Source organism: Callorhinus ursinus, unplaced genomic scaffold (assembly GCF_003265705.2).
Source record: "Callorhinus ursinus isolate GAN/ISIS: 27379988/994484 unplaced genomic scaffold, GSC_fseal_2.0 scaffold18, whole genome shotgun sequence".
NCBI lineage: Eukaryota > Metazoa > Chordata > Mammalia > Carnivora > Otariidae > Callorhinus > Callorhinus ursinus.
This window is the reverse complement of record NW_027397080.1, coordinates 16,597,446-16,810,284: the sequence shown is the minus strand read 5'-3', so window position 1 is coordinate 16,810,284 and position 212,839 is coordinate 16,597,446. Positions and strand designations below refer to the sequence as shown.

At 48.9% G+C, this 212,839-nt stretch overlaps 7 protein-coding genes across 16 annotated transcripts in view; 3 read left to right on the top strand and 4 right to left on the bottom strand.

Annotated features, from left to right (window-relative positions):
- The window catches only part of SLC9A1 (solute carrier family 9 member A1), a 49,282-nt gene extending 16,204 nt beyond the window's left edge, over nt 1-33,078 (bottom strand). The window contains exon 1 of the mRNA XM_025856069.2: nt 31,888-33,078. Coding sequence (XP_025711854.1) covers nt 31,888-32,242 — 355 coding nt within the window. The 5' untranslated portion in view covers nt 32,243-33,078. The remainder of the gene's footprint in view (nt 1-31,887) is intronic.
- A 54,920-nt stretch (nt 33,079-87,998) lies between these two features.
- On the top strand, nt 87,999-152,599 carry WDTC1 (WD and tetratricopeptide repeats 1). Of its 4 annotated transcripts, XM_073903120.1 has the most exons (17): nt 88,000-88,304; nt 99,479-99,661; nt 108,332-108,479; nt 109,973-110,056; nt 131,953-131,999; nt 132,388-132,499; nt 135,400-135,587; nt 138,112-138,294; nt 139,046-139,140; nt 139,557-139,672; nt 141,098-141,173; nt 141,771-141,879; nt 143,007-143,180; nt 146,253-146,488; nt 147,968-148,154; nt 149,091-149,283; nt 150,624-152,599. In XM_073903120.1, exons 3-17 carry the CDS (start codon nt 108,432-108,434, stop codon nt 150,819-150,821), a joined length of 2,046 nt encoding a protein of 681 aa, XP_073759221.1. In that variant the 5' UTR covers nt 88,000-88,304; nt 99,479-99,661; nt 108,332-108,431; the 3' UTR covers nt 150,822-152,599. The 4 variants fall into 4 exon arrangements, with proteins under 4 accessions (XP_025711924.1, XP_025711925.1, XP_073759221.1 ...); XM_025856139.2 differs by lacking the exon at nt 99,479-99,661 and having other exon boundaries at nt 87,999-88,304; nt 141,774-141,879; XM_025856140.2 differs by lacking the exon at nt 99,479-99,661 and having other exon boundaries at nt 87,999-88,304; nt 149,149-149,283.
- A 9,744-nt stretch (nt 152,600-162,343) lies between these two features.
- Nucleotides 162,344-173,909, top strand: TMEM222 (transmembrane protein 222). The gene is made up of 6 exons (XM_025855716.2): nt 162,344-162,564; nt 168,447-168,531; nt 169,765-169,796; nt 171,335-171,431; nt 171,525-171,655; nt 172,794-173,909. Exons 1-6 carry the CDS (start codon nt 162,371-162,373, stop codon nt 172,879-172,881), a joined length of 627 nt encoding a protein of 208 aa, XP_025711501.1. The 5' UTR covers nt 162,344-162,370; the 3' UTR covers nt 172,882-173,909.
- Nucleotides 173,910-174,202: 293 nt separating this feature from the next.
- SYTL1 (synaptotagmin like 1) lies at nt 174,203-184,861 on the top strand. Of its 3 annotated transcripts, XM_025855714.2 has the most exons (16): nt 174,203-175,466; nt 176,540-176,686; nt 178,675-178,903; nt 179,911-180,059; nt 180,266-180,338; nt 180,424-180,469; nt 180,921-180,993; nt 181,303-181,400; nt 181,541-181,654; nt 181,846-182,012; nt 182,257-182,353; nt 182,692-182,850; nt 183,111-183,189; nt 183,298-183,397; nt 184,218-184,423; nt 184,633-184,861. In XM_025855714.2, exons 3-16 carry the CDS (start codon nt 178,713-178,715, stop codon nt 184,770-184,772), a joined length of 1,692 nt encoding a protein of 563 aa, XP_025711499.1. In that variant the 5' UTR covers nt 174,203-175,466; nt 176,540-176,686; nt 178,675-178,712; the 3' UTR covers nt 184,773-184,861. The 3 variants fall into 3 exon arrangements, with proteins under 3 accessions (XP_025711499.1, XP_025711498.1, XP_025711500.1); XM_025855713.2 differs by lacking the exon at nt 174,203-175,466 and having other exon boundaries at nt 176,529-176,686; XM_025855715.2 differs by lacking the exons at nt 174,203-175,466; nt 176,540-176,686 and having other exon boundaries at nt 178,736-178,903; nt 179,934-180,059.
- On the bottom strand, nt 184,324-195,947 carry MAP3K6 (mitogen-activated protein kinase kinase kinase 6). 4 transcript variants are annotated; one of them, XR_012381325.1, is made up of 30 exons: nt 195,816-195,947; nt 194,386-194,525; nt 194,281-194,304; nt 193,844-194,034; nt 193,560-193,728; nt 193,136-193,242; nt 192,545-192,715; nt 192,347-192,459; nt 191,573-191,732; nt 191,186-191,348; nt 190,998-191,105; nt 190,825-190,874; nt 190,639-190,734; nt 190,409-190,496; nt 190,192-190,325; nt 189,819-189,946; nt 189,428-189,564; nt 188,990-189,095; nt 188,346-188,503; nt 188,051-188,243; nt 187,822-187,960; nt 187,364-187,523; nt 187,021-187,197; nt 186,643-186,748; nt 186,235-186,406; nt 186,018-186,130; nt 185,851-185,924; nt 185,482-185,558; nt 185,138-185,333; nt 184,324-184,456 (listed from the first exon to the last, which is right to left on the bottom strand). XR_012381325.1 is itself a non-coding variant. In XM_073903119.1 (29 exons), the coding sequence occupies exons 2-29, from the start codon at nt 194,515-194,517 to the stop codon at nt 184,848-184,850; spliced, it is 3,510 nt and encodes a 1,169-aa protein (XP_073759220.1). In that variant the 5' UTR covers nt 194,518-194,525; nt 195,816-195,947; the 3' UTR covers nt 184,801-184,847. The 4 variants fall into 4 exon arrangements, 2 of the variants coding, with proteins under 2 accessions (XP_073759220.1, XP_025712135.2); XR_012381324.1 differs by lacking the exon at nt 184,324-184,456 and adding an exon at nt 184,786-184,911; XM_073903119.1 differs by lacking the exons at nt 184,324-184,456; nt 185,138-185,333 and adding an exon at nt 184,801-184,911.
- On the bottom strand, nt 195,679-202,567 carry FCN3 (ficolin 3). Its single transcript, XM_025856351.2, is given in 14 exon segments — nt 195,679-196,221; nt 197,529-197,537; nt 197,914-198,059; nt 198,062-198,133; nt 198,957-199,087; nt 199,211-199,268; nt 199,271-199,342; nt 200,223-200,227; nt 200,433-200,478; nt 200,481-200,558; nt 201,028-201,078; nt 201,419-201,507; nt 201,800-201,944; nt 202,537-202,567. Coding segments are annotated over 14 exon segments (1,476 nt in total).
- Nucleotides 202,568-205,552: 2,985 nt separating this feature from the next.
- On the bottom strand, nt 205,553-209,604 carry CD164L2 (CD164 molecule like 2). 2 transcript variants are annotated; one of them, XM_025856982.2, is made up of 6 exons: nt 209,461-209,604; nt 208,820-208,987; nt 208,648-208,719; nt 208,043-208,087; nt 206,382-206,526; nt 205,553-205,809 (listed from the first exon to the last, which is right to left on the bottom strand). In XM_025856982.2, the coding sequence occupies exons 1-6, from the start codon at nt 209,546-209,548 to the stop codon at nt 205,803-205,805; spliced, it is 525 nt and encodes a 174-aa protein (XP_025712767.1). In that variant the 5' UTR covers nt 209,549-209,604; the 3' UTR covers nt 205,553-205,802. The 2 variants fall into 2 exon arrangements, with proteins under 2 accessions (XP_025712767.1, XP_025712768.1); XM_025856983.2 differs by lacking the exon at nt 205,553-205,809 and having other exon boundaries at nt 206,378-206,526.
- Between the last annotated feature and the right edge of the window lie 3,235 nt (nt 209,605-212,839).

Genomic DNA, 212,839 nt, shown 5'->3' with positions numbered 1-212,839 from the left:
AGGGTGCAGCAGTGTAGGCGGGGGGGGGGGGGGCGGCTGCGGGCCTGCGGGCCTGTTCTGGCTTGTCCCCCTTCCAAGGCCCTGACTCCACCAGCTGTTCCCACCCTGCAGCCCTGAAGAGTCTCCTTAAAACGCAGGAAGTTTGCTGACACCAGGTGTGGTGAAAGGGACACGGCTAGGGCCCCCAGTCCCCCGACAAAAGCCCACCATTAAGGTGAGATCCCAAGATGCCAAGAAATAAGGCAAAACTCCCAGGGCCCAAACTTTGTGGCACAATGATGTCATGAGGATGGCATGTGGGGTGGGGCTGAGGCAGTTAGTCAAACCCAGAGCCAGGAGCGCTGGGACAGACTCTGGGGATCATCCAAACCCTCTGCTCCTCGGGCAGGGAAACTGAGACTCACAGACAACCAGTGACCAGCCAGTGTCACATGACCATTCCACCGTGAGAACGCAGGAAGCTCCAGGTGCGGGGAGCTCTCAAACCACATGGCCTCCTGGGGGGCGTCCAGTGCCCCCAGAGCAGGGATGCGAGAAGGTGTGGAGTTCCGCCCACACAGTCCCTGCCACCTGCAGAGGTGGCTCCACCGTGTCCAGTGCTGGCAACTGCAGGGGACAGAGGGACACACACACCCACCCACTCTCTGGCTCTCTTACACGCGCACCAGCTCCCTCTTACACACTCACCCCCACACATTCTCTCTCACATACTCCCCACTCTCACATGTGCTCTCGCACTCTTACGCACTCTTACGCACTCCCTTGGACACATACTCAGCCTCATTCTAGCTCGTATACACACTCCTCACACTCACCTACTCTTAACACACACTCCCTCGCTCTTATACTCACCTACTCTCTTACACGCTCACTCCCTCTTACACTCATCCACACTAGCTCTTATACTTACACTCATTCTCACCCTTTCTCACACATGCTCACACTCTCTCTCTCACACACACACACACACACACACACACGGAGGCACACTGAACAGACACTTGAGCCAACTTCAAATTGGCGAGGGGCTCCCGGCACCTCTGCAGCTTCGCCGCGCTCCACCATGAGAAAGCTTATTTTCACCCCCAGGGACGGTCCCCATCTGCTGAGACTGGGGCAACGGAGCAAGCAAGCGGCAGGCAAAGCTGTTCCACGTCACCCTCGGTTGCCAGGGTGACCGGACACCCCGGATCCCACTTCCTGTGTTTCTCCCCGGGGCAGGGCAGTCAGAGGGGAGTGCCGGGGCAGAGGCCTCCTTGGCGCACCCGTGCTGGTCACCAGAGACCCCGGAGTGTGCAAGGAGGGGCTCTGCCGCCCTAGTTCCAGGCCTGAGGACTGCTCTGGGGCTGCAACTCGGCCAGGTCCCAGGGGATTCCTGGTTGCACACGATTCCATTTCTCTAACTCCCTCTTCAACTGCCCCAGCAACCAGTCTCAACTAATCCTGAAAGGTAATACCTCCCAAGGAAAACCGGGCACTCTACAGTTTACAGCAGGGTGCTCGGATACTTTTTCTCTCATTCGCACCTCACCACAGCTCTGGGGTCACGATGACCATCCCCTCGTTTCATAGATGAGGAAACTGAAGGACAGAAAGGTTAAGCAACTTGCTCAAAGTCAAGTAGCTGATCACTGACTCAAACCCAGGCAGTCTGGCTCCAGAGTTTGTGTTCTTAGCCACTCATCAGTAAAAGCCACTCTGCTTTTATTCTTATTTTGTTTCTAAGGGGAGCGTCAGTGCCCAGGCCCAAAGAGGCTCTGAGAGGGCCAGAGATGGTATTCTTTCCATGAGCTCTCCTCCAGGGAAGTCTCATCACGGCTCCCCTTCCACTCCACTGGCTAGTAAGAACCTTGGGAAATCCTTCCTATCTTTTAGGTCTGCCCCCTCCAGAAAGCCCTCCCAAGTTAACTCAGCCAGAAGTGCTCAGTCTTATTGGCTAAATTTCTGAGGCAGGAGATGGGAATGATCAGACTGCTTAGCCCCTGTCTGCCCGATCTGTATACAGCTCCGGTCTCCGCTGGGGCTGGAGGCTCCTTTGGGGTAGAAGGAGCTCCGATTCTTTCCACCATCAACGTCAGCTATGAGGACCAAGGAAAAAGGACACACTCAGAACACACTCAGCCAGTGTCCCAGCAGGTTGATAAACAGACCAGCAGAGACAAAGACATGTGAGCCAGGCCTCCCCGGGTTCTAATCAGGGTTCCTAGCTGGACAGCCTTGGGCATCTCTGTTTTATCTTCTACTCTCAGTTTCCCCATCTGTGTAAAAGCCTAGACCAGATGGTGTCTGGAGTACAAGAGGAAGTAATCGGGGCAAAGCATGCCAAACATCGCTGGTGCTCAATGTTAGCAAAAAGTGGTGACTGCTATTATTAGTATAATTTTCTTCAAAACCAAAGTATAACATGAATCACTCTACATTACCAACACCCGTTGGTGTAAACTTGTCCGTCACTGGGCGTTAAGCTCCCTACAGGTGGAAATTTTCTAGAGTCATCTGGGTCTCCAGCTTCCAGCATAATAGTAGGCATTAACTATTCGTGAACTGAGATAAAGTTGCCTTTTAGATGTCAAGTGCAGGAACGAGGAAGGAGGTGGGGATGGCCAAATTTCAAGAGTAGGTAATGTTCCCAGGGCAGGGACCATTTAGACTGTGCTTTGAGGGATCAACAGAAGTTTGCCAGAGAACGAGCGAGCGAGCGAGCAAGAGAGAAACAGGAGAGTCATTCTAGGGTCTCTATCCTCTAAACAGCCCAGGACAAGTATCCAGCACATAGCGAATAGATATTAAGGGTAATGAATAAATAAAAACCAAGGGAAAAAAGAAAGAGAAATAAGAAGGCAGGCTGTCTTCACCAAGCCTTTGCCAATATCCAACTATGAGTGCTATCGTGTAGAGCAAGGGAGATGCTGTATGATCCGTGTTGCATGTGTCTTTGAATCTTCGTCCTTACTCTGTAACTGGGAGGATGCCGCCACCCCCAGGGGAGCTGTGTAAGTGTCACGGATGAGCTCCTGGCCTCCGGGAGCCACTCAATGAATGACAATTTTTAAAACATGTAAACTGATAGTGCCCACTCAGTGATATTGTATTTGATCGTGACTCACTTGAAGATACAATCCCCAGCACAGAGAAGAAAAGCACTTACTAGACGCTCCCCAGTGTCTGATACAAGGTCCTGCGCTGGGGGATCTATGGAGCTCCTCTCATTTCCTCTCTTGTACCCAGACCCTCATTTGAGAGATGAAGAGACTGAGGAGCAGAGAGGTGAAGTGACTTGCCCAAGGCTACCTAGCTGGCAAGTGGCAGAGGCAAAATTAGAACCCGGGTCTCCGGATTGCCAGCTTTTTGTGCCATGCTGCGTCGATGGAAACAAAGCCTGTCGGGATCGAGGGGAAGAGCATTCTAGTTTGCAATATGCCTCCGTTGTGGATACAGCCATAAATAAGTCTGTTCCAAGTACCTGGGCAGGACTCGTCCCCCAGGCCGGGGGAGTCGGGCTCTCTGTGCCTCCCCCTCTCGTCTTCCGCATGGCACCTCTATTTCTTGCTTGTTTCACTCCACATCTCAGGGAGACAGGGTTCCACCTCCCCGGAACATCAAGTGTGGGTAGGAAATGAGCTAAAAAAGCTCTCTGAGAACACAAACAGCATGTATTAGCCTGCCTGAGGTGTGGAGAAAAGAAGACTGGACCAGGGGCGCCTGGGTGGCTCAGTCATTAAGCGTCTGCCTTCGGCTCGGGTCATGATCCTGGAGTCCTGGGATCGAGTCCCACATCGGGCTCCCTGCTCAGCAGGAAGCCTGCTTCTCCCTCTCCTACTCCCCCTGCTTGTGTTCCTGCTCTGTCTCTCTCTCTGTCAAATAAATAAATAAAATCTTTAAAAAAAAAAAAAAAGAAGAAGAAGAAGAAGACTGGACCAGGAGGCTGACACCTGGATTCGAGGCCTAGCTCTGTCCTCTAGTAACCATGATGCTCTGGGCAAATCATTGCCCCACAGACCGGCTTCAGTTTCCTCGTGTGTAGACAAGTGAGAATCAAGGGGCTGGACACAGAAGCAACACGTACTTTGTGAAGCAGGAGACTAACATGAGATGATGATGAAGAAGAGGGAAGGACAGAAATGCCACCTAGGCTGGGGGGGACCCGGTGGCCGAGGAGACTTGAAAGCAATAGGCAGAGTGACACAGCTACAGCCGGGCCCTCTCAGAGACCTCGCACGAGAGGTGCTCCAGAGCAGGTGCTATGATCAGGTTTCCAGGGTCAGAAGAGCTGGCCGAGCTCAGGGTTAACCCTCAGCACTTAACCTACCATCCCCAATCCCTGAACTCCACTTGCCAGAAGTCCTCAAACCCCAACCCTAATTCTGTGCACACAGAGGGAAACTATTTTTCACCTTGAACTTCCACCCACCTTTCAAAACCTAATTTCCCTAACGGTGGCGGTGTCACCTCCTCTGAGAAGCCTTTCCCGAACTCCCCAAGCTGAGTCAGGTGCTCCCCATAACCGTGCAGCCAAGAGCTCTGTAGCTAGGTGTTCTAGTCTGCTTGGCATCCCAGCACACGGCCCTGGGGCCCACAGGGTGATGCTCAGGAAAACCAGGTTCAGGAAATGGTGGAAGCTTCCTAAAGGACGTGGGGTTAAAGCTGGGCCTCGTGGGCAGGAGACCAGAGGGGGAAGAGTGTGAACAAATGAGCAGAGAGTTGATCTCAGTAGTCCTCTGAGGACCCTGAAACCTCCAGCCAGTGTGGGAATGAGACTGTACAGGGAGGGAGACACTGGCTCACAGATGGAGCAGGCAGGCCACGCAAGGAACTGAGTCAGGGGCCCCAGCTGGCGCCGCAGGCCTCGGAGGGTCCCCTGACCTTTAGGTCTGGCCCCCAACGCCCTTGACCCGGTCTTGAGCCAGGCTCTACTCCTACCCTGCCTTTCGCTCCCACTGGCCTTTTCCCTGGGTCTCAAGGATGTACTTCAGCAGCCCCGACCCCACTTCACCCCACTGGGGCGGCACTTCTTGGTACCCAGCCCAGCCTCCCAATCACCTAAGCGCCCCACAAACATTTGTTGGATGAACTTCACTCCAGCAGATTCTCCCCACCCCCCACAGGAAAGGCACAGAGAGTCCCTGTGCCTCCAGGTGGAGGATGAGTCACAAGAGAAGGGGGGTGGAGGGACAGGGACCAGGGGCTTGCAGTAAACAGTCCGTGTGTGTTGACAAGATACAGAGCTCCAGGAGGCAACAATAGGGCCTGGCAAGCCAGAGGTTTCCAGGCAGCCAGTAAGGATGGCAGCTCAGGGGGGTGGGGTAGGACCTCAGGCTCCAAAGACTTGTGGCTGGTTTGGGTCCCTGGCAGGGACATGCTATACATACTGGTTTCTGTTGATTTTTTTTTTTTTCCCTCCAAAATGGAAATACATAGAACACATGGTCATTTAAAACTTTTTCCCAGCAGGATCTAAGTACATAAGGAGGAGGAGGATCTCCCAGTGATTCCCCTCCTTTCCCTTTACCTGCTTATACAAGACACCCTCCCACCCTCAAATCCACACCGTGAACAGTTCGGTATACAAAATTCCCAAACACTTTACTGAAGCACCTCATTTAATTTTCTCAACAACCCTCATGCAGGAGGTACTACTGTCCCCCATTTTAAGATAAGTAAAGAGAACATCAGACAGAAGACCGCTTACGGGCCCCAAGGTCCCAGAGCAGTGTTTCAGACCCAAGATTACTTCCTCTCCCACTGCCCCCCCAGCCCCTCTGGAGTGATCTCACCCTACCCACGGCCTTGCCCGTGCCACAGGACACCGAACAGTCCCTCCATGACAGCATTAGGATGAAGGCTGGTTTCTCATACTGAGATCCTCCACAAAGAGCCCCAGGCAGGCCCTGCCCTTGTGGCTGGCAGTGAAACCGAGGGCCTCTGCTTCCACTTCTTCTGTACCTTCACCTGACCCTGTAGGGCCATCGGCATCAGAGAAACCTAAATCACACCCCTTGCAAAGGAGGCCCTCCTTGGCTCCCCGAATTTCAACCATGCAGTGTGGAGAAGTGAAAGCACGGAACACTTGAGCTGGAATGAAACCTGGACTTAAGCCACATCCCCTTCCTCTCCAGGTGCCCAGTGGGTAGCTCCCCAGATGTGAGGCTTCCTCTCCCCCGCCCATCCCCAGTCCCAGCCCTCCTCCTCCCAAGACTGTTCTCAAGACCTGCAGGCCACCGCAGGAGCTCTTAGCACACCTGCCCACAGCAGGGGTAGGGGAAAAAACAAGATGCTCTGTAAGAGAGGTTCCATTTCCAGAAACTTTAGACCTTGGGAAAGCTGGATTTCTCTTTTCTTTTCCTTTAGTGGGGGTGGGGTAGAGTTGGCAAAAATGCAAATTTAGGAGAAAACTGAAATTGAATATACCAAATACCTGTTGTCCTTCGTGTCCCTTCCAGGTGAAAGTCACTCAGCTTAGCAGCTTAACAATGAATTAGATCCATTATATATAACTTGAACTTGCCCACAAAATCATCAAAGCAATGCAAAGAGAAATTCTACCATTTCCAGGACAACAGCCCTGTAGAAAGCGAGGCCCAGCGTCCCGTTTTCAGCTACTCCAAGGGGGGGGGGTGCTCTGAAAGGAGAACAAGACAAGGCTTCAGAGGCGCTGGCTGGGTGGGGCAGAGAGCACAGCACCCAGGGAAGCATGGGGGGGGGGCCTTCCGCCCCTCCCAGCTCAGTCAGTGCTTCCCAGGATCTGGCGGCGGTGATAAAGAAGAGCTGTCTGCTGCCCCGCAACTTGGGCTTTTCGGTGACCTCTCAGAAGGGCCAGAAAGACATTGACGAGAGAACATGACTCTCAGGGGACTGAGCTTGGAGTAGGGCCTGAGAGATGAGGAGGCTGCCTGGAGGGGTGGGCACGGGTGACCCATAGGCTGGTGTGTCTGGGTGCGCATGGGGTGGACTCGTAGTGGCAAGGGCACAGGAGCTGAACTCTCATTTCCCTATCACCAAACACGCTCCTCCTATAGTGGTCCCCGCTGCCCCAGTATCATTCAGTTGCTCACGTCCCAAACCCTGGAATCATCGTGACTCCATTCTCTTATACCCCACCTCCGACCCAGTGGCAAACCCCTCTCTGGCTCTACAGCCTCCTTACTTTTCCTTGAACAGAACAATTCCACCCCAGGGCCTTTGCATTTACTCTTCCTTCTGCCTGAAACACACTGCACCACATAGTTGAACAACAGATTCCCTCTGTCTTTCAGGTCCCTGCTCAAATGCCTCCTCCTCAGGGAGGTCTTCCCCAGGCCCCCTCTAACCACTCACCCTGGTTTATCTTTCTCTGCAGCACTCACCACTACCTGAAGTCTGTGCATGCTGGGTCCCCCGTCCTCCTCCATGAGGGCAGACTGTCACAACTGCTGTTGTACCCCCAGCACCTAGAGTTGTGCCCAACACACCGTAGGCTCACTATCAGAATTTGCTCATCGGATCATCTTCTGCCCTGATGACCTAGCAAGGTTGTTGTGAGGACCATGTGGGACCACAGATAGGAGAGCACTGAGCAAACCAAAGGCTTTGTTTGGTGGGTCACTGGAGAGTGACCACCAACAGGCCACAGTTCCTCCAGCAGCCAACAGGCCACAGTTCCTCCAGCAGCTTTCCCTAAATGGCCCCTGGGGCAGAAACGCATCACACTTGAGTCTGGAATCCTGCAGCCCTCCATTAAGAGTCCGCTCACACTGTGTGGTTGGTGGGTTGTCTCCCCCTCCAGACGGCTCTCAAGGGCAAGGACCCTGTCCTCATCCTCTTTGACGCTCCGGCACTTAGCACAGAGCCTGGCATGTGGCAAAGACCAAGACTTCTTTGTTGAGCCCGCATGACTGTGCAAGGGCAGAATTCCAGTCTGATTTAACCTTGTCTCCAGCGTGTGGCAGTAGGGCTCATGTGCATTCAATGCTAGCTGAGCTGGCCTGAGCCTGAAGGCAGAGCTGGGGTTAGGAGCGCCCTGGGAGGGCCTTCTGGGCAAAGCAGCAGCATGTGGAAAGGCAGGCGGTGTGGGGACTAAGCATGTTGCAGGTAGCGGGTTTCTACTGAGCACAGGTGACAGTGAAGGCTGGAAAGGAAGTGATGACCTAGGTGGGCACAAAGCAGCCATTTCTCTGGGCAGTAGATAACGGATGAAGAGACAGAAGCTCAGAGAGGTCCAGACACTCTCCCAAGATCACACGGGTAGCAGCAGAGCCAGGTCACAAACCTGGGACTGCGGACTCCCAATCCAGTGCTCAGGCAGAGTCACTGAAAGGCTATGCTCTGGGACGATGTGAAAGTCCTGTCCTCAAGCACCTTGGGAAAGAAATAATGAGAGATGGTGCTGGCCACCCCAGCCTAGCACCCTGGAGTGGGGAGAGCGGTCCAGCCGCAGAGTTGTTAAGTCTAGGCTCCGGGGGCAGCTTGCACTGCCTCCTGCAGATTCCGGCAGGATGGGCGAGCCCACCCCCGGTCCACCTCCACATATCTCAGGAGACCAGAAAGCTACATCTGGGGAGAAGAAGAGCCCGAGCCAAGCCCAGGCTGGGGATTCGGAGACCTGGGTTCCAATCTAGACCGTGCCACCAACTTACGAGGTGCTTTGAACGAGCCCATGCCTTTCTCTGGCCTTCCCCATACTCAGAGGCATGTTGAGAGCCTTTCGAGCTCTGACGTCTGACCAATGAGCTCTGCTACTGGACAAAGCACTTCACACCATCTCTGTCCACGCCAACAAGCGCAGTATCTGGGCCCAGGACAGTCTTCAGGAGGAGCAGGACAGCCAGAAGCACGGGCTGGTGTAAAGAGCCCTGGTCTACCAACACAGGAGCTGGCTTCTGTCCCAGCCCTAAACCTGAACTTCTCTGTGATCTCTGGCAAATCACAGTACTGCCCTGAGCCTCTCACTTCCTTCCCCTCCAGCATGGCGGTAAGCAAGGTTCATGGCGCCAGGTGGCCGTGACAAAGAGAAAGACAGGTCTTGGACAGAGGGGTGGGATGCAAGGGGCCTCCCTGTTCCCGGGAAGCAGAGCATGTCTGCTCTCCAGGGCTCGGCCTCCTCCGCGGCCCAGCGTGGCTGCCACCTGGCTTGCATTCTGCAAGAGCACAGTAGGAATATCATGCCACCAGAGGGGCTGGGCCCTCCACTGGAGTCAGGTTCTAGTGAGAGGAGGACCCAGCAGTCAAGTGACAGCTAGAGCTCTGGAGGACTGAGGCAGAGCAACTGGGCCTGGGGAGGCAGTCCCACGTGCAGGCTGGAAGATCCTTAGTGACATAGCTGGGAAACGTGACATCTGGAAAAACAAGCAGAGGTACAGTTGCCTCAGGGATCTGTCCAAGGTTTCAACCCAAATTCAGCCAGCCGGGAGCCCTGTGGTTAAGAGAAAGCATGATCCTGAGAACCAGCGGCCTGGTCTCCTGGCTCTGCCACCTACAAGCCGAGTCTCTCCTTGGCAGGGGCTCTGAGTCTCAGGTGAATCTCAGTTTCTTCATCTGAAAAGCAGGCTCATAATCATTTCTACCACAAGGGCTGTTCTGAGGATCCAATGAGATTATGTATCTGGAGCAAAGAACTGCCAAAGAAAACTCTCAGCAAAGGACAATGGTCTCATCTCTGTACCCCGGGTCCCCAGGCCCACAGAGGGCCTGCTTGCACCAGGGCGCAGGTGTCAGGGAAGCAGCCAGTTGGGAGATGGGGCCACCTTCTGAGGCAGCCCCTCTGAAGCAGGGCTTGCTACCCTGTGCCTGTCATCATTGGTTCCAGGCTGAGCCTGGCTGGCAGAAGCCTACAGAGGTGCTGAAGGAGGCTGAGGGCAAGGGTCGAGGAGGCAGAGGGGAGGCAGGAGGGGAGGCAAAGGGGGAGGTCGGGGTGAGGCTGAGTAGAGGCTGGGGGAGGTTGGGTCGAGGCAGAGGGGAGACAGCGAGGTCGGGGGGAGTGGCAAAGGGAGGCTGAGAGGAGGCAGAAGCCCCCTGGATCCCCACTGAACCTGTTTCTTGTCCCCTTTAAAATCTGTAAAACTGCCTTCTAGGCTACCTGAGTACAGGTCACAGGAGCTGCAGATGTAGCTGGGCCGTGCAGATTCAGGTTCCCCAAAACTTCAGCAGCGGGTCCCAGAGGCAGGCTGGCAGGGTGGGAGGCCAGAGCTTCCCCTAAGCAGGTGCCCAAGGCATCCATCTCCTGGGGGTGCCCTGAAAGGCTCCCACACACTTAGAAAACAGCCCAGCTGGCTGAGCATCAGGAGGAGGGAAACACAAGAGGGCACACTTGGAGGGCCTCTCCCTGTCCTCTCCCTGCCCACCGGGAGACTTTGTCACCTCCGGCCTCTAAGAGCCAGGAGATGTGCTGAGTGGGGAGAGCTGAGCATGCTCAGAGGAGGCTGCCCTTTAGAGGACACTGCAGAGAAAGGTTGAGGACATGGCTGGCTGCAGGCCTCGGTCCTGGTGCCAGGAGGGCCCAGGGTGACAGGAACAGCAAAGGGAGGTCAGGCCTCTCCTGGGGTTCAGTAAGAACCTCAGTAAGAAGCCATAGGAGGTCTGAGGAGACACGGTCTTCCAAGACCATTCCAGCCCAACCCCTCCATTCCACAGATGCAAAGAATAAAGCTCAGAGAGGGCAGGACCTCAGCCAAGGTCACACAGCAAGGTGTTGGCAGAGTCGGGATGCACACCAAGGCCTCATACTCCAAAGCCAGTCCTCACGTACAACACAGTGCACCCCTCATTACTCCCACCTTTTTTTTTTTTTAAGATTTTATTTATTTATTTGAGAGAGAGAATGAGATAGAGAGAGAGCATGAGAGGGGAGAGGGTCAGAGGGAGAAGCAGACTCCCTGCCGAGCAGGGAGCCTGATGCGGGACCCGATCCCGGGACTCCAGGATCATGACCTGAGCCGAAGGCAGTCGCTTAACCAACTGAGCCACCCAGGCGCCCTCCCACCTTTTTTTTTTTTTTTTTTTACAACTACCTTTTACTGAGTACTTCGCTGTGATGTGCTGTACACCTCACTGCATGAGTCCCCTAAAGGTTCTCTGACCTCGGTACAGTTCTGCAGCTGAGGAAACCGAGGCAGGGAGCGGTGAAGAGACTGAACCAAGGCCCTACAGTTGGGGCTTTCTGACTCCAGAGCCACAGCCCAGCATGCTTCCTCCAGCTCCGAGCCCTGGCTCTCTATCCTGCTGGGCTGGGAACAGGAGACCCGGTTCACTTCAGGCTGTCATTTGCTTGCCATGTGACCTTGGGAGTGAGACACCCACCCTCTCTAAACTCCTGGGTCCCTCTGAGATCCCCAGCAGGACCAATATGCCCCGGCTCTGTGTGTGATCTGCCAGGGGAGACCAGGAGCTGGCTGGTACCCCAGGGAAGAGTAACAGAACTCCCCTGGAGGCACCTCCCAGGCCTGGGTGAGGCCCGCGAGGCCCCTGCGTAACACTTGCACACACTGCCGTGGGGGACACAGTGTGGCCACGAGCTGAGTGCCAGCATGAGAAGGGAGAACTGTCACCAAGCCCTGTGTTTACTCATTTGGCCTCAGCAATGCCGTAAGGTAGGCACTATTTCCATTTTCCAAAGGAGAAACTGAAGCTTGGAGTTTAAAGAACTTGCCCCCATGGCACCCAGCCAGGAAGCAACACAGCTGATACTTGATTCCAGGACAGCCTGACCCCAAAGGCTGAGGGCTGCCCTCACACCAGACTGCTCAATAGGAAATGACCTGTCAGACTGCTTCCTGCTGCCGCTCTCATCCGTAGGGCAGAGGTTCTGGAGTCCAGCCCACATGGGGCCATGCAGGGAGGGCCCGGCTGGAGGCCGGGAGCCCATCGGTGACGAGCCGAGCACACAGGGGCAAGGTCCCAGGCAGGTGGAGAGGCTGCTGGCCTGCCTACCTGCCAGCCACCAGTGTGCCCCACAGAAGTCATTGTCCCATGCCCGGGAAGAAGTGAAGCAAGCCTCCCACCTGAGCAGGGCCCACTGTACGACCATGCACACGGCACCTGGGGGTGGGGGATGCCTGTGGCAGCAGGAACCAGGAAGCAGCACTGCAGGGCGGGACAGGAAGGGCCCGGAACTCAGGCTGGAGCCCTGGTTTCTGAGCGGCTCAGTCATGAGATGAGCGCAGCGTCTTCCTGAGATGGGGATGTGGATGATCATGGCACTCACTGAGGGCTCCTTCACCTTCAAACCGTCCGGTGAGGGAGGCGCTATCACACTCCCATCACTGACAAGGAACCTGCAGCTCAGAGGGGCTAGGCCACCTGCCCAAGGCCACCTTGCTGGTAGGGGGCAGGATGAAGAGGGATTCAGGCCCAGGAAGCAGACTCCAGAGCGGCCGGAGGCTTGTCCTTGGGGCATTTCTCAACCACGTTCCTCATCTGAGCCACAGAAAAAATAAGCTGGATGACTATTTTCTCAACTCTCCAAAAGATGGCCCTAACTAGACGGTCTCAGAACATTCAAAGGAGCAGGCTGGGGAACCCACTATGGTACTAACTATGGTTATTATCCACGGAACGGAAAGAGTACTGGCCCTGGGTGCCAATCCCCATGTGCCTGCACTCTGGGCCTGGGTTTGCTCAGCCATGCGGTGACAGGGCCAGATAACCTCACATGGCTCTTTCACTCTGGTTTCTTAGGATTCAAGGTTGCTCGGTTCCAGCACTTTCTTGTAACCCTGGGTAAGTTAGTTAACCTCTCCCAACCTTGGGGTCCTCATTTATAAAATGAGTGGAGGACACCGCCACTCGCCTCACAGGATCAGGTGAGGCCCACCCAAGATGCTGAAGGCAGAGAGCCCAAAACAGGGCCACACAAGGCGAGAGCTCCAGGCGGTGCCTCCTGGTCTTTGCTCGGGACTTCTGTGACATCACCATTCACTGCCACTAGAACATGGGTCACTCCACAGCCTCGCCCTGAAAGGGGATCCGAGGGCTCCCACCCCACCCTGGACCAACAGGGCACTCCCAGCGGCCCTGCCCAGCAACCTGATATCACTGTCACGGTGCTTTTATAATGAGCTGTGGCTCCAAAAGAGGCGGGAGCCAGAGCCCAAGGAGCCACTTCTGCCTCGGTGCGCCTGGTACTGAGCGTGCTGGCCAAATACAGGGGGGAGGGGAGCCCACCTGGGCCGGTTCTGTGCAAATCATATTGTGCCAATTCTTCCTGGGGAGGAGCAGGGTGAATGAGGCACAGACCCCAGCCCAGGCTGGTCAGGGTTTTGCTTCCAGATTCCAGACCTCAGTCTAGGCCATCAGCTCATAGGCCTGGGGAAACCCCCTCTATCCTCTTATAAAAGCTGCGGGGGGGCAGCGGGCACGAAGCCTCCGGAGATCCAAACACCGAGCTAGAAGAAGCCTCAGAGACTACACAACTCCAGGCTATTACCTGCAGGAGGGGGCAGGGAGCAGGGGTGCTGGTTTGGCTCCTTAGGGGGAGGAAGTGAACTCTGTGGGGCCAGGGAATGGACAGAGGTCCGGATTTGGGGGCACAGTTAGGATGGAGAAGGTGCTGTAGCCTAGACTGGGGCAGCATCTCCTTCCCCACCCGAGCGCCCCCGCCTCTGCCCCAACTTCCTGCTTCCCCATCCTCCTGGACCAGAGGATGACGGACACCCCCTCTGCTGGGAAGTGGGGGGGAGTTCAGAAGCTGCGGGGCCGACGTCCCCCTTGGCTTGGTTCTGGCTCCAACACTCGCTGCCTCTGCAGCCTTCCCTGGACCATGGTTTCCTCTCAGGTAAGAGGGCAGGCTGGGCTCACTTCTCAGAGGCCTCTAGCTCTGAAAGCCCGTGATTTTACATACTAAGCAGCACATGTGTCACTTTCCACCTTGTGCTTTCCACTTTGTACTCTGCTATTTGTTATCTCCTGCCCTAATGCTGATCTTTCCCGTACATTATCGCATTTAGGTTTAGACTTCATGGCATCCGTAAGAGGCAGGTGTGGGTTCTCCTGCATTAAAGACAAGAAAACCAAAGCTCAGGGCACAGAAGCCCAAGAACACACCCAAACAGGGCACAGGAGAGCCAGGACTTGCAGCCAGGGTTCCAGAAGCCGAACCCTGGGTTCCACACAGAGGAAAGCCTGAAAGCGGCCCTGCCAGGCCAGAGCGGAGGGCCCCGACCGGCTGGTTCAGGAGCTCGTCCCAGGCCGTCCCTCTTGGAGCTGCTCCTTCAATGCAGCTAAGGGGACTCTTAAAAAGTCAAACTTAATAAAAAAAAAAAAAAAGTTGTAAAAGAATAGGAACAGCACAATTAGTACTATGAAACTATTTTTATTAAAAAGAACTTCAGGGGCACCTGGGTGGTGCAGCTGGTTAAGCGTCTGACTCTTGGTTTCAGCTCAGGTCATGACCTCAGGTGGTGAGCTGGAGCCCCACATCGGGCTTGCACTCAGCATGGAGTCTGCTTAAGCTTCTCTCTCCCTCTGCACCTCGCCCCCTACCATGCACACTCTTTCTCTCCCTCTCTCTCTCTAAAAATAAATGAATAAATTAAAAAAAAAAAGAACTTCACACAACAGCAAAGTCCAGGCAAACACACTGAACTGCGAAGTGATCAGCTCTAAGGAGCAGGTGAGTGAAAGGGAGAGGACTGGCATTTTTTCTTTACACACTTAGGTAGTGTTTGAATTTTTGTTTCCTTTTTATGAACAACAACATCAAAAATCCGGGAGAAAAGTTTTGTGAGCACGTGCTCTAAGTCTAAACTCAGTATTAAACACTTTACCGTAGTAGATTATTTCATTTAATTTTCACAAAACCCTTCGGAATATAAAGAATGTTCAGAGCAGCTTCTTTCATTAACTGTCAAAAATGGGAGCCAACCCGGATGCCCAGGAGCAGGCGAGTGAGCCGCTGTGGCTTCTTCATACCAGGCAGTGCTGCACAGCGACAGAAGGGACAAGCTCTCGTGCATGTGACGACAAAGAGCAACCTCCTGGACAGGCAGAGCGAAAGACGCCAGACCCAAGAGAGTACCTGTTGTCTGACTCCAGTTGTATCAAGGTCAAGAACAGGTAAAACCAACTGATGCCAACAGGGCTCAGAACAGTGGTTACCTCAGAGGAATGTGGGGGTACAGACCGGGAAGGGCGGGGGGGGATTTGGGGGGGGGTGGGTACATAGATATCCTCTATCTTGACTGGCTTGTTAACATGGTCGCAAACATTTGTAAATAGTCACTGAGCCGATCACTTTAAGATGAGTGCACTCTTCTGTATGTATTTATGTACGTTATCCCTCAGTTAAATAGAGGGGGGAAAGATTTAAAAAAACATGCAAGGGAGAGTTATGTACAGACGAATGATGTTCACAGGTCAGGTACTCAGCCTAAGGTCGGTTAGCTGGCAGGTGGTGCAGCTGGGGTTCAAAGCCAGGTCGGCTAGACTCTGACGACCTTAAGCCACCAGGCTCTACTGATCCTGTACTGACTGTACAGAAGGAGGCCTCGACGCTCTCCCCTCCAGGCACTGCACTGGCAGCCCTGCCCCTGCTTGCTCCTCACTGCTAATCACCGTGGCTGTGATTCAGTCACCTGCTCACGTGGACACGAGCCTCGCTCCCTGGAAGCCTCAGCACACCAGCAAGGCCCACGGGGAGCAGAGACCAGGCCCACCACTAAAGCTTCGGGCCTGCTGGGAGCTGGGTCGGGAGGGGTGCTCTGTGCCAGGACAGGGTACCCGGGACACACCCACTTGCCCTCACCGGCCCCGGCCCACAGTGACGGAATTTCAGATGTGGAAGGACAGCTAAGCAGCAGAGCTGGGCCTGGCCTTGGCTCTGACACCTGGCCCGGTGCTGAGGCTGCTGGACTACACAGCCTCACGCTGACTCAGGAAAGCTGACCCTGCCAGTCAATCTCATCCCCTTCCTCACCAGGGGAGCAGAGGAACTTTGAGGAACTTGGCTCCTCTGGAGCCGCCCACTCTGCTCTCAATTCCTAGCCTGCCCAGGCTCCCTCCCTCCTCCTTCCAAGGGAACCACCTCCTGCTGCTAGGCATGATCCCCCCTCCTGCTACATCCTTTTCATTCCCCACCCCCCAACTCCTACACAATCCTTGTCCCAAACCATTTCCTGCAGTTTCCCATCTGATCAGTTTCTTAGGAAGGATAATTATCTATGGAGGGAGGAGGCGGAAAATTCCCAGAGCCAAGAACACTGCAAGAAACTTCTAGTCCTTTCTCCACCTGCTAGGAGAACCTTCATCCTCAACACAGGCCAGCTGTGATCATGCCTCACCACAAAACCTCTCCAGTTCCCGTCACTACAAGAAAGATCTACACTCCCCTACATTGAGTCAGAGGCCTTCCTGATCTTTCCCAACTTAGGTTCAGGCCTTGTCACCACTACATTTTAAGTGGCAGGGCCAGAACCAAGGCCCGTCTGCCACTAGGGCCCACGCCACACTGTGCCGCCTCCCCGTGTCACTTCAGCCTGGACCATGGCTGTTCACACGTCTACCTCCCGCACACACCTGTCAGCACGACTGGCGGCGGGGGGGGGGGGGAGCTCCTGCCTGCAGAGGTGTGCTGACACACAGTAGGTGCTCAGAGGTCAGAGGCCAGCTGAAGAGAAGCTGCGGCGCCCACGGGCAGCCGCCTCACCTGCAGAGGGAACAGGGGGCTGGTCCCGAGGGAATGGTGGGGGAAAGAAGACCCACTGACACCATTACAGAAGGCCTCTGGACTAGGGGCTTGGGAGACCTGAACTAACCCCAGCTCTGTTGCCTCCTGGCCTGTGGGCAAGTCATTTCCTCTCTAGCCTTCTGCTTCCTCCTCTGTGGGATGAGGGGGTTGGGCCAGGCTCTGTCACTGCTCACTGAGCATGCGCCGGCCTTCCTGCCAGGTGCTCTCCACGGCACTGTGGAGGACCCTCCCCAGGGCTGCAAGCCAGGCCCCCCCTGCTGTAAGAGCCCGCAAGTCTATGCCTCTTGATCCCAACCCCCTTATCTTTCTCCATCTTACCACCTGGATCCCTCACTCGGTCCCCAGCACCTTCCTAACAATAAAGTCTGATTCTCTGATTCGAGGCCTGGTCTTTCTGGGCCTGGGGGCCCCCCAGGTCACATGGGACCCTAGGATCCAGCAGGAAACAGGCATGTCGGAGTCCTGGCACTTGGCCGCACCAAGGCGTGCACAGGACAGGTCCGGTTACCGCCTGCCTGCAGGCACTGGGGTGGGGCAGGGGAGGAAGAGGCAGGAGTCCAGCGGAGCCTGGCTCCCGCTCAGCCCCTCCCCTCCTCATATGCCCTCACCCCCTCCTGCTCTGCTCCCGCTCCCTGGTCACCCCTCCCTGGGAACGGCTCTCCCAGGCTGGAGCTTCTGTCCCACTGCTGGCCTGGCCACCGGTGTCTGCTTGGAAGCTTCACACCTGTTGCTCTCACAGACCTGGGCCGAGTGACTGTGGGCCAGGGACCTGCTTTGCTCAGCTCACTGAGGCCAGGGCCAAGCCAGAGCCAACTCTCCATCTCTGGCTCCCAGACTGCACATCCCTCCCCAGGCCAGACCACATCACCCTGATCAAAAGCCTTCGATGGCACCACATAGCATCTAGAATCCAACCCAAAGCCAACCCAACCCAATCTGACCCCTGTCCTCCCTTCCATTCTCACACCACACCTCCTTCCTTCCCCCTCCCTCTCTCTTCCCTCCAGGTTCCTCAAACATGCCCTCCCCAGGGCCCCTGGTCTTTGAAAGGCAAGCTCCTTCTTGTCATTTGCTCAGCTCAAAAGCCACCTCCTTAAAGAGGCCTTCGCTCACCATCCAAAGGAGCACATCTCTCTCCTATTTATTTTCTTCAGGATACTTATCACTGCACGACACTGTTGTGTCCACTGCCCAACACCCCACACTGGCATGCGAGCCCCCTGACTCCAGGAGCCTCCTTGTCTTGCTCCTGCCTGTGTCCTCAGCCCCCAGAACAGTGTCTGATGTGGGAGGAGAGGAGTGCTACACATCAGACTCGGTGGCCAGGGAGGCTTCTCTGAAGAGATGACCTCCGATCCAGGGCCTGGACACGGGGCTGGCCTGCAGCAGTCTTCCAGGCAGGGGAGAGCAAGCACAGGGGCCCTGTGGGGGGATGGGCCTGGCAAGCCACAGGCACCTGAGAAACCCAGGCTGCTGATGTAAGCGAGGTAGGGGAGGGACGGCGGGCAGTGAAGTCGTGAGGTGTAGCCACACCTCTCCTGGATTTTATTTCATGCCAGGTTCGTCAGGAAGCACTTGAAAGGTCTGAGGCAGGGGAATGCTGAGTTCTGGTTTACATTTCTGCACAGTCCCTCTGGCTGCTCCGTGGAGAGCTGATTACAGGCAGAGGGGAGTGCAGCCAGGAGCCCGCTCAGGGGGCCACCGGAGTCACCAGGTTAGAGACCTCGCGGCTTGGACAGGGAGAGCAGAAACGGAACCAGAGTGAAGGGCGAGCCTCGGATCTGTGCGGCCACACTTTCCAGCAGCCTGAAGAGCCCTCTGGCTGGAGTTTCCATGCCTGGGAATCCAGACTAGCCCACCTACCCAATCTTATTTCTCACTGACCCCCAGCTCAGACTCCCCCCCCCCCCCCGCCCCAACCCTGGCTGGCTAGGCCTCCTCTTCTCCCCGACCTCCGGCTGGCGGCCCACTCACATCCGCTGCTCAGAGCCTTGGCTGGTGTGGCGACCCTCGCCTGATCCACAACCCCCACCCCCCGCCCCCGAGGTCTTGCGAAGGCACCTGCCCAAAGGCCTCTGCTCCGTCCTCAGGCCAGCCACATCTCCCCTCTCCCTGAAGTCCTAGGTTTTGAGGTCGTGGCACAGCAATGTTTGGGCACCCTTGCTCCCCGAGGCAGCTGTAAAGCCGGTAAAGGCACACACCAGGCCTCGTACCCTCAGGGCAGCCATGACACTGGGACAACAATGTACCGCGCAGAACCCCCCACACAAGGCCAGGCGCTCGGGAGGTCCCAGACGACAGGAGCTCCCTCCTTGCCGCCACATCCAGCGATGCCCAGCACTGGTGCTCACAGCCCCGCAGGGAGCCTTGGCTTCTCTGCCCAACCAGGCAGGAGGGTGAATGTGTGTGGGGCTGAGGTTAAGGGGGGGGGGGGGAATGCCCCAATGGGTTTCACAAGCAAAGGTCAACAGCTCTGCATTATCTATGGTTCTGCATTATTTCCATCTCTGTGCCTTTCTCCAGCTCCACCCTCCCTGTGAGCAAACTCCTGCTTAACCTTCGCAGCTCAGCTCAAAGCCTGGGGAACCTTCTCTGAACCACCCCCCACCCATCTCCTCCTGTGCACCCACGGCCCTGCGGGGCCCTGAGGTGACATTTCACAGCACAGCTCAAGCGCCTGTGTATGTGTCAGTCCCTCCTGGGAGGCTGGGATTATATTTATTCATCTTTCCATCTCCAGCACAGCATTTATGAGGCACGGATCGGTGTTTGTCGAATGTGTGTCTCCCCGTCTCAGCTGAGACCACACTCAGACACCTCAGCTCACGGCCTCATCTGCCCGCCCACACCAGTTCTGGTGACAGTCACCAATGCCCTCCTCTGGCTCTCATGCCCAAAACCATCTTCCAATCATTCGCATTTCCGCTTCCATTTCTGAGTGCTTATGTTGGGCCTGGAGCTTTACACACGTTCCCTGTTTCACTAGAGAAACTGAGGCTCAGCCACGGTGGTGGCGTTACAAAGCGGCAGAAACTTCTGTCCTTCATACTGGCACAGTTCACCTGGCACCTCATCAGAGCGGGGCCTATTTTAAAAACCATCATCTGTTCTGCAAAATTCAGTGCTTTTATAGCTACACGTCAAGTTGTCATACAAGATCGTGCTTTGCTCATTAAATGTTTCAAGTGATAAGTCTTGCTACTACAGCTAGATTGGGAAATGACTGTCACGTAAGAGAAACAGCACAGGACCTCGAATGAAGGCCACAGTCAGGCTTTCTGCTCCTGGGCAAACCACCTAACCTCCTGGGACCTCGGTCTCCGCACTCGTAAAAAGGAGAACAGCATCTCCCCAGAGGGCTTCCTGATGCATGCTGGAAAGTACTCTAGCCACCTTAGGAGCATACTCATTGAAAGGATAAATACGATTTCTCCGTAGCCACCTCGCCCCTGCGCTTAGCCCAGCACTGGACACACAGCAGGGCGTTAAGTCTTGCTGAGCAATTATTCAGTTAATGGGTGATTCAGGAGTCAGAGAAAACAAGCCAGTATTTCTCTTCCTCCTGATCCCAGAGGGATTCCTGAGTGCCACCATTTATCGTGTGTCTGGAATGTGCCAAACTCTGTGACAACCATCTTACAAGGGTACTCTCCCCAAATCCTTCCAACATTGCTGCCAGGTGTTACACCATGTGATCAAATTGAGACTCCAAGAGGGGAAGGAACTTGCCCAAGTCATGGTGCCACAAAGTGGTAGAGCTGAGATTTGAACCCAAGTCTGTGGCGTGGCAAAGCCCGTGTTCCTAACCACCATGTTTCCAAAGGAAGCTGCTCTGGGACACTCCTCTGTAATTCAAAGGTCCTGCCCCAAGTAGAAGCTTCTGGCTGTGCCCAATGAGACCTGTCTCACTCAAGCATTATCTAAATCCCACTTATTCTTCAAGGGTTAGTTCAACTGTCACTTCCACAAAACCCCCTCCCCCCATCCTCCCAGGTGGTAAGGCCTTTTTTGCCTCTTCTAAGCCCTCATAGAATCCCATCTGCACCTCAAATCACTCCCACTTTCTACTGCCTAACTGTGCTGCATCTATATGGCACTTCTCAGACTGGTCCCTGAGTTCCTCAAAAGAAGTGGTTCTCATGGCATCTTTGCTTGGTCCACCAGCCAGCCTGGCCAGGGGAGGGTGGGGTGGACTGCCTGCTCCCCTCCTCCACTGAGCTGTAACAGGAGTCTTGGGCTGTGCTCAGTGAGGTGAGCTGGCTCCGCCTCAAGCAGGCATCCTGCCTACCCGGTCCAGCATCCAGATTCCTGCCAGCCCTCGCCCAGGACTCAAAAGATAAGATCTCGATGCCTTGCCTGGTTTGATGGCAAAGACGCTAGAAAAAGCACAGCACCCAGGCTCAACACTGGCTTGTGACGGAGTCCAAAGCCTTGCAGTTGGTTCTCCTGCAAGGGGCTATGGGGCCAAGGTCAAATGGCTTCCCTGCCAGGAACAGCTCTCAGATAGATACTCCAGCAGGAAGCTGCCCTTCTTAGGCTGAAAGGGCCCATCAGCATTACCAAGGCTTAGAAACCAACATCCAGGCCAAAGACCACAGCCCCTCCTATTGGCCCAGCTCTTACTGCCCAGAGACCCCTGCGTTATTAGTTAAGAGAGCAGGGAAAGCCCTCCCCCCTCTGCCATTAAACTCCTGTGTGGCTCTGGGTACATCCTCTCTGGGCCTCAAGTGGAAAATAAGAGGATGAGATGAAAACATCTCCATCTCCCCTCTGGGCCCCAGGGCCCCAGGTTACCATAGGTTCTTTCTACCTCTAGTATTCTGCAGGTAGAAAAACAGTCTCTACTTTCACTCCCAGAAACAGGGTGAGAGCGAGAGATAAAGCATCCTCAGTCCAGGAAACAACAGAGGTCAACCAGGGCGGCCCAGCACTGTGCCCTCAAAGCCTGTCCCCTTCAGAGGCAATCCCTTGTTTCTGCTGCCTCAAAGGTAGCTGCTTCCCCTAACAGACTCAGAGGTGTGTTTGGGCCCTAGTCACTTTAGGAAAAAGGGGGAGAGGCGTGAATTACCTTCTGGGGTGTGAACTGAACTCACCACAGAAACCTAGCAGACCCTGGGGGCAAAAGGAGCCCAGCACCTTCCCTGCTTGCACAGGAGGGCAGGGCAGGAGTCTGCTGCATCTGCTTTGATCCCCAATCCAGAAAAGCTTTTCTCTATTTTACAGGGTCAATTTCCTTTTTCTTTTTCCAGGACACAGCTTACTCATCCTGACTGGGTTCATTCCCCTTCCCTAGAATGAGTTCTGCAGTCCCCTCGGCAAATCCCACTCACCCGAGGGTTCAGTATTACACTTTGCCCAACCAAAGTCCTTTACCTTTCTTCAAATTTTCACAGCACAAAATGCCAAAGCTCTTCAACTTTGTGGGGCTACAGATCCCTCGGAAAATCTGTGGCTAGTACTACTCTCTCTGATAAAAATATATACCACGTCTACAGACTATTTTTGGGGGGGGGTCCACAAGTCCCCTGACCTCCATCATGGACTTGAAAGACTCTTAGGGGCACCTAGCTGGCTCAATTGGTGGAGCATGCGTTGCTTATTGTGAGTTAGAGCCCCACATCTGGTGTAGAACTCACTTAAAAATAAATAAATAAATAAAAAATAAAAAAGTATCTTAGAAACCTAGATCCTAGAAGAAAAGCAGGTCATCCAGTCCATTCTCCCACCTAAGCCAGATTCCCTTCCAAAAGCAAGCCTTACTGGGATGCCTGGGTGGCTCAGTCAGTTAAGCATCTGCCTTTTGCTCAGGTCATGATCCCAGGGTCCCACATCAGAATCCTTGCTCAGCAAGGAGCCTGCTTCTCCCTCTGCCTGCCACTCCCTCTCTCTCTTTCTGACAAATAAATAAATAAAATCTTAAAACGAAACAAAAAAAGCAAGCCTTACCGAACGATGTTCCTCTTCTCCACCTGGCCCGCTCCTCAGGACTACTCCTTCAGGAAACCTTCCCTCATCTCTCCTGCTCCAATCCAATGCCCCCATCATCCCAGCCTGAGCCACACACTTTCCTACCTGTGCTTCCTCTCTTGTGTTGTTGTCTTACTTCCCCAGCAACAGAGCTGGCTCTCTGCGAACCCGTTCATTTAATCCCGTAACCCTGAGCTGGAGTGGGAGAGGACCATGATCCAGTACTTGAGAATTCTATACTCTGAAGGCAGGGCTAATGACGGCAGTGGGCCGTCTCCCAAAGGGCCTCAGTCTGCCCTGGGCCTCACCAGAGCAGAGGCTCATCTGGGATGACTGCCTTTCCTGCTGGAAAGTCCCGGAGAGGCCTTTCAACAACTGAAATCGACAGATAGGAAAATTAAGGCCCAGGGAGGCAAAATGACCTACCATAGGTCAATATGCAAGAAAGAGGCAGAGCTAAGACTAGGATCCAGGTCCCAGCCTAGAATTCTTTTCTTTTACACAAATGGTTTTATGAAAACTAAATCTATCCTCATACTCCCACACTCATATATGCATAGAGAATTTATGAAAAGTAGCACAAGAAAGTTAACTCCGGGAAGTATGACAGTTGGGTTATCAGAGAAGTAAGGAGGGAAACTTTTACTTTTTACCTTAATACCCTTCTGTACTGTGAGTTTTATTTCTGTTTGTTTTGTTTTGACCACAAACATGTTTTATTTATTCATATTTTAAAAATAAATCTGCCACAGAAAGGAGATTCTGGCCCCAGCCCACTCCCAACACACATAAAAACAAAGAGAAGCCATAAGTCAACCTGTCTAGGCACAACCATAAATTAGTGAGATTGCCTTTTTGAATGGTTTATGGCCACTGGTCTCATTCATTCACAGTCACGGTGCAGTTGACGGCTTGAAGAATCTTCCCGGGAAAAGTTTAATTCAATTAGGGTCTTGGCAGCTCCCTGAGGAAGCTCCGGTATCTTGCTTTTACTTACAAAAATTGAGGGCAGACCAAAAAGACCCAGACTTTCCCAGGGAGACCCCATGCAGCCCAGAGAGGATGCCCTCAGAGATCATCATTTAGAGCCAAGCCCAGGGAGGTGGCCAGGGAGGGAAGTGGCCTCGGCAGCACCGCTCACACACGGGCTGACGCCTCCAAGCGCTCTAAGTGTGACTTTCGGAGCTCGGTTAAACTCCCAGCCTGGCATTCGGTCTGGGGGACTAGCCTCTCCAACCCTTGCTCTCCTTCCTCTCTGAGCCATCAAACTGGTTTCCTGTCTGCCCCATGCTTCACATGGACCCCATCTCTACATGGAAGTCAGTCCTGCACTCCTTCAATCCCCAGATACACAGGAGCCCTTACTCTGCACCAGGCAGAGAAGAAAGCAAACAAAGGCCCTGTCCTCAAGGGGCTTACATGCTTGTGGGGATTGTGTGCTAAGAATAACTCTCTTGGTCCTGCATGTTAATCTCATCCCTCTCTGTTCTTCAAGACTGGCTCAAGTTCCACTTCCCCTGAGAAGTCTCCCCTTCTCACCCCTGCCCTCGGGAACTGATGTTCCGGGAGTCTGCCCATCCTCTCAACACAAACAGACCATTTTCTCCTAAGCACACTGGAAGCTCCTAAAGAGCAGCGCCCGGGGTTTCACTCTTCTTGGTTCCCTGATGGGCCACAAGCTAAACGCCTGGTGGCTGATTTCGGCTGACCTGCCTCTTGGATCCCAGCTTGAAGAGACAAATTAATTAGCTGCTCTCAGTCCTGGCTGACCAGTACAAAGACATAGCCTTTGTGAGCTTTGCCTGGTATACGGCAAGTGCTATGTTAAGTGTTAGCTATTTATTATTTTGGTGAGCTTGTGGGCTCTGCCTGACCGCACAGCTGTGATGTCACCCCTCCGTCTTCAGTGGCCTGGTCTCCAGCAGGCTGAATACTGTGGAAGGGCCAGACTGGGCTTAGGGGTAAGTGTCCCCCTCCCCCCCCAAGGGACTGGAAAGGGGGCCCGGGGAGGAACAGGACTTCTCGTCCTGAACCTCGCTCCAAGTTGCTTAAGGACATATCGTTCCAGAAAAGAACTTGCTGGGAGTGATTTTGGGAACTCCAAATTCTCAGCAAGTCAGTATTAGAAGTCAGGGGTCAGGTCTGGCCTAACAGACCCCAAAACTGGCCCCGCATGCTAGATGAGCTTTAGGGGGAAGAAAATGAAGTCAGCATGATCCCAAGGAAGGGGGAGAGCCCACTGATCCAGTTTGATCTAACTCAAAACTTAGTTCAGTTAAAATTAGATTAGCCCATAAGAGTAAAAATACCCACATATAATCACGGGCTGCCTAAAAGTAACAGTTGATGTTTATCGGCATCTAAGATGGTTTGGCCCAGGGCGGTGTGTGCAGACAACCTTGGGGAGACATGTCTGACTCAGACGTTTGCAGGGGGTGTGAGTGCTGCAAAATGAGGCCCACACAGGCGATGGATGACTCAGGAATAACCCAGGTCCTGGGTTTGCTGAGTGAGCCTTCTCTCCCCACCGAGGAAAGAAAGGGGGCAGCTGAGGAGAGGACAGGAGGAGGCAGGCCAGCCAGCTCAGTCCAGGCTGGCATTTGCAAAGGGAGCCTGGGGCCCCTCCACTCCAGTTCCCTGCCTCTCCTGTGTTTCTGAATGCCAACACCTCAGAGAAGGGCTATTTAATTCACAGTGGGACTTGGAGTTGGGGGGGCGGGTGTCACAATTTTTTCCCTAAACCCAAGAAATGATCCACAGAGAGCAGTCAAGACTTGAAATACTAAAACCGTAAAACTCTTCCTTGTTCAAAATGATTATGGGAAAAATAAAACTTCTGTACTGAAAGGGAGTTGGGGCATAATGAAGAACATGAGCACTGGGGTCAGAAAGATCTGAGCTTAAACCCCAGTATTTTCTAGCTGTGCAAGTACCTGACATAGCTTCTTTTTTTTTTTTTAAGATTTTATTTATTTATTTGAGAGAGACTGAGAGATAGAGAGCACGAGAGGGAAGAGGGTCAGAGGGAGAAGCAGACTCCCCGCTGAGCAGGGAGCCCGATGTGGGACTCGATCCCGGGACTCCAGGATCATGACCTGAGCCGAAGGCAGTCGCTTAACCAACTGAGCCATCCAGGCGTCCCTGACATAGCTTCTTAAAATAGGAGCTTAATAAGTAGCAGCTAAGGTAATTAACAAATATTTGACAAAACTAGTACAAGTATTTCCTAACAGGAGCTCAGAGAGGTGGTGCCTTGCCTAAGGTCACACAGCTCAACAAAGAACTAAGAAGACCAGATCTAAGGTTTCTTGACTTCCTCATTCCGGCCCAATCAGCATGTTTTTGGTTGTAACTCACTGCTCTGCCTCTCCTTTCTCCTCCGGGAGGGCCTACAACACTTTAAGGAAAAGGAAAAGCCCTCTATTTCAAAGGTTTGCTGTTCCATTGACCAGGGCTCTGAGAATGACAGGCCCCAAGGCTGAGTTCAGCCCTCACGTTCTTTATAAGAACTAGGAGCTGATCTGGCCTGGGCTCCAGACCGCCCCAGACTGCCCTGCTCCTTCAGCTCTCCCCTCCTACTGGGGGAACTGGTGCCCCTTCTGACAACGGCTCGAGTACCAATGTGGATGTGCCTAGTCATTTAGTCTCATCAAAGCCCCTTTGGATCTCTGGGCTCCCTTGATCTTTATAAGGACCCAGTATGTCAGCCAGGCAGGAAAGAGGATGGGGTCTTGGGTTAGAAGTCCACAGATGTGTCCTTTGTCACTTAACTTGCTAAGTGACCTCAGGTTCCTTAGATGTACAATGGGCACATCAATACCACCTGCTAACCCACCCAGACGATCAGAATTAAATACTACATATGCAAATGCTTTGGAAACAAGTTACAGTAGTAATGATAATTACTACCAGATTCTGCCTGCCTTCCAGGGCTAAAGAAATTTATACCACCTGCTCCCAACACAGAGGCTGCCTCTCAGGGGATCCTGCTGGGCCCTGAGGATAACCAAAAGCAGCCCCACACCCTCCCCGCCCAGAGGCAGAAGACCATAATCAAAAGGTTAGCCACCCCCTCCTGGCTAACTCCCCTTTCACTGGCACTCCCCTGCCCAAGCACGGAAGAAGTAACCTCTAGTCAGACCACAGAGAGGGCACCTCCAAAGAGAGGACAGGCAGGGAGGGTCACTACCAGAGGACCAGGGACAGGCCCAGACTCACTGCAGGATTCAGTTCTATCTATGCAACTCACAGGGACAGGGGATAGGCTCAAAGCCAGGCACAGAACCCCAACAGCCTCCTCAGGACAGAGAGAAGGCTCCCACCACTGACATCTGTCCCGTCCCTAGAGGGAGTCCAAGTGCAGCAGGCTGGGCACCGACTCCACGGAAGGCCATGTGTGCATCTGCCCATGGGACTGTGAGGGGCAGGAGAGACAGGTTCACTCCCCTAGGAGGCTATGCCAAGACTCAAACAGAAAAGAGTTCCGTTTGAGAAAAGAGTTCAGAAATTCAACATCACAGAAGATAACCTCTATGAGCTGTTTCCTCATCTGTAAAACAGAGATAGCCTTTCTTTCGTATGATTTTAGAATTAAATGAGATCACTTTTTTTTTTTAAGATTTTATTTATTTATTTGTCAGAGAGAGAAAGAGAACACAAGCAGGGGGAGATGCAGGCTCCCCGCTGAGCAGGGAGCCCGATGCGGGGCTCGATCCCAGGACCCTGGGGTCATGACCTGAGCCGAAGGCAGACGCTTAACCAACTGAGCCACCCAGGTGCCCCTAAATGAGATCACTTTTATAAAGTGCCTGACACTACTCTGTAGATACTCAATAAATGCTAATTCTGATTAAAACACAAACACACCCAACAGAAGGGATGTCACAGGGCAGGCTAGGCCTCGTGCCAAAGTTGTGGATAAACAATAAGGGAAACGGGTTCAGGGGGAGAAGCCAGAGCCACGGCTGTGGGCTGAGTGGGCTGAGAAGCCGCCCAGAGGGGTGGAGTCTGAACAGGCCCTAGAAGCTACCTCTGCAGCCGGCAGGGCATAGTGCTGGGCATTCCCAAGTGTGTCCCCTACACCCATCTGAGAAGGCAGAGACAGCATCATCACCTTACCAATGAGGCAAGTGCGGTCCAGAGAGATGAGGCAGCTGCCATGGTCACTGGTACTGTGGGGCAGGGCCAGGAGCCCAGGCTCTCTGACCATGTCTTTGCTTTCCCAGAGCTGGAGGAGCACGGTGGGAAGGAGAGGACAGGCACGCCTCGTGGGAGCTCAGCTGAATGAAGTCCAGCACCATGACCAATCGGAAGCCCTCCGAGTGCCCTGATGCTTCTGGAGACACGTGTCCTACCTGAAGGCCTCCTCCCAGCCCCCAGCTGACCCTCCCCTCCCACTGTCCTGCAGTCAGTCAGCTATCTTCCCCAAGAGGAAAAGGTCACCCCTTTCTTTTTAGGGAGTGCCGTCTGGGCTTCTTGAGACAATTTCAACATGACCTTTAAAGTTGTTCGTCTCTCCTTCTGAGAAGCGGGAGAGGTGAGTTCTCGTCTTATTTTTACAGGAAACCAGTTGCTGGGGCTGATAGATCCATGCATGTGAAGTGGGCAATAGTGACCCCCACCCTCCCACCTCCCCTACTCACAGACTTATTTAAGGAGGAAATGGCAGGATACGCCTTGCAAAGACCAAAACAAAAACAAAAAAGCTACAAGACGTGAAGAGACAGAGGAAGGCTTTTTTGCCTCTGGTCAGGAGACAAGATGGATACCTGCTTTATGGGCTCTCAGGGCCTCTGCCAGGAGTTCCAGGTCAGGGATATGGGCAAACGGTCGCAGGGGGTGCCAGTGGCGAGCGGGATTACAGTTGGGCTCTCCCTTGGAACAAGCACTAGACTGGGAGTCGGGTGAACTGGGGACAAAGTGGAATTCACACAGGGCCCAGATCACAAGGTGGGGAAGGGGGGAGGGGGGTACGGGGGAAGCAGACCTAACCGAAGGTTTGGGGTCACACTCACAGGTCTCCCAATAGTCTAAACCCCCCTCCCACCACCAGCCCCTCCGCATCAAGGAAAAGGCAAGAATCCCTGACCGTCAGAGAGAACAAAAAGGCGCAGAGAAGGGCCTCCGTTCACCCACGGAGCCAGTCAGAAGAGAACCCAGAAGCATTACTCTAGAACTTCAGCTCTAACCAATCCCACCCTCCCACAACCATCTCCGACAGGTCAACCTGAGCCTCTGCTCACTGACTAGGACAGGAAGGTGAACTGCACACAGCACTTTCTATTCGAAAGGAGGGGTACCTTGCAAGGGAAGCAGCTGACAGACATGACAGAACGAGGGCTCCAACTCGGCTCCTACACACACTGAGGTGCTGAGAGGGTAGGGAAGACCCCGAAATGAACTCCGAGGTTCCTGGGTATCTGAGAGTGCAGAGGGAGCGTGGCCTCAGCCCCCACCCGTCCCCTAAGTCAGCTGGGGCTGTCTCCCCTCCCTGCCCCCACCAGCCCTGGAGGCAACTAAAGTGAAAGGAAGAACAAAATCGGTAGGACACATCCAACACCCCGAAACCTTAAGGAAGGACGCCCTGTGGCAGCCTAGGGTTGAGAGATTTGTAATCTTCCAGCTTCAGAGGAAGACAGGAGGAGGCTGAGGTAGGGATGCATTTGCCTTTGGTGGATCAAATCCCCAAGACGGGCGGACGCCTGGGTGGCTCAGTCGTTAAGCGTCTGCCTTCAGCTCAGGTCATGGTCCCAGGGTCCTGGGATCAAGCCCTGCATCGGGCTCCCTGCTCAGCAGGAAGCCTGCTTCCCCCTCTGCCCCACCCCCACTCATGAACACTCTCTCTTTCTCTAATAAATAAAATAAGTCCCAACAGGGGCAACTGTCACTCACTGAGTGCTTCCTGTAGGTACAAAGGCAGCTTCATATGCATTAACCTGGGTCACTGTCACATCAGCAGCACTCTAGGTTACTATTATTTCCCCCATTTTGTATCTGAGGAAGTGGAGGCTCAGAAAGGCTCAGTGGCAGAGTGGAGGCGCCTTTATCTAACCTCAGTTCTACATACACTGCAAAGAGAAAGGAAAAAAATGGGCGTTCACTTTTGCCACCTAAACAGGGACCCTTGAGATCTTTTGGTCATAATTCTCTTCTCCAGAAGAGCCAGATGCTAGGGCTCCTCTGTTTTCCGAATGCCCTTGCAAGCCAGAGACACAGACTTTTGGAACTGCAAATGTCCTCAGACATCATATCCAGCCTCCTCATTTTACAATGGGAAAACTGAGGCCCGAGGCTGAGTGATTTGCCAGGGTTACCCCAGTCAGTGGAATGGCAGAAATGTCAGACCTGGAAGGGGCCAAAGATCAGCTGACAGGAGGGGAGGCGTGACTGGCCCAAGGTCACAGAGGGAGGTGGGACGAGAAGCCAAGTTTCCTAACTTCTAGACTGACACCCTTGCCATGGCATCATCTCTGTTCTCCAGCTGCTCCGGGTCTGTGGCTCAGGTTCTGGTGGGGACAAAGCAGGCCAAGCCTGACCCCATTAGAAACAGATATCAGGCCTTCAGGGACAAACTCCTTAGTGCCCAGAGTAGGATCTGTGTGGTCATGCTCTCATCCCAATAGAAGGCACTGAGACTTGTAGTGTGTGTACTGGCCTCAGTGCCCTACCATGATGCCAGCTGTCGTTGGAAGGTGAGGGAGTTGCAGAGAGAAGGGCAATTTCGAGACAGTGATTGTGAGGTCTCTTCCTGGTCTCATACAGGCAAATGACACATCACAGTCACTAGATTCTTACAAAAAATCAAGTCACAGTTTTCATGACTCAATTGATATGGTCAAATTTAGAGATTCTTGCCAGTTTCACAGCTGGGCAAGACCTGCAGAAAAAGGCCCCAGCTGGTTCAAGGTCATGTTGTTGTCAGAATCAGTACACATAGCTCCCCTTGCCCAGTCCTTGATTGTTACCAGGAAGCTGGCTGCCATCAGGGTATAGGTACATGGAACTGGTGGCCCAGCTCCATGCACAGGCCCTGCTACTGTCACAGCACCAAAGCTCCACACCAGCAACTGGATCTGTCAAAACAGAGTGTCCTGCTGCAGCACGTCCCAGAGCCTGCCTCACACCAGCCTGGCATCACCACTCAGCTCCTGCATGTCCTTGGAAAAGCTGCAAGGCTTCCTACCAAGAGTCACAAACTCCCCAAACCCAAACCAGCAAAATCCCAGATCCTATGCCTTCCACAGATAGCTGAGGCTAACAAAGCAAAGGCAACAAGCAAAGACTTTCAAAGCCCCCCTGGACACACTTCCAGGGACTTCTGGGCTATGCAGGCTCCAGTGAACTCCATCCAGCAGAACAGAGTGTTCAGACCTAACAGGGAGGGAGACCAGGGAGAGGAGGGAACAACTTTTCTGGTTTCTTCTCCCAAAAAAGAACATTTCCAAGTCTCTTCAGACCAGAATATCCTGAGCCCATCCTCCTGTCCCTCTCCCACTTGGTTGAGCGGCCAGCCAACGTGACTGGCCAGCCCGTGCAGCACCTTGAGACCCAGCCGAGTGCCAACGTGGAGGTGAGTGGGGGGCCAGACAGAGCTTCAACCTTGTCCACTCCCCCTCCACCTCCAAAACAGACTTCAGAAATTTCCAGGGCTCCAGTCCCATAAACTGTATAAAGGATGGCATTCCTGGGCCGGAAACTGACTCAGGGGCTCCCGGCCAGCCTGGGCAGGCAAAGCTGACAGATAACATTCTGGGAATAAAAGAAGGTGATACTATGGGAATCCCTCAGGTTCCAGCACACAGGCCCCCTGCTATACTTAAATTCCTCAGACAGGCCAAGTAGATATACACTCCATTCTGGAACGCCCTCCCATGAAGCATGTAATTGCCCTGCTGTTGACAGAGCCAACTGTGCCACTTGCTGGAAGACACTCTTCTGTCTCGTACACAGCTGGGTGCCTGGCTCCCCTCGGGGTCTGGCCCAGCCAGAGGAGACCTGCAGGCCTGGAACCCTCGCTGAACGTACCTAGTATAAGAAGCATCCCATGCTCTACTCCTGCTTTTTCCCTTTGCATAAAGCTGACGCCAATCTTGGGAGCACTCAGACCACAGAGCCCAACTTTGAGAAAGACCAAGATGGCAGGACGGAGGCTGCCTACTTTACTGGAGTGGGCCGGACCTTTATTCCTGGGCAGTCTCGAGTGGTAAGGATGGGGCAAGAAGCTCGCTAGTCCGGGGAGCAGAAGTGTCGGAGCAAACTGGACTTACCTATCTTCATGAGGCAGGCCAGCAGGATCCACAGCGAGATCTCAAAGGGTGTGCGCACATGTGTGTAATCGATGCCCAGGACTGGAAAGGCCTTTCGAGTCTTCATGCTGTGTTCAGTGACGGAATGGTTAACAGGGCGGCTCTCGGGGGCGAGCTCTGGTGGGGCGGTGGTGACATCCCCGATGGAGCGTTCCCGAGGCGGCTCTGAGCCTCGGATGGTGCTGGCCGTAGGGCTGGGCTGGAGGCCATGGCTCCTGAGAACAGGTAGCAGCCCCACCAAGGCTACCACCACCAGCAAGGAAGGGAAGATTCGCGGGGGAGTGCGGCCACAGATGCCAGACCACAGAAGCATCATGCTGATCCCTTGGTTCAGCAGGCCTTGACCGTTAGCAAAGTGAGAGTAAGACCTGGGACATAGGTAGCAAGGGGTCAGCAGGTGGAAGACAGACTGGGGCAGTTCCTAGGAAAAGTTCATGTTTTAGAGAAGTATTTGTGTGCAAGCAGATCTCTGGGGGTGGAGGGAGGCTGGGTTTGCAATGGAGAACTCCAAACTGGGGAAAGGGAACAAGGACCCGGGAAGGACCACAGGAGACCAAAAGGTCTGGAACTCAGGCCCGGGAAAGGGGGTGGGAGAAGGAGACTGCACCCTAGGGACAGAGGAAGAGACAGGACAGGTTGGACCCCAGGCAAGGAAAAGGAAGAGGAAAGGCTGGGACCCTTGGCTGAGGAAAGTGACTGAGGAGCTGGGACTCAGCTAAGGGAAAGGGCAGGGAGTCTGAGCTAAAGAAAGGGGGACCAAAGGAGGGGTGGGGGGGTGGGAGCCAGTCCAGGAAAAGAAGAGAGGGGGCTGGGAGCCCAGCCTGCGAGGAAGGAGTGAAGCCGGAAAGCGGCCGAGAGCTTCCCCACCCAGAGAAGGGCCGGGGTCCAGGCGCGCCGGGCTGAAATTCCGGGGAAATGGAGCGAGGCGGAAGGCGGAGGCAGGCGGCCTGGCGGGAGGGCGCCTCGGCGCGGGCTGGGGGCGGCTCGCGGTGGGCCGGCAGCAACACACCCCTCCTTGTGGCCCTGGCGCGGCGCTGCGCTCCGCCCTGGCCCAGCTTCAGCTCCGCCGCGTCCAGCTCCAGTGACAGTTCCAGCCCCAGCGACAGCCAGAGCCACGGCCCCAGCCCCGGCGGCGACGGACTGATACCTTACTGAGCCCGGCGCTGTTATTTATAGACACCAGCGAGCAGCCAGCGCAGCGGGCTAGAGGGACCTGTCAGCGCCCGCGCACCGCAGCGACCACTGTCGCCAAGGGAAGGAAGTACGGGTAGGAAAAGGAAGAGTCAGAAATGACCAAAAAAAAAAAAAAAAAAAGGGGGGGGGGGGGAGGCGGGATTGAATCCCCAGAGATTGTAACTAACACGGGGGGAATGCTTTACTAGTTACAAAGCGCTTTCACTAGACACCAGCAGTTCTCAACTGTGGTCTCAGCTGTGAAGGTTATATTTTATCTTATGTATTTAGTTACTATATGACCTTGAGCAAGTTACTTAACTTCTCTGTTCCCTAACTTTCTTATCTGTCAGGGGGTTATATCAGCAGTACCTATTTCGGAGGGATGCTATGATAGCCAGATGAGAGTCTACACAAAGTGTTTAGAATAGAACCTGGCCTATAGAACCATTATTATGGTTCCAGTGTTGCAGATAAGAAAACAGAAGAGAATTCCTTAGCTAGTATATAAATAGTTATATTAGTTTGCTAGAACTGCTGTAACAAAGTACTACAAACTGGGTGGTTTAAAGAACAGACGTTTTGGTCTCATACTCTGGAGGCTAGAGGTCTAAGATCAAGGTGTCAGCTGAGTTGGGTCCTTCTGAGGGCTGTGAGGGAGAATCCATTCCTTGCTTCTCTCCTAGCTTCTGGTGGTTTGCCGACAATCTTTGGTGTTGATTGATTGTGGCAACATGACCAGTCTTCACGTGGTCTCTGGGGTCTCTCTCTCACGATCTCCCTGGGTCTCTGTCTCTGGGTCCAAATTTACCCTTTTTACAAGATCACCAGTCAGATGGATGGGGGCCCACCTTAATGACCTTATCTTAACTTGATCATCTTCAATAACCCTATTTCCAAATAAGGCCACATTCACAGGTCCTGGGAGTTAGGACTTCAACATCTTTTGGGAGGGTACAATTCAACCCACAGCAGTGGTAGAACTGGGATTTGAACGTATCATGTTCGTTGGAATTGGTAAGATTCAAGAGATCATGAGTGGGGCACCTGGGTGGCTCAGTCATTAAGCGTCTGCCTTCGGCTCAGGTCATGATCCCTGGGTCCTGGGATTGAGCCCCGCATCTGGCTCCCTGCTCAGTGGGTAGCCTGCTTCTCCCTCTCCCTCTGCCCCTGTTCGTGTTCCCTCTCTCGCTGTCTCTCTCTCTGTCAAATAAATAAATAAAATCTTAAAAAAAAAAAAAAAGAGAGGTCATGGCTGTATATAGAAATCATTGGAAAGCTTAGAGCAGCACCCAGCAAGCACCACATATATATGTCATTATCTTTATTTACATGTACTGAGGGCCTCAAATGTAGACTTTTAGCGTTAGGACTGCATGAAGTTACACAGTCGCAGGGACACATTGACAGACTAGAAGGAAGGCCCTCACATCTGTGAAATTGGTTCCATCGTGAGACCACACCACCTAGAGTGTGCTATGAATTTAATAATTTCAGATAAACTATATCACTGTGTATTGTTCATGTTAAAAGTATGATCTTATTAAAAGGAATCAGTTAAAATGTACTACAATGTTCGTAAACCTGTTTTAGCAAGTCCTCATTTTTTAACCATTCCAGGCCCATACTTCTTGACTCAGAGAAGCCATGTTTGTGCAGACCCTTCTGCAGATCTAGGGCAGTCTCAGGATGCTTGGATCCTGGGTGGCATCTGCCCCTGCCTAGGCCATGTCTGCTCCCCTGTCCCCTCACTGAATCTTTTCACTAAAAGTAATGGGAATATTTTAAAGATTTTATTTATTTATTTGAGAGAGAGAGAGAGCATGAGAGGGGGGAGGGTCAGAGGGAGAAGCAGACTCCCCGCTGAGCAGGGAGCCCGATGTGGGACTCGATCCCGGGACTCCAGGATCATGACCTGAGCCGAAGGCAGTCGCTTAACCAACTGAGCCACCCAGGCACCCTAAAAGTAATGGGAATTTTATGGAATTGTTGTAGCTATGACATCAATAGATATGTGGCAAATAATGTGTGGTACTAGGAAAGACTATGCTGGGCCACTTACTAGTTGTACATCATGACCAAGTCACAATTTGTTATTGTCACTCAGTTTGTTCGTGAGTTCAAGCCCCACATTGGGTATAGAGCTTACATTAAAAAAACAAAAACAAAAAAAGAGATGGGTAGGGTCATAATCCAAACATACCTCAGAGATATTGTGGGTTCAGTTCCAGACCACTGAAAGAAAGTGAATATTACAATAAAGCAAGTCAGATCAATTTTTTTTATCTCCCAGTGCATATAAAAGTTTTGTTTATACTAGAGTGTAGTCTGTTAAGTGTGCAATAGCATGATGTCTAAAAAAACATTGTTCAAACAAAACAAAACATTGTTCATACCCTTTTTTTTTTTAAGTAAGCTCTATGCCCAATGTGGGGCTTGAACTCACAACCCTGAGATCAAGAGTCTCATGGTCTACTGACTGAGCCATCCAGGCGCCCCTGTGCATACCTTTATTAAAAAATACTTTATGGGGGGTGCCTGGGTGGCTCAGTCATTTAAGCGTCTGACTCTTGATTTCATTCATGTCATGATCTCAGAGTTGTGAGATTGAGCCCCGTGTTGGGCTCCATGCTCAGCAGGGAGTCTGCTTCTCTCCCTTTCCCTTCCCTTCTCCCTCTTCCTCTACCCTTCCCCCTGCTCGTGCACATGCTGTCTCTCTCTCTCTCTCTCAAATAAATAAATCTTAATTAAAAAAATACTTTATGGCTTTTTTTTGGCTTTCAGTTCAGAGGAGCTGAAGGTGCAACTGTCTTTGGTGGTCCCGAATCCAGGTTCATCTGATACCAGCCACCTCCACCATGCCACCTAAGTTCGACCCCAATGAGATCAAAGCTGTATACCTGAGGTACACCGTTGGGGAAATCAATGCCACATCTGCCCTGGCCCCGATCCATCTCCCCCGGGTCTATCTCCAGAAAATGTTGGTGACGACATCCCCAGGGCAACCAGTGATTGGAAGGGTCTGAGGATTACAGGGAAACTGACCATTCAGAACAGACAGGCCCAAATTGAAGAGATACCTTCAGCCTTGGCCCTAATTATCAGAGCCCTCAAGGAACTGTCAAGAGACAGAAAGAAAAACATTAAACACAGCGGAAATATCACTTTTGATGAGATTGTCAACATCGCTCAACAGATGCACCATGGATCTTTAGCCAGAGAGCTCTCTGGAACCATTAAAGAGATCCTGGGACTGTCCAGTCTGTGGGTTGCAATGTTGATGGCCACCACCCTCATGACATCAAAGATGACATCAATAGTGGTACAGTGGAATGTCCAGCTAGTTAAGAGCTACAAAGGATAATTTTTTTTAAGAATCTCTTTATTTATTTGCCAGAGAGAGAGAGAGAGCACAAGCAGGGGGAGCAGCAGGCCAAGGGGCAGGGAGCCCAATGTGGGTCTCGATCCCAGGACCCCGGGATCATGACCTGAGCTGAAGGCAGAGGCTTAACCAACTGAGCCACCCAGGCTTCCCTGTAAAGGAAAATATTTTAATAAAGGATCATTTGGGGTGCCTGGCTGGCTCATTCAGTAGAACATGTGACTCTTGATCTCAGGGTTGTAAGTTTGAGCCCCAAGTTGGGTGTAGAGATTACTTTTAAAAAAAAGTAAGTTAAATAACATTTTTTAAAAGATTTTATTTATTTATTTGACAGAGAGAGAGACAGCAAGAGAGGGAACACAAGCAGGGGCAGTGGGAGAGGGAGAAGCAGGCTCTCCACTGAGCAGGGAGCCCAATGCAGGGCTTGATCCCAGGACCCTGGGATCATGACCTGAGCTGAAGGCAGATGCTTAATGACTGAGCCACCCAGGCACCCCAACATTTTTTTTTAAAAAGGATCATTTGACAACTCTCCCCCCCCCATATAAAAACCTTTATGGCTAAAAAATGCCAACCATCATCTGAGTTTTTCAGCAAGTCATACTTTTTGTTGGTAGAGGGTCTTGCCTCCATGTTAATAGCTGCTGACTGATCAAGGTGGTGGGTGCTGAAGGCTGGGGTGGCTGGGGCAATTTCTTAAAATAAGACAACAATGAAGTTTGCTGCATTGATTGACTCTTCCTTTCATGAACGATTTCTCTGGAACATACAAGGCTGTTTGACTGCATGTTACCCACAGTAGAACTTCTTTCAAAATTGGAGTCCATCTTCTCAAGCTCTGCCGCTGCTTTATCAACTCAGTTTACCTATTATTCTAAATCCTTTGTTGTCGGGCGCCTGGGTGGCTCAGTTGGTTAAGCGACTGCCTTCGGCTCAGGTCATGATCCTGGAGTCTCTGGATCGAGTCCCGCATCGGGCTCCCTGCTGAGCAGGGAGTCTGCTTCTCCCTCTGACCCTCCCCCCATCTCATGTGTTTTCTCTCTCATTCTCTCTGTCTCTCAAATAAATAAATAAAATCTTTAAAAAAAAAATAAATCCTTTGTTGTCATTTCAACGATCTTCACAGCATCTTCACCATGAGTAGATTCCGTATCAAGAAACCACTTTTTTACTCATCTATAAGAAGCAACTCCTCGGGCGCCTGGGTGGCTCAGTTGGTTAAGCGACTGCCTTCAGCTCAGGTCATGATCCTGGAGTCCCGGGATCGAGTCCCACATCGGACTCCCTGCTCAGCAGGGAGTCTGCTTCTCCTGACCCTCTTCCCTCTCGTGCTCTCTATCTCTCATTCTCTCTCTCTCAAATAAATAAATAAAATCTTAAAAAAAAAAAAAGAAGCAACTCCTCATCCATTAAATTTTTATCATGAGATTGCAGCAATTCAGTCCCATCTTTGGGCTCCACTTCTCATTCTAGTTCTCTTGCTATCAACACCACATCTGCAGCTACTTCGAGTCCCACATCGGGCTCCCTGCTCAGCAGGGAGTCTACTTCTCCCTCTGACCCTCTCCCCTCTCATACTCTCTCTCTATCTCATTCTCTCTCTCAAATAAATAAATAAAAATCTTTAAAAAAATAAAATAAAATAAAAAATAAAAATTTATTTATTTATTTGACAGAGACACAGCAAAAGAGGGAACAAAAGCAGGGGGAGTGGGAGAGGGAGAAGCAAGCTTCCCGCTGAGCAGGGAGCCCAATGCGGGGCTCAATTCCAGGACCCTGGGATCATGACCTGAGCCGAAGGCAGATGCTTAACAACTGAGCCACCCAGGCACCCCAATCATGAATGTTCTTAATGGCATTTAGAATGATGAATCCTTTCCAGAAGATTTTCAATTTACTTTGCCTAGTCCAACAGAGGAATTACTATCTAAAGCAGCTATAGCCATATGAGATATAATTTTTAAATGTATTTCTTAAATAATAAGACTTGAAAGTCAAAATGCCTCCCCGATTCATGAGCTGTAGAATGGACATTGTATTAGCAGGCATGAAAACAACATTAATCTTGATGTACATCTCCGTCAGAGCTCATGGATGACCAGGTGCATTGTCAGTGAGCAGTAATGTTTTGAAACACATCTTTTTTCTGAGCAGTAGGTCTCAATAGTGGGCTTAAAATATTCAGTAAACCGGGTTGTAAGCAGATGTGCCGACATCCAGGCTTTGTTGTCCCATTGATAGACCACAGGCAGAGTAGATTAAGTATAATTCTTAAGGACCCTAGGATCTTCAGGATAGGAAATGAGTATTGGCTTCAACCTAAAGTCACCAGCTGCATTAGTCCCTAACAAGAGAGTCAGCCTGTCCTCTGAATCTTTGAAGCTAGGCATTGACTTCTCCTCTCCAGCTATGAAAGTCCTGGATGGCATCTTCTTGCAATCGAAGGCTGCTTCATCTACATTGAAAATCTGTTGCTTAGTGTAGCCACCTTCATCACTGATCTGAGTCAGATCTTCTGGAGAACTTGCTGCAGCTTCTACATCACCATATGCTGCTTCAGCTTCACCTTGCTCTTGTATTTTATGGAGATGGCTTCTTTCCTTAAACCTCATGAACCAACCTCTGCTAGCTTCAGACTTTTCTTCTGCAGCTTCCTCCCCTCTTTCAGACTTCATAGAAATGAAGAGAGTAAGGGCCTTGCTCTGGATTAGGTTTTGGCTTCACCAGGAGTAGATTTACAGCTGATTTGATCTCCTATCCAGACTATTCAAACTTTCTCTCTGTCAGCAATAATGCTGTTTCACTTTCTTATCATTTGTGTGTTCACTGGAATACACTTTTAATTTCCTTCAAGAACTTTCCCTTGGCATTCACAACCTGGCTAACTGGCACAAGAGACCTAGCTCATGGCCTATCTTGGCTTTCGATGTGCCTTCTTCACTAAGCTTAATCATTTCTAGCTTTTTATGTAAAGTGAAAGACGTGTGACTCCCTTTCATTTTAACACTAAGAGGTCATTGTAGAGTTATTAATTGGCCTGATTTCAATATTGTTGTATCTCAGGGACTAGGGGGCCTGAGGAGAGGGAGAGAGATGGTAGAACAACTGGTTGGTGGACCAGTCGGAACACACACATATAAAGTCTGTTGTCCTATATGGGTGCGGTTCATGTCACCCCAAAACAGTTGCACTAGTAACATCAAAGATCACTGATCACAGACCACTGTAACAAATACAATAATAATGAAGAAGTTTGAAATATTGTGAGAATTACCAAAATGTGGCACAGAGGGGTGCTTGTGTGGCTCAGTCTTTTAAGTGTCTGCCTTTGTCTCAGGTTGTGATCCCGGGATCCTGGGGTCCTGGGATCGAGCCCCGCATTAGGCTCCCTGCTCAGCGGGGAGTCTGCTTCTCCCTCTCCCTCTGCCCCTCACCCCCACTCATGCTCTCTCTCTCTCTCTCTCAAATAAATAAATAAAGTCTTTTTAAAAATGTGGCACAGAGACATGAAGTGAGCAAATGCTGTTGGAAAAATGGCGCCAATAAACTTGCTCAGTGCTGAACTGCCACAAACCTTCAATTTGTAAAAAAAAAATTCAGCATCTATAAAGGACAAGAAAATGAGGTCGGCCTGCACCTGCCTGGTAAGGTTATTTGAAGGATTAAATGGCTGGTGTATGTCAATCTAGGTTCCTGGCATATAGTTAATGCTCAGTAACTGTTCATTTCTTTCTTTCCTCTGTTATGTAATATCACTGCCCTGCAAATCCTTTTTTTCCAATCTCCCCTTCACTCGCTCCTTTCCAACCATACTTAGCCTCTTTGCTATTTCTCAGACATATCTGCCTCAGGGCCTTAAGCATTTGCTGCCTCTTCTGCCTGGGACACTCCTCCCCAGATATCCGCTCAGCTCCCTCCCTCACATCCCTCAAGCCTTCCCACAAGTCTCCCTTCTGCACGTGGCCTACTGCCTGATAACCCTATTTAGTAGTGATGTTTCCCCTGTCCGACCACCACCACTACCACCCAGTCCCAGCCTTTTCTCGGCTCCTTTTTTCCCCCCATAGCACTTTTCACCTTCTCACAGAGGGTATAATTTACCTATCTACTATATTTATTGTTTACGGCCATTTCCTGCATAGGATGTAAGTAAGATCCAGGAGGGCAGAAGAACCCTCATGAGTGAATGAATGAATGAATGAATGACAGGATATATTATTCGTGAGAAAATTAAGGCTCCAAGAGGAGAGCTGCTTGCGTCCACCAAACTGGGGAGAAGAGGGGTTAGGTGTGGATCCAAGTCTGTCTGAGTCTGAAGCCCAAACTTTTCCCCATTTCTAGGTTGATAGACAGAATTAAAAAAAAAATTATTTTTTTTTTTTTTGGTTGTTGCCCACACCCTGGGTAACTAGAAGAGAGTTAGGAGGATGGTCAGGAGTTAGAATTTGGGATTCAGCAAGGGGACTTTTAAGCTAAGATCTTAATTCCCTCAATAAACATTAATAGTCCCTAGTATGTGCAAGTCCCTGTGCTTCCTGCAATGGGAGCTCGATGACGAACCTGATAAACACCCATCAGTGAACTTGATACTTACATCCACTCACTGCCTGTACATCCCATGGGCACTTCCATCTCCAGGTACAAAACACAGCCCCCATCTTTCCCCCAAACTTACTGCCACTCCGTATGTTCCACATCCAGATGGTTTGGCCCTGCTGGAGAGGTTAAAATTTAGCAGGCTGGAGGGGAAGGGCTCAGCGTTGGAATTTTTACTAAGTGCCTTTGGGAGGTTTTGAAGCAGATGGTTCTGTTCTCACTTTGGAAAACTCTGGCCTGATCTATTAAAGTAAACTTCGGGGGTGACTGGGTGGCTCAGTCGGTTAGGTGTCTGGCTCTTAATTTTGGCTCAGGTCATGATCTCAGGGGTTGTAAGATTGAGCCCTGAGTAGGACTCTGCCTCTCTCCCTCTCCCTCTGTCCCTCCCCCAACACTTTCTCTCCCTCCCCCACCCCCAAAATGTAAACTTTGTATGGCTCCCACCTCCAGTTGGCTATATTCAAGTGGGACACACACAGCTTTCAGGGAGAACTTTCTGAGCCATGATCATCCTGTTTAGTTTATTTTATTTTTTTTAAGATTTTATTTATTTATTTGACAGAGAGAGACACAGTGAGAGAGGGAACCCAAGCAGGGGGAGTGGGAGAGGGAGAAGCAGGCTTCCTGCCGAGCAGGGAGCCCGATGTGGGGCTCGATCCCAACCTGAGCGGAAGGCAGACGCTTAATGACTGAGCCACCCAGGCGCCCCTCATCCTCTGTTTAGACAGCTGCATACCCTCTTCTCCGCAGAGCACACAAGGTACTTCATACATTCAGGCCCACAACTCCCCCCCCCAATTATTTATAAGACAATTTGAAAGTACAAAGATAACATAACAAACACCAAAGTTTTCCCTTCTGAATTATCAGCTGTTACAGTTTCTTGTATTTGCTTTCAACATATAATTATTTGTTGGTGATAGGTTTTTTTTACAGATATATGTACTGTTTTATCAAATCTTAAAAAGTCTCTTTGGGGGCGCCCGAGTGGCTCAGTCGTTAAGCGTCTGCCTTCGGCTCAGGTCATGATCCCAGGGTCCTGGGATCGAGTCCTGCTTCGGGCTCCCTGCTCGGCAGGAAGCCTGCTTCTCCCTCTCCCACTCCCCCTGCTTGTGTTCCTGCTCTCGCTGTGTCTCTCTCTGTCAAATAAATAAATAAAATCTTTAAAAAAAAAAGTCTCTTTGAACCTGCATTGGCATCAACCTCTATCCTGAATGTAATGTATGTCAATTTCTATCAATGACAGGCAACTTCTATCATAAGCGTAATGTATTATTTTGACACTTTAACAAACATCTCCTCACTGTGCACGCCCTCCAGCTACTGCCAAAACCTGGGAGAACCGTCTGGACTGCCCACACCCCCACCTCTCCTCCCCTTCGCCGAAATCCGGTCCAGTTAGGTTTTCACCCCCATATGCTGTACCTATACCTTCTTGTCAGTGTCACTAATGGCTTCTGTTGGAGAGGAAAATCTCTTCCTCTACCCATGGTAAGGTCCCCAGCTGGGGCCCCATAAAGGAGACTGGCCAAAGACAATGAACGAAGGAAAAGCAAACAGAAGTTCGTGAACATGTGTATCGTGTGCCCACAGACGAGGGACTCAAAGGTTTAGTTAGAACTTGGGTTTATATATCATCTTAGCAAAGGAATGATCCATTTTTAGGGAAGTGACAAGATAAAGGAAAAGAACCTCTCTCCAGGGGCAGCAAACTGTGGGAAGGCAACCCCGCATCAGGCTCGCTGCTCAATGGGGAGCCTGCTTCTCCCTCTCCCTCTGCTCCTGCTCTCTCTCAAATAAATAAATAAAATATTTTAAAAAAAGAAAAGAAAAAAAGAAACTCTGCTTTCTCCCGGTTTTCCCCCTGGTCTTCCTCCACTCGCTGGCTGTTCCTTCTCAGCCTCCTATTGCCGAATCCTCCCCTTCTTGGCTGCCTTCTCCTCAACTTCTTGCACAGTCTCTGCATGTTGAGGACCCGGGGTTTGGTTCTCACCTTGCACCGCTCTGTATCTATACTCATGTCTCTGGTGATCTCACCCTTTCTTGTGTTTCAAATAACATCTATTTGCAGACCATACACAGATTTTTTATCTCCTCTGCTCTGTACTCCAGACTGCTGTGTCCAGATGAACACTGCACACGACTCCCTGCTTGTCCACCAGAAAACTCAAACTTGGGCGCCTGGGTGGCTCAGACGGTTGAGCGTCTGCCTTCGGCTCAGGTCATGATCCCAGGGTCCTGGGATCGAGTCCCGCATCGGGCTCCCTGCTCCTTGGGAGGCTGCTTCTCCCTCTGCTTCTCTCTCTCTCTCTCTCTCCCCTCTCTCTCTCCCTCTGTCTCTCATGAATAAATAAATAAAATCTTTCAAAAAATAAATAAATAAAATTAAAAAAAAAAAAGAAAAAGAAAACTCAGCACGTCCAAACGGGAGCTCCAGGCCTCCCCACCCCCGCCCTGCCCCATCCCCAAACCCGATTTTGCACTGTCTTCCCCATCCAGGAAACAGTCACTCCATCTTCCCACTTACTCAAGCCAAAAACCTGAGTCACCCTAGACTCCTTTCTTTCTTTCATGTCCATCCTCAACAAATACTGCCAACTGGATCTGCAAAATATGTCCAGGACCCAACCACTTCTTCGCACCTCCACCGTGACCACTCTGGTCCAAGCCACCGCCATTTCTTGTCCAGGTTATTACAAAAGCCTCTGAGCAGTCTCATCTCAGCAAAGCAGCCAGAGGGAGCCCTCTAAAGCCTAAGTCAGATGCTGACACCCCCTGCTCAGACCGCTCCAAGGTCCTCCTTGTAACTTCTAAGCCCCCCCCAGTGTAGCCCCCACATCTCTCTGGCCTCATCTCTGACTTTCTCCTTTTCCCTCTGCTTTAGCCACACTGGCTTCCTTGCTATTTATTTTTCAAACACTCCAGGTTTACTGCTTCCTCAGAGCCTTTGACTTTGCTGTTCCCTCTGCCAGGAATGCAGTCATCCCCAGACAGCTGCATGGTTTTCTCCTTCCTTGGGAATTTTTGCTCAGATGTTATCTCTCAGTGAGGCCTTTCCTGAACACTGCATCCTCTCCTTAAAATGTAATACCCCCACCCTCTTCTTCCTCTTTCCTCCTCTTTATTATTTTTCTCCACAGCTCTTTCACTGGCTACACAGTGCGCATACTACACATTTGTATGGCCTGTCTTCCCGTCGCTAGAATGTAAGCTCCATGACAGCACAGATTCAAGGCAGAGAGCGTAAAAGTTAGTAGGACAGACTTGGAGCCAGGCCTCCTGGATTTGAATGCCCTGACTACCATGGTCTAGTCATGTGACCATAGGCAAGTTCACTTCACTGCACTGCACTGTTAAGATGTAATAATAGAACCTATGTCATAAGGTTACTACGAGGATTCAATGAGCTAATACATGTAAAGTACTTAGAATTATACCTGCTATGTAGTAAATGCTACATAAGTGTTTGCTATCATTATTATTATTAATTATTATTATTACAGAGTGCTTGGCTCACAGCAAGTCCTATATAATTGTCAGCTATTATTGTTCACTGCTGTATCCTCAGAACTGAAAATTGCACTTGGCACATAATAAGGCACTCATGAAAGATCTATTAGATGAATGAATTAGGATACATGTAAACATAAACAATATATGGTAGGGTGTCTGGGTGCCTTAGTTGGTTAAAGCCTCTGCCTTTGGCTCGGGTCATGATCCTGGAGTCCCGGGATTGAGCCCCTCCCCACCCCCCACCCCTGGACCCCCTACGCCCACATCAGACTCCCTGCTCAGCGGGGAGTCTGCTCCTCCCTCTGCCCCTCCCCCCGCTCATGGGCTTTCTCTCTCTCTCCCGCACAAATAAATAAATAAAATCTTAAAAATATATATATATGGTATTTTTGTGTGTATTTTAAATTTATATCAATGGTGGGACGCCTGGGTGGCTCAGTCATTAAGCGTCTGCCTTTGGCTCAGATCATGATCCCAGGGTCCTGGGATCGAGCCCCATATCGGGCTCCTTGCTCAGTGAGGAGCCTGCTTCTCCCTCTCCCTCTGCTGCTCCCCCTGCTTGTGCTCTCTCTCTCTCTCTCTCTGACAAATAAGTAAATAAAAATCTTTTAAAAAAGTAAATTTATATCAATGGCATCTTATCATATTTATTCTTCTTCCTCTTTACTTTTTCACTCAATATTATATTTTTAACATCTAGCCATGTTGATATATGTAGATCTTGTTCTTTCCTTCGAACTGCTTTATAGTAAATATTTCATCATATTAATATATCTCAATTTTTAAATAAAGATTTATTTATTTTAGAGAGAGTGAGCATGAGTGGGAGGGGCAGAGGGAGAGGGAGAGAGAATCTCAAGACTCCACGCTGAGCATGTGTGAAGCCCATTGTGGGGCTTGATCTCATGACCCTGAGATCACAACCTGAGCAGAAACCAAGAGTCAGACACTTAACCAACTGCACCACCCAGGCACCCCAACATATCTCAATTTTTTTTTAAGATTTTATTTATTTATTTGACAGAGAGAGACACAGTGAGAGAGAGAACACAAGCAGGGGGAGTGGGAGCGGGAGAAGCAGGCCTCCCGCGGAGCAGGGAGCCCGACGTGGGGCTCGATCCCAGGACGCTGGGATCATGAACTAAGCCAAAGACAGATGCTTAACGACTGAGCCACCCAGGCGCCCTGTCATATCTCAGTTTTTAAATGTGTTTCCCTATTGATGGACATTCAAGTTGCTCTAATTTTGTTATTGTGAACAATGTCATATCAACTGCCCTTACACATATCTCTTGACGTACATGCTTAAGAATTCTTCTCCCTATATACTTGAAAATGATTTCCAGATTGTAAGGTTTGTACATTCTCTGCTTTCCTAGACTAAAGACTTTTTTTTTTTTTAAAATCTCTACACCCTACATGGGGCTCAAACTCAAAATCCCAAGATCAAGAGTCACACGCTCTACTGACTTGAGTCAGCCAGGTGCCCCTCCCAAAGGTATCTGTTGCCCTCCCACCTGCAAGTATGAGAGAGCTACTTTTCCCATATCTTCTCAATAGTTTATAGTTTGAGTCAGACTTTTTATTCTTTGTTAATTTGATGAGTAGAAAATAGTGTCTCAGCATTTTTTAAAAAGATTTATTTCTTTATTTGAGAAAAAGAGAGAGAGAGCACGAGTGGGAGGGGCAGAGGGAGAGGGAGAGAGAATCTCAAGCAGACTGCACTGAATGCAGAGCCCAGCACGGGGCTCCATCTCACAACCCTAAGACCAGGACCTGAGTCAAAACCAAGAGTTGGAGGCCTAACCAACTGCATCACACAGGCACCGCTCAGCATTTTTTAAAATAAACTTTGTATTTGGAGTATTTATTATTGGAGTATCTTTAAATCAACAGAAAATTTGCAAACATAGTCAAGAGAGTTCCCATATACTCCTCACTCAATTTCCCTTAATGTTAACATTTTACATTACCATGACAGATTTGTCAAAACTAAGAAGCCAACATTGGCTTATTACTATTTTTATTTATTTTTTATTTTTTTAAAGCAATCTTTATACCCATTGTGGGGCTCAAACTCACAACCCTGAGATCAAGAGTCGCATGCTCTATCAACTGAGCTAGCCAGGTGCCCCGGTTTATTACTATTAATTAAACTCTAGATTAATTCAGATTTCACTAGTGTCCTTTTTCTGGTCCAAGCTCCCATGTAGGACACTACATTGCATTTAGTCCTCACGTCTCCTTAGTCTCCTCAGGTCTGGGACAGTTTCTCAGTCTTACCTGTCCCTATGACCTGCATAGTCTTCAGGAGCACTGATCTGATCTTTGGCAGAATGTCCTTAATATGGGTTTATCTGATGTTTTCCTCATGACTAGACGGGGTTACGGGTTTACGAGAAGAATAGCACGGAAGTGAAGTGCTCTTCTCTGCACATCCAATCGGGGGCACGTGCTACCCACGTGACTTGTTGCTGGTGACATTATTACCCTTAAGCACCTGAATAATGTAGTGTTTCCAGGTTTCTCCACTGTGAAGTTATTATTTTTCCCCTTGCTACACTCTGTTCTTCGGAAGCGTACCTAATTGTGTGACTCTGCATTTCTCTGCCTTAGGGACTTCCTCTTACAGGATTGCCTGTTCCTGTGTTTTGCTTATGTTTCAACTTCCTTGCTTATCTCTAGTTCTTACTGATTTCTAGGTGTTCTTTATATATGAATTGCAATTATCTTCTTCCAGGGAGCCATTTAGTATTTTAACTCTGTTGACAATGCCTTTGGCCACATATAAGTTCTTTATTTTAACCTAATCATATTTACAAATTATTTCCTTTATTCTTTGTGCTCTTTGAACCACCTTTGGAAACCCAGCTGTGACTCAGCAATCCTCTGATAACTATTGGTTCTCTATTCACGTTGCCCCTTTGCCTTGAATGCCCTTTCTCCCTTTTCCTCTCAGGCAAACTACTTATCTTTGCTGCCATAAAACAAATGAAACCTCCTCTGTGGTTATCCCCAATTCTCCCAAGTAAAATTAGTTGGTTGCTCTCTCCACAGTTCTCCAACGACTTATTGCCCATATCTTTATTAAAGCACATATCACACTCCATTCTGTTGCCCTTTGCTCATTTGTGTATCTTCTGTTCCACTCGATTATTACTCGAGAGGGACCCCATGTAATTCACCTCTGTCGTGGAACCCTAGGCATGATGCAGTCAATGTTTATTGAAGGAATGGATGAGGCTATAGTCTGGATCAGTGATCTTCAGACTTTTCTTTTGTGGCCCCTTAAGAGATTTTTAAAAACTCTGCATCCTGGGGCACCTGGGTGGCTCAGTCGTTAAGCGGCTGCCTTTGGCTCAGGTCATGGTCCCAGGGTCCTGGGATCGAACCCCGCATCGGGCTCCCTGCTCTGCGGGGAAGCCTGCTTCTCCCTCTCCCACTCCCCCTGCTTGTGTTCCCTCTCTCGCTGTCTCTCTCTGTCAAATAAATAAATAAAATCTTTAAAAAAAACAACAACTCTGCATGCCTTCTGTATTTGTGAGGATTCCAACAGGAAACAAGTGGCACTCTCAAATTAAGACAATTCAAGACAGTTATACTATGTACAAAGGGGTAATTTAGAAGGTGTGGTCAAGGTAGAGAAAATCACAAGGGATCATGCAGGAAGCTGAGATGTGCAGCAGTACCACCTGAGACCTAGAGGGGCAATTCCTCTGCTTGAGAGGAGCACTAACTTTCTGTCCAGGGACAGGGTCCGACTGACTAGACCTGCAGAGGTAGGAACCAAGGCAATAGAGACCCTGACCTCACTTTCTTTCTTCCCCCTCTGTCGCCTGCTAAGACTCCCCATTGGCCAAACCCAAGCCAAGGTCAGAAGTCACAGAGCCGGGCAACCCTCTCAGGTCCCCTCCTTCCTTGGGAGCTTTGTACTATCACTTTGCTATCGCTCAATAAACCTTGCTTTGCTGCCCCCCCCCAAAAAAATCACAGAGCTGTTGATGTCCTCCATCCAAGTGTTATAGGATTTCTTCTCCTTTAGTGCCCACGGGTCTTGGTCCCACTGCTTCGAAAATGAAGCGGTAGACGAAAGAGTGCTCTATGGCAAAGTGGGCAGTGGGCAGCAAAGCAAAGTTTATTGAGCGATAAACTTTATTGAATGATAGAGTACACAGCTCCCAAAGAGGGAGGGGATCAGAGAGGGTTGCCACCGGAGTTTCTAAGTCTAGGGGGTTTTATGGGCTTGTTGCCACGCTGTTTTGATCTGATTAACCCTTGCTGCACCTGTCATCCAATCAGGGTTTGTCATCTACCTATCACATGGGAAAGGGTGGAGGGCTCCCTCCAGGGTGGTGTAAAATCCTTTTAAGGGTGGTTTCCGCTTTGGGCGCCTGGGTGGCTCAGTTGGTTGGGCGACTGCCTTCCGCTCAGGTCATGATCCTGGAGTCCCGGGATCGAGTCCCGCGTCGTCGGGTTCCCTGCTCGGCAGGGAGTCTGCTTCTCCCTCTGACCCTCCCCCCTCTCATGTGCTCTCTCTCTCTCTCATTCTTTCTCTCAAATAAATAAATAAATAAATAAATCTTTTTTTAAAAAAAAAGGTGGTTTCCGCTTAGGGCAGGAGGGGTGGGGAGAGGGGACCCTTATCCCTGCCTGCCTTTCTTCCAACTATCCTTTCTCACAAGTGAGCCAACTAGGGGAGAAGAAGAGGAGGAAGGTGAAGAACGGATCTGCAGGTCCACAGGCAGGATATCTGGCATTTTTTTTTTAAAGATTTTATTTATTTATTTGACAGAGAGAGACACAGCGAGAGAGGGAACACAAGCAGGGGGAGTGGGAGCGAGAGAAGCAGGCCTCCCGCTGAGCAGGGGGCCCGATGCGGGGCTTGATCCCAGGACCCTGGGATCATGACCTGAGCTGAAGGCAGATGCTTAACGGCTGAGCCACCCAGGCGCCCCTGGGAGATTTTTTGATTGACAACTAAAATGTTCATCATGAATGTAAATTGTTGCAAAGGATATACTTCCTAGCATATTGTAAATATCAATATTTTAAATAAAACTGTTCCATCATCCACATACTATCATTCATTCCAAGAAAATACTGGAACAATCTCTACTTTAACAGAAATGCTGTAGCATTCTTTTCTTCTTGAATGTATAGTTATTTACATTTTGCTTCCTTTCACACAATGTTATCCTAGGGTGATGTATTTTATGCTTGGAAGTCTGTTATTGATTACCTAATTCATACTTAAACAGAAATTTATACATAAAATTATAATTTAAAAAATTTTTGAAGTTTGGGACACCTGGGTGGATCAGTAGGTTAAATGTCTACCTTTGGCTCAGGTCATGATCTCAGGATCCTGAGATAGAGTCTCACGTCGGGTTCCTTGCTCAGCGGGGAGCCTGCTTCTCCCTCCCCCTCTCCCTCTGTGCTTTCCCTCTGTCTCTCTCTCAAAAAAATTAAAGAAACTTTTTTTAAAGATTTTATTTATTTATTTGAGAGAGAGAGAAAGCACATGAGGGGGGTAGGGTCCGAGGGAGAAGCAGACTCCCCGCTGAGCAGGGAGCTCGATGCGGGACTCGATTCCGGGACTCCAGGATCATGACCTGAACCGAAGGCAGTCGCTTAACCCACTGAGCCACCCAGGCGCTCAAGAAATTTGTTTTTGAAATTTAAATGTCACCAGTATTTTTATATGTATTAGTACACAATTGATCAAAGCAAGATAACATGTTTTTTATAAGATTTTATTTTATTTTTGTAAATATTTTTATTTATTTATTTGAGAGAGAGAGAGAGTGAGAGACAGCACAAGAGGGAAGGAGAGGGAGAAGCAGGCCCCTGAAAGCAGGGAGCCCAACGCCGGTCTTGATCCCAGTGATGAACGGTGATCGGAAGGCAGGCAGGCCGGGGATAAGTACACACACACACACACACACACACACACACACACGCACGCACGCGCGCGCGCGCGCGCACACACACAGACACCCTTAAGAGGAAACCACCCTTAAAAGGATTTTACACCACCCTGGAAGGAGCCCTCCACCCTTTCCCATATGATAGGTAACAAAAATGTGATTGGATGACAGGCACAGGGAGGGTTAATCAGATCAAAACAGCCTGGCAACAAGCCAATAAAAACCCCTAGACGTAGAAACTCCGGTGGCAACCCTCTTGGGTCCCTTCCCTCCTTGGGATCTTTCTACTATCAGTTCGTTATCGCTTAATAAACCTTGCTTTGCTGCCCACCACTCTTCATCTGGTCTACCTCTCCATTCTTCGGAGTGGCATGACCAAGAACCGTGGGCACCGACAGGGAAAAAATCCTGCAATGCCAGGACCCCGGGATCATGACCTGAGCCAAAGGCAGATGCTTAACCGACTGAGCCACCCAGGTGCCCCAAGATTTTGTTTAAGTAATCTCTACACCCAACATGGGGCTTGAACTCATGACCCCAAGATCAAAAGTCGCACACTGGGTCAGTTAAACATCTGCCTTCGGCTCAGGTCATGATCTCAGGGTCCTGGGATCGAGTTTTGGGTCAGGCTCTCTGCTCTGCGGGGAGTCAGCCTCTCCCTCTCCCTGCTCTCGAGTCCCTGCTCTTACGCTCTTGTTTGCGTGCATGCTCTCTCTCCCTCTCAAATGAATAAAATCTTAAAAGAAAAAAGAACAACAACCCAGGTTTTTACCCACAGCATTGGAGGGGTGGGGTGTTGTGCCTTCAGGGCACCAACCAAAGGTGAAAGATTCTAATGACTGAGTAATAAGGCATTTTGCAAATTGGGCAGTTGCTAGTTCCTTGCTTTCAATCCAGTTGAAGGAGGTTCTAATTTTGTTGTCATTAAAAATAACTTTTGATGATAGATCACTGAGATTTTTGGCTTGTAACTCAGAAGGAATTCAAATATTATTAGGTGACATTACTATAACAAAGCTCCTTCCATTCTCATCTGACCTATGGTAACATGGTTTCTCAGTGATTCTATTTATAGACATAAAAAATTGATATAAAATTGTGGTTGAACCCAGCCTTATTCCAACAATAAGTAATATTTACCCAGAAATATGTGAACTCACTGCAAAAAGTTTCTTTTTTTTTAAGATTTTATTTATTTGACAGAGAGAGAGAGAGAGAGAGAGAGAGAGAGAGAGCACAAGCAGGGGGAGTGGCAAGCAGAGGGAGAGACGCAGGCTCCCTGCTCCCACTGAGCAGGGAGCCTGATGCAGGGCGCGATCCCAGGACCTCGAGATCATAACCTTAGCTAAAGGCAGATGCTTAACTGACTGAGCCACCCAAGCACCCAAATGTCTGTTCCAATAAGAGATGCATTTCCAGCATTATTTTCCTCTTGCCTTAATAATTACTTACGTTAAAAACAAAATTCAACTGAGTAATTCAATCATGAATCAGGTAGCATCCCATCTGGCAAGTAGAGAGGTGCTCAGAGGAGTCGTACAAAATGTTAAGGTTTTTATAGGAAGGAGGGTGGGGCAAGAAAGTTATAAACAAAAGAAAAGGCAAGGTTGTCTTCCCTTAGGGGGAAAGGCAAGGGGTCTTAGGCCAACTACCTCAGCTTCCTTTGGGAGACGAGAAGGCCTCTGCATGGATTACCTCATTGGTGCTTATCAGAAAATTCCTGACAGACTGATTAGGATTTACATTTCTCAGGGAGGTTGAAGAGCAATCGGATAACCCTAGTTTGGGGAGTTGGCCTGGCCCAAGTAATGCCATTTGGACGCCTGTGCGGTTTTTTTTTTCAAGATTTTATTTATTTGTCTCAGAGAGAGAGAGAGAGAGAACAAGCAGGGAGAATGGCAGGCAGGGGGAGACGCAGGCTCCCTGATGAGCAAGGAGCTTAACCAACTGAGCCACCCAGGTGCCCCTAAAAACCTGGGTTGAATGGCTTTTGTAAAGCATAAGCGGGGGAGATGGGAAGGAAGATGGCCCTGGACTCCAGCATGTGTTCTCCAGATGGATTTTTGGAAAGAGCACAAGTTTGAGGATCTGGACATGGTTCTTGGGAGTATCTGTTATCCCTGCCCTCAAGGCGCTCCCAATCTAGTATGGGACAGAAGTTAGCAAACTGCCAAAGTACAGAATATATGGAGGGGTTGGTGAGTAGTAGTGCTGGAGGTGTGTTCAGAGTTTATTCTGGCTGTGAGCGGCCCAGGAAAGGCTTCATGGATGAGGGGGCATGTGAGCTGCTTTTCAGTTCAGTAGGGCCCTGACAGAAGAGATAGTAGAGAAGGCATTCTAGATGGAGTGTACTGGATAAACAGAGGCTCAGTAACAAACAACCAAAGGGCATGTTTGGGGAATAAGAACAATGTAGTAGAAGTAGAATGTAGGTAAAGGTAAAGTGTAGGAGAAAGGCTGAAGACGTAGAATCAAACTCTCAAGGATAAAATCTATGTTAAAGATCACATAATCCTGGGGCGTCTCGCTGACTCAGGCAGAAAAGCGTGCAACTCTTGATTTCAGGGTCGTGAGTTTGAGCCCCATGTTGGGTGTGGAGATTACATAAAAATAAATAAGTAAAACTTAAAGAAAAGGATCATGTAATCCTGATAAAATCAATTGAAGATGACATAAACAGATGGAAAGATAATCCATGCTCATGTATTGGAAGAACTAATATTGTTAAAATGTCCATACCGCCCAAAGCAATCTACAGATTTAATGCAATCCTTATTAAAAAATCGACAACATTTTTCACAGAGCTAGAACAAATAATACTAAAAATCTTATGGAACCACCCGAAGACCCCGAATAACCAAAGCAATCTTAGAAGAACAAAGCTGGAGGTATCACAATCCCAACATGCACTACAAAACTGTAGTAATCACAGCCTTATGGTACTCGCACAAAAATAGACACATAGATCGTTAAGAACAGAGTAACGAGACCAGAGATAAACCCACACTTATATGGTCAGTTAATCTATGACAAAGGAGGCAAGACTATACAATGGGGAAAAGAGAGTCTCTTCAACAAATGGTGCTGGGAAAATTGGACAGCTACGTGCACAAGAATGAAATCGGACCGCTTTCCTACACTAATCACAAAAATAAACTTAAAATGGATTAAGTTTAAACCATAAAACTCCTAGAAGAAAACATAGACAGTAATTTCTTTGCCATCAGCCATAGAAACATTTTTCTAGATACGTATGTCTCCTGAGGCAAGGGAAACGAAAGCAAAATTAAACTATTGGGACTACACCAAAATAAAAAGCTTCTGCAGAGTGAAGGAAACCATCAACAAAACAAAACGGCAACCTACTGAATGGGAGAAGAAATTTGCAAATGATATATCTGACAAAGGCTAAAATCCAAAATATAGAAAGAACTTATACAACCCAACACCAAAGAAACAAATAATCTGATTAAAAATGGGTGGAGGACTGAATAGACATTTTTCCAAAGACATACAGATGGCCAACAGACACATGAAAAGATGCTCAACATCACTCATCATCAGCTCAATGTAAATCACAATCACAATGACTTAGCACCTTACACCGGTTGGAATGGCTAAAATTAAAAAGACAAGAAATAACAAGCGGTGACGAGGATGTGGAGTTTTAGGAACTCTTGCGTCCTGTTGGTGAGGATGTCAATGGGTGCAGCCACTGTGGAAAACAGGTTCCTCAAAAAATTGTAAACAGAATCACCATATGAGCCAATAATTCCACTGGTGGGTCTTTACCCAAAGAATACAAGAACATGAATTTGAAAGGAGATATCCATGTCTTTGTTCATTGCAGCAGTATTTGCAATAGCCAAGACATGGGAGCAGCCCAAGTGTCCAACCACAGATGAATGGATAAAGAAAACGTGGTGTATATATGCACATATAAGTGCATACACGTATGCAACAAAATGGATGGGGCTAGAGGATATAATGCTAAGTGAAGTAAATCAGAAAAATACAATACCATATAATTTCATTCATACGTGGAATTTAAGAAACTAAACAAACAAAGAAGAAAAGGGACCAAAAAAAAAAAACAAAACAGACTCTTAGATACAGAGAAACAAACTGATGGTTGCCAGAGAGGAGAAGGGAGAAATAGGTAAAGGGGATCAAGGGCACTGAGTAATTTATAGAATTGTTGAATTATTATATTGTACACCTGAAACTAATAGAACATGATATGTTATTATATTTCAATAAATAAATATCACCTAATCCAATCTCCACTGATACCATCACCACTCCACCAAAATCCAATCAGTGCTCAAATACATCTGGTCACAAGGACATCCCTGTCTGATAGAAATATAATGCAGGCCATGAATATAATTTAAATTTTTCTGTTAAATACCAAAAGAAAGTCAAAAGGAACAGGTGAAATTAAGTTTAATAATGTTTTAGTTAATTCAACACATTCAAAGCATCATCCTTTTAACAAATAATCAATATAAAAACTTGTTAAAGAGATATTTTACATTCTTTTTTGTATTAAATCATCCCAATTCAGACCCAGCCACGGTTCATGTACTCACTGGCCCCATGTGGCTAACGAATGAAGCGCAGATCTAAAGGGAACCCATTATATCTTTAGATGATTTGGTAAGTTAGAAAGTTTTCCCCTGGACGTAGAAATGCTGGCTTGATTTCTTCCTTAAACATCTGCATCTTCCAACTCGTTTACCATGGAAATGCATTAATACAAAACCAGGATAGGAATGAGTGCCAGGTGCTACGAATGCTCATGTGAGGGGCACCCAATCCTGGCCTTGCAGGTCAGGGGAAGGTTTCAGGAGGAAGATACAAAGGAATGAACAGAATTAATGGTAAAAACAGATTTGATTATCTTCAGTTTATAATTATTCTTTAAACTTGCCCTTATCTGCAGGCGCCTGGGTGGCTCAGATGGTTAAGCGTCTGCCTTTGGCTCAGGTCATGATCCCAGGGTCCTGGGATCGAGTCCCGCATTGGGCTCCCTGCTCTTTGGGAGCCTGCTTCTCCCTCTGCCTCTCTCTCTCTGTCTCTCATGAATAAATAAATAAAATCTTAAAAAAATAAACTACTTATCTGCTTAATGTACTCTTCTATGTAGGTATATTTCACAATTTCAAAACACGAGTCTAATACTTTTCATTTAAAGAAAAAAAAAAAAAGGTCTACGCACCAGTAGCAACAAGCAAGGATCCAGCATCCAGATTTTGGGTTTTAAAAAATATTCTCCAATAAAAAAGAACCAGGGATCTTTGGAGAAGCTGATTCTAGACTTTAGGATTTTATCATGTGGCAGTGGGGGGACCATTGAAGGGCTGGGGCAGAGAAAAGGCAAGATGAGGCCAGAGCATCTTATAGTGCCAGAAAGTAAGGAAGTACTCGAAAAACAAAAGGATGGGGGCCATGGCAAAGGGACATAGGAGTCAACCTGAAAGAACAGTTAGTGGCCAAAGCTGGGACAACTGGAGTAACAAAATAAATAACATAGTATTGGATTATAACCCAAAGTATGAAATAAATATATGTGAGTTAAGTCCATATTGATATAATAAATAATTGAATAAATGAATAGGGAAGAAGAGACAGATCTTTAAAGAATTCCAAATAATTTTATGTACTCGTTCCCCCTTCCAGAAAGTAGAGCTTAATCCCACTCTCTACCTCTTGAGTGTGGGCTGGACTTGGTGACTTGCTTAAGAACAGAGTATGGAAATAGCAGAGGGGGGCAGGGAGTAGGGTGTGGAGTGGGTGGAAGTATCTTTACAGGAGAGAAACCTGGCAAATATCACGGAGTGATCCACATTAACGTCACCAGCCATACGTCACCACCACCGTAAGTCACGTGGGTAGCACGTGCCCCCGATTGGATGTGCAGAGAAGGCATTTCACCTCCCTGCTATTCTTCCCGTAAACCTGTAATCCCGTCTAGCCGTGAGGAAAACATCACATAAACCCATATTAAGGACATTCTGCCAAAGATGGGATCAGTGCTCCTGAAGAATATCCGGGTCGAAGGGACAGGGAAGACAGAACCTGTCCCGGACCTGAGGAAACTAAGGAGACATGAGGACTAAGTGCAATGTAGTGTCCTACGTGGGAGCTTGGACTGGAAAAAAGACATTTGTGGGAAAACTAGTGAAATCCGAATACGTCTGGAGTTTAGCTAATGAAATAGATCGATGCTAAGTTCTTAGTTTTGACAAATGCACCTTGGTAGATGTCGGACGTTAATAGTAGGGGAAGCTGGGTGAGGGGCATACGGAAACTCTTGACTATCCCTGTATCTTTTCTTTAAATCTAAACGTATTCTAAAGGAAAATTTTGTTTTTATATATCCTGTATATGATGTGTGTGTGTGTGTGTATATATATGTATATATACACACACACACACATATATATGAAATGGGGGAAAGGCATCAGAAAAAAAAAAGGATGGGGCGCCTGGGTGGCTCAGTTGGTTGGGCAACTGCCTTCGGCTCAGGTCATGATCCTGGAGTCCTGGGATCGAGTCCCGCATCGGGCTCCCTGCTCAGTGAGGAGTCTGCTTCTCCCTCTGCCCCTCCCCCCTCTCGTGCTCTCTCTCTCTCAAATAAATAAATAAATAAAATCTTCAGAAAACAAAAAAAAAAAGAAAAAGAAATAAAAAGGAGGTCATGCTTATTCCAAGCAGAATGTAAGAAGCATGGGAAGGTGTAGGCTGGGTTCTGGTTGAGGCTTTAGGACTTTATCCAGCAGCAGTGGGGAACCACAGAAGGCTATTGAGCAAGGGTGTGGCTGATTACATAATGACTCAGTCAAGTTCACACATTTCAGCTTCCTGAGGCCCCTACAACCCTCCCCTCCTGATGCCCGTTCCTTCCACGTGCTCTTTCTTCTTTGCCTGCAGAGGCCAAGCTCTGACAAGAATCTAAGTTATTATTAAAAAAAAAAAAAGAATCTAAGTTATTAGCACAGAGGTGATTACCTCCATGGCGCACCCTGCCGCCCCCAGCCGCCCCCACTCTGGGCTCGTTCAGTGGTCCTTAGAGGTTTGGCATTTAGAATCTCAACATGCCACACCTGATAAGGGCTGGAGCCTCCCACCTAGCACAGAGACCCCCCGGCAGGGTGGAGCTTTACAGTACAAATCACTGAGCTCTAGGTTGAGTCATTTTTTCCGCCACACCCCTCTGCTCACTCCTTCCTCCCAGAGTGGAATGAAACCAGTCCAGCGGTAGGGACAGGAGACTCAGGGATAGAAGAGGGACCTTAAGACTGAACCTAGGAGATCATGCCATCAGGAGAAGTGTCGTTATCAGTCTCTCTTCGACAAGGCTTGCTTGGAAACACAAATAAGTCCAGGTCAGAAGCTGGGGGAGGAAAAGAGAGGAAAGGAAAATGAGGTCTTGAAGGAATATATATATTGGTGTACACTTTTCCCACCAGCAGTTGTAGCCATGGGAGTTCAATCCTAGAATTTATCAGATTCTCCCCTCACCTCCGTTAAACCAGTTTCCACCATCCCATATCTTTTAGTCCCTCCATGGAAAAAAGAAAACAAAAGGTTAAAGTTATTGAAGAATCTGTGCTGTGCCAGGCACTATGCATAACTTCATTTAGTCCTCTGTATTAGTATACCCATTTTATAGGGTGGGAAAGCTGAGGCTCAGAGAAGGTAAGTGACACGCCCAAGGGCATGTAGCTGGTAATTGGCAGAGCCTGGAGGAAGCAAAACCAGTTTCTGACCTCAATCCCTGCTGGGGCTAGAGTGGCCACAGCCTACAGGGAACCTCTCACCTCTAAGCCTTGCCCTCCTTTGTGCCCAGAAGGGTGTCCCCCTGCTCCCCATATCACTCCCTCTCTTCGTTCATGTCTGCCTAAAAGCCAGAGAAGCCTTTCTTTATCACCCCATCCAAACGGCAGCCTCCATCACCCACATCCCCTTACTCTGTGTCATTCATGGCACCTTAACATATTTATTTCTCTGCTTCTTGTCTGTCTCCACCCACTAGAACATAAACTCCATGAGGACAAGGACCTGGTCAGTTTGGTTCACTGCAGTATTCCTAGTGTCTGACACACAGTAGGTCCCTAATGTATGGAATGAATAAAAAGAGGAAATTCTGCTTCCTTCCACTAAGAGTATTTGACCCCCTATTCCCCATCAGCTGCGAAATCCTCTTGCCCTTCCAAGTCCCTCCCCTCTGGTCTCCCTTCAGGGACCACTTCTCCCTCTTCTTCTCCAGCCCAGGGATAGACACAGCCACCCACGCAGCTGCTCCAAGCCAGAAACCAGAAGTCATCCTCAACTCCCTCTTTCTTTCTGCCTGACTCCCCCCAACACACCCCCAGTTTGCAATCACCAACTCCCGTCCATTCTGCCTCTTAAATTGTCTCCCAAATCTTCCATGTCCCCCAAGCCCTGCAATGCTCCCTCCACCAGGCAGCCCTCCGTTCTTGCCTGGGTGTTGCATCAGCCTCCTCACCGGTCTTTGCCTCCAGTTTGGCCCCTGCTATTCAGTCTCCACATTACAATCGGAATGATTGGTCTAAAGCTCAAATTGCTTGGGTAAACATCCCATTGATTTCTCAGTGGCCTGAAATAAAGTCTAAGATCTTAATGTGACTTACAAGGCCCTGCCCCATCTGGCCACAGCCTCACTTTTAATGCACTCCACTCCCCCTGGTTGAACTACTTCCGGTTCCTAAATGTGCTCATATTTCTTTTGCCTGGGAGCTCTGGCCAACTCTTGCTCATCATACAGGTCTCAGCCTAGATGCTACTTTCTCCAGGAAGCCCTCCCCAACCTCTTCTGCCCCATCAGGCTGGTTTAGGAATCCTTAGTGTATAGAATCAGGGCTTTCTCCCCACCCAGAGGGATCCCAGTGGTCATCTGGTCCAATTCATACCCTCTTCCCTGGCATCCTTAATGGGTGTCCCTGCTTGAAGAACCTCCACTGAGTCTCCAATGCTTCTCACCTTTCAAGACCCATCTCAAGTCCAGACTTATCCAGAAAACCTTCTGGGGAGTGAAAAGAAGGATGTATCTGAGTCAGGATGTCCCTAGCTCAAGTCCCACCTTTGCTACTTCCTAGTGCGACCTTGGGTATGTTACGTTGCCTCCAATGGCCTCAGTTCCCTCTGTAAAAAGGAGATGACAACATTAATTTCCACCTCACAGTTGTTGTAAGTAAAATTATAGATGTTAAAGGACAGTGTGAACACTGAAGTGTTATGTAGACATGAGGATGGTTATTATCTTCCCTGGCTCTGTGTTCCCGCAGCACCTCAGGCCATGACCCACCATTTTGCACTTAATTATACCCTGTCTCCAATGATCTGTTCTTGCTTCTGTGTGGTAGCCTGCTGTTTACCACCACTGTGGCAGCCTGCTGGGATCACATCTTCTACACCCCTTCTGCATCCCCTAGAGTTCAGATATCAGTCCCAAGCAAATAGAAGGTGTATGTTATTACTGTGATTATAACCAACTACCATTTACTGATCACCTATTACGCACTAAGTACTTTATGTATTATTTCTAATGCTCAAAACTACCCAAGAGATAGATTTTTTTATCTCCACTGTACAAACTGAGGCTCAGAAAAATTAAATAACTTGCTCAAGTTCATAGAACTGTTATGATCTTGTGGGTAAGACCCTTAAGAATCTTTTTTTTTTAAGATTTTATTTATTTATTTGACAGAGAGAGACAGTGAGAGCAGGAACACAGCAGGGGGAGTGGGAGAGGGAGAAGCAGGCTTCCTGCTGAGCGGGGAGCCTGATGTGGGACTCGATCCCAGGACCCTGGGATCATGACCTGAGCCGAAGGCAGACGTTTAACGACTGAGCCACCCAGGCGCCCAAGAACCTTGAGAATCTTTCTTGCACTTTCCCCAGCTTAATGTTAAGAGGCTCATGGATCACCTGCTGGCTCTTTGCTTGGTCATCAGTTGAGCTGTGTCTAGAAAAAGAAAAAAAAAATCAAACTGGGGGCTTGGCAGAGGAAGCGGCTGCCCTGCCATGGATCAGACACAGGGACAGACTTTTGACATGTAAGTTAGGTATGGCTCCACCAAGAGCAGAGTCACAAAGCTTGTTCCTGTGGATGGAGGGTGTGGGAGGTGGTCGGGAAAAGCTCTGGGACATCTGGCAGTGTCAGCACTGAACTGCTTGCCCAAGTCTGTGAGAATAGACTGAAGTGGGATCTCATGGCCAAATTAGGCACAGGAAAGGAGTGGTCCACTTACCGGAGTTTCCATCCTCCTTGGCCAAGAGACTGATCCAGGAGGAGGAGATGCAGGGTTCATAGTGAACCACTAGGTGGCACTGTGCAAGGAAGACAAAAATTACCCAATTAGAACCTTTTAAAAAAGATTTTATTTATTTATTTATTTATTTATTTGAGAGAGAGAGCATGAGCGGGGGTGGAGGGGCAGAGGGAGAGAAGGTGACTCCCCGCTGATTATGACCTGTAATCATAAGATTATGACCTGAGCTGGAGTCTGACACTTAACTGACTGAGCCACCAAGACGCCCCTAGAACCTTTCAACATGAATAATTAGAAGGGATTTTAGAGCAAGCAAACACAAAGTAAAAGCCTCCTTTTACAGAAGAGATGTGAGGCCCGGAGAAGTTATCCGAGTTGCCCAGTTTCTTGGGCCTGAAACCACTACTAGAGACCTATGTCTGTCTCTTTCTAAGCTCTGTGCACTTCACCTTCAATGCTCATGAAATCACATCTAGGTGCCCATCTACTTAGGGTGTGGTCTTACTCAAGTCACTGACATTATTTTTTTTTAATTTTATTTATTTATTTATTTGAGAGAGAGAGAGCACATGAGAGGGGGAAGGGTCAGAGGGAGAAGCAGACTCCCTGCTGAGCAGGGAGCCTGATGCGGGACTCGATCCTGAGACTCCAGGATCATGACCTGAGCCGAAAGCAGTCGCTTAACCAACTGAGCCACCCAGGCACCCGAGAGCTCTTATTTTCTACTAGTGAGTAGAAATGAGTAGATTCTAATGAGCAATTTCTCTTAGAGCAATCGACCTAAAGGAAATAATTAGAAGTTGAGACGTATATAGGCACATACAGAAGATGTCCACTACAATGGATTTCTAAAAACTTTTTTAGTTCATTTTTATTTATTTTTTATTTTTTTTAAAGATTTTATTTATTTATTCATGAGAGACGAGAGAGAGAGAGAGAGGCAGAGGGAGAAGCAGCCTCCCAAGGAGCAGGGAGCCCGATGCGGGACTCGATCCCAGGACCCTGGGATCATGACCTAAGCTGAAGGCAGTCGCTTAACCAACTGAGCCACCCAGGCGCCCCACTCAGCCTGAGTTTTTAACCACACACAAGCACTGGGAGATACAGAAGAGAGTAAGATGTGTAAAACTCCAGCCTTTGTGGAGCTGACATTCTAACGCACCTAAGCTACTAAGTCCAAAAACCACAGCTCCTGCAATAAAGGTACACTGTTTTAAACTTGAATGTGTCTAATTTATCTAGTTAAAATACAGTTTCTGGTTCAGTAGGTCTGGGGTAGAGCCTATGAACTTGCATTCCTAACAAGCTCCTCGGTGATGCTCTTGTTCCTGGTCCCAGAGCACATTTTTTAAAAAATATTTTATTTCTTTATTTGACAGAGACACAGCGAGAGAGGGAACACAAGCAGGGGGAGTGGGTGAGGGAGAAGCAGGCTTCCCGCCAAGCAGGGAGCCCAATGTGGGGCTCGATCCCAGGACTCTGGGATCATGACCTGAGCCAAAGGCAGATGCTTAACGACTGAGCCACCCAGGCGCCCCCTCAGAGCACATTATAAGTAGCAAGGATTTGGAGAATTTTGTGGCAAGACAAAATGGGGTTGTGTGATTCAAATAAATTACTGTGTTTATATTGTGGATTTTCCTGGAAAGCCTAGGTTCAAATCTCACTCCGGGGTAGCCTATTCTTCCTGATCCTCAAACTTGGTTAGAAAGGCTCTCCTGGGCCTCGGTCCTTCCTCACACTTCCATAGGATGGCACTGTTCATGATACATTGCCCTTCCTTTAAAACCTTTGTCTCAGGGGCACGTGGGTAGCTCAGTCGTTAAGCATCTGCCTTTGGCTCCGGTCATGATCCCGGAGCCCTGGGATTGAGCCCCGCATCGGGCTCCCTGCTCAGCGGGAAGCTTGCTTCTCCCTCACCCACTCCCCCTGCTTGTGTTCCCTCTCTCACAGTCTCTCTCTGTCAAATAAATAAGTAAAATCTTTAAAAAAACAACAAAAAAAAAATCTTTGTCTCAGCGGCACCTGGTGGCGCACTCAGTTAAGTGTCTGACTCTTGGGGCCCTTGGGGGGCTCATTTGGTTAAGCGACTGCCTTCAGCTCAGGTCATGATCCTGGAGTCCTGGGATCAAGTCCCGCATTGGGCTCCCTGCTCATGCTGAGCGGGGAGTCTGCTTCTCCCTCTGACCCTCCCCCATCTCATGTGCTCTCTCTCCCTCTCATTCTCTCTCTCTCAAATAAATAAAATCTTAAAAAAAAAAAAAGCGTCTGACTCTTGGTTTCAGCTCAGATCATGGTCTCAGGGTCTTGAGATGGAGTCCAACGTCAGGCTCCCTCTCCCTCAGCCCCTCCTGGTCCTGCGCTCGCTCTCTCTCTAAAATAAAGAAATCTAAAAAAATCTTTGTCTCAGCCTCCCTCATGAAGCTGCAACTTGTCATCAGTCTCATTCAGTTCTATATCCATTAATTCCCTAAGTACTGAGAGCATCCTGTGTGCAGGTATCCATCAGGCTAGCTGTTGGAGATCCTGCAGGCAGATGGTCCTGGCCTTCAGAGGGCTCACAGTATAGCAAAAGCTGACAGTGAAAAATTTCGTGGCAGATGGGGTAAGTGTCACAAAAGAGGAAGTAGAAGATGCCATGGGAGATTATGACCGGGGACCCACCCTAGTTTTGCTCAGGGAAGGCCTTCTAGAAGAAGAGGCATTTCATCTGAGAGCTGAAGAAGAAGTAGGAGTTAGCCAGGCAAACAGAGGAGGTATCCTAGTTACTATGAGCACATATCAAATTCCCCCAAACCTTATTGGCATAGAATAACTATGGGACAAAAAAATATCGCTGTGGCCAGTGTTGAAAACACACTCTGCCCCTGTGGGAGGAGTGTAACAGTGTAGAGAAAGAGACTGGTATAAAATGAGACGTGAGAGGTCAAAACCCCCAAATCCTCATCCCTGCCCTTGAGGAGGTTGTCATCTTTTATTTTTTTAAAAGATTTTATTTATTTATTTGACAGAGAGAGACACAGCAAGAGAGGGAACACAAGCAGGGGGAGTGGGAGAGGGAGAGGCAGGCCTCCCATGGAGCAGGGAGCCGATGCGGGGCTCGATCCCAGGACCCTGGGATCATGACCTGAGCCGAAGCAGACGCTTAACGACTAAGCCACCCAGGCGCCCCGAGGAGTTTGTCATCTTAACAGCTGTTGTACCTGCCTCGTGTTTCACAATTTACTATCAACAAAGCAGTGCCTGAGTTATTTCCTCATTTATTTTATTTTTTTTTAAGATTTTATTTATTTCTTTGAGAGAGAGTGAGCAAGAGAGAGCGCGAGCACAAGCAGGCAGAGGGACAGAGGGAGAAGCAGACTCCCCACTAAGCAGGGAGCCCTATACAGGGCTCCTCATTTATTTTAAATAACAACCCTGTATCATGAGCCCTATTTACAGATAAAGACACATGAGTGAAGGAAGTGGGAGGCAGTGCAAGAGGGACGGGGGGACTCAGGGATTTTAGTTGACACATGGATAAATATTTCACATGTTAATAGCTAACGTGTTTTTTCCTAGAAAACATCAAGCTCATGATGTCACTGATACTATAGCCTGGGACAAATCAAAGAAGTGACTTGATTTAAAGTGGACTTAAGGGAAACTATTCAATGAATAATAATATAGAAGGTCTGTGACTAGGGTAATAATGGCAAAGATGTAAGGTAAGCGAAGAGAGGTTGAGAAATATTGGCAAAGGAGTAAGTGTGTGGGATCTGTCTGGACTCAGATCAAATCTTGGCCAGGTTCTAAAGGCAAATATCCCAAGAGAGAGCCAGACATGGTGTTTAGCTATCCTGTGCCTTGGTTTTCTCATTTTTAAAATGAAAATACCTGTATCACCTCCCTTCATAGGGTTGTCATGAAGAGTAAACTAGTTAATATCCATAAAGTGCTTAGAATAGTTCCTGGCACTTAGTGCTATATACGTGCATGTGAAGCAACTAAATTAGATTAACTAACTGACTTAAGGGACGCCTGGGTGGCTCAGTCAGTTAAGCATCTGCCTTTGGCTCAGGTCATGATCCCAGGACCCTGGGATTGAGACCCTCCTTGGGCTCCCTGCTCAGCGGGGCGTCTGCTTCTCCCTCTTCCTCTGCCCCTCCCCCTCCATTCGTGCTGTCTCTCGATTTCTCTCTCTCTCAAATAAATAAATAAAATCTTTTTAAAAAAATTGACTGACGAACAAAAGGGAACGTTTTGGCTCTGGCAACTGAAAAGTTCGTGGGTATCTGTCTGTCTTGCAGGCCGAATCCAGCAGCTCAAAGTTCTCTCGCTCACTTCCTCTTCCTCCCTCTCTCTCCCCAAATCTCCATTCTACTCTGCTCTGTGTTGACTCATCCTTAGGTGGCCAACCTCTCACTCAGTATTGGTCACTGCCGCTCCAGGGTTAGAGGAACACAGTCACCAGTCCAGAAGAAAGAGACACCTCCTTGCCAGTTGTAGGAAAAGCCCCTGAATTCGCTCTGATTGGTCCCACCTGAGTCAAATGACCATCCCTCCACCAACTGCTGCGGCACGTCGGAAGATTGTGCCACTTGGCTGACCTGGTCACACAAGCAACCCTGAATCTAAGAGGTAGAGCCAGTTTACCTGAGCCACATGGACTAAGTGTGTAGATGGGGTGGTTCCCTGAGGAAAATCCAGGTGTTCTTCAAAGAAGAAAAGAGATTAGATACTGGGTAGGCAAAGAAGCAAACAGAAAAAAGTCTTCTAAACTAAGTAACTTGTAAATGATCTAAGTTCTCCAAACCTCATTTTCCATGTATGTAAATGAATACAATCTAAGACAGTTCCTAAGAATAAAGTTATGGCAAGTATTAAAGAAGTTAAACATTTACTAAAGCTTAGCACCATATCAGTTTTACAGTAAGCATTCAATAAATATTAGTTATTATTAGTAGTGATACCCAAGTCACAGAGTTAGTCATGGTACAGCTGAGATTTAACCTAAGTTTTCTTTTCTTTTTTTTTTAAAGATTGTATGGGTTTTATTCAACAATTCATGAGTCAGGCAGCATCCAATCTGGCAGATAGAAAGGAACTCTGAAGAACTGTACAAAGTGAAAGACTTATTATAAGCAGAAGGCAGTAGGAATAAGGAAGTTATACTGGCAAAATGGCAAGGTGGTTATTGCAAGGTTACTTTCCTTTAGGTGAGAAAGGGGAGATTATCTATTTTAACTTACAGCATTTCTTCCACCTAATATTACCCTTCTTTTCTTTTTTCTGCCAATAATATTTCACATTTACTGAGTGCCCACTTATACCAGCAAATGCACAAAAACTTTTGCTGCACACTCTCATTTTTGATCCTCACAATAGCTCTCGAAAATTAGGCCCATAACCTAAGTTTTCTGATTCTAAGGCCAGTAATCTTTATACATTTCCATCAGCTTTTTATAACAGCAAACCCTCCTATTTCTGTAGTATTTTGTAGTATACAAAGAGACTTCGTCTACATTTTTCTTACTTGATCTTCACGATAACCTATTTATTTGCTATATGCAAATGTTGCATAGTTGGAGAACTGGAAATTTGAAGAATAAGACATTTCCTCCATTGATTTCTTCATCGAATATTAAATATACACCATGTTCTACTGAGCATGGCCTCTCCAAATGCTCCAGCTTCCTTCCATATTTCCAATCATCTAGACTCTAGAGCAATGTATTTCAAGTTGCAGGTCATTACCCATTAGTGAGTCATGAAATCAATTTAGTGAGCTGTTATCAGCATTTTAATTTTTAAAATGAGATAGAAAACACCATGTATGGGCACCTGGGTGTCTCAGTTAAGTGTCTGCCTTTGGCTCAGATCATGATCCCAGGGTCCTGGGTTTGAGGCCCATATTGGGCTCCCTGCTCAGCGGGGAGCGGGCTTCTCCCTCTCCCTCTGCCCCTCCCCTCTGCTTGTGCTCTCTCTCACTCTCTTGCTCCCTCTCTAATATATAAATAAAATTTAAAAAAACAACAACAACAACACCATGTACATCTCGAATAGGGAGCCAGAATACTGGTTTGTGAAACTCCTTTGATTATATTTCTGTGTTTATGGGTGGATCCTGGGTCATGATGTAAAATGGGTTCCCTCTGTGAGACCTTGTTAAGAAGTTTGAAAGCCATTGACCAGGGGAGGAGCTCAAACTTTTTGGTTTCAGGACTACTTTACAATATTAAAAATTATTGAGAACCTCAAAAACTTTGTTTTTTGTGGGTTAAATCTATTGACATTTACCATGAGAAATTAAACAGAAAATTTTATTTTTTTCTTATTATTTTCTTAAGATTTTGTTTATTTATTTGACAGAGAGAGACACAGCGACAGAGAGAACACAAGCAGGGGGAGTGGGAGAGGGAGAAGCAGGCTTCCCGCTGAGCAGGGAGCCCAATGTGGGGCTCAAACCCAGGACCCTGGGATCACGACCTGAACCAAAGGCAGACGCTTAACGACTGAGCCACCCAGGCACCACCTAAACAGAAAATTTTAAATCATGGACGTACACAAGCATACATACCATTAGCCATCAGATCAATCTCATTATCACATGTCTCGTAGCCTCTGTACACTATGACAGTAGAGAAAACAAATAACTTTTTAGAAAGATTTTGTTTGTTTATTTATTTGTCAGAGAGAGAGAGAATGAACACAAGCAGGGGGAATGGCAGGCAGAGAGAGAGGGAGAAGCAGACTCCCCGCTGAGCAAGGGGCCTGATGTGGGATTCGATCCCAGGACCCCAGGATCACGACCTGAGCTGAAGGCAGACACTTAACTAACTGAGCCACCCAGGCGCCCCAGCAAATAACTTTTTAGCACTATTACGGATATTGGTTTGAATATGCAGACTCCGGGTACCTGGGTGGCTCAGTTGGTCAAGCGACTGCCTTCAGCTCAGGTCGTGATCCTGGGGTCCTGTGATCGAGTTCCACGTCAGGCTCCCTGCTCAGCGGGGAGTCTGCCTCTCCCCCTGACCCTCCCCTCTCTCGTGCTATCTCTCTTTCATTCTCTCCCTCTCAAATAAATAAATAGGGCGCCTGGGTGGCTCCGATGGTTAAATGTCTGCCTTCGGCTCAGGTCATGATCCCAGGGTCCTGGGATCGAGTCCCGCATGGGCTCCCTGCTCCTTGGGAGCCTGCTTCTCCCTCTGCCTCTCTCTCTCTCTCTCTCTGTCTCTCATGAATAAATAAATAAAAAATAAAAAATAAAACAACAAATAAATAAATAAAATCTTAAAAAAAAAAAAAGAATATGCAGACTCCCTGAAATGGTCTTGGGGATTGGTCTATAGGTTATCTCTGTTTAAATGTTTCTGCCAATTTCAAATTCACCCTTTCCAAAACAAAGCCTTCCTCTTCCTCCCCAAATCAACAGGCCTTCCCAGAGTGCCTGTTTGGGTCATTGGCACTACTCTCCTTCAGTGACCCAGCATTCAAACTAAGGATTCTGTTTGAGATCTGTTTCTTTTATCCATCAGTCAATACCACCAAATCTCCTCTACCTCTCTTCTCTCTTCCAAGCAGACAAGGCTCAGAATTATTATTGGGGGACGGCCCCGTGTAATGATTAGGAGCATATAGGTGGTAACTGTACAGACCTTGCCGTAGAACTTGGGGCAATTTACTAACACATGTGCAAAATTCAAAAGTACTAGAAGATATAGAATAAAAAGTAAACCTCTTTCCCTCCCCTGTCCCAGAGCCACCCTTTCCTCACCTACGGGGTAGCCACTTCTTGAATATGAGCTCTCAGAGTTTCCGATTTCATGTCATCCCTTAACTTTTCTGTCTGTCAAACTCCAGGCTCACCTCGAACCCCTCCCTGGCTCTCCCCAACAAAACAGAATTTGTTGCTCCTTCCTGTTGGCAAACTCTACATAAACTTCTACAAAACTTAGCCAATGTACTGCTTTGAAAATAGATGCATTTATTTTTCCCACTATATATATGTATATATATATTTAAAGGTTTTATTTATTTATTTGAGAGAGAGTGCACGAGCAGCGGGGGGCGGGGTGGGGGGCGGGCAGAGGGAGAGGGAGAAGCAGACTCCCACTGAGCAGGGAGCCTGACGAAGTGCTCAATCCCAGGATCCCGAGATCATGATCTGAGCCAAAGACAGACACTTAACAGACTGAGCCACCCAGGCAGCCCTTTTTCTCACTGTATTATAAGCAAATAGAACAATGTCTTCTGTCTTTATAAGCCTGATGTCTACCTAGTTTGGTGCATAATGCAGTGTGAGTGTTTGGTGAATCTCTGATGACTAGATGTATTTTCCCCTGATCAAGAATTTTCAAAGACTCCCCAGTGCCTATGGGGATATCAGTCTAAACTCCTCAAAGGGGGTCCCAGTCCTCTCCATTAAACCTCAACTTCCGGGCACCTGGGTGGCTCAGTTGGTTAAGCGACTGCCTTCAGCTCAGGTCATGATCCTGGAGTCCTGGGATCGAGTCCCACATCGGGCTCCCTGCTCAGGGGTGGGGGGGAGTCTGCTTCTCCCTCTGACCCTCTCCCCTCTCGTGCTCTCTATCTCATTCTCTCTCTCAAATAAATAAATAAAATCTTTAAAAAATAATAATAATATTTTTAAAATAAATAAATAAATAAACCTCAACTTCCCTAGGGGCACCTGGGTCAGTCAGTTAAGTGTCCAGCTCTTGGTTTCAACTTAGGTCATGATCTCAGGATCCTGGGATTGAGCCCTGAGTTGGGCTCCATGCTCAGTGGGGAATCTGCTTGGGATTCCCTCTCTCCCTCTCCCTCTGCCCCTCCCCACCCCATTCTCTCTCTGTCCCTCTCAAATCTCAAAAACAAAACAAAGCAAAACAAACAAAGCAAACAAAAAGAAAATAAGAACAACAACAAAAACAACAAAAAAACCCACCCTCACCTTCCCTATCCAAACTGGCCCTCTGGGAAATCTAGCTGTGGCCAAGAAAGTCTCCTCGGGACGCCTGGGTGCCTCAGTCGGTTAACTGGCTGCTTTCAGCCTGGGTCATGATCCCAGGGTCCTGGGATCGAGTCCCGCATCGGGCTCCTTGCTCAGCAGGGAGCCTGCTTCTCCCTCTCTCTCCCTCTGCTTGTGCTCTTTCTGTCAAATAAATAAAATCTTAAAAAAAAAAAAAGTCTCCTCATTAGAGCCTGTCTGCCAAATGGTTCTACTGCCGAGCCTTTGCTTGTACTGTTGCCCATCAGCTAAAATTCTGAAATCAAGTATTACATCATGTACATCCCATATTTATTCAATATGTAAATGCTTTATATGTCTCATAAGAAATTTTCTGGTTTGAAAAGTTACATGAAATCAATCCCCTTGCAACATTGTTTAAAATAGCCAAAGATACTGGAAGTAACCTAGTTGTTTATCCATACACGTATGGGTGGTTACACAACATCTTTGCTACATCTTTATGTCATCTTTACTCAGTGGTATGTTATACAGCTTTTATTCATTTATTTATTTTTAAAGATTTTATTTTTATTGGGCACCTGGGTGGCTCAGATGGTTAAGTGTCTGCCTTCGGCTCGGGTCATGGTCCCGGGGTCCTGGGATCGAGTCCCGCATTGGGCTCCCTGCTCCTTGGGAGCCTGCTTCTCCCTCTGCTTCTCTCTCTCTCTCTGTCTCTCATGAATAAATAAATAAAATCTTAAAAAATTTAAAAAAAAAGATTTTATTTTTATTTATTTGACAGAGAGAGAGAGAACGTGAGAGAGCGAACGTAAGCAGGGGGAGTGGGAGAGGGAGAAGCAGGCTTCTCGCTGAGCAGGGAGCCAGATGTGGGGCTCGATCCCAGGACCTTGGGACCATGACCTGAGCCAAAGGCAGACGCTTCACGACTGAGCCACCCAGGCACCCCTGTTATACAGCTTTTAGATGACCTAGATCTAGATACGTCAATCTGACTAAATTTTAAGTGGAATCACACAGCATGCCTAGCTCCTTTCTATGGTGTTATGTTTATGAGAGTCATCTAGGTTGTTGCTTGTGGCCATAGTTTCCCTCTTCTCCTTGCTATATAGTATTCCACTGTATGAATACATCACAATTTATCTACCTGTTTACTCATCTATTTTACTATTGATGACCACTGGGTTGTTTTCAGGTTTTGGTGGTTATGATTTTGCTGGTTGTCAAAAATATTCTTGTGTATATCTTATTATACATATGTACATAACATATGCTCACAATCTAGCTAGAGGTTATGCATGTATGTTCAGATTTACTTGATACTGTCAAATTGATTTCCCAAATGATTGTACCATTTTATATTCCTACCAGTAATAAATAAGAGTTCCAGTTGCTTCATGCCTCCCAAAACTTGGTAATGTCAATCTTTAATTTTAAACATTTTTGTGGGTAAGTATTGAGATCTCATGCGGTTTTATTTATTTATTTATTTATTTGTTTATTTGTTTATTTTAAGATTTTGTTTATTTATTTGACAGAGAGAGACACAGCGAGAGAGGGAACACAAGCAGGGGGAGTGGGAGAGGGAGAAGCAGGCTTCCCGTGGAGCAGGGAGCCCGATGTGGGGCCTGATCCCAGGACCCCGGAACCATGAACTGAGCCAAAGGCAGATGCCCAACGACTGAGCCACCCAGGCGCCACCATAGTTTTATTTTTATTTATTTATTTATTTATTTATTTATTTATTTATTTATTTATTTTTAAAGATTTTATTCATTTGACAGAGAGAGACAGTGAGAGCAGGAACACAAGCAGGGGGAGTGGGAGAGGGAGAAGCAGGCTTCCCGCGGAGCAGGGAGCCCGATGCGGGACTCGATCCCAGGACCCTGGGATCATGACCCCAGCCGAAGGCAGACGCCTAACGACTGAGCCACCCAGCCGCCCTATTTTTATTTTTTTAAGATTTTATTTATCTGAGATAGAGAGAGTGAGAGAGAACACAAGTGGGATGAAGGGCAGAGGGAGAAGCAGACTCCCTGCTGAGCTGGGAGCCTGATACAGGGCTTGATTCCAGGACTCCGGGATAATGACCTGAGCTGAAGGCAGATGCTTAACCGACTGAGCCACCCAGGCGCCCCAAGAGATCTCATGGTGTTTTAATTTGCAACCTCATGACTGAGGTTGAGCAACTTTTCATATGTTTAATGGCCATATGAATTTCCTCTTCCTGTATGTGCTTACTCAAGTACCCTGTCCATTTTTATCTTGCCCTTTATTTTATTAAGTTTATTTATTTATTTTTAAGTAATCTCTACATCCAATGTGGGGCTCGAACTCATGACCCCTAAGATCAAGACTCTCATGCTCTTCCAACTGAACCAGCCAGACACCCCTATCTTGCCCTTTATTTTTAAGGACATCTGTCCTTACTGATTTGTAGTAATTCTTTTCTTGTGTATGACTTTTAGTAATTCTTTATATGTTCTGAATATCAGCTCTTTTCATTTATATATGTTGCAACTATCTTCTCCCCTTTCTCCCTGTTTTATTTTAGCAGTATGCAAGGTTGCCCATTCTTCTCCATCTTTGTCAGCATCAAAATGCAATTAAAAAACAAAGAAGTGTGTCAAAAAGCATCTATCTCTATCTTTTTTGATTAACAGATTGTATTTTTTAGAACAGTTTAAGTTTTATGTAAAACTGAGTAGATAGTACAGAGAGGCCCATATATACCTTTTCTATCCTCCCCAACAGTTTCTCCTATTATTAATATTTTGCATTAATAGAGTACATTTATTACTGTTGAACCAATATCGCTATATTAACAAAGTCCATAGTTTACATTAGGGTTCACTGTTTGGGTTGTGTACAGCAATATTGGTTTTGATAAATACATAATGTAATATCCACCATTACAGAATCGTATAGAATAGTTTCACTGCCCCCAAAATCCTCTTTTCATCCCTCCCTTTCTAATTCCTCCCCAAGCCCCTAGAAAACACTGATCTTTTTATTATCTCTATAATTTTGCCTTTTCCAGAGTATCATATTGTTGGAATCATATAATATGTAGCCTTTTCAGATTGGCTTCTTTCACTACATGATATGCATTTAAGTTTCCACCATGTCTTTTGTGGCTTGATAGCTCATCGCGTTTTGTCTTTTTTTTTTTTTTTAAAGATTTTATTTATTTATTTGACAGAGAGACACAGAGAGAGCACAAGTAGGAAGAGCAGCAGGCAGAGCAGCAGGCAGAGGGAGAGGGAGAGGGAGAAGCAGGCTCCCTGCCGAGCAGGGAGCCCGATGCGGGGCTCGATCCCAGGACCCCGGGATCATGACTTGAGCAGAAGGCAGCCACTTAACCGACTGAGCCACCCAGGCTCCCCAGTCTTTTTTCTTTTTTAAGTCACACATTTTAAATTTTTGTATTTATTTTAAATTCTGGTATAGTGGGTCGCCTGAGTGGCTCAGTTGGTTGGGCGGCTGCCTTCAGCTCAGGTCATGATCCTGGAGTCCCGGGATCGAGCCCCGCATTGGGCTCCATGCTCAGCAGGGAGTCTGCTTCTCCCTCTGACCCTCCCCCCTCTCATGCTCTCTCTAACTCACTCTCTCTCTCAAATAAATAAATAAAATCTTTAAAAATAAATAAATAAATTCTGGTATGGTTAACATACAGTGGTATATTAGTTCCAGGTGTACAATATAGTGATTCAACAAGTCTATACGTTACTCAGTGTTCATCATGATGAGTGTACTCTTAATCCCCTTCACCTATTTCACCCAGCCCCCCCATGCACCCTCCTTCTGGTAACCACCAGTTTGTTCTCCATATTTAAGAGTCTAAAAAAAAAGTTATGCACAAACAATGAATCATGGAACACTACATCAAAAACTAATGATGTAATGTATGGTGATTCATATAAAAATAAAAAAAATTTTTTTTAAAATAAATTAGCAAAAGGAAAAAAATGCTAAAAAAAAAAGAGTCTAAAAAAAGAGTCTTTTTTCGTTGTCTTATTATCATTGATCATTTTTTTCCCTTAAATTCCACATATGAGTGAAATTATATGGTATTTGTCTTTGACTTATTTCACTTAGCATTGTATCCTCTAGATCTGTCTATGTTATTGCAAATGGCAAGATTTCATTCTTTTTTATGACTGAGTAATACTCCATTCTGCATACATGGATATATATGTGTGTGTACACACACACACACACACACACACACCCCACATACATATATATGGATATATACAGATATATGTATCCGTATGTATATGTATATATGTGCATATATGTATATATATATATGGTATGTATGTATATCCATATTTGCACAATGGAATATTAGTCATAAAAAAGAATGAAATCCTGCCAATAAAGTGAGGAGGTGGAAAACCATTTATCATGCTAATGGACATCAAAAGAAAGCTGGGGTGGAAATCCCTATATCTGACAAATTATATTTTAGACCAAAGGCTGTAATAAGAGATGAGGAAGACACTATATAATAATAAAAAGGCCTAACCAACAAGAAGATCTAACAATAGTAAATATTTATGCCCCTAACATGGGAGCAGCCAATTATATAAACCAATTAAAAACAAAATTAAAGAAATGTGTCAATAACAATACAATAATAGTAGGGGACTTTAACACCCCACTCACTGCAATGGACAGATCATCTAAGCAGAAGATAACAAGAAAACAAGAGCTTTGAATGACACACTGGACCAGATGGACTTCACAGATATATTCAGAGCATTCCATCCTAAAGCAACAGAATACACATTCTTCTCAAGTGCACATGGAACATTCTCCAGAATAGATCAAATACTGGTTCACAAATCAGGTCTCAACAGGTACCAAAAGATTGAGATGATTCCCTGCTTATTTTTGGACCACAATGCTTTGAAACTGGAACTCAGTCACAAGAGGAAATTTGGAAAGAAATCAAAGACATGGAGGCTAAAAGAGCATCCTACTAAAGAATGGATGGGCCAATGAGGAAATTAAAGAAGAATATTAAAAATTCATGGAAACAAATGAAAATGAAAACACAACTGCTCAAAACCTTTGGGATGCAGCAAAGGCAGTCCTAAGAGGGAAGTATATAGCAATACAAACCTTTCTCAAGAAACAAGAAAAGTCTCAAATACACAACCTAACCTTACACCTTAAGGAGCTGGAGAAAGAAAAGCAAATAAAGCCTACACCCAGCAGGAGAAGAGAATTAATAAAGATTAGACCAGAAATCAATGAAATACAAACCAAAAGAACAGTAGAACAGATCAACGAAACTAAGAGCTGGTTCTTTGAAAGAATAAGATTGAGGGGCGCCTGGGTGGCTGAGTCGTTAAGCGTCTGCCTTCAGCTCAGGACGTGATCCCAGGATCCTGGGATTGAGCCCCGCATTGGGCTCCCTGCTCCACGGGAAGCCTGCTTCTTCCTCTCCCACTCCCCCTGCTTGTGTTCTCTCTCTCACTGTGTCTCTCTCTGTCAAATAAATTTTAAAAAACTTAAAAAAAAGAATTAATAAGATTGAAAAAACCCTGGTCAGACTTGTCAAAAAGAAAAGAGAAAGGACCCAAATAAATAAAATAATGAATAAAAGAGGAGAGATCACAACCAACACCAAAGAAATACAAACAATTATAAGAACATATGAGATATGCCAAAAAATTAGGCAGTCTGGAAGAAATGGATGCATTCCTAGAGATGTATAAACTACCAAAACTGAAACAGGAAGAAATAGAAAACCTGAACAGACCCATAGCCACAAAGGAAATTGAAGCAGTAATAAAAAATCTCCCAAAAAACAACAGTCCAGGGCCAGGGGAATTCTACCAAACATTTAAAGAAGAATTAATACCTATTCTTCTGAAGCTATTTAAAAAAATAGAAATCAAGCAGTTCACATGAGTTACTTCCTAGTCTTTCCCCCACCGTGAACAGGCATGTTGTATTATATAACATGTCTTGAGCATTCTTGACAGACTGTTGGCTTTCTATCAATGGCAACTATTCCACTGATTGAAAACGGGAAGCAATAATACTCATCTGACCAGTTTTCTCTTAAAGCCATTTCCATGATGACAGGACTCAATTATATTTTTTATTTCAGTCACTCCTGATAAGTTTGAAGAAATAAAAAATATCTGAAATATTAAAAAAAAAATAGGGGCGTCTGGGTGGCTCAGTCATTAAGCGTCTGCCTTCAGCTCAGGTCATGATCCCCGAGTTCTGGGATCAAGCCCCGCATCGGGCTCCCTGCTCAGCGGGAAGCCTGCTTCTCCCTCTTCCACTCCCCCTTGCTTGTGTTCCTTCTCTCGCTTTGTCTCTCTCTGTCAAATAAATAAATAAGTAAAATTTTAAAAAATAGAAATGGAAGGAACACTTCCAAAATCTTTCTATGAGGCCAGCATTACCTTGATCCCAAAAGCAGACAAAGACCCCACCAAAAAGGAAAATTACTGTCCAGTATCCCTGATGAACATGGATGCAAAAATTCTCACCAAAATACTAGCCAACAGGATCCAGCAGTACATTAAAAGGATTATTCACCATGACCAAGTGGGATTTATTTCTGGGCTACCAGGGTGGTTCAACATCTGCAAATCAATCAATGTGATACACTACATAAATAAAAGAAAGGACAAGAACTATATGATCCTCTCAATAGATACAGAAAAAGCATTTGACAAAGTACAGCATTTGTTCTTGAATAAAACTCTTCACAGTGTAGGGATAGAGGGAACATACCTCAATATCATAAAAGCCATATATGAAAAGCCCACAGCAAATATCCTTCTCAATGGGGAAAAACTGAGAGCTTTTCGCCTAAGGTCAGAAACACGGCAGGAATAACCACTCTCAGTACTGCTGTTCAATATAGTACTAGAAGAAAAAATAGGAAAAAAGAAAAAAGAAACATAGTACTAGAAGTCCTAGCCTCAGCAATCAGACAACAAAAAGAAATAAAAGGCATCCAAATGGGCAAAGAAGTCAAACTCTCATTCTTCACAGATGACATGCTACACTATGTGGAAAACCCAAAAGATTCCACCCCAAAATTGTTAGAACTCATACAGGAATTCAGCAAAGTGGCAGAATATAAAATCAATGCACAGAAATCAGTTGCAATTCTATACACTAACAATGAGACAGAAGAAAGAGAAATTAAGGAGTTGATCCCACTTACAATTGCATCCAAAACCATAAGATACCTAGAACTAAACCTAAGCAAAGAGGCAAAGGATCTGTACTCAGAAAACTATAGAATATTCATGAAAGAAATTGAGGAAGACACAAAGAAATGGTATTCCATGCTCATGGAGTGAAAGAACAAATATTGTTAAAATTTCCATGCTACCTCAAGCAATCTATACATTCAACGCAATCCCTTTCAAAATACCATCAACTTTTTTCATAGAGCTGGAACAAATAATCCTAAAATTTGTATGGAATCAGAAAAGACCCTGCATAGCCAAAGGAATGTTGAAAAAGAAAACCAAAGCTGGGCCCCTGGGTGGCTCAGATAGTTGGGCGTCTGCCTTCGGCTCGGGTCATGATCCCGGGGTCTTGGGATCAAGTCCCACGTCGGGCTCCCTGCTCCTTGGGAGCCTGCTTCTCCCTCTGTCTGTCTCTCTCTCTCTCTCTCTCTCTCTCTCTCTCTGTCTCTCAAGAATAAGTAAATAAAATCTAAAAAAAAAAATCCATATGAAATCAAATTAAAAAAAAGAAAGAAAGAAAACCAAAGCTGGTGGTATCACAATTCTGAACTTCAAGCTCTATTACAAAGCTGTAATAATCAAGACAGTATGGTATGGCACAAAAACAGACACATAGATCAATGAAATGAATAGAGAACCCAGAAATGGACCCTCAACTCTATGGTCAACTGATCGTCAACAAAGCAGGAGAGAATATCTAATGAAAAAAAGACAGTCTCTTCAACAAATGGCGTTGGGAAAATTGGACAGCCACATGCAGAAGAATGAAACTGGACCATTTCCTTACACCACACACAAAAATAGACTCAAAACAGACGAAAGACCTAAATGTGAGACAGGAATCCATCAAAATCCTAGAGGAGAACACAACCAGCAACCTCTGTGACCTCAGCCACAGCAACTTCTTGCTAGACACGTCTGCATAGGGAAACGAAGGCAAAATGAACTATTAAAGTTTTGCACAGCAAAGGAAACAGGCAACAAAGCCAAAAGACAACCGATAGAATGGGAGATGATATTTGCAAATGACATATCAGAGAAAGGGCTAGTATCCAAAATCTATAAAAAACTTATCAAACTCAACACCCAAAGAACAAATAATCCAATCACGATAGGGCAGAAGACATGAAGAGGCATTTCTCAAAGAAGACCTCCAAATGGCCAACAGACACATGAAAAAGTGCTCAACATCACTCGGCATCAGGGAAATACAAATCAAAACCACAACGAGATACCACCTTCACACCAGTCAGAATGGCTAAAATTAACAAGTCAGGAAACAACAGATGTTGGCAAGGATGCAGAGAAAGGGGAACCCTCCTGCACTGTTGGTGGGAATGCAAGCTGTTGTAGCCACTCTGGAAAACATTATGGAGGTTCCTCAAAAAGTTGAAAATAAAGTTACCCTACAACCCAGGAATTGCACTAGTGGGTATTTACCCCAAAGATACAAATGTAGTGATGCAAAGGGGCACCAGCGACCCAATGTTTATAGCAGTAATGTCCACAGTAGCCAATCTATGGAAAGAACCCAGATGTCCATTGACAGATGAATGGGTAAAGAAGATGTGGTATATATATATATGTATGTATATATATATATGTGTATATATATGTATATATGTGTATATATATACAATGGAATACTACTCAGTCATCAAGGAAAAAAAAAGAAATCTTGCCATTTGCAACGATGTGGTTGGAACTAGAGGGTATTGTGCTAAGCAAAATATGTCAATCAGAGAAAGACAATTATCATATGATCTCACTCATATGTGGAATTTAAGAAACAAAACAAAGGATCATAGGAGAAGAGAGGAAAAAATGAAAACAAGACAAAACCAGAGAGGGAGACAAACCGTAAGAGACTCTTAATCATAGGAAACAAACTGAGGGTTGCTGGAAGAAAGGTGGGTAGGGTTATACAGTAACTGGATGATGGACGTCAAAGAGGGCATGTGATGTAATGAGCACTGGGTATTATATAAAACTGATGGGGATGCCTGGGTGGCTCAGTCGGTCTGCCGTCAGCTCAGGTCATGATCTCAGAGTCCTGGAATTGAGCCCAACATCAGGCTCCCAGCACAGTGGGAGTCTGCTTATCCCTCTCCCTCTGCCCCTCCCCCTGGCTTATCCTCTCTCTTTCCCTCCCTCTCTCTATCTCTCAAATAAATAAAATCTTAAAAAAAAAAAAAAAGACTGCAGGAAGTAGCTACGATCAATTGTCACCCTTCTTTTCTAACAGTATTTAGGGCTACCTCTTCAGAGGGAGGGAATGATGAAGGATAATTGGAAGGCGAACAGGCAAGGACAAGAGACCCCCCACCCCCTGCGCTAAGAGGAAAACAACCTTAAAAGGATTTTACACCACCCTGGAAGGAGCCCTCACCCTTTCCCATATGATAGGTTTCCCAAAAACTTGATTGGATGACAGGCACTGGGAGGGTTAATCAGATTAAAACAGTCTGCCAACAAAGCTCATAAAAACCCCTAGAGGTAGAAATTCCAGTGGCAACCCCCTTGAGTCCCCTCCCTCCTTGGGAGCTTTGTGCTATCACTTTGCTATCGCTCAATAAACCTTGCTTTGCTGCCCAACAACAACAACAAAAAATTCTAAATTAAATAAAAGACTGATGAATCACTGACCTCTACCTCTGAAACAAATAATACATTCTACATTAACTAATTGAATTTAAATTAACAAATTAAATTAAAAAAAATCAGCCAACTAGTTAACAAACAAAAAAGTTACTATTGCTCTACATCCTTGCCAGTATTTGGTATTGTTAGTTTTTTGGATTTTAGCCATTCTCATACATTGTAGTAATACCTTGTTGTTTTAAGTTGCAATTCTCTCTTTTTAAAAGATTTTATTTATTTACTTGAGAGAGAGAGAGGGAGAGTGAGAGGGAGAAGCAGACTCCCCACCAAGCAGAGACCCTGAGATCATGACCTTAGCCAAAGGAAGACACTTAACTGACTGAGCCACCCAGGCGCCCAGGTTGCAATTCTCTGAAGACACCTGATGTTGAGCATCTTGAAAGCATCTTTTCATATGCTTATTTACTGCCTATATATCTTCTTTGGTGAGATGTCCAGATGTTTGTCCATTTTTTATTTTATCTAAAAAAAATTTTTTTTAATTCATTTGAGACACAGAGATACAGAGAGAGAGAGAGCATGATCGGGGGAGAGGCAAAGGGAGAAGGAGAAGAAGTCTCCCTGCTGAGCCAGGAGCCAGATGTGGGGCTCGATCCCAGGACCATGGGATCATGACCCCAGCTGAAAGCAGATGGCTTAACCACCTAAGCCACCCAGGTACCCCAAGATCTCTGTCCATTTTTTGATTGGGTTGTTTGCCTTCTTGTTGAGCTTTAAGAGATCTTTATATGATTTGAATACAAGTCCATTGGCTGATATGTGTTTTGCAAAATTGTTTTCCCAGTCTGGGGCTTGTCTTTTCATCCTCTTAAAAGTGTCTTTTGCAGAGCAGAAGTTTTTAATTTTAATGATGTCCAGGTTTTCATGTTTTTCTTTCATGGATCTAAAAACTCATCACCCCACTCAGGGTTACCTAAATTTTCTCCTTTGTTATCTTCAAGAAGTTTTATCATTTTATGTTTTACATTAGGTCTATGTTCCAGGGCACCTGGGTGGCTCAGTTGGTTGGGCGACTGCCTTTGGCTCAGGTCATGATCCTGGAGTTCCAGGATCAAATCCCACATCGGGCTCCCGACTCAGTGGGGAGTCTGCTTCTCCCTCTGACCCTCTCCCCTCTCATGCTCTCTCTCTCTCAAAGAAATAAATAAAATCTTAAAAAAAAAGTCTATGATCCATTATGAGTTCATTTTTGTGAAAGATGTAAGGGCAGTATCTAGATTCTTTTTTTTTTTTTAGTATGTGGATGTCCAGTTATTCCAGCACCATTTTTTTTTCCAGCACCATTTTTTGAGAAGAATATCTTTTCTCCATTAAATAGTCTTTGCTTGTTTATCAACAAACAGTTGACTATATTTGTGTGGGTCTTTTTCGGGGTTCTCTATTCTGTTCCATTAATGTATTTGTCTGTGCTTTTGCCAATACCACTCTGTCTTGATTATTATAACTTTATAATAAGTCTTGAAGTTGGGTAGTGTTAGTCCTTCAATTCATTGGTGTTTTAAAATTTGAATGTCACAATTTCAATGTGTTCTACATACGTACTGCTAATTTCTATTTATAACTCTTGTCAAGTAGATGGTCGCATATGGTATACTCTACTGAAGCATAAAGAGTCTAAATAATCTGCTCATCCAACAGGTAACAGAGTCTTGGCTTTTTAGTGCCTTGGTGCACTAACCTTGTTCCTGGGGAAGGAAACTTGGTCTATCGACTGCAAGGTTAACTATTCCCCATGTACATTGAAACACTGAATTCTATTTGATCTGTTTTTTTCTGAGTTTGATTATCAGAAGTTATCTCCCTGATTTTGATTGATACCAGGAACCCTGGCACTGCCGAGAATCTAACCATACAGAACTAGGTGTAGCCCCTGGACTCTGAGTTATGCCCCAAACTACCATCTTGAAAGGTTTTATAGCAGGTATTCCTAGTGCTGCTAGCCCAATATCTATTCATTAATCTCTTTTCCTTGGCCTCCTCTTGCAATACAGAGGCTGGAAATGCTAAATAATTGCTTTCCAGACTTTCCCAAATCTACCTCACAGGTAGTTACAAGACAGTTCTGGCAAGTAAGATACAACACCCTTTGGGGGCTTCTAAAAAGCTTTTGCTTTCTTTATAAAAGACAGCTAGTGATGCTTCTCCCCCCGCCCCACCTCGATTCTTTTTGCCTTTATTGTAGATATGATGCTTGGTATTGCATCAGCCATTTTATTACTAGAATGAGAAACCAAAACTAAAGATCCTGGAGCAGAAAAAATAGAAATGAATTATATTGAGCAGCTGAACTAATTACAGCAACCGCCTACCTCGAGACCTCTTGTTAATGTGAGAAATCTCACCTTCATGGTTAAAGCCACTGCTGGTCAGGTTATACATTACTCGTAACTGAAAACAGTTCCATCTGCTAACCCTTCTAGTGGGGCATTCCTTGCGTAGATATTTTTGGGATGCTTCTTTTGGAAATGCCATAGGATTCCTTGACATATTCTCTTGAATGTCCTCCTCAGTAACATCAATCTTTGCCCCCCCCCTTTTTTCCAGCTGTATCAGAAGGAAATGGATACATTTTGTTTAGGAAAGAAAAGACTCTTTAGGGACATGAGAGCTGTATTCATTATGTGAAACTTTTTTAAGCAGAAAAGGGATTATTATGACCGCCACTCTTGCTACCCCTCACCAAACTGGCCTAGGCCTTTACAGTTTACACAAATACCACCTCATTTAATATACAAAATCTGTGTTGTTACTCTGTTATAGAACAGAGTTAAGACAAATAAGAACTTTTATTAAGGGCTGCCTCATGATCAGAGTAGTTCAAACACAAAAATGTGTTGCCCTGTGAGACAGAGAACATGCCTTCCTGGGAAGGGCCGATCAGAGATCTGAGGGTGTCTAGCAGGGAACCCTTTAGAGCCTGCTCAACTTTAACATTCAGACCCTAGTTTGGGGAATGAGATTGGCTAATTCTTTCTTGGCCAAGCTGAGTAGAGTTTTAGGGAAAGAACCGATCAGTTAGATAAATGGAGTAGGAGCATGATTCCAAGTAGGGGGAACAACTTGAACAAAGGTGCGGTGTCTTTAAGATGAGTTTGGATACTCTGGAGGGACCAGTTGGACTGGAGTGGACAGGTTCGGCCCTTGGTAATTTGTGACTTTAGGCTAGTCACTGAACTGTTGTAGGCCGTCGTTTTCTCCTTGGTAAAATGAAGGGACCAACTAAAATCAGCAAGTCTCAACCTTTTCTTACAGTGACCCAGGCTGTACTCCCCAAATGTTTGCAACTACAAGTCCTAAGGAAAATACAAGGAGGTAGTACCTGTTGGTTTTTTTTAAACAATGACATTCTTGTAAGATAATAATTACCAGAGTACAGAGAGAGACTTTTACCTTTTTTCTTTTTACTAGACCTTTAGGCTGGTGCCTGTGTCAAGATGGATTTTTTGCCCCTTATTTAATTTTAAAGATTTTAACAAGGGTGCCTGGGTGGCTCAGTTGGTTAAGCAACTGCCTTCGGCTCAGGTCATGATCCTGGAGTCTCGGGATCGAGTCCCACATCGGGTTCCCTGCTCAGTAGGGAGTCTGTTTCTCCCTCTGACCGTCCTCCCTCTCATGCTCTCTCTATCTCATTCTCTCTCTCAAATAAATAAATAAAATCTTTAAAAAATAAAAATAAAAATAAAAATTTTAAACAAATAGGACCACCTGGGTGGCTCAGTCGTTAAGCATCTGCCTTTGGCTCAGGTCAGGATCCAGAGTCCTAGGATCGAGCCCGGCATCCAGGGAGGCTGTTTCTCCCTCTCCCACTCCCCCTGCTTGTGTTCCCTCTCTCGCTGTGTCTCTCTCTGTCAAATAAATAAATAAAATCTTTAAAAATAAAAAAATAAAATAAAATTTTAACAAATAATTATAAACTATTGCAAACTTTCAGAAAAGTACAGTTAATAATATAACCCCCAAGATAAAAATTTAATATTTGAGTATTTTGCTATATTTGCTTCTGATCTTTTAAGATATAAAATGTTACAAATATAACTAAAACCTCATCCCTCACCTCTTCTTTCTTCCTTTTTCTCAGTGGCAACCATTCTCCCAAAATTGCTGCACGTCTTTCCCATTTCAATTTGTGTACTTTTACCACATATGTATCTATAATATGTGATATTTTTTGTGTTAAATTTTACATAAATATCATACTGAATCCGTCATCTTTCAACTTCCTTTTTTCCATTCATTATTATGTTTTAAAGATTTATCTATCTTGATAACATGTAAATAAATTAATTGGTTGTGTAGTACTTCACTGTATGAACAAACAATAATTCATTCATCCTTTGGCCTCCAGGACAATTAGGTTGTTTTGACTTTTTTTTTTTTGCTATTACAACAGGGCTGGAAGTAGTGTTCCTTGCCCATGTCTACTTGTAGACACATGTAACAGTTCCTCTAAAGTACTGGAAGTAAAATTTCTAGGTTGTAGAACAAGGGCATCTTCAATTTTAGGTTGAATATGCTTCCTTTTGCCCAGGAGTCCAATCCAGAGATGAAAATGGTTGTATCAGTGATTAGCTCTGCAGAACTGATCAGCTGGGGCATTATCTAGTGCACTTAGGAGAGAAAAAGGAGCTACATTCATTGTCACAAGCCTTATTTGAACAATCTTTGTCTTCTTCCAAAAGCCAAACAAGAGAATATTGGAATTAGTGACTTAAATATCGACCCAACAAAATGATTGCTTCTACCGTATCCTGGACAGATGATTATACATCCTATCCTTGAATACTACCAAAAACAGAGAGTTTACAACCTCCCAAATCAGCCCAGTTCTATAAGTTAGAAAGTTTTCTCTTAAATTATCTAAAAACCTCTCTGGCTGGGAGGGGTGCCTGATTCTGAACTTAACTCTCCCATGAGCCTGTTTTTTCTATGTAAAAATGGGAGTAAGAATAAAACCTAATTCATAAGGTGGTTATGGGAATCAAATGAGTTAAGTGTGTGTGTGAAAGTATGTGTGGGTGTACATATATAAATGTACGCACATATACATAACGTATATGTATATACATGTATACATGCAATATACTCATATAGCATATATGCATATATATTCATATATGTAGAAAAGAGAGTGTATGGGAGGGCAAGAGAGCTCCTGGTAGAAAATAAATAATCAATTATTTTCATTTTATTTATTTAGTTTTAAAAGATTTTATTTATTTATTTGACAGAGAGAGACACAGCAAGAGAGGGAACACAAGCAGGGGGAGTGGGGGAGGGAGAAGCAGGCTTCCCACCGAGCAGGGAGCCCAATGCGGGGCTCGATCCCAGGACCCTGGGACCATGACCTGAGCCGGAGGCAGACGCTTAACGACTGAGCCACCCAGGCACCCTATTTTATTTTATTTAAGAAAATAATCAATTAATTTTAGTTGCAGCTATTATTTTTTAAGATTTTACTTATTTGAGAGAGAGAGAGAGAATGAGTGGGGGGTGGTCAGAGGGAGGACAAGGACAAGCAGAGCCCAATGTGGGGAGCTCGACGTGGGGTTCAATCGCAGAACCCCAAGATCATGACCTGAGCCGAAGTCAGATCCTTAACCAACTGAGCCACCCAGGCACCCCTCAGCTATTGTTAATATTCCTCATCCATTTGATGAGGGAGCAGAGGTTAGCTGAAAACAAAGCATAAGCTGACACTCTGCAACCTCCCCCCTCCCCCTACTCCTGGGTGGGACAGATGTGACTTTCTTCCAGGAATCTCTCAACTATCTTAATGTTAATACCTAGCTAGAGGGGAAAACAACCTTAACTTGATAATGGCAAGGCCTCGGGTATCTTGTAGGTATCTTGTAGGTCCGTCCTCTTTAGCATATGAAAGTTCTTTTGAAACCTCCCTTTTCCTTACTTAACCCCAACTCCCAAGTATATAATCAGCCACTCCTCACTACCCCTGTGTAGTAGCTCTTTCTTCCCACAGGCCCTCTCTCCGTGCTTTAATAAAACCACCACTTTGCACCAAAGACGTCTCAAGAATTCTTTCTTGGTCGTCGGCTGCGGACCTCACCCCACCGAACCGAACCTGTATTCCAAAACCACATCACTATCATCTATTCCTTACCAACAAAAGTTCATTCTGCCAACAATTACTGTCTACTATGTGTCAAAGACGATGCTAGGAGCCACAGACATATCACCCACACTTCTCTGTTGGTATTTTTTTTTTAAGATTTTATTTGAGAGAGAGAATGAGATAAAGAGCATGAGAGGGGGGAGGGTCAGGGAGAAGCAGACTCCCCGCTGAGCAGGGAACCCCGATGTGGGACACAATCCCAGGACTCCAGGATCATGACCTGAGCCAAAGGCAGTCGCTTAACCAACTGAGCCACCCAGACGCCCTCTCTGTTGGTATTTCTAAGACCCTCTGTGACATTGCCAGCATAGAGTAAGGGCTTAAAATGGGAATTCTGGATTCAAATAATCTGGGTTTGAATCCCAGCTGTGACACTTCTTAACTATGAGATTTGTGAGGATTGTTTAATTCACTGATAAGAACTTACCTCTCATGGTAAATGCTCCATATATGTTCTTTTTCTTTTTTTTTTTTTAAGATTTTATTTATTTGACAAGAGACAGCGAGAGAAGGAACACAAGCAGGGGTGGGGGTGGTGGAGCTGGAGAGGGAGAAGCAGGCTCCCTGCTCAGCTGGGAGCCTGACGCGGGGCTCAATCCCCAGGACGATGGGCATATGCTTAACAGACTGAGCCACCCAGGTGCCCCATGTTAGTTATTTTTCAATTTAATTGAACCAGTGACCCTAGCCAGGGTTTCAGACTGAGCTTGGAGAGCTATGGATAGATAATCTCAGCTTTCTTCTAGTCCCAATGTTTATGATATTTTATATTCAGTGAACATCTGTGGGGGAGAGATCAGGAAGAATGACCCACATTTATGGGAGAAAAGCATTTCACAAAGCTGAATTCACAAGTAGGTTCTAATTCCTCCAAATGGGAAGAAATCACCCTTTGGGAGCTCACAGACTAATTTATACACTTGATGTGAGCAGAAGCAGGAAAAAAGCAACTCATGGAGTGACAAACATGGAACAAACACTATGGATGCTAGACATGTATGTAGGCGCCTCCCGGTTCTCACGGGAGGGACAGGCAGTGTCCAAAAGCTCAGACTCTGTAGTAATGCAGATCTAGGTTTGAATCCCAGTTTGGTTCCTTGTCAGCTATGTGACCCGGGGCAAGTTGCTTTTAATTTCTTTGTGCCTCAGCTTTCTTTTCCGTGAAACAGATAGTAAGAGTATCTAAGAAATTGTACTCAATACAGTGGTGACATAGTAAATACTAAATAAAAGCGAATTATTATTATCTGACAAATGACACCCACCCTACGGGTGAGTGACAAGTTTCCATTCTCAAAAGATGATAATTTCTTTTTCTGACCTGGGGCACCTCATGGGTGGGGCCTGGTCTCTGTCTTCCCAAGTTAGGCATGATGCCTCCCTTGTCACCTTGGGAACTTCCTTAGAGAGGACGGTGTCTTCTCAATTTTCCAGCCTCTTCCTTAGAAGGGGGGATCAGTAGTGTTAGTCTCCACCAGTTAATCTCAGAAGGACCTCGTCTCTCTTTCGGTCAGCCTGAGGGCTTCCATAGTGTGTGACTGGCTCCCCTCCAAGCCACTCGGTTGTAGGACTGATTACCTTTTATCCTCTTTCTTCAGGCCCAGGAGCAAGAGTGAGGAATGTGCCACTCAGCAGCCCCCCAGGGCAGGAAAGAGTAAGACGAAGCTCGGCCTTGGGGGATTGGGGGGTCCCAGCCTAAGTCTCCCAATTCAGGGGATCTGAGGATGTCTTGGTGAGGCTCTTAGGAGACTGTGTCGGGCTCTGAGGGGCAATGGGTGAGTGTTAGAGGTGCCCAGAAGCAACGTGAGAGAGCATTTTCCTTGGATGTGAGGTGGGAGGTGCGTCAGGGTAACTAATGGCAACTGGGCGGGGTGAGCCCGCTGGGCAGGAGCTCTTCCACGGGGAAAAACTACGACTCCCAGGATGCCCCGGGGCTTAGCCCGGCTTTCCCGCCTGCCCACTGGCTGCGGGTCCGACGAGCGCAGGAGCGGATTGGTTGCGGCGGTGCGGGGCTCCCCCACTAGCAGGTTAGTAGGCACCGCCGGCAGCAGACGTTGACCGGGCGCGCGGGGCGGGGGAGGGGCCCGGCTAGCCATTCTGGAAACCGCCGGACGCTCTCTCCGTAGCGTAGCCGCCGGCTGTGAAGCGCGGGGCGGGGGCGGAGACTGCGTGGCGCAGGCGCGGTGCTGGGCTCCTCCTGGCTCCCCAGACAGCTGGAGGAGATAAACAGAGGAGGAGGAGGGAGGGGAGTGCGTGTGTGAGAGCGCGCGAGGGAGTGTGAGTGTGTGTGAGCGCGGGTGTGAGGCGGTGCGCAGGGGCGGGCGGAGGCGCTGTCCGGCCCCGGCCAGGCGCCGGGCGGGGAGCATGGGAAGGGGCTAGAACTGCCCGGGCCCCCCAGCCCCCTCCCCGGGATCCGCGCCCCCCCCCTCCCGGGAGAGGGGCCGGGCCCCCCGGACGGACATGGGCTCCTGAAGTTGCGCCGCCGCTGGTCCTGGGAAGAGGCCTGACAGGTACTGGTAGCCACCGCCCCCTGCCCTCGCCGGGCGCCGAAGCGAGAACCGGTTCCCGCAGTCCCGGCACACGGGCCGCCCGCTCTGGGCCGGCCGCAGTCCTGCCGGCCCGGCGGCCTGAGGCCGCCAGCCTTGGGGCTCCGAGGTGTCCCGAGAGGGGGCAGGCCTCGCTGGGGCGAAGGGCAGAGTGGGCCGGGGGCGGGGTGGGGATGGAGGGCTGGCCGGGACCTGGGTGGTGGGGGAGGCTCTGGGAGTCCAGGGAGGCTTTGCCGAGGGAGAGGTGGAAGTCGTCCCATCACGGGACTTTTTTGCGGAGTTTTTGTTTGACATCTGATCTGGCGCCGGTCTCAGGAAGAAGGGGGCAGGTGGAAATGCCGGGAGGGCTACGTTGACCTGACCTGCTCTCTTAGTTTCCTGCTCTCCTGCTCTCGCTCTGTCTCGCTCGCTCTCGCTCTCGCGCTCTCTCTCTCTCGCTCGCTCTCCCGCTCTCTTTCTCTGAGAGAGAGAGAGTGTGTGTGTGTGCGTGTGTGTCTGTCCGTCCGTGGCCAGGCTTCTTGCAGCCGCAGATGCCTTCAGTGGCCCATCCTGGCACCAAGCTGAACTCTGCTAAGGTGTTCCCACCATGTGACTGTAACGCCCTTACAGAGGGCCTTTACTTGGGAATGGGCTATTCAGTACCCACTTCAACGGGAAATAGGAAGTGTAGAATAGAAGAGAGAGACTGTGAACCAGCAGGATCCAATTCTTGTCACACTGAAAGCTGCAGTGGGACGCCCCCTTGCCAGCCAGATTGAATTTGATTAGTGACCTCTGACTCTCCTCTGTAGGTGTACCACCAGGGTCTCTAGAAAAGAGGTATCAGGACTTAATGACTAAAGTCTAACTGCCTAATTTGACTATTTTCCTCAAAGTCCTTTTCTTCTGTGACTTTTAAAAAAAACTTACTGAGGTAGTGGTAGAGCAACTTTAAAGTTTTCCTCTTAAGTTTGAGTTTAGAAACCTGATAGGGTGTCTATAACTTCCCCATTCTTCCCAAGGATGGGGTAGATGATCAGGGTAAAGTGGCAGTTAAGCGTTCCCTTTTAACAAAGCCTTAAACAGTTTTGAGAAGAAACTGTTCAGACACCACCAGACTCAAAGACATTATGAAATCTCTGCCTAGGGCACAGGTATGCCCAGTGGTCTGAACGAAGCTTTTCTGTACCTTACAGTCCCTCCTGAGTGGCTAGTGTCTTCACTAAATGAAGGAACTACTTAAGGCTATTTCTGGATTGAATTGAAACTTTGCTGAGTATAATAACTGGATCCTCTAGCACAGACCAGGGAGTAACTAGAAAGGCTCGTTTGGGCTGACTCTTGAGACTTAACAATGCATCTTCATTGCAGGTTGTTGTGTTTCATTGGCAGATGGAAAAACCTTTTCTGCCATAGTTTGTGTTCCTGCTGCTTTAATACTGGGGTATTTTGACCTCTTTGGGGGCACTTAGGTTCAAGCCACCTGTCAATCTGTAGAAGCAGTGCTTTTGGTCAACTCTGAAGAATAATATAACAACAATTCATATTTCTGCCTGAGACTCCTTCTCTTGCAGTTATTGAAAGAAAGAGAATACGTGTAATGATTATGGTGATGGTATTAACATTGGCGATTTGCCACTTGGGGATTTTAGAGTTGTCATATAGCTGACAAATTTTCTGGCTGGAAGGAACTCAGTAGTGACTCATGGGACATCATATTAGGGTTTTTTCACACACCTAGACTTCAGGACCTGGAAGGATACAACTGAAAATCTTAAAGCCCTCTGCTAAATATCTTTGGACTTTGAGGGGCCAACTGCTGCAAAGACCCAGAACTATGGCTTCAATAGTTTTTAAATTATTTTCTAAATATTTTCTTCTCTCCTTTTTGAATTAGGGAATGTGGCCCACATGTGCAGTCCTGGGTCTCAAAGAAGGAAACATAAACAACATGTAATATGGTGATACTTACCTTTCTTTTGGGTCACTGATTGAATGATCCTGATTCCTTTCTTCTTTCATCCTTAACTTTCTGGATTCCACTTTATCTTTGGGCTGCCATTGCAGAGAGACTCACATAACTCCTTGGCTTCAAAAGCACAACCCTTGGCAAGTTGCATCAGAAACCAATTCCTTGGTGTTACATTTAATTATGGCTAACTTTGATAGATATTTACTAATTAGAATACATTCTAAAAAGTGACTGACATTTCTTGAGGGCCTGGTATATGTTGGGCTGTGTACTAGCTAGTATTTTACTTTATCTAATTTAGCACTCATAACTGCTCTGTGAGGCAAAAATCATTTTCCCTATTATACCTATGAAGATAGAGTACAGAGAGGTTAAATAACTTGCTTAAGGTCACACTGCAAATATGGGAAAGGTTTAGAATTCCAACCAGGGCCTATCTCCTTTGGGGCTCTGATACATGAAGAGTTGAAAGGACCAAAGCTAAGAGCCTGGGGGAACACGATACCTGCCTTCAAGTACTTGAAGAACTGTCATGTAGAAAGGGAACTGGACTTTCTCTTTGTGATTCTGGAAAGCAGCACTAGGATCAAGGGATGGAAATTCCAAGAGGGGATACATTGGCTTGGTAGAGAATTTGACTTTTTTTTTTTTTTTGAGAATTTGGCTTTCTAAAAGGAAAATGGGCCACCTTGTGAGGGAATGAGTGTATTCAAGCAGAGGCTTTGCCATTTCTTTTTTCTTTTTTTAAAGTATTTATTTATTTGAGAGAGAGAGAATGAGAGATAGAGAGCACGAGAGGGAAGAGGGTCAGAGGGAGAAGCAGACTCCCTGCTGAGCAGGGAGCCCGATGCGGGACTCGATCCGGGGACTCCAGGATCATGACCTGAGCCGAAGGCAGTCGCTTAACCAACTGAGCCACCCAGGCGCCCAAGGCTTTGCCATTTCTTATCAAGGATTTGGTAGAGGAGTTCATACTTAATGTAGGTAATTGGACTAAGTAGTCTTTCAGTATTTTAAACCCTATTATTACATGGAAATGATGTCAAACTCCTGTCGTATTGATCTGTGAAAAAACTAACCCATATTGCATATTTTACTGTGTGCCAGGCACTTGTTAGACACTTTTCCTACAATATTTCATTTAATCCTTAGATCCCCTATAAGGTAGGAATTATCATTATCCCCACTTTATGTATTTATTTATTTATTTGTCAGAGAACACAAGCGGGGGGCAGTAGGCAGAGGGAGAAGCAGGCTCCCCACTGAGCAAGGAGCCCAATGTGGGACTTGATTCCAGGACCCTGGGATCATGACCTGAGCCAAAGGCAGACACTTTAGCCAGCTGAGCCATGCAGACATCCCTCATTGTCTATCCCCACTTTACAAATGAGGAAACCGAGGCTCCAGAAAGTTAAAAAAACAAAACAATAACTAACCTGTAGTTTACACAGCTAGTAGTAGGACTGATATTTGAACCTTTGTACCTTCTTAGCTGTGTAACTAGGGTAAATTGTGTGTCCTCTCTAGACTATATTTCCTCACGTGTGAAATGACGTTTTTGATAGTACCTTCCTTACAGTGGGTTTATGAGTACTACATGATGTAATATACACTTTTCACTAGACCTCACTGATTGCCCTTGAGAGCCCAGGTTTGGGGTAAAGGGGTACTGCTTTGTTTCTTTAGGGTGAATTCAGGACTGACACACCCTGAGAATTCTGGGGTTCATTCTTTGTATTATTTGTAATAGCTGCCAACTCTTTGAAGGGCTTTGTGGCATTAGTGACTAATACCTTAAAAACTTGAGGCCTGAATAAGAGGAGGGTTCAGCCAGTAGGTTGGAGTATAGGAGGTAGTGTCAGAGGCCTTGTGGAAAAAAAGTCCTCACCCTATTATAGAGTCAGATTCAGGGATCATTGTTTGCATTTTTATATTTAATGTCTTATTTTAGAATGAACAAGGTCACAATTTCTAGAGCTATGATAGAGCTGGATGCCAAGAATAATAACCCTTAATCCTCCCTGTAGCCATCTGGGAAGGTATTAACCCCGTTTTCTTGGGGAGTTGGGCAGAGCAGGATCAGACCAGGTAGCTATCCAGGGGCTCTTGGGATGGTGGCAAAATTTTATCCTTGTTCTTTTTTTTTTATTTTAAAGATTTTATTTATTTATTTGAGAGAGAGAGCATGAGAGGGAAGAGGGTCAGAGGGAGAAGCAGACTCCCCGCTGAGCGGGGAGCCCGATGCGGGACTCGATCCCGGGACTCCAGGATCATGACCTGAGCCAAAGGCAGTTGCTTAACCAACTTAGCCACCCAGGCGCCTTCCTTGTTCATAACCCCCAGATTCTATTTTCACAAAGCACAAAACTGCTTCTCCATGTACCTTTAGAGAGCCTTTCTTAGAATGAGTCAGGCATTTCTGGTCTTGGAGTTTCAACAGTTGAGACCTGAGTATTTGGGTGCCGGTAGCTTACCTGATTCCTTTTTTTTTTTTTAATACTATTTATTTATTTATTTTTAAAGATTTTATTTATTTGACAGAGACAGAGATAACGAGAGCAGGAACACAAGCAGTGGGAATGGGAGAGGGAGAGCAGGAAGCCTGATGTGGGACTCGATCCCAGGACCTTGGGATCATGACCTGAGCCGAAGGCAGACGCTTAACGACTGAGCCGCCCAGGTGCCCTATCTGTTTCCTTCTTGAGTCAGACATCTGGATGTAACACAGCTGCAATTGAATTGGAAAGGAAGCATTTCCACACTGATTGGCTTAGTTTTCCTTAACCTCTCTGCTAGGAGGAAAGTTAGAGGGTGAAACTTCAAAGGCTTCCCTATGAGACATACTTTGAATTGTGGCAGAATTTGGAAAGCTGCAAGTTAAAGGCAAAATCCAAGACTGCAGATGTTCATAAATACAGTGAGAGAGGACAACATTATCAAAGTATGCTCCCTTTCCTCTTTCTGTTCCCTTTCACTACCTTTAGGTAATTGTGGCCCTAGGAGAAAGCAGATAAGTTAGCTGTAATCACTGAAAAGCAGTGTTCTGAAAACATCAAGAAAAATTTTTCACAAAGCATGAATGGCAATACAGAACCCATTCATGTAGAGAAGCCATCGAGGTGAGTTTTCATCCAGATTTTCCCACAAAGTGAAGCATTTCTTAGGATAGACTTCCACAGGGAAAGCTTTAGTCAACCCCCTATGGAATCATTTGAGCCAGGCGCCTCAAAGATGGCAAAGAACTTTTCCAAAGATGTTTTGTTGATGGGCCTATCCTACCAACCAAACCTTTCCCAGATGCTGTCCTTGTGCCAACTTAGTCCATGACCCTGAAATAACTCAGGAAGTTTGTTTGAAACTGGCAGAGTCAAGGTGATTTTGATTCCTTAGCTTAAATTTAAGGAATGCTAAGAGCTTCTTTTAGGTAAGACTGCTTGCACATGATCTGATTAAAGATAGTAACTATTGGGCGCCTGGGTGGCTCAGATGGTAAAGTGTCTGCCTTTGGCTCAGGTCATGATCCCAGGGTCCTGGGATCGAGTCCCACATCAGGCTCCTTGCTCCGCAGGGAGTCTGCTTCTCCCTCTCCCTCTCTGCCTCTCCCCCTGCTTGTTCTCTCTCTGTCTCTCTCGCAAATGAATAAATAAAATCTTAAAAAAAAAAAAGATAGTAACTATTTTTTTTTTAAAGATTTTATTTATTCATTTGACAGAGAGAGACACAGCGAGAGAGGGAACACAAGCAGGGGGAGTGGGAGAGGGAGAAGCAGGCCCCCCGCCGAGCAGGGAGCCCGATGTGGGGCTCGATCCCAAGACCCTGGGATCAAGACCCGAGCCGAAGGCAGACGCCCAACGACTGAGCCACCCAGGCGCCCCGATAGTAACTATTTTTTAGTGGCTAGTGACCTGGGTCTTAGAATTAAACTATGTAGTTTGACTCTCCATTTAATAACTGTAACCTGAGGCAAATTAACTTCTCTGCACCTCAGATCCTTCATCTGTAAAGTGAGGTTAATAATAGTACCTGCATCATAGGTTTATAAGGAATCTGTCAGGTAACACTTAGGAAATGCTTTGAATGTTCACCAAATATTTTTACCAGGCTTGGTATCAGGCATTTTACATGTGTGGCTCTTCACTCTGTGAAAGTAGACATTATCGTCCTTGTTTTGCAGATTAGGAAGCTGAGGTTTAGAAATGCGGTCACACAGAAAATAGGTGGCAGAACTGGGATTTGAACCTTAGGTCTGTTGGACTCCAGTGCCCAACTCTATTTTACTGTGCTATTTCCAATGACCTTTATGCTTTGGAAGTGCATTTTTTTCTCTCCTATAGGATTGCTCCAGTAGGTAAACCACTGCAAATAGAGTGAAAGGAAACTTGCGTACATCTTTTGCATAATTCAGAATGTTGAAAGAGGGCCAGTGGTCACTCTTGTTGGGGTCATCTCTGCAGTGAGAGGCATAATGTTCAGAGGAAAAAGAATACAGATGATTGGGGTTTCATCTCCACTCTAATTCTCCTAGCAGTGTGTCCTTAGAATCATGGGATAGCAGCATTGGAAGAGGTTTTGTAACTCATCTCAAAGTCTACCTCTCATTTTACAGCTGGGGAAATAGTTTGAGAGAGTGAAATACCTCATACAGGGTCTTTCAGCCAGTTAGAGGCAGAGGCTTGCCTGGAGCACAAGACCCTAGATCCTGGACCAGTCCTTATTCCTCAGTACCGCATAGCACTGTGCTTCAGTTCTCCCTTGTTAAGGGATGATTATTTCTAGCTTCCTCACAGGATTGTTGTAAAGTTCAAAGCACTGTATGTATGCAAGATAGTCATGCTATCATTCATTCAGCACGTACTTCTTGGCACCTGCTAAGCCCATATTAGAGACCTAGGAGGGTCAGTAGATGAATCAGATGAAGAGCTGGCCCTCAGGATGCTTTTAGTCTTTTAAAGAAAAGAGAAGCCACAAAAATAGTTATAGTTCAAGGCAGGAGACAGACGAAGGAAAGGGTGAGACTAAATTTTCATAAGTTCTGATTTTGAGGTAGAGGAAAGAAGAAAAGGGTTTGGGGACTTTTCTTCTTTAAAATTGAGGTATAATTCATATGCTATAAGGTTTACCCTTTTAATGTATACAATTCTGCCTTTTTAATATATCTAGAAAGTTGTGCAACCATCACCACTATCTAATTCCAGAATATTTTCATCATGCCCCCAAGAAACCCATACCCTTTAGCTATCACCACCACCCCAGTCAATCCCAGCTTCTTCCTCAATTCCAAGCAACCATTAATCTCCTTTCCGTCTCTATAGCTTTTGCTGTTCTTGACATTTCATATAAATGGATTCATATAATATGTGGCCTTTTGTGACTTCTTTCAAATAACGATGTTTTCAAGTTTCATCCCTGTTGTAGCATGAATTAGTGCTTCTTTCCTTTTTATAGCTGGTTAATATTCCATTATATGGATATATCACATTTTACTTAACCATTTATGGACATTTATCCATTGGTGGACATTTGGGTTGTTTCTTCTTGGGGCTATGAACATTCATTTATGAGTTTTTATGTAGACTTATGTTTTTCATTTTTCTTGGGTTATACCTAGGAGTGAAATTTTGTATGGTGACTCTATGTTTAACCTTTTGAGAGGAGGCCTTTCTTTTTCTTTCTTTCTTTCTCTCTTTCTTTCTTTCTTTCTCTCTTTCTCTCTTTCTCTCTTTCTTTTCTTTCTTTTCTTTCTTTTCTTTCTTTTCTTTCTTTTCTTTCTTTTCTTTTCTTTTCTTTTCTTTTCTTTTTCTTCCTTTCGAGAGGGAGAGAGGGGCGGGGAGGGACAGAAGGAGAGGTAGAGAGAACCTTAAGCAGGCTCCGTGCTCAGTGTGGAACCCCACATGGGGCTTGATCTCATGACCCTGAGATCGTGACCTGAGCCAAAGTCGAGTCAGACACTTAACTGACTGAGCCACCCAGGCACCCCGCCGAGAGGAGGCTTTTCTTTATAGGTTTTTTTTTTTTTTAAAGATTTTATTTATTTCACAGAGAGAGACAGTGAGAGAGGGAACACAAGCAGGGGGAGTGGGAGAGGGAGAAGCAGGCTTCCTGCCAAGCAGGGAACCCGATGTGGGGCTCGATCCCAGGATCCTGGGATCATGACCTGAGCCGAAGGCAGACGCTTATCCATCTGAGCCACCCAGGCGCCCAAAAATAGCCAGTATTTCTTTTTTTTTTTTTTTAAAGATTTTATTTATTTATTTGACACACAGAGAGAGCGAGAGAGAGAGAGAGAGAGGGAGAGAGCACAAGCAGGGGTAGCGGCAGGCAGAGGGAGAAGCAGGCTTCCTGCATGAGCAGGGAGCCCGATGTGGGGCTCGATCCCAGGACCCTGGGATCATGGCCTGAGCTGAAGGCAGTGGTTTAACCAACTGAGCCACCCAGGCGCCCCTAGCCAGTATTTCTTGAGCACTTACCACATGCCAGGTGTTTGCTAAGTGTTTTATAATGCATTGTCTCATTAATGTTCCCAGTAACACTATGGGGTAGAAATTATTACATATACCTACACGGCAGGTAAAAAACAAAAAACCAAAAACCTAGGAACTTAAAGGTAAATAATTTTACCCAAGATCATACAACCTAGTGTATAGTAGAGCCAGATTCAGATGGGTTTCTTTCAGTTCGAAGCAGGTTCCTAATGGCTATCTCTATATTTTAAAAAATATAGTATAGAATACTTGGAAAGTACAGAGGAACAGAAAAAATATATATATGTATCACCTGTTATCTTACCAGAGAGAAGACCACTGACACATTTTTGTTGCATATCCTTTTTTTTTTTTTTTAAGATTTTATTTGAGAGAGAAAGTACAAGCAGGGGGAGGGGCAGAGGGAGAGGGAGAAGCAGGCTCCCTGCATGCACATGGGGCTCAATCCCAGGACCCTGGGATCATGACCTGAGCTGAAGTCAGAGGCTTAACTGACTGAGCCACCCAGGCGCCCTGATGCATATCCTTTCTTTCTTTATTTATTTAATTTTTTTTAAAGATTTTATTTGTTTATTTGAGAGAGCGAGCACACAAGTGGGGCAGGGGGCAGAGGCAGAGGGAGAAGCAGGCTCCCCGCTGAGCAAGGAGCCCGATGCGGGACTCGATCCCAGGACCCTGGGATCAGGACCTGAGCAAAGGCAGATGCTTAACCAACTGAGCCACCCAGGCGTCCCTTTTCTTTGTTTAAAGATTATATTTATTTGTCAGAGAGAGCACAAGCAGGGGGAGTGGCAGACAGAGGGAGAAGCAGGCTCCCCGCCAAGCAGGAGCCTGATGTGGGACTCGATCCCAGGACCCTGGGATCATGACCTGCGTGGAAGGCAGCCGCTTAACTGATTGAGCCAACCAAACAACCCCCAATTCATATCCTTCTTGTTATAACATTGTAGATAGGTAACACTTTTTGGTTTGTCTTTTTTTTTTTTTTTCTCCAAGTCTAAGATGGCCATAGATATGTCTTAAACCTGATTTTTTTAAACTATATATGATTAATGGTTTTCTATTTCATTAATCAATCTTCCATGTTTTGAATAACTCTGTAATAGGAAAGAAAGATTTTTATTTTTTTTTTAATTTTATTTATTTATTTGACAGAGAGAGACACAGAGAGAAAGGGAACACAAGCAGAGGGAGAGGCAGAGGGAGAAGCAGGCTTCCCGCTGAGCAGGGAGCCTGATACGGGGCTCGATCCCAGGACCCTGGGACCATTACCCAAGCTGAAGGCAGACACTTAACAACTGAGCCACCCAGGCGCCCCGAATTTTTATTTTTTTTATTTTTATTTTTTAAGATTTTATTTATTTATTCAAGAGAGAGAGAATGAGAGAGAGCACAAGAGGGAAGAGGGTCAGGGGGAGAAGCAGACTCCCTGCCGAGCAGGGAGCCTGATGTGGGACTTGATCCAGGGACTCCAGGATCATGACCTGAGCTGAAGGCAGTCGCTTAACCAACTGAGCCACCCAGGCGCCCCGCCCCGAATTTTTAAAAGGACTTTATTAGAGGGGCACCTAAGTGGCACAGTTAAGCATCTAAGTCTTGGTTTTGGCTCAAGTCATGACCTCAGGGTCATGAGATCATGCCCTGCATCAGGCTCTACACTCAGCGCGGAGTCTGTTTGAGATTCTCTCTTCCTCTGCCCCTCCTGTTCGTGCACTCTCTCTCTCTCTCTCTCTGGAAAATAAATCTTTTTTTTTAAAGGACTTTATTAAAATTCCGAATATATACAAAGTAAACAGCATATTGAACCCCCCATATATCTGTCATCCTATTTCAATAACTCAACATTCTGCCATTCTTATTTTATCTATACCTCCTGTGCTTTCCACCTCCATTCTATTTTTTAAGTAAAATTTACAAGTATTAAAATTCATTAGTCTTTTTTTTTTTAAGAATTTATTTATTTGACAGAGCTAGCGAGAGCAGGAACACACACAGGGGGAGTGGGAGAGGGAGAAGCAGGCTTCCCGCGGAGCAGGGAGCCCGTTGCGGGACTTGATCCCAGGACCCTGGGGTCATGACCTGAGCCGAAGGCAGATGCTTAATGACAGAGCCGCCCTGGTGCCCTAAAATTCATTAATCTTGATTTTGCAGTTTTGACGAATGGATATACTCATGTAACCCATATCCCCAATACCCATGTAACCATACCCCCATCACTACATAGAACCTTTCTATCACTCTAGAAAGTTCTCAGGTGTCCTTTATTTGTCAGTCTCCATGCACCCAGGCAACACTTTTTTTTTTTTTTACAGCATTTTTGCCTATTCTAGAACTTCATATACATTTGACTCTTGAACAATGTGGGGGTTAGGGGCACCAACCCTGCACCCCCCATGCAGTCAGAAATTCACATACAACTTTTGACTCCCCGAAAACTTAGCTACTAATAGCCTACTGTTGACCATAAGCCTTACTGATAACAATTGACACATATTTTAAGTATTATAAACTGTATTCTTATAATAAAGTAAGCTAGAGAAGAGAAAATTTTATTAAAATCATAAGGAAGAGAAAATACATTTACAGTACTATACTGTATTTATTGAAAAGAATCCATGTATTAAGTGGACCCACGTAGTTTAAACGTGCGTTGTTCGAGTCAAATGTAAATGGAATCATACAGTATGTACTTTTTTTTTTTTAAGATTTTACTTATTTATTAGAGAAAGAACACGAGCCAGGGAGGAGCAGAGGGAGAGGGACATGCTGACTCCACACGCTGAACACAGAGCCCGACATGGGGCTCAGTCTCACGACCCTGAGATCACAACCTGAGCTGAAATCAAGAGTCAGATACTCAACCAACTGAGCCACCCAGGCACCCCCAAGTATGTACTTTTTTATGTCTGGCTTCTTTTGCTCAGAATCTGAGATTCATCCGTATTGTTACCTGTATCAGTAGTTCCTTTTAAAAAATATAATAACTTCATTGGGATATAATTCACATACCATACAGTTCACCCATTTAAAGTGTACAATTCAGTGGTTTTTAATACTCTCACAGACATGTGCAACAATCACCAGTCAATTTTAGGACATCTTCATCACGTCAAAAATAAATATCAAACCACAATGAGATATCACTTCATACCCACTAGGATAGCTATAAATATTTTTTTAAAAAAAAAACAAGTATTGGTAAGGATGTGGAGAAATTGGAATCTTGTACATTGCTGCTGAAATTGTAAAATGGTGCAGTGGCTATGGAAAACAGTTTGGCAATTCCTCAAAAAGTTAAACATAGAATTACCATACGACTCAGCAGTTCCACTCCAAGGTATATACACAAAAGAATTGAAAACAGGTGGTCAAACAGATACTTGTATACGAATGTTCATAGCACTATTCACAACAGCCATCCTTTGAATGGATAAACACTATGTGATATAGCAGTGCAATGAAATGGTATTCAGCCATAGAAAGGAACGAAGTACTGATACGTGCTATATGGGTGGACCTCAAAATATTATGCTAAGTGAAAGAAGCCAGTCACAAAAGGCCACATATTGTAGGATTTTATTTATATGAAAAATCTAGAATAGGTAAATTCATAGATGTTAATTAGCAGAAAGTTAATTGGTGGTTGCCAGATACCGGGGGGAGGAAGGAAGAGGGACTGATTACTTAATGAGTATGAGGTTTTCTTTTGGTGCAATGGAAATGTTTTGGAGTTACCTAGAGGTGGTGGTTGTGTAATATTGTGAGTGTAGTAAATACCACTGAATTGTACACTTTTTAAAATAGTTATGTGAGTTTCACTTCAATTAAAAAAAAGGGGGGAAACATACCCTTTAGCTATCACTACTCTATACCCCATCCCTCCAGCCCCGAGGAACCACAAATCTTTCTATTCCTATAGATTTGCCTATTCTGGGCATTGCATGTAAGTGGAATCATAGGCATCCCTTGATTCTTGAAAGTTCACATTATGCCATTTCACTTTTACGAAAGACCTACATCAGCACCTTTTTTTGCTACCAAAGGAAATCCAAAGAGGATTTTTGCTTTTATGAAAAGGGTGAAAATCAGATATCATGGTCAGCATTTGTTTTGCAGTGAGCCCATTAGAGAAGCAGTGAGGGTGGCACCTCCCAGCCTCTCCCCTGGGAACTACACTCAGCGTCAAGCCACCATAGCCTTGAACTGTGTCTGTGAGCCTGTGTGCTTTATCTTCATTTATTTTGTTCATCCGTTAGCAAGATGGTATCAGAAAAGCCTAAGAGAGGTTATTTTTGGGGTCTGGGAAAGCTCAAAAAATTTTCCATATAAACTAATGGTAATTGCTTCTTCACTTTATGTCATTGCAGCTTAGGATAGGTTTCATAGGAACGCTTTACTTTTGGATAGCAGGAGAAACCTGTATACGACATGTGGCCTTCTCTCACTCAGCATAATGTCTTCCAAGATTCATCCATGTTGTGACACATATCAGCACATCACTGCTTATTACGGCCAGATAATATTCCATTGTATAGATATACCACATTTTGTTAGTCCATTCATCAGTTGATGGACATTTGGGTTTCCGCCTTTTAGCTATTGTGAATAATCCTGTATAACCCTTCTCATACACCCTGTTGAATGGAGTTCCTTTGTTTTTAACAAAGTCACCTTTTTCCTCCTGATCTTGCAATTCTAAGCCAGCAGAAGTGAGAACGTCATCCCACTCTCTGTGCCTCACCACCCTACAATGGAATCCCCAGTGTCAGCTTTGTTGCTCTGGTAGGAAAGGAAGTAAGGGAGAAATGTTGTAACCATGCCACTGAGCATAGATCAGGAGCTCTCAAGTCTTACTAGAGTTCAGATTTGGCTAATAACTTCTGTTGAGCATTTACTGTAATCCAGGTACTATTTTGTACCTTCATACATATTTTACCATTTATTCCATCTACTTCAACAGCCAGTTGAAGTAGATGAGCATCCCCATATTACACATGAGGAAATTGAAACTCAAAAAGTTTTAAGTAACTTGCCTAAGTAGGTACTAATTGGTACAGTGAGGGGGCTGGACTTCAGGCCCAAGTGCCTAAGTATTTTAAGTCTGCTTCCCTTTCTGCTACATTAACCGGAACCCAAATAAGGACTATGGCACACCCGAAATGGATGGTTCCTCGTGTTTATTTGGATAGTACCATTCAATCTTTGGTTCCAGGTGAGTAATCTTTGCCAGGTGTACTTTGTTCTACAAGGCTTGTTAACCTCAGGCTTTTATATTACTGGTACCCTTTGCATTATGAAGTAGATTAATTCCTCCAAATTGAGCTGTTAATTGAATTTTCTTATTAACTTCCTTTGTAATACAGAGATCTGCCTATGGAAAAGTTTCCCAGTAGCCTGAGTTAAAAGTTTGTGGAGTTTGTGGAAGGGATAGGGTTAAGTGGCGACATGATAGGCATTTTAGGCTCTAGGATTATAGAATACATTTTGGGAGGAGTATCCTATGCATGGCAGTTCGTATTTTCTTTATAACACTATGTTATATGTTTTCCCCTGTGCCTTAGGCATTTTTATATTTTTCATATTCCCAACTCCCAGAAACTGGCTTCCTTCTCCCTCCTTTTATTGAGTGTCAACTAGAGTAGGCCTGCAGTATCCTCAGTGACAGCAGCTGCCATTCCTAAACCTTTGTACTTTAGCTAGAGAGATTTTTTATTGAGCTTTCATGTTCTGCAAATTAGCCCTCAGTGTCATTAGAGCTTTAAGGGCGAACATAAGGGTATACTCAGTTCACCGTGTTATCCTTAAGAATGAAGAATACACATTAAAATTTGCTTGTGGGGGCGCCTGGGTGGCTCAGTCGTTAAGCGTCTGCCTTCGGCTCAGGTCATGATCCCAGGGTCCTGGGATCGAGCCCCACATCGGGTTCCCTGCTTGGCAGGAAGCCTGCTTCTCCCTCTCCCACTCCTCCTGCTTGTGTTCCTGCTCTCCTTATATCTCTGTAAAATAAATAAATAAAATCTTTTTTAAAAAAAAAAGTTGCTTGTGGTCTGTTACAGTCCTGGTTTTTTGCTAGTGATTTCCATGTCTCCTTTCTTGCTCTCCTGCCATATGTTTAGTTTGTTTCCCCCACTGTCATTTTTGTGCTTTCTTCTAAGATGTATGATAAATGAGTATAAATAAGATTTAATTTATTCCTATTCCTTCTGAATTTACTGTCCTCGCTGTTAATTTTGGTCATTTGGTTAAATTAGCTTTTTTCAGTCCATCTACGGTGTTATGGTCACAATAGCCTTGGTGCCATTGATAACTCAATTCATGACAACTATGTTGTTTGCTCTTGAAGAGAAGGGTCTGTGTTTGGCTTGTTCTTTGCTGTATTTTCAAAGTCTAGTGTGGTGCTGGCATAATAGGCATTGAAAATGTTATCTTATGGATTCTTGAACTCACTTATTTCAGTCTTTTGCATCTCAACAGAACTGAACATATAATTTGCATACTGCACCAGAGATAGAAATCCCCTTGATGTAGTCTTTTCTGGTGTTTAATCATAAATATATAACTTCCTTTCTTCAATTCCAAATGTCTCCATCATGTCATTCTATATCTGTGAGTTCTCTTTGTTCTATAGAATTGACTGTTCCAGAACACTCCTTAAAATAATGCTTTTAAAATTTGACTGTGATTGGGGCGCCTGGGTGGCTCAGTCGTTAAGCGTCTGCCTTCGGCTCAGGTCATGGTCCCAGGGTCCTGGGATCAAGCCCCGCATCGGGCTCCCTGCTCGGTGGGGAGCCTGCTTCTCCCTCTCCCACTCCCCCTGCTTGTGTTCCCTCTCTCACTGTCTCTCTCTCTCTCTCTGTGTCAAATAAATAAAATCTTTTTTAAAAAAAATTTGACTGTGATTAAATCTCATATTCAAATAACTATTCCTTTATTGATTTATTTGTGTTTGAGAGACTTTGGAATCAAAGTATGAAACTAATATGCCCCTTATAGATTTGGAGGTATTTCCCTCCTAATGTGAACCTGTTAAATAATCTCTACTTAGAAGGGTTTCCAGTTATGCTTGCCTGCCTAAAAAAGTTTGTGGAAGGCACTGAATCCGTGTTGCCTGAAAGGGGGGTGAAGGTGGGCTGTGCTCTAGAATGAGCTATCTGCTGGTGTGCTACCATTTCTTCTCAGGATGGGAACAGAAATGTTCACCAAAATACTGAGCAGTAGTTGTTTTAAATTTGACATTTTGATTTTTAAACCTCTGTCTCCAGTCTGATACTGTTTTAAATCCCACTTTCCATTTTACCATTTACCTGACTTTTAGTGAGGGTAGTTTTTTGTTTTTGGTTTTGGTCTGCTTTCTCTGCTTTTCCCTTCTTTTGTTCCTTTTAGTTTTTCTAAGCACACACCTATCTTAGCTAAAGTCCCTTGCCTTTGATTTTTGATTGTCTACTTTCTTAGATGCTATGTCTTTCATCCCAGTCAGTATTCCCCTATGTCTAGCACAGTGCCTGGTACTTGGTACAAACCCAGTTAATGCTTTAAGAAAATTAATGAATGAGTAGTAACAATTTAGTTGACTCTTATGGTGGATTGTCATACTGATCATTACTCTAGGAAATTACGTACCCTAGTAATTTACACACATACAAAGTAGTTAAGAGTGTATATACAGCTCTGAGTTTGAGTCCCTGCCACATCCTCACTTATTACCTGTGTGACATTGTGAAAATTGTTTCATGTCCATGACTCTGTTTCCTCTTCTGTAAGATGATGATAGTAATAACATCCACCATACAAACTTTTGAACCGGTCTTCCCCTGCACCCTTAACAGTGGTGGTTCTCTCTCCTCAGAAGTTCCCTCCCCAAGTTCTTTGTGAGTTCTTGTCATTCATATTTCAGCTTGAGTGTCATCTGAGAGGGTTCCTCTGTATCAGGATTTGTAGCTGTAAGCAACAGAAACCAACTCTGGCTGATTTTTGAAAGGTTATTAGGGAAACTCACAAAATATCAGGGAAAGCCACAAAGCCAGGCTTGAAGAATGGGCTAGAACAAAGGAAATTGGGTAGCAGCCAGGACTCTCAGCCAAAATCATTCACAGAACCAAACCATGAGGTCACTGCTGCCGCTTATACAGCTTACACCACTACCACCAGCTGACTGGGCTTTACTGGCCACTCTAGCCACACCTTGCTGCCAGCATGGACACTTTGTGGTCCTCTGATTCTTTGATTCCAGATCCCAATTAAGACGCTTAACGACTGAGCCACCCAGGCGCCTGAGTTTGATAAGTTCTTTATAGATTTTGGATGCTAGCCCTTTATCTGATATGTCATTTGCAAATATCTTCTCCCATTCTGTCGGTTGTCTTTTGGTTTTGTTGTCTGTTTCTTTTGCTGTGCAAAACTTTTTATCTTGATGAAATCCCAATAGTTCATTTTTGCCTTTGTTTCCCTTGCCCTGTGGAGATGTGTCTAGCTGTGACCAAGGTCACAGAGGTTGCTGGTTGTGTTCTCTAGGATTTTGATGGATCCTGTCTCACATTTAGGTCTTTCATCTGTTTCAAGTCTATTTTTGTGTGTGGTGTAAGGAAATGGTCCAGTTTCATTCTTCTGCCTGTGGCTGTCCAGCTTTCCCAACACCATTTGTTGAAAAGACTGTCTTTTTTCCATTGGATATTCTTTCCTGCTTTGTCGAAGATTAGTTGATCATAGTATTTATATTCTTTTAAAAATAAAATTAAAGAAAAAATGTTGCACCTACATTATTTAATTTGACCTTTTTAGTAGTCTTCCAAGAAAAAGGGTGTTGGGGGTGAAGCATATGGGCCTTTTTCTGGTAAGGCATATATGGCCCCTTCAGTGTTTGTTCTAGTTGTTCCTGTGCCTATGAGACACAGGAATGAGAGCCTATGTGGAGAGATCGAGACTTGACTAAGGCCACATAGCTTACTTATTACCAGATGTACTCACTGACTTTGGTGTTCTTTCTGTTATGATAAATCTCACCCTATATTCTTGGTGATTGTGGGGGAAATTGTTGGTTTTTTTGGGGGGGTTGACCATTATATCACAAACCAGGGACATAAACATATTTGCAGGCCAGTGTTACTTCATGCCAATTTGTCTAAATTCACATTTTTAATTTGGTGGCCCAAGACCCCTGGGAAAGTTATCATGAAACCATAGTTGTTCCCAGTTGGCATCCCTAGGTGTTCTTCATGTTCACAGGTTTTGTGATCCTAAACAGTGCCAGTGACTTTCCTATCTCCCTGGTAATGCTAAGATGCAATGCTGGATGTCTTCCACATTGTGGGGAAGGCTCTTGCCCTTTTAAGAACTTATGGTCCCAAAATAGATCATGGAGGCATAAGCCCCAAAGAACTTGGGCTGAATGGGAACATCTAATCAGGTGGTAAGATTCTTATTGTCCTACTGTGTGCCTAATACTAAAGAAAAAAATTTGCAATAACATAGTGTATACAGTTTCTTTTGTGAGTAAATGCCAAAGGAAAAGGAGTCTGCTTACAGATCAGGTGGAGAGAATATGATTTCAGGAGGGTGTGCTAGGAATCTGTAGGAGGGCAGCTGATGGAAAACCAGGGCCAGGAGATCCAGAAGTGGTCTTGGGAATTCTGCTGGCTTGGGAGGGTTGGCAGAAAGGCTTGGTGGGCCCTGGAAGCCATCGTCACAGCACAAAGGTCCATAATGGGGAAGAAAGACTAAACTTCCTATGCGGCTTCAGTGGTGGAATCAGGACCAAAAGTTGGAAATAACAGGAGGCAGAACTTTCTTTGAAAGCCTAGTGGTTTTTTTTCCTCTAGCATTTCTTTTTTTTCTGATTGCAATATTAACGTGCTTTTGTAGAAAAGAATTGCAAGTATCACAAACAGAAGGAAAAAAATCAGTCACACTACTATTCAAAGATGGCTATTACTATATTTCCTTTTTTATTTATTTCATTTTTTTAAATATTTATTTGAGATAGAGAGCAAGAGTAGGGGGTGGGGGGCAAGGGAGAGGGAGAAGCAGGTTCCCTGCTGAGCAAGGAGCCTGATGCGGGGCTTGATCCCAGGAACCAGGGATCATGACCTGAGCTGAAGGCAGATGTTCAACCAACTGAGCCACCCAGGCACCCCCCTTTTTTAATTTATTTTTTAAAGATTTTGTTTTTATTTATTTATATTATTTGTGAGACAGTGAGAGAATTCGAGAGAACACAAGCAGTGGAGAGGGAGAAGCAGGCTCCCCACCGAGCAGGGAGCCCGATGCGAGACTAGATCCTGGGATCATGACCTGAGCCAAAAGCAGACACTTAACCGACTGAGCCACCCAGGCACCCCATTTATATTTCCTTTTTTAAACATAGCTTTGATAATAGTATTTATTGAAAAAGCATCATATCATATAAACAAGCATTTTTCCTTTATAAGTAGCATTTTTTTTATTTTTAAATTTTTATTTATTTGACAGGGACAGACAGTGAGAGGGAACACAAGCAGGGGGAGTGGGAGAGGAAGAAGCAGGCCTCTCACTGAGCAGGGAGCCCTATGTTGGGCTCGATCCCAGGACCCCAGGATCATGATCTGAGCTGAAGGCAGATGCTTAATGACTGAGCCACCCAGGAGCCCCTATAAGTAACATTTCTAATGCTTAATATCAAATGGCTTTACATTGTTTAGCCATTCGTCTGTCATTGGAAATTTTGATCCTTTTAATTTTTTTTGTTTTTACAAAATCAGTGATGGGGGTACCTGGTTAGTAGAACATGCAACTCTTGATCTCGGGGTCCTGAGCTTGAGCCCCAGGTTGGGTGTGGAGCCTACTTAAGATAAAAAAATAAAATAAAAACAAAATTTGTGATGAATATGCTTGGGTATAGAGCTTTTGTGTTTCTTGTATTTTGCATTTTCTTATGGTAAGTTATCATAAATGAAATTAGTGGGTTTTTCTAACCATCAGAGTTTATAACAAAGGAGTTGCTTCAAGAGGTGAGACTGAAAGCCTCCCTACCAGGATAATGAAGAGGGATTTCTTTATCAGATTGGATTTTAGACATGATCACCTTTACCTTTCCTGTCCACCCTTTGATTTTGTGAATCTGTTAGAGGGTTGAGTGCTTTCTGTGATACTGATTTGGTTTTGGGGAGAGCCAAGATGAGGGTCAAGGATTCAAAGTATAATTAATGCATAATTGCCACAGATGCATACTGAACAAGTGAAACTTGACATCTTTCTTGCTACATGCCTTGTTCTTATTTTCAGGCTATGTTCCCATCTTCCTTCATACTCCTATTCAACCCTCCATTTTTCTGGTGAAGCATACATGACTCCTTCAGTGTTTGTTCCAATACTTTCTGTGGCTCTGAGTCATTGTCTCCCTCATCCTACCCTTTTCATCTTCCAAAGGTTCTTCAACACTATGCGGCAGGGCCAGCCCACCGTGTCATAAATCATAGGCAATAGCCAGTTCACTAGGTAGACTGGTGGACTGTTTTAGAGGTAGAACCAGGGCTCTGAATCCACTTTATTCTATCCCTCAAGGTTTGATGGTTTTTTCCCCCCAGGTAATTAAATGTGTGTCTTGTGGACCTGGGCTTGGCTGGAATGCTCAAGGGTCCTGAAGATCCTTCTATAGCTTCCTGCTGTTGAATCCATTAAGAGAAGATGGCAAAAGTCAACATAACTAGAGACCTCATCCGTAGGCAGATCAAGGTAAGCACCTTAGACCTTTGAACAAGAGCATGAGGTCCTTTCTTCCTAACAGATTCATTTTACATCTGAAGAAACTGAGGTCTGAAGTCAGTGATTTGCCTGAAGTCACACAGCTACTTAGTGGCAGACCCAGGTCTAGAATCAAGGTCTCTTAACTCCCATCTTCTTTTGCCCAAGAACATAGAATTCATGGAGACTCCTCTGTCCCAGTGCTTTGTACCTGGGCTGCTGAAATTAATGAAAGCTGGTGAGGAAAGGGAGTCATCAGTGTGCTGTGCATGTGCGTACACAATTGTGTGTGCGTACACAACTGTGTGTGCATATTTAGGTTTATGAGGGGTGCTGCGGCAGGAGAAAATGTGGCGTCTTCATGTTGCTCCAGCTGCTAAGTTGTACATGTAACAGAACCTGGAAGAGTCTTAGTCCCAGTTCAGCTTAGACTCTTTCTTCTTTTCTTTAAGGGTCTCCTGCACCTGACCTGTACAGTTTGTACATTCTGTGCAATGAATGAATGACCAGGCAGTCAAGTTCATTTAGCAAGGTAGCCCAGGGTTTGTCAGGGAAACCTGCAGTAAAGGAGCACAGGGATTTAATGGAAGAGTTTCCACCAAGACATGATGTGCTTCTATAGTAACCCCAAACTGGGGTCAGGAGCTTAATCTCACCACTGCCCTAATTACTTATAAGACTTGAGTCATTTTACTTCCCTGTGTTTTCTGTTGTTAAATGATAATAATGTCTGCCTCTAGGTGGATCATAATGAAATCTGAAAGAACACAAGGAAGTTTTTTGAAAAGGTTAAGTGCTAAAAACATTTTTTTAATTAAAAATCTTTAAAAAATAAGTGGCATGCAGCATAAGCTGTGATCCTCATCAAAAAGGATTGAGTGTATGCCTCTACATGAGCCGTGTACTTAGTGCATATCAATCTATGTTTCATATATTTTTTCCCTGCATCCCTGAATCCTTTGGGGGCTTTGTCCATTTGTGGGTTTTTTTGTAATTTCATTAGACTGGATGGCCGTCAAGGGCAAGGACCATTTCCTAGAGGCACAGAATCAGAGTTGGAGGGACCATGCAAGTTATTTTTTTTCCTATGAATATCCCCCACAATATGTGTCCTAAAGATGATGCCTACCCTCTCCAACCTAACAATGGAAACTCCCTATTTTGTTGTTTTCAATTTTTTTCATTTTCTCTTTCCTTTCTCTTTCTCTTTCTTTTTCTGTCTGTCTTTCCTTCCTTCCTTTCTTCTTTCCTTCTCTTTTCTTTTCTCCTTCTCCTCCTCCTCCTCCTTCTTCTATGGCAACTCAACAAGCACAACTTTGTGCTTTATTTTATACTCTTTTATTATTCTCTAATCCTTGCCCAAGTATAGTGCAGACCTTTTGTAGATCCTTTGGTGCCCAGCACAGTGCTGGGTACATAATAGGCACATAGTAAATCATATTGGATTAAATTAATGAAACTGTGAGTTTGTATCTGTCCCCCAGGAGCGGGGTGCCCTGAGCTTTGAGCGGCGCTACCATGTCACTGACCCCTTTATCAGGCGGCTGGGCCTGGAAGCAGAGCTACAGGTAAGAAATTCAGTTTGCACACTAGATGCAGATGACCAGTTCTCCATTCTCTGTCTATAGAGAACCCTCTGCATTATTCAAGGTGTAAACAAGTTTTTCTCTGCAGGTCATACCTGATGGTTACCTCTCCTTTCCAGCAGTTTTATTAGGCTGGTAAATATAGGCAGGTGAATCAAGGTTAGTGATTGGCATGGTCATGCAGAAATTATTTCTTGGTTATATTATTTGCTTTGTGTTTGGAAAAAGATTGTTGAAATGCATACCACTGTTTTTACTATTGGCTTGGACAATAATTATTCTTACCTTTGCAAAGAAAGTTAGAGTTCACATAGTGTTTTTACACACACACACACACACACACACACACACACACATACATGCACACACTCTCTCTCTCTCTCTCTCTCCTTTTAGCTTCAAGTAATGTGGGGAGGTATATAGGGAATGGGCATTTAAAAAAAAAAGATTTAGAAAGGTCAAGCACTTTGTCCAGTGTTGTCCTGACCAGTCCATGGAAAGCCAGGCCTTCAGTCCAGAAGTTCAACTTTTTCATCATGTCCAACACAGAGACACTCTATAATGTTAGTTCCAGTCCCTTTCCTTCCTCCAGATCATGTTTTGAATCCAACTTTTAGCTGTCCTATCCAACTTAGTGTTATCTGCAGGTTGAGTTAGAATTCTCTTTGCTGGGGCTCCTGGGTGGCTCAGTCAGTTAAACATCTGCCTTCAGCTCAGGTCATGATCCCAGGGTCCTGGGATCGAGCCCCACATCAGAGCTCCCCACTTGGCGGGGAGTCTGCTTCTCTGTCTCCCTCTGCCTGCCACTCCCCCTGTTTGTACTCCCTCTCTCTTTCTGTCAGATGAATGAATAAAATCCTAAAAAAAAAAAAAAATTCTCTTTGCTTCCTTCAAGTTAGTGTTTATAAGTGATCATGTTGATCTTAGAAAAAGACTAGGAAGAAATTTATTGAATGTTCACAGTGTTATCTCGAGGTAGTGAGATTACAGATGATTGTTACTGCTCTCTTTTAATTACAATTTTTATCCATTTAAAGATATAACTATTAATACTGATGATCTTGAAAAGATAATTAAAAGTTACTTCTTAGTCCCATCTCCCTAATAGCATTGCTATTAGCATTTTGTGTGTAGAGACTAGGGCCCAAGACCTAACTGCAGAGACACTCCAGCTTTTAGAAGTTGATTACAAGCTAAGGAGATTAAAAAGTTACCCAAGAAAGAATGGTCAGTGAAGTAGAAAGAAAACAAAACCAGGAGAGTATAAAGGCCACGTAAGGAGAATATTTTAAGAAAGAAGGGGAGTGGTGGGCGCCTGGGTAACTCAGTTGGTTAAGCGACTGCCTTCGGCTCAGGTCATGATCCTGGAGTCCCGGAATCGAGCCCCGCATCAGGCTCCCTGCTCGGTGGGGAGTCTGCTTCTCCCTCTGACCCTCCCCCCTCTCATGTTCTCTATCTCATTCTCTCTCTCAAATAAATAAATAAAATCTTAAAAAAAAAAAAGGAAGGTGTGGTCACTTCTACTCAGTGCTTTTGAAATGCTGAGTAAGATGAGGACAGAAAGACGGTGGTCTTTACTGGAGTGGTGGGAATAGAGGCTAGGTTGGAGTGGTTGTGAGAGTGAATTGGAGGTAAAGAAGTGACAACCATATTGTAGACAGCTTTTTTTCCTCTCTTTTTTAAAGAGGGTGATGGAAATTTATTTATTTATTTATATATTACAAACTATTCCCCCAGATGAGAGGAGATAGGATGTAATCAGTAAAAGGTAAACTATGAAAGATATCTTCTCTTGCCCCTCTCCGTCTGCTATTCACCTTTCTTCAACTCTCTTGTTCTCCTGTCTTTGAGTTGGCTTTAACCAATGGGGGGTCATTTCAGAAAATTGGAGAAAGAATGGGTTCTTTTTTATTCCCTCACTTCTTTCCTTCAAAGTCATTTTGTTTTGTTTTTGTTTTCAGCTTTACTGAGTTGTGTAGGCAACTCTTGAAAAAACTTTGTTTACAAAAGGAAATGGAGAACTGGAGAAGTGGCAGGGTCTATGGGATCAAAGGAGAGATTTATAAGAATGGGAAGAAATGGGCGCCTGGGTGGCTCAGATGGTTAAGCGTCTGCCTTCGGCTCAGGTCATGATCCCAGGGTCCTGGGATCGAGTCCCGCATGGGCTCCCTGCTCCTTGGGAGCCTGCTTCTCCCTCTGCCTCTCTCTCTCTCTCTCTCTCTCTGTCTCTCATGAATGGATAAATAAAATCTTTAAAAAAAAAAAAAAAGAATGGGAAGAAATACTAGCATGTGACTGTATGTTGATGGCAGGGGAAGGTTTGCTGATACAGGAGGACAGAATAATTGAAGGAGCAGAGTCCTGGGGAAGGCTGGAGGGGATGAATTTCAGAGCTCAAGCAATTCAGGCCTTTGATAAAAGCCAAGACATTTCTTTCATTGTTCCAGGGTCCAGTGGGTCTGGGATCAGGAGGGAGGCATAGACTGGAATAAAAACTGAAGCGTCATTGACAGAGAGATAGTCTATAGTAGCAGTTTTCAAAGTGTTGTCTGCAGACCCCTGGGAATCCCCACGACTTTTTCAAGGGAATCCATGAGGTCAAAACTACTTTCATAGTAGTATCAAGACATTGTTTGCAAAACAAAAATTAATTCATTTAAAATTTGCAAAGAAGGGGTGCCTGGGAGGCTCAGTCGGTTAAGTGTCTGCCTTTGGCTCAGGTCATGATCTCAGGGTCCTGGGATCGAATCCTGCATTGGGCTCCTCCTCAGCGGGGAGTCTGCTTCTCCCTCTGCCCCTCCCCTGCTTGTGTTCTCTCTCTTTCTCAAATAAATAAATAGAATCTTAAAAAATAAATAAAATTTGCAAAAAAAAAAAGTGAGTAAAACTACTGTCACCTTAGCATGGATTAAGGCAAATAGCCTTATTATTAACACCATGCATTTGCAGTAACCAGAAAAAAGCAGGTTTTACTTAACATGTCCTTGATGTGAAGCAATAAAAATTACTAGTTTTATTAAATTTCATCCCTTATGTACATATCTCTTTAGTATTCTGTATCATGGGATGGGAAGTACACATAAAGTCCTGCTGCTGCAAACTGCACTATGATGTTGTCTCGAGGAGAAAGCACTCGTGCAGTTGTTTGAGTTGCAAGCCCCACTAGCCACTCCTTTCGTCTGAAAGAAGTACCATCTGAAAGAACCAGACAAAAACAGTGGTTATTCAACTATGAGTATTTGGCAGACATTTTCTTTAAAATGAATGAACTGAGCTGTCACTTCAAGAAAGACAACTGACAGTATTTGTTGCCAAGGATAAAACTTGAACTTCTAGGCAAAAAAAAAAAAAAAAAAGAGAGAGAGAGAGAGAGAGAGAGATAGGAAAACTTGTATCTGCCACAATGAGCTTGATAACTTCTCAATATTTAAAAGGTTTTCTTGACGAGATCTGTGGTGATAAAAACAAATGTCAACAGTGCTGTATAATGAATGTTAACATTGAAGATCTTTAAATTCAGTGAGTCACTGTTTTCAAAATGACCAATGTATGATGTAACAGACTCATACGTGTGTAAAAGACCTATGCATAACACAAACTAGACGAATGCGCTTTAACATAGCAAGGTACCAATAGTTCCTTTATGTGGTTTCAGATTCTACATTGTAGCTTAAGAAACAATTACTTGTGGAGTTTTGGTACAGTATCAAAGAAGGAGATCTGTATTATCTGAAAAGGCTATTAAAATACTCCTCCCTATTGCAACTAATTATCTTTGTGAGGCTGTATTTTCATTATATACTTCAACCAAAATAACATTGCAACAGACAATACAAAAGTAGGTATGAGAACCCACTTACCTTCCATTAAGCTAGATATTATGTAAAGCAATGCCACTCTTTTTAAATTCTTTTCTTAGAAAATATATTTACTTTTCATTTAAAACATGTTAACTTATTTTTGTTATTTTTAAATGAAAATAATATGAAATATTTCCATTTTAATTTCTAATATGGTATAAATATCAATAAATACAACCCCTATAAACAAAAGCTCTTTGGGATCCTCAGTAATTTTTTTTAAAGTTTTTTTTTTTTTTTTTAGAGAGAGATAGCGAGAGAGAGAATGAGCGGGGAGGAGAGGGAGAAGCAGGCTTCCCTACTGAGCAGGGAGCCCAATGCAGGGCTTGATCCCAGGACCCTGAGATCATGATCTGAGTCCAAGGCAGACACTTAACCGACTGAGCCACCCAGGCAGGCGCCCCTGGCATCTTCAGTAATTTTTAATAGTGAAAGGGGTCTTGAGACTAAGAAGTTTGAGAACCACTGGTCTATAGGAGCCATGAAACAGGATGACTGGATAATGTCACTTGGGGACAAAGTAGGAAGTGAGAGAAGAGAAGCAAGCTCAGGACCAGGAACCAAGGTTGTTCAACATTTAGAGATTGCCTGTTACTGCCCTTCCTCTATCCACAGGAACCAGAAAGAACAGGCACAGAGGTGGGAGAACATGCTATCAGGGAAGCCAAGGAGGAGGGAAAGTTCAATGGTACTGAGTTTTAGAGTCTTAACTCCCAAAAAGCTATCTTATTTCCCTCTTTTCTACTTTGAGGTTGGAGGGGATATCTTTTTGTGACTGTCCCCCCCAACAAATAGTAATTAAGATACCATTAGGAGTCATATGACCTTGGTTAGGTGAGTCTAAGTTCACCCATTTCTTCATCAGTAAAATAATATCCATATGTTGTTTGTTGGGTTTGTGAGGAGGGATAAACAAGTTAATTTATGTAAAATTATGTAAAAATACTTAGCACAGTGCCTAGCATATTGTAAAAGTCATGTTATATAGACTCAAATATTAGCTGGTATTATTGTTGTTATTTGTAGAAAGCTCTTAAAGTTTCCTAAGATGCTGATTTGATGACATCTAACTTTTTACACTTTACTGTCATTTCCTTTTCTTGTTTTATTTCCTACCCATTGTGTCACAGACGAATTTTGTATTAGTTAACAGCAGTTCATTTCTAGCATTAGGAAGCGGTGATTATTTGGAGCTGGAGGTGGGATAAAAGAGGTAAAATCAACAGTAAAAGCTCCTACCTTTTTGTGGTTATTGATTATAATATTCTTTATTATCTGGGGAAGATTTTTTTACGGGATTTCCTAATTTACTACTGTGTATGCTTTTGAAAAATGCAAAAGGATAACTTAAAGAGAACTCCTAGGACACAGTGCTGAACATTTACTAGATGTTCACTAGAAACCTGTTGGTTTGATTGGCTTTTTTGGTTTTCTGTATTAGAGTTCGCTTTTTCAATCTTATCCCCATATCACTTCTCTACCTTCCAGCTTAATAATCCTGCCCTATTTTTACTTTGTGACTTTCTAGTTTGCATTTTGAGTTTAGCCAGTCTGGTATTTTCTTACCTTTTCTGTTTATGTAGAATTTATACCCGCAGAGATGCCTATTTAAAAAGCATCCAAGTTAACTTTGATAACTTTATTTCTTGGATATTCTTTCCATTGCATTCATCCTGCCAGTTCTGTAAGCTTCTGAAAAATCTACTTTGCAAAGCTGATTTTCTTTATTTTTCATATTTCTTTCCTGAATGTTTTCTAAGAATAGTTTCCATCCACCTTTACCTGAATTAATTTTGTTCCTAGTGCTTTCTTCCTAAGGAAGATCTGAATCAAGAAGTACATCAATCTGTTGTATTCGTCTCTCTTTTATATTAGGAAATTGTCCTTAATACTCTTAAATCTTGGCACTTAAAAATTTTTAAACTAAATCATGATCTAAAACTGCTCATTGTACTCTAATCAAAAATCAAAGTACTTAGCACTAGCATCTCTTCTTTGACCTAGAGGTTTGGATGGATGACATGAATAATGCTTCTTAAATATTTTCTTCTTTAACCTAGCATCTGACTATTAGGTCCTTTCCTTTTTTATTTACTTTTTTTTTTTTTAAAGATTTTATTTATTTATTTGAGAAAGAATGAGAGACAGAGAGCATGAGAGGGAAGAGGGTCAGAGGGAGAAGCAACAGGGAGATGCGGGACTTGATCCCGGGACTCCAGGATCATGACCTGAGCCGAAGGCAGTCGCTTAACCAACTGAGCCACCCAGGCGCCCTATTAACTTATTTTTGATTAAACATTCATATAGTTCTAATTTGTTTTTTAAGATTTTATTTCTTTTTTGACAGAGAGACAGAGAGGGAACACAAGCAGGGGGAGAGGGAGAAGCAGGCTTCCTGTGGAGCAGGGAGCCCAACGCAGGGCTCGATCCCAGGACCCTGGGATCATTACCTGAGCTGAAGGCAAACACTTAATGACTGAGCCACCCAGGCATCCCATATAGTTCTAATTTAAAAATTTTTTAAAAGATCATCTCCTTCCCATTCTTTCCCAATCACCTAATTTACTTCCCTGGAATCAACTAGTCAGTTTTAGTATCATTCCAGAGAAATTTTATGCATAAAATTCTCACCCTTTTCCACAGTGTTAGCTTAACATATTTACTGCTTTGTACCTTAAGTCTTTGAATTTAAAAATATTTTATGATTTTAGTATATCAGCACATAAAGGTATTTCTAATTTCTAATTCTTTCATGGCTTCAGAGTAATTTTTTTAAGATTTTATTTATTTATTTATTTATTTATTTACTTACTTACTTACTTACTTACTTACTTACTTACTTACTTAAAATACTTTATTTGACAGAGAGAGACACAGCCAGAGAAGGAACACAGCAGGAGGAGTGGAAGAGGGAGAAGCAGGCTTCCTTGTGAGCAGGGAGCCCGATGCGGGGCTTGATCCCAGAACCCTGAGATCATGACCTGAGCCGAAGGCAGACACTTAATGACTGAGCCACCCAGGCGCCCCAAAAGATTTTATTTATTTGACAGAGAGAGAGATGGCGAGAGCAGGAACACAAGCAGGGGGAGTGGGAGAGGGAGAAGCAGGCTCCCCACCGAGCAGAGAGCCCGATGTGGGGCTCGGTCCCTGGACCCTGGGATCATGACCTGAGCTGAAGGCAGATGCTCAGTGACTGAGCAACCCAGGCGCCCCTCAGAGTAATTTATTTAAACTGTCCCTGTTGGGGTGCCTGGGTGGCTCAGTTGGTTAAGCGACTGCCTTCGGCTCAGGTCATGATCCTGGAGTCCCGGTTCTCCCTCTGACCCTCCCCCCTCTCGTGCTATCTCTCTTTCATTCTCTCCCTCTCAAATAAATAAATAAAATCTTCAAAAAAAAAAAAAGAAAAAAAAAATAAAGTGTCCCTGTTGGCGGACGTGTAGATTACTTACAGTCTTTTGTACATACATTATTCCTTGCAATATCATTGGCACATTTTGGTGTCTGTCTATAGGATAAAAACCTGTGAGTGGAATTAGTAGGTCAGAGGGTACACACATCTGTGATTTTTAGATAATTATTATCAAAATTACCTTTCATGGGTACCTGGGTAGCTCAGGTGGTTAAGTGTCAGCCTTGGGCTCAGGTCACGGTCCCAGGGTCCTAGGATCAAGCCCTGCAGTGGACTCCCTGCAGGGAGCCTGCTTCTCCCTCTCCCTCTACTATTCCCCCTCCTTGTGCTCTCTCACTCTCTTTGTCAAATAAATAAAATCTTAAAAAACAAAAACCAAAATTATCTTTCATGGAGTTTGTACTAAATTATACTTCTTTTACACTCCTTCATTCTTTGAGCAGTGCTCAACAAATGTTTGTTCTCTACCCAACCCCAATCTCTACTCCTTCATGTGTCCCCCATTATTCTGAGAAATTTCACAAATGAGTGAAACTTGCTGGGCTAGAGAGATCACGGCTTAGTTTCCTAAAAAGAAATGTAGTCTACATTGATGCCTGAGAGATGGATGGGAGGATCTAGATTTGGGGATTGATAGGGAGAGAAAAAGTGCTAGGTTGGCGGAATAGCATATGAGTAATGCAGGAGAGAATAGAGGGTACTCAGTTCAGAACAGGTGGTCACAAAATACAAGCGGGAGAAGGATGACAGGTGAGGTTGGTGAGATGAGTGTGGGTGAAATGGTCCTAATAAAAGACATAGTAAACTGTGTTGAAAACTATGGACTTTATCCTAGGGTCAGTGGAGAGCCATTGAATGGTTTTTACAATAGGAGCAATATGATCAGAATTAAGCCATAAAAAAACTTACCTTGGCTTCAAAATGAAGATTGCATAGGTTTAAATATAGCCAGACTAGGGTGCCTGGGTGGCTCAGTCAGTTAAGCGTCTGACGTGGTTTCTGCTCAGGTCCTGATCTCACAGGCTGTGGGATCGAGCCTCATGTCAAGCTCCATCACAATGTGGGCTTGGGATTCTCTTTTTCCTCTCCCTCTGTCCCTTCCTCTGCTCATGCATGCACTCTATTTCTCTCTCTAAAATAAATAAATCTTTAAAAATTAATAATAAATAAATAAAGCCAGACCAGTTAAGGAGCTGTGGCAGTGATTCAGGAAGAGGCGATGGGCTACCTGACCCTAGACAATGGTAATTTGGATAGAGAGAAATCAGTGAGTTTGAAAGACATTTAAGAGATAGAATAAACAGAATTCTTGGTGACTTGATGTGAAAAGTTAGGAAAAGAGAAGTCGGGTGAAGGTCAAGTTTCTGACTTGACTGGCAGAGTAAATGATAGTATCATTCACTAAGGGAAGCACTGGAAAAGGAATAGGTTTGAGGGGAAAGATAACAAACTCAATATGGATGTTCTGGAGTTGTATGTTATGCATTATCTAGTGCTTTCTGGGTAGGTAGTTGGAATAATTGGGTCTGAGCTTAAGATAAAGGTACACACTGGAGATGTTGATTTGGAAGCCGGGAACAGCATAGAGACTGGAACAGTGAAAGAGTTGTAATTGCCTTTGGGGAATGTGCAGAGTGGAAGGAAGCCTAGGATAGAGACATAAAGAAGACCAACATAAGCGCCATATGAACAAAGAATATGCAAAGGGTACCAAGAAAGAGTAGAGGAGTAGGAAGGAAAACAGAGAGAGATGATGATGTCACAGAACCCAGAAGAATAAAGTTTCATTGAGGAGGAAGTAGTCAGCACTATCAAATACTGCCAGGGGCCAAGTAAGATATGGATTAAGATGTCCATTGATTTAGGGCAAGGAAGCTACAATAGTTAACTTGGCAAGAGCCATTTTTATGGTGTGTGGTATAGATGATAGAAGTGGGTTGAGGAATTACTGGGAAGTAAGGAAGTGAAAATATTGAGTATAGGCTACCCTTTCAGTCTGGCTATGAAGGGGAAGAGAAATGGAAGGCCATAGCTAGATGTGGATTTGGCATCGAGGAAGTACTTTTCTAGGTTAGAGGAACCTGTGCTTGTTTAATTCCAAGGGGAAGGAATCAGTGGAGAAAAGGGAAAGTTAAAGATATAGGAGAGCTAGAATATCATTTAGGGTTGGGGTTTTGTCAGATGAATGTTGCAAGAGAATGATTTTAGTAATGAATCATGTATTCTTAGGGGAATAGGAAGGGAAATACAGACATGAGGCAGCATGTAAAGAGAATAGAGAGGTTGACTGGACTTTAAGGATTTTTTAGGATGAAGAATCAGTGAGGCATGACTTGAGATTATATATATGTATATATACACACACTCTCTTTACTTACCAATATATCTTGGAAATCACTTGTATCAGTTCATAGAGTTCTTTTTCATAGCTGCATATAGTACTGTATTATGTAGATGAGCCAAGATTTATTCAGTAAATGTCCCATGTATGGACTCTTAGTGTTGTTTCTAATAGTTAAAACAATACCATAATGAATAACCTTACGCATATGTATTTTAGTATTGCTGGAGATGTATCTTTAAGGTAAAAACTTAGAAGTAGGAGTGCTGGCCAAAGGGCAAATGCATTTATGATTTTGTTAGACATTGCCAAATTTTTCTCCATGGGAGTTGTACCATTTTGCCTTGCCAGTAGTAATACATGAGAATGCCTGCTTCTCCACAACTCAGCAACAGACTCTGTGGTTAAGCTTTGGAATTTTTTTACCATTCTAACAGATGAAAAATGGTATCTCAATATAGTTTTAAGTTACATTTCTCTTATGAGTGAAATTGAATACCTTTTCCATATGTTTAAGGGCTATTTTAATATAATTTTTCCAGATTTTGGTGTAACAACAGAGGGGGAATAAGAATTTATATAGGTACCTGCATATTTTTGCAAATACAAGCATAGAATGGATAAGCAGAAAGTAATGAAATTGGTCACCCTCTAGTGGATGGAAGATACAGGGTGGAGAGGTAGAGAAAAGGGAGTAACCCTTTGCTGGACCTTTTTGTAGAGTTTTTACTTTTAAAACCATGTTGAGGTTTTCACATTCAAAAAGTAAAATAAAATCAGCAACGATGGGGAGGGGGATGCCAACTAACCCAAGTAATTTTTGAACACAATACTTTGACTATATATATTCTTTGACCATATGTTTTGTTTTTGTTTTTTTAAGACTTTATTTAGGGGCGCCTGGGTGGCTCAGTTGGTTAAGCGACTGCCTTCGGCTCAGGTCATGATCCTGGAGTCCCGGGATCGAGTCCCACATCGGGCTTCCTGCTCAGCAGGGAGTCTGCTTCTCCCTCTGACCCTCTTCCCTCTCGTGCTTTCTATCATTCTCTCTCTCTCTCTCAAATAAATAAATAAAATCTTAAAAAAAAAAAAGACTTTATTTATTTATTTGACAGAGAGAGAGAGACAGTGAGAGAGGGAACACAAGCAGGGGGAGTGGAAGAGGGAGAAGCAGGCTTCCCGCCGAGCAGGGAGCCCAATGTGGGGCTCCATCCCTGGACCCCGGGATCATGACCTGAGCTGAAGGCAGACGCTTACCAACTAAGCCACCCAGGCGTCCCTGACCTTATGTATTTTAAAGACAAACTTTAGGGATGCCTGGGGGCGGCGCTCAGTCGGTCTGCCTGTGGCTTGGGTTATGATCTCAGGGTCCTGGGATCAAGCCCCACATCTGGCTCCCTGCTCAGTGGGGAATCTGCTTCTCCTTCTCCCTCTGCTGCTCCCCCTGCTTGTGCTTTCTCCCTCCTTCCCTCTCTCTCTCTCAAGTAAATCTTGTCTCAGTGAGTTTTAATGTCATAACTGGACAGGAGCCAAATATCCTGGGATTCATTTGTAGCCTACAGTCCTCACTTTTTTGGGTGGCACTTTCGTTTTTGTTTGCACCACCAGGATCTTCCAAGTCCACTTTAAAAATTTTGACCACACTTTGATCCATTCTATTTCTTTTCACTTGTGGGATTTCTTGGTACAATGTTCCACACGTGGTAGAGGGAAAGGAAAGGAATCTAACTTTACAAATAAAGAGAATGAAATTGAGGATTTCCAAGGTCACATAAGTGGTAAAAATAAGATTAATAAGATTGTGTCGGGCCTGTCTGGCCCTACAGTTTATAATTCTTTCTACCTCAACCATGTGTCTTTAAGGGTTTAGCAGCACCTGGCTGGCTCAATCAGTAGAGCATGCGATTCTTAATCTCTGGGTTGTGAGGTCAAGCCCCACACTGGGTGTAGAGCTTACTTTAATTAATGAATTAATTAATTAGTGGGGCGCCTGGGTGGCTCAGTTGGTTAAACACCTGCCTTCAGCTCAGATCATGATCGTGGGATCCTGGGATTGAGCCCCACATCAGGCTCCCTGCTTGGCGGGAAGCCTATTTCTCCCTCTCCCACTCCCCCAGCTTGTGTTCCTACTATTGCTGTCTCTCTCGTCAAATAAATAAAATCTTTTTTAAAATAATTAATTAAAAATAGTTCATTTGTTTAACAAATAGTTCTTGGCTTGGTGGATTCATTCTCTTGCCTTATTAGTTTTAATATTTTCCGTAAATAAGTTGCAAACATTACATATCTCACCTTCACAATCTGGCTTGATTGCTTTTTTGTTCCTGTTTTGTTTCTTACATAATTTGAGCATAAATTCATTAGGAACAAGTAATATCAAACTAGATTGGTCTTCTTTTTGAATATGGTTAGTAGACAAGAGAAGTTTTATAGTATAACCTTATTCTAACAAAGATTTGTCAGAGGTATTTTTTTTTGTAATATCCTTATAGAGAAGTAAATTATATACCAAGTTTATTAACTAGTCACCCACAAAGAAAAAGATGGAAGTGAGACCTGACTTTGTGAGAGATTTCAAGGAATATCCTTTAGATCAGGATTCAGCATTATGGCCTGCCAAATCCAGCCTGCCATCAGTTTGTTAGCTTGTTTTTAGTTTATTTTTTATTTTATTGAAGTGTATAATTCAGGGGTGCCTGGGTGGCTCAGTTGTTAAGCATCTGCCTTTGGCTCAGGTCATGATCCCAGGGTCCTGGGATCGAGCCCCGCATCGGGCTTTCTGCTCAGTGGGAAGCCTGCTTCTCCCTCTCCCTCTCCTGCTCCCCCTGCTTGTTTTCCCTCTCTCGCTTTGTCTCTCTCTGTCAAATAAAGAAATAAAATCTAAAAAAAAAAAATAAAGAAATGTACAATTAATTTAGTGTGCTTTTTTAGTATTTTCACAAAGTTGTGCAACTACCACCACTATCTAATTCTAGACATTTTTATTGCCTCCAAAGGAAACCCTTTACCCATATTAGTAGTTACTACCTATCCCTAGTAGCCACTAGTCTACTTTTTGTGTCTGTGGATTTTTCTATTCTGGACATCTCATAAAAATGGAATCATACAGTACATGGCTATTTTGTATCTGGCTTCTTTTACTTAGCATGATGTCTTCAAAATTCATTCGTGTTGTAGCATGACTCGGTACTTCATTCCTTTTTATAGCCAAATAACATTCCGTTATATGGATATACCGTGTTTTGTTTATCCATTCATTGTTGGTGGACATTTTGGTTGTTTCCATTTTTTAGCTATCATGAATAATGCTGCTATGAACATTTGTGTACAAGCTTTTGTGTGATCGTATATTTTCAATTTCCTCAGGTATATATCTAAGAGTGGAATTGCTGGATCATGTTTTTTGTTTTTATGTTTAATTTTTTGAGGAACTGCCAAACTGTTTTTCAAAGTGGCAGCACCATTTAACTTTCCCAGGAGAAATGTATGAGAGTTCTAGTTTCTCCAAATCCTCACATATATGATTTAAAATGTTTGTGGGTTGTCTTTTCACTTTTTTGATAGCGCCTTTGACACAAAAGTTTTTAATTTTTAATGAAGCCCAAATTATTTTTTTCCTTTTATCACTTGTGCTTTTGATGTCATGTTTACGAAACCATTAATCATCAATTACAGCCCCACCACCAAAAAAAGGGGGGGATACCATTGCCTAATCCAAGGTCACAAAGATTTATACCCATGTTTCCTTCTAAGAGTTTCATACTTTTTAGATCTTATATGTAGATCCTTGATCCATTTTGAGTTAATTTTTGTATATAATGTGATGTAGGGGTCCAACTTCATTCTTTTGCATGTGGATATGCAAGCCACTGTCTTCAAAGATCCTTTAAGCTTGTTCCTAAAGCCGGATGTTCCTAACTTTTTCTAGGTTTTTTGATACCTCTCTCTCCATTATGGTAGAGCTTTGTCTCATGTTGCCATGGACAGGGACCTGTTTTGTTTATCCTATTTATTCCCTTTTTTCCCAGTACTTTATACATAATGGGTATTGAACAAATGAATTTTCTGTGGTCATAGTTTAGGGTAGCAATTTAATAGCTGCAGAAAATAACCCTTTTGGAAAAGTAAGTAAATAGGAAGGAATCCAGTTGTTGAAGATGTGTGCCCTTTCTGAGTATCCTAGCCATGTGGGAGCGGTCTCTGAGAGCAGGATCTGGAAGATATACACAGAAGTATACCAGGGACATGAGAGAGTATACCTGAGGACTAGTCCAGGAGTGGGGGCCAGCGTTTGCCAAAGTGTGCTTGCATAGATTACATGACATCATTTGATCTTCACAGTGATCTTGTCAGGTTTACATTATCATCATCCCAATTTCTAAATGAAAAATATTGAGGTTTGGAGAATCTTTTTTTTTTTTTAAGATTTTATTTATTTGTCAGAGCGAGCAGAAGCAGCGGGAGTGGCAGGCAGAGGGAGAAGCAGGCTCCCTGCTGAGCAAGGAGCCCAATGTGGGATTTGGTCCCAGGACCCTGGGATCATGACCTGAGCCAAAGGCAGATACTTATCCCAGTTTTGGGAATCTTATGTGACTACTCATACACCTAGGAAGAGGCCAAGCCAGAGTTGAACCCTGACAACTCTTTTTACTTTACAATTCCGATTGCACTAACCAGCCTCAGCAGCTTCTTGTATAAAATAAATTTGGACAAAAGACTTTCTAATACCTTTGGTTATACCAGGATACACACTGATTTGTAGACTTCCTAACTCTTTGCTCCCCCCCCCTTTTTTTATTCCCTTATACAATGGTTCCTATTTTTTTTCATCTAGAAATGAATGACGAGAATGACTTTTATTATTTTTCCCTTATGGATCCCACATTTCGATAGATTATTGCTATCTACTAACTTGTACTTTATTTATTTTCAAATATTTTACTTAGAGAGAGAGGTGAGAGGATGCACACACAAATGGGGGAAGAGGGAGAGGGACAAGCAGACTCCATGCTGAGTGTGGAGCCTGACACAGGACTCAATATCATGACCCTGAAATCATGACCTGAGCCAAAATCAAGAGTCAGACACTTAATTGAGGCACCCAGGCACTCCTACTAACTTGTATTTATTAATAATGTTTTCCATTTTATTTTATTTTATTTTTAAAGATTTTATTTATTTATTGACAGAGAGAGAGACAGCGAGAGAGGGAACACAAGCAGGGGGAGAGGGAGAAGCAGGCTTCCTGCTGAGCAGGGAGCTTGATGCAGGGCTCGATCCCAGGATGCTGGGATCATGACCTGAGTCGAAGGCAGACGCTTAACTGACTGAGCCACCCAGGTGCCCCATAATGTTTCCCATTTTAATACACTTTTCCACACCATTACTGCTCATCAGGCTCCTGAGTAGCACAGGCGATATACTTAGCATTACAACCCAGATTTTATAAGATCCGTGGGTGGCTCAGTTACTTGAGTGTCCGACTCTTGGTTTCAGCTCAGGTCATGATCTCAGGGTCATGAGATTGAGCCCCATGCCTGACTGCATGCTCAACAGGGAGTCCGCTTGAGATTTTCTCTCTCTCCCTCTGCCCCTTCCCCCTCCACACACTCTTCTCTCTCTCAGTAAATAAATCTTAAAAAAAAACACAACAGATTTTATATATTTCCAGTCAAATGCCAAAAAACAAAACAACAACAAAATGACATTGTGTCTAGTCTCGGCTGACCAGCCACCTGTAAATGTTCTTTTCCCACTAGAATTTTAAAACACATCAACTGGGACGCCTGGGTGGCTCAGTTGGTTAAGTGTCTGCCTTCAGCTCAGGTCGTGATGCCAGGATCCTGGGATCGAGTCCCGCATCGGGCTCCTTGCTCAGCAGGGAGCCTGCTTCTCCCTCTGCCTGCCGCTCCCCCTGCTTGTGTTCCCTCTTTGGCTGTCTCTCTCTCTCTCTGTCAAATAAATAAAATCTTTTAAAAAAATAAATAAAACATATCAACTCAGGAACCTGGGTGGCTCAGTTGGTTAGGTATCTGCCTTCAGCTCAGGTCATGATCCCAAGATCCTGGGATTGAGTCCTGTGTCGGGCTCCTTGCTCATCAGGGAGCCTGTTTCTCCCTCCTCCTGCCGCTCCCCCCTGCTTGTGCTCTCTCTCTCTGTGTCAAATAAATAAGTAAAATCTTTTTAAAAAATGCATCAACTCACCAAATTTGCAACTAACTTATATGTACAACACTAAGGTAGAGGTGGATATGGTTTAACCTTTGGAGGAATATTCCATAGCCATTTAAAGTGATGCTTACGAGGAGATTATAATAACATAGGCAAAGGCTAATGTTACATGTTTGGAGAAGAGGAGGAGAAAACAAAACGTCATCAGTTCTGTGAGGACAGGAGATGTGTCTGTTTGACTCAGTCATGTCTCTCTGAGCCTAGTATAATACCGGCAGGCACATAGCATTTAAGTTTTAGGCGATACAGCTCAGAATTTAAAAAGGTGGTCTGACATCATGGTTAACAGCCAAGCTCTGGAATCTGTCAGACATGCGTTCATAATCTGGCTATACTATTTACACAATACGGGGCTACACTAGTAACACAATTTTCCTCATCTGAAAAATCCAAATAGTAATGATGTTTCCATCATAAGACAGTTGTAAAGATGAACTAAAAGCATATATATAAGCATATAAAGATGAATATAAAGGCATAAAGATGAATAAAAGCATATATATATGGAACACCTGTGTGTCTTAGTCAGTTAAGGGTCTGCCTTCGGCTCAGGTCATGATCCCGGGGTCCTGGGATTGAGCCCCGCATCGGGCTTCCTGCTCCGCAGGAGACCTGCTTCTCCCTCTCCCACTCCCCCACTTGTATTCTCTCTTGCTCTCTCTCTCTCTCAAATAAAAATCTTTAAAAAAATAAATAAAAATAAAAGCATATATGGAGGTCATGGTAGTGTCCCTGGTACATGGTGAGATAGTGCTCAGTATATATCAGCTGTTACTAGTGCTATTATTATTATTACCTTTTTTCTCTCTTTATTGAGGTATGATTTACACAAAAATAAAGTGCATAGGTCTCAAGTATTGAGTTAGATGAGTTTTGACACTTGTATAACTACTACCTGCAGCAAATTGGAAAGTACTTCCATCACCTTAGAAAGTTCTCATGGTGTCCTTTCCAGTCAACCCTCCTACCTCAGAGCAACCACTTTCTGGCTTTTGTCTCCACAGATTAGTTTTGCCTGTTCTTTATTTAATGTAAATGGAATTAGATAGTATATTTTTGTATGTGTTTGGCTTCTCTTGCTTAGCATAATGTTTTGAGTTTCATCCATGTTGCATGTTATCTATAGCCCGTTCCTTTTCATTGCTGAATAGTATTTCACTGTGTGGATAGACTGCATTTTATTTATTTATTTATTTATTTATTTTTAATTTTATTTATTTATTTGAGAGAGAGAGAATGAGAGATAGAGAGCACGAGAGGGAAGAGGGTCAGAGGGAGAAGCAGACTCCCCACTGAGCGGGGAGCCCGATGCGGGACTCGATCCCGGGACTCCAGGATCATGACCTGAGCCGAAGGCAGTCTAACCAACTGAGCCACCCAGGCGCCCTAGACTGCATTTTATTTATACCTTTTCTGTTGATGACCATTTGAGTTAATTCCAGCTTGGAGCTTTTATTTATTTATTTTTTATTTTTTTAAGATTTTATTTTTAAGTACTCTCTATACCCAATGTGGGGCTCCAGCTCACAAACCGAGATCAAGAGTCACACACTCCATCAAGCCAACCAGGTGCTCCTGGGGCTTTTAAAAATAAAGCATCTATGGATATTCTTATGTCAGTCTTTGTGTGGATAAATGTTTTAATTTCTTTCAAGTAATTACCTAGGAATGGAATTTCTGGATCATAGGGTAGATATAAGCTTAACTTCCCATGAAACTGCCGAGTGGTCTTTAAGGTGATGGTAGCAATGAGATCTCTTTTTAAATGGGCAGTAATAAGCATGACATCTGAGGTATCCAGCATGGTCAGAGAAATACTTTTGGAGTTATACTGACCTGGGTTCCCAGCTGGACTCTGATGTTTATAATTTGTGCGACCCTGGGTAAGTTATTTCGTGTCTCGGAGACTTGGTCTTACCTGTGGAAAGGGGGTGATAATGAGAACATATATATGAATATCTAGCATTCTACCTACTAGTGTCATATGAAGGTGGGGGCTGTAGTGCAGGCTATAAGGGGTACATAGTCTGTAAAGAATTTAAAAGAAGTAATAAAACCCATTGTAAATCCATTTGCTTTTTATCATCATTATGCACCTAAAATTCTGAGCACTGTTAGGATAAAATACTTCTTCCTGCCTCCTCCTCTTCCCATATACCACACCACCCAGCAGATTATAGGGACTTATAATAAATAGTAATTATAATCAGTATCTAACAAAGTTAAACAGGAACTAAGAGGTTGTAACTTGGAGTGTAAATGAGATTTAAAACTTTTCTTGCAGGTTCTCTGTGCACTTTCTGTTTCCTCTAGGTCCCTGATGTGCAAAGCTCACCCTAAATAGCAGTATTTCCAAGGGTCCAGGGAGGCACATAAAGGTCTATTCCTCTCTAGGAGCTGTCTCTAAGCAGTCCCTCTTCTCACTTCCTTAAAAGTTTGAGGTTTTATCCCTTTATTGTTTACTCACATTTTTATTCTGATATGTCATAGGCATATTTTCTTCCATTGTATTCCACAATGTAATTATAGATTGTGACCATATATCTAAGCCAGCCTTAGTTATCAAGGCCAAAATAACTCCTCTTAAACACTCTGTCCTTATAAAGTAACTTCCCAAACGTGTTCTAACTCACAAAGACCTTTCTTAATACTTTTTGTCAATAGTTACTTTGTATTTTTGTAGAATCTGATTTGAGCTTTATCTCTACACTCCCTTCAACTTACCCACCTCTAAGCTAGGTTTTACCATGTGAAAATTAATCATAAGTATATTTGTCTATTCTGGCCTGTCTTCTTTACTTTAGATGGGTTACTGATTTGAGGGCAAATACAATCATTCTAGAGGCATTCATCCATTTCTCAGACAGTACTTAAGAGCTCAGGCTCTCAAGTTAAAATCCTGCTTCCTTTCCTCACTGTTAGTGGTGCCACATTAGGCAGGTCCAGTGTGTGTGGGGTTTTGTTTCTTTTTACACACGATCAAGCAATTCTCCAACACCAAATGGGTGCCCTACAATTTAACTCAATTCTGACATTATCGATCTGGAGATAGATAGCATCACATTGCACAGATTAAGGGCTTAGTCCTGTAAGATGGCCCCACCGCCCCTTGCACCACCCCCTGCAGATGCCAATCACAAGCCCAGGTTATCTCCTGTACTTCTGACCAACTGTCTATAGATTGGAGGTTCCAACAACCTCCTCCTGGGATTTGATTAATTTGCTAGAGTTTCTTTTTTTTTTTTTTAAGATTTTATTTATTTATTTGAGAGATAGCACGAGAGGGAAGAGGGTCAGAGGGAGAAGCAGACTCTCTGCTGAGCAGGGAGCCCGATGTCGGACTCGATCCCGGCACTCCAGGATCATGACCTGAGCTGAAGGCAGTTGCTTAACCAACTGAGCCACCCAGGTGCCCTAATTTGCTAGTTTCTAAAAGGGTATAATTCAGGAACAGATAGATGGAAGAGATGCCTAGGACAAGGTATGTAGGAAGGGGTGCAAAGCTTCTACACCCTCTTGGAATGTACCACTCTCCACATGTTTACTAATGCATAAGCCCTCTGAACCCTGTTCTTTTGGGTTTCTGTGGAGGCTTCATTACATAGGCATGACTGATTAAAATATTGGCCATGGTGATCTATTCAACCTCCAGCTCCTCTCTGACCTCTGGGAAGTAGGACCAAAAGTTCCTTTTTTGGGGGGTGCCTGGGTGGCTCAGTCGTTAAGCATCTGCCTTTGGCTCCGGTCATGATCCCAGGATCCTGGGATCGAGCCCCACATCGGGCTCCCTGCTCCGTGGGAAGCCTGCTTCTCCCTCTCCCACTCCCCCTACTTGTGTTCCCTCTTTCACTGTGTCTCTCTCTCAGATAAAGGAATAAAATCTTTATTTATTCATTTGAGAGAGACAGAGATAGTGACAGAGCATGAGCAGGGAGGAGAGGGAGAAGCAAGCCTGATGAGGGGCTCAATCCCAGGACCCTGGGATCATTACCTGAGCCAAAGGCAGACATCCAACCAACTGAGCCACCCAGGCACCCCTGGGACTGAAAGTTCTAACCCTCCAATCATATGGTTGGTTCCTCTGGCAACCAGCCCCCATCCTTAGGTGCTTTCCAAAAATCAATTTACATAAACAGGTGTGGTTGAAAGGGATTTGTTACAAACATTAAGACATCTTTTTCTCTGTTATCACTAGGAAATCCCAAGGGCTTTAGGGGCTCCCAAATGGGGAAGAAGACCTAATAAGTATTTCTTTTTTTTTTTTTTTAAGATTTAATTCATTTATTTGTCAGAGAGAGCACAAGCAGGGGGAGGGGCAAAGGGAGAGGGAGAAGCAGGCTTCCTGCTGAGCAGGGAGCCCGACTCGGGGCCCAGTCCCAGGACCCTGGGATCACGACCTGAGCTGAAGGCAGACATCCAACCGACTGAGCCACCCAGGTGTCCCCAAATAAGTATTTCTTATTATAAATTACAATATCACAGCAGGTTACCTAACTTCTCTGAGCATTGCTTTTCTTATCTGTGCAATGAGTAATGATACCTGTTTCTTAAATAGGATAATGGATGTATAGAGTCCTGAATTAGTGTCCTATTGCCGCCATAACAAGTTACCACAGACTTAGTGGCTCAAAACAACACAAATTTATTATCTCACAATTCTGTACATCAGAGGTCTTGACCCAGGTCTCACCAGGCTAAAAGCAAGGTCTTGACAGGGCTGTGTTCCTCCTGGAAGCTGTAGGGTAGAATCCATTCCTTTGCAGTTCCCAACTCCTAGAGGCTGCTGCACTTCTTGACCCATAAGCCCCTTCTTCCATCTTCAGAGCCAGCAAGAACAAGACAAATCCCTTTCCCACCTACATCTCTCTAGTTCTGCAGCCAGGAAGGGCTCTCTGATTTTGAGGACTCATGTGATTGTATTGGGACCCCCTGGATAATCTAGAATACTCTCCCCATTTCAGAGACCTTAACTTTAATCACATCTGCAAAGTCCCCTTGCCACCAAACATTTCATATTCATAGGTTCCAGAGGATCAGGACACAGACACTGGGGGCCATTTTTCTGCCTACCACAAGTACTTAGCACTGTGCGTTGCTCTTTGTAAGTCCTCAGTAAGTGGTGATCACTTAAGGCCTTTGGTACTCTGGGAGTTTGCAGTGGGTGCTTGACAAATTAAATATATACCAAATGGATGAAAGATCAGCCTTCTAGTTAATTGGCTGCCTTTGGGTCAAATACTCCTCTGGGCAAATTTTCTGTGGCTGAGGGGATGTCCCAGGAAGGGGACATGTCCCTTTTAGTGGTAGGAGCAGAAATTTGTTTGGATCTCACTTCTACTGCTTACTTTTTTTTTTTTTTATAAAGATTTTATTTATTTATTTGAGGAAGAGAGAATGAGAGACAGAGAGCATGAGAGGGAAGAGGGTCAGAGGGAGAAGCAGACTCCCTGCTGAGCAGGGAGCTTGATGTGGGACTCGATCCCGGGACTCCAGGATCATGACCTGAGCCGAAGGCAGTCCCTTAACCAACTGAGCCACCCAGGCGCCCCTCTACTGCTTACTTTGATCTGAACTTCAGTTTACTTTTCTGCAAAATAGGATCAATGAAACCTGCTCTTTAAAAGGCTCAGGTGGGGGTTCCTGGGTGGCTTAGTCAGCTAAGCGTCTGCCTTTGGCTCAGGTTGTGATCTCAGGATCCTGGGATCGATCCCCGCGTCGGGCTCCCTGCTCAGCAAGGAGCCTGCTTCTCCCCCTCCCTCTGCCGCTCCCCCTGCTTGTGCTCTCTCACTGTCTCTCTCTCTTAAATAAATAAAATCTTTTAAAGGTGTTGAGTATTAAGTGAGATCATGATTATGAAAATATTTTATATATTATAAGATACCAGGCAGTGTAATTCAATTCTGGTCGCTCACATGCACCAGGAAAACACTAATGATGGAAAGGCCAGTTTACCTGTTTAGTTCTACTTCTTGGTGTTGAGTCCCCACAGGAGAACCTCTTAACCGGCTCTCTTGTCCCTTTCCATTTGCTCCCCCAGGGTCACTCAGGATGTGTCAACTGTCTGGAGTGGAATGAGAAAGGAGAGTGAGTATGAGCTACAGCACCTGAGAAGGTGCTGGAGATGGGAATGGGGAGCTGGGAGAGGGGACTTTCCTCCTTCTTAGTAGGTCTAAGGAAAAGAAACTGCTGCTCTTTTCTGTGTACTTAAGTTTAGTCCATCATTATCAACACACAGTTGAACAGTGACTTGGATGACCACCCAAACCCTGTTTTTTTTGATAATGTATTGCATTTAAGGAATAATGAGAAATCCTTAGGACAAAATAGAAGAGATTCAACTAAGGTTTATAAGATAACGTTGAATTCTGTGATATCTCCTGTTCGTCACACTCTGTGTGGCTTCATTCCCTGTGAACAGGGGACGTGGGGGAGGGGAGCGTGGAGAGGTCAGAACCCTTCATTCTGCTTGCAGTTTGCTGGCCTCTGGTTCCGATGACCAGCACACAATTGTGTGGGACCCTCTGCACCACAAGAAGCTGCTCTCCATGCACACGGGACACACAGCAAATATCTTCTCTGTCAAGGTGAGCAGGATAAGGCACAGAGCAAGTCAAAGGCATGACTGGGCTGTGCACATGGTTGTGTTTGCCCATTTGTGTCCCACATACCCCCTGGCGTCACAGACACCTTTGTGATATGAGCATCTGACTGTGATTCCTGAAACCCTATCTCTTTTCCATGTTCTGCTTCCTCACTTAGAGCCGCAAGGCCAGCTCTAGGTGAATTTATATTTATTTGGGTGGTAATGGTGGGTGGTATGGCTCCAAGCATGAACTTAAATAGCAGGAAGACCTATGTTTGACCCCCTTATCTGCCTTTTAGAAGCTGTGTGACCTAGGCAAGTCACCTGACCTCTTTGAGCCCCTTTACTCATCTGTAAATATGAAGTAGCTTAGGAAAAACCCCCGGATTCATGAGTAAATGAGTAAATAACCCTTTAATTTTAAAAGGGAAGCAGCAGGGGCGCCTGGGTGACTCAGCCGGTTAGACGGCTGCCTTCGGCTCAGGTCATGATCCCAGGGTCCTGGGATCCAGCCCCGCATCGGGCTCCTTGCTCAGCGGAGAGCCTGCTTCTCCCTCTCCTTCTGCCTGCCTCTCTGCCTGCTTGTACTCTCTATCTCTCTGTCGAATAAATAAATAAAATCTTAAAAAGAAAAAAGTAAAAGGGAAGCAGCAAATCATAGACTTAATACTATAGTTTAATGAGATGATTGTAAAAAGGCACCTGGCACAAGTGCTTTTAGCTATTCTTTGTTCAAGCTACTGATTTGTTGGTTGGAAGTGAGCTAAGAAGTGGGAACAGACTTACAAGTGTCTTCAGACCTCTGAAGCCCTGTAAGTGGAAATGACACGAAACTTCTGCCTTTTGGTCCCAGAGAACAGACATGGGGTTAGTGGCTCTTTTAAGTCCACAGAAGCAAGTGTGGGCTTGATGAAAGAGCCAAGGGTCAAATGCTTAGAGCAATTTGGAAAAGATAGAATGAGCCCTTTGAGAATGTAGTAAATGTCCAAGCACTGAGGTACTCTACCACACCAGGAACTTTATCTGTCAGGTTTAAGGTTGGAGGAAATGACCTTTAAGGACCTTTCCAGCCCTGAAATTCTATAATGGATGTATGTGAGAGAGGCTGTCCTTTGGAAAGCCTCACTAAGCTAAGAAATATTTTCCTAATTAATATCAAGAAGAATCACAAGACACATGAAGAAGGTAGATTTGAGAGCTGAGAACCTACTTATTTCCCTAAACACTGCCTCCTTCCTGAGCTCTGATTTTCACCTCCTGTTCCAGGGACCAATCCTAGATGATTTTCTGCAATTTTAGAGACAGAACAATACTGATTCATCTCTTGCATGGCAAACAGACTGTTTTCTGCCACCTGGAACGTGTCAGGTTCAATTTGAATCCATGGGGTGGGATCTGGGAAAGGGACATATGCCATCAGTTTGGCATCATAGAGCACAAAATGTTGAGTTCAGAAACCGGAATTTGACAATGGTCTTGATACTCACTAATAGTAAAATTTGGGGCAACTCACTTATATTCACAGATCCTCAGCCTCCTGTGAAAGTGTAGAAAAGAATTCTCTCTCCAGGTAGTAACACTACACTACACATAGTTTTATTTAGCCCACAAGCTCCCCCTGGTGGCAACTACAGTGTATGATGAGAGAGGCGCTCACCTATTCGTTTCTGTTGTGCATGAAGTACATGCTGTCTCCAGACAGGAATAAAGATTACTAGTTGCCCCTAAAAATAATTAAATTCCATCTATTTCATCTGGCCCTTGTCCTGGTGAGCCATTAGATAGTGGTGTGTGGAAAGAGTGAATTGTTGCTCTTTTCATGTAGTAGGACTTTAGCTCTTTAAATGCAGAATAATACCTCAACCCCAACACCCGTTCAGCCTTGTTACGGGTTGGGAGAAGCTTTTCAATTAAGAAAGAAGATAATTAAATTTTTTGAATTCAAGAATGAAGAGAAAAAGTCAACTAACACCATACCCAAATATTTCTTCCTCAAAACGAGGTGAAGGAACTGCACACTTTCAGAAATTACTGTTCAGAGCTATATTTATAGCTGTTCTTACCACATGTCATTTGGAATATTTTATTCTCAACTTCATCTGAATGGTGGGGTTCTCATTCTTTATAATAGCCACATGGAGATGTTTCTTCCTGATGTTCAATCCTTCCCCAGGGTCCAACATTTGAGCCATTTCCAGTATTTGTCATTATGAGGAGTGCTGCTCTGAGCATTTCTGCACAGGTCCCTTTTTTCTAATAGAATTATTTCTCAGGAGTGGAAGTTTAGGGTTAAAAGATAGAAACATCTTTTACTTTGTTACCTATTGCCAGATTGTTCTCCAGAAATATTTGAACCAACTTAAAATACTACTTCCTTCTTAAAACACTGGAAGTCCTTTTCATTTTAAGGCTGATTTATTATGTAATCCTCAGGTTATCAAATAGTTCTCCCGAGGCAATATGCACAAGGGAATCAGACATACTTGAGTTAACTCAGTGTTAGTGCTAAACCTCAATTTTAAGTGGGTTATTTTAAATATCAATAAGATAAGGTATCTGCCCAGGTGTCTAGCACATGGTAAATGTTTAGTAAATGATAACAGCTATGATTATCGTCCACTCAGCTCTTACCTGGGGAAGAATCAGAGGAAAAGGGTTCCTTAGGTAGTCCAGTTTGGCCTAAATCAGGACTATTCCAGCAAAGTAAAGGTGTGTGTCCCAATTTTGACCTATAGGCCTATGGGCTGATGCTTGAGAGCCGGTTGCCTTAGTGGACTGTCTTGAGCTCATTTTCTTACTTGAAATGAAGGAAAGAGGGTGCTAACATCCAGGCTAGTCTTCTTTCCTGGCCGATCCTATCCCCACTGCCTGCCAGTCTCTTCTTCAATCTCTCTGGAGCAGTTCCTGCCTCATGCTGGAGACCGCATCTTGATCACGGGGGCAGCCGACTCCAAAGTGCATGTCCACGACCTGACAGTAAAGGAAACGATCCACATGTTTGGAGACCACACAAACCGGGTGAAACGCATCGCCACAGCGCCCATGTGGCCCAACACATTCTGGAGTGCTGCTGAGGATGGGCTTATCCGGTAAGGGTCTGAGGCATGGAGTGGGGCCTGCACCTCCCCTGCTCCCACTGCATGTTGGCTCCCCCCATCCCATCTGCCCCTACTGCTTCCTTCCACAGGCCTGGTTCCTTCCCTTCAGCAGAGTTGCCTTATTTGTCTCCCCAGGGCACTTGTCTGTGAACATATGACCAGGAACATTTGCTTGTCCTGCTCTCCTCTTCCCCACTCTACCCTCTCCTCCACTACATCCAGGCCTGCCGGCCTGCTGTCACCAACACAGAGGCAGCCTCCTCTGGGCTTTCACACTTAATGTTCCCTCCACCTGGTTTTCTCTGTCCCCAGTTCTTTCCATGTTTGACTCTTTCTCACCCTGAGATCATTTTAAGAATCACCTCAAAAGCATCTTCTCTGACTATCCTGTCTGAAGTAGACCCCTCCCCCATTATTCTGTCTCAGCACGCTAATTGTATCCTCTATAACTCCAATCACCGTTTGTAATTCTTTTATTTTATTTACTTGTTGGTTTATGTTTTTGTCTGTATCACTCACCGAATAGTGAACTGTCAGAGCAGCTCCATCTCTCTCTTGTCCCTGGTTCTGTTCCTAGAGCCCAGCACTGTGCCTAGCATGTTGAGGTGCTTGATAACATTTCTCTCAAATATTTGAACAGTGGGCATATGTGTGAGAAGGGGATAGCCAGCCAGAAATGGTAAAGTGGACTTTCCCCCTTTCCAGTGGCCTGGTTTGTCAACCTTTGCCTCTACTTCCCTTCATCCTAAAATGGTCTCATTGCCCTTTAACTCCTTTCTGCAAAGGTGACCTCAGAACTTTTTCCTTATCTCCCCAACCTGCTTTAATGCCTGCAGGACTTTATGCCCTCTTCCCTGTTACAAAGGAGGAGAGATAATCTAAATCATGCATGAACTATAAAATAAGAGTTAGAAACAGGGCACTGGTGTCAGACAGACCTGGGATCAAGTCCTACTTCTGTCACTCAGTGTTTGGGGCAAGTCACTTTACCCCTGAATCTGTTTCTTCATCTGTAATGGGAATTATCATAGTATCTCTCTTGTTGGCCTGAGCATTAAAATCAAGATAGTGCCTGTAAAACCTTAGGATAGTCCTTGGAAGACAGAAAGCAGTTCGGTCGGTGGCAGGTACAATTCTGTGTTGCTCTTGTTGACCCTGACTAACCAGCCTGTGCCAGGGCAGCAGGTAGAGGCTAAGCATCTAGGGTTGGAGCCTAAGTGCTTCAGCAAAGGTACGATCAAGGTAGGTGTCCTTGCAGAAGGTGAGCATACGCTGGGCCTTCCAGAATAGACAGGATTTGGATGGGCAAGGAAGAGCAGAGCGGACTCCCCAACTTGAGCAGTTTGTGAAAGGCAGGGGTAAATAACCACATAGGGGATAGTTGTAATCGGCGACGTTAGCAAACTGAGGAGCAAGGTTGGTGTGAAATCAGGTCTTAAGAAATCAGACTGAGGAGTTCGGTAAAAGTAAACTAACAGTAAACTCATGCTAGAAGTATTGAGGAATCTTTGCAGTTTTTTGAGCAGGAGGATGATGTAACAAAAACTATTTTAGGAAGAGCAATCTGGTGAGGTCGGCATAGAAAGGTAAGGCGGATAGGGTGGAGATTATTGCCAATGTCTAGGCAGAAGGTGGGTGAGCACACAGGGGACATCCTCCCCATTCCCTGTGCCTGTGTATGAGCAGCACAACAGTCCCCCAAACTGCAGGGAGGGGTGTGCTACTGGCGGGGATGTCTGGCATGACCTTTACCTCCTGAGTGGGACTCAGGCTGGTCTTGAGACGCTGTGTTTCTGGATAGCTCTTAGGCAAGCTCTAGAATCTCTTTTCTGTCACCTCCATTACTTCTTCTGTTTCCTGTAAGAAATTAGATTAAAAGTGGAGTTAAGGAACAGAGCCAGGTGGTTAAAGCCTGTCTCCCCAGCTCTGCACTATCCCAGCTTCACACTTTCTGGCAGTGTCATCCCAGACAGGCTTTACAGCTGCCTTCAGCCTCAGCATTCTAATGGTACCTGGGAATGGCGTGAGGATTTAGATAATCCACATACAACACTTAGGGACAGTACTGGACACAAAGCAATTTCTCGCTGTTAGTGATCAGTAGAAGTAGTAGTTAATAGCAGTGTCACTGACATCTTTACAGTAGTATTTACCTTAAGTAGTTATATAAAGAATAAGATTGTGTGAGAAGCCTATTTCAGGTGCCTGGCCCACAGTGAACACTCGAGAAATGGGAATAGTTTTTCAGGGCGCCTGGCTGGCTAAGTCAGAGGAGCGTGCAACTCTTAATCTCAGGGTCATGAGTTCAAGCCCCACACTGGGTGTAGAGATTACTTAAAAACAGAATCTTTAAAAAAAAAGAAAGAAAGAAATAGGAGTCGTGGTTTTTGACATTCTTATTATTTAGAACAGGCCAAAGCTTCTCCCAGTTCCTTTGCATAACAAGGCCTTAGCTTCTCCCCCGCCTCACAGGGAGGACCCAACCCCTACCCCCTAACGCTGTCCTCTCTCACAGCCAGTATGACCTTCGGGAGAACAGCAAACACTCGGAGGTGCTGATTGACCTGACAGAGTACTGTGGCCAGCTGGTGGAGGCCAAGTGCCTCACCGTCAACCCCCAGGACAACAACTGCCTGGCCGTAGGGGCCAGTGGGCCCTTTGTGAGGCTCTATGACATTCGCATGATCCATAACCACAGGTATGACTAGTTCGGCCTCCCGTGGGCAGGCCTCTGGGAACCTGCTGCCCCTTTCCCTCGTTGACATGCCCTCTTTTTGAGGTGGGTTTTTAAATTTTTGTGATTTTTTTTTTTTAATTTAATCCATGTTTGTTTTGGAAAATAATGGAAAGTAAAATGAAGAAACGACCCATAAGCCACCACCTGAAACAAATCACTGTGTATAGTATTTGCTGCTTGTTCTCTTCCTGCAAGTATTTATACAGAGTTATAATCTTGTACATGTAATTTCTTTTTTGTACATGTTATTTTATTCTTTAAAAAAAAAAAAAAACACATGTAGAATATAATCAGAACCTCCACATAAGTCCCAGATCTGAGCAGCTCTGCCAGCCTGGGTTTTCAGTCGACTCCTGGGACAAGCACAGGGATGTCTGGCCTGCTTTACTTTCATTTGTGGGTTTAGGCAACCACTGCTGTTCCTCACACGACATGACCTGGCGTGGACCTTGAACCTTAACTTCATCATCTGTAAAGTGGGGATAATAGGGTGGTCATGAGGACCAAGATGATGGATAGGACCTACTTGTAAAGCACTGTAATGTATGTGGCCATGGCTATCTATTTGGCGAAACTTTGGGGTTGCTCAGGTAAGGAAGAAAGGCACCTCCTTTCAAAGATAAAAATTTAGGTTTTCCTCTAGGGGTTGTGGTCTGGTCTAGCCAGGGGTAGTGCTAGGGGTTATAACCTATATGGTTTGCCTTCCCACCAGGAAGAGCATGAAGCAGAGCCCTTCGGCAGGTGTCCACACCTTCTGTGACCGGCAGAAGCCCCTTCCGGATGGTGCAGCCCAGTATTATGTAGCAGGTAGGGCTCAGTCCAGCTCTGGCCGCACATTCTTGGCTGGGTGTTGACTCTCTTTGGGGTGGTACAGGGAGATAGCATGGCGTGGTGGTCAGGAGTAGGGGTTTTAGACCAAGGCAGATGTGAGCTTTCATCCTGACTGCTATTAACCAGCCATCCTATGACCTTTGGCAAATTACTTAGCCTTGATGAGTCTTAATTTCTTTTCCATAAAATGGCGTTGCAATGATTAATGAGATAAAGTATATAAAGCAGTTAGCCTAGTGCATATAGTAAGTGCTCAACACTTGCAGCTACTTTTATGATGAAGATAATTGCTACCATTATTGATATGGTTGGCTTCACAGAACTCCCTGCCTCTCTTGGGGGGGGGGAAGACGGGGAGCCTCACATTAGGGTAATTGGGCTGTTCCCCACAGGTCACCTACCAGTGAAGCTGCCTGATTACAACAATCGTCTGAGAGTGTTGGTTGCCACCTATGTGACCTTCAGCCCCAATGGCACAGAGCTGCTGGTCAACATGGGAGGGGAGCAGGTAGGTATGGTTGCCCAAGGTGGCTCTGCCCCACCACCACCCCACATTCAGCAGCCAGGGCTTATACCTCACTTCCACTGCCATAAGCCAGACAAGAAGCAATAGCCTTATTGCAAATGACTTTATAGTGAAGTGTAGGAGCAACATGGCATCATTGGAATTCCCAGAGAGGTGCCCTGGCCATAGCTTTTGCTTAAGCTTTAGAACTGACGGACCTGTCTTCCAATTCTGGCCTTCTGTGTACTGTGAGTTTGAACTGTGAGTGTCATTATTCTGAGCCTCAGTTTCCTCATCCTCCATTTTCCTAGGAGGAAACCCTGGGGCTCAGAGCCAGGCTGTGGGTTAAGACTAGCTGTAGGAGTGTTCCTTAATAATGGGGGGTTACTAACCCTTCTGTTTGCGTGTTCTCGGTCAGGGTATTTAATAAGCCTTGCTTAAATCCATTTATTCTACAAACACTGAGCACTTACTCTGGGATTAGCATTATTATAAACATGAAGGAGACAAATGTGAAATATGATCCAGCCCAGGTTGACAGGAGACATGGCAAGTGAACCAGTTGATGACATTACAAGGCAAGGCGGATTATGTACCAAAGAACTGGGATGGAGAACAGGCGAATACGGTTCTGGCTTCAGATTGCTGAGCCATCACCTGGCCTAAAGATAGCATAAGGATGAATAGAGAGGCAGTCTAGCAGAGTGGTTTAGAGCCAGACAGACTTGGTTTTGGGTCCTGGCTGTACCACATGCTGCTTTTATGGCCCTGGGTAAATAAAGTCTGAGCCATATTTCTTCATCTATAAAAGTGATAATAATAGTACTTCTTGGGACACCTGGCTGACTCCGTCGGAAGAGCATGCAACTCTTGATCCCTGGGGTCGTGAGTTCAGAGTCTCATGTTGGGTGTAGAGATAACTAAGAACAATAAACTAAAGAAAAATAATAGTACCTCTTTATGAGGTGGTTTCTAGGATGAAATGAGGTAAGTCATACAAAACATTTAGCGGAGTTCCTAAAGCAAAGTAAGACTTGAATGAACATTAAATAATAATAGATAATGTTCACTCAGAGAAGTAGGTAGCATTGTTGCTTTGGGCAAATTGCTTCCCTTCTCAGAGATTTCAGTTTTCCCATCTGTAAAATGAGACATTTGGCTTTGTGACCTCTGAGGACCTTTCCAACTTAAACATGTGTTTCTAATTAATGACAGTGTTTTAAACAGTCCTCTGTCAGGGCCGGGAACTGGGAAGATGTTCCTGCCTGAGGTTTGCTCCATAGGAACCCCTCCTGGCCTTGCCTGATGGCTCCCTGCTCAACACTCCCTGTGTTCCTGAGAGCCATCAAGCCACCAAGGCCTTGCTCATGGCCAGCCACATTCTTTCCTCACAGCCTCCGTCTCTTTTCTTGACCTCTTCCACTCTAGGTCTATTTGTTTGACCTGACTTACAAGCAGCGGCCGTACACCTTCCTCTTGCCTAGAAAATGCCATTCCTCAGGGGGTAAGTTCTCTCTTGGGGTAGGGTATTTCTGCTAGGAAGCTTGAGCGCATGCCACTTCTGCTGAGAAAGCTGCCCATTCCCTTGTGCTGTGGCTGTGATCCTCCGAAAGGACTAGATTCTCTGAACATTCTCTATACAGTAAGAAGGAAGATAACAGTAGGTCAGAGAGATCTGACAAAGGGGTTTGCATCACAGCCCTTTTCACTTCCCTCTGAAAAAGCAGTTTTTTCCCGTGGCTTGTCTCTTGAGGACCTGAAGTACTTGCCCTTCCTTTCTCGTCCTGGGTCAGTCTCCTCACTGACTCCTTCCTGGGGCCTATAGTTGATTTAGGCACTCCTCCCTCCCTTCCCCACACCCGGCAAGGGTAATGCCAAGTTGAAGCTGTGTCCCTCTCCAACCAGCAGAGGGCGCAAAGGCTTTTCTTTATGCACTTGCCTGCCTCTCTGTCAGAACTTGCTTTCTGGGAATGAATCTAACCCTGGGAGGATGGCCCACAGTGGAACCATCAGATCCTGTGGTAGAAGCTGGAGGGCTGCTGAGGAGCAAATGAGGAACTCCTCCTGAGTTGTTGCTGTTCTTTCTCCCCACCCCTGCCAGAAGTTCAGAACGGCAAGATGTCCACCAATGGTGTATCCAACGGCGTGTCCAATGGCCTGCACCTTCATAGCAATGGCTTCCGGCTGCCGGAGAGTAGGGGGCATGTCAGGTGAGGCCAGCCTGACTTGTCCAGCCCTCCCAGTCCCAATTACACCTTATGGTACCTTACGGTATAATTGGAGGGATATAATTGGAGGGAAGAGCATGTGTTGTAAACCTTCCATCCAGGTACATACCTCAGAGTCTGGGGACTGGGGCAAGGGATGTAATGGAGTAATGAGTAGTGGTTCCAATACTGCTCCTACATGGTAGGATTCCAATCATGCTCAGACTGAAGCTCCAGTCCCTTGGTATCAGTAGCTGGGTCAGAACCCAGGGGCCAGCTGCCTCTTAGTACTGAGCTCTCTCTTAAAGGTATTCCACATAGATGGGCTTCCCCCATTATATTTTTCTTTGTCCCATACCATCTTTTGGCCTCTATTCACTGCCAGGCCCAATGCTGGGCTTTGGATATAGAGGGGTCCAAATCCTTTAAGCTTTGAGAGAAACAGAAGTCTCTTTAGAGAGATCCATGGAGGAACTTGGGTGGTCACACGATTCAGCTCAGTGTGGAGGCTGGTGGTTAGCTACTGTCATGCCCAGGAGTTTGATTAAGAATGGCCTTTGGGGAGCACCTGGGTGGCTCAGCCAGTTAGGCATCCAACTCTCTATTTCGGTTCAGGTCTTGATCTCAGGCTCGTAAAATTGAGCCCCGTGTCGTACTCTGCACTCAGCACAAGTTGGCTTGAGATTATCTCCTCCCTCTGCTCACTCCCCACTCATGCACACATGCTCTCTCCCTCTCTAATAAATTAAATCAAATCAAATCGAATTCCTTTGGGGTGCCTGGCTGGCTCAGTCAGTGGCGCATGCAGCTCTTGATCTTAGGGTCATGAGTTTGACCCCCATGTTGGGGGCATAGAGTTTACTTAATAAAAAGAGAGAATTGCCTTTAGCGTGTCCATGACAGCTTCATTTCTGTTCCTCTGTTTTTTCACTGGTTCAGAGTATCTGGACATGTGCCCATTACCTATTACAGTAACCGAGGCCAAGGATAGAAGTGCTCCCCTCTTCTAAATGACAGTGCAGATCCCAGGGACCAAGAAAATCTGGGTGGCCCTCAGGCAAGGCTGCAGACTTCCTGAGAGGCTGCTTGACCTTCTTTGGCTGGCCTGACTTGGCTCTCCTTCCCCATAGCCCCCAGGTAGAGTTGCCCCCATACTTGGAGCGTGTGAAACAGCAAGCCAATGAGGCCTTTGCCTGCCAGCAGTGGACCCAGGCCATTCAGCTTTACAGCAAGGCCGTGCAGAGGGCCCCTCACAATGCCATGCTCTACGGGAACCGAGCTGCTGCCTACATGAAGCGCAAGTGGTGAGTGGACCTGGGCTAGGATGAGGGATGAAGGCAGGGGGCCTGATGGATCCAAGTTGCCGAGGCCTCCAGGGAAGTTGGCAGTGGCATCCCACTGCCTCTTAGGGCTCCTTAGGCCCAGGCTTCTCTTCCCCACCTCCAGACTAGAAGTCAGGAAGTCTCGAGCACCAAGGAAGGTCACAGTGAAGTAGAACATGTTCACAAGGAGCTTCAACATGGTGTTTTGTTATAAAGTGAGATGGCCACTGGACAAGTAGGACTTGAGAGAATGATTAATCCCAACTGTTGGATAATTGTGCCTTGAATTGAGACTATTGAAGGAGCAGTGGAATTCTTGCTAGATAGAAAAGAGGCATTTGGTGAATTCAGTTGGTATCTGTCTGAAATGATTCTGCAGCTCCTTGACCTTGGGGCTTGCTTTCCTATGCTCTCAGACCATTGGACTAAGCACAGACAAAATACCAGAGATCTGAAGCTGGCTGTGGGTCATGTTGGGTCATAGTGGCTGGTGGTAAAGGGGTAAAGCGGGTTCCTGAAGAATCTGCTATCTTTGGAGACCATCAGGGCTCCCAGCCCTTCTGCCTGCAGCACCAGCAGGCAAGCAGGCAGGCAGACCCCATCCCCCAGCCGGGGCCAGGACTGGAGATGGATAGAGCTGGGCCCACAGCCATTTCTGCTCCGTCTGGCATCCGTCGGCTCTGCCCAGACAGACAGGCCAGCTGGTGTGCCATCGTCTGGCTGCAACAAGGCAGGCCAGAGAGGGAAGCGTAAGAAACCCACCCAAGTTAGCAGGATGGTAGATGGGGCTTTGGGAAGGTGCCCCCATAGGCCTTAGCTCAGGCATCAAGAGTTTGCCAAAGACTCAGATGGCAACCTAACCCAGGAGGTGATGGTTTGGGGGCCATCCTGAGGTGTTTTGCCTCTCTGTCCCAGGAGTTGGGTAGAATGCAGTGTCCTCATCCAGGCTTTAGACTGAGAGCTGTTTTACTCTTGCATTCTTGCTAAGAGAGGCTGATGGGTGCCCTTGACATGTTCTCTGAACTCCTACTATGCACTAGATAGCAGGGCCACAAAGTTCTTCACTTTTGAGTTCCTGTGCTCCAGAGTGCGCAGCCTCTGGACAGAGGACAAAGACATGGTCATGGTTCATCATCGGCAAAGAGGCAGGAAGCAGTGAGTCTTTGAGTGGTCAGGTAAAGGGCTGTGGGCACTAAGAAAAGTTAGGTCACTTTAGCTGGGGTCAGGGAAGTGTCAGGAAGATGAGGTGTCTGATGGGCTTTAAGTGTGGGCAGACTTAGGCAAGGAAATGAAAAGGAGGAGGGGATTATGGGGGAAGGACATTCCCAGGGAGAGGAATGGTGTGAACAAAGGCGTGGGGGTGGGGGACTGACTGAAGAGCTTGTTTGCAGAACAACAAATCCATTTGGCTGGAGCAGAGGGTTCTGGAAGGGACTGGCAGGAGATGAGTCTGTGAGGTAGCCTGGGGCTGGCCTGGGAAGGACTTGGAATGCAGAGCGGTGGCGTTTTGGCCTGGATTCAGTGGGATGATGGGCAGCTACTGAAGAGTTTCGAGCTGGAGAGGGATGTGCTGAGGGCTGCCCTTTCAGGGAGATTGATCTGGCAGTGAGTCTGGATGGGTGAGCCCTGGGGCCAGCCTGCTCTCCCCATCCCCACATGCCTGCCAGTGACCCCTAGAATGTCACATTCTGTCCCAGGCCAGTCTCTCCAGGGCTGCCATCTGCTCCTGCATGCGGTGGGAGCTGTCACCCCCTGGCTCCTGGTTGGTCTCTGTCTGGCTCTCTCCAGGAGCTCTGAGGGGCACTCTGCAGGTGGTAATTGGGTTTCTGAGCAGTGCCTGCTCCTTCATCACAGCCAATCGTTCTGACGCAGGCCATACCTTCAAAGCACTCTGTCCCCTGCCTGCTCCCACGCTGGTGAGCTGCTCGTTCCTGATCTGAGCATGGCTGCCGTAAGGGCTTGAATGCTCCCTCTGAGTGCTGTTGGAGAGGAGAGTCAGGAGGACCTTTCCCCTGTCACGCCGGCTTTGGCCCTGTGCAGGAGGGTTGTGAGCTGGGCCTTGGTGGAAGGAGCATCAACTCTGGGGAGTGCTGCTTGGCACAGTTGGGTCCTAGGCCTGCCTCAGCCCAGCAGGGAAAGGGAAAAAAAAAAAAAGGCTACCAAAGGAGAAGTGGCTCCTGTGACCTGTCTGGCTCTCCAAACGACAGGTGGGAACAGATGAGAGGTGCTGGAGGAGCGTAGCCTATATTCTGGCACAGGGTGGAAGAGCAGGGGACTTCTCCTTTGACCCCTCCCCTCTCGCTCTCCCCTAAAAACCATCCCCATTTCCCTTCATCCATGCTTTGGGAGGTTGAAGAAGTGAGTGGGGATGATTGGGCGCTCCTGGCATGCACACCCCGCTTCGCCATCAGCTTCCAGAGAGCTGACTCTGCCAGTCTGTCAGGCCCCATCCTTCAGCCCCGGGAGGTAGAGGCTACAGCTGCTGTGGATCAGTCAGCCAGGACAGAGGGGGGTCTGGCTGAGGGCTTGCTGCCTGCTGGTCAGACCCTGAGTCCCCAGCCTGGCACTTCTGGCTTCCTCAGACCGCAGAACTGTCCTTGAGGGCCCCCCACCTTGGCCATGGCTTTGAAGACCAGCCGGGGGGATTTGAGGAGGTAGTTGGAGGAAGAGAGAAGGAGGGCTTGGGGAGCCTAAGGTGGGCAAGATGCCAGGCCTGCTGCAGAGCTGCGGGTGCCTGGGGTGAGCCCGTGCACAGTTGCACTCTGTGCCCAGCAGAGGGCAGCCTGACACTGTTTTTCACACACAAGCGCGCGCCACCCCCATCCCCCCCCCCCCCCCCCAAGACTTCAGGGTTCCTGACTCATCTCCTTAACATACTCTATCTCCTGGGGAGCAAGGCCTGGGCTGAGCCAGGGTTCTTTTCATTTCCAAGTACCCTCACCCTGAGATCTGTCAGAGGTGAGCTGAAGTAGCCACAGGAAGCAGAGGAGGCCTGGTAGACTCCTTGCTTGCCAAGTGGCCCCACCTCCAGGCCACGCTCCCCTGCCTTCCCAGGGACGGCGACCACTACGATGCCCTGAGAGACTGCCTCAAGGCCATCTCCCTAAACCCATGCCACCTGAAGGCACACTTCCGCCTGGCCCGCTGCCTCTTTGAGCTCAAGTACGTGGCTGAGGCCCTGGAGTGCCTGGATGACTTCAAAGGGAAGTTTCCGGAGCAGGCCCACAGCAGCGCTTGTGACGCACTGGGCCGCGACATCACGGCAGCCCTCTTCTCCAAAAATGACGGTGGTGAGTGGGCACTGAGGAGGGGGTGCTGTCTCTTTCTATTTGAGGTCCTATGGGACAAGCTGGAGAGGACATGGTTCTGAGATTAGAGAGGCCTGGGTTCAGATGCTGATTCAGAAATCATGTGACTTTGGGACTCAGTTACCTCCTCTGTAAAGGCAGAGTGATAACACTCCCATTTAGGGTTTCTATTGAGGATTCGGAATAGCATGTTTAAAGCACCTGGCGTAATGCCTAGGACTCAGGACAGGAGTCAGCTGAGCCCAGTCAGGCCATCCGCATAGCTCTAGCTGGGCCTTCTCAGCTCCTCACAGACAGGGCCTTAGCTGTGAGTGAGGGGCAGCAGCTAGGGGTTGCACTCACTCCAGTTTGGATGCTGGCAGTAGAAATGCCTCATGCATGGGGTGTGGAACCTTTGGTTCCAGCCTCAGCTCTGCCATGTGGTCACCATGTGACCTTGAGTAAAGCACAGCCTCTCTGAACCCACTACCTTACCCTCACAGAGCGCATTCGAAGCCCTGTCCAGCTTACCTCAGTAGCATTGGAGAGTGAGCTGGGTTTTGTGATGAAACATGAACTCACTGGAGGCAGATATGGATCCTTACCTCTCTCCAATGCAGTTTACTAACCATGCGATTGATTTGTTTGAATAGTTATCAAGCATCTACCATGTGCTAGGCCCTGTGCTGGGTCCTGTGTGTACAGCTGTGAACAAGTCAGATGGGATTTCTGTATTCATGGAGTTTGCAGCCCTAGTGAAGGAACCAGGCAATGAAGGAGAGACGGAGTGTGATGAGTGCCACGGAGGGCTGATATGGTATAGGTGCATGGGGCAGGGCTTGATGTCAGGCTGGGGTTCTAGAGGAGGAGACATTTAATCGGAGATCTCAAGGATGAGGAAGAAGAGGTAGCTAGATACAAAGTGTAGTTGTGAGAGGTGAAGACTTCCTGGCCTAGGGACCAGCATATACAAAAGCCCTGAGGCAGGCAGAATCAAGGCACTTTTAAGGCACTGAGAAAACTGTTATGATTTTACCCAAGGCACTTAACCGGTCAGTGCCTCATTTGGGATCTATAACTTGTCTTCCAGGGAGGAAGGGCTTGGACCTTACTGCCTTCAGACCTGTGGATCTATTTAGAAAAATCATCCCTTCAAGGCTCTCAGTAGTGCTTCACCTTCCCTCCCTGCCTCTTACCTCCACAGAAACAGACTGTGGGCCTGTGCATCCTTGGGGCTTCCAGACATTACTCAGGGACCTGAGCCAAGGCCCTCCTAGCGTCTGAGGTCCCCTTTTGAACATCCTCAAGGGCTGGGTCCAAAGATGCTTCTTCCTCACAGTCATTCCAGCTTTCCAGGGTAGGGGTGGAGGCAGGTAGCCCTACATTGTCAGCACTCGGGCTGAAAACAGGCCCAGGTGTGGAGACGAGGTAGGGGAGGGGAAAGATGGACAGGTCTCACCTTTCCTTGCTCTCTGCCCCTAGAGGAGAAGAAGGGAGCCGGCGGTGGCGGTGGCGGTGGCGGTCCTGTCCGCCTCCGCAGCACGAGCCGCAAGGACTCCATCTCAGAAGATGAGATGGTGCTGCGGGAGCGAAGCTATGACTACCAGTTCCGCTACTGTGGCCACTGCAACACCACCACGGATATCAAGGAGGCCAATTTCTTTGGCAGGTCCGAGGCCCTGAAGAGGAGGAGGGCACAGCCCGGTTGGCAGCAGGAGGTTGGGGGGGCGGGGTACGGCGGCATAATGCTTTTAGAAAAGTCTCAGATCCGGGATCTACCTCTGTATCTTTCACCAAGTGGCTTCACCTTTGTGGGCCTCAGTCTCTTCACCTGTAAAATGAAACCAGCCATCCCCACTCATGGGGCCATAATGAGGTAATCCACAAAGCATCCAGCGGGGCCTGGACTCTGCCTTTATCCCCTACCTCCTCTCCCTCTGTTTCCACGTGCCAGAGCTTGGTTTCTTGATGTGGATGCTTGGAGCTTCCCTCTACTGGGGTATGAGGCAAGAGTCCTCAGAAGAGGCTGGCAGTCTTGGCACAGTTGTGTGCTCAGAACTGTGCCCCCGGTACTGAGGGACATAGCCCATGTTCCAGACCCCATCACCCCCAACCCTCCTTTGTAGATGGTGTACTTTCTTTGGGCAGGTGAAACACCTGAATGTCGAGAGTCTCTCCATCAAGATCCCCTCTAAGTGTCAATGGTGTGTGAGGGGCAGATGTACTGTAGAGTGGGGGTTCTGGACCCAGGAAGGCTAGGACTGCTGAGGGAAGGCTTAGATAAGAGTGTTCTCAGAGATCTAAGAGATGCAAGATCTCATCCAGCACCCAGGGAGCTTATAATGTGCATTGAGGGAGAGTATCTTCGAGGTACCCAAGCAGTCCCTGATCCTGAGCTTAATAGCTGCACAGTGACTAGGGCTCTGCAGAATGGAGAGGGTTACCATGTGTGGGGGAGTTCTGAGCCATGTCAAGACCCCAGAGTTCGGGGTGACTGAGCAGCTCCAGACTTCCCTGCTCCCCCTTGCCCTAAGCCACACAGCCTCTACTTGAGGCTGTAGGGCAGTACCCCACCTGACCTCCCTGCCCTTTGCCCCTCTGCCAGCAACGCTCAGTACATCGTCAGTGGCTCTGACGATGGCTCCTTCTTCATCTGGGAAAAGGAGACCACCAACCTGGTCCGCGTGCTCCAAGGGGACGAGTCCATTGTCAACTGCCTGCAGCCACACCCCAGCTACTGCTTCCTGGCCACCAGCGGCATCGACCCTGTTGTGCGGCTCTGGAACCCCCGGCCAGAGGTGAGGGTGCAGAGAAGATGGCCAAAACTAGACAGGGAGAAAGGCTGGGCTGGACCCTGTGCATGGCCCCTGGCTGAGCCTGGGATCGGAAGGGGAATGAGTCACCCAGAGACTAGAAGCTGCTAGGATGAGGGAACTCTTACTCAGGGGCCCAACGCTGTGTCAAGGTGGGAGCCATCAAATCCTGAAAGTGCCAGTTGCAGTAGGCAATTCCAGGGGCAGGAGTAGGTGCTCGCCTTCTAGAGGCATATCCCTGAGCAAGCTGAGAAGATGAGACTCCCATACAGGAAACAGTAACCAAGGGGTGCAGGAGGTAGGGAGGGAACCAGAGCATCTCCAGCACCACCTCGTGAGAACAGTACCTCAGGGGCTCCCTAGGGACCTCATATACCACCGCGTTGTGTCTTCCCCGAAGCTGGGCAAAAGCCATTCCCTTGGTTACCTGGAAAGTATGCAGGCTCTGGAGTCTGGTGAGCCTCGGTTTGAATCCTGGTCCCTTCACTCACTGCCTAAGGGACTCAACCATCTCTGGCCAGGTTTTTATCATCTCCACATTGGAATGGGAATGACAGCACCACCTCAAAAGGTTGCTTTAAGGGTAAAGAAGTGATGCCGGTGGAGTGTTCACAGGGACACTTAGGGTGGGGTGGTCCCCTCCACTCCCAGGGTGGGTAGCCCGGCAGGCTGGCCTGAGGCCTCCCCTGCCCTCTGCCTCGCTTCCTTCCCCTCTCGAGCCAGCAAGACAGAAGTCAAGGGGTGTTCTAATTACAGAGGCATTTTACTGTGAATTTTAAGGAGAACCCCACAGGCCTGTCCCATGAGGGGAGAGGAAACGGGTAAAGGAAGGACTGTTGGGAGTGATGACAGAAAAGAGTAGGATGGGGGTGTTGTCTGTGCCCCACCTCGGGCGTCTGGTAGGTGTGCCCAGCAGACCCTGGTGCGAGGCCTCGCACATGTGTCCCTGTGTGGGCCCCCGTGTATATGACCCCATGTGGTATGTCCCCAGCATCAGGAAACGATACGTACCCTGATGTGTGTATGCCCCCCAGTATGCATCCCAGCGTGTGTCCCCCCAGTGTGATTACCAGATGGGCCCCATATGTACAACCCCATGTGGTGTGTCCTCTCCCTCACGTCTGTATCCTGGTGAGCATGAATCCTGTACATACCCCGGATGCGCATTCCCTGGCACCCAGATGCACATATGAGCATGTGTACAAATCCCAAGTACATCTCCTCGTAGGTGCAGCCCCCTCTACATCTATCGCTCCGTGTGTGTGTGTTTGCCGACCTCCCCCCACACACATATATCCCAGTGGTACGTGTGCCTTCCCCCACAGAGCGAAGACCTCACAGGCCGAGTTGTGGAGGACATGGAGGGTGCTTCCCAGGCGAACCAGCGGCGCATGAATGCCGACCCACTGGAGGTGATGCTGCTCAACATGGGCTATCGGATCACAGGCCTGAGCAGTGGGGGTGCTGGGGCCTCTGACGACGAGGACAGCTCCGAGGGCCAGGTTCAGTGCCGGCCCAGCTAGACCCTCCTAGCTCTGGTCCCCAGCCCCTGCTACTGGCTGGACCCTTCACCATGGGCAGGAGGTCAGGGGGTTCTGTTTTGGTTTGTCTTTCCCTCCTCCCCCCATTTTTTCATTTCCCTGTTTTGTTTGTTAGTTTGGCATTGGGGGTGGGGGGTTGCTACAACTTGCTGGCTTTCAGACTTTTGGGCAGATTGCCCCTTGACTGGCCCCAGCTCTGAGCAGAAGAGCAGGAGGGGAAGCCCCTCCAAATACCCCCCACCTCCCACTTCCATGTCCCTAGCGGGCTCTGGCCTGCCTCAGGTTGGGAGGCAAGAGCTGAAGCTGTCTTCAAGGATTGCCCTACACTTCAGTTGGCAACAGGAAGGGGAGTGGAATTCCAGTCCATAAGGGCTAGCCTTGACCTGTTGCCACTCTTGCTCCTACGGGCAAGGCTAGCTCCTCTGTGGCTTCAGGGAAAGTTCTGAAAAAGGATGGGGTCCCACCCTCCCTCCAGAGCCACCATGTCAGGGTGGAAGCAGAAGGAAGGTGGGAGTCCTGCAGTAGGCAAGGCCAGGCCCTTGCCTGGGCAGGAGAGCGTCCTCGCCCTTCTCCCAGTGCTGGCTCTGGACCCTGCACCTGCGCTCACTGGCCACCTCTGGGGGCTTAGCCTTTCCCAAGGGCCCTGGCAGAGGGTGGAGCACCACGCCATACCCTTCTGCACTGCACTACGACCACTCCCACTCCCCTTTCTGGGGGCTCCTTGGCCTCACTGTGACCTTTCTGCCAGAGCTCCCAGCCAGGCCCACTCTGCTGAGGTGGCGCTCCCTGCTAAGGGCCCTTTCTGCCCTCCCTCCCACCCCACATGCTGAGCCGCCACAAAGACCAAAGAAGTGATGGCTTTTCTCTGTCCCCTTGCTGCTCTGGGGGGAGGGGGGTGGGTCTCCTGAGCCACTCAGACGGGAAAATCCCTAACTTGGCCCCCTCCCTCCTCAGCAGCCCCAAGCTTAACACTGGACAGCAGTCACCCCACCACTCACCAAGCCTCTCTCTGTCCCCTTGGCTCTCAGCTGGGAGCTGCTCCTGATAGTTGCTCAGCCTTCCTCCCCTCTCCCCCCCTTTCCCCTCAGTGCTTACTTGGCTCCAGCCCTCCAGCTGCAGCCTCCCTTCTTCCCTCCCTCCATCCTTCCCTCCCTCCGCCTGGTCTCTGCCAGGTGCCTCCTCTCAGTCAGGCTTCAGAGCAGCCCTGGAGACAGGAGGGCCATGTTAAAAGCTTTTTCACAGTTTTAAGAAGGGGGGCGGGGGGGTGAGGATAGTGGTGGGGGGTCTGGCACCATCTCGTCATTGCTTTAATCCCAGCAACACAGGTGGCAGCTTCTCCCCCCTCCGCCCCACCCAGTCCCTCTCCCACCCCTCTCTCCTAGCTTGGTAATGAAGTATATTTATTGGTGAAGGAAACAGCTGCTGCTGCTTTTCCTGCTGCTGGGACTTGCTCCCCTGTCTCTTCTCCATGACCTTTCTCGAGCCAGGGAGGGGAAAGCAGGAGTGCGGGGGCTGGGCCCTGGGGCCCAAGGACCAGCAGGGGCCCCTTTTGCTTTCCTGTGTTCGAGCCACCTGCCATTTCCTCTCTCCCTGCCTCCCACCCTGCCCCCCCCCCCACCCCCTGCCTGCCCAGCCTGGGCCCTGCAGTGTGGAGAGACACATAAGCCTTACTGTCCTCTGGGGGCAGGAGCCGAGCCTTTTTGTTGCTCCGCTCCCAGGAGAGTGAGGGTGACGCAATTGATTAAAACCATTTTGTTCTAGGTGTGGCTGCTGGCATTTGTGGGGTGCAAATGGGTCTTAGAACCAAAGTTAGGGTACCTGATCCCTCACCTCTGTAGCTATGTGACTTTGAGTAACCACATTCTACTGGGTAGACAGTAGAATGAGGCCTGCCTTGCAGGATCCCTGTGAGCAGTGGCCCCCCAGCATAGCGGGGCTGAGTGCAGCAGAGCCTGGCACTGATGGTTGTGAACTGCAGTAATCAGCTTTCACTCTCCAGGCTGTTCTCTCATGTCTAAAATAAGGAGGTTGAAGTCTTAGTGGCTTTTCAAACTTCTAAAATCAACCCAAACAAGAAATACACATTTTACACTGTGACCCAAGATACCCATGCTTATTTTTGTGTATATAATGAACATAAGTTTTACGCAATAATATTTACCCTTGCTACATGCAGTGTGTTCTATTTACCATTCTGTTTTATGAAGGAGAAAAAATGCTGGCTATAACCCACTAAATGGATTTCACAACGTACAGTTTTTTGATGTGCCCTGGATTAGAGGATATCTTAGACCAGAAGTTCCCAAACTTTCTCAGCTCATAGCACTTACCCAGCATTAGTGGCTTGGTAATTTTCTCATGGAGCTTCTAAACCAAAAGAAATGCCTAACAGTTCTACTTACCAAGTAATTATACTCAAATCACATATTAAGAACTATGTCCTACCCAGCCACTTTAAAAAAAAAATAGTACATATAAACTAGAAGAAACAATATTTTTATTTCATTCTTAAATACAGTAATGGGATCTGTGTGCTTGTTGGGCACTATAAAGCTTGTCAGATTTTCTAATCAGATTGGACACTACTACCCTCACTTCCTGTTCCACATTGACTTTCAATTGCTTTTTATCACAGCAACCACCAAAAACCCAGCTTCTCAAAGATGACCTAACCAAAGGAATGTATCACAACCTGATGATGAAACTATGATCTACCTTGAGCTAGTAGATCTCTCCGTAGCCAGCAGATGTTGAGTATCTCTAAAATTTAAAATCTCCTACCACACCCCCTATGAATTTGTTTGGCCCCCCAAGGTTGTTGATGCGCAGTTTCAGGATGGTGGTTCAATACTGTGGGAACAGTAACTTCACTACTGAAATTTTGTTAATTCTTCTCTTTGTACATTTGGAAAGAACAGGGAGTGATGGGAAGGCAGCAGGGTATGCTAGGGTATTCTTGGTTTAATTCAGGAGACAGGAAGGAGATCCTGACAGAAACAGAAGCACAATAGGTGGTGTCATGAAGCAGGTGCTTTGGACCAGTATCACTTCTTTGTGTCCAAACTGAAGTCTGCAGAAACTTCTTCAAGACATTTGCAGACCAGGCGAGGGAGGGACAGTGTCCCAGGTCAACAGAGTAGTGTAAAGTCCCAGATTCCCTCCTGGAGCCCGAACGATTCAGTTCAGCTGCACAGTAGAGGGTGGAGTGGCTCATGGGCTGAAGGGGCAGTCCAACTGTAGAGGACTCCCTGTGCTTGACAAGAGGCTGTAGGCTTGGCCCTGTAAGCAAGGAGGAGCCACTGGAAGACTTCATTCACCAGGGGCTCCCTTTCATTTGGTTTGGCAATTCCCCCCACTTTTTAATAGACTATTTATTTATTTAAAGATTTTATTTATTCAACAGAGAGACAGCGAGAGAGGGAACACAAGCAGGGGGAGTGGGAGAGGGAGAAGCAGGCCTCCCACTGAGCAGGGAGTGACGCGGGGCTCAATCCCAGGACCCTGGGATCATGACCCGAGCCAAAGGCAGACGCTTAACCAACTGAGCCACCCAGGCGCCCCTAGACTTTATTTTTTAGAGCAGTTTTAGGCTTACATATATCCCCCTCTCTCCCTGGCTCAGAGTCTCCTATTACTAACATCTTGCATTACTGTAGTGTGTTTATTATAATTAATGAACCAGTATTGATTTTTTTTTTTTAAGATTTTATTTGTCAGAGCGAGCAAGCGAGCACAAGTAGGGGGAGCGGCAGGTAGAGGGAGAAGCAGGCTTCCTGCTGAGCAGGGAGCCCGACACAGGACTCGATCCCAGGACCCTGGGATCATGACCCAAGCCGAAGGCAGATGCTTAACCGACTGAGCCACCCAGGTGCCCCTGAACCAGTATTGATATATCATTATTAACTAAAGTCCATATGGTTCACTTTTTTTATTGTATAGCTCTGTGGGTTTTGACAAATGCATAATGTCATGTATCCATCATTACACTTTCATACAGAATAATCTCACTGCCCTAAAAATCCCGTGCCCTAGCTATTCAGCATATGCGCGCACGCGCGCGCACATACACACACACACAGACACACACACACACACACACACACACACACACACACACACACCCCATAGGGGTAAATCTGACAAAATATGTACAAGATCTATATGAGGAAAACTATAAAACTCTGATGAAAGAAATAAAGGAAAATCAAAATAAATGAAGAGATACTCCATGCTCATGTATAGGAAGACTCAATATTATTAAGATGTCGTTTCTTCCCAACTTGTTCTATAACTTTAGTGAAATCCCAATCAAAATCCAGCAACTAGTTTTGAGAATATCAGCAAATTGATTCTAAAGTTTATATAGAGAGGCAAAAGACCCAGAATAGCCAACACAATAATAAAATCAAGGAAGAACAAAGGAGGATTGGCATTACCCAACTTCAAGATTTATCATAAAGCTACAATAATCAAGACAGTGTGGTACTGGCAAAAGGACTAGACAAATAGATCAATGGAATGAGTAGAGAACCCAGAAGGTGAGCCACATAAATATAGTCAGCTGATCTTTGCCACCCAGAAGGTGAGCCACATAAATATAGTCAGCTGATCTTTGCCAAAGGAGGAAAGTCAATTCAATGAAAAAAGGATAGTCTTTTCAATAAATAGTGCTGGCTTTAAACACTGTACACCATTCACAAATGTTAGCTCAAAAGGGATCATAGACCCAAATGTAAAACAAAACAATAAAACTTCTAGAAGATAAACAGGAGAAAATCTGGGTGACCTTGGGTTTGGTGATGAGTTTTTAGAAACATCAAAAGCACAATCCATGGAAGAATTGATAAATCGGGTTTCATTAAAAACTTCTCCATGAAGTCATCATTACGAGAATGAAAAAGACAAGCCAAGGACTGACAAAATATTTGTGAAACAGGTCAGATAAAAGGTCTGTGCCCCCAAATATACAAAGCTCTACAAAGAACTCTTAAAATTCAATATGAAAACTAAACCCAATTTAAAAATGGGCAAAAGATCTGAATAGACACTTCACCAAAAAAGGATATACAGGGGACTAATGAGCATACAAAAAGATGCTCAGCACTATGTCATTAGGGAGTTGCAAATTAAATCAACAATGAAATCCCATTACATACCTATTAGGATGGCTAGAATCCAAAAACTGACAATACCAAATGCTGACAAAAATGTGGAGCACCAGGAATTCTCATTGCTGGTGAGAATGCAAAAATGGTACAGCCACTTGAAAAGACAGTTTGGCAGTTTCTTACAAAGCTAAATATAGTCTTACCGTAGGATCCAGCAATTGCTCTCCTTAGTATTTACCCAAATGAGTTGAAAACTTATGTCCATGCAAAAAGCTGCATACAAATGTTTGTAGCAGCTTCATTCATAATTGCCCAAAACTGGAAGCAACCGGGAAGTCGTGCAAAAGGTGAATCGACAAATTGTGATAGAGCCACACAATGTATTATTCAGTGATAAAAAGAAATGAACTATCAAGCCACAAAAATACGGGGGAAACCTAAATGCATATTGCTTAATGAAAAAAGGCAGTCTGAAAGCCACACTGTGTGATTCCAACTATATGACTTTTTAAAGAAGGCAAAACTAGAGGGAGTAAGAAAGGTTGTGTGAGGTGCTCCATTTTTAATGTGTTTCTGCATGTGTGACTCACCCAAAGCTCTCACCAGCCCTACTGATAAGAGAGGTGGGGTCAGATAAGCCCGCCCAGTGAATGTATAGCAAAACACTTTTTTTTAAGATTTTTTATTTTTAAGAATCTCTATACCCAATCAACATGGGGCTAGAACTTACAACCTCGAGATCAAGAGTTGCAGGCTCCACCGGCTGAGCCAGCCAGGAACCCTGGCAAGCAAAACAGACATTAGAATTGGGCCCCCTGTGGGGCACCTGGGTGGCTCAGTTGGCAAGCATCTAAGTCTTGATCTCAGCTCAGGTCTTGATCTCAGGATCATGAGTTCAAGCCCCCGCTGCCACACTGGGCTCCACATTGGGCAGGGAGCCTACTTAAAAAAAAAAAAATTGGGCCGTCTATGTTTGTGGTGGGTAGGTGTGGCCCTAGAGGCCTGGTCCCCGTCTCTGTGCTTCAGCACATGCTGAAATGTAGGTGCAGAAGGTAAAGGGCAATGAGACACTATCTAGCTCAGAGGTTCTCCACTCTAGTTATACCATCAGAATCATCCAGGATACTTTTTTTTTTTTTTTTGAGAGGGTTGGGGAGCGGCAGAGAGGGAGAAAGAATCTGCAGCAGCCTCCATCCATGCTCAGTAAAGAGCCCTCAGGACTCTGAGATCATGACCTGAGACATCCAGGTGCCCCTCACCTAGAATACTTCAAAAACTACCAGTGTCCCACCCCAGAGATTGTTTTAATTGATCTGAGTTAGGACCCGGGCATCCATCCATTATTTTTAAGCATCCCAGATTCGGTCTAAGTATGGCCAGACCTGAGGATCACTGATCTAGCCCTAAACTCCACATTTTCAGAAGAGAGACAAGGAGTTCCAAAGACGGGCAGGAAAAGGGGATGGCTGTCCAAGGAACCCAGTGAGTTAGAAGCAAAACCAGGACTGGATCCCTAATCTCTGATTCCTAGTCCAAGTCTTAAAAAATCATTTTCTTTCATAAATGTCATGATCCTTTTTGAGCTCCTCCTCTGTGCCTAGCACTGGCTTAATGAAAGTGCACACAACAGACTAATCCCTGACCTCCTGGAACCTCCACATTATATGGAAGATGTGCGACAGAAATGCGGATTGTGCGTGGTCCCTGAGCATTAGATTTCACTGGGAATCATGAGTCCTCCCCTGTACATTCTGCCATGGAGTGCCCCACCGTTTGCCAGGCTCTGTGTCTGGCAGGGGTGGTGTGGGAGGAAAGCATTCTGATGGACATGATGGCAGGCATGGGGTACTCTTGTTCGGTATTGCTCTGCCTCCTCTCGACTCATTTTTTTTATGTATAAAATAGCCTGGTCCTAGTGAGGCTAGAGTTTGCATTTATTTTGTGGTGATTTACAGAATCTCAGGCTGCTCTCAGCCTTATCATTCTTCAGTAGACCTAAGAGGGCTCACCAGCAGAGAGAGCCAGGGTCGAGGCTCAAAACCCCAACTGTCTAATATGTGCTTAGATCTCAGAAAAGTTCCTGAACCTCTATGGGCTCATTTTCCTCATCAGTAAAATGGGTATTTTGATACCTGCTCTGGTTATTTCACTACATTGTAAGACGGCCCCAAATCATAGTGAGATTATGTGCATCCAAGTGCTTTTTAAGTGAGTAAGCTTTCTACAATTGTGATGGGTGCTTTTCACTACTACAATAGCTAACATTGAGTGTTTATTTGGGGCCAGAAACTGTTCAGGTATAGCCGGTCGAATAAACCTTACAAGAACTCTATAGGATGTGAATTATCGTTTCCCATTTTAGATATGAGGAAACTGATGCCAACAGGCTCAGTTACTTTCCTAAGGTATGACAACCACTGACAGAGCTTAGGTTGAAACACTGGGCTTGCTGGCTGACTCCAGAGAGTTCACGTATTTAACCGTCATGCTTTACTGCCCACCTGGGAGTAGGAGACTTAGATTCTGGTCCTAGCCGTGCTTTCGATAATCTTGGGCGAGTTTGCCCATCTATAAAACGGAACAGAGAAGGAAGTCGTTTTGTAAACTAATGTCCAAAGAGTCAGAGTGTCTGTTCTCAAATGGTCCCCTCCCTACCGTGGAAAGGTTTGGAGAAATCCTGGAATACAGTTCAGGGCTTAAAGGGGAGAATCCCAATCTCCAGGAGCCAAAGAAGGTAATAAATGGAGCAGAAGCAGAAAGGCTGAAGAAGAGAGGACTCTGCCCTCACACACTCCAGACACACTGCATGACGCCCAACAGCAACTCCAGCCTGCAGCGGTGACCGCCCCTGGCTTGGCCCTGCTTCCCTGGGTTATTGATTGAGGTGATTCTTCCCCAGAGCCCTTAAGGAGACCATCAGTGATCAACAAATAGCAACGGTGACATTCCCTGAGCACTTCCTATCTGCAGGGTGTTGTGCTTGGCTACAGGGACCAATAGATCCAGTCAGACCCCTTCTCAAGGAGTTCACAGTCCCTCGGGGAGACAGACATGTAAACAGCTAATGCTAATGCAAGTACACATGAATATTCAATAGGTAGAAACACAGCCTTCGTGCTCTGGGAGCAAAGAGGGAGCATTTGCCAGAAACCTTGAAAGTAGTAGAGTAGGGGAAGGGCATTCCACTGAAGGAACAGTGTGAGCAAAGACAGGAGGTATGAAGTGCAGGAATCATTCTCTGAAAGGCAAACAGCCCAGTGAGGTTAACTCCAAGCAAGTCCAGAGGGAGACAGTGAGAGCTGAGGCTTGTAGAGTACGTTGGGGTTTAGAGTCAGACCATGGGGGCCTTGAAGGCCAGGATGAGTGAGACAGTCTGAGGCAGGTGGTGTGTGAGCCATGGGGACTCATAAATGGGGCCAATGGAGGGGGTGCCCTCACTCCCACCAAGAGAACGTGCCCTGAGTTCACCCTTCAAACAAGCAGCATCTTGCCCTCGAAGATTTCCCAGCTTGACAGTTCCGGCTCTACTATCCTTCCCTCCCCCAGCCAGCCCTGTAAGTGGATCCAGATGGTCATTCCTATTTTAGGTCGGTGTGTGTGTTGAGGGGAGGGGTAGCTATGAGTCCTATCAATCCTTTCCTGAGCTGTCTGTTAGAGGAGCTTCTTCCAGGCCCCTGCTGTGATCCTCTGAGCCTGGAAGGAAGTGTTAGTCTTTGATGGAGATTTCCCATCTGTCTGTGGGTGATAGAGGTGGCAGCAGCGGAGGAGGCAAGGCACAGGCTAGGGAGGCTTTACGTTGGGTGAAAAAACCCAGGTGATGTGTGCATATGAGGGGGGGCCGTGTGGACAGGCTGAGGGGTGGCAGGGGGAGAAGCCTGGGAGAGAGGCCCCAGGGAAGTCTGAGGAGTTGGCTTCTTTCTCCGAGTACCTGGCAGTCTTCATGCCTCTGCTTCTGTAGCTGCCTAGGCCAAGGAACTAAGGATCTCTGATCAGACACAACTCCTGAGCACTGTGCCCAGCAACCTCTATGGGCTCCTTAAAAAAGCTTGGGACACCAAGAGATAGCAGTGATAAGCTGGGTTCCTGCCCTCAGACTGTATGTAGCCAGCATATGATACCAAGCTTGTAAGTGTATGCCATTCATTCATTTTTGCAAATATTAAGCAGATGCTATGTACTAGACACTACTAGACACTAGGTTTACAGAGTGAACAAGGCAAGTACAGTCTCTGCCCTCAAGGAGTTTCCAGCCTAGTGGGGGAATCCAACAATACATAGCTACAAATGTGCTATGAGGGAAAAGAACAGGATGTCCCAAGGGAGATTCACAGAGGCTTTCTGATTTAGATTGGGAAGGACTCTCTGAGAAAGCCACATTTAATCTGAGACTTGAAGGATAAATAGAAGTTAGCCAGTTTAAGGGGGTGGGGAACATTCAGCAGAGGAGTGTGAGCCAAGTCCCTGGGGGCATGAAAGAGGGTGGCACATGAGAGGAACTGAAAAAGAGGCCAGGGTGGCTGTAGTGTAGTGGACAAGTAAGAAAAAAAGCAAGATGCAGGGCCTTGTAAGCCATGGTAAGATATTTGTGTTTTATCCTAAGTACACTGAGAAGCCACTGAAGGTTGTCAGAGTAAAGGTGGTACTTGTGTTAGTACTACCAAATTTGTGGCAGACCCTAAGAAAGACTTACTTTGGTTGTTTATTCATCAATATGTATACAATAAATGACTAAAGGGCACCCACCAGCCCTGTGCTAGAATTATGGATTGACAGTGATGATGGAGGAATATCTAAGGCAAAGACCCTCCTCAGAGCCTGTGATCTGGAAGAGATTATTGTGATTGAATCAAGAAGTAATGTAATTTATTCATTCAACAAACATACTGCATATCTAATCTATACCAAACTCTGTGCTAGATGCTGGTTGTTGCTCTGCAAGGATTAGACACTACACATGGGTCACAGGAGAGGTACAAACCTACTCAAAAATTTTTGAATGGGTTAGAATCATTTTCAGCTGTAATATCTGGAAGGCCTTTATAAAACATCCACCCAATCATTAAATCAAGAAATATCCAGTGGGCATCAGCTCTGTTTTTTTTTTTTTAAGATTTTATTTATTTATTTGACAGAGACACAGCGAGAGAGGGAACACAAGCAGGAGGAGTAGGAGAGGGAGAAGCAGGCTTCCCAAAGAGCAGGGAGCCCGATGTGGGGCTCGATCCCAGGACCCTGGGATCATGACCTGAGCAGAAGGCAGACGCCCAACGACTGAGCCACCCAGGCGCCCCTGGGCATCTGCTCTGTACTAGGAGCTATGCTAGCTACTGAAGTCAAGGGGCTTAGAGTTCCATAACGAACATTCGCTCCCAAAATGCATTAAAATATTAAGTGCTAGAAACAGGACAGCAGGCTTTCTATGGATCAGCGTTGAGGGAGGGTAATTCAATGGAAGAAAATGATGTTCCCTAAAAGGCATAGCTCCCATTTCTCTGATTTTGTTCCTACCTCCTTCTTGTCCCCATATTTCCCCTTCCCATCCCAGCGGATTCCCTTTTCTTTGGCTATCTTGGCATCCTTTAAAAAGCCCAAAGAATCCAAGATTTAAGCCTGCCTGCTTTATGTTGGTTGTGTGTGATCTCGGACAATTAATGAACTTCCCTGAGCCTGTTTCTCCATTTGCACAATGAAGGGATCGGATCAATCCAAGGTTTGAGATTTATTCCAACCAAGGTGATATTCACACTCCTGCACACTGCGCTCTGCAAAGCCTTTTCTTGCTTTGCACGGCTGCACGCATCCCTGCACCCCCACCCCCGTGCCACCTGGCAAACATCAAGACAGCTCAAATACCTCCGGGCAAGTCTCTCCTGCTTACACGCACAACACATAGCATTCTAGCCTGTCCTTCCTCTCCACTACCACTACCTCATGAGAGACCACAGGAGGGAAAGGACAGGGGACACAGACTTGGGTTTGAGTCGCGGCCCACTCACCTCATCTCTTGAGCCTCAGTTTCTCACTGGTAACCTGGGGGAAATACCTAAATTCGCATGTTGAACCAGTCTATGGGGATTAAAAACAATGTATGTCAAGTGCTTGGCACCTAGGAAGCGCTCAATAAATAGCGACTGTACAACACCTCTGGGGAGGCCTCAGCGTACTGAATTATGAAGTTCTCGGTCAATCTCTCGCGCTAGACTGCGCGCTGCCTGAGGGCATCCCTTCCTCAGCGCTGCAGGGCGCGCGCAAACATGCGGGGCCGGTCGGCGCCGAGGTAGGGGGCCAGGCTGGCCCGGCCCGGAGGGACGCGGCCCCAATTCCCGGGGGGAAGGCGAAGCCGGCGGACCCCACCTCCGGGAAGTGACGCCACGGGGCGAGCAGCGCTGGAGCAGGGGCCGGCCGGAGTGGGGCGCGCGCAGCATGGCGGAAGCGGAAGGGAGTTCGCCGCTCCTGTTGCCGCTGCCACCGCCCCCGCCGGGGATGGCGGAAGTGGAGGCGCCGACGGCGGCCGAGACGGACAAGAAGCATTTCAGCGGCTCGGGAAGCAGCGCCATGGACGTAGAACGGAGCCGCTTTCCCTACTGCGTGGTGTGGACGCCCATCCCGGTGCTCACGTGAGTCTCTCCCGGCTTCCGCCCGGGGACGGGGAGAGTCGGGCGGCCCCGGGCCAGCCTCCGCCTTCGACGTGCTGCAAGCCCTTTTCTCGGGTCCGGCCCGCACCCCTCGCCCAGTCACCAGAACCCCGCCACCTACGCGGTGCCAATTTCTGCTGACGGATGGGACACGCTCCTCGCCCTCATTACACCTGGTCTAGTCAGGGAGAAAGACAGTTGTAGACCGGCGGAAAAGGTTCTGTGGCTGGGAAGCGCAGGACCTGTGGGCGAACGGAAGAGGGGCCCCTCACCGGGTCTGAGGAGACCTCTTCATTCATTCACTGCTTTATTCGTTCATTGAGCAAATGCTTGCTGATCACTTCTATACGCAAGACTGAGTCCAGAGGCGGGAGTGAGAGTGTGGCTGGGACCACACTGCCTCCTGAGATGTCAACATTGAAAAGGCCCCCAGGCATCTGGGAGTCCAACCCTTTGTCTCGTGGATGGTGAGGCTGGAGATCACACACAGTTTCAGTTGTAAAGCGAATTTAGGTGCCAGGGTGTCTACCTCCCAAAGCAGTGTTCCTTCCATGGCCTCGTCCTTTGTCAGGAGAGAGAGCAGGTGCTCCTGTAGTCCGGCCGCCTTTTAGGGAGGAGGAGCTCCTGGGTCAGGGAAGCTGGTTTGCTCTCCTACTTCAGCCTTGACAACCCTCACAGTGCCGGACTATTGGCCAAGCTCTTTCGCACCTATTTTCTCTGAATTTCACAGTCATTTTCTAAGGTAGGAATTTCTGAGATGATGAAGCTGAGCTTCCTCTGTACCATTAAAGGTCTTGGTCAGGTTCACATGCCAATGAGCAGAGGCATCCCAAACTCAGTCTTCTGACTCCATAACATGCTCTCTCTTGACTACCTCTCCTCACCTGATGAGATAAATTTGTTCCCTTTATCATAAACAGCCAAGTGGTGTGGAGAAGGGACCATCTTTTTGGCCTTACATGTTGATGATCCAAAAATGACTTTAATTTTCATATTATGTTAAAATATACTTCACTTGCTTGTGTTTTCAAATACTTATGCATTTATTAAAAGCATCCAAGTCTGAGTCCTTTAAAAATAAAAATTTTAAGAAAGTGTGTTCATTCATTCATTCATTCATTCCGTGTTCTTGTAACACATTTGCTAAGTGACTCCTTTGTGCCCAGAGTAGTTCTAAGTGATAAAGATATAAAGTGACAAATGAAGCAGATATGATCCTTGCTGTCATAGAGTTTAAATCCTGGTGAAAGGAGATAGACAGTAAACAAGTAAGCTAATAAGAGAACTTCTGATAGTGATTACTGCTATGAAGAAAATAAAATGTTAACGTGAGAATAACTGGAAGGGATAGTCAGGGAATGTATCGGTTTTACTAAAAACATGTCTTCTTTCCTTAAGATGTCTGGTTTTTCCCTGTTCTCAGAAACACATTCATGGGGCACCTGGGTGGCTCAGTCGTTAAGCATCTGCCTTCGGCTCAGGTCATGATCCCAGGGTCCTGGGATCGAGCCCCGCATCGGGCTCCCTGCTTGGTGGGAAGCCTGCTTCTCCCTCTCCCACTCCCCCTGCTTGTGTTCCCTCTCTCGCTCTATCTCTCTCTGTCAAATAAATAAATAAAATCTTGTAAAAAAAAGAAAGAAAGAAACACATTCATAGAGTCCTCTGCTCTTCAGAGAGCTGATAGCAACATGAGGTGGAGGCACCATGATCCCCAGTCAGCTGGGCCAGGAGCAGCTCACACCTCATTTCTGTTGGCATCTATGTGCATGTGTTCATAAGATAAATAAGACATAGCCCCCCTGTCGAACCTCCAGCAGGAAGGGGAGACAGATGAACTAACCATCGTAGTGCATCATGATAATTGCTGACCTAGAGTGCAGAGCTAGGAATAGATGTGGCACAAGGAACTGTCATCTGTCTTTGGAAAGGGGAGCAGAGAGGAGACAACTGAATCCAAAGATTTGTCCACCCCCTCAGAGATGTTGATAATTCTGCGTGAAAAGCCAGATAATAGCTACTGCTACTAATAAAAGCAGCTAAGATTGGATACGTACTCTGTTCTGGACTCTAAACATTTTGTATTCATTATCTTATTTAGTCCTATGTCAACCTAATGAAAATAGATACTGTCATCCCCATTTTGTAGATGAGGAAATAAAGGCTTAGAAGCCAGCATGGGGCTCTTTCCACTGAGACTGTCTACCTTACCAGCTGGAGCTCTCCAGGGAAGGAAGTAACTCCTTCCCTCCCCCCTACTCTCCCTCCCTCCCTCCCTTCCTTCTCTGAATAGTTATTGAGGATCTATTATGTACTAGGTCTGAGTAGACAGCAGTCCACAAAGCAGCTTTGGAGGTTGCCTTCATGGAGTTTCCAGACTGACAAATATTTGGAGAGTTTCTTCTCTGTGGCTTCCCTAGGCTTAGGGCTCTGCTGTTGTCTCCAGACTTTACTCTGATTTCCGGCACAGCTATGGTTTGTGGGTTACTGGTCAAACCCAGACCTTCTCCCAACCAGATGAAAGGAACTGGGGTGGAGGCGGGGGGTGGTTCTGAGATCAGGGTCCGAGAAGCCAGAGGGGCTACTTTCCCATAATTCTGAGTGCCCATCCTGTGGCCACTGTAGCTCTTTAGCAACTTTTTCTATGCCAGTCCAGCCAATTAGATAGCAAGTATTTATCGAACACCTCATGGTAACAACATTGAGCAACTACCAAATACAAGGAAGTGTGTTAAGCTCTTTGCAAGCATGGCCTGTTTACTCCTCACAGTAGCCCCCACATTGAGGTAATTATTACATCCACATCTCACTGACAAAGTTGGGAATGAGTAACTTGCCCAAAACAAAGTCAAGACTCAACCCAACCCTGGGCGCCTGGGTGGCTCAGTCGGTTAAGCGGCTGCCTTCAGCTCGGGTCATGATCCTGGAGTCCCGGGATCGAGTCCCGCATCGGGCTCCCCGCTCGGCGGGGAGTCTGCTTCTCCCTCTCCCTCTGCCTGCCGCTCCCCCTGCTTGTGCTCTTGTGCGTGCTCTCTCTCTCTCTCTAATAAACAAATAAAATCTTAAACAAACAAACAATCTGTGTGGGAGGGAAGGGTTTCAGGGAAGGTGGCACGGAGGAAGTGAGGAAGTAACAGTAGGGAGAAGGATAACGATAAGGACAAAAGCACGGTGTATTCCAGGAACTTAAAGTCCAAATTTTTAAAAAATCAAATCTCAGTAGACCCCAATGTGCAAAACATATAGAAACCCCTGATCCGCCTGTAGTGTGAGAACCAAGGCATTACCGGGCCTAGGTGCTGAACAGACTGATCTGGTTTAAGGACTCACAGAGGGGGATAAAAAGCACTTAGTCCAGGGCCAGTGGCCAACTGCTGGTTTCAAAGCTGCACCCTGCTCGGGAAGGGGAGGCAAAACCTGGAGGTGCAGCTCAAGGACGCGATTATTAAGGGCTGGAGAAGTCAGCAAAAACTTCACAGAGGAGGTAACTTTTTAACCCTGACCCGTGAAAAGACACGATGTCATCAGGCAGAAAGCAGAACTCTGAAGCAGCCCAGGGCTGCATGTGCCTGGAGAACGTGAGGGGACAAGAGTGGAGGGAAGAGGGTGGCCAGTTCAGAGGCTATTCCGGAATACTGGCAAGAGGTGATGGTGATCCTGACTAGAGGATTGGTGCTAAGGTGGTGAGAAGCAGATGGATTCAAAAGATCCTTACAAGGAACACTGGGTAGTTTTATGACCAATGGGAAAGAGGCCTTTCTAGGTCCGCTGCCCGGGCATCTGAAAGGATGGTGTGGCCAGAGTGGTCTCTTGAGAACGTAATTCAGGTTCCATCATTTCCCTTGCTTCACACCCATTGGCTTCCAGTTACACTTGAAATACACTTAAAACTCCTTCCAACAGTTTGGCCCTGCTTATCCCTTGAAATCACCTCACCCCTCTTTCTAGCTACATTGCCTGCTTCTGATTCCTCAAACACCAAATCTTCCCACCTCAATGCTCTTTTTCATTTGCATCCATCTGGAACACTCTTCCTCTAGAGCTTCACACAGCTGGCTGCTTCTCGTCATTTAGGCCTCAGCTTAACTGTCCATCTTCCCAGACCATGCCTTCTACAGTAGTCACACACCACCCCAGGAAACCCAGATCTCATTACTCTGCTTTAATTTCTTCATAGTATCGACTACTATCTGAAATTAATCCTGTTTACTTACATGGTTACTGTCTGTCTTTCCCCACTAGTATGTAAACTCCAAGAGAGCAGGGATTTTCTTATTTATTATAGTCCCCAGAGGAGTGCCTGGCATGCAGCTGGAGCTAAGAATTCACTGACTGATAAATGATGAATGAATGAATGTCCTGAATTTAAGAGTGGAGTCAGGCTCTGAAGTCAGGGCTGGGTTGAGGCTTTTTTTTTTTTTTTTTTTAAGATTTTATTTATTTATTTGAGAGAGAGAATAAGAGAGCATGAGCGCCCCACAGATTGGTTTAAATGCCTCCCCCTCACTTTTTTTTGTTTAACTTTTTTACTGAGATATAACATACACTGTAAAGTGGACAAATCTTAAGTATATGGCTCAGTGAATTTTTGCATATGTATATATATACTCATGTCACCCAGGTGAAAATAGCATTTCCAGTACCTAAAGGGCTCCCTTGTGCCGGTTAATTCTGCCACAGAAATCACCCCTCTTTTGCCCCCTCGAGCACCATAGGTCAGTTCTGCCTCTTCTTGTAGTTCGTACAAGCAGAGTATTACGCATGGACTTTCGTGGAAGGTTTCTTTCACTGCCTGATGTCTGTGAGAATATGTGTTGTGTGTAGCAGAAGTGTGTTCTTTATTCATTGTTACATACTATTTCATTTCATTACTATACCCTAATTTACTTATTCATTTTACTGTTGTTGAACGTATGGATTATTTCTAGTTTTTTTAAAGTCAGCATTATTGGGGCACCTGGGTGGCTCAGTCCTTAAGGGTCTGCCTTTGGCTCAGGTCATGATTCCGGGGTCCTGGGATCGAGCCCCACATTGGGCTCCCTGCCCCTGCGGGAAGCCTGCTTCTCCCTCTCCTACTCCCCCTGCTTGTGGTCCCTCTCATGCTGTCTCTCTCTCTCTCTCTCTCTCTCTCTCTCTCTCTCTCTGTCAATTATATAAATAAATAAAATCTTAAAAAAATAAAATAAATAAAATCAGCTTTACTTGGGGGGTGGGACGGGGTGGGTTAAACAGGTGCGGGTATTGAGCAGGGCAGTTGTGATGAGCACCGGCAGTTGCATGTCAGTGATGAGTCACTAAATCCTGCACCCGAAACTGATACTGCACTGTATGTTAACTAGCTGGAATTTACATAAAAACTTCGGGGAAAATTCAACTTTATTGGGATGTAGTAGATATACAATAAAGTGCATACATTTTAAGTGTGCAGTTCAGTGAGTTTTGACAAATGTTGTTTCCAGCTATGTTGAACGAAGGTGCTGTGGGTTTTCTTGTACGTGGCATTGGCGGACATAATAAGCTTTGGTTTCTGTTGGGTGTACACTCTGAAGTGGGGTTGCTGAGGCATAGAGTAATTGCCAGCTTTTGAAGGCAGTAGAAACAATTCCAGTTGCCCCCCATCCTCCCCACACCCCATGTTACTGTCCTTCGGGTTTAGCCATTCTGTGGGGTGCAGTGGTATTCCCTTGTGCTGTTCATTTGCACTCACCCCTCTTCTGTGCCTCCCCAGCTCCCCAGCCACCCTAATTGGCACTCATTGCACGACAGTATAGTCACATATTCTCACACTGGATGGAGTGTCCCCAGCGTCTGTCTAACCAGCCAAAAGACCCCCTAAGCTCTGCCCATCCCTGTCCCTGTTTTCACAGGTGGTTTTTCCCCATCATCGGCCACATGGGCATCTGCACATCCACAGGAGTCATTCGGGACTTTGCCGGCCCCTACTTTGTCTCGGTGAGTTCCCATTCTGCCCCCCTCTGGTGGGTTCCAAGGCTTCAGTGGAAGGCTGGCCTGTCTTGCCTGAGGCAGCTTTCCAGGCTCCCCAAGGCCCGGGAGAATGCAGGTACCAGACAGTCCTGGCCCTGGCCCTCTGCTCTTCACCAGTGTTTGACCCCTTTCCCCCTTCTCTTGCCTCCAGGACAGGCCAGGAGGGCAGTGTGGCCAGAAGGATTCTTAAGTAACTGACCCAGTCCTTTGCCCACCCCTGGGGTACCAAGACATGGGTAGGGGTTAGAGGCAAGAGTGGAGAGTCAGACCATCCAGGAACCACATCTCTGGACCTTCAGAAGGTGGGAGTCACAAGGTGGGGACACCAGGGAGGCTGATGTGGTTCCCCGGGTGTGACCATGGAGAAGAGGGGCATGGGGCTTCTAGAATGAACCAGCTGTGTCCTTCGGTCTGTTTCCTGGGGATGTGCCCGAGATGGGTACAGTGGCCCTGCTCCAGATGAGCAGGCAGTGTCCTGCCTATTGCCAGGGTGCAGCTTCGTCTCCATTAGAGGCTGGAATGAAGAGATGTGACTGTACCAGCCTAGTTATATTAATAGATGTCATGACCATCTTAACATGACAGAGGTCTTTTACTCTTATATATTTTTATGGTAATTCATCTTTGACCAGCTCCGTCAGCTGGGTCTTCCTGATTCTGAACCCAAAATCTGCCCCTACCCTTATGTGGCAGGTCTAGGGCTTGGGTGAAACATGTCCCTCGTCGGAAGCCTCTCCAGCCCCCTCCCCACCCCCCAGGACTGCCCTGAATGATGCAGTCAGGCTGCAGTCCAGACACAGGGAAGAGCCCCGTCTGGGCCCAACTGTCGGGTCAGGAGGGCAGAGGGTGTTGTCATTTGTACCGCAGAGGAAACTGCCTCCTTGTGATCACTCAGAGATGGGTCAGAGAGGGTGAGAGAGTTACGTGGGAGCCGCACTCCGGGGCCTTCGTGGCTGGCACTCCCAAGTCTTTGGTGTCCGGATGCCGCGCTTCGGGCACTCCTGCTGTGCTGCTGCCTCCCCCCAGGAAAGCTGCTGCTGGCCCTTCAGATGCTGTGCCAGCCCCAGAGCAGGGCCCAGACCCCACTTCTGCCCACCTGACCTATCGCCTTCTTAGTCACTGCACTTCCACCACTGACCTCGTCTGTCTGCCGGGCTAGATGCGGGTCCTCCACTGACTTCTGCTCTTGTCCTTCCACAGGAAGACAACATGGCCTTCGGGAAGCCTGCCAAGTAAGTGATGAGCACCCATGTGACTAGCCCTAGGGCCGGGCCTTCTGGGACACAGCGGGAGTCAGCACCCTGAGGATGGGATGAGGGGAAGGATAGCCAGGCTCCACCAGAGCATACAGCCCCTGCCGAGCATCTCCTGCACCCGTCCCTGGCTGCGTTTTTACCCACAGACCATCTAGACTTTGCCTCAGCTCTACGTGGTTGTATTCAGCTCCATTGGAAGGATGAGGAAAGAGAAGGGGCTGGTCATGATGACACAGGAAGTGGCAGAGCTGAGATTCACACCTAGGTGTCTCATTCGAAAATCTAGATTCTTCTGCCCCTCGGGAGTGAACAAGTCATTTAAGATGTAAAGGAGGCACTGCTTGGACCTGGGCTGGAAAGTTCTGCTTAGAATAAAAGTAGTCAGGCCCTCTGGGACCTATTACTATGTTTGGGTGTTTGGAACTTTTGGTCTTCATTTTCTTTCTTTCTTTTTTTTTTTTTAAGTAGTGTCTACACCTGACATGGGACTTGAACTCACAACCCCCAAGATCAAGAGTCGCATGCTCCACTAACTGAGCCAGCCAGGCACCCCTTCATTTGTTCTGTCTTGGGGGCCCATTCAGCTGTGGGCCTGGTGACAGTATGCTTAGAAGAGCCCCTGTGGTCTGAGGCTGCCCCGGCTAAGTCAGGCCCCAGGGAGGGGCTGGTCCCCTCCGCACAGCAGGGCGCTGGCTCCCCAAGCCCTGCTGACTTCCACAGGCAGGTGGAAATGTGGCCCAGTGATGTCTGGGCTGGACGTCTGCGCCAGGCTGCTTTTCGGGGTCAGTTTTAAGGGCACCCGTTTCCAGGCAGGAGCCCCTGCGCAGCCCCAGTTCAGGCCCTGCCTCTAGGCTCCTCCACCAAGCTGTTCCCCACAGAGCAGCCAGAGGGCGCCCTGCCCTCCCAGCATTCCTGGCTGGAGCCCCCCGGGGCACTCCACTGTCTGGCACAGCCGCTCTCACCCAGCTTGAGGTCTGTGAGCTTTTACCTCCACAGACTCTTCTCCGACTCACCCCAGTCCTCCCAAGTGGGAGAGGGAGGGACAGAGAGCATGCTGCTTGTGAATAAACTCAGGGTGACATTCAAGTCCCCCAGCACGCGGCCCCGCCTGCATCTCCTGACTCTGTTCCTCCCTCTGACTCCTCCAGCAGTACCCAGTCTCTTAACTCCCGGTGCAGGCCGCACAAGTCTGTGCCTCTCCCTCTGTTCGTGCTCTGCCCTCTGCTGTGCATGGCCAACCCCTCTTCCTTCACACTAGATGCAGGTGTCACCCCAGAATGCCTCTCATACCCCCCAAATGAGTTAGTCCCTACCTTTCCCAGCGTCCACAGGGCACTGGGCATGTCACACCGTGTTACGGGTGTCCACTGTGTGGCTCTTGCCCTAGACTTACCTCACCCCTGCAGCCTCCGCACCCACAGGACCCTGCACAGAGCAGGCGTCAGGAACATTTGTGAGGCTGAGTGACCATAAGAGAGGAGAGCCAGTGCCCAGAACCCGCTCTCTCCTCCCAGGTACTGGAAGCTGGATCCTGCTCAGGTGTACACTAGCGGGCCCAACGCGTGGGACACTGCTGTGCACGATGCCTCTGAGGAGTACAAGCACCGCATGGTAGGTGGGCTGCTCCTGATAGCAGGACCCGGGCTGGGAGGTCCCCCACAGCCCTGCCTGACCCACCTGACCCAACCCTTCCCGCATCTCTAGCACAGTCTCTGCTGTGACAACTGCCACTCACATGTGGCATTGGCCTTGAACCTGATGCGCTATAACAACAGCACCAACTGGAACATGGTGACGCTCTGCTTCTTCTGCCTGCTCTATGGGAAGTATGTCAGGTGAGCCGTCCACCCGCTGCTCACCCCTGGGGCCGCTCTCTCCCAAGGATCCCGTCAGGGCTGTTTGTGGCGTCCTGCAGCCAACAGGGACAAAGCAGATGCTGGTTGGAGCCGTGAAGGTTCTAGAGTAACTAGCTGAGTTCCTGGTGGAGAGGAAGGTGGCTGTGCTGAAGTCCAGCTCCACCTGGGTCCAAGCCCAGGTCTGTGTGATCTCAGCCACCTGCCTTGGCCTCTCTAAGCAGCGACTGCCCTTGGGAAAATGGAGGTTATGATTCTGGCTCCTCGGAGAGGCTGTGAGCCCACAGAGCCCTGTGCTCAGGTCAGGTGAACACGGAGCCCCTCAGAGGAGGGGGAGGTAACTGCCCCACAGGATTCCTTCCCACCCTCCCTCATCAGAGGCAGGGTTCTGGGTAGGGGGGCCTCAGTGATGGCCTGGGGGGACCTTTGAAGCCACAGCCTCAACCTGTAAGGTCAAAGGCATTATTCCAATTCTCAGGTAAAGGGAGCTCAGAGAGGTTGAATGACTCACCCACCTGGGAGCCAGCACATGCCTGGTCCCACTTGGCCGCCTCTCCAGGCTTCCCGCTAGCTGCGTGCATCATTAAGAGCTTCTGGAAAAGAGACTCTAGGGGTCTTTTTTTTTTTTCTTTTAAGTCCAGAAGTCCTTTAGAGGTCCCCAGAGAAGACCATAACTGTGGTCACAGAGAGACTGAGGTGGAGCCCTGACCCCCAGCCCCTCAGCTCCAGCCACAACGTGCACTATTGCTGATCCCTGCCCTCCCAGTGGGCCTCATTAGAGGGCAGCCTGGCTTCCACACCGAGACTGAAGACCCCCCCCCAGAGAGAGATGATTCTAGATGGAGCACCGAGGCCCGGAGAGGGTGAACACATCTCTTGTACCTGCCCAATGAGGTGTCAGATGTCTGCCAGGAACCTGGAAGATTGGTGGCCCTGCATAGTCGGTGTCGAGCCAGGCTGGGCCCATTCCCTTGACTGACCAAGTGTGGGGGTGAGGGAGTGGTTCCAGGAGCTTCCTTAGGGGCAGCAGCCCCATCTGGGCCGGTGGGCAGACAGGGCTCTGTGAAGCACACCCCACTCACCAGGCCCTTCCCACTCAGACTCCTCTCTCTCCTATCAGTGTCGGGGCCTTCGTGAAGACCTGGCTGCCCTTCGTCCTCCTTCTGGGCATCATCCTAACTGTCAGCCTCGTCTTCAACGTTCGGTGATGGCTGCCTCATGGCCCTGAACCCACCAGGTTCCTGAGGAGGCAGTTGCCACCCCTTTTGGTTCCAGATTCTTTCTTCTCACCCCAAAAGGCCGGGATGGGTTTGCTGGTTTTGATCCAGGGGTCTGGGCTAGATGGGATGGAACAAGGGCTGAAGATGAGCATGGGGCGGGGGTGTTTGCTTGTTGTGTCTCACAGGTCACTAAGAAGCTCCCTGTCCCCTCCTTCCCAGGCTTGTGACCCCCGCCCTTGAGGCACCCTCTTTGTTCATCTGTTGGAAAGGCCTTAGTTTCCCTCTGTAGTGCTGCCCCTGCCACTGCCTGCTGGGCTCCCTCTGCCTCAGCCCAGTGCCCGGCGGGGAAGGGGAGCACATTTGGACCACCGGACAAGGCAGCCCAGGGGCCAGAGCTGGATTTGGAGCACATCTGCCTGCCAGGGCTCTGGCCTCAGGGTGGGTGGAGTACCCTAAGAAGTCTCCATAAGCTAAGCTGCCCTGGGCCCTTCACCACTAGCCTCTAGAATGTTCTAGTAGGGCTGGATGGGCCCCCGATCAGATGTCTGCGCGAAGCTGCACTAGGGGCGGTTTGTGCCCCATCTCCTGGTGTCCTCCAGCCCATGCAGCCCCTGCTTCCTCCTCTCCCTGGGCGCCCCAGCACGTGAGCCCATCTCCCCATGCAGTTGGGGGGGCCAGGTCGGGGCTCCCCCAGCCAGTCTGGGGAGATGAGTGATGCTGCCATGCCCAGAGTGACCCCCTGCAGACCAGAGCAGTGTAAACAGGCTTGGCTCCAGCCAACAGGGACAGGTGCGGGCCTCACACCGGCGCGCGGGTGACGGTGCCCCGTGGGTCCAGGACACCGGGGGCCGTCATAGCAGCCAGCACCATCAGGGAGCTGTGTCCTCCCACCTGCCACAGCCCCCCGTAACTTCAAGTTGGGGGAAGGACGTGTGCTGCCCCCCCCCCCCCCCGCCTGCTCTGCAGATTCCTTGCGCGGGGACCCCCTGGGCAGGGCAATAAAGAGTTCGACTCCAGATGGCGTCTTGTCCTTCCTTTCTCCCTTCAGTGGCCCCTCGCCCCTTCAGCTCGTTTCTTCTGGCTGCCCTGGCGGGGGCCCCAATTGCCAAGGCCATGGTCGAGCCCTTGTCCAGTGCCCACCACAGGCAGAGCTTACAGGGACATCTGCCCCCCTCAGGTCCCTCCTGCCCCAGGCCCGGGTCGTGGGGGCTCCCCGCCCCTCCAGATCCACCATCCCAGAGCCCTCTCCTCACGGCAAGTGAGCACGAAACCCTCCCATGATCCCAGTTGGGAAGAACTGGCAGTAGCCTTGGGAGGTGGGGCTGTGCAGACCGGCACCTTGGACCTGTCCCCTTAACCAGGGCTGCACAGCCTGGGATAGCCAAGAGGGCCTCCCCAGCCCCTGGCCTCTGCCCTACCCATCCGTCATATTGCCAGGTTCCTCTTGCTGACCCCCAGCGATCAGGTCACTGCCCTGCTCTCCAGCAAGACGGCAGCACTTGCTCGTTTCTGGTCCTTTGTTTTCCACCTGTTGAAATCGTGGTCCTTCTTTCCAAGACTTGGCTTCAAAGCCTCTTCCTGCGTGACGTCTTTCCTAACCTTGCTCTATGGCGTGTGTCGTTTTAGTTGAACTAGCAAAGGATTTGGTCTCTGAATCCTGAGGGTCTTTTGTGTTCATCCTGACAGCTGCCTTGAGCACAGCCCTAGCGGCTGGCCCCCAGGGCCCTGGAGGGGTCTATCAGCTCATCCCAGACTCTGCAGAGCTGGGGTTTCTCCAGGGCAAGACAGAGGAGCCCCCTCCCTTCTTCATAGCAATTCCATTTTCAAAAATGCATTTTGCGTATTGGGATCCATCTGAGGGTTGTTTGGGGGGAGAAGGAGTTCCAGTATGGAGGACAACCACAGCAGAATGGATAGACAAAAGTAGTAAGGTCTGCTCCCGCCCAGCAGAACTTTAAATTAGCCTTGGGGAAACAGGATATGAAGAGGTGGCTGAATGCTTACTGTGTGCTAAGCCTCGTAATGAAGTGTCATTTATCCTCACCACAGCCCAGTGAGGCCGGTGCTGTCGTCCCCATTTTACAGATGAAGCAGGCACAGAGGGGTAAAGTGGTTTGCTCAAGGGCACAGAGGTAGGAAGAGTGGAACCGCATTCAAGCCCAGTAGCCTACTTCCTCAGAACCACCCTGTGGCTGGAGCACAAGGGGTAAAGCAGGAAGGGGCTGTTCTCCAAAGGACTGGCTACTGTGACCAAAGAGAAGGGAGAATGGATGCTGGAGGCAAGCCAGGGGACACTCCTTGCTCCAGTCCCAGGAGATAGCTGCTGTCGCTGCCCTTGTTTTATAAAGGCAGAGGGTGAGGCTTACAGAGTTTGTCACTGATCCAAGTCCACGGGGGACCGTGTGGCAGAGCCAGAAGTTTAAGCCCGACCTGTTGGCCTTCAGGCCCCTGCCTCTTCACCTAAGTGCAATGACAGCCTGGAGGCAGGGGAGCCCCAGAAGGAGCGGCGGCAAGTGGGGAGAGCACTCCTGCGGCTGGGGACTGGGGAGCAGCAAAGGAAGCAGAGTCTTCGGGTAAGGATGTGGGAGACAAGGACATCAGAGCCACACTTACGGGCGCGGGGGTCTGGGGGTCAGGCTGAGGAGTAGGGCGGCCCAAGAGTTAAGTCAGTGTCTAAGGGAGGCTGGGCTGGTTGGGAGCACTTTTGTGAATGAGCCAGAGGGTCACCCTGGTTGTCTGCTGGCACCTTCCAGAGCTGAGGAATGACAGATGAAAGTAGGGTGCCGAAAGGCCCCTCTGACGGCCTTGCGTGGGCAGGACTAGAGGGGCTGAACGGAGGCCAGGAGGCAGGGAGGCCGAGGGTTCCAGAAGAGGTTGGGCCAGTCCTGACACCTGGGCAGTGGGGGAGCAGCAGCGATGGGGGACAGCTGGGGACGGGAGGGGGGCAGTCTGGGTGCTGGCAGCAGGCAGCAGGCGGCTGGGGGTGTTCACAACGGCAGGAACTTGGAAATAAGAGATTCGGGGGTGGAAGATACAGACTTAGGGGACAGCGCAGCTGGGCTGGGGCCAGCGCTGCCCGGGAGGCACATGTGGACAGGGACGGGCAGTGGTTGTCAAAATGGACTGTTGGAGAGGGGCCACCTGGTGGTACCTTCTCTGTGCTGGCCGGGCACTGTCTGGTCCCTTGGAGTAGGCTCTTCACACCTCCGCCCATAGTTTGCATAGGAGGAAATTGCAGCTCAGCATGGTTGAGACATCTGCTTAAGATCACACGGTGGCAGAGGAGGAACTCTACTCGGGGTCCTCTGACTGCAGTCTGTAATCCTTCCTTGATCCTGCTTCTTAGAAAGATTTCTAACCTTGCTTTCAAAGCAAGTTCCTATCAGCAATTCAGCAGGCCGGGTGGGGCAGCCGCCCATCCTACAGATGAGGCCACCGAGGCACTGAGGGGTTGGTGCCTGCCCAGCTCACAGGAGGTACAGAATAAGTCTGCAGCGGAGCTGGGGCCAAGCCCCAGGTGTCTCCCACCCACCAAATCAGCTCCGGGTTCTCTGAAAGCTGAGGCTTGGGTGCGCCCGCAGGGTGCCAGGAGTCCAGGCCCGGTTTTGCATCATGCCCTGCTCAGAAGGTGTTTCCTCCTTCTCAGGGGCAGCTCCTCCAGGCTGCTGGTTGAGTCAGCCTTAGTCCCTCTCTGCTCTGCTCCCCAAGTTGAGCTCTGAAACTCGGCTGCCAGCAGTGCAGGAGAGCCCAGGTCACCCTGCGAAGGTGTCTGATCCATACTGGACCCCTACAGGTAACACACCTCAGGGCCAGGGTTCCCTGCCAGTGTCCCAAGGAGCAGACACTGCCACCTGGTATCCTGGGTACCCTCTGGGGCCTTGGGGGTCAGGGGAGAGGGGAGTGGGTCTGGGACTGGAGCATATTGACCAATGGGTCTGTCCCATAGTATTGAACCAGAGTGGGGAGGACCGGACACCGGATTCGGCCTCTAGAAGGAGAGGAACTACAGGGAATGGGTGCTCCTGGGGACCCTAGGCTCAGATGCCCACAGCCCAGCCCAGGCGGATCTGCAGGACATCCTCCACCTCTATACTCCTACACACGCGCCCCCGGGGTCCCCGGGGCCCCAGAGCACACAGCACGACACAGCCCAGACACACATCCAGCAGAGGAAGAAGTACACAGGGCACATACCACACCGTGCTGTCACCCAGCAAGTCACTGAACAAGACAACAGTCACCCACGCGGCGTCACATCGTGACATGATGCACCAACACACAGGCAGTGATACAGTATTCACACCCACAAAACAAACAGCCTCATAGACGCCACTGTGTGCAGAGCCTGGGCCATACTGAGACTTGCAAGGGCACATCACACAGGCGTGGGCCCTGGGCCACAGGAGAGCCCCCGGCCGTGCATGTACGGCACCCAGCACTTTGAACACAGCGAATGTTCAGGAAGTATTGTTAATACGGGGCATACACGGTACTCTGTAAAGACGGCAACCCCAAGCCCGCGGGTTGGGGGGCAGCAGAGGGAGAAGGCGCTCTCGGGCTTGGGCACTGACTCACAGCAGCGGGCACAAGCCAGGACTCGCCTGCCAGAGAACCCTCTTCCCATCTCAGGCCTGCCTGGTGTCCTGACATGGCCTGGGAGGGGATGGGAGGGGCAGCAGGGGAGGAGAGACGGCCCAGGGGGCTCAGGCCATGCCTCCGCTCTGGCCACGGCTCAGTCATGGGCCCCTTGCCACGTCCACATGCCCCTTGGAGCTGGGCAAATGTTTTCCTTCCGGAGTCACCGTGGTACCTGAGCAGCCTGAGCCGCTTTGCAGCACTTGGCCTCCACTGCCAGATCCAGGTCCTGGGCCGGGGGAAGGGGGAGAATCCATGTGGCCAGAGCAGAGAGGCCCAGGGGCTGCAGGCAAGAGGGCAGGGCTGGCAGCAGGGGCATCATCCCGGCTGGAGGCCTCAGAGGGAGTGGGTACAGTGGTTACCTCAGCGGGGAGGAAGCGGGGGTGTGGGCCGGGGAGGAGGTTGCCTCAGACAGGAAGGCCAAATGGGCCAGGGCAGGGTGTAGGTGAAGGGTGGAGGGAGGGAACCCATATTGGAAGGTTCCCAGGGAGAGGGCGGTGAGCAGATCGGTGTGTGTGCCTGTGTGTCTGGGCATGGGTTTGTGTGTGTGCCTTCCCCATGTGTGTACAGGTGTATTTCTGCATTCAATTAATCAAACTTCTACCAACCGTCTGTTGTGGGCAACGTGTGGGCTTTTGGGGTGAGGCCCTGTCCCTGTCTTCAAGGAGCTCACAATCCAGTTGGTGGAGGGGCAACGTGCATGCAAAAGTCAGTGTGATTTGTGTGTATCTCGGGTCATATTTTTGTCCCGAGTTATATATTCTGTGGGGCCTCGTGTGCAGGTTTCAGAATATGTCAGGCACATCCCCTGGTGTGGGCATGGGTCTGGGACTAAGACCACATAGGGTCCTTGGTGGGGGATGGGTGTGCATGCGTCTATCTATGCAGGTATGGGTGCACCCGTGTGATCAGGTGGCCATCTCACTGTGGGTGCACATCTTCAAGTGTGTCCGTATGTCTGTGAGCCAGTGTGTGCACGGGTCCATGGGTCCATGGGTGTATCTCATGCCACCTTGAGCTCAGCCTTCCTGGAGTCGTACGGTGCCCATCACCTGGGCATATATTTGGGCAGAAAAGAGCAGCCAGCTCCAGGATGTGCCCTGTATTTGGGCAGGGCTTGACCTGCCCCCTTGATCTGCCCCCCAGGTCGCCACGTGTGCCCAGCTGGGGCACTGCCCCAGCTGATGCCCCAGAGGGGCCACCCATCTCAAGAGGGGCTCCGGGCCCTGCCCGGCCTCCTCATGGCACACAAGCCACAGCCTGAGGCTGATGGATTGTTGGACCTCAGCTTCCTGACAGACGAGGAGCAGGAGGCTATTGCCGATGTCCTGAAGCGAGATGCCTGCCTTCGCCAGTTGGAGGAGGGCCGGGTCAGGTGAGGCAGGTCAGGGGAGCCCGGGAGGATGGGGCCTCAGGCACTGGGAGCCCAAGTGCGCCCCTGCTGCCTCCTGATGTGTGGCCTGTCAGATATCTGGGTGGTTCCTGTTTTTGCCCATTGGTCACCTCCGCCCTTAACCAGCGCGGCTCTCTACCTCACCCAAGATGGCTGCGCCAGCTCCCTGACCAGCCTTCCTGCCTCCAGGCTTGCCCTCTCTGACCCACTGGTCACGCTGCAGCTGGAGCTCCCCAGATCTGTCCTTAATATTCCCTGCTGAAAACGCCCATGGTTCCTCAGCACCTCGTGTCAGGGGCAAGCTCCTAAGTGCGGTCCGCAAAGCCTCCCTGATTAGTCCCTGCCAGCCTCCCCGGTCTCATCCTCCACCAGTAACCCCCGCCCCTGACGCACATACCCACAGTGTCCACTGGAGCCGCTCAAGGGCTTCAGAGTCGCTGAACACACCCTTCACTTCTATGCTATTCCTTCTTCCTGGAAGAGCACAGTGGCTGAGGAGCATAGGACTTACAAGTAGTGTTCGGGGACAGACAGACACCTCTTAGCTATGTAACCTTGGGCAACTCACCTGACCTCCCCAGCATCATTCTCCTCATCTGTAAAATGGGGCTAAGGAGCATTAGCTCATAGAATTAGGAGGAGGGATTATTTACAGTAGTCATTTAATGAATAATAATCATTCTCCTTCTCTGCCTGTTGAACTCCAATATGTCCTCCAAGAAGCAATTCAAATGTCACCTCCTCTGGGCAGCCCTCCTAGATCCCCACAGGCAAAGCTGGCCCTTCTCACATCCATCATGGCACCCACCTCATTATGGTGTACTTGTCTATTCTGGATCCAGTCTCCCCATCAACCTGAGCCCTTTGATCCAGAGTAAGGATTGAGTCTGATTTGCTGTTGTGTCCCTGGCCCCAGGTACAGGGCCTGGCACAGAGTGGGTGGCAGGAATGTTGGTTGGGTGACAGCCATGCCCTCCCCCATCCTCCAGTAAGCTTCGGGCCTCACTGGCAGACCCTGGGCAGCTGAAGATCCTGACAGGAGACTGGTTCCAGGAAGCACGCTCACAACGGCACCACCATGCCCACCTTGGCTCTGATCTTGTCCGAGCCTCTATCCGCAGAAAGAAGAGCTCCATGGGTAAGCGGAGACCCCGCCCCCCCGGGTCAGACTGGCTTCATACAGCCCAGGGCACTGGGTGTGCGTGGACAGGAAGAGAGGGCCCCTGGTACTGTGTGTCTTCGGGTGGGCACCACCCCTCCATGAGCTCCGGGAGGTGAGTGAGCATCTCCAAAGGCCAGACTTCCTGAGACCGAGGGTTCACAGAACTTCTCACCTGGGCACAGGAGACCAGGCTCCAGGCAGCGATGGGGAGCCTGAAACTGCTGAGAAAGAAGCTGAAGAGGAGCTGGAGCCCAGGTGAGGAGGGCCTGGCAGGGAGGGGAGGGTGTCTACCAGTCCCCTGGGGGCCTATCCCCTGACAATCACCTCTCCCTTCTCCTAGGCTCCCCATGGACAAGGCACCCCAAGAGATGCTCACCAAGGATGAGGTGAGTCATGAGTGACTGAATGAGCTAAGGAATGAGCCTACAATGCCCCTGAAGTGGAGGCGGGATGTGAGACTCAGGAGACCCAGGTCTGGGCCGCGTCACCCTTCTCTGTCAAATGGGGATACGGACCTGGCCTCTAAGGGAGTCTCAGAATCTGGCTATTGGGGTGGTGGGGGACTGAGCTGGGTGAGGTTCAGGACTCAGATACTACTGTCTGCCCCCAGTGGGACCCTGGGAGTCAGGCAGGGCAGGCCCTGACACGCAGAAGGGGGTGTGCCGTGCAGGCCGGACTGGTCCTGCAGCTGGTTAGCTGCTTGCCAGCCCCGCCTAGAGGGCTGTGCTAAATCAATCTGGGGTAGCCAGCTGGAGCCTCTGGCCTCTGACCCCACCGTGACCTTTGACTCCTTCATCACTAGTCCCCACCGTGACCTCTACCCCTTGCTTCTTTCAGAAACCTGATTTCCCCTCACCATATGTCCCGCTAAAGGCTTCAGATCATGAGGAAGAGCCCCAGGCCCAGGAAGGTGAGTGGGAGGGTGTGAGTTGGGGATTCCAGAGAGGTTTTGGGGGCCAGAGGCGTCTCTAAGTGACCCCAACCACCTGTGTTCACCTTCCTTCACCTTCTCTCTCCTTGGTGCATGAGTATGCGCGCGCGTGCGTGTGTGTACGTGTGTGTGTGTGTGTGTGTGTGTGTTTGTGGTGTTGTCTCTGGGGCTTCCCACAGCACTGGGGCCTGAATCTGCAGGTCCTGGGGGGTGGCAAACCAGTCCTTCCAAATTTGCTTAGGGGCGGGTGGGAGAGGGCCACGCTCAGTAGCTTCTGCCCCACCCCAGCCCCGGGCCCCGGGGACTCGCAGGTCTTTGCAGAGGAGGCGGACCCGGAGCCGGAGCCGCGGTCGCGGGAAGCTGAGTCGCCGCCACCCCCAGCCCAGGTAGGCGGGAGCGGCCCGCGGCTGCTCCCAAGACCCGGAGCGGATTCTGGGCGGGGAGTGCCCCTGCCCGGGGCTGAGAGCCGTCGGGGGAGGGGCTGGGAAGGAGTGGACGGCCCGTCACTTCCACCTCACCTCCCCAGACCCAGACGGCGCCCAAGATCCTGGAGAACGGGGAGGAGGCTCCGGGGACTGGCCCCTCACTCGACCGTATGCTCAGCAGCAGCTCCTCGGTGTCCAGCCTCAACTCCTCCACGGTGAGGGGTGAGGGCTAGGGCCTGGGGACGGAGGAGACGGGTGGGGGATGCTTACCGCCCCCCGCCGGCCTTAACCCCGCGCAGAGCCCCGGCCTGACCCCTCCCTTGCCCCCTGATCTGAGCACCTCCCCCCGACCTCGGCCCGGACCTGAGCCCTGCACCCCCGCCCTGACCTCCACCCCCGCCCGCAGCTGAGCAGCAGCCAGCTGAGCCTGTCCGGGGAGGCCGAGGCGGGCGCGGTGCAGGTGCGCGGCTCGGTGCACTTGGCGCTGCGCTACGAGCCGGGCACCGCCGAGCTGCGCGTGCACGTGATCCAGTGCCAGGGCCTGGCGGCCGCGCGACGCCACCGCTCCGACCCGTGAGTGCCCGACCCGCTCTCACCGCCCCACCCCAGCACCCTCCTTGGCCTGTCTTCCTCGTCTTCAAAATGGGAGTATCAACGTCCTTAGGAGGCGTGGGGATTGAGTGAGAAAACTCCTGGGAAGCCCTGCACGGGAAGCTGTGTTCTGGGCTGGGGCTGGGGAGGTTGGGGCTGGGGAGGTAGGAGCTGGGAGGGCCCCCACCATTAAGCTCTGGTCCTCCCCTGGCCTCCCACGCTCCAGCTACGTCAAAAGCTACCTCCTCCCGGATAAGCAGAGCAAGCGCAAGACGGCGGTGAAGAAACGGAATCTGAACCCGGTCTTCAACGAGACACTGAGGGTGAGGTTGCGATGACCGGGCGGCCCCCCATTAATGAACGGGACGCCCCTTCCTGCGGGGGCCGGCTGGCAGGGGCAGCCAGAGTATGGTCCTTGCGGGTCGCTCGGATCCTCCGCTGTGTGGGAGGAACGGCCGGGAGGCCCTCCGTCCATGCATTCTCCTGTGTGTCAGTGTAGTGCCGGGCATGGCGCTAGCCCAGACCCCCATGAAGGCCCTTCGGGGCCTCTCCGGATTCCCTCGTGCAAGGAGCGCGGTAGGACAAGCCCCGTCCACACTCCCGCAGCGCTGAAGCCGGGGCCAGCCGCCGTGGTCCGTTAAAGCGCCCCTCCTGTCCCCAGTACTCCGTCCCGCAGGCCGAGCTCCGGGGCCGCGTGCTGAGCCTGTCCGTGTGGCACCACGAAAGCCTGGGTCGCAACATCTTTTTGGGCGAAGTCGAAGTGCCTCTTGACACGTGGGACTGGGACTCTGAGCCCATGTGGCTCCCCCTGCAGCCCCGGGTGAGGCAGCCCGTCCGGGTGGGGAGACCCCGCGGCGCAGGTGTCCCGCTTGCACCCCACCGTGCTTTCCCCCAGCCCCCTCAGACTCCGCTTTCGGCCGAGCCTCCCCTCGGCCTCGCAACCGTACTGCCCCTCGGCGGCCGGTTTGGTCCTCCCGGCTGGCCGCGCCCCATCGTAGTCTGGAGACCCCACCCCTTTGGCTGCCCGTTTCCCTGGGACCTGCTCCCGCCCCTGACCAAGCCGCCTGTCGCCTCTCGCAGGTCCCGCTCTCTCCCGACGACCTCCCCAGCCGCGGGCTGCTCTCCCTGTCCCTCAAGTACGTCCCCGCCGGCTCCGAGGGTGAGTGACCGCCCCGCGAGAGGCCACGCTGGACGGGCCCTGGGAGGAGGGGGCCACCGGTCCCGCGAGGGTGTGGGGCGGCGGGGCCTGAGCTGAGCCTCTCCGCAGGCGCGGGACTGCCCCCCAGCGGGGAGCTGCACTTCTGGGTGAAGGAGGCTCAGGACCTCGCGCCACTGCGCTCAGGAACGCTGGATACCTACGTACAGTGGTGAGGGGCATCGGGACCTCCCGGCTTCCCTTCCTACCTCCCCCAACACGCTCTGGAGCTCCCCACCTCCGATAAACCCCTCCTAACCAACCACCCTTGATGCCCTCCCCCGCCCCAGTCTGATCTTTGACCACTGTGCAGGGGTGAAGGGGACAACTTGAGCAAAAGCCTGGAGTCAGGAAAGTTAAAGACATCCTTGAGGAGCTGCATTTCAGGATGACAAGCCATAGGACTTGGAGAGCTGAGGCTGGGACCTGGGAGGTCACAGGGGCTCTTCCATGAAAAGAGCTGGAAGGCCAGGCTGTGGGGCTTGGCCCTGAACTTGCAGTTCAGTGGTTTTCAAAGTAAGCTCTGGGGGACCTCTAGGGGTGCCTCCAGGTGCTACCCCACACTCAGAGAGTGAAATGAAGTTAGGGGGATCAGGTTTTAAATTTCCAGCCCTGATTCCACACACAGACATTGTTTTGCTTTTACTTCTGAGTAATATTTTATCTTGCAGAAAGGGTTCTGAGGCTTTAAAGTTTGGAAACTACTTCTGGGGGCAACAGGGAGCCAATGAAGGTCATTGTGCAGGGAAGTAGAACTGTATTTCAGAGGCATTACTCTGGGTCCTGCGAATAAGAGTTGTAACTTTAAAAACAAGAGGCCTGAGAGGTGGCTGGCCCAAAGGTCGACGAGTAGTGAAGGTCTGAGGCCAGGTCCCAGGTGGGAGCGAGAGGGCATGGACATTGTGAGGGAGAATGGGTAGGATTTGGTGACTGGTTGGTTCTGCGGCCTGTGAGGGGATAGCCACTTGATTGCCAGCTCACCTCCCCCACAGTTCAGTGCTGCCTGATGACAGCCGGGCCAGCCGCCAACGGACAAGGGTGGTACGACGCAGCCTCAGCCCTGTGTTCAACCATACCATGGTTTATGATGGCTTCGGGCCTGCTGACCTGCGCCAGGCCTGTGCTGAGCTCTCCCTCTGGGACCATGGGGCCCTGGCCAGCCGCCAGCTGGGGGGTACACGCCTCAGCCTGGGCACCGGTGAGTGGGGCAGGGCCCTGGGGAGACCTGATGCTGAGAGACAGGGGCTCAGTGTGTGGCCTTGGGCGGGCACTTCTCCGCCCTTTCCTCAGCTTTGGTGTCCACTGAGAACTGGGAGTGGCACTGCATAATCTGGGACCTGGCAGGTATTCCTTGGGACCTAGGGTGTCCAGTGTGACCATGCCCTTCACTCCTCTGCACATGTCCAGGCAGCAGCTATGGGCTCCAGGTGCCCTGGATGGACTCCACACCGGAGGAAAAGCAGCTGTGGCAGACACTCCTGGAGCGACCGTGTGAGTGGGTGGATGGCCTTCTGCCCCTCAGAACCAACCTGGTCCCCAGGACATAGCTGCCCTACAAGCCCCACCAAACTCCTCTCTGGACCCCCATCTCTGGGCCTGCCCTTGGCGAAAACCAATAAAGTCTATTCTAAGGGCAGCAAGGGGCTGGTATCTGTTTCTGGGCTGCGAGGGTGATGGCAGGAAAGGCTGAGGGAAGTGAAGAGAACAGGTGAAGGAACTTTAGACTCAGACCAAAAGACCTTAGGGAGCTGGTCCCAGGACCTCCCCGCCCCCCATACCTCAGAAGGCCCAAGTGTACAAAGGTGTTCAGTTTAATAGTCTTTGCCTCGTGGTATCTCATAAGCTTGGGGCATCTCTGTGGTTGATTCCCCCCATTGGGGCTAGGCCTGGGCCCTACCTTGCCCCCACCCACCTGGCCTCCTCCAGTTGGCCCTGAGTCCTGGGGTGGGGGTATCAGAAGCTGCTTGTGTCTTCTCCATTCATCCATCCTTGGGTCCTGCCTCCCATCTCTGAGCTCTCATTCAGCCTCCTGTTGACCAGGGGTAACTGGCGTGGATCCTGCTCGCTGTGCCAAGATGGCTCTCCAGATGCGGCATACCATCCCTCCCCTGGGGAGAGCAGGCTCAGTGTGGCTCAGTCAGAATAAGGCCCTGGACTCTCTGTTACCCCACTGTCTGCCTGATGTAGCTGGGGGGTCAGGATCTGGCCACCATGGAGCCATATGCATGGGTCATCCCTGGATGGCTCAGGACATACCTGATGCGGGTGTAGATGAGGTCATCTCGAGTGGCGCAGGTCAGTAGGGTACGGAGGGTGAAGCTGTGGTTCAGCAGCTGGTTGTGGACAAAGACCCGGATGCAGAAACAGTGGAAGAGAAAATCAGAGGAAGATGTGTCAGAGACCCAGGTACTAGCTCTGTTCTGCTACCAATATGCTACAGGGCAGGTAACACCCCTCCTGGGCCTGTTTTCTCATCTGTACCATGGGGGGGAGGGGGTTACACTAAGTGCTCTTCCAGTACTGAGATTCTCCGCATCAGGGAAAGAGTGAGAAGAGCTGAAAGATGGGCAGAGACGGAGTCTTTGGTGGGTGGGGGTCAAGGGTGGCCAGCACTCTCCCCCTCACCATCTGGATGGTGCCTGAATCCACGTTCAGTCCTTGTAGCCACTGCACCAGGCCCTGGTCCACCGTGAGAGCAGCTGTGGAGAAGTCAGGTGGTCAATGCAGGGGTACCTCCTGGCAGAAGCCACCTCGCACTTGCCGTGAATGTTCCCCAGCCAGGTCCCACTCACCTGGGGGCTCGGGGGCCAGGGCGCAGGTCCCGGCCTCCCCGTTCACCCGCTGTAGTGCTTGCTGCACCAGGGCCTGGCACTCCTGTTCTTTCTCAGCCAGGACATCTCGGAGCCTGTTGGAGAGCGCAGAGGCTGAGCCGGTAGAATGGAGTGGGGGGGGTGGGGCAGGGAGGGTGAAGCTGGCCCAGAGGCCAGGGGCAAGTCCCAGGGGCTTTACCTGTCAGTCTCTGCTCGCAAGAGGCCCAGCTGCACCACTGGGGTTGGGGGTGCCTGCTCTGGTTTCCCCGGGAGCCGGCTGAGCTGGACCGAGGTCTCCTGCTGCTTGGACTGGGGTTCCTCTTCTTTACTCGACTCCTCTGACCTCGGTGGGACCTCCTCCGTCTCCACCTCTGCCAACCCAAGTGATTGGGTGAGCTCCGGCAGGGAGAGAACTCCCATTTGGGACACCCCCCCCCAAACACCCGGCAGAGGGCGCAAGGCTCTGGGTACCCAGCCGCTCCTTCCCTCCCCTGTCGCGGCTAACCCCCACCAACCACGCCCCCTAGCGGCCTCCGGTGTGCACGTCACGCCCGCAAGGGGGTTACACCCTCGCCGGCAGGCAAGATAGCTCTACTCCCTGGTTTACCTGGGCCCAACACAGCCAAGGCTACCCGCACCGCTCGGCTGAGCAGCGAGTCCAGCACGAACATCCAGTGTGGGCGGATCTGGCGCCGGCGGAGGATCTGCTTCACCTGGAGAGGGAGAAAGGGCGTGGCGAGCCTCAGAGGTGGGGCTCAAGTTGGAGAGACCTAGAAAGTCTTGCGCCAGAGGCAAGTCGGGTAGGCGGGTTTGGGGCAGAGGGAGGAGCTGGGAAACTAGGATTGGGTAGATGCCCCTTCGCTGATGGCTGTATCTTCCTGGGGAAGACATGCAAACTTGCAACATCAAGTCCTTGTACAGTGCCAGGCACGGGGAGCTCACTACCTATTATTGGGCAGTCTGAACCGCAAGAAAGCTCCCTCACCGCGTCCGGGAAAGCGAAGAGCGGTCCGTGCAGAAGCGCAGGCCCAAGGCCTTGGGCCTGCAGCTGCCCCTGCAGCGCCCGCAGCTCCTGGGCCAGCTGCCGGCGGTTGGGAGTGTGGATGTGCGCCCCGAGGCAGCGCAGTAGCTGTTCCACATGATTCCTGCCCAGCCAGGGCCCCTGCGAAGGAAGAGGGGTTGTCAATGGGTGGGCTCCCAACTGAGTCAAGAGAGCTGCGGGCAGGCGGGGGAGGGGGGGAGGGGGGAGCGGGGGAGGCGTGCGGGAGGCCATCAACCGGCTTCCTGGCTGGGGCGCTGGCCGGGGCGCACGGCCGGCCGGCACCCACCTGGTCCTGCTTCCGGCGCAGGCTGCTGGCCAGCGCGGGCAGCTCCTCCTCCAGCACGGCGGCCAACATGGCCCGGCGCTTGCTCTCCTGGTGCAGCAGGCTCAGCCCGCAACTCTCCTCAGGGGACGTGGGCTCCTCGGCCCCGGCTTCCTCGGGCACCCTAGTGCAATAGGGGGCTGCGGCTGGACAGCGGGTGGCAACATGGCCGGCCGCCTCCACCCCAGGCTTTGAATCCTGGCTCTTCTACTTGGCCGCCTACCTCACACGGGGTAAGACAGAGAAGCCTGGCGCGCTGAGGCGGCACTATAATTACAAGTCAGAGCATCTGGGAGGAGGCACCCAATGCCATCCTCGCAAGTGGCTCGAGGTGCCCAGGCCCCCAAAGGGGACTTTTTCCGGAGGGAGTACAGGGGCAACCCCAGATGAGGCAAAGCCACTCCAAGACCCTGGGCTCTCACCGGAGCTGGCTGGTGTCTCCATAACTGAGGCAGCGCTTCGGGGGACTGGGTGGGTGCTGAAAGGGTGCCTGAGGGCGTGGGAATGTCTGGGGCTGGGTGGTCGGGTCAGCTGAAGGAGTGGGGCTGGCTGAAGGGGCATCTGAGGGAGGGACGAGGCCGTCAGCCTGGGCCCCCCCATTCAGCCCCCTCCCTCACCCCAGTGCGCCCACTCCCTCCACCTGCATGTTACCTGAGGGCCGCAGTGCATGTCGGGGGGAGCCGGGGCTGCGGCTTCTCTTCCCGGGCTGCAGGAAGGGGTCCCCCAGCAGTGCTGGAGCACTGGCTCGAAGGCGGGGGTCTGGCTCAAAAGTTCGGAGAAGGAAGGCTTGGGCCTCCGCTGACAGAGAAGTGGGCACTGGCGGATGCACCTTGTACATGCCCACCTGGGAGGGGTCAGGGAGGACAGACAAAGGTCAAGTTTCGAGGTGTTCAGGGCTCTGTCTGTCCCCACCCCACCTCATGAGCTAGGCCGTGAGGGGTCTCACCTGAAACATGGCAGCCTGCGGGCTCCCTAGCTCATGGAAGGGTGGCCGACCTGTGGCCATCTCGATCACAGTGCAGCCCAGTGACCAGATGTCAGCTGCCTTCCCGTACCCTCGTGGGCCCTGGTCAATGATTTCTGGCGCCATGTACTGTAGGGTCCCTGGGGCAAGAGAGGTAGCCACAATGCTCACCTGGGCTTGAGATGATGCGGGGCTGGCAGGGGCTCTCATCCTTTAGCCACCGGTGCCCACCCTGAACTCTGTCATCCAAACAATTCCCATCACCTACCCTGGTGGTCAAACATCTATCCTGAGTTTCCTCACTCATCTTGGGCTCCATCACATTCTGACTTCCTCACCCACAGTAGTGGATCCTGGACAGCATCATCCCCTCTGAACCCCATCACACACTTTTGCCCGCATTGACACTTCCGGGCTGCATTTCAGGCACTAAATTCACCATCGTCAGCTACTCAAGCTCCAGTTCTAGATTCTATCACCTCACCCCTGGCTCAATCACCTGCCCTTGGTTCTGTGCCCCATTAGGGCTCTAACTCCATGGCCAGGAGAAACACCATTCCCTGGAAGTCCTAAGAATTCTTCTGTCCCACATCAGCATCTCCACTCCCCACCCCACACCCCATTACCTGTGAAGGTCTCAGTGCAAGGTGTGATGCCTGCCAGCCTCTTGGAGGTGCCAAAGTCAGAAATCTTGAGCAGCCCACTGAAGGTGTTGATCAGCACATTGTCCCCCTGAGTAGAGTGGACATTGTGCTCGGTGGACATTAGGCTGGGCTCCTGATGGCGGAACTGGACCCTATTCCTGGATCCCATCTTCTACAATCGCAGCCTGACCCTGCCTCTATCAGTGTCCTCCCTCTGCCATCCCCCTTACGATGGGTGTTGGGAGCTGGGAGCTGGCACCTGATTCGGCTTCAGGTCTGAAGTTCTCTCCCTCCCTAGGGAGCCTCCTTGATGAATTCCCCACCCTTTGCAAAGGGGTCGGCCTTCTTAATGTAAATTGCCAGTCTCTGTCTAGACCCGTATGTCTTTCCTGCCCCCCCCCCACCAGCTGCAGGACTTACCTTTATGTCTCGATGCACTATGCGGTTGTCATGCAGATAGCTGAGTCCCTGCAGGATCTGGCGGGTGTAGAAACTGATGGTGCTCTCATTGTCCTGCAGGGGTCCCCACACTGACCGCAGCAAGGAGGACAGGCTGCCTGGGCAGATGCAATCCAAGATCATCATTGGCACCCCCTTACTCCAGCCTTCAGCTCTCTGCTGAAGGCCCAGGCACACTCATGCCATGACCCAGATTCCATCACCACCCAAGTGCACTGCGTCAGCTAATTCTGGGCTACCCCACCCACACACGCTAGGATCCATTTTCCCCCGAGGGTTCCCCACCCCTGCCTGGCCCCATCTCCCTGCCCCACACTTCCAGTTCCACTGCCATCCCACACAGGGCAGGTACCTCCAGGCACTTCCTCCATGAAGATCTTGAGGTAGCCGCCCTGGCTGGTGGAGCCCAGGTAGCGCACGATGTTCTTGTGGCGAAGGCGTTTGTGCAGAGCAATCTCTTCATGCAGGGGCTGAGAGAACCTAGGGGCAGGGAGGAAGAGAGGAATAGGCCGGTTTGGGGCAGGGATGCTCACCCAACTCCAGCAGCAGGCAGGCCACGCCCCCAGGACCTGCCCCCACCACAGGCCCCTCTCTGACCTTCCTCGCCTTATCACCCAGCCCACAGGCCCCTCCAGACCACTTCCCCGCGTGTTCCCTGCCATTCTGCCCACAGGACCCCCTCCCCTCGGGCCCTGAGCCCGCCCGCGCGGCCCCGCACACCGCACCTGCTGTCCCGCTCCGGGATCTCCTTAATGGCGATGCGCACCCGCGTGTGCCGCTCGCGGCCCGCGTACACCACCCCGTAGGTGCCCTTGCCCAGCACCAGCCGCTCGCCTGTCTCCGTATACTCATAATCAAACTGCGGGGGGCGGGCGAGATGGGGGCTCAGCAGGGCCCCCAGCCCTTCCCCTGCCCCTCGCGCTCCCAGGCCCCCTTCCTCACCTCCAGCACCTCCCCCACGCCCTCCGCCTCCTCCGCGGGCGCCGTGGAATCCGGATTCGTCACCAAGGCTTGGATCAGGCCACAGAACCTGGGGGGGGGGGGAGGTCAGGCCGACGGGAGGGGCACCTTGGGCGGGGACTGTCCCCTCCTGGGCCGAGAGCACCGACGGGACACGTCCCTTTCTTTCCCTCGCTCCCCTGGCACCCGGCCGTCCGCGAGGCTGCGCGCACCACTGGCAGTGCCCCACGCTGGGGAAGCACAGCTGCGCGTCCTGAGCCGGGGGCAGCGCGTAGACGAAGCAGCAGCGCTCATCCCGCTTCGAGGAGCTGGGAAGAGAGGAAGAACCGCTGTGAGCGCTCCCGGCCGGCCGGCGGCGCCCCTCCTCCCCGGGCCCCGCCCCAGGTCTCGCCTCTCACCTGACCCCGCAGATGGAGGCCACTGGGAAGGTCCAGCTGGAGGGGACGTCCTGGCAGAAGGAGGTGGCTCTCAGGGGGACGCTGGGGGACTGGGAGAGTGGTTTGGGGAAGGGAGAAAGGTTCCGGAGAAGGAGTGCACAGTGGTGAGTGGGGGGCCTCAGCAGTGGCTTCACCTGGGTTTCGGGCTCCAGCAGGCTCAGGGTCACTGCGCTCACGGGATCAGTACCCTGAATCTCCAGCCTGGCAGGCAGCAGCACCTTGTTCATCTCCAGAACCAGCACCTGCAGGTGATGAGGAAGGGGGTAGGTCAGAAGGGGCCCGCCCCTCTCCCAGGTCCCACACCCCCACTGGGCGGCCTCACCAAGCACTGGTCCCCTTGGGGACAGGCTGTCTCGAGTGGCTGACAGGACTGTAGCAAGAAGTGGAGCCAGAAGTGGGCACGGTGCGGGGGTCCTTCGGGAAGCTCTAGCATGGGTCTGAAGTGCTGGTACAGCAGGAAGGTTTCCATCATGGACACCAGGTACCTGCAGACACAGCCTTGTCCTCAACTCAGCCCAAGCCCCCAGCTAGCACTGCCAGCGAGAGCAGACTGGCTAGGGTGTAGCCAGAACCTGGGCACTGGGTGTGGTAGGCACTGGTCTGGAAGGGGCCTGGTCACTGGCTCAGAGCTCAGGCTAGCATGCCAGGGGACATCAGCGCAGGGGCAGGTGGCCGGGGCCAGGCCAGGTGTGCAGCGGGGACCACCTACCAGATGGGAGCGTCGAGCTTGTACAGCTGCTCTGCAGCCAGCGCCACCTGGGCGAGGTCATTGGCGAGGATCTGAGCTCCCAAGTAGAAGCCTACATCCCAGTAATACTGCATCTTCTCCACACAGCCTTTTCGGGCCAGCAGGCAGCCCAGCTTCATGCCTGGGGGAGAGGGGTATGGGCCCTAGGGAGTGTGGTTGCAGGTTTGGGCAAAGCCCGGGTGTGGGCCGCAACATCCATGTGGGCAGGAACATAGAAATAGGTGAGGGGTCCCTGGGTGGCACAGTCAGTTAAGCATCCAACTCTTGGGTTTAGCTCAGATCGTGATCTCGAGGTCGTGAGATCAAGCCCTGCATCAGGCTCCACGCTCAGTGCAGAGTCTGCTTGGGATTCTCTCTCCCTCTGCCCCCTTCCCTTGCTTTCTCTCTCTCTCTAATTAGTAAATATATATTTAAAAAAACAACAACAAAGAAATAGGTGGAAACTTCGGTATGACTCTCAGCTCCTGAGCAGGAGCTCAGGCACAAGGAAGTTTTGGGGAACAAGTGTATGTCGAATTCGGTGTGTAAGGAACACAGGTGTTCTGAACACTTGTGGCCTCAAGGGCTCATGAGGGCCCAGGACAGGTATGAGTGTCCAGATGTGGGTTCAGGCAGAACAGGTCCAAAAGGGGACCAGGCCAGACCCAGCTCCAGCCCGGGGTCCTCTCTCCCCACGCTCTCCCTGGGCCCCTCTGCGGCCTGCTGGTGGGAGGAGGGTGCAGGGCTGGGACTCACCTATGAGCTGGAGCTCCTCAGAGTCCTCAAAGCACCGCCCAGCAGCAATGAGCAGCACAGCTGCATTGATGCCCGAGTGGAGGCTGGGCTCAACATCAAAAGCCTTGCGATACCTGGGGTGGGGGTGGGGACTCAGGGCTGGCCTGATGCCCACAGCCCCATCCTCCAGCCCACCGTCCACTTGCTGGTGCCCCTTACCAGTGATAGGCCTGCTCCCGGTGCCCGGCGTCCTGGAAGCCAGAGCTGAAGAACATGTCCTTGTAGACACGGCCACACATGCAGTAGAGGTCGGGCGCCACAGAGCCCTCACCCTGGACCAGCGGCAGCAGCACGGCCAGTGCCTTCTCCCGGTCCCCGGGCCTGTTCCTCCTAGGGAAAGGGGAACACAGGCCAGGGGCTTACCCGATGGCCCTGCCCCACTCTATCCACGAACCCCTAGACCCTGGACAGCAGAGACCCTTCCAAAGGCCTGATGATAATGAACCCAGAAGAGCTGTGACTCTGGTCAATACCGGCCTTTCTAGAAGTAATGATCCCAGAGAGCAGTGATTCCTAGCAGCCGTGACTCTGAGGGACAGTGACTGTGGCAGCTGTGAGCACTTGGACAGCAGCGGCGCCAGGCCACCACTCCCCAGGCAGCAGTCACAGAACCACAGGGCCCATGTGACATCAGTGTGACCCCGGTCAGCGAAGTCCCTGAACAGCACGGGTCCCACACTGCAGTGACCCCACATGGCAGACAGCCATGTCCCCAGGCGGCTAGGACCTGAGCCTTGCTCTGCCACTCACCGGTTGAGGGCAAACGTGTAGTGGAAGCAGACATTGTGCTGCTCAGCCACATCGCAGGTGGGCAGGGCCTGCAGGGTCTCCACCAGCCCGATGATGGCCGAGTAGTCCTGCGGGGGAGCAGCGTACACTGGCACGATGGCCTCTGGCAGGGGGGGCCCTGACGGAAACCTTGAGTTTGGGGTCCCCTCCCATCCCTGACACGCCATCTTCCCACCCGCCACACCTTACACAGAGAACCCACCGTGTGCCCCAGCTTCCCTACCGCTCTGGGAGATCGTGACATGATCATCCCCTATTACAGGTAAGAAAACCGAGGCTCGGAGACATGAGATCATTTGCTCAAAGCCACCAGTGCAGGGGTGGCACAACCAGGAGACGGACTCGGGTTCTTCTGACCCCAGCCGCCTCTCTGAGGGCCACACACCTGCACATCGCGGTAGGAGAGCAGCAGGTTCATGATGATGTCGGGGCTCAGCAGCTCCACGCTGTCCAGTCTCCGCTGCAGGCGGGCCAGCTCCTGCCGCAGCTGCGGCCCACAGAACCGCTCCCGGGCCCGCCGGATGTCCTGCCGGATGGTCTCCCGGAAGTAGCCACTGATGCCCCCGGCCGAGGAGGGAGGGGGAGAGAATGATGGGGCCTGTCCCTCAGCCCCAGCCCGCTGTGCCCTCACCAGCCTCCTCCTGGTGCCCCCTCTCTGCACCCCATTACCAAGAGTCCGTGGGCGTGCTCTCCAGCAGGCGGGCCAGTCGGCCCACCAGGGGCGTCAGCAGGGCCTCAGTGCCCACCCCGGCCTGGACCAGCCCATCAGCCAGGCCCCTCAGGAGGCCCGGGTCACCGCACAGCACCCGACCAGTGGCTGTCACCACATAAGGGATCAGCGTGTAGCTGCCAACACAATCCTGGTGGGGGGGAGGCAGGAATCGGCAGGTCAGAGGTCGGCACCGGGTTAGAGAGGGGCAGTGAGGGGGGGTCAGAGGTCAGCACCAGTGGGGACCGGAACAGCAGAGAAGGGGCACACATCACGAAGGTTGGCAATAGGGAACAGACGGCCACATGGATGGCAGAGGAATTAGAGAGGTCAAAGGTGACTGAGGATGCCAGGAAAGGTGTGGAGGTCGAAGGAGCAAAGGGTGGCTTCTGCTCACCGAGTTCTTCTGGAAAACATCCTCCTGCAGGGGACAGTCAGATTGGTATTCTGGGTAGTCCCCCCCCACCTCAAGCCTGCCCCTACCGGCCACCTGGCCACCTACCCGAAGGGCCTGCAGGTCAGGGAGGTCAGCCTGGGAGCAGAGGAGCACGTTGTTGGTCATGCTGAAGCTCTCCCGCACACCAAGGTGGTAGAACAGGGAGGGCTGCGCCAGGGAGCTGCTCACCTCCAGCATCACCACGTCTGCGGGCACACAGGTGGAGGCCCTGAGCCATGAAGCCTAGCTCAGTGGAGAAGGAGGCTGGGGATCCACCCTGGCTCAGATGACCTTCCCATGAGACTCCAGCAGGGTCCAGTTTTGCTCTGGCCTCAGTTTCCCCCTTCTAGGTCCCTCTGGCTCTTATACAGAACAGATGATATCTGTGGTGTTGCAGAGAGGACGGAGCTCAAGGGGCTGGGACCTTCATCCCACTGTTCAGAGCCTGTGGGCACTGAGCATGGAGGAGAGGTGCTGTGCACCAGCCACCAGCCTGTTCCAGGCCATTTGAAAGGCAGGTGTTGCACCGACATACCCCGAGTCCTCAACGCAGTCTCTTGAAAGGGGCCGCACCGGCAGCGTGTGTAGACAGTGCTGTGCCAGTGTGTGTATAGCTGTTTCTATCTCTGTGTGTGACAGTGTCTGCGAGGGCCTGTATGAGTCAATATATGTGCGACGTGTGAGTCTAAGGCCATGTGTGTCTTTGTGTCCTCGAGGTCGAGTCAGACTTCATTTTTAGGCTGCGATTTTAGGGCCATCAGACAAGCTTGGTTCCCAGACTCTTGGGTGAACAAATTAAGTGTCAGGGGCGGGGCGTCCGGGTTGGCGGAAGGGAGGGATGACCAGCGCGGGAAGAGCCACCTTTCTGGCCCCGCCCCTAGCGACCCTGCCCTGCCTCCAGCTCCGCCCACTACCTCGCAACCTCAGGGGCCTCATAACCTAAGCTCCCTCGCCCAGAACCCCGGGCCTAAGGGTCCCTTAGTTTCTCTTTCCGCCTCTCTAGCCCGATCCTCGGAAGTAGTGTGTCACCGACCCTGGAGTCCAGTCCCCCAAGTACGGCCCCTTTCCCTAGCCCAAGCTCCACCTCCCAGATCCGCCCTCACGAGCTCCACGCGAGATCGTCTTGAGGCTGAGCCCTCCAACCCCAGTCTTGAGATACCACACAGTGCCCCGCTCCCAGCCTCGCCGGGATCCTAACCCCGCTCCCCAGGCACAGTGCCGACTCCAGAGTGCTTTAAGCCCCATCCCCGGACCCCGGAGGCTCCGGACCTGGATCCACTAAGTCCCAGCCCGAGCCCGGCCGCGCTCCAGATCCCCTAAATTCCACTTTTATCACGCCGCTACCTCGAACCCCTCAGCCTAGCTCACCTTGTGCCCCCCAGGACCCCACACCCATCTCGGGGTCTCCCCGGAGTCGCCGAACCACGCCCCTTTCGGCCCTCCCTGGGACCCTAAGCCCCGCCCCGGCCCCGGCCCCGCCCCCAGCGCGCGCTCACCCGCGTTGTAGAAGGAATCCAGCGCCGCGGTGTCTCCCAGCGCCAGCGTGCCGAAGGGCAGGCTGCGCAGCTGCGGTCGCGGTCGCGGCCCGGGGAGCTGCGCGCAGGCCTCGCGCAAGCAGCGCAGGGGCAGCGGCTCCGCTTCGGCTCCCGCCTCGGCCTCCAACCCGGGCTGCGGCTCCCGAGTCAGCACGTAGACCACGCTGAGCGGCCGGCTTCGCGCGCAGCCCCGGCCGGGGGGCGCGGCGTGGGGCCGACCCCGGCTCAGCGCCTCGGCCAGCGGGTCCTGCCAGCAGCTGCCGGCGCGCTCCAGGGCTCCGGACCGCAGGCACGGCCCTGCCGTGCGGGAGCGCTCGGGCGGCGGGCGCCCGGCTCTGGGCACCCGGGGAGGGGCAGGAGCCAGTGGCTACGGATCCAGGGATCTCAGGATCGGGAATCTGGTACGGGAGCTGGAAATCCAGACTCGGCCAGAGGTCCTGTTCCGGGAATCTGGAGCCCAGGGCGAAACCCGGGGTGGGACTTGCAAGGTCCTGAGGATCTGAAGTCGGGGATTAGGTCCCGGGAATCGGGGACATCCAGTGATCCGCGGCTCAGAGTCACGTAAGGGATCCCGGGAATCGGTCCGAGCGTTTCCACCACCCGGACTCCGCAGGAAAGAGTCGGCCGTCGCTCTCCCCTGCCCTCACATGTAGGCCGGGCCCAGCCCTTTCCCGGCCGACTGGGAAAGCTAGCTCCACCCTCGGCCCTGGGGCAGAGCCGCTCCCTAGCGGCCCCGGGACTTGGCCTCTCCCCTCCCTCCTCTCCTGCCAGAACCACCGAGACTGGCGGCTTCCGGAACAGCCTGCCCCCCTGTGCTGACCAACCAGTGGTTGGTCTGATCAGGCAGGCGCCTGTAAGATGCGTGCCCAGGCCAGGGCTGGGGGGAAGGTGTGAACTGCAGCACCTGCCCTGCAGGGATCTGTTGAATGAGTGGATCTCCAGAGACATCAGAGTGCTCAGAACACAGTGAAGAGCCTACATCCTCCGGGGCCCTGCTGTGCAGGCGGGGAGGGACTAGCAACGAGGAAGCCTGCTTCCTGGCCTGCCAGGAACGTGGTACTTGGCCTCTGAGCCCAGGTCTTTGCCCTTTCTCCAGAGGGCTGCTTTCCCCAGAATCTAACCTGCTATGGAGCCTTGCTAACCTCTGACCTCCACCCAAACATGACCACGGGACCTGAATCCCCACACAAATATTTCTCCACCTACCTGAAGAAGAATCAGAAATTTCAGCCCTTGAGCTACCACAACTGCACAGCCCCCCAAACCCCTAACCTTCCAGTGTGAGTTAGTGAGGCAGCAGTCTGATGTAAACCTCAGTGGGTTCTGGAATCAGGAGCTGGGGATTTAAGAGAGTCTCCAAGATCACTCGGCAAGCCCAGGACTACCTGTCAGACTGCAGTTACCATAGTCTTAACTGTGTGTTGCTCTGCCACTTTCTAGAATGTGACACCAGCAAGGTAACTGCTGGATAACCGTTACCCTGTGGAAGAAAAATGCACCCTTCCTGGCTTGACTCTGAGTTCAAACCAGCCCCGAATGGGACAGGCAAGTAGTAGTAGAGAATGCGAACTTGGCTCACAAGAGACGCAGGGGTGGAGAACAGATGACTTAGAAGGCCCAGGCATGGGTCAACAGGGTGAGATGCTGCGTAGGTATCCCCACAAAACCACCTACCTGTAGGACCTGGAGGACACCAGGGGGCTGTCAGTGGGTGCTTGAATCCTTCCAAGTCCTCCACTACATGCTCCTCTGCCCTTGGCTTGCACACCTCTAGAGATGGAAGCCTCACTACCTTCCGAGGCCAACCCTTCCATCTTCCTGACTGGAAGGTCTTCCTTGAATGGAGCTGAACCCTGTGTCTCTGCTCCGCCCTCCTGAGTTTTTCCCAGTAACTGGGAGAGTCCTGCAAGTCAGGAAAGGTTTAAAGTGATTTTATTTTTAAATGAGGGCAGGAGAGCAGAGGCAGTTAGCAATGGGGAGGGTAGCCAAGGGTCCGGGAGCTGAACGGGAGAGATAAGAGGACCGGCTGCCAGGGTATCCTAGTGAGCATTTTGTGAACCTTGCGGTAAGGGTGGCCCACGCCCTGGCCTGAGGCGCAGTCGATGACATACTTGGGAGCTGTGGCCTCAGACACTGCGTAGCACCCACTGAAGTTGGCCTGGTAGCGTGATCTGTCCCACCTGGCACCGTGGACAATCAGCACAGTTGCTGCTGCTCTGCATGGTGGTCCGCATTGTGGGTGGTAAAGGGCTTCCTGTAGTGGGAGCTCAGGGAGTCCCCTGGCCGGGAGGGGTTGGAGGCACCCTGGAGCGGGACACCATGCCTGGCCCCCTCGGAGAGATGATCTCGCAGGAGCCTCAGAGCAACCGTGAGGGGGATGTTAGCAGGCCCCAGGAGAAAATAGCAGCACCAAGGAGCCAGGGGCTTGTCCCCAGGTCACCCGGCCAGTCACAGGGCTACTGGGACTTGAACTCACGACTGTGGCTCTGAAGCCACTAGCCCCTCCCCCGCCTGCCCCTCCCCAAATCCCCAGCTCCCACCAGCAGCCTGAACAAGTCTGCAGGGTGGGGTAGGGGAGAGTGGGGTGGGACTTCCCAGTGCCTGTGCGGGCAAGGGCACCTCCTCATAACCACTTCCCTCTTGGAAATCTCTCAACAGTCACGGTGTCTCTGAAAAAAAAAAAAACAAAAAACAAAAAAAAACCCCACAAAACAAAAAAAAAAACCCTTTCCCGCTTCCTCTGCCAAAGCAGATAACACAGACACTCAGCAGGGCCTCCAATGGCTCCCACAACCTCTCTCCCGGCCTCCTTGCCCATTTTACAGGGGAGGAAGCTGACACGGAGGGCACTTGCCCAAGGTCACATGGTTAGTAAACAAAAGAGCTGGATTGAAACTCAGGACTGTTTGCCTCTAGAGCCCAACTTGTTCACTCCTGCACTATTCCATCTCATGACTGCCATTTCTCAGATGAGGAGACTGAGGCCCACAGAGGGGAAGGAATTGCCCTGGGTCATTTATGGAGGTGGTGGTAGCACTGAGGAAGGATCCAGCCTCCCTTAACTTCTTCCCCTGCTCTGGGCCCCACCTCAGGCTCACGCGCCTGCCATGCCCTCTGAGAATTTGTCCAGCACCAGCTGGTAGTGATCTGCCTCCCCAACGAGGCGGAAGGCCTCAGAGTGGGCAAAAGTGTGGTTGCCAATAAAGTCCTCCAGCTCCCCCCCTCCCCCCCAAGCTCCCAGGTACCTGGGGGGAAGGAGGAGGCAGGGATGGAGGAATCCTCAGATCCCACGGTGGGGATTCAGAGTGCCAGCGAATTGCCCCCCCCGCCAAGGCCCCTGGGGCCCTGGGGGGAACTTACCCTGAAAAGCGAGCTGGCGCAAATTCTCATTCCCCAGCCAGAATTCAGACTCGGGCTTCCAAAACCGGCTTTGTAAGAAGACCAAGAGCAGAATAAACCCACAGGACCATCCTGTTGCTTTTGGAACACTTAGGGAGGCAGAGAAGGCCAGCACAGGAGACGGGGAGAAGCAGGGGGCAGGTCAGCAGAGAGCGGGCGCACTGTGAGGGGTGGGCAGACACCTGCCCCCTCTTTGAACTGGGGGCTTGTTGATAATGTGTGAGTCCGAGTGATCTTTGCCTGTGAATAGTGATGAACTCCACATTCCCTTACTAACTTCTGCTGACCGTCCCCCTCCTGCCGGAGCCTGACAAGTCCCGGGGTGACCGAAATGAGAGAAACGTGGGGCCTGCCCTTGGAGGATGGTCAGTCCTGCTGGGAGTCAGATCAAAACAACCTGCTCTAATTTAGAAGAATCAAGATATTAGAGCAGAGAGGTCACCTCCAGAGTCCCAGGCTCGAGTCCTGGCCTTACCCTGACGTCCCCCAGCTCCCACAGCAAGCCAAGCAGTCCCCAGGCCCTACAGAGTTTCTCTCCTCAATACCCTTCAGTCTAAGGGCCTCTCCTTCCCTGGCGGCCCGGACCCCTGCCGTCCTCCTAACCTGAGTCCCGGCCTCGGTCCTATCCCCCACCGCAGTGCACCTTCCATGGTGCAGCCCGAGGCTTTTTCCTAAAACCTAAGTCTGACCGGGTCCCTCCTCTGTTTACAATGCTTCCATGGCTCTCCATCGCCTCCCATGCTCCTCAGTCAGCCATTCCGTGCCCTCCATAAACTGGCCTCTGTAGAGGCCCTTAATCCATGCTTGACCTACACCAGTCCAACACTGACACGCCTGACCTCTTATCTGTCTTCAACTCATTCACACGATCTCCTCAAACCCTCTCGTCCTCTCCTGCCTCCCTGTGTGTTTGTCTTTCCATCTACCTGGAATGCTCTTCAGCCCCGCATCTATCTAGAGAACTTCTACAGAGCCTTCAAGGCCCTTTCAAATGGCATCTCCTCTGTGAAGCCTTCTCAGACTTCAAGCCCTCTGGGAGCTCAGTAAACGTTTGCCGAGGCTGGGAGTTCCTCCTTGGAGGAACTTGGCTCCAGTGGGCTCTGGCTCCCCCTAGGGGCCAAGAGGAAAAGTGTCCGCTGGACCTGGCCTGGGAGCCCTTTGAGCCTCCCTGACACTCACCAGCCCCCGACTTCTTTGGTGTCCTTGTCACAACAAGCCGGGAGGCTCTGCCCTCGAGTAGGCATAGACAGCACCAGCCACTCAACGTGGCACGCCGGCTCAGCAGCTCCTGGCAGCTTCTGGGGCCTACAGAAGGGGAGATGGGCTGAGGGGAGTTGCCAAGGGGGGTTGCCAACCCTCACCCTGCAGACAATGGAACAGGCCAAGGGTGGGACCCTGGGAGCCCTCTCAGCTCCATCGGGCCCCTGAAGAGAGGCTCTACGGAGGGCTGGGCCATGTCTGGCGGCCGATCGACACCCCAGCACCACCTGATGCCAAGTTCCTGTCTCCTGCGAAGGCTGCCTCCAGGCACCACAGCAGGGGCGCTGGGTCTCCTGCCCCAGGAAAAGACAGAGTGTTGGCTCTGAGGTCTGAGTACTTCCAAGGCCCACAAACCAGAGGGGAGGTGCCCAGGCCCCTCTCCTAATCCCCCCCCAACTTCTCCCAACCTTCCATCCCCCCACAGTGGATTGCTCAACAGCAGCCGAGCAGAGACACCCCGGTCTAGTCCTGGGGACAGAAGCAAAGAAAGCAGAGGAAACCCATGGTCCCACACACTCAGCAGGCTCACCCTTGGGGCCCATCTTGCCAGGTGGTCCAGGTTGCCCTGAAATCCCGGAGGCCAAGGTGCCTTAAGTCCCACCCCGTGCCCAGAGCAATGAGGGACTCGAAGCCAGAAGTCAGATCCCAGCTGCACTCCTTGCTGGCTCTGTGATCGTGAGCATGCAGCTTATCGTCCCTGGGCCTGACTTTCCCGCTCAGCAAAATGGGATAGAACCAGCTACCTCACAGAGTCAACCTTAGGGTGCTGGGCGTCCAGCCTGGGGCCTGGCACACACTAGGTTCCTTGCCCCTCGGTCATGGCCTCTCAGCATAGACAGTAATCGCTGCATCCCCAGCCTGCCCACTTCACTCCAGGCCCCTGCCCGCTTCCCGGCATCCCTGACCTTGAGGGCCTGCAGCGCCTTTCTCTCCACGACTTCCTGGGGCTCCAGGACAACTGGGCAGGAGGACAGTTTTGCTGGCTTCCAGTTCCCTGGGTTCTGCAGGAAGACGCAGGGTTGGGTGGCCACAGGGTGGGCATGGGGGAGTGGGCATATCTCCTCCAGACCCCTTTGTGGTTCTCTTTCCATCTCCCAGGTTCCAGCTGTCAGGACCCTTGCCTCCAGAGCTGCCAAGGGTCAAGGGTTGGCACCACTTGCATCTATTTGCATAAATTTACAGTGCAGAGCCCAGATGATCAAACTCCCACCCTGCTCCTTGAGGCTAAGTGCCTGGGTGGGAGAAGGACACCCAGGGAAGGAGTGAGGGTTGGTGGGGAGGGCAACCTAGACGCTGGGCAGCTGGGGTGGCCCTGGGTCCTCAGGCAGGCTGGCTTCCCAAGGAAGAGGAGCAAAAAGGGAGAATGGGGTCCAGAGTAGGCCCATCTTGCTGGTGCCCTGAGGGAGGATGCCAGTTTATAAAGGGGCCAGGCTGGTGGGAGAACATGAAGCCTGACTCCTGAGGGACATCACACCCAGGCTAGAGTCAGCAGAGGGTAGAGGCATTTCCTCCCTCAGCCCTGGAGGCCGCGATGGAGGCCGACTTCTGATCCCGGTCTCTGGGGCTCTGTAGCCATCTCTCCAGACCTTTGGATTCACGTAGGGTTTTCCGCCTTTGCCCCTCTGCTTGTTCTGTGTCTTCCGTGTGGGATGCTCTCCTCTCCATCTCTCCCTGCGAAGCCCCACCTATGTGTGGAGGTCCAGGCCTCCTGCCAGCGCCTGCAGGGGTCCCTCCCTGGTCCTTGTCAAGTGTTATGACCACGGCTACCATTCGTTGGGCACCTGCCGGACTCCACGAGTCCTGCTGGGTGTGGTTTGTGTGTGGCCTCTGTTCCTTATGCAGCCCGGCTCATAGTCATTATTGGCCCTGGGTTATAGGCCTGGCACAAAGCAGGCACTCAATAAACATTGGTTAAATGAATGAATAAACAAGGAGAAACTGAGGCCCAGAGGCAGAACATAGCTTGTTCACTCTCTGGCACCTCTATGCCCAGAGCCACAGAGATTTTGCCCAAACTCCCCACCGGGGAGACACTCTCGGCAAAGTGACTTCATGCCCACTCTCAAGTCTGTTGGGGAGACCCCGGCAGCACCTAGGAAATAGTTGCTAATATAGGCAGGCCTGGAGGCTAGGAGGCCAGTGAGGAGGCAAAAGCCACAGTCCAGATGCGAGGGTTGAGGTCTGAGCTGAGGAGAATCCTCAGGGGATAGCAGAGGACAGGGAAGGCTCATTCACTTGTTTGTGCACCCATCCGTTCACTCGGTCATTTGTTCATCAAGCCTTCCCTGAAGGCCTTCTCTATGCCAGGCCCAGTGCTCGTGGGGGCCGGGAGGGTGGCGGTAGCAGGGGGTGTCGGGAAGGTAGAGGCCGAGTGTGCCAGACTGGATGGATGCATGAGATGGACTCTCTGAAATCGTGACATTTCAATTCCAGGGATCTCTCCTCCCCAAACTCTCCCACAGGTGTGCCAAGAGCTACAGACAAGCCTAGTTAACATGTGCTATTTTTTAAAAAAAGATTTATTTATTTGAGACAGAGAGCATGAGCGGGAGGGGCAGAGGGAGAGGGAGAGAGAATCTCAAGCAGAATGAGTGTGCAGCTGGAGGTGGGGCTTAATTTCACGACCCTGAGATCACGACCTGAGCCAAAAGCAAGAGTTGGATGTTTAACCGACTGTGCCACCCAGGTGCCCATCATGTGTTACTTATAATACATTTTTTTAAAGATTTTATTTATTTATTTGACAGAGAGAGACACAGCGAGAGAGGGAACACAAGCAGGGGGAGTGGGAGAGGGAGAAGCAGGCTTCCCGCTGAGCAGGGAGCCCGATGTGGGGCTCGATCCCAGGACCCTGGGATCAAGACCTGAGTCAAAGGCAGACGCTTAATGCCTGAGCCACCCAGGCGCCCCAATAAATTTTTTTTAATGTGGCACCTGGCAGGCTCAGTTGGTGCAACTCATGTGACTCTTGATCTTGGCCTTGTGAGTTTGAGCCCCATGTTGGGTAGAGATTAATTAAAAAAAAATTATGCACTGTTTATAATAATCAACAAGGAGATGCCTGGGTGCCTCGGTCAGTTAAGTGCGTGACTTCAGCTCAGGTCACGATCTCAGGGTCCAGGGATCCCCACTCAGTGGGGAGTCTGCTTATCCCTCTCCCTATGCCTCTCCCCCTGCTTGTGCTAATAAAGTCTTTAAAAAAAAATCAACATGGAAGTGACCCAACTGAACATTGATAGGATACAGGCAAATAAAATATCACCATCTGGACAAGTCATAGGGCAAATCTGAGCTCTAACAAAAGGGGCAAAGTTGTGGAACAATATGTATAGCCCAATCCCACTTTGTATTTTAAGAACACTGAATGTGTGTAAGTATGTTGTAAATTTACAAAAAGAGTCTGAAACAAATTGTTAAGCATAGTTATTTCTGGGAAGTGGGGCCCAGGGAAAGTGTTCCTCACTCTTCATACCCATTTCTGTATAGACCTTGTGTTCCCTACAGGCATTTACTACTTTGGAAAAAGCAAACATCTGATAAAGAAAGGTCCTTAACTGAGTGGAAAACCAGGAGATGGGGGCATTTCCTCCCTCAGCCCTGGAAAAATGGGCATTCTCCCCACCTGAACTTAAGCGCTGGGTGGGGAAGCCAGGGGAGGGGGAACCAGGCAGGAGAGACTGCGTGCACAAAGGCTCGGAGAAGAGAGAAAGCAAGACAGGCTGGGTAGCAAGAGGGAGATCCAAGTATTGAGAGAGGGGTGCTCGAAGGGGAGGCTGATGCCTGAGATGGGGGCTCTGATGGGGGTGGATGGGGAGGGGTGAGGAGGTGGACTCTTTGCATGGCGGTGGCGGCACAGGTTAGCTGGGAGGCTGAGAAGTGGCTGGAGCTGCTTGTGGGCCCCGCGTCCCTCAGAGCCCCCTCAGAGCCCATCCAGCTGGAGGGCAGGAAGTCTGGGCCTGGGGGAGGCAGAAGCCAAAGGCTGTGTAGGCTACACAGCTGGAAGGGTGATGCGTGCCCTGGATGCAGATGGAGCACGTGCACCTGCTCTGAGTCTGCCCCACATGCCACCAAGACGGACACTGCTATTACCCCACTTTACACGTGGGGAAGCAGGGCCAGAGCTGGGAAATCACTTCCCCCCCCATTCACACAGAGCAGTCGGGCTCCACAGGCTGACTTCACGGCTGCCACTGTGATCCTCTGTGGCCCCTCTGCTTCCTCGGACAATCATAGGATGAAATCTGATAACGCTGTCACTCTTAGCCTCATGCCCCATTTCCAGCAAGTGCCCAGCAGTGAGAGGTGTTATCAGTCAGGGGAGACTTCTGGGCGGGGCGGGAGCTGGGAGAAGAGGTGCGCATGGGAGGGCAGGGGCTTTCCGGGAGGGCCTGAGTGAGGAAGACCAGAAGTGCAGAAATGGCTGTGAGTCCTAGGGGCATCTCCCCCTTGGCATTAGGGTGGAGACCTAACTTTAGGAGCTGAGAGAGCCTGGAGATGCCTCTACAGGAGAATTCTGAACTTTTGCTTATTCTGGAGTCAGAAAAACCTGGATTCAAATCCTAGCCCTGCTCCGTCCCACTGGGTGATCTTGAGCAAGTGTACTTACCTTTCTGAGTCTCCCACAGACTGATCTATAAAGGGCTGCGGGGCAGGGGGATGGGGAGCGTTAAAACACGTATAACAAAAGAAAATATTTTAAAAGGTGATGGGGCGGCTCCATTGGTTAAGCAGTTAAGCGGTTAAGTGGTTAAGCAACTGCCTTCTGCTCAGACCATGATCCCTGGATCCTGGGATGAGTCCTACATCAGGCTCCCTGCTGGGGGCAGGTGGGGGGGGAGCCTGCTTCTCCCTCTCCCTCCTCTGCTGCTCCCCCTGCTTGTGCTCTCTCTCCATCAAATAAATAAATAAAATCTTTTTTTTTTAAAGTGATAGTAGCAGTCCAAGGCTGAGTTCCCATTAAGGAGAGGACGATGGCTATACCCCACCCCCCACAGATCCACACACAGCCCAAGACACGGGACATGAAGCACAGTGCTGGAAAGAGTTCTTTTATTTGGGGGCAGTGCCAGGCAGGGGGCCTGCAGGCATGATGGATAGAACAGGAGGTGGTTGAAGAACGCTCTCAGCTGCAGGTACCAGGCCCAGGACAGGAGGCTCGAGCCTGCTTGATAGCCCACAGGGGCCAGATATTGGTGGCCAAAGTTTTTCCCACCCCCAGTGCCTACAAGGGGGCCAAGAGGGCAGCCTCTTCGTCCTCCTTCCCCTGCGGAATCCAGGCCTGAAGGGGGGTCAGATTCTGCAGAGGCCAGACAGAGAGGGCACTCAGGGCAGTGGCCCTGCCTAGCTGGGCTCAGGACCCCCACCCCTGGACAGCAGGCAGTGGCCGGAAGCACACACTTTGAGGGAGGCTGCAGTGACCCGCCCCACCACACACTTGGCACACGGGGGTCTCAGGGCAGCTCCTCTTCCTAGAGGAAAACCAAACAGCACACGGCACACGGGGGCCTCAGGGCAGCTCCCCTTCCTAGAGGAAAACCAGCCACAGAGCCGCAAAACGAAGGCTTGCCTGGGCTATTACCTACTGGCTCTCCTCCCTGCTGGCAGCATGAGGGACAAAGACAGGTGGGCTCAGCTGGGCTCTCAGACACAGGCCCAGGCTGAGTCCTGGCCCCAGCCAACAGGGGGCAGAGAGAACCCCACGCATTGAGGAGGGAGAAGTGTGGCTCACATGGGTGACGTCAGGAGGAAGACATTGCCCTTAGGGCTGCCCCATTGAGAAGATAGTGCACTGGTGCTAAAAGGGACCCAAAGGGCAAGAGTGGGGTGGGGAAAGTGAGCTGGGACTCCGCTGGCTGGCCAGGTACTCACAGTGTCTGGTAGGTGCTGTCCTTGGCCTTGAGGAAGCGTAAGACGAAGAAGGCTGCTGCCTGCAGGCTCAGCACTAGCACAACGCCCCCAATGAAGCTGGCCCCATCAAAGCCAGGGCTGTGGGCTTCGGGAACTGGGGGGCTCCCTGCAGGGTGCAGGTCATAACGGGTTGCTGTGGACCAGGATCCCAACCCCACCCCAATAACAAGCACAGTTACCTGGAGGCCCCAGTCCTCACAATGAGAGCCTTGACCAGCAGGCTCAGAAGTTCAGCCCAGATCCTGTGGGCAGTTGGGAAGTGCCTGGTGGGACAGGGGCGGGCCTGGCTAGGGGGGCTGCCGGGGGGGGGGGCTTGGATCCAGCCCTGGCTCTGTTCCCATTTGCTCTGTGGCTTGATGTCTTTCACATTCTCTCTGGGCTCAGGACTGCATGGTCCTGAGAGCAATGAGCTCCCTTCTAGCCTCCCTATCCTACATTGGCCCGCTAGGGTGAGGATGGACCCAGAAGTTGGGCCTCTGACCCCTTCGGCTCAGAGCTTCTTTTGGCCTTGGGTCTCAGGGTTCAAAGCCCAGATGCAGATGATATCGTCCCTTTTCAGGACTCCTAAGTCCCGAGACCCTGGAGTCACCTGATGTCAGAGCCCTTAGAGAAGGAAGAAGTGGAGGCCCACACCCTACCAAGTGGACAAATGGAGACTAGGTGATGTGTGTCAGAGGGAGAAGCTGGGTTCTGAGGACCAGACCTGTCCAAAGTCACCTCACAGTGAAGACAGAGCCAGTCACACAGTGCTCCCTGACTCTTAACACTCTCCCACCCCACCCCCATCTCAGGGCCCATGGTTGCCAGGCTGTCTGGGTGACTCGCAGCTGTGCCACGTTAGCCATCAACCCCCACTAGGGATTCTATTTCAGGCCCTAGGCCAGGTGCCAGGGCAGGGCTGGGGGCAGAAGATCATTCTGGGGCAGTGGAGAGGGGCCCAGCTAGGAGCCAAGTCTACTTCTCGGAGGGTATAGCTTGTGTAAGCGGGTCTGAGAATATGAAGGGCAAAGGGTGGTCCCAGCTACAGCTCAGGGAGCCCCAGAGAAGGACACTGGGGGAAAAGGAGGAGAGGGAAGAAATGAGCTACCCAAGACTGATCTGGGGCTCAGCCAGAAGGAGCTGAGCCATCAATAATTCAGCCTCTAAGATCAAGTTTCTGGCTTTAATTAACCAAAGACTCTGCAGCCATCCCTACCAAGGCTGGTGACCTCCAGGCCCTGAGGGGCAGTGGGAACCAAGGGGCAGAGTTCTTACTTCTGCTCTGCCAGGAGCCTGCCTTGGTAGTCACTGAGTACACCTCATTGGCTACCTGAGCCATCCGTACACGCTTCAGCACCAAGGGCAGGTCCTGAGAGGGTCAGCCTGAGCTCCCAGAACTGGTGTTGGGGACAAGGGACAGGAACCATCATTTCCTGATCGCTTTCTATGCATCAGACCCTGAACTAGGCTCTATACACCTGCTCATAAAATCCTCACAGCAACCCATTTTACAGATGTGGGAACAGTCTCAGCAGGAGAGGTCACAGGGCTGAGGTCACAGGGCAGGTCAGTGCCTGAGCCCAGCTGTCTTTGTTGGCACCTCTAGTCCTCCCACCACTCCCATTCCCCCGGGTAGCACCTACCTGTTGTGACTGTCTTTGGTTCATAGGTGGAGTAGTGGTGGGCAGCTGGAAAGACAGGGAATCCATACTAAATCAGCCCTCCCACTCCCTGACTCCCACCAAGACCCCAGCGCAGGCCAACAGATGGAATTCTGACTCAGATCAGGCCCCCTGTTCCAGGTCCAGGTCCAGGTCCAGTTCCAGCTGACGTACTTTCAAGCCTTAGTTCCTACCATTCCTTCCACCAGATGTGCCCTCTCTCCATCTCTACCTTTAAGGGTCATCTCTGATGACACCTCCTCCAGGAAGCCCTCCCCCCATTCCCTTCTGAACTTCTGATTCAGAAGTCCTCACTGTGTTTTAAATTAGACGAGCCAACTCCTCCCTGCCCTCCACACATCTGTCCTGGATCCTTTGGCTGTGCCAATTTTTAACTGGGGAAACAGGCCAGAGAGGGCAAGGGACTTTTCAGTGAGCTAAAGGCAGAACTGAAATTGGACCCAGGTGTTCATGAGCATTGTCTGCTCCCCGAGAGAGGCCAATTCCTTCCTGGAGGGCAGGCTCTGGCTGTGGACACCTCAGTCCCCTCTCTCCAACTTGGCTTAGGCCAGCAGGAGTCCCCTTACCTGGACACGACTCTGAGCGGTTGTAGACAGAACAACCTTCCTTGACCACCTCAGCTTGGGCCACACAGTGTCCTGGTGGGAGAAGGTATAGGGGAGAGATATGGGGAGAGGGGCCAAGGCCCTGGGGTTCAGAACTTGGGGCACTCGATTCGGGGAGGACCCAACTCCGTACCTGGCTCCTCTGGCCGACACTGCTCCCACACGCAGCCGGAGAGGTTGTGTGCTTTGTGCCCCTCCACACAATGCTCACAGAGCTCAAGCTGTTTGCAGGCCCCTCGGACAGCTGGCCAGATATTCAGGCGGAGCAGGGCTCCCCGCCCAAAGCCTCGAGCTCCTTTACCTGGGCATAGGAGCAACTCCTTGAAACTGAGCTGCACACCCCCCTTCCCCACTACTGTGGCTCTCACCCCTTTGCACACTTACACTCACCTGGATCCCCTAAGGCCCACTACACACCTGGAGTTTCCACAAACACATGGTTACACAACCCCCAACCTCCCCCACATTCACCCAGAGTCCCTTCCCTCTGCATACACCTGGGGTTCCCTGATAGATGTGGAGCTGACACCTCCAGACACACCTGGGGTCCCCTCCAAACACCTGAAGCCTCTAATCCGCCACACCTGGAGCCTATTACATACAGATGTTCCACACATGGCGAGAACCCCCTTCACCCACCGCTGGAGCCCTGAACTCTCTGGAAAGTCCCCTCCTGACCCCCGCCCCCCAGCCCAGACCGCTCCAGAACAGGCGGCTGGCTCCGCCTGCCCCTGCCCGGGCTGGGCCTCCAAACCAGACCCTGGTCCGCGTTACCAGCGACAGCAAGCTGGGCACACAGGAGAAGGCAGCAGCAGCCGCCGCAGAGCGCGACCCGTAAGGCGCGGGGTCCCGGCGCGGCCATGGGCGGGGCGAGGCCCGGGGGTCGTCGGAGAGCTGGTGTGGTGCGTCCCTCCCCGACTCGTCTCCGCTGGGATGTGGGGAGTGAGACCCAGGCAACCTGGGCGTGACCAGGTGGGCGTGGTCATTCTGGGGGCGGGGCCAGCGGCTCAGCCGGGGTGGGGCCCGGTCGTCGGGGGCGGGGTCAGGCGGGGGCGCGGCTAGTGGACGCGGCGGGGCGGAGCTTAATTCGGTGATCTGGGGCGGGGCTCGGACAAAAGGGGGCGGGATCCAGGTGTATCAGCACACCCGGTCCTGGGAGCCCTCACCAGCAGCTTCACGAAAACTTCGCTCGGTGGTTAGTATCGGTACTTCACAGGTGAGGAAATTAAGGCTCAGAAAAGGTAGGTGGAGGTCACAGTGGCAAAATATGGATTCGAAGGGAGGTCACTTGCCCGCAGGCCGGGCCTTGTCGAGTGAACTCAACTAGGCCCCTCGCCCTTCGGACTGGCTTCAGCTGGCCTCTAGACTCTGCCCACCGCGCTTCACCCTTTCACCTTACTCTCTTCTGCCCCTCAGCCTCCCACCACACCCTCCGACCAAGTTATTGGTCTCATTATTAGTAGGACAATTGGGACTTTCCACAGCCTTCCCTTCGGCCTCAACTGCCCTGGTACCGGCCTCTTCTGGTTCTTTGCCCTCTGTAGCTTCTTCTCGGGTTCCTTAGAGGGCACCTCCTCTTTCTCTCCCCCCCCTTCACTTCCACTTTCTTCCCCCTTCTCTGTTGCCCCTCCTTTTCCTCCTTCCCCCTCTTCTTCCCTGGTGGCACGACTCCCTCCTGAGATCTATTCCACCTCTCCTGGGGTCATTTTAGCCATTCCTCTGCCATCGGTTCCGATCTGAAAGCCATCAGGTCTCATATCTCCATCTCCAGCCCAGTGCTCCCTCCCCAGCTGCCACCTATAAGTAATAATACATAGTTCACACTATTGACCACTTACTCTTAGCAGAATATACATTCCACTAAGAGCTTTTACTTGCAGCTTCTCATCTAATGTCCACGACTACCCTCTAGGCATGGCTTTTGTTATCCCCAGTTTGTGGGCTTCTGAAGTAAAATCGGGCACCTGGCAGGCTCAGTCAGAAGAGCATGTGGTTCTTGATCTTGGGGTCGTGGGTGTAGAAATTACTAAAATAAATAAATAAATAAATAAACTTTAAAAAAAGAAGTAAAATCACCTGCCCAGGGGCACACAGCTGCAATGAGGGGGGCCAGGATGTGAACCCAGGATTTGACGGGTCCATCTGCTTCCTGGGCACCTCCACCTGAGTGTGTCTCAGGCCCCTAAAACTGACCCATTTCTTTTCCCCATTCATGATACTTCCTTTTGCCTTCAAAACGTGTATCAAATGTACAATTAATTACTCTTTTGTATCCTAGGCTGTAATTTCTATGAAGGCAGGAACCATGTTTATCTTCTTCTGTAGTTAACTCCCTCTACACTTAAGGGCTAAGTAGGTGCGTATTAAATAACCAGATTGTATCATGTAGTGACCGTGTACGTTTGTCTGTTCTTCTGGTCTGTGAGATCCTCAAGGGCCCCCTACTTAATATCATATTAAGTGTTAATTTGTAGATTGTCCATCTTTCCCCATCAGAATGGATGCTCTGTGAAAAAGCCAAGGATTTTTGTTCATTGCCTTATCCTCTGTGCCTAGAACCATGCCTGGAAAGTAGCACATGCTCAATAAATATTTATTGAACATTGAAAATGCAGGGACGTGGGGGTGCCGGGCTGGTTCAGTCTGTAGAACATGCAACTCTTGATCTCGGAGTTGTGAGTTTGAGCCCCATGTGTGGCATGGAGTTTACTTAAAAAAAATAAAGAATTAAAAAAGGAAAAAAGAAAGAAAAGAAAATGCAGGCATGTGGCCAGATCATCTCTCTATCCATAGCACCCACTCAAAGCCCAGGGAATTGTCAGTGAATACTGGCTGAATGAACAAATGGGTCTGTGCTAAGAATGTGTGCACTGACGATGCCCAGATTCTTGGGGCTTGGACAGGGGGCCTGTGTGGATATTATCTGTGCCTCAGACACACACCCATCTTCCATGAGAGCCTAGGCCCATGAGATTCCCCAGATGGAAGAGAGAATGGTAAAGGAAGAAGTCTTACCTGGAATGGAGTGCTCACAGCCACCTGGTGGCCACGTGGAGGAACTGCAGGTATTGTCAGCCCTGGTCAAACTTCACTGGCAGCCCCTTCTGGGGAGATGGTGATGTTTAGGATAGAATGGAAGACACAACTGGATTTGGTTATAGGTAGACCAGCTTCACATCCCAGCTCTGCCATTTACTGTGTGATTGGGGGCAAGTCTTTCAGCTTCTCTAGGCTTCACCTATGAAATGGGGATGCAGGGTCGTTGTAAGCCCTGGGATCTGGTCTGGCACCTGGTAGGTGGGAAGGACTGGACAGGGTATCAGTGGTGGGGAGGAAGCAAGGAGGTAAGGCAGAGGGCATGAGGAGGAGAGAGGAGGAAGAGACAGCCCTTTCTCTAGATAGCAGATCTTTGGGGAAGAGAGACCCAGCTGGCAGTGAGGTCCTCCATTGTCCCATTGGCATAGGGCAGTTTTGAAGCATGGAGGGAGTGCCCATGGGAAAATCCATAGCTTCACTTGCGTCTCTTGGGTGTCTGGGATTTCTCATAGCTGGAAATATCACTGCACTCTTTTTCTCCCTGCTGCCTCCTGATCAGCTTCCATCTTGAATGACTCTGTGGCTGTCTGGATCAGGAAGTTTTAGCGAACCAACTACTTCAGTGGAAACGTAGTCACTGATGTTCTTCACCTCAAGAAGGCAACAGTACCTAAGGCAGAACTTTGGGGAAAACTAGCCAAAATGTACAAGACCACACCAGATGTCATCTTTATATCTGGAGTCAGAACCCATGTTGGTGGTGGCTTGGCAGCTGGCTTGGGCATGATTTACAATTCCTTGGATTATGAAAGGAAAATGAACCCAAAGACAGCCTTGCAAGACATGGTCTGCATGAGAAGAAAAAGACCTCAAGAAAACAGCGAGTGGGACATGAGAACAGAATGAAGAAAATCAGGGCACCGCACAGGCCAAGACTGGTGCAGGCCAAAAGGAGTAAAGATTCTGCAGTGACTTTATCTATGGTGATTGTGCAGACTTTTCATGAGAGGATTAATAAACTATGAACATTTGTGAAAAGAAAGAAGGAAGGAAGGAAGGAAAGGGAAGGAAGGAAGGAAGGAAGGAAGGAAGGAAGGAAGGAAGGAAGGAAGGAAGG

Coding starts and splice junctions, on each gene's coding strand:
- SYTL1 (XM_025855714.2), top strand. CDS start 178,713: ATGCCCCAGAGGGGCCACCCATCTCAAGAGGGGCTCCGGGCCCTGCCC. Junction 180,060..180,265: donor CAGAAAGAAGAGCTCCATGG/GTAAGCGGAGAC, acceptor ACCTGGGCACAG/GAGACCAGGCTCCAGGCAGC. Junction 181,401..181,540: donor CGCCGCCACCCCCAGCCCAG/GTAGGCGGGAGC, acceptor TCACCTCCCCAG/ACCCAGACGGCGCCCAAGAT.
- TMEM222 (XM_025855716.2), top strand. CDS start 162,371: ATGGCGGAAGCGGAAGGGAGTTCGCCGCTCCTGTTGCCGCTGCCACCG. Junction 168,532..169,764: donor CCGGCCCCTACTTTGTCTCG/GTGAGTTCCCAT, acceptor GTCCTTCCACAG/GAAGACAACATGGCCTTCGG. Junction 171,432..171,524: donor AGGAGTACAAGCACCGCATG/GTAGGTGGGCTG, acceptor CCGCATCTCTAG/CACAGTCTCTGCTGTGACAA.
- CD164L2 (XM_025856982.2), bottom strand. CDS start 209,548: ATGGCCGCGCCGGGACCCCGCGCCTTACGGGTCGCGCTCTGCGGCGGC. Junction 208,988..209,460: donor TGCCCAGCTTGCTGTCGCTG/GTAACGCGGACC, acceptor TCCTATGCCCAG/GTAAAGGAGCTCGAGGCTTT. Junction 208,720..208,819: donor GTGTCGGCCAGAGGAGCCAG/GTACGGAGTTGG, acceptor TTCTCCCACCAG/GACACTGTGTGGCCCAAGCT.
- MAP3K6 (XM_025856350.2), bottom strand. CDS start 194,517: ATGCTGGAGGTGAGCAGCTCCCTGGCGCAGCCCTCCCTGTTCTACCAC. Junction 194,035..194,280: donor ATGTTTTCCAGAAGAACTCG/GTGAGCAGAAGC, acceptor CCCCCCCACCAG/GATTGTGTTGGCAGCTACAC. Junction 192,716..193,135: donor TACACGTTTGCCCTCAACCG/GTGAGTGGCAGA, acceptor CCCTTTCCCTAG/GAGGAACAGGCCCGGGGACC.
- WDTC1 (XM_025856138.2), top strand. CDS start 108,432: ATGGCAAAAGTCAACATAACTAGAGACCTCATCCGTAGGCAGATCAAG. Junction 110,057..131,952: donor GCCTGGAAGCAGAGCTACAG/GTAAGAAATTCA, acceptor TTGCTCCCCCAG/GGTCACTCAGGATGTGTCAA. Junction 143,181..146,252: donor GCCTACATGAAGCGCAAGTG/GTGAGTGGACCT, acceptor CTGCCTTCCCAG/GGACGGCGACCACTACGATG.